At 34.6% G+C, this 234556-nt stretch overlaps 18 protein-coding genes, 4 long non-coding RNA genes and 3 pseudogenes across 33 annotated transcripts; 16 read left to right on the top strand and 9 right to left on the bottom strand.

Annotated features, from left to right (window-relative positions):
• Positions 1-33471: 33471 nt before the first annotated feature.
• LOC128208665 (RNA polymerase II-associated factor 1 homolog) lies at positions 33472-65981 on the top strand (annotated as a pseudogene).
• LOC128208834 (uncharacterized) lies at positions 51692-53205 on the top strand. The gene is made up of 4 exons (XR_008256900.1): positions 51692-51779; positions 52215-52311; positions 52556-52652; positions 52944-53205. It is a non-coding gene; the product is annotated as an uncharacterized LOC128208834 (long non-coding RNA).
• A 5552-nt stretch (positions 65982-71533) lies between the features above and the next one.
• On the top strand, positions 71534-75010 carry LOC128208833 (uncharacterized). The gene is made up of 3 exons (XM_052912461.1): positions 71534-71888; positions 73745-73830; positions 73951-75010. Exons 1-3 carry the CDS (start codon positions 71833-71835, stop codon positions 74127-74129), a joined length of 321 nt encoding a protein of 106 aa, XP_052768421.1. The 5' UTR covers positions 71534-71832; the 3' UTR covers positions 74130-75010.
• A 2807-nt stretch (positions 75011-77817) lies between these two features.
• Positions 77818-81246, top strand: LOC128208832 (uncharacterized). 2 transcript variants are annotated; one of them, XM_052912459.1, is made up of 7 exons: positions 77818-77959; positions 78087-78250; positions 78667-78909; positions 79007-79152; positions 79243-79472; positions 79585-79745; positions 80188-81246. In XM_052912459.1, the coding sequence occupies exons 2-7, from the start codon at positions 78100-78102 to the stop codon at positions 80283-80285; spliced, it is 1029 nt and encodes a 342-aa protein (XP_052768419.1). In that variant the 5' UTR covers positions 77818-77959; positions 78087-78099; the 3' UTR covers positions 80286-81246. The 2 variants fall into 2 exon arrangements, with proteins under 2 accessions (XP_052768419.1, XP_052768420.1); XM_052912460.1 differs by lacking the exon at positions 77818-77959 and having other exon boundaries at positions 77966-78250.
• A 1914-nt stretch (positions 81247-83160) lies between these two features.
• LOC128208831 (uncharacterized) lies at positions 83161-85194 on the top strand. The gene is made up of 6 exons (XM_052912458.1): positions 83161-83364; positions 83481-83722; positions 83805-83947; positions 84178-84407; positions 84519-84679; positions 84797-85194. Exons 1-6 carry the CDS (start codon positions 83357-83359, stop codon positions 84877-84879), a joined length of 867 nt encoding a protein of 288 aa, XP_052768418.1. The 5' UTR covers positions 83161-83356; the 3' UTR covers positions 84880-85194.
• A 2048-nt stretch (positions 85195-87242) lies between these two features.
• Positions 87243-89305, top strand: LOC128208826 (uncharacterized). Its single transcript, XM_052912453.1, has 4 exons — positions 87243-87442; positions 87966-88057; positions 88377-88554; positions 88839-89305. Coding segments are annotated over exons 1-4 (321 nt in total). The 5' UTR covers positions 87243-87392; the 3' UTR covers positions 88840-89305.
• Positions 89306-91148: 1843 nt separating this feature from the next.
• On the bottom strand, positions 91149-99417 carry LOC128208829 (uncharacterized). Its single transcript, XR_008256899.1, has 3 exons — positions 99280-99417; positions 95692-95745; positions 91149-91270 (listed from the first exon to the last, which is right to left on the bottom strand). It is a non-coding gene; the product is annotated as an uncharacterized LOC128208829 (long non-coding RNA).
• LOC128208825 (uncharacterized) lies at positions 91163-95201 on the top strand. Of its 2 annotated transcripts, XM_052912451.1 has the most exons (8): positions 91163-91182; positions 92256-92329; positions 92458-92582; positions 93021-93257; positions 93377-93522; positions 93621-93850; positions 93950-94110; positions 94488-95201. In XM_052912451.1, exons 3-8 carry the CDS (start codon positions 92474-92476, stop codon positions 94583-94585), a joined length of 981 nt encoding a protein of 326 aa, XP_052768411.1. In that variant the 5' UTR covers positions 91163-91182; positions 92256-92329; positions 92458-92473; the 3' UTR covers positions 94586-95201. The 2 variants fall into 2 exon arrangements, with proteins under 2 accessions (XP_052768411.1, XP_052768412.1); XM_052912452.1 differs by lacking the exon at positions 91163-91182 and having other exon boundaries at positions 92314-92329; positions 92458-92534.
• A 69-nt stretch (positions 99418-99486) lies between the features above and the next one.
• Positions 99487-101349, top strand: LOC128208828 (uncharacterized). Of its 3 annotated transcripts, none has more exons than XM_052912456.1 (4): positions 99487-99697; positions 100216-100413; positions 100709-100794; positions 101047-101349. In XM_052912456.1, exons 2-4 carry the CDS (start codon positions 100358-100360, stop codon positions 101223-101225), a joined length of 321 nt encoding a protein of 106 aa, XP_052768416.1. In that variant the 5' UTR covers positions 99487-99697; positions 100216-100357; the 3' UTR covers positions 101226-101349. The 3 variants fall into 3 exon arrangements, with proteins under 3 accessions (XP_052768416.1, XP_052768415.1, XP_052768414.1); XM_052912455.1 differs by having other exon boundaries at positions 99487-99710; XM_052912454.1 differs by lacking the exon at positions 99487-99697 and having other exon boundaries at positions 100017-100413.
• Positions 101350-107855: 6506 nt separating this feature from the next.
• On the bottom strand, positions 107856-110873 carry LOC128208824 (uncharacterized). The gene is made up of 6 exons (XM_052912450.1): positions 110721-110873; positions 110214-110350; positions 109950-110095; positions 109460-109689; positions 108493-108644; positions 107856-108112 (listed from the first exon to the last, which is right to left on the bottom strand). The coding sequence occupies exons 1-6, from the start codon at positions 110726-110728 to the stop codon at positions 108015-108017; spliced, it is 771 nt and encodes a 256-aa protein (XP_052768410.1). The 5' UTR covers positions 110729-110873; the 3' UTR covers positions 107856-108014.
• A 1672-nt stretch (positions 110874-112545) lies between these two features.
• On the bottom strand, positions 112546-113548 carry LOC128208823 (uncharacterized). The gene is made up of 3 exons (XM_052912449.1): positions 113327-113548; positions 113052-113143; positions 112546-112940 (listed from the first exon to the last, which is right to left on the bottom strand). Exons 1-3 carry the CDS (start codon positions 113386-113388, stop codon positions 112762-112764), a joined length of 333 nt encoding a protein of 110 aa, XP_052768409.1. The 5' UTR covers positions 113389-113548; the 3' UTR covers positions 112546-112761.
• An 18278-nt stretch (positions 113549-131826) lies between these two features.
• LOC128208822 (uncharacterized) lies at positions 131827-135830 on the top strand. Its single transcript, XM_052912448.1, has 4 exons — positions 131827-131877; positions 133140-133364; positions 133700-133864; positions 134224-135830. The coding sequence occupies exons 2-4, from the start codon at positions 133143-133145 to the stop codon at positions 134230-134232; spliced, it is 396 nt and encodes a 131-aa protein (XP_052768408.1). The 5' UTR covers positions 131827-131877; positions 133140-133142; the 3' UTR covers positions 134233-135830.
• A 355-nt stretch (positions 135831-136185) lies between these two features.
• On the top strand, positions 136186-155250 carry LOC128208821 (RNA polymerase II-associated factor 1 homolog; annotated as a pseudogene).
• A 4610-nt stretch (positions 155251-159860) lies between these two features.
• LOC128208820 (uncharacterized) lies at positions 159861-162955 on the top strand. Its single transcript, XM_052912447.1, has 3 exons — positions 159861-160022; positions 162353-162438; positions 162558-162955. Exons 1-3 carry the CDS (start codon positions 159967-159969, stop codon positions 162734-162736), a joined length of 321 nt encoding a protein of 106 aa, XP_052768407.1. The 5' UTR covers positions 159861-159966; the 3' UTR covers positions 162737-162955.
• A 4235-nt stretch (positions 162956-167190) lies between these two features.
• Positions 167191-170994, top strand: LOC128208819 (uncharacterized). 3 transcript variants are annotated; one of them, XM_052912446.1, is made up of 7 exons: positions 167191-167333; positions 167462-167625; positions 168057-168284; positions 168405-168550; positions 168641-168870; positions 168984-169144; positions 169575-170994. In XM_052912446.1, the coding sequence occupies exons 2-7, from the start codon at positions 167475-167477 to the stop codon at positions 169670-169672; spliced, it is 1014 nt and encodes a 337-aa protein (XP_052768406.1). In that variant the 5' UTR covers positions 167191-167333; positions 167462-167474; the 3' UTR covers positions 169673-170994. The 3 variants fall into 3 exon arrangements, with proteins under 3 accessions (XP_052768406.1, XP_052768404.1, XP_052768405.1); XM_052912444.1 differs by having other exon boundaries at positions 168042-168284; XM_052912445.1 differs by lacking the exon at positions 167191-167333 and having other exon boundaries at positions 167340-167625; positions 168042-168284.
• A 1847-nt stretch (positions 170995-172841) lies between these two features.
• LOC128208818 (uncharacterized) lies at positions 172842-174820 on the top strand. Its single transcript, XM_052912443.1, has 6 exons — positions 172842-172999; positions 173116-173327; positions 173414-173556; positions 173808-174037; positions 174148-174308; positions 174427-174820. Exons 1-6 carry the CDS (start codon positions 172992-172994, stop codon positions 174507-174509), a joined length of 837 nt encoding a protein of 278 aa, XP_052768403.1. The 5' UTR covers positions 172842-172991; the 3' UTR covers positions 174510-174820.
• A 6778-nt stretch (positions 174821-181598) lies between these two features.
• Positions 181599-183617, top strand: LOC128208817 (uncharacterized). The gene is made up of 4 exons (XM_052912442.1): positions 181599-181782; positions 182291-182382; positions 182705-182882; positions 183166-183617. Coding segments are annotated over exons 1-4 (321 nt in total). The 5' UTR covers positions 181599-181732; the 3' UTR covers positions 183167-183617.
• Positions 183618-184918: 1301 nt separating this feature from the next.
• Positions 184919-186868, bottom strand: LOC128208816 (uncharacterized). 2 transcript variants are annotated; one of them, XM_052912440.1, is made up of 6 exons: positions 186751-186868; positions 186262-186534; positions 185928-186064; positions 185603-185832; positions 185326-185486; positions 184919-185202 (listed from the first exon to the last, which is right to left on the bottom strand). In XM_052912440.1, exons 2-6 carry the CDS (start codon positions 186461-186463, stop codon positions 185105-185107), a joined length of 828 nt encoding a protein of 275 aa, XP_052768400.1. In that variant the 5' UTR covers positions 186464-186534; positions 186751-186868; the 3' UTR covers positions 184919-185104. The 2 variants fall into 2 exon arrangements, with proteins under 2 accessions (XP_052768400.1, XP_052768401.1); XM_052912441.1 differs by having other exon boundaries at positions 186683-186782.
• A 2081-nt stretch (positions 186869-188949) lies between these two features.
• LOC128208815 (uncharacterized) lies at positions 188950-191994 on the bottom strand. 2 transcript variants are annotated; one of them, XM_052912437.1, is made up of 6 exons: positions 191838-191994; positions 191380-191516; positions 191116-191261; positions 190736-190965; positions 189565-189716; positions 188950-189189 (listed from the first exon to the last, which is right to left on the bottom strand). In XM_052912437.1, exons 1-6 carry the CDS (start codon positions 191843-191845, stop codon positions 189101-189103), a joined length of 762 nt encoding a protein of 253 aa, XP_052768397.1. In that variant the 5' UTR covers positions 191846-191994; the 3' UTR covers positions 188950-189100. The 2 variants fall into 2 exon arrangements, with proteins under 2 accessions (XP_052768397.1, XP_052768398.1); XM_052912438.1 differs by having other exon boundaries at positions 191380-191498; positions 191838-191992.
• A 4621-nt stretch (positions 191995-196615) lies between these two features.
• Positions 196616-198026, bottom strand: LOC128208814 (uncharacterized). Its single transcript, XR_008256896.1, has 3 exons — positions 197899-198026; positions 197259-197353; positions 196616-197046 (listed from the first exon to the last, which is right to left on the bottom strand). It is a non-coding gene; the product is annotated as an uncharacterized LOC128208814 (long non-coding RNA).
• A 43-nt stretch (positions 198027-198069) lies between these two features.
• On the top strand, positions 198070-201379 carry LOC128208813 (uncharacterized). 3 transcript variants are annotated; one of them, XM_052912434.1, is made up of 7 exons: positions 198070-198166; positions 198281-198405; positions 198833-199069; positions 199188-199333; positions 199432-199661; positions 199770-199930; positions 200317-201379. In XM_052912434.1, exons 2-7 carry the CDS (start codon positions 198297-198299, stop codon positions 200412-200414), a joined length of 981 nt encoding a protein of 326 aa, XP_052768394.1. In that variant the 5' UTR covers positions 198070-198166; positions 198281-198296; the 3' UTR covers positions 200415-201379. The 3 variants fall into 3 exon arrangements, with proteins under 3 accessions (XP_052768394.1, XP_052768396.1, XP_052768395.1); XM_052912436.1 differs by having other exon boundaries at positions 198136-198154; XM_052912435.1 differs by lacking the exon at positions 198070-198166 and having other exon boundaries at positions 198173-198405.
• A 1606-nt stretch (positions 201380-202985) lies between these two features.
• Positions 202986-205325, bottom strand: LOC128208812 (uncharacterized). Of its 2 annotated transcripts, none has more exons than XR_008256895.1 (4): positions 205224-205325; positions 204600-204705; positions 204311-204372; positions 202986-203937 (listed from the first exon to the last, which is right to left on the bottom strand). It is a non-coding gene; the product is annotated as an uncharacterized LOC128208812 (long non-coding RNA). The 2 variants fall into 2 exon arrangements; XR_008256894.1 differs by having other exon boundaries at positions 204315-204372.
• Positions 205326-207261: 1936 nt separating this feature from the next.
• LOC128208664 (uncharacterized) lies at positions 207262-209412 on the top strand (annotated as a pseudogene).
• Positions 209413-216146: 6734 nt separating this feature from the next.
• Positions 216147-218924, bottom strand: LOC128208811 (uncharacterized). Its single transcript, XM_052912433.1, has 6 exons — positions 218774-218924; positions 218278-218414; positions 218013-218158; positions 217531-217760; positions 216776-216927; positions 216147-216403 (listed from the first exon to the last, which is right to left on the bottom strand). Exons 1-6 carry the CDS (start codon positions 218779-218781, stop codon positions 216306-216308), a joined length of 771 nt encoding a protein of 256 aa, XP_052768393.1. The 5' UTR covers positions 218782-218924; the 3' UTR covers positions 216147-216305.
• A 1944-nt stretch (positions 218925-220868) lies between these two features.
• Positions 220869-221876, bottom strand: LOC128209246 (uncharacterized). Its single transcript, XM_052913197.1, has 3 exons — positions 221660-221876; positions 221385-221476; positions 220869-221267 (listed from the first exon to the last, which is right to left on the bottom strand). Exons 1-3 carry the CDS (start codon positions 221719-221721, stop codon positions 221089-221091), a joined length of 333 nt encoding a protein of 110 aa, XP_052769157.1. The 5' UTR covers positions 221722-221876; the 3' UTR covers positions 220869-221088.
• Positions 221877-234556: the final 12680 nt, after the last annotated feature.

Here is a 234556-nt window from a genome sequence, read left to right as displayed (position 1 = left end):
TATATATATATTCTCAACCCAATTGTGCAAAGTTAATCCAAATTATGTTGCATTCAAGTTTATCTAGTGTCAGAAATACCACGGGAGTGCGCGTCCCCAAACGACGCAGTTTCAAATAACACAAATGCAGATACAATTAAGTCCATCATCTGTCAAGAGCACACCAAAGCAGCATTTCAATCACCAATAAATACAGTAGGCTTCTACGCAAACCTATTGCGACTACAGTCAAGTATATTCATATATGAACAAACCTCAGAAAGTCAATCTCAGAAAGTCTATACTAAAGTCAGTTTAGTTCTTTATCATTTTAATTATGAAAACAATATTGCACATTTAGGTCCAAAGAAACGTTCAAAAAGCTTTATTTTAATGATATAGTGATATTTTAGTTAATAGCAATCATTACCCAACGGAATTCTTAAATAAGCGGACATGTCCCTCTTGTTTTATAGAGCAACTCGTGATCGTAATGGCTTGTTTGGTATTAAAGACCCCTTTGAATTCTTGTTTAAAATACTATTTTGTATTTATTCACTGTACATATAGACCCTGGCTATTTTTATTTTTCTACAGGGTACCCCTGCTGCAAATACATTGAAAACTTCACTAAATATATTGTGAACATTCGTTTGTTAAAGATATTGTCACTGGCACATAAGGAAAATAAATATCGAGTTACTTTTACCTTTTATTGGTTAGTCATGCAAAATTATCTGCGGATATCAGTGCAGCCATTTAGAGATTGTATACATATATGTACGTTTTCGGGCTTCTTAACGTCAAAATTAACTCGAAAAAACAGGCTAATAAACCCAAAACACATCTGGATCAGTTTTGCGTCCTGGCGTAATTTTAACTATTTAGACTATTTAGCATACAGCCAGTAAGTACGTTTGGTATATTACACCTCTAACTACTTCTCTTATAACGATATTTGTTCATCTATGTTTATTGATTTACGTTTTGTGAAGGTCTTAAACGTCGTAATGCGTGCATTTGTAGCATTTCGTTATGCAGGTGGCTTGGATAACAAAACTATGATGTGTACCCAAACGCCGACATACTGCACCTTGGCTAAGGTTATCATAGGGTTGAGTTCGTGCTGATCGTTTGCGTTCAATACTCATATACGAGCCGAAAGAACTCTGTTAGATGGAAACAGATCGTTAACAATGCATACAATTCTTTTACTGTATCTTGTATAATGGCAAGTTACCGTAACTGAATTTGAATTAGTATCGCTAAAATTATCCTTTCAACTTATGATGCTATGATACTGTAGAAGTTAAACCCTTTTTCGCAAATGTTGAGATAGTTCTAATCTGAGTCAAGCACACATATGTGTTGTCATGGATATCAGAAATCTACATGTAGCGTTTGATAAAATACACAATATTTCTAGTATCAATTTGGATTAGATAGTTCTTTATCTGTTTACAAATTAACAAATTGTTCAACTATTTTTTTCTTTTTATGTTACAACTCTGCAAACTTTTCGAACGGCCCTTAAATCCGGATTCTTTCCAAACGGCTCTCGTCCACATATTTGACATCTGCATTATTTGAAAAAAACAACACAGACAATATTAATATATACAATACAGACGTTATAGGTGACATGATTTGGTCAGCTATTGTTTCACCTCCTTACTTCAAACAAATACGGTTGCTGCGGCTCGGGCATTAAACTGACATGCTTGAGAATCCCTTTTTTAAAATATACCAAGTCAAGGGCTTCCGCTACTGAGGATGGAAACTTGTTTCATGTTGTTATGAGGAAGAATCATCTGTATGAACGTCTAAACAGAGGAGTGTGCCTATATGGATGGTGTGACGATTTGCTGGTGACGAATTAAAACCAAACCGTTCAATTAGTACTAGAAGTATTGAAATATTGACGTGTGATTACGAGATTTACCGATAACGCTTATGTCATTTGGCTTGAGATTCGGAACTGTCTCAATATTTTGGACTCCCTCGGCAAAGAATTAACAAACACATGGTATACTCTATAAATGTTTTTATTGAAAGTCAAGTTGTTTTCATTCCGACAAATAATACGGGTTTTGAACTAAAATGAGAGAATGTTAATAAAGAAAACACATGTATATTACGCAAGTGCACTTGATAAAACAAACCAAATTTGTCCGTTAAAGTATGACTTTAAACTTGTCGTTTTTGCATACTTTTGCATTCATCTACCGAATTGTTTCCCCAATTCTTCAACCAAAGAGGCATTCAGCGCCCATCTTGCCGGTCAGTTGAATAGCTTGGGAATACGCAAAAGTAAAGCCTTCTAAATCAGCTTTGAAGTATTTGCCTTGATGATAGTCATTTCCACAGTTCCAACCCCACTCACAGACATTACATGTAAATGTTGTTGAACAATAATTGCTTTATGAAGCTGTAAATACATAACACTGTTAATATATTCTAGTTGATCTATTTTACCCTATACGACTTACACTGAAATGATTATATAGTTACCTTATTCAAAACATGATGTTTTTTTGGTAGTTAATTTACATGAATTGTGATATAATAATACCCGAATGAGTTCCTGGGGGGCATTTCATTTTCCCTTTTTCTTTGATGAACATGTTGGCTTTATCAACTTTGCTGACCCAAGTATAAGGGTCCCTGAAAAATAAAACAAGTTTTGCATATAACCTTTTACAACGGAACGATGTTACCTGTTGCTGTTTGACAGTAAATAATTTGAACATCCTTCAATTATGAATAAATATAAATTCATTGCATTAAGATGCAATATAAATGTCTTTAACAATATTGGCCAGACAAAATATAGTTATAAAAACTTACGTTGATGGGCATGCTCTCGATGGACATGAAAAACCTTTAACTGAACCCAAGTCATGGTCTTTGCTGTTTATTACACAAAGATGGCATGTACGAAGTACAATGTTCAAATGACAGGATAAATGTAGGCATGCACTATTTGTTTCCCAACTTAGTGCAAAAATTTATATTCAAAAAGATGTGCAAATACGTATCATCGGTACTTTTGATATAGTAATGCATGGGAAACCAACATAATTTTGCCTAGATAACTTTCTGATCCACGAATTGCGATACAGGTTTATAGCAAACAGGAAGGCGCTTTCAATTCCATGAAACAAATACGCAGTTATTTAAAGCCGTGTTGTTAGTATAATCGTGCAAAATGTCAACTCTATGTTTACTTGTACCAGAAATAAACTACAGGGGTCATATATCAAGTTAATACATTAAAGGGCTGTCATTGTTCTATTTTACCCGTACAACTTACACCTGGATGATCAACACACCTATTTTTTATATAGTATATATATGCACGGTGTTGCTTGTGGAGTTTTGTGCTATTGTTCCATGTTTCTGGTTTGTGATTGTTCGTTTTGTGTTCTATGTCTTTGCCGTTTACCCTGTGCCATTAAACGGGGTTTATGTTTAAACTTTGGGCTACTGAGCTTGTTTCTATAGTTTTTCATATAGATATTATTTGTAATAGTACCTGTAAATAACAAGTCACCGAACATTGCAATGTTAGGACACGTATGATGATGAGTAGTTATACACAAGTTTAGACCTCCTATCTTCCTGGCCATTCCAATGGCTATTAGATAGTCTCCTACTGGATTTTATGCCATAGTAACATCATGTTTTTAAATGATTTGCACAATTTCTTTTATGACCCCTTGTCACATGTACACAACGTTTCACATATCTAGCTTGACCACTTCTTGAATTATCACAGGATCTATGATATGCATAGTATCCTAATGATATTTAAATCACACACCAATGTTCATGAATGTAGCTTTTTTTAGTTATACCAAGACATGCTCGTAATTTATGTGCCAAATCAACCATTTGTTTTATCCGACAAAACAAACGTGCGTACTCCCCTAATGACCCTATTTAAACATACCAAGTTTCATTTATTGAACTTGCATACATCTTGGGATATCGAAGGATTAATATTTGTATGAAAAGCTACAGAAACAAGCTTTAACATAAACCTCGTTTAATGGCACAGTGTAAGTCAAAACGTAGACTAAGTTCCCTATATATTTTCGGTTCCATAAAAATCATAATTTCTGTCCGACAAAACATAAAATGACATAACTTACTTATGAGCCTCTACCCATTTTACTGGTTTTATAACCTTGCTTGTATACTTCTTGAGTTACTGCAGACGGACAGGCGGACGAATGGAGGGTAAACCTTATTATGATATTACCAGAAGGGGAATATAATTGTATTTCTTATCACTGGTTATTTAGCTGTCCAAAGTCTGTAAAGACTAATACGTCTTTCCCAACCAGTTCTTATAGAAATATGCAATTTTGTTAATTTATAAAGTATAAAAGAAGAGATTTATTTTGAATTTTCGTCTACTGAGCTTGTCCCTGTAGTTTTTATTGTATTATTGTCAACATTATATTTAATATTTAAACCATATATACAGATATCTCTAATTGCTTTAAACCACTTAGTTTAACTCTGATAAGCTATTTACTACAAGTTCATGTGCCATTTCAAACTGGAAAGACAAAATGAATATAGTATGTACTCTTATTAGGTCTAATATCGAATATATTTACTTTAGACAATAATCATGAATTTCATATCATGCTGAATTAAGCATTGGCCGAAGGGAGATAAGTCTTATTTCAGCATTCAAATGGCAATTTATATTTACCCTCTCTTTTGTTAAGATATTCGATACGACCATACAATGATATCATGCCTTTGTCAATATGTATATATATATATATACGCAACTGTTACATTAAATTTTATTGTTTTAGGAAGGCTGCCATTACTTAGTTCACAAAATGTATTATGTATTGGTTCAAATTGTTACCCATGTCAAGGCAAAGGTTTCCATGAACATTTTATACTATGTTTAGTTCACTAGATGGCGCTTGAAGGATATGTTAGGCAAATAAAGTTAAAACTCTTCCCTTCACATATGGGGTTGGATATGCATGGACATGACAGGAGGCTGGTGATTGTAATATCTTATTAAACTGTTTAGTAATAGGCTTATGAATTGTTATTCCCAAATTAGCATGATAATGTTAGATATGCTAGCAGATAATATAATAACAGTCATTTCAAGAGCTTATTGAACATCATTGAACACATTTTGAAATATATTTATTTACCAAATAAATGTTTGACTTGCCATGCTCCTTACTTTAATGAAAACAAAATCAAGCATATAATTTCGTGTACATATAATGAGATATTAGCCCTTGTAAAGTTTTTTTAATTACTATCGACGTGGCCATATATTCCTGAGGTAAAAACGCGCCAAAATATCATTAATGTAAGTATCTATACACAAAGAATTGGCTTTTTTGTTTTGATCATTAAAGTCAAACGACTTAAACATGAAATGCATAACAATTAGAAAAAAGATTACTTTGCATCGACTTATATTGTGCGGCTTCAACGGACAAGGAATTTATACACTAAGTGTGGCCGAGGGAAGAGCATTCCTTTATATGAACATTTTATTTGGTGATTGCTCTTTGTTCATCAATGAGTAGGTGATGATTGAACGCATGGAACCTTATTTACTTATTTGCTTCGTATGTTTAGGTTGCATTGTGACTTCCGTGTCTCTCGTTTAATGTTTTAAAGCTACTTTGATTTTTGTAAACACTCCATTAGATACGGGCGCCAATTTCCTCGGGACAGGTCTACCTCCGATGGCTTAAATCAGTCTTTATATCAAAACTTATCTGTGTATTACAGTAAGAACTTATTAATACAGAGGCCCACGGGTAGCGGAGGGAAGAAAGCGGTATTTGAATAAAAAAGGAAGAATATGGATGGAACATTGCTACGGGTCCTGGATGTGTTTAAGATGGCAAAGCTAAACTGGCTCGTGGCAACTTCGATAAAAATAAAGAGTTGAAAGGAAATCGGTCAATGGCAAATAACTGGTCGAACAGAGTTAGTATACAATGTATATGTTTGAAAGTAAGACAAAGTGTTTCTAAATAGATCCCTAACGTTTACATGTTTACTGTTGAGTGATTGTGAATTTCGACACTATAATGGTATCTAGGTACTTCAAAAAGAAACATAATAATGAGTTCAAGAAAATGGATTAACACAGAACTACAAACGAGAGACGCACTTACGTTAGCTTCGGATATGAACAATCAGTAAAGGAAGCACTAGATTCACATATACAGACTGTTTAAATTAATGTTTAGTCATACACAAAGTAAAAACAATAGTGTATTAAAGCGAACGCCAACACTCTTATTTCTAACCCAGTCGAAAAAGGGGCATACCTAAATATTGATTTATGCCAGGATTATTGGTCTTGCTTCGATGAAATGCATTGTCTCTTGCAAAATGTTCACCAAGTTTTATATGAACAGCTTCAATGGGTTTTGAGTTATTGACAAGTTTAAGAGTTTACCTCGAATCCCCAACGCCACTCATAAGCATCAGTCATCAAATTATAAGATCATGATAATTATTGGTAAACAAGTTAAAACTGCATGAGTCGTTTCTGTTTTGCTTTCCATATTTTTTCTAACACCACTGAATTGACTTTGATTCAAACTCTCAAACGTGACATTTTGCTTCCATATGAACGTTCAATCATCTCAGAGTCATTTTCCTTTACGGTTTTTATTTACGTTTTCACATACAACAGGGGTATACACATACATGAATTCATCAATTCAAATGGCTTGTTCGTTCTGGTTCCAGGTTTTAATCGAATCCACGACAATACAAAGGCTATGAAAATATATCGACATGTTTTCTTCGAAACAAGAACGCCCGACAAACTTGAGTATTGTAGTTAAGGGGAAGGTACACATTCGCAATCGTTTAACTCTAGTAGCAGCTCTTATTCATCTGGAGGCCTGTATAAAATATACTTTTGTCATGAAGCAATTGCTAACTTTAACAACCGCTCAGGAATATTCGAGAGACGATGGAAAACTTGATTTAATGTGACTTTTCTTTTTCGTTTTTTTTTTCTTATTTGTTATTAAAGCGCTACGTTGACATTGAAACTAACTTTCAAAAATAGTAAATATCTTTGTGTTGAAACATACGCACATCAACCGACTAACTAACGCAATTACGCTTGCAGTTGGTACAAGCATTCTTTAGATAACTGATGGTTATTTTATTTTGGGTCCCAAAAATTGTATCAATTAACATCGTAGATATAAACATAATCCTTATTATAATATACTTAAATGAAAGCTGCTGAAGAAACAACACATTAATTATCGGTAAAGTGCAAAAATTGAAAACTATATTCTTACTTAAATTCGCACGACGCTAAATGCCATTGGTTTTGGTCAAAATAGGTTTGTTAGCATTAAAATGTCACATTAGATCGACTGTTAAAACAGATCAAGCGTCAATTGCGTCATGTGTCAATCGACGACACAGCAATTTCAACGCATTAAAACGCATTCTGCCAAAATATATACAAATGTAAAATAAACAATCATTACTTAGGATCAAAGGTCTGACATCGATATTGGGGTTTTATCGCCTGTAAAAGAGAAGAAACTAATTTACGAATATTGGCGGTCATATCTACAGACTTTGAAACTTTGCACGCAAAAACCCAACATTGTATTAAATCTCCTAACAGAAAGTTTTCCTAATTGGCAATTGATTTGTCTCTAGAATGGATTTATAAATGCTGCGTCAACGTCAATTTGTTTTCTAATAGCAGTGTTCAATATCACAAGATGAATGTCGGCTGCACTCAATGATGTTCTGTGTGTCGTAAAATGTCATAAAGAACATTCAATATAGCGTACTTCAAAACGTTTTGTTGTATGGTTACTGTCTTTCAAGCCACATTCTTGACAAACGACATTGTATTGTTGTTACCCCACTGCCCCCTGTACACAGAAAAAGTTCTGTATTTATTCTAACTATTGTCTAAAACGGTCAGAATAGTCAGCTCTCTGAATATGTTTAGAGCACTTAAACATTTATCTAAACAGGCATTTTCTAGTCAATTTTATAACTGCTTCGAAAAAACACGTTTTCCGGGCTATGACATAAGAAAAAGTATCTGTGTAACCTAATCTCAAAGGAAATGAGATACATTTTAGCAAAGTGTCCTTTTTAATCTGGAAACAAAACCACCACCTTGTTGTTTTGGGCTTGTGATTGCCATATAAAAGGAAAATTCATTTTCTAATACTTCTTCTACAACCAAAAGTGTATTGCTGTTCATTGCATAGGTAATCGTTTATAAGTGTGCTTTCATATTTAGACATCCTAATGACCAAAGCTCAAATAATATCAATATAAATTTTATATAAGTGACCCAATATTAGTCGGTATTATTTCAAAAGGTTTTGTGTGCAGAAAAAGAAAATTGGGTTATGGCAATGACATGAAGTATAACTGTCAAGGACCATAAATCATGCGTATATTGAACCTGCAAATACCTCTTGCGTTTACCAAGTACAAAAATACGACCAGAGGCATGGCTCCTAAAACCTACGAAAACTGTCATGCAAGACAAAAAATGATTGTCAAATACAAACAAAGACTCACTGATTTAAAGTAAAGAAATCGTGTATGAACACATCTTGATTAATTTCCTTTACATTCGATAACGTGATCTTGAACGGTTTTCTTTGTTTGATCATTTTTTCAATTATGTTTAATGTCTCAACGCCTCTGAATTCAATTTTCTTCAGATATAAATAATTTGGGAATACTTTAATAAAGAAAATCAGTACAAATTAAAAACAACAACATGTATTTACAGAAAAAGAGAATCAACATGTTTATATGACTTATCATAATCGAATATAACTGAGCTTTAACCAGTTTGTACTTATTTTATTCCTGTATTCTGTTTCACCATGGAAGAAATAAGTAAGTATGCGAATTGTCTAATGCAATGCTAATTCTACGGTTTGTAAAATATTTCAATGCATATACGTACATAATCTAATTTGGATCTTAGTGAAATTTAATGGATAATTTGAAAGCCATCCCAATAGCATGTGTGTGTACGAACATGGCAATTGATCTGCGGACAAAAAGCAAACCTATCCTATCCCCAGGATTATCTTTGATTGAGTCTGAAGGGCCTTAACCGCAGTATTTATTGACACCTATATTATCATTCTATGTCTATGTATCTGTTGTCTTGTCTTTCAGCGTTCTGTTCCTCATTCAGTGTCGTTTGGCCTTACTATTTAAGTCTTTAAACAAGTGTATTGATGTTCCAGTCCCGCTAGTTTTTATTGTTGTATTGGTATTGCTTTTTCAACGGTGGATGAAGTGATAAAGTGACCTCCTCCGTCAATGTAAAAAAAATTCTACGGGTGTAAAAGTTTTAGCAAGCCTGAAAAGGCCAACCGTGTATATGTTGAAATATATGAAAATAACTAAATAACATATCATTTCTATCGCACATAGCTTGTAAGTACATTATATACGGTTTAGCTTTGTATAATCATCAGTATCCTTAGGACCAATCATTGTTCAAAGAAGGTTATTGGCAACTGATGACTACTGTTAATTCCATTTCACATTTTTTTCAAAAGCAAAAAGACTATTTACTTGCATTATTTAATGCATCGTGATAATTATACAGGTGGAAGGAAATGTTACAATGTGCTTCTAGGCAAATTTCTGTAGTCGACGATGAATTTGAAGCAGTAACTGTTAGATAGAGCTTGAAAACTTACGAAGCACCCAGAGCTTCATTGAACAACTTTCAGTTTGATACGTCTAATTAACTCAAGTTTATAGTGATTTAATACTGATTGACTTTCTTGATAGTGTTCTCTCTTATTTCTAAAGAAGAGAAGCAGTACTATTAATGTGGTTATATCAACAGATATCTTACGTAAACAACTAATATTAGATAACTTCTGCAAAAACAGCAATGTATAACTTATACTTGAATTTTGGTAACTGTGCAAGGAGATTTACTTTCGTTACAAATTGCTAATGATGAAATACTTAAAGTCAAAAGCACTTTCGTGTTCTTCGAAAGTGAGTCATGAAGCCGTTGAAGGCGTTTTATCCGTTATTCCACGACAAACTACACAAAACTATATTGAAAGACATATAAATCTTATTTTATCTGAATTGTTAGCACAAATTTATATTTTTTCCAGGGGCGAGTTCAGAAACTGAAGACGTTCCTTTGAACTTCGATCCCTTATATCGTCTCCGAATTTGGTGATAACGGTGTTCAGCAGATTGGTAGGGACGTTGGGACATGGCAAGCAGTCAATGGCACGAATGATAACCGAATGCAGTTTAAAGGTACTGATGAAGACATGAAATCGTACATAGAAAACAGTGCACACGGAAATATCTTCTTTTAGCTTACAATTCAAAATCTGACAATGTGAAGCTGTGATATATGTATAATGCGTTATGTTTAATGTATCATTTGTTCCTCTTTCAAATATCCATACTTAAGTTACAACTAAACAATTGTGGTAAGTGTTAAATCCAGTTCTGATTCTTTGGACTCTTGTTTATCAATAGTAATGATTAGTTTTCAATTTTAGTTTGTGAGAGCTAAAACTAATGGGAATTTTCATTCCTTCTCAAACAAGAGTATTCCAATGCTTGTTTGTTATGGTCGTTATTAAACCTGGAAATTCTTTTGATATTACAATATCATGTTTAAACTACATAATTACGTACTCAATGAACTCAATGAAGCAGTACATTGTTATATTGCGTGTATTCGTTAATGATCTGTTATATTCATTCCAACAAATGGTATCGTTTACACATGTGCATTTGGTTCATCTGATACTCTGACTATTTATTGTTATGACCATGTTATGTTTTTAGTGAAACTACATTTAAAGTACCTCTTTCAAAGCCTCTAAAATTTAGGTAATTATTAAAGCTGGAATTCAGCTACACATGTGTGTATTGTCGCGTTCTATTTTTCAAAAGCTTCAAGTAAATACTGTATGTTCAGTTATTTTTGAGTTACATGCGAGGTTAAAATGTATGTATTTCATGCTTGAGACCAAGATCATCACAATATTTTGTTCTAATATCGTATTCGAAGATATTACTCGTACGTGTACATGTACTTCAGTTTCTATTTCTTGTAATTCGAAAAGGAAGACTTGTTATCATAAAAGTATTGAAATCAACTATATTAGTTCATTGCACAGAGGAAAACAAATATTTACTTATCTATCTGTCATCAACCATATTTTATTGAAAGCTTTGTATAATGTGTGGTTTATTAGCCTTCTACCTCTGATTAATTTTGGAAACCTGTCAGTCTGTTGCAGTAAACTCAGACTAGCACTGGAACCCAGGTAGAGCCTACAAGACTTGATTGCCTTTAAATGACCTGAGTTGTTAATTGGACATTAAGCACAACACATAAACACTCACAAACAGTTAGCCAAATGTCACTAAGCTGTAATACCCTTAAATGCTTTTAGACGGAAGAACAACAGGGACCAGATAACATCATCAGTTTATTGCCCTTTTCCCCCTAAAACACCAGAAGTAGATGTTGGCGGTTATATATCATTTGCATATTTGTTTTAATATTATCAGAATTAAACAAAATATATTTTAAGGTAAGCAATACTCAAACAGTGATGTAAATATTAATTGCATTACTACACGTAATTATATTTTCGCCAAGAGTTTCCTACCAAAGTGCTCATAATCTATCTAGTTACCATGAGCTTGAACTTTGACTCTACAATATATAGTGTTCATCTACTAACCATGGTCAATGTGCATACCAAGCTTGAAAATACAAAAGTCGTTCAGAAGTGTTCAGTTGTAAACGAAATTAGGGCTTTCGACGACGATGACAGTGCTAACTGGTACCAAACCATAGCAAAAGTGTGACTTCAGGGTCTGTAAAATGTGAGAACCCACGCAAGTTAACAATATTCACAAGTAAGGCATTACATATGTTTGTTTCAAGCTTCAGGTGCCTAGCAAATAGGGTAGGTAATTTGGAATACCTTTTTTATTTTTTTAACAAACCTTTTCAAAAGATGTGTAGGCGATCTGAAGCTTAGGTCATCCTTCATATCAGTATCAGCATCATTGATATTGATAAAGGCCTAAAACGGTTCATTTATTTTTTTAAAGAAAATCACATGAGGCTATACAAGGTACAGGATTGTAGCAAGATGTAGGTCTGGAAACCTGGAACAAACATTTACTTCTTTTTATTGATAAAAAATTATACGTACAAAATGGATTGAAAGTACAGATACATATAACAAAATAATTCAAGAAAACACCAAACGTAGATTGTTCCGTTACAAGAATAACTCGAGAGCTTCAAATCATGTTCTTAGATATACCGAAAAATTCGACCAAACATTTACTTAGACTAAATCATATCCTTAGACCAACCAATGTATTTACTATTTAGACTAACCATGTAAAGACTGCTTCGACTACTTAGACCAAACATGTACGTACTACTTATACCAAACATATACGGACTGCTTAGATGACAGAGACCAAACGTGTACATACTATTTAGACAAACCTTGTACAGACTACTTAGAACAAACATATACAGACTACGTAGAATACTAAGAACACACATATACAGACTACGTAGAATACTTAGAACAAGCATTTACAGACTACGTAGAATACTAAGAACACACATATACAGACTACGTAGAATACTTAGAACAAGCATTTACAGACTACGTAGAATACTTAGAACAAGCATTTACAGAATACTAAGACTACATAGACCAAACTGTTGTATTAAAAGTGCTACAGAATGAGTACTTTTAATACAACAGTTTTATTTTTAACTGTTGATAATGTTTTACGATTAATATTGTCTTATCTTTATGCGAAGGTGAAAAAATGTATTTCTATTTTTTAATCATTAGGCTTTTATGATTAAAAACCAACAAAATGATTTGATTTGTTTGAACAGATATGAACAATTAGCTATAATACAATTTTTTTCTTCAATTAATGGCTTTTTAGCCACAAATTCCCCCGTTAAAAGACCTCACATCTAAAGTATCAATTCACTCTAAGAGAATCTTAAAACTATTGCAACGTTTTTACTGCAAGTCTTTAATGAGACCCTGAAGGAATTGATTTATACACAGTACATCATTATTTTTGTTTACTCCTGGCCTTTCAAGCTTAAATCGGATGGTTTTAGTGATATGCATTAGATGTTGTGTCATATTGTATACAATGTGTTTAGTCATACAAAATTCCCAGCTGATTCGAACGATTAATTTACATCCTGTGTATACACTTTTTTCTCAATGTTATTTAATTGTATTTATACTCAGTTATCATTATACTATTCTTATCACAACCTTTCAATTTGACTGTCATGATCCAAAATCTTTCTCTTGGTGAAAAATAGAGAATGTATATGCTAACATTTTCCACAACCAGAGTGTCTACAATGCATGTAGAGCCATTCGAATAAACATTTCTAATATATCTTTCTCCATCTTAACGTTATAAATCGCATGTGTCACGCTACAATAACGACATAAATTGCTTATGGCGCTTGCTTGACTTCTTCAGTACTAATATCATGAAGCTACCAGTAATGAACTTTTATCAGATGCCGTCTTAATAAACTCTCTGTATTATATGATTGGTCCTATAAGGGACACACATATCTGTCGTTATGTTTCATTGTATCAAACTGCTTTTCGTTATCGTTTAAAGCACGCACGTAAGCTGTTGAAAACTGTTACTGTCAATTCAAATTGATATACATTCTTCTAAATTTACAAGTATCTTCCATGGCCGAGAGTGTAAGATAAGTTTAACCACACCCGATCGTAGGGTGTTTTGTAAAGATTCGTGTTTGAAGACCCTAATCTAACACGAGCGGCCATGGAAGATGCTTTTATTCTATCACCTCAGTGAAACAAAATATAGATATTTTTTTGTGCGTGGTGAAAATAATTCGCGTGGAGATATGTAATAGTTTGTGGGTGGTTTCATATGCGCGAAGTCATTCAAATTATGTAAATACTCACATTGTTCTTTATATATTTCTGAGGAAAGCGCAGCAATACTTATTGAATACAGCGTAAAAACCCTTTTTTGAGCCAGTTTAAGCAAGAAATGTCAAAATTGGAATTTAAATCTTTCCACTTGACAAGGTATGTCTATCATGTTGTAACGTGCGACGTCAATGAAGTCCAACAGATCCCTTCAGAGAAAAGCATGCTCGACCCTGAAGGGGTTCACTGGTCTATATATAATTTCAAGTTTCAAGTTTTATTTATAATAAACCAGAAGGTCGTAGACCCATGAGGCATAAAGTGCACAATGGTGACAAATACAAATAATATGTACTTGTGGGGTAACATATTAACTAATAAATTTTATGACAATGGCTATAATACTAGACTGTTACAAAATGTCTATGTGATATAATGTGAAAAGCTTTGTAAACAAATACACTCAAATTCTTCAATGTTCCTTCATATACAGTAAACTCTCAATCCACACGAAGCCCGGGCTTTGCTAATTTGCATATTACCAACCAAGTAAACATACGTACTATGAACGTACTTCCGTCTACAACGGAATGTTAAACCATGAACGCACATTCGCCGCCTGAAGCGGGCCGTTACACTGTTTTCATCGAGATTGACGCATATGCAAATTCATTGCAAACAAAGTTATTGCAGCCATATGCTTCCGTTTATCGCTATGCGAAGTCACCTTGAAAACACTTTTTCATTTCAAAGATGATATTTCAATTTTTGCGATATTATTTATTCTTGTCATGCGCTTCATTTTAATTGTGTAATAATGTCTTAACAAATGTGATACGCTATGTATAATATTTTTTTAATGTTTTTTAGAAATCACTTGATATAAAATATTCATGTATCACTTGTCATTATAATGTATGTTTATAGTCGGTATCAAAAGCTCTGCAGAGCTTGTGTTATATTGTTAATGTTCCGACTTATAAATAAAATTTACTTGACTTGACTTGACAAAGCAGTCTCGATAGTACAACTCACCAAGTCCTTTCCGTCACAGTAAACACAAACTAATATTCCCTATCTTCTATTTAAGTTACTCCTCTTGATGTTGAAGATTGCCTTCGTATTCTCAAAAGGGTTAAAGCTGGTGGTCCTGACCTAATAAATGATAATTTCCTGCTGAGCGTTTTTAGTAAGATCCTAAACATGTTTTCAATTTCGTCACTCAAAATACGTTATAACGACTTTCCAATCTGGGTTTGTCCCAAAAGAGTACGACTGTCAACCACTAAGTGTCGTGTATCATTCTTCCTGTCAAGCCCTTGATGAAGGAAAATAAATCAGGGCAGTATTCTGTGATGTATCCAAAGTTTTTGGTAGAGTCTGGCATCGTGGACTATTATTTATGTAACAAAGAAGCGGTTTAACAGGGTGTTTTCTCTCGTGGTTTGAGAACTATATCAGAGCGAAAACAATGTGTGTCTCGGTGGGAGTTCCCACAGGTTTCATTTTAGGTCTGTTGCTATTCCTAATATATGTAAATTATATCTTCGAACAAATGTAATCAAATATAAGACGATACGACACTTTACTTTGTAGTTCATAATCCTATTGAGGCTGCTAACACATTGAACTGAGAAAAAATAACCTATGGGCCAACCAGTGACTAGTTACCTTTAATACTTCAAAGACAGAAATTCTATTTATCTCACGTAAGCACAACAAACCCAAGCATCCACTCATCCATAAATTCATATGAATAATGCTGTCATACAAGAAATAGAAAACCGCAAACATTAAGGTGTCACACCAAACGTTTTACAAACTAATTTCTATATCGAACAAACTCACTGTCTCGGACTCGGCTAAGTTACCTCTCCTGGCTTTCAATCTCACTTTCCGCTCTGATGGCGGGATGGGGGGAGGGGGGGAGTAAAAGTATTGGATGACCGTTCCCGTGACTTAAATCCAAACACTCAATGTGAGCGCAAATAAAATAAATCAAGCGTGGAATTACCGAAAAGGGACGGACGGCACTATTGTTACCTCCCTTAATATTAAGATTTTTGAAGCAAAAATTGCAAATTATGTCGGGAATATTTAAAACACATGATATTAAAATATATTTTATTTTGGCCGAAAAAAGGCTGCATAGTACACACATATGATACAGAACAATAGCAGACAAATCACCCAAAACAAAAACTCGGCAAGAAATTAAATTGACAGAGCTACATGTCGAGTATAATAACACAAGTGAAAATAGATATAATACTTGACAAACAATACGCATCATGAAAATTCAATACATATGAACAAGACACACAAATATTAGCACATCATCCACAGTACATTCAGCGACAGAATAGTGAGACAAAACCTATTAATAAATTAATAAAATGGGAGGGAGGGCTGGTTTAAATTTAATATCTTAACAATGACCGCTCGGCTGGAGGCGCGCTTTAAGCGCAAAAACACAGCGCCGCCTATCAGAGATTTATCAGAGATTTATGGGAAAAGAGTGAGGTCAGAGAGCGCTTAATTATTATCGTATTTATGTCTAAATACTTAAAATATCCTAGACGCTCAAAGCATTTAAACTGGAGCACAGGAAAAACAAAACAAAAAAAATGAAATAATAGTTTAATTAATATTGGCCGAAATAGGAGGCTGCAATGAGAATTAAACGAAGATATTGTATACATGCAGCCTCAAAACACGCCAAACGAAACGGGCAAAAATTAACCCAAATAGTTAATGCTTAAATACTTAAACTATACACTAGCGGAAAAAATAACTAAAGGTAAGAAATTTGTCGCGCAGTCTATGATCTTTACACCAGCAGTAATTACAAGTCGACTCTCTGATCTTTACACCATACGTGATAACATGCATATACATAGTTTGTCTCCGGTCTTAACATCATAAGTAAAATTACATGAAGTCAGTCTCTGATCTTTACATCAAGTAATAACATGTAGTCGGTATCTGATTTTTACATCAGCAGTAATAACACATGCCGTCTGTCTCTGATCTTGACACGAGCAGTGCTAAACAGTCGTTTGTCTCTGATCTTTATACCAGCGGTAATCTCATGAAGTCTGTCTCTGGTCTACACCAACAGTAAAACATGTAGTCAGTCTGTGGTCTTTACACCAGCAATAAAAATATGTAGTCTATCTCTGGTCTTAACACCAACTATAAAACATGTCGCCAGGCTGTGGTCTTAACACCAGCAATAACAATATGTAGTCTGTGTCTGGTATTTACACCAGCAATAAAACATGTAGTCTGTCCCTGATCTTTACAGCAGCAATAAAACATGTTGTCTGTCTCTGGTCTTTACAACAGCAATTATACATGTAGTCTGTCTTTGGACTTTACACCAGCAATAAAACATGTACTCTGTCTCTGGTCTTTACACCAGCAATAAAACATGCAGTCTGACTCTGGTATTTTCACCAGCAACAAAACATGCAGTTTGTCTCTGGTCTCTACACCAGCAATGAAACATGCAGTCTGTCTCTGGTCTTTACACCAGCAACAAAACATGCAGCATGTCTCTGGTCTTCACACCAGAAATTCAAAAGATGCAGTCTGTATCAGATCTTTACACCAGCTATAAAACATGCAGTCTGTCTCTGGTCTTTAAACCAGAAATTCAAAACCTGTAGTCTATCTATGATTTAAAACCAGCAGTGATATCATGTTTGTTGCAGACCTTTACACCAGCAAGTTATAACGAATCGTATGCCACTGCTTTTTACACCAAAAGTAATAACATGTCGTCAGCCACTGATTTTTCACGAAAGATAATAACATGTTGTTAGTCGAAGATCTGAACACCAAAAGTAATTACATGTCGTCAGTTTCCAATATTTACACAAAAGTAATAAAAATGTCTTCTGTATCTGATCATCATTAAAAAATAGCCAAGTTTCAACAAACACTTACAATGATCGATAAGCAAATTCTTGGAATTGTACGAATCTGTGTTAATTGAATGCAATTTAATGGAATATAGAACTAAATTATACGAAACACATTAGCAACAATATCTGATATATTATTATCATAAACGTTAAAAGAAATAGAAATAAACTTTGAAAATGATAGATTCACACAGCAATCAGTCATGAACAAGAATTCAGTGATCGGTGGAAGACATTAGTCCGTTATGCTGCCATCCACGTACGTCCTCGAGCAAAATGCGGGCTCTGAAGTGTCACAAAGTTTATTGTCACATATCCCATCACAATATCAAATTCCTGGTTGCAACCTTTCTTCTCTAGCAGTCCTTCTCATCAGAATGATATGGACACTCGTCAGACTTCTCCGGATGTTTTTAGGAAACGTTATCCTTGATGTAGCATGTCGCGCCAATGTGCTTCACGGAATGTTTCTCTCCTCGTATATACACAGTACGTGTGTGGACTAGAATCACTGCACTCACCACGCTGATACTTATATTGAATCATTGTTAAGCACGCCTCCAGCCGAGCGGTCATTGTTAAGATATTAAATTTGAAATTAAAATTTGAAAAGTGGCGTCTGGTGGTGCGAGATTGAAAAACGCGGTGGATGTTGAAGGTTCCATCCGCGACCTAGAGGAAAAAACATTAGTTATAGCATATAATTTATCATAGTTTTATACAAAACTCTACTTTCTTCAGTTTCTAGTCCGGCCTTTAATTAGCATGGAAAACAACTTAATTTAACGTCATGTTAAACGTTTTTATAGAATAACGGCATTTTCGTTGGTAATAAACTAATTATATATTTGGTTTAACTTGGGTCTGACGAACTGTGTATTTGTCGTTACGGTACCAGTTTGAAATAAAACCAGTTTTATCTTTGTTTTACGAAAACCAAAATTGCTTGTTTTTGAAATCAACGATAGCCTCATCGGGGCGGTTTCGTCGATTCATTCCATCCGAAACTATTGTATTTTATAAAAAAAATGCGGATAATAATCCAAACTGTGGGTTGAAACATATTTTGTTCTAACAGGCAAACGGCCATCTGCAGTGTGATTGTTTTGAAGTAATAATGGCTATATGCAGAAGCTTTTCCAAGTTGGTAAATTAGTACTCAAAACCATGCATTTGGTTTCAGGTTTCCGAACCGCAGGAACCAAGCGTAAAAATAGTTTAGCTTCAACATAAAGAAATAGGAAACAGGTTTATGAACGAATTGAAAATTCGCTAGAAACAAAGGCACTTTAAAAGGTATGTTTATTTTAATAGCATGAGATTTGTACTAACATTAATAATAAATATATTAAGAAACAGTTTTATTTAAAAAAAAAGATAGGCGCATTTTACAGTGAAAGACGACGCAGTTTTTCCAGCAAAAAATGTCTCTTAGACGCATTTAAAGTAATATACGTAAAACAAGAGAAAGAAAAAAATCATAATCGTAAACGTTTTCACAAGACGCACTAGAGGGGGAAATTTACGATCCACCTGTATAATATATGCTATTCAAAAGTACCATTTTCACAGTCAAAATAGTATATATGCTAGTGTTTAAATCTACATATTTTGATGAACATCAGGAATGTAGCTTCATTTACATAATTCAACTCTGTTTTGGATTTAATTGGCAATGTTATATTATTTCTAGATTTATTGAGTTAAATGCTAACTTTATTATTCAGTCAAATAGTGGCCAGTGTATGTGATGTGAACTACTTCAAAAATTAACATATTTTGCATTATTACATCTAGATTATATTTCAGAGTAGGATTGATTGTCAAAAAAACGAATTTTAGTATGAAATATATGGTAGTAAAGCACTTTTTTGAAGTACCTGCATAAGCAATTTATTTATTGTCGATCTTCTGATGGGCTTTATAATTATATCTAGAGCCATTTAGATTAAGCGGCAATAGGAACTCGGTCGAAAATGAAAAAAAAAACATGAATCATAAACAAATGTCAGCAATCAAATCATCAACTATTGTATAGATAGCTTTCACCATTTAATTATTAGCAACCCTTTAAAACCTTATATACAGTCGCATTCAAAAATACAATACTTGTGTGAAAAACTACAGAAAAGCACAGAACAACACAGCAACTCCTATATTTAACTGCCGTAAATTGAATTTTCTGAACGCTTCTGAAAAAAGGAACACAGGTGTGGTACACATTAAAATTCTAGGTAGATAAGCATCTGGTCAAGTTTCGTTTGCTTGTAGCAGTCTCACTGGATATGATTTGTTTTGCGAATCTTATGTACGTTTTCACCTTGTTTATAGAGAATTCTCATTTTAATGCAACTTTGATTGGAACTTCAATTTGATTTTTATCCGTGTTTTGAAATTTATCTACCTCTCTCGTCAGTATCAAACGTCAGCGCATACAGGGCAGAGACGTAATTCGTTCGAAGAAATTTCCGAAATGACATTACGATTGCATACAAGTTGGACCGTTTTGCTGTTAAACTACATCTAAATGTAATTTTATATCGTTTAAGGCGTATAATTTAACTACAAATGTTTTTTATGTAAGAGCACATTATATTTCATCTCTTGAACTCCAAAAATAGTTCGTTCTTGCCAGTCTTGAAATAATGCGTCTGCTCCTCACTCGGTCGAAAGAAACATATATATGCCTGATGTATGATTTGTATTAAAATTGATGTCAACTTATGACGGATGTAATGTCGGGATCATCTCAAAATAGCTTATGACTAGACACTTAACGTGCAGTTATTATTATGCTATTCCATTAAGGTCCAGGATAGCAGCGACAGGTTTTGTCTTATAAAAATTACCTAGATCCTTCAAACGTCTTCTCTGTTGAGTTGGCGCATCCACTTGGTTAGACAAACAGGCTGCAATAGCATCCCTCTGATCAGCGGGTCTAGGTTGTGCCGATTTGAGGAGTGACAGACAAGTGTTGGTATCCCGAACGTTAACCTGGGACTGTCCAGGGACGGTTATCAATTATGTAAGTTGTGGATGCCTGGTGACCCTTTATAAGTTTAGTACCATCTGAATGGGTTTTATGTGTAAAGTAGGAAAATTGTAAAATTATACTGAACAAATATACCAAACAAGCTTTCTTACATGTTTTGAAATATCTCAAACTATGACTGCTTATGTCTGATTTTAGTTGCAGTCACAAACAAAAATACTGACTGTCATTAGTTCACTTTGCATATTATTACTTATAACATTTTTACAATGACAACATCATGTGTACATCGGATTCCTTTAGTGGATAAGTTTAGGGACACACCCGAGCACCGACATGTCTGATCGAAAATTAATACCGTGATTTGATACAAGGAATGTAGTCAGAATCGTTCATTCTTTTGTTTACACGCATAAGAAACCAGGTATATATATTCTGTCCCTACCAGAAGTAAGGTTTACCTTTGAAATTTTGTCTTAGTTCTATGTGTTATTACGGGCATATGATGAAGAAGACTCTTAAATTTTTCAGTTAAGTGAATACTTTTAAAATTCTCAAAACGCCTCGAATAATAATGATATGGATGGAAGTTTGGTATAAAAAGAATTCAGTATACGCAACAGGGTTTAATTGTTTGAATTTTTTCGTACTTTCATCATTATTTTGCAGTCTTGAGAGGTTAATAATTTGTATATGCAAATAAGTTTTCATCCATAAATTAAAGAATTTATTATAAATTCAAAGAATGCAGATCAGTTTCAACTTCGAAAAATTTGACACCGGAAAATGCCACAAGCAAGATCAACGGTGGGCACTTTATAACCTCCTGCGTAAAGCATTTTGCATTTAAATCTTTTTCATTTATCATCATATTGCATATTGTAGAGAATATAATCTAGAATAATCATAACCAGTTTTCATTCGATGTAAAAACATAAGAATACCTGAGTATAAAGCAGATCAATTTCGACTACGAAAAATTCGACACCGGAAGATGACTGGTAAAAACTATCAGTATTAACTTTATTGCCTCCCCCTACCCAGCAAATGACATATTTATATTTTGTCGATTTTAAAATTATTTCTGCTTAAATTTAGCATGTGTGTGTTTTTTCTCCCTTTTTCTGATTTCTTCTCGTAAAACCTGACTTCGGAGGTTCTCGAGTTCCACCATAAAATTTTCTTGGGATTTCTTTAGACCATTTTTGAAAAATATTCACTCAGACAAGTTAAATCTAATCATCGTTGTATCCGAGCTTGCGCACAATCCTAATGATAGGCGAAGAGAACCCATGAACTGTGATCAAAAGAGATTAAATGTTGAAAAACGTTTAAAACCCAAATCTTAGGCTTCAATATATTGTTTTTAAGATCATAAAATGGTTCAAACAGCATTGGGGTGTTAGCCGCATGTCGATATATATTGATGTGACAACTTAATTTGTTATTGAATATATGGGGTTCGGGGTGGGGAGGGAATGGCAGAAGTACAGATATTACAATCGAAACAAACTATCAACCCTGTTCTAACTCCTTACAGTAGTATGTGAAATAAAAGTACACATAATTTCAGACTACAATTATATATACATAATTGTTGAATACGTGGACAACCTAAAAATGCTTCTCTATTTAGTATCCGATTAACTTTTAGAACAGAAGATTTCATTCTTTCTCCCTCAGACTACCTTTCGTTTCCGGTCCTGCAAGCACCATGTGACCTTGACCTTCTGGGTAACAAACACTTCTCTGCTTCGACTTCTATTACTCGACCGTGACCTTAACACACTTCTGATGCCATAACTTTACTTATTTCTGTTGTAACTCACAGACCTTCATCTAGATCTAGATCGGCCAGGTGTTTAACCAACACTCCTGCGGTTACTTTATGACCTACTTCGACTTCTGTACAGTGGCATTGACAAAGATCTTGATCTACTTCTGACACGACTTTAAGATTTGCTTCGACTTCGACGTCTTGATCTGCTATTGCTTCGACTTCGACTTCTAGTTTAGATTCACTTCCACTGTGTGATCCAGAACGTGACATTGAACTAGATCTGCGGCGTGATCTTGACCTCCGACCTTAATCTGCACTGCCTTTGGGACTTTGGAAATCATCATCTTAAAAACAAAAACAAATGGCAGACACTCATCTTTATCAACATCTTATTTTACCCCAAATGTGTTTTTGTATATTTCTACCTGCTGGATACTTCTTGATTACTAGTGGTCTTGTTTATTTGCATAGGAAAAATAATGACCATTAACATTACGACCTAATCGCCTAAAACAATTCGCCGAACATTTTTGAAAGATTGTGAGTATTTGCAAATTTCTGTCAATAAGCAATGCCACCATTGGTTCGACACCATGATTAACAAGCTACTAAAATGACCCAAAACTCCTTATATAATATAATACCATATTTGTGGTCTTTATGAATTCTCTTTTTCTTCCTCGTTTTCATCCTGTGGCAGCCAAAACATCATCAACCCTATAACACCCATGTAGTCAAAATTAACAGCAGCCATAAAAGTAATGGAGCCCATTCTTTAACAAGAGCTTTGCAAGTGGAGGCAAATACTTGTCATTTGTTCCTTGTTGTTGAAAGGACAGATGTTCAAATCTCAATTGCCAGCGAACCTTCTCAGTTTTGCTCTGCTGTTAGCCAGAGCGCTAAGAGATATTTAAGGGATCCAGCCAATACATGGCCCCTAAATAAGCTAGTTCCCTGATAGCTTCACTAAGGGACCCATCCTCCGAATCAGCTAGTTCCTTGAAAGCGTCATTGAGGGATTCGGCTCATAAATCAGCTACGTATCTGAAAGTCAAGGTATCAATTCAACAAATAAGCTAAAACTATGCAAGGTCGTTTAAAGAGTCCGGCCCACAAATACGCTAGCTCTCTGAAAGGTCCGTTAAGTGATTAGGTCTAAAAATAAGCTAGTTATCTGACAGCTCTGTTAAGGGATCCAGCGCACAAATACGCTGTTTTCTGAAAGCACCGTTAAATGTTCCGGCCCACAAATACGCTTGTTATCTGATCGCTTTATTACGGTATCCAGCGCACAAATAAGCTAGTTATCTAATAGCTTCCTTACGGGATCCAGCGCACAAATAAGCTAGTTATCTGATAGCCTACTTACGGGATCCAGCCCAAAAATCAGCTTGTTATCTGATTGCTTTCATAAGGGATCCAGCGCACAATTAAGCTATAATAATCTTATAGCTTCCTTACGGGATCCAGCGCACAAATAAGCTAGTTTTCCGATAGCTTCCTTTCGGGATCCAGCCCACAAATAAGCTAGTTATCTGAAAGTCTACTTACGGGATCCAGCGCACAAATAAGCTAGTTTTCTGATAGCTTCCTTACGGGATCCAGCGCACAGATAAGCTAGTTTTCTGATAGCTTCCTTACGGGATCCAGCGCACAAATAAGCTAGTTATCTGAAAGCCTACTTACGGGATCCAGCGCACAGATAAGCTAGTTATCTGAAAGCCTACTTACGGGATCCAGCGCACAGATAAGCTAGTTATCTGAAAGCCTACTTACGGGATCCAGCGCACAGATAAGCTAGTTTTCTGATAGCTTCCTTACGGGATCCAGCGCACAGATAAGCTAGTTTTCTGATAGCTTCCTTACGGGATCCAGCGCACAAATAAGCTAGTTATCTGAAAGCCTACTTACGGGATCCAGCGCACAGATAAGCTAGTTATCTGAAAGCCTACTTACGGGATCCAGCCCACAAATAAGCTAGTTATCTGAAAGCCTACTTACGGGATCCAGCGCACAGATAAGCTAGTTTTCTGATAGCTTCCTTACGGGATCCAGCGCACAGATAAGCTAGTTTTCTGATAGCTTCCTTACAGGATCCAGCGCACAAATAAGCTAGTTATCTGAAAGCTTATTTACCGGATCCAGAGAACAAATAAGCTAGTTATCTGATAGCTTTCTGACCGGATCCAGCGCACAAATAAGCTAGTTATCTGATAGTTTTTCTTATGGGATCCAGCGCACAAATAAGCTAGTTATCTGATAGCTTACTTACGAGATGCAGCCCGCAAATAATCTATTTTTCTGAAAGCTTATTTACGGGATCCAGCCCACAAATAAGCCAGGTTTATGATAGTTGCGTTATGTGGACCGGCCCTAAATGAAGCTCGTTATCTGATAGCTCCTTACGGGATCCAGCCCAATAATTAGCTCATGTTCTGCTAGCTCCTTTAAAAAATCTGGCCCACAAATAGGCTAGTTCATTAAGCTTCATTAAGGAATCGGGCCAACAAATAAGGTAGTTCTCTGATAGCTCCATTATAAAATTTGGCCCACAAACACGCTACTTATATGATAGCTTCATAAAGAAATTTGGTCAACAAAAAAAGCTAGCTCTCTGACAGCTCCATTAAGATATTCTGTCCACAAATAAGGCAGTTTCTGATTATCCTATTTAGGGATCGGGCCCACATAAAAGCCAATTATCTGATAATTCTATTTCGGGGTTAAGTAATAAACAAACAACAACTTCAATAAGGAATTAGGACCACAATTAAGCCAGTTCTCTGAAAGCTCCATTAAGGGTTCCGGTCCACAAATAAGCTAGTTCTCTGATAGCTGCATTAAGGTATCGGGCCTACAAGTAAGCTAGTTCTCTGATAGCTCAATTAACGGGTCCGGACCACAAAAATGCCACTCTTCTGATTAAGGGATCCAACATACAAATAAGCCAGTCTTCTTATAGCTCCATTAATGGATCAGGCCAACAAATAGGTTAGTTCTCTAAAAGCTCGATCCGGACCACAATTTAGCAAGTCCGCTGAGAGTTCCATTGAGAGATTTTGCCTGCAAATTAGTTTGTTCTCTGATAGTACCATTAAGGGATTCGGCTCACAAAAAAGTTAGTTCCTTGATAGGTCCATTAAACGATCATGTCCACAAATAAGCTATTTTCTGATAGCTCCATTAAGGGATCCGTCCTACAAATGATTTAATTCCTTCTTAGTTCCATTAAGGGATCTGACCCACAAATAAGCTAGTTCTCTGATAACTCCATTAAAGAATAAGGCACACAAATAATCTAGTTCTCTGATATCCCTTTTAAGGGATCAGGCCCAAAATTACGCCAGAGTCTTAATGTGTCAATAAATGGATCCGGTCTACACATAATACAGTTGTTTGATGTATACACTAAAGTGTTACGTTCACACTGTTCGTTTACCTGATATTTGTCTGTTGCTATCAGTTTTATATCATAGGGCCTGTTTTTTGGTACACAATCAAACAAGTTCCTTAAGGTCCTTCTTTGCCTGAAAAGGAGTACAAATGTACAAATATCCAAGAATGATCTGTTTACTGGTTGCCAATATTTAGGACACGTTCTAATGCACTGAAGAAAGACAGCTTGAGTTATATATCTGTTTACTGGTTACCATTACGTGGGACACTTTCTTATGCACTGAAGTCAGCTATGGCAGCTTGTCTTATATATCTGTTTGTTCGTTACGAATACCTGGGACACATTCTAATGCATTGAAGTAAGACAGCTTGTCTTATATATCTTTTTACTGGTTACCAATACCTGGGACGCGTTCTAATGCACTGAAGTAAGACAACTTGTCTTATATATATGTTTACTGGTTACCAATGCCTGGGACACATTTAATGCACTGAGGTAAGACAGCTTGTCTTATATATCTTGTTACTGGTTGCCAATACCTGAAACACATTCTTATGCACAGAAGAAAGACAGCTTGTCTTACTTATATATCTGTTTACTTGTTTCAAATACCTGGAACACGTTCTTATGCAATGAAGTAAGACAACTTGTCTTATATATCTGTTTACTGGTTACCTATACCTGGGACACGTTCTAATGCACTGAAATAAGACAGCTTGTCTTACATATATGTTTACTGGTGACGAAACCTGGGGAAACGTTCTTAAGCATTGTAGTAAGACAATGAACTATATATTTCTACGTTCAACTGGTGACCAAAGCTGGGGACACGTTGTCAATCATTGTGTTTAGACAATGGCAATATATCCCTTTACTGATGTTCTTAGTTCAGGGACCCGTCCTTTAGCACTGTATTTAGACAATGGCCATATATTCCTATACTTATAGTTTGGGGTCACGTTCTATAGCTAACTGGTCATAAGACATACGTATATACCGTTATTCTAGTTTAAAATATTCTTTTACAAAACAGTGCACACATTGAATACTACCTCTTATTTATATATGCACATTGCAATTAATACATGCTATCATCGAATGCAACAACATTAAAACCAAAGGTGTTTAAAGACATTATGTCCCCTAATCACTGCTTCTTCAGAAACATTGCGCTAAATTAAAGAAGGATTGAATAGACATTGACTGTGATATTGACTTTTGGTCATAAAGGAAGATCATATGATCAATTCAAAGTTACTTATCAAAGTTTAAATGTTCTGAAATCGTTTAACAATCAACATTAACCGTGACTTCATCTATAAAAATATTATGAGGACAACATTTCTATAACAGTTTTGAATGTGACCTTAACCAGCTACTTCTAACACTAAGAACACTTGAGGTCATATACCGTTCACTATATATTAAAGGTCCTATGTCCAATCCTTTTGGAGTCTTAGTGCAGTTTTTAACTTTTAACACTATTTTCCATGACCTTCACTATGGCTCAAAACACCTTTAAAACAGTACTGGTCCTATTTTGGTCAAGTGTAATATAACATTAATGTTTCATAGTCTGCAGTCAAACTGTTTATAGGTTGCTTTGTTTTTTAAAAGGCTAATGTCTTGTTGCAAACATGTATGCCCATTTTACAATGGTTGAATAATACCTAAGAAATACATGTAAAGTCAATAAATTTATAACACAGAACAGCCTCAAAGAAGTGTTTTTATATCGTATATTCTCATGCCAAACCACGCTTAGACAATCCCACCCTAAGAGCATGCAAACTTGTCGATCTTTGGTCCATTCATACTAAAAACAGCATGTTGAAGAGATTTTCACTTCTTCTGATTAGAGAACCTGTCAATTGGCACCCTGTATTTTGAATGTACATGATTGAAAACTTTGTTTAAATCAACAATGACGTGTTTATTTTCTTACATCAAGATATGTTACAAAACATATTGCCCATGTACTATCAAATATAATTATTTAGTAACAGTAATTTGACATCCTATTAAGCTATGGCAGTAACCCAAGAAATATATGAAACAAGCGATTCAATTGTCTTTGTCTGTGTATAATGCTAAAAAAATAAGTTCGCAAGCAAGCTATTATTTTAAATAAAATCTGAAGTGCGGTCAAAGTCACCAGTATGCGGGTTTATGTCCAATGTCTAACTAGAGTGCTCTAAAACGTGACAGTTAGTCAAAGTCACCAGTGTTAAGGCTTATGTTCAGTAATTTTACTACAGTGCTTTAGAACGTGTATCGCTATGATCACTAATATAGAGAAATATGGTCAGTTGTATAATGCTTGAAAACGTGTCCGGCAGGTATTATCTCTGGTATATAAATATATGGTCAGTTGTATATCGACAGTGCTTTATAACGTGTCTCCAAGCCATGATCATCAGTATTATAATGTATAGTCAGTTGTCAAACTGCCGTGCTTGAAAATATGTGTCTCAGCCATGATCGCCAGTATAATAGAGTTACATCCATAGTCAGCTGTATCAGTTCAATAATGTAGCACGTGTCCGCAAGCTATGATCACCAGTATATTAATATAATTATTTCGAACGTATAGCCCAGCTATGATACTAGTATAGATACATATAGTTGTTTAACTACAGTGTATAAGACCGTATCGCAACCTATAGTCACATGTAAAGAGTTATATTGTCCGTTGTATAACTAATGCGCGTTAGAACGTGTCCACCATTGATCACCAGTATAAAGATATATGGTTAGTTTTAAACCTACACTGCTTTAGAACGTATGCTCAAGCTATGATCTAGTATAAAGATGTATAATCAGTTGTATAAGTACATTGCATTAGAACGTTAACTCAAGCTATAATCACAAATATATAGATGTATGGTTTGTTGTATAACTTCAGTACTTGAGAATGTGTACTCATGCTATGATCACCAGTATAGAGATTATTGGTTAGTTTTAGAACTTCTTTAGAACATGTCCCCCATCAATGATCACTTATGTAGAGATGTATTGTCTGTTATGTAACTGCAGTGCTTTAGAACGTTTACTCAAGCTATGATCACCTGTTTATAGATATATGGTTAGTTGTATTACTACAGTATTTTAGAACGTGTACTCAAGCTATGATCACCAGTATAGAGATATATGGTTAGTTGTATTACTACAGTATTCTAGAACGTGTACTCAAGCTTTGATCACCTGTATAGAGATAAATGGTCAGTTGTATTACTCCAGTAGTCTAGAACGTGTACTCAAGCTATGATCACCAGTATAGAGATGTATGGTTAGTTGTATAACTACAGTATTTTAGAACATGTACTCAAGCTATAATCACCTGTATAGAGATGTATGGTTAGTTGTATAACTACAGTATTTTAGAACATGTACTCAATCTTTGATCACCTGTATAGAGATGTATGGTTAGTTGTATAACTACATTATTTTAGAACATGTTCTCAAGCTATAATCACCTGTATAGAGATGCATGGTTAGTTGTATTACTACAGTATTTTAGAACATGAACTCAAGCTTTGATCACCTGTATAGAGATGTATGGTTAGTTGTATAACTACATTATTTTAGAACGTGTACTCAAGCTTTGATCACCAGTATAGAGATGTATGGTTAGTTGTATTACTACAGTAGTCTAGAACGTGTACTCAAGCTATGATCACCAGTATAGAGATGTATGGTTAGTTGTATAACTACATTATTTTAGAACATGTACTCAAGCTATAATCACCTGTATAGAGATGTATGGTTAGTTGTATTACTACAGTATTTTAGAACATGTACTCAAGCTTTGATCACCTGTATAGAGATGTATGGTTAGTTGTATAACTACAGTATTTTAGAACAGGTACTCAAGCTTTGATCACCTGTATAGAGATGTATGGTTAGTTGTATAACTACAGTATTTTAGAACGTGTACTCAAGCTATGATCACCAGTATAGAGATGTATGGTTAGTTGTATAACTACAGTATTTTAGAACGTGTACTCAAGCTATGATCACCAGTATAGAGATGTATGGTTAGTTGTATAACTACAGTATTTTAGAACGTGTACTCAAGCTATGATCACCAGTATAGAGATGTATGGTTAGTTGTATAACTACAGTATTTTAGAACGTGTACTCAAGCTATGATCACCAGTATAGAGATGTATGGTTAGTTGTATTACTACAGTATTTTAGAACATGTACTCAAGCTTTGATCACCTGTATAGAGATGTATGGTTAGTTGTATAACTACATTATTTTAGAACGTGTACTCAAGCTTTGATCACCAGTATAGAGATGTATGGTTAGTTGTATAACTACAGTATTTTAGAACATGTACTCAAGCTTTGATCACCAGTATAGAGATGTATGGTTAGCTGTATAACTACAGTATTTTAGAACATGTACTCAAGCTTTGATCACCTGTATAGAGATGTATGGTTAGTTGTATAACTACAGTATTTTAGAACGTGTACTCAAGCTATGATCACCAGTATAGAGATGTATGGTTAGTTGTATAACTACAGTATTTTAGAACATGTACTCAAGCTATAATCACCTGTATAGAGATGTATGGTTAGTTGTATTACTACAGTATTTTAGAACGTGTACTCAAGCTTTGATCACCTGTATAGAGATGTATGGTTAGTTGTATAACTACAGTATTTTAGAACAGGTACTCAAGCTTTGATCACCTGTATAGAGATGTATGGTTAGTTGTATAACTACAGTATTTTAGAACGTGTACTCAAGCTATGATCACCAGTATAGAGATGTATGGTTAGTTGTATAACTACAGTATTTTAGAACGTGTACTCAAGCTATGATCACCAGTATAGAGATGTATGGTTAGTTGTATAACTACAGTATTTTAGAACGTGTACTCAAGCTATGATCACCAGTATAGAGATGTATGGTTAGTTGTATAACTACAGTATTCTAGAACGTGTACTCAAGCTATGATCACCAGTATAGAGATGTATGGTTAGTTGTATTACTACAGTATTTTAGAACATGTACTCAAGCTTTGATCACCTGTATAGAGATGTATGGTTAGTTGTATAACTACATTATTTTAGAACGTGTACTCAAGCTTTGATCACCAGTATAGAGATGTATGGTTAGTTGTATAACTACAGTATTTTAGAACATGTACTCAAGCTTTGATCACCAGTATAGAGATGTATGGTTAGTTGTATAACTACAGTATTTTAGAACATGTACTCAAGCTTTGATCACCTGTATAGAGATGTATGGTTAGTTGTATTACTACAGTATTTTAGAACGTGTACTCAAGCTTTGATCACCAGTATAGAGATGTATGGTTAGTTGTATAACTACAGTATTTTAGAACTTGTACTCAAGCTATGATCACCAGTATAGAGATGTATGGTTAGTTGTATAACTACAGTATTTTAGAACATGTACTCAAGCTATGATCACCAGTATTGAGATGTATGGTAAGTTGTACAACTACAGTATTTTAGAACATGTACTCAAGCTATGATCACCAGTATTGAGATGTATGGTAAGTTGTACAACTACGGTATTTTAGAACATGTACTCAAGCTATGATCACCAGTATATAGATATATGGTTAGTTGTATAACTACAGTATTCTAGAACGTGTACTCAAGCTATAATCACCTGTATAGAGATATATGGTTAGTTGTATTACTACAGTTTTAAAGAACGTGTACTCAAGCTATGATCACCTGTATAGAGATATATGGACAGTTGTATTTCTCCAGTAGTCTAGAACGTGTACTCAAGCTTTGATCACCTGTATAGAGATATATGGTTAGTTGTATTACTCCAGTAGTCTAGAACGTGTACTCAAGCTATGATCACCTGTATAGAGATATATGGACAGTTGTATTACTACAGTATTCTAGAACGTGTACTCAAGCTATGATCACCTGTATATAGATATATGGACAGTTGTATTACTCCAGTAGTCTAGAACGTGTACTCAAGCTATGATCACCTGTATATAGATATATGGACAGTTGTATTACTCCAGTAGTCTAGAACGTGTACTCAAGCTATGATCACCTGTATAGAGATATATGGTTAGTTGTATTACTACAGTATTCTAGAACGTGTACTCAAGCTATGATCACCTGTATATAGATATATGGACAGTTGTATTACTCCAGTAGTCTAGAACGTGTACTCAAGCTATGATCACCTGTATATAGATATATGGACAGTTGTATTACTCCAGTAGTCTAGAACGTGTACTCAAGCTATGATCACCTGTATAGAGATATATGGTTAGTTGTATTACTCCAGTAGTCTAGAACGTGTACTCAAGCTATGATCACCTGTATATAGATATATGGACAGTTGTATTACTCCAGTAGTCTAGAACGTGTACTCAAGCTTTGATCACCTGTATAGAGATATATGGTTAGTTGTATTACTACAGTATTCTAGAACGTGTACTCAAGCTATGATCACCTGTATAGAGATATATGGACAGTTGTATTACTACAGTATTCTAGAACGTGTACTCAAGCTATGATCACCTGTATATAGATATATGGACAGTTGTATTACTCCAGTAGTCTAGAACGTGTACTCAAGCTATGATCACCTGTATATAGATATATGGACAGTTGTATTACTCCAGTAGTCTAGAACGTGTACTCAAGCTATGATCACCTGTATAGAGATATATGGACAGTTGTATTACTCCAGTAGTCTAGAACGTGTACTCAAGCTATGATCACCTGTATATAGATATATGGTTAGTTGTATTACTACAGTATTCTAGAACGTGTACTCAAGCTTTGATCACCTGTATAGAGATGTATGGAAAGTTGTATTACTACAGTATTCTAGAACGTGTACTCAAGCTATGATCACCAGTATAGAGATATATGGTTAGTTGTATTACTACAGTATTTTAGAACGTGTACTCAAGCTTTGATCACCTGTATAGAGATGTATGGTTAGTTGTATAACTACAGTATTCTAGAACGTGTACTCAAGCTATGATCACCAGTATAGAGATATATGGTTAGTTGTATTACTACAGTATTCTAGAACGTGTACTCAAGCTTTGATCACCTGTATAGAGATATATGATTGGTTGTATTACTCCAGTAGTCTAGAACGTGTACTCATGCTTTGATAATTTTTATTAGGATGTATGGTTAGTTGTATTACTACTACAGTGCTTTAGAATAAGTCAATAAACCAATCTATGATCTCCAGTGCATAGATGTATGAATAGTTGTATAACTGCGTTTTTTGAAAAGGTTTACTCCAACTATGATCACCATTATAGAGATATATGGTCAGTTGTATAACAACAGTGCCTTAAACCTGCACTCAAGCTTATATGACCATTATAGAGATGTATGGATAGTTGCAAACCTACTGTGCTTAAGAACGTGTCCCCCAGCTATGATCATCAGAATAGAGGTATGATCGGTTGTATAACTTATTTGCTTTAGAACGAGGAGGTAGCACTAGTTTTAAGCAGTATTCGTTAACCTACATTCATTAAGATTACATAAAAATACATATCATTTAGTGGAAACATATGTAAAAAATAGATCAATAGATTTCTGTAAAAGTAATTATTATGAATGTTTTGTATTTTAGAAAACTTAATAATATAAGCTTTATCACATACATATTTTTTCTACGTTATAAAACAATTACAATGCGAGTTCTCAGCTTTTTGTATGCTGACCAATTTTACATAACGAAGGCTCAGTGTAAGCCTGACGTAACAATATATACTTTTGTGGAAGTGACGTTCGTATTGCGTTGAGCCCTCGAACCGAGAAAAAGGAAACTCTTTTCTTTGTTTTTGTATTAGACTTGACAGTCCACATGCAATAGACACTTCTTATTCTTTGTAATTAAGCTTACTGTTGTGAACAATATTCTTCGAAATCATGAAAATGGTAATAGATAACGCCTCAACGACCACTACTTTTCCATATATAATATAACTAGTTTGAAATTCAAAGTAAAATGATACGTGTGAAAAGATACATTTATGTTTTCACCATGTATTATATACATAATAAAACTCAGCACGAAAGTTTTGTATTTGCATTTGTATGTTTTACATCATAGTGAAATAGTCGTACATAATCTCATAAAAGCATATCAGCAGTAGCAAAACTTTTACAGGACTTTTAAAAGTGTTACATGTTAGAAGCACAAAAGAGTTTATGTACTTGTCTTAATCGTAGAGATAAACCGGCGATAAGTAAAAAGTGAAATACATATCTCTTACGAATACCAAAATGGTTTGGATAAAACTCACTGACTTTGAGTGCCCAGCAAGTGGTTGTAAATCGCGGTAAGTATTTTTAATGAATACATTTAAATTTATTAATCACTGTATAATTACAGTTGAAAATATAAAGAGCGAACTAGTTATGACGTCAATAAAGATTTAACTAATGACAACATTTGGAAAACAAGTTCAAGATAATTGGCTGCCGGCGGTTTCTATATATATATAATCCCTATATTCTCAGATGAATATTAATTACGTTTTTTTTTACAATTCATATATATTACATAAAACATTTTAGTGGCCATTGGCGTTGCCATAAAGACGGGAGGAGCATTCACATAAATGAGAATGGAATGATGAAATGTACCCCTGGAACACATAGAGGTATTCATATTACAATGACAAGCCCGGTAGTCTACAATGTCAACATACGCCCTGCTAGGAGGCAAACGTCAAGATCCCAAAAGTGTTTTTTTTTTATCTGGACGTTTTCGTTTTAAGGTTTTCACTTTAATCTTTAGATAACTGTTTGTAAGAAATCTTATGATTGAAACTCAAATTGCTTTTTTACATGTTGAGTTGTCTATTCTGTTTCAGGACAGATCGTGGAGTTTAAATGGAAATGCACAAAGGACTGTCACCAGGGAGAGTATTTCACCCCAGATTTGGAAGGCTTTTGCTTCTCGTTGTCCATGGCAGTACATTTTGCAGAAAAGCAGGAGGCTGTATGGGTCGCTTCATTGATAAGAGCAGTTGGAAAGCAACTTAAAATATGTATATATATATATATATGTATAGCGATCGAGTACCTGAAATTACTTGAAATTGTTTTATTAGTTTGTATATACCCTTTACTTTATTCTTCATTTTTTCTAATTGTTGCTGGCTCTGATAAATCTTATGTTTTATATTTTGAAATTATTGATAAATGTTGGGGCAAGTGTGATGTTTGGCTATATAAACTACATGCTGTAGTATTAACCCATAAAAAATCGTGTTTTGGAAAATTCGAGTGCCAATGGCCGTTCCTGGCGGTGAAACCATCATTTATCGGTAAAGTTATGATGTTGTGTGTGAAGTATGTTTGTAGCGTTCATAGGTCAGTGTCGTTTGAGTCATTTTGCCATATAACGGTCCGGACCGCGCTGCATTTGTGGTTCCGGAGATATTGTCGGCACTTACTTTACACGGTAAGGTATGGCAAAACCGCTGAAAAACTACGGTTTTGCACGAACTTTGCGGCCTTTGAAACCGGTGACCGAATAACGTCCCAGGCACACCGAAAATTGCGCCTCGAAGGTATGAGAGAAACCTACACAGCAAAATTGGACCCAACCTTCGCACGTACAGGGATGCTTGGCTATCTGCGACACGAGGTACCCGATTTTAAGGCATTTTCGCGCCATTTAGATCTTAAGCGAAAAAGTTGCACGCGTTAGGAAACGTTTAGGTCGGCACGTCAAAGATGCGCCGACGGTCGCGTCACGTAGAGAATGGAGATACATAAACGCCAATACCGGTCCGGAAAGCACCGTTTTAGTGGTTCCGGAGATATCGTCGGCACTTACTTTACATGGTAAGGTATGGCAAAACCGTTGAAAAACTACGGTTTTGCACGAACGTTGCGGCCTTTGAAACCGGTGACCGAATAACGTCCCAGGCACACCGAAGATTGCACCACGTAGGTATGAGCATACCATACACAGCAAAATTGGTCCCAACTTCCGGACGTGCAGGGATGCTTGGCTATCTTCGACACGAGGTACCCCATTTTACGGCATTTTCGCGCCATTGAGATCTTAAGTTATAAAGTTGAACGCGTTAGGAAACGTTGACGTCGGCACGTCAGAGATGCGCCGACGGTCGCGTCACGTAGAGAATGGCAATAACGGTCCGGACCGCGCCGCATTTTTGGTTCCGGAGATATCGTCGGCACTTACTTTACATGGTAAGGTATGGCAAAACCGCTGAAAAACTACGGTTTTGCACGAACTTTGCGGCCTAAGAAACCGTTGACCGAATAACGTCCCAGGCACACCGAAAATTTCGGCACGTAGGTATGAGCAAATCATACACAGCAAAATTGGGCCCAACCTCCGCACGTGCAGGGATGCCTGGCTATCTTCGACACGAGGTACCCCATTTTATTGCATTTTCGCGCCATTTAGATCTTTTAAAAGCGAAAAAGTTGCACTCGTTAGAAAACATTGATGTCGGCACGTCAACAATGCGCCGACGGTCGCGTCACGTAGAGAATGGAGATACCTAAACGCCAATACCGGCTAATTTGTTGATCCTGAGATATCGTCTCCGTGGCCTAGTTGTTAAGCGTCCGCCTATGGAGCGGTAGGTTGTGGGTTCGATCCCTGGCCGCGTCATACCAATAGACGTTAAAAGTTGGTACAAGTAGCTCCCTTGCCTGGCGCTCGGCATATAAAGGGTAATGCTTGGAAAAGTGGTGTACTCAGTACTGGTTAATAAGGAAAGTTGTACCCCGTCTATCGGTGCTTTACACCGATCACGTAAAAGGACAAAGGAGTCTCTTCGAAAAAGAGCTAGGGTATCGCACCCGGACTTCCTTGTATTTTATCCACCACTGTCTCTTCAGCGTGCTGTCCCTTCAGCAAAAAACAAAGGACCCCGTTGGAAATAAGTGCTTGCGCTTTCACGGGTTATCTTTGACCGCAAGGTCTAAAGAAATACATACTAAAGTATTCCATATTAGTAATACGTACAGACCAAACCTAGCTTACCATTTAGTCTTTGGAATGATCGAACACGTGAGATCTTTTATTTAAGCAGTTCACAAGAACGTCTTACTTTTTCAACAGCTGGTCTCGAACTCCCCGAGATCTTCGCACGCACCAGTGACGTCAGCACTTCGTGCGTAAACAGGTCAAATAGTGCACTCGCACTACAATACGTGCATACATACATACTTGTATACATAGTTTTATCTTGACAAACCATAGTAATTACAGATGGGTGTAGCATATTGATATATTCATAACTAAACATACTAGAATACTCGTCTTTAATTTAACACTATCTATATAGATACCATTATCGCTGAGACACTGTTCATATAGAGAAAGGGGAAGTAATGATGTGCGGGGTCACTCATAGTGTAAAGTTTGGTTGTATGTAACCGAGAGGTGGTGCGAACCATATCAAGATCGAATTGTTTTGAGTACAGATGTAACAACATGGCGTCTCGGATGATTTTCTTCATGTAAATTAATCAGAAACGTAAAAAGACACGTGTAACGATGCCACCGACAATACAAAGCTCATCAAAAGATCGGGCCGATAGAAAGCGAGGAGGGGATAAGAGGTTTGTGGATTTTAACCGTCAATTTCTTATCTTATCCGGAACAACCTATTTTCGACCACAACCTATTTTCGACCGCCTCCTGAAAATGGGTAAAACACTTCTATTTTGTGTCACTTCCGGTAAAAATAAGCTTCTATTGTTAACCATAACAGTAGAACTGTCAAAAAAACTTCATTTGAAAAAGAATGGGAATGGTAGTGTTAAAAAAACTTCAGTTATACATGAAACAACACCAATTTGTCATTTTCAATTATTGCCAAATTAGACCCTTCGTTTAAAATGATTTCACATGTAAAATACTTCTTTAAAATCGTGTTGTTTTTGTTTGCCAGATCTTACATATCTACCAAAGCCTAAAACCTATGCCCTATTGTTTTCTTAGTATAGTGCACAACACTAAAAGCGCATCAAAATATGGTGTGTTGCTTATTCTAAAATTAATGAAATTTATCTACAGGTAACTATATTGAATTGCATTTGGGCTCTCAGTTACCATAAAATTATACATATTGCAGCCTAGGCAGGTCATATGAGGCTCATTCAGAGTTGGACCAGTGATAACAGGGTTCATGGTGGGTGAATTCATCATTTTGTACCCATGTGAAAGCCATAAGAAGGGATGATGCATTCCTTTGCCTCTCTTGTAGTGATAAGTAACTAAAAAGTGACTGTATGGCAAACATGTAAATATTTAATTACTTTTAAAAAAAATAAAATACATTAAACAGTTTAAACAAGTTATACAAATTAAAATAAAAAAATATTGCGCACAAACTTTTGTTGCGAAGTATAGTTAAAGGTGGTCGAAAGCATGTTGTATCTAGGTCAAATACAACATGTAACAGCCGCCATCTTGCATTCAAAATGTAAACAACAGACGATTGAAACAGATTTTATTTTTTTGTTTAATGAAAGATGAATGATTGCTTTAAATGGTACACACAAACATTTATTTTTTTATTATCACTTATTTATGATTAAAATGTAAATAATCCTTAGGCGGTCGAAAACCCGTTGTTCCAGGATACATGTATCCGAAAAGGAAAACTATAAACAAGTTTCCCCGGTTTTGATCAGTGCATCACGATCTCACTTATTTTGATTGAGTAGTATTTGCTGTGTTCTAAATGTTTAAACTTTTGGAGGTCTTTTCGTCAGCTTGCAATAACTTTTAGTGAAATATTCTGTGTTCTTTATTGCTTACACTTTTTATTGCTGTTTTTTTCGAAAACGGAATGATACGCTTTTGTAGATATTTGTATGCATGACAGTTTTACCGAAATTGTATAAAATATATTGCCAGTTCATGAGATAGTCAAGTTGAGACATTTTTTCCTGTCTGACAAATATTGATGTTCAATTAGCTTTAAAACATCATCCAAATAAATACTGTAAATTAAAATTAATAAAAATAAAATTAACCAAAAGGTCTTGTTTAAATGGGTAAACACATACCAGTGCTTCAGCTAGCCCATTTTTCAATGGCGCAGCGCCGTGCTCCTTTTCTTACCACACTGCCCCCTTTTTGAGTAGTGCCCTTTTCACAAATGCTCTATAAATGCCAATTACAGTACACTCCATGCGGAACTACCACTTTCCTCGATGACTCCGAGGGTTTTTCAATTTATCGCGGACATCCGCCCAGTATGTAACCGCTTTCCTTGCTAAAATCCGTCGAGTTTTGCCGAGTTGCTTGTTTTCCGCCGAGGGATTTATTGCCAGTATCGCTGGTGATCATGTTGTTTTATTGGTCTTAAAGCGAAACTCCGAGTTGTATGCTTTGCTGCTAGGCCTAAAAAAAAAAACATTTGGTTCGGGTTACCCGACCCTACCTACGGAATATGCCGCCGACCCTACTGTTTTTATAGTCAGTTTGAAAAAAAAAAATGAAAAACTAAAAAAAATAATTTTTAATTGATTTTCAATACATATGTAGTTTATTCCTTAAATGCTTATACAGAAGATAACTTTAACACTATTCTCCAACGATGAAAATGATATTCTTAAATAAAGCCTAATAAAAAAAATAAATGAAAAAAAAAAAAGCCTACCTACCCTACCTATTTTTGAAAAGGATGTAACCCTAACCAAACAATTTTTTTTAGGCCCTATTGAAAATAAATAATTACATTAGCAGTTATTTCGTTTATTAAAATAATTTTTTCTCGTAAAGAAAGAAAGAATACATATTCAATAAAACAATACATCTTTATCTCGTTCGGTTATTAATTTACTTTTCAACTAATATTCGCTAATTGCCCGTTGCATGATATCCATACATTTTAGATATAACACCATATGTTGTTTGTTTACTATTATTACGTCATACAGCTTTTGTGATGTTGAGAACTAAATCGGATTGGAGTAATATGCAGGTGTTGAGTACCATGTAAGTGTGAATACTTTTCCTGTCACTATTTCTTTTGTGAAACATATCAGTTGTTTTTCCGCATTCCAGATAATATTTAAATTGCATTGTTAATTATGACGTTTAAAAAAGTATGAAGGTAACTAATGTTCTGTGGTTTTAAAAATCGCCGATTTAATCTACATCTGTATAAAGATATTGTTGTAATCTATTTCCTACTCTTATTTGAATATAATTCAGCTTTCAATTGAAATATTTTATGAAAGTTACGGTGTTTGTATGAATATTGAGCTTAAAAAATATTGAAACTATAACTTCTTATTTAATAATTAGAAATTATTAGTATGAAACGCAATCTAGTATAATTTTTGACAATGTGGCACGTGATATGCAAATTTCGTAGTGACGTATTGTGCGCTAAATTTAGACTACTTTTGGTTCTCTGGCATGTTTGTTATATTGCGAAAAATGCATTTTTTTATCAAACTGCAGGTTTAATTGTAAAACAGTTAAGAGAAATTAATTGAATATACGTACCTTACAGAATGTTTACATTACTTTAAGTAACTGGGACTGTTGGAACAGTCAAATGAGTAAGATATAATTAGAACTGGGTCAAAAATGGACATCAACATAAATTGCAATTTTGCGCCGTCAAAGGATTACCAGTCATATTATGTGCAAGTAAGTTTGAAAAATATTGAAACAACACAATAAAAGAACAGTTTTCAAATAAATTTCACACAATCAGATACATGTACAGTAGGAGATTCTTATCGGTTTCCTCGGAGTTTCGCGGTGTTTCCACTCCCGAGGAACGCGGCAATTGTAATTATACGGTCCACTGATCAGCCTCGGGGGTGAACGAGTGAAAACCCCGAGGAAAGCGGATTATGATAAATTGGATGTCGTGTCCGCGATGACGAAAATCCGCCGAGGAAAACGGAAAGTGGTAGTTCCGTGTGGAGTGTACGGTATCATGTAAGAGCCCTTTTTACTATTGAAATCATTATGAAAGATCGGCAGCCCTTAATCCGCTGTCATTTAGACAAATTACGTAATACTTATGATAAAAGTGTTCCCGCTAGGTGTCATCATGCCCCCATTGACTGCTTAAAATATGCCGTACTGCCCTTTCATCTTCCCATGTGCCTCGTCGAAGTCATATGACAGCTAATTCAAAATTGTGTGTTTGTGTAGTGAGCAGACTACCTGTGTATTCATAATCGGTCATCTTCTAATCCAATAATTAGGAAGAGCCAAATATGGAAACATCAGCAGGAGGCGGAGCTATTGAAAGTCAGCCAATCAGAATATACATTGAGAACTCGTTTATTCAATGATGAAAGTTCGTAAAATGCGATAGAAAATGCAAAGGGATGGTGAAAAATGGTATCAAGTACAATTCAATCTTTTAAAATAATTGTTAATTGTATTGTACAGATGAGACTTGCCATTTTAAACATTGTTGATTTGAAGCAGACAGTCAGTGCCGAATTGTAAACCTAAGAAAGGTGACGCTAAAACAATCAAATACATCACTATTTCAGTAAATGTTTTGAAAGTTTATTTGTAAAATATTCATGTTGAAATTTCTTTGTAACCCACAAAAATATGTTGATGCTTTATGTAGCATTTACCTATCATGTCTACGATAATGTCAAAATTTGCCGAAACCGCCATTTTGTCAGAACGAATTTCGGAGTTATTTTATCAATGTTCTATGTTTTATATAAGTGATTTTTTAAGCAAGGGCAGTGATTTTTATTGTCATTTTATTTTTATTTGTACCCAATTACGATCGTACCAAACTAAGATTCGTCCCCTACATATTTGTGTTTTGTGTATTTATTTATTTGATTGCTTCAAATATTTAACTGTCTTTGTTGTTATCTTCATTTATAACATGTTTTTTAGGGGAAGTATGTGACATTGCACTAAAGAAGACTCCAGACAAGTACAATCATATTACCACAGACAAAAAGACAAAATTTGATTTTGATATACAGTACACTCAACGAGTTAGACCCACTTTCCTCGCTCACTCCGAGGGATAAAGTCGATGATCGCGGACTTCCTCCGAGGGTAAAACTGTTGCCCTCGCTAATATCCCTCCGAGTTCCTCCGAGTGGCTGGTTTTCCGCCGAGTTTAACATGAACGATAGCGTTGAAAATCGTCCGATTTTATGACCCCTCGGTGGAACTCCATGTCTAATCAGATAAGCAAGAAATCATTCTTGTTTAGAAGTTATTTTTTTATGCTTATGTACATTATTAATCGTACAAGATTCTTACCAGCATTTCATTTGTTTTGTGTCCGAAAACGCCAATTGAATATTTTCTTGACTTGTTGATAGTAAACATTGAATCATTGATAAATTGCCACTAATTGTATTGCATCATAAAACAGCCGACATTTTACACGATTCTGAACCATGACCTCTGACGTCACAAAACGAGAAAACGAGGCAAGGCTTCAACCATGCGCTGTGACCTTTGAACGCGTGTTTGACCTCCTGATTTTCCGAAAATGTGTAATAAGTAACCTAGCCTTTTTTGGGTGAAATGTGTTTATCAATGTATTCAGTCATTAGTAAAAATACGTTTATAAGATGCATGTGAAAATAGTGAGATACGACTGCATTCTTATGGTAAGCTAACTTCATGTAAAACGGGCAGAGGAAAAAGAATAATAATAATAGCACAAAGTGCTCAAGGTGAGCTATTGTTATCGCCCTGTCTCCGTCATCCGTCGTCGTCGTCCTTCGTCATCATCCTTCATCAACAATTTGACTGTTAACACTCTAGAGGTCACAATTTTGGCACAATCTTAATGAAACTTAGTCAGAATGTTACCCTCAATTAAATCTTTGACAAGTTAGATATTGGGTCATCTGGGGTTAAAAACTAGGTCACCAGGTCAAATTAAAGGAAAAGCTTGTTAACACTCTAGAGGTCACATTTATGACTGTATCTTCAGGAAACTTGGTTAGAATGTTAATATTAATGATATCTAGGTCAAGTTCGAATCTGGGTCATGTGCAGTCAAAAACTAGGTCACCAGGTCAAATTGAAGGAAAAGCTTGTTAACACTCTAGAGGTCACATTTATGACTGTATCTTCATGAAGGTTGGTCAGAATGTTAATATTAATAATCTCTATGGCAAGTTCGAATCTGAGTCATGTGCGGTCAAAAACTAGGTCACCAGGTCAAATTGAAGGAAAAGCTTGTCAACACTCTAGAGGTCACATTTATGACTGTATGTTCATGAAACTTAGTCAGAATGTATATATTGATTAGCTCTAAGCCTAGTTCGAATCTTAGTCATGTGCGGTGAAAAACTAGGTCACCAGGTCAAATTGAAGGAAAAGCTTGTTTACACTCTAGAGGTCACATTTATGACCATATGTTCATGGAACTTGATCAAAATGTTATTCATGATGATTTTTAGAGAGAGTTTTAAACTGGATAATCAGAGGTCAAAAACCAGGCCACTAGGTTAAATCATAGAAAAACTTTGTAAACACCGTAGCGGTTGCATTCTCTCTTTAATCACCATGAAACTATGTCAGAATGTTTGTGTTTATGAAGTCTATGTCAAGTTTGAAACTGGATAACCTGAGTTCATAAACTAGGTCACGTAGTCAAATCATCGAAAACATTGTTACAACACTGTTGAGGCCATATTTTCTACTTTATCTGTATGAAACCTGATCAGAATGTATTTATTACAGCAAGGTAAGGTTTGCAACTGGGTCATCAGTCATATTAAAAAAATCATCCGTGATATTTAAAAAAAAACTTGGTCACTAGGGAAGGATATAAGTAATATATTTTTTAATTCCAGCAGGTATGAATGTTTTGATTCCATACCTCATGGTTATATTTGGATGTGAATGAGATGTGAAACCCAAATCTTTAGTCCTGTTGTGCACCATATAACCTGAATTGGTATGCGGTAAAGCCCATATAACCAATTCACCATCTTAATTTACCTTATATGATCTAAAGAAGCTGAATTGAAGATGACCCTTCAAATTGTGGTCTAAGGCTGATAGGGAAGAGTTTTGTTACAATTGCCCTCGCCCTGAAAACACTTAATATTTCACACTTGAATTGGATCAGGTGAGCGATACAGGGCCTTCAGGGCCCTCTTGTTGAAAAATATTGAGAAAATTGAATATGAAACACCTGGTTGAAAATATTATGTTTGTAATCGTCTCACTTTCTGAAAATATAATCCATTAGCTATGGCACTATTTATCAATTCAAACAAACATTTTGTTTTGCAAAAGTACCTGAAAAGGATGATACACCTCCAAACAATCACTTCCAGTATAATTGGACTTAACTCACTACCGCTATGGCATGTAAAAATTGCAGAAAACTGCACTGCTGATCAAATGATGTGGTAATTAGGTAATGCCAAACTATGTCAAGCTCGCAATCCCTGCACTGGTAAAATGCTAGTCTATATATAAACAGCCGCTTCAGAGTCTTTGACAATTTTTGTTTTGGCAACTCTACGCGTCCATATCCCACTTGTTGTTTTTCTAGCCAAGAATGACAGAGCGCAGCGCTAAGTATATTGAGCGGAAAGATAAAGGGCAACTGCTAGATAGTTAAAAAATTGGCGATGCTTTATTGACAGATCAATCTGAATTTGAGTTTCATGAAACAAGTTTATGAGAAAGGTAGTGGCTAAAATAATTTATGCGTAACTTTTGTGTTTCCATTTAACAATGCAGTGTTAAACATTGTGAATTTACAGTTGAAGAATATATTTTACATTGATATGAATCAGTAGACTGTTTGCACTTAGAATTAAGGCGGTTGATCTAGATTGTGGTACATATTGCATCCTCACTCTGGTGTACGAAAATTTAGTTTGGAGGCTCGGAGTCAAGTTAAAACAAGATTTTGTTTAAGTGATTAAAATATGCTTTTTACTGCCAATGAAACAGTTTGGTTTTATAACTATCATTTATATATATTTGTAAATACTGGAAGATGCAGCATGCTTCCTTGATTTTGATGAAAGAGAGTAGAAATTAAACTTAAATTTAAATTCAGTAATTAATAATTTAAAGGCTTGTGATTCTGGCTATTTTTGATGTATTTTTGACAAAAATTGACATTAGAAAATGCCCTTTTTTTCAAATGAAATTCAGCATACCTTGAACCTGAAGATGAGAGACTACTGAATGAGAAATCCACATCCTTTGCGGACCAGAAACGGTACATTGATTAAAAATGATGATTTAACAAATACTTAAGATAACCTTATTCAAAGAACCAGTATATTTAGATTCATTTTCAAGTGTTGATGGTGAAAATTGTTGGATGTGTTACAAGTAGTAGATTTAACTGCTATTTACACAAATTTTGCCTAAAACATCCTAATAAATCATTATGGGGTAGTTTTGACAGGTCAAAAGAAACATAATACTCAAAATTAGTTTGAAGAAGTAAGTAAATAATGCCCCCGAAGTTCAGGTGGAAATGTTTTGTTTTTTTCTTGCAGGTCCAGACATAATAAGATGAATGTCTCGTGGTTGAGGAAGACAGAATACATCTCTACAGAGTACAACAGATTCACACAGAAGGCTGATAAGTCAGAAACAAAGTAAGTGTTTGGGAATTGAATGTGTATACATGTCGACAATATGAAATTCTCGTTAAACATTGTCATTTGCATGAATACATGGCGTCTGTCAAAGGATTTTTTTAAGTATATCATTCCTTAAAATAGGCTAAAGCTTCCAAATTTGAGTACTTTAAGTTTTAGCCAATTTTTAGGGAATGATATACCTAAAAATTGCTTTAACTTAAAGGGGAAAGCTTGAAAGTTCAATATGAAAACCTGAGGTCATAATCTTGGTGAAATAATCAACTTAAAACAATTATCATAAAAATCTTAACCAGTAATGGATGTGTTTTTTTATATTTGATTAATAAAAAACAACCAGTAATGTTCATCGAGCAAAACTAAAAAGAAAAAAAGAAAATGGTAAGTGCATATGTATAAAGTTGATTAAAAGTAAGGTGAATTTGAAATAATCATTGTAAAAAATATGAACTTTTCAATAGGCTGAAAAATTTCCCTAAGTCATGAAGTCAAAGGAATTATTTAAATATAAGTTTGTGAAGTTGGCAAGTCATAGTAAAACAGTGCATGTATATATGTGAAGATTTATGCTTGGACATATTAATGTGTACTTTTTACCAGTCTTATTGGCTGATAGATAGAAATTCATCATAAGAGCAATAAAAATTGAAAATTTTCATCGTTGGTTGAAGTATAAACACTTGACTTGAATTTCTGTTAATATGTAAATATAATATACTTGATAGAAAGGTGTAATTTTTGTATTTTGTGAAGTCATAAAGATTAAATTCTCTATGAAGCCATAATGATATAATTCTCAGTAATGCTAGGTTTACATCTGGCCACGATCTCCCCGATTAGCCAGAGGCTAAAAAAATCGGGGAGCTCTACGATTAAATGGTCTACTCCACGTTCTGTTACGCTTCCTTACGAAATCAGCACGTTTTGTTGCGCTCTACTGCGCTTTGCTACGATCGAGCCCACGATTTGCATCACGTTCTGTTACGCTTTGTAGCGATCAACACGATTGGCTTCCACGCTCCACCACGTTCCGTTACGTCCTGTTATGATCTCCCACGACAAAGCCGCTTTGTTGCGATCTCCTGCGATTTGACCTACGATTTGAGACAAATGACCACGTTTTACGTCATGATTTGATATTTAAACAATAAACAATTTAAACAATCCTCTGCGTCAGTGGATTGCTGAGACGTCGAGGAGGCGTTTGATGTGGGAATCTTTGACTTGAAACTGACGACATTTCTGCGTTGAACGTCAACAATATGTGGAACCAAGAACTGGAAATGATCCCACACCCACTGGTCCGTCGCACTAAACACCTCGTCGCTCTGGCCAGACTTCTTTGATGCCTGTTTCAGCCTATAGCAAAACTAAAACACAATTAGGTTTACTGAAAATAAACATTAGCCAAAAACATTTAAATCATAAAACGTTTTATCATATACATAAGCGTTTTTAACATGTGCATTTAACTACTGTAAAACGTTACCTTCCCAGTTTTGTCCTCTGGCTGTTATACCAAGTTTTCAGTTCAAGCACACTTGTCCCCATTTGATTTATCAGCCTGTTGCTGCCACAAGCTTTCCTTGAGCTGCATGTTTTTATAGTCAGCCCTTCTTTTTTCATATATGGAAGGGTTAGCTTTGAGAAAATCTAAAAGTTCCTCTTTTTGCTGGTCAGTGTTTGTTGTAGTTGTTCTGGGAAATTTCGTCTTCTTTGGAGCATCATCCTGGGGCGATGGGGTTTCCACTGGAGCATCTTCAATTTCTTCCGGTTGTGGAGGTGGGGGAGGGGGTGGTGGCGGATGAACATCAACCACAACAGTTCTTGAAGTTTTGGAACCTTTTCGTTTCGCTGGCATGATTAAACTGATAGAGTACCAGTAGATAAAGCTGTTATGTATATGCAGCTTGCGTGGAAATCGTGGCTATCGTTAGGAAACGTGTTGGAGCGTGTCAGAGCGTATCAGAACGTGAACGACAATCGGGGATACCATAGGAGAGCGTGACGCAACGTGGAGCAATAAATGATAGAAAAGTGTATATCGTAACAGATTGTGGTAGATCGTAGCAGAGCGTGGAGCTATCGTGAGACGTCGCAGCGAAGCGGGATGAAAAAATGTGTCCACGCTGGTCCCAATCTGTTGCGATTGTACTCCACGTTCTGTTACGCTTCGTTACGTTCCGTTACGTTTTGTTACGAAGGCCACGCTCTGTCACGATTAGAAAATGAATCGGGGCAATCGTGGTGAAATTTAAGTTTGATTTAAAATCTGTCCCGATGCCCACGATGTCCCCGATTCAACCATGTTCCGTTACGCTCCCCCACGATCACCCCGATTCGACTCCACGCTCTGTTACGTTCGCCACGATGCTCTGGAATCGGGGGCATCGTGGTAATCGTGGCCTAATGTAAACCTAGCATAAAGTCATAATTATATAAATTGTCTGTAAAGTAGTAAATTATGATTAAATACTCTGTGAAGTCATATGATTAAATTCCATGTAAAGCCATAATGGTTAAACTCTCTGTCAAGTAATAAAGATTAAATTCTCTATGAAGTCATAATGATATAATTCTCAGTAAAGTCATAATGATATAATTCTCAATAAAGTTATAATGATATAATTCTCAGTAAAGTCATAATGATATAATTCTCGGTAAAGTCATAATGATTAAATTCTCTGTGAAGTCATAATGATTCATTTCCCTGTAAAGTCGTAATGATTAAATTATCTCAGAGGTAAAGTAATAATGATTAAATTCTATATGTAAAGTCATAATGATTTTATTCTTTGTGAAGTCATAGTAAATAAATTCTCTGCAAAGTCATAATGATATTTCACAGAGAAGGCTTGCGTTGGATTTTTTAGGGGACTTACCCTTATGAAAATCCGCTCTTTCAATAAGATCGTACGAGCTCGCGACAAGCTCGTTACGACCTTGCACAATCTTAATTTCCCCTGTTGCTTGCTCGTACAAGCTTGTATGAGATCGCGCAAGGTTTTGACAAGAGCAAGCTCGTGCAAGCTTGCTATCTTTACGAGCTTGCACGAGCTTGGACCACAATTTATATTATATGGAGCAAGCTATAATTAAGAACTTAGAAATTTTAACAAACTCTGAAAAAAGACTAAGTCCATAAAATATCAGAAAAATCACCAAATTCATGTTCTCAAGATTTTATTATTTCAATACTATAACAATGGGTACCAAAATATTCAGAATTGTAAGGTCTACATCATTATTTAAATGGGTATTCTCCATTTAGCTTTACCCTTTGGTGCACCTGTAACACAAATGTTTTGATGACACTATTGAAAATTGGGCATTACATGCTTATGATGAGCAACTCATCATCATTCACAAACATTATATTTTATGATGAAAAGGTTGATAAAATGTTAAGGGAAATTGAAATAAATCATTATTTAACTGGCTTTTCAAAGATTGTGGAAAATGGAGCATTCCCAGCCACAAAAGCAGTCTCCTGCTTCATAGGAGTCCCCTACTTTTAATATGCTTCTTCTGTACTTAAACAGAACTTCTTAAAATAAGACCTGTGCTCCAAATGAAGTACTAGGGACTTCATGTGTACTTATTTGAACTGCAGGTGAAGCCCCCACCAACTTCTAATGCGCTTAATTCTGAATATGTGTCAGTGTGCTTCATTTGAAGCACCAATGCTTCTAATGTGCTTCATTTTGATAGTATTTTGTGCTAGAGACTTCAATGCTACTTCTCTCACTTTATGTTTTTGTTTAAAAGATCAGCTGATACTTCATTTGTGCTACTGCAACTTAGCAATACAGCTAGGACATGTCTTTAAGGAGCTTCAAATGTGCTTTTGATACTCTGTCAAAGTTGTTAAAAATAAGTAATTTCATATCTGCTGACTTGGCAGTATTAGTAACAATGAAAATACATTTTAAAAAAGACAAACATATTTGAAACAATAAAGATTTACTTTGATAAAGATTTTGCATTGTTAAATGCAAAATCTGAAAAATATTTCCACATCACTAAATTTAAAATAAAGTACATATGTACAATTTATACATGTACAGTGGTCTATCGTTAACTGCAATAGATGGTCCTACATCTACAAACCTGAGCACTGTATTAAAGAACAAGAAGGTCAAAATAAAGATCTTTCAAGTAAATTTAAAATTAGATGGACCATGATCTCTGAGAATGGGGAAAAATGCAATTGATTTGCTTGTAATCGATTGTCTCTCGAATATTTACAAAATAGTCATATTCTAACGTATGCGCATTTAATACGAAACGCTCTTTACTTGCGGAGGTAATTTTGAGAATCAGCATATAATGAACACCATGAGCTCTTTTTTTTGCTGTGCTTTTTTATGACAAATTATCATTTCTGTAACAAAATAGAGCAAAAGAAACAAAAAATGGTTGTACAGAATTAATATTTATTTAAATATCTATAAAAAGAGTTGTTCATATGATAAAACATTATGATGCACATTGTAAATGTAAAACATAACTTAAGTACAAGGACATAATTTTTTTTATTTAAATATATATATTTATAATTATTTATGATTACTGAATAATAATATCTCTTATAATAATAATCATCATCATAAGTGTTGAATACTAAGCACGTAACATATTATACATGTATGAATATCATTAATAATAACACTCAAAAAACAACAGTTAATTTAACCAACAAAAAGATCCAACAAGTACTAGCAATGGGAATCCAACCAATATGACCTGACAACCTACAGTAGCAGTTCAATCATCACTTCATTTTGGTCAAATCAGGCACAAGTAGATATCCATCCATTAAATGCAGTCCAACCAACACTTGTGCTTCCATTAAATATTGTTCAACCAAAACTTGTAAATCAACTGATTATAGCTGTCCAAACAACAATAACTGTCTATCCAACAGTGATTCAAATAACACTAGTTGTCCATCACACATTCTGTCCAACAAGCAGTCCAAACAACACTGGTGGTCCAACCAACACTTCCGGTCCAACCATTTATAATTGTTCAATCAACACGTATGGTCCATCCAATATAGCCGCCCAGTAAGCAATAGATGCCCAACCAACATTAGTGTTTCAACAGGCACTAGCTGTCCATCACGTTGCTACCAATCTAGCAGTCCAACCAATTGTAGTGATGTTCTTCATTGAAAGTAATGATCTCAGAAGATAACATCAGCATATTTGAATAATATCTGTAAAGAAAGGAATGGAACATAAAAGTATATTTTTTATAAAAAAAGTAAATAACTCTCAGACTTATTTATGGATGGGGTTTAAGACAATCTGGACAATTTAAGTGCAGGCCTGGGTGTATGTGATTAGTCCTGTGGCCATCATAATATTTAAACATAACTAACTAGTAACAAATTATTCAGAAGACTACACAGGTGGCAGCATGACATAATTACTCTTTCTAAGTAAAATGTTTTTTACATAGTAATAAAATACACAAAGCATTATAAATATCATACCTTATATTGATGAGGATTTATATATGTTCATTCATAAGACTATTAGTTATACCTGGTCATGTACATACAGATTCCTTATAATAGATTTTGATGGTCAGATAGTAAAACAGACTAATGTATTATTTGTATTGATTTTCAAGTAAAACAGACTAATGTATTATTTTTATTGATTTTCAAACAAATATTTTAGAATAGATGAGAATTATTTGTTGTTAATAATACTCCAATAAGAATAGTACCGCAGTCTTTTCTGAACCATCTACCCCACCCACCAGAACTAAGTGTCCAGGTAAACAGTCAAGCGATTTATAGCTCAAATAACAAATGTCATTCAAATAATATCACAATAATGTAATATAAATTCATTAAAATGACAAATCTAATATAAATAAATATATTATAACAAACCTGGAATGATAATTAGTCCGTATTTATCGCTGTTATTGTACTTCGTTATAACCCGGAAATAAACCGGAAGTCACCCTGGACCGCAAAGGATTATGGTCTATTGGAAAGTCGAAAATGTTTGTCGAAATAATGCGCCAAATAAACTGAAGTGTTGTTTCGTTTATTAAAGGTAAGTTCAAGCAAAGTTAGGGGTATAATTCAATTACATTTATAAGGATCTTTTACGCTAACATTATTGTTTAAAATAACATAGCAACATTTTAAAGTAATGAGCAAATATGTTTTGTTGTAATACATTTTCGCGACAAACGTACGAAATACGTTTTTGTAGAAACACAGTTAAATGAATGTTTGTGACTAGCCTACAGCTAATACTTCATTGTTATATATTTTAACAGCTATTATATGTGTTACTTAATGTAAGTAGGCTATTTTTGTCTAAAAAAAGAATCAATTGCCATAAATGTCCGGCAGCGATCCAAAAGTGGGTGGGGAAGGTCAAAAACTAAAACGTTTAAAAAGTCCTTATATAGTTTTGTTGGCAACATGTTTTGGTGTATTAAGTTATAGTTAAGTGTCTGAAATGTTGTTTCGACTATTTTAGACGGCCTAAGTGAGCTAACAAAGAAATCATCAGTCCACAAAAGAATCAACCAGGGAAGGAGAAAAACATTCAAAGCTGCCAATTGCCAAGTCCATCAGTGAGTAGACTATTTTTAAAGCACATGGTAAGATTTCCATGTTGCAATGGATAAATGGGTATGAATCATGCATGCTTGTGTAATATTGAACCTCAAAACTAAGTAGAAATTGATTTTTTTTTAACATTTTAAAGTTTGGTCCTTCAATGGGCTTTTGCATCGCTGCTGACACTTGACCTTTTAAAAAACCACTATGCAAGCAAATTATGGTTTAGTGTCTGAAATGTTGTTTCGTCTATTTTAGCCGGCCTAAAGGAGCTAACAAAAAAATCATCAGTCCACTAAAGAATCAACCAGTGAAGGAGAAAAACATTCAAAGCTGTAAATTGCCAAATCCATCAGTGAGTAGACTATTTTTCAATTCCCATGGTAAGATTTTCATTCTGATTTTGAAAACAATATGGTGGATGTGTGGAGTGGATTTTATTTGTAACAGACAAACACTTATAAAAATATTTAAAAAAAATAAGACTCAATAAATTTGAGCACTTTAGTTTGAACAAATACAATAATCTATCATTAATTTATATACCTGCGACATTGAATTCTTAATTCGCACTGATTTGATAACCAACTGGCCGTTAGTTATTGGAAAATTTGGCAGTACAAATAAAAAAAGAAATATTTTTCAGGTTGGAAGATGGGTGTCAAAGTCTCAGACAAAAGCTTCCAGAGTTAAGGAAAGAACACTTCAACAAAAACAAGCACGAGAAGAATGACTGCAAAAAAGCTTTTCGCAGATTCGTTTCCTCATCAAGTGTATTTAAGGAAAATGGACCTGTCTATAGACTATACAGAGACTAGATGTAAATGTCAAGGACTGCAATGAGCAATTCAATGACTCCTTTCTAATTGTGTCAAGTGTCATAAAAAATTAAAACTGTTATAAATGGACGTGTAGTAATGGTGAAATTATTACCCTGTTGCGAATAACATTATATTCATGAACTTAGTTCATGAATGACATTTTGAAAAAAATCATGTTCATGAACTGTCGAGTTCATTAACTAAGTGGGAGTTCATGAACATGATTTGTCCAAATTGTCATTCATGAATAGTTTGTTTTTCTTAAAAAGCACACGCCAGGGGCTAGAATAAGGTTAGGTGAATAATTCAGGGTCCTCTTATTTAAACTTCAGATAGGCTTGCACAAGCTCGCGAAGTGAATTGTAACGAGCTTATCAAGGTCGTAATATTGCTCATACAAGCTCGTAAAGCTGCTCATGACGAGCTTGTACAAGCTCGCGACGTGAAATGTAACAAGCTTGTCAAGCTCGTAAAGCTGCTCGTGACGAGCTTGTACGATCTTGTTTTTAAGCTTGTACTATCTTAATTTTGAGCGTGTACGAGCTTAAACGAACACGTACGAGCTCGTATTTGTTTCAATTACGGCCCATAATAGCTTAAAGCTCGGGCGCGCTTGCTCGCGAACTAGATTGGGAAGTTGATCGTACGATCCCTTGACAAGCTCGTCTTCTAGCTCGCGATTTTCATAAGGGAATTCTCTATCTCATGAGTTTGTTTTCTTCTTGCTGGCCATGCATCCTTGTATTAAAGCCATTGATATTTGTTACAGAGTGGGCTACAACATTAAGAAGGCCATCACAGAGGATAACTAATCTACAAGGATAGAGAGAGTCAGATTGCTGCCATTGAGAAAACATTTCAAAAAGCTAAGGAGGAGGTGAGAATCCTTATGTTTAGTGCTTGAAGTGCTTAAAATGCACAGATCAAGGTGTAAATACTTGTAACTTTCAGAAGTTCTTAGGCTCAAGATTAATTGATTGATAGATTTTAACTACAGACTATTGTACCCGGTACATGTTAAGGTTGCATAGATATTTACATATAAAACAGACAGAAGTGCCTTGAAATGAATATAAATGACTTCGCAAACACTTTTAAAACGAGTGTAAGCCCCTTTACGGCTATTGCATTAAAACATATACCCCGCGTGGGGAGGGGGGGGGGGAGGCAATCATTTAAAATTGTGTATAGGTGGGTGTCTTTTTTTCGCTAATTTGGACATCACAAGGGTAATTTTTCTTCTGTAGGGTGGTTGCATAATTTAAAAGTGCCCCCGGAGGTTATATGTTTAAATGGAATAGCCCTTAGGGCATGAATCCCATAAACTCAAACAGATCACCATTGAGAACTATCAGCTGTTAGAATCTCTGTAGTCTATTGTATTACTGTACTTAACTTTGAGGCTATCTACATCTAACTACAGGCAAGTGGGTAACTGAAACAAATGATGCTGCAGTGGGAAAAATAAAAAGGGTGTTAGCTAAAGAGTGATGGAAGGTTGCTGCACCCTGTCCTTTTTAATAGCACCATACTTCGCTCATGGAGACCAACATGGCCTCCCTTCTGCCTTCTGCCTTCATAGAATTAAATGAGACTAAGTAAACAAAGACTGCATATTAGTCGCTAAAATTTGTGAAATCACAGTCATATTTAAATACACACACACTTATATATTTGGTAGTTTAAACCTAAAATTACTTCCATCAAATACAATTCCTAACATTTTTTATGAAATTCATGATGTTCAAAATGGTCACAGCCCGATATATTGTGCCCTTTTTTCCCTACAGCACCCTGGCCCTTTTAAAACCTAGCTAAAACCCTAATACATTTAATTACTGTCAGTTATAAGATTTTACTTAAAGGTACCATTAATACATAGATCCATCACAGCACCCCATGCAATAGACCATGTCTCCATTTCATCCGCTGTCACAGATACACAATGTAATCATTTGTTTCATGTGTACATGGTCTACCGAAAATGTCATTCATGACAGTTTGTTTTCTGTTCCATGGCTATTAATTCATGTTCATGCTTATATTTTCAGATTACACAACACTACAGCAAACCCAAAGTGGAGCCTGTTGAGGTGTTGCCTGTGTTCCCTGACTTTGAGGTGAGTAAAGTTAGCTGTCTGATATGAGAAGCAGGGTGCCATATTCAGAAGATTTTTATGAGGAGCATATAGTATTCATACTGTCTGTCTGTCCAAAAAGTTTCTGATCAATACCTTGTACACACGTATGCCCAGGGACCTCAAACTTCTTATCATCCAGTAGATGAACCTTATTGATTTGGAGGTCAATTGGTCAAAGGTTAAGGTCATGGTGACCTTGAGCTGAAAATCAGTTGCCAATCAATAACTGAATTATTAAATCAATAACTGAATTAATTTAGATCTCAAAAAATTGGTGAGCAATCTGACAAGGGAACCTCATACTTGGAAGGCAGGTTGAACACTTCCATGGGATAACCCCTATTAATAATGGATACTAGGAATTCAATACAGTTAACATGAAAAAACATTAACCTACATCATTCCATAAAAAATTATCAGTGCTAATTATTTTGATTCTTCATTCTGTTAAACATGAAAGATTAATTTTGTCGAGCCCACTTGCAGTGAGCAAGACCTAGTTGTCACAATGGCAGTTCTGTTTAGTGCCTGCATGTGTCTGTGGAGACTGAATTTTTCTGTGCTGTATAGATCTATATTATTCTGCATTGCAAGATCATGGAAAAGCATTATGCTTGTGTCAAAGGGATAACCATTTGCTGTCTAGTTCATAAATATATTTTCTCACCAAGTTTTTCTATTCAAGATTTTCATCAAAATTTAAATCCTGCTTAAAAAAATCTCTAACATTATGTAAATTTTTCACATTCATACATGTTCAATTATGCCCAACAACCTTAAAAGTACTACAGAATTGAGTTGACATCCAGCCCAACAATCTGTTAAAGATGAAGGCAACAACTTTGTGATCATACCTTCTTTCTTAAATATTAGGCAAAAAAAATAAAAAAATGTTTGTTTGGGGTGACCTTTCCAAAATTTCTAGGTAGGGTAGGTAGGGATTTTTTTTTCTTCAAAATCTGTCGTAACTTCAGAGTGTTTTCTTGCACATGGCAGTCTTTCCTTCATAACTGTCATTGCCTGACTTTGTTTTATCATATTAACAATAAGTCTGATTTAAATCTGCATTTATCTGCCCTTTCGTAACTCTCTATTCACTAACAAATATTTATTTTGCTCAGAAACGGAAAAAAATAGTTAGGGTCGGCACATTTTTATAGGTAGTGTCGGGTTACCCGAAACGGACATTTTTTTTTATGCCTTAGCAATCTAAATTCCTTACTGCATAGAAAGGGTGTCAACATTTGTTATATACTGAAGGCTATCCGTCTATATAGGCCAAATTACTAACGTTTTTTTGTCCTTCAAGGTCTTTCAGGGGCATTTGTTACATTCCTGTGACAGTTCTTGTTTTTATAATTTTATTTTAAATTGTCATTTTTTAATTATAATATATATTTCTTGATAAAAAATTGTCTTGTTATGTTTTTTACACAAGTTGCTATATTTTAACTGGAAAGTATGCATTTAAGCACACAGGTTAGTCTTCTCTAATGAATAAAACAGTTGAAGAAATTGTCAAATTTGAGGAAAAGGTTAAAATTAAATTATGCTTTTGAAATATGGAATTTCTTTTCAGGAAATGTTTGATTTGATTGATATATATATAAGGGTAACATGTCTACTGATTTTTAGTCAAGACTCAAGTCTTCCGTTTCAAATGTATCATGTACATTGTCAGAGTTACAGATAATCTGTGTGTTTGTGTACACAAGCAATTAAAATCATAGAAGATCAATTGTTTTAAAAATCAATGAGTAATAAAACGCATTAGAAATGGCAGAATATGGAATTCAGTTTTAAAAATTAGATGCGTAATATAATAAAATAAAACAATATTATTGTTTATGTCAACATACATGTAATTGTTCTTGACAGGGTTAGTTTATACTTAGTGTTGATGTGTTTGTTTTGAAATGTCATACTCTCTAATAAAAGACAATTGTTCATTATAATGTTGTAACTCAATTAAAATCAAACAATGGGGTAATAGAAACTTGAATTCTCATTTATAATGTGAGATACCCTATTTTTTTCAAAAGTGTGGAGTAATACTTAAATACATTGGAAAAGTTATCTGTAACTCTGCATTGCAATGTATTTACATTCTAACAATGTATTTACATTCTAATTTTGATGCTGATGCATTCATTTGCTTGCTTATTCACTAAAATCATTTAAATAAGGCTTAATACTTGTAAACTGGTAGAAAGACCAAAGCAATTTACTTTCATGATTGACAAAATATCTGTTACCTTCTATTACAGCTATGGAAGCATCCATTTGCCCAGGTAATCTTTGACTCGGACCGAGCGTTTTATATCTACTGTTCTACATTCTTGAAGTTCAAGCAAGTACTTTACAAAAAATACAGACAATGGACCATATTACATGCTTGAGTGCTTGAGTGTGTAACTGAAAAAAAAAGACTAATGATATTATTTTTTATTTAGATAATTAATTACCTTCATTGAATAAGTGTTTTTGTAATCTTGCAGAGGAGCAGTGGATGAGAGTGGTGAACAGTTTGTGGCATACTTCCTGCCAACAACGGACACGCTAGGGAAACGCAAGAGGGACGAGGATGAGAATGAAGATTACATGGCCGATGATGAGTGAGTTATATACATATGTAATTTTATCCTGCACAGATGGTTTTGTTTGTTTGTCTTTCTTACATATTTTATTCTTGGTTTATACTTATTTATTTAAGCTTGATTGTGACGAAATCTGAAAGCTTATAGAATCACTCTTGATTCCGTTTCCTGGGCAGAAACCAGTACTGTGTCCTTTTTGAGAGGCTATGAGAAAGTACCCCTGGTGGGGATCGAACCCACAACCTCTTGGTTGAGAGGCAGACACCTATACCACTAGATCACTCTCACCCTCCATTTTATTCTTGATTATATTACAAGAATTAAATGTTTTGTAATAAAACTTCAAAGAAACAAATTTCGAAAAATATACAGCTTTTGTAGCAAATTGTAGTTACCTCCCTTTATATATGAAAAAGTAAATTTGTGAGTTTTTTCAGTAACCATTATTTCTTTAATAGTGAACTTGTTTACCTGTTTATAGCATTACATAATAAGAATCAATGTTACATGTATTTCTTTCCTCAGCAAAATAACCAAGAAAATCTTGCATATAAGCGCAGGTAATTCTGCATTCTGTCCAGAAGTAAAAGTGAATGTGAAGACAATACAAGATGATTCTGGGCTTTGAATTATTTTTCAGTAGTAGCTAGTGATGTTCTGATGATCAATTATAATAAAAAATTTATTGTTTAGGCCTGAAATCGGTGATAATCGATTGTGTTTGGTTAGAATCACCCATCGATTCGGCCAGCGAGTTTTTCGTCTTTTTTCTCGTTTTTTTGTGTTAGTTTTTTCTTAGAGTTCATTTATAAAAAAAGGATAACGGGTACAAGTTATTGTACAAGAATAAAGCTTCAATTAAGGTATTTTCAAAAATCGCTTGTACTGTCAATAATCGGTTACTTGAGTGGAACCGATTATCTATAGTCAAACTGGAACAATTCCCAACATTAGTAGTAGCAATAGAAATAGAACGATAAAATACATTTTTTGTTAAAATCTCAAAGTCACACTCGTTTATCTGCAGGTATGACTACACACTGGCTCGTGAGTACAACTGGAACGTTAAGAACAAGCTGACGCGAGGCTACGAGGAGACCTACTTCATGGTGTTCAGGGAAGATGGGTGTTACTACAATGAGCTGGAAACCAGGTGGGTGTAACTTCCATGAGAAGGTGGGTTCTGGTCATCATCTTACTGAACATTATCTGGTACATTTGGGGTTATATCCCTTAAACAAATGATATGGCATTCCCATTTGATATACATGAAATTGTTGAAGTAATTCATATGTTATGTTTTAAAATTTAAATTTACTTCAAAACTTGTATGTCAAGTGTCACAAAGCTGAGCAAATATTTACAGAGCAAGGAAGTTTTATACTTGCCGTCCTTGAGTTTGATTAAGCCTTAAACCAATTTCGGTATAAGTTTTGGAGTTCAGCTGTCGTAAATTAAGGTTTATATTTGTTGAGGATCTGTATGTACACATTATTATTGATTATATACAATGTACAAAATCTCATGTTGATTTAATTTAAGAGTGCGGTTGAGCAAGCGTCGTAAGACAGCAGGGGCACAGGTTGCCCGATCTCGATTGGTAGTCAAACACAGGGATCTGAATGATAGAGAACTGCGAGCCCAGGTAACAATAAATCTGGGGTTAAATATTGTAACTATAGCTACAATGATGGTATCCTTTTTTTGATGCCTGTTTTGTTATCAAAAAGAGGCATTCCCAGGATTGATATCAGCTCTTAAGTTCTTCAATAGCATATTCCTTGACCATATCTTGTTAACTGCCCAAGGTTATCACATAAAACTGGTCACAATCTAATCATAGCAAAAAAATACTTATGTAACTGCTAATGAATCCTATGGTACAGGTTCTGTATGCAGAAAAAGACAATATAAATCATCTACCGAGAATAATATCACAGTTAGTTATTTGGCCCACAAAGATTGCAAAATCAAGGTCAATGGAGCTATCAGGGAACTAGTGGATTTATGGGCCCGCTCCCTTAATGGGGCTATCAGAGAACTACCAGAAGTAGCTTATTTAGCGGCCTGATCCCTTAATGGGGCTATCAGGGAACTAGCTTATTTGAGGACTAATCCTTTAATGGGGCTATCAGGGAACTAGCTTATTTGTGTGCTCGATCCCTTAATGGAGCTATCAGGGTACTAGCGTATTTGTGTGCTCGATCCCTTAATGGAGCTATCAGGGTACTAGCTTATTTGTGGGCTTGATCCCTTAATGGAGCTATCAGGGTACTAGCTTATTTGTGGGCTTGATCCCTTAATGGAGCTTTCAGGGAACAAGCTTATTTGTGGGCTTGATCCCTTAATGGAGCTTTCAGGGAACAAGCTTATTTGTGGGCTTGATCCCTTAATGGAGCTATCAGGGTACTAGCTTATTTGTGTGCTTGATCCCTTAATGGAGCTATCAGGGTACTAGCTTATTTGTGGGCCTGATCCCTTAATGGAGCTATCAGGGTACTAGCGTATTTGTGTGCTCGGTCCCTTAATGGAGCTTTCAGGGAACAAGCTTATTTGTGGGCTTGATCCCTTAATGGAGCTATCAGGGTACTAGCTTATTTGTGTGCTCGATCCCTTAATGGAGCTATCAGGATACTAGCTTATTTGTGGGCCTGATCCCTTAATGGAGCTATCAGGGTACTAGCTTATTTGTGGGCCTGATCCCTTAATGGAGCTATCAGGGTACTAGCTTATTTGTGGGCTTGATCCCTTAATGGAGCTATCAGGGTACTAGCTTATTTGTGGGCCTGATCCCTTAATGGAGCTATCAGGGTACTAGCTTATTTGTGGGCCTGATCCCTTAATGGAGCTATCAGGGTACTAGCTTATTTGTGGGCCTGATCCCTTAATGGAGCTATCAGGGAACTAGCTTATTTGAGGACTTATCCTTTAATGGGGCTATCAGGGAACTAGCTAATTTGTGGGCTTGATCCCTTAATGGAGCTATCAGGGTACTAGCTTATTTGTGTGCTCGATCCCTTAATGGAGCTATCAGGGTACTAGCTTATTTGTGGGCCTGATCCCTTAATGGAGCTATCAGGGTACTAGCTTATTTGTGGGCCTGATCCCTTAATGGAGCTATCAGGGTACTAGCTTATTTGTGGGCCTGATCCCTTAATGGAGCTATCAGGGTACTACTTTATTTGTGTGCTCGATCCCTTAATGGAGCTATCGGGGTACTAGCTTATTTGTGGGCCTGATCCCTTAATGGAGCTATCAGGGTACTAGCTTATTTGTGTGCTCGATCCCTTAATGGGGCTATCAGGGAACAAGCTTATTTGTGGGCTTGATCCCTTAATGGAGCTATCAGGGTACTAGCTTATTTGTGGGCCTGATCCCTTAATGAAGCTATCAGGGTACAAGCTTATTTGTGGGCTTGATCCCTTAATGGAGCTATCAGGGTACTAGCTTATTTGTGGGCTTGATCCCTTAATGGAGCTATCAGGGAACAAGCTTATTTGTGGGCCTGATCCCTTAATCGAGCTATCAGGGTACTAGCTTATTTGTGGGCCTGATCCCTTAATGGAGCTATCAGGGTACTAGCTTATTTGTGGGCCTGATCCCTTAATGGAGCTATCAGGGAACAAGCTTATTTGTGGGCTTGATCCCTTAATGGAGCTATCAGGGTACTAGCTTATTTGTGGGCCTGATCCCTTAATGGAGCTATCAGGGTACTAGCTTATTTGTGGGCCTGATCCCTTAATGGAGCTATCAGGGTACTAGCTTATTTGTGGGCCTGATCCCTTAATGGAGCTATCAGGGTACTACTTTATTTGTGGGCCTGATCCCTTAATGGAGCTATTACACACCTAGATTATTTGTGAGCCCGATCCCTCAATGGTGATATCAGGGAACTTGCTTATTTGTGTGCCCCATCCTTTCATTGAGTTATCAGGGAATTAGCTTATTTGTGTGCCCCACCCTTTCATTGAGTTATCAGGGAATTTGCTTATTTGTGTGCCCCATCCTTTCACTGAGTTATCAGGGAATTTGCTTATTTGTGTGCCCCACCCTTTCATTGAGTTATCAGGGAATTTGCTTATTTGTGTGCCCCATCCTTTCATTGAGTTATCAGGGAATTTGCTTATTTGTGTGCCCCATCCTTTCATTGAGTTATCAGGGAATTTGCTTATTTGTGTGCCCCATCCTTTCACTGAGTTATCAGGGAATTTGCTTATTTGTGTGCCCCACCCTTTCATTGAGTTATCAGGGAATTTGCTTATTTGTGTGCCCCATCCTTTCATTGAGTTATCAGGGAACTTGCATATTTGTGTGCCCCATCCTTTCATTGAGTTATCAGGGAATTTGCTTATTTGTGTGCCCCATCCTTTCATTGAGTTATCAGGGAATTTGCTTATTTGTGTGTCCCATCCTTTCATTGAGTTATCAGGGAATTTGCTTATTTGTGTGCCCCATCCTTTCATTGAGTTATCAGGGAACTTGCTTATTTGTGGGCCCCATCCTTTCATTGAGTTATCAGGGAATTTGCTTATTTGTGGGCCCCATCCTTGCATTGAGTTATCAGGGAATTTGCTTATTTGTGGGCCCCATCCTTTCATTGAGTTATCAGGGAACTTGCTTATTTGTGTGCCCCATCCTTTCATTGAGTTATCAGGGAATTTGCTTATTTGTGGGCCCCATCCTTTCATTGAGTTATCAGGGAATTCGCTTATTTGTGTGCCCCATCCTTTCATTGAGTTATCAGGGAACTTGCTTATTTGTGTACCCCATCCTTTCATTGAGTTATCAGGGAACTTGCTTATTTGTAGGCCCCATCCTTTCATTGAGTTATCAGGGAACTTGCTTATTTGTAGGCCCCATCCTTTCATTGAGTTATCAGGGAATTTGCTTATTTGTGTGCCCCATCCTTTCATTGAGTTATCAGGGAACTTGCTTATTTGTGTGCCCCATCCTTTCATTGAGTTATCAGGGAACTTGCTTATTTGTGTGCCCCATCCTTTCATTGAGTTATCAGGGAATTTGCTTATTTGTGGGCCCCATCCTTGCATTGAGTTATCAGGGAATTTGCTTATTTGTGGGCCCCATCCTTTCATTGAGTTATCAGGGAACTTGCTTATTTGTGTGCCCCATCCTTTCATTGAGTTATCAGGGAATTTGCTTATTTGTGGGCCCCATCCTTTCATTGAGTTATCAGGGAATTTGCTTATTTGTGTGCCCCATCCTTTCATTGAGTTATCAGGGAACTTGCTTATTTGTGTACCCCATCCTTTCATTGAGTTATCAGGGAACTTGCTTATTTGTGGGCCCCATCCTTTCATTGAGTTATCAGGGAATTTGCTTATTTGTGGGCCCCATCCTTTCATTGAGTTATCAGGGAATTTGCTTATTTGTGTGCCCCATCCTTTCATTGAGTTATCAGGGAACTTGCTTATTTGTGTACCCCATCCTTTCATTGAGTTATCAGGGAACTTGCTTATTTGTGTGCCCCATCCTTTCATTGAGTTATCAGGGAACTTGCTTATTTGTGGGCCCCACCCTTTCATTGAGTTATCAGGGAATTTGCTTATTTGTGGGCCCCACCCTTTCATTGAGTTATCAGGGAATTTGCTTATTTGTGGGTCCCACCCTTTCATTGAGTTATCAGGGAACTTGCTTATTTGTGGGCCCCACCCTTTCATTGAGTTATCAGGGAATTTGCTTATTTGTGGGCCCCATCCTTTCATTGAGTTATCAGGGAATTTGCTTATTTGTGGGCCCCATCCTTTCATTGAGTTATCAGGGAACTTGCTTATTTGTGGGCCCCACCCTTTCATTGAGTTATCAGGGAATTTGCTTATTTGTGGGCCCCATCCTTTCATTGAGTTATCAGGGAATTTGCTTATTTGTGGGCCCCATCCTTTCATTGAGTTATCAGGGAACTTGCTTATTTGTGGGCCCCATCCTTTCATTGAGTTATCAGGGAATTTGCTTATTTGTGGGCCCCACCCTTTCATTGAGTTATCAGGGAATTTGCTTATTTGTGGGCCCCATCCTTTCATTGAGTTATCAGGGAATTTGCTTATTTGTGGGCCCCATCCTTTCATTGAGTTATCAGGGAATTTGCTTATTTGTGTGCCCCATCCTTTCATTGAGTTATCAGGGAACTTGCTTATTTGTGGGCCCCATCCTTTCATTGAGTTATCAGGGAATTTGCTTATTTGTGGGCCCCATCCTTTCATTGAGTTATCAGGGAATTTGCTTATTTGTGGGCCCCATCCTTTCATTGAGTTATCAGGGAATTTGCTTATTTGTGTGCCCCATCCTTTCATTGAGTTATCAGGGAACTTGCTTATTTGTGGGCCTGATCCCTTAATGAGGCTATCAGGGATCTTGTTTTTTTTAATGTGACAGATCGCTTAATTTGGCTATCAGAGAACTAGCTTATTTGAGGGCCCAATTCCTTAATGGAGCTAGCATGATAGCGAGCTCATTTATGGGCCCGATCCATTGAGTAACTCTTAACACTTTGGCCAAAATCAGAGCAAAACTGAGATGGTGAGCATCAAAATTATGAAGTTCTTAAGAATACCTGAAAATAAAATTTTTGGTTGCTTTCAGTTGTTTAAGCTTATATACCAGTTGGCTTCAAATTTGTAGCCAGGAGAGCCCTCAAAAGAGCTTCTAAAAAGCCATTTTTTCTTCTACAGCAGTGCGCTTTTGACCCCCAAGAGCGCCCCATATATAACCCATGGCCAAAAATGTTTCAGCCCTCCAGCTGCCAGGTCAATCACATCCCTGGATAGCCCAAAGTTTTAATTTAACTTTGGTTGTCTGTCCCTTTTACAACAAAGAACTGTCGCTTGTGATGGTTTTTGTTGAAACATGGCCTCCACTATTATCATGATTGCTGTCAACCTTGACTACATGTGTGTTTCAGGATGTGAGGTTGATGATGTTGGAGCCACCGCAGGATGAAGAGGAGGAGGAAGAGGAAGAGGAGGAATTCATACAGACCACAAACAATGGTACAATATAATGAGTTGATTGGTCATTTTAGGAGCTTGTTTCTCATATTGTCGTACCAATGGTGGCATTGCAATCGGCAGAGTTGTGCAAAATCTTCACCTTGGGACAACTTTGAAAATATTCAGTATATTTGCATGAAAGATTTTGCCACTGGCTTTTGAACATATATATTTTTATTGTTAATGGTCATTATTGATTTCCTATGCAAAAAAACAAGAACACTAGATATAAAGCAGTGAGCTTGACAAAAGTATCTTCCAAACTTTTAATTAAGTATTTGTTTGGTACTTGCAGGTAGAAATAAAAAAAAATGTTGGAATAAAGTGAGATGTTTAGTACGATAAATGTCTCCCATATGTTGATTTTTAATATTTTTTTAGATGACGAGTTCCCAAGTCCTAAAGGCAGTGGTGATGAAGGTCGGAGGTCAAGGTCAAGGAGCAGATCCAGTTCAAGGTCTCGTTCTGGATCACGCAGTGGAAGTGGATCAAGATCTAGAAGTCGTAGTCGAAGCAATAGCAGATCAAGAAGTCGCAGTCGAAGCAAATCTGGAAGTCGAAGCAGAAGTAGATCGAGATCTGGGTCAAGGTCACTGTCCAGAAGTAGAAGTAGGTCACGTAGTGCCAGCAGAAGTGTTAGTCGTACACCGAGCCGATCTAGATCAAGGTCAGGCAGTCGCAGCAGAAGTAGGTCAAGAAGCGGCAGCAGAAGTGTGTCAAGGTCACGGTCAAGAAGTCGAAGTGGAAGCAAAGGAAGGTCACCCAGTAGGTCAAGGTCACGCAGTGCTAGCAGGAGCGGAAGTGAAAGTGAGGCTGAGAGAGGCAGGAAAGATGAAGAGGAAATCTTCGGTTCTGATAGTGACTCAGATAGTAATTAAAGAAGCATTTTTTTTGGTACACCAATATTTTTATCAATAAATGACTGCTGTTGTTTATCATTTGTATATAAACATTTGGTTATTTGGAAGTTCTGTGGGTTTTTTTCAAGTGACGATCATGTGAATATACATTGTATAATGGTACATAATAAAGCAGCTCATCAGTTTTTCTTTCTCTAGGTATCAAAAACGTTCTTTACATACTGTTGTTTTTGACATATTGATGTATGAATAAAGGTTTCAGTACAATATTTAGTTTACCATTTAAAAAGAATATTGTCTCAGATGAACTCAAAGCTATTTTAACTGTATTAGTTGAAAGAAAAGTTTATATCATGGGTAGTTTGGACAAAACGTCAAGCTTCCAAGATCTTCTCTAACTCTCAATGCCCACAGATTCACAAGGTACAAACACTTAAGAGTTAACGGTGCGCGAGAAGGGACTTTCAGTCAATTTTTAAAACTCTTTTATGCAATTGACATACTACAATTAGGTTAATCAACTATATTATCTGGCCCCTGTTTTTGACCAGCACATAAATCCTATTTATGGGCTATTATATATTACATAAATCTCTATGGCATTGTAATAATATTATCATGATCTGATAAGACAGCACAAGGCAATTAGATATACAGAGGCTGTGTACTATACACGGATTTGGGTGTAGCGGTTCACTAATAGAAGGCTTTAAAGGCCTATTGAAGCCTTCTGTAAGTTAATAAATACATTGGTTATGCATATTGTTTATATGTATGTGTGTGACAATGATTTTTTCTACTCGAAAAGTATCAACCCTAGATGTCCCTGAGCCAATAAACAAATACATAGGAAATGACACAGAAAATGGCCCCTACTGTGACACCAGTGCAATAAACAGGAGAATCACAGCAGGGGGTTATCATGCCAAACATTCCTTAAACTAGGCCTTTACGATGAACAACGTCATAGGTTTAGACATGTTTTCAAGATTGTGGAAACACTCAAAGTGTATTGATATCGACGAATACTTTTGGAAGGTGTAAAGATAGAATGGAGATAAAGTATTTTGAACTGATCCCATTTTCAACTGATATGGATAAGATATATTGGTCTTGCCAATGTATATTTTCGGGGAATGACATTATTATATCCTTGATATTTTTAATCATTTCTCAAAAACTACTTGAAACGCACTCGTGCCAAAACTTGACAGCTAAGGTAAAAACCCAAGAATAAATTCAAATAGCATGTCTCAAACTCAGCTTATTTCTTTTAAAGACATCCAACAAACAATCATGACACCAACTTTTTTATAGACCATTAACTTATATTCACGTATTTTAAGAGGAAGACGTATTCAAAAGAGTTGTCACTTATTTAAGCATAAGCTGTCATATGACAGCGCGCTTGACTGTATGCCGTTTTGTCTTAGAAATGAATACACCAATGATCCTCTATAAACTCTTCCTACATACCAAGTTTGGTCACAATATGTCAGCCCTTAAGTTATTCAGTACAAAACATCGTTTTTTAGCTCACCAGAGCAAGAAGTGCTCATGGTAAGCTATGATATCATGATCGGTCTTTGTCCGGCGTCCGTCCGTCAACAATTGCTTAAAAAATATATCCTCTGAAACTACCAGGCCAAATTCAATGAAACTTCACAGGAAGCTTCCTTGGTTGACCTTCTACAAAAATACAACAAGGGTCACGATTGATCAACAACAACAACAAAATGGCCGTTTTGCTTTAAAAAACATCTCTGAAACTACAAGTCCAAATTCAATGAAACTTTACAGGTAGCTTCCTTGGGTGACCCTCTACAAAAGTACAACAAGGGGTCATGATTGATCAACAACAGCAACAACAACAAAATGGTTGACTTCCTGTTTTGCTTTAAAAACATCTCTGAAACTACCACTCCAAATTCAATGAAACTATACAGGAAGCTTCCTTGGGTGACTCTCTACAAAAAAAACACAAGGGTTCACGATTGATCAACGACAAAATGGCCAAAATGTTAAAATATGATAGTTATGTAAAGTTAACTCTTGAAGCAAGGGCAGCAAATCTTGCTATATGGTCTCCCTTTTTGTTGGAGATTCCACTACTTTCTATTTTTAGTAACAAGGGAATAGATTTTAAAATTTATTAAGTCTTCAACATAGTCACGTCTAAGCTAATTATTGTTTTTCATTTAGGTTTATAGATTCAAATTATTATTATACCCTTTATTTTTTAGAAAAAAAATCATTTTTACTTTATGATAAATTTAATAATCAGACTTTTCCATTGAACTTCATGTAGATTATTGTAAACTTCATGTTAATTATTCTAAGCTACAATCTTATCTTCTGTGTGGATAGTGATTAAACCTTATATAAAGAAAAAAAATGATTCTTAACATTTGAAGGAAGGTGATGTTGACCTCGATGGAAGAAGCGATAATACTAGTGGAAGGTGCCGAATGACTCAGGTATTTGATTTTTAGAGCTTAAGGCAGTTTATTGGATGGTGCACTGTTTGTTGTATGTGTATCTAAAAGTTATTTCAGTGTGCAAGCAATTTAACATAGTTTTGTCAGTGTGCCGGCAATTGAACGAAGTCCTGTCAGTGTGCAGGCAATTGAACAAAGTCCTGTCAGTGTGCAGGCAACTGAAAAAAGTCCTGTCAGTGTGCAGGTATCTGTACCAAGTGCTGTCACTGTGCAGTCAATTATCAAGTCCTGTCAGTGTGTAGGCAACTGAAAAAAGTCATGTCAGTCTGCAGGTATGAAAATCAAATTCTGTCAGTGTGCAGTCAATCATCAAGTCCTATCAGTGTGCAGGCAACTGAACAAAATCCTGTCGGTGTGCAGTCAATCACCAAATCCTGTCAGTGTGCAGGAAACTGTGACAAGTCCTGTCAGTGTGCAGGCTACTGTGACAAGTCCTGTCAGTGAATATCCAGGCAACATGTTTGACCAGTATGTTTTTCAATATTCTTTGAGAACAAATATCAAGCTATATTCATTACAAAGGTTAAACTCTTTTACTCAGGTGAGCGATTTAGGGCCATCATGGCCCTCTTGTTAGTTACAGCGATCTTGACGCTAGGGGTCCCAAATTATATCTCATGAAATTCCTCCATAATCTCTCCCTACATACCAAGTTAAGTCATTATAATGGCAAGCCTAACTAGTGGTATTTAGAACCAAACGGTTATCTATATAAGTAACAGTTAGCTTGACCCTCAGTGCCGCTGACGATATCCCAAAAACTCTTATTTCCCTAGTTTGGTTGAATTATATCATCCCTAACTATTTTTCGATACCATATGTCAGTTTGAGGCCGCCGGCCCGTCCGAACAACGACGTACGTCATTCTAATAACCCGGTTTCACCTGGCTAAATAATATAAAATTGTGCCTGTCAAAAGCAATCAAAAGTAAACAAGAAAGTCAATCAAGGGCCATAATTTGTATTAAGTGTTGATATGGAGTTATGTAAGCTAATTTGTGCTATGTCTACTTTGATAAGTATAAAGGACATTGAAATGATATCTGAGTTAACACCTCAAGTTGCCCAATTAGGGGCCATAATTTGTTTGAATGATGAAATGTTGGTAAGTAACCTTATTGTAAGATGCTCGTCAATAAGTGTCTGAAGTATTAAGTATTAACTTTAACCTGACATGTATTGAATGAAAATAACATCAATGTAATTAGCGAAATGTAGAACAAGACCTTAACTCTGGCCATTTTTACCCAATGGTTATGAATTGTGTTTAAAGTGTTACATAGCACCTGTTTTAGAATGTATTTTATTTCTAACTTAAATGAATGGATACTTTTAAAACGATGCTGACGAAACTTTTAGTACGCAAGTACGCTACGTATGGCCGGTAGGTTAACAACAGTGTTTTGTAATTCCAATCAAATTTTGTACCAGACGTATCGGTGCTCCGGTCCGTTTCTTAAACATGAGCACTTACGGTATCTGATTTACAAATAGTGTTGTCATTGTATCGAACCATTGGTAATAATGTTCACTGTCGAATGTGTTGAATATTACTTTAATGGATGGTATATAAAACTTATGTTGGAAGCACAATGTGTCAGTACCTCAATCGTAAACCAAGGACAGGCCCATCAAATGGCATTTGCAAATGGGATTGTCAAGTGCACGTCATGATTTTAAGTTGTCGTGCAAGCCAGCTTTTACGTTGAGGTGTCACTCCTTTTAATCAGTTTCGAGATATTTATTTTAAACTTAGCTCACAATTTTAAAAAATATTGTAATGTATGAACATAATCACAAAGGACTATAACTTTCCAGCCTTTCCTTGATTTGCAATAGCTATTGTCTACGATATTCTTGGACGTCCCTCGTTTATGCGTTGAATAGTTAACAAATGCACATGGACAAATATGCAAAAATGAAAACCGTCCGAGCTTCCGTAGGTTTCGCCACCAGTATAAAATACACTGCACCGGAATAGAAACGTCCTTTTCTAGAAAATGTTTTTTTTTTTGTTTTCAATATCAAATGTATTTTTTTCCAAAATCTACATATTGTATCTTTTCATGGCGGTTATGGCTTATCGTAACATGTGAGTAGTCTATGTTATGCTTTTGTTATCAAAATTCAATATTGTGCACGTGCAAATCGAGAAATTCAATGTTTAAGACATGTGTTTACTTGTGTCATTGGTATACAAGTTATCGAAAAACACATGATTAAAGCTAATGCTTTACGATATTCCAAGACAAAGCAATGACGAGCGTTATCAAGCCCTTGGTATGCTCCAGGCCGGAGCCCCTAAACAAGACATCGCGATACATTTTAATTGCGATCTTTCGGCAATTAAATGTTTGTCGTTACGTGCACGAATGACCGGCGCTGTTTACGAGAGGCCACGAGCAGGCAGATCTCGAATAACCACTGCAAAAGAGGACCGAATTTTACACTTTACCCATCTTCGAGACAGATTCATGCCAGCAACAAAAGTGGCTTATCAAATCGTTGACAAGTTAGTGCTTGCAATTGTTTTCGATTAAATTTTAAAAAAAGAAAGAACAAAAGCTAATTTCATTTTTGTCAAATTATTAAAATATCGTGTATGTATCGATTATTTCAGGCGAAGTTTACATCTAGCCACGGTCATTAACCGTTTGAAACATGTAGGACTAAAGACCCAAAGGCCATGCAAGAATAACCACACTTACTAGGGCGCAAATACGAGACCGTTTACGTATGGTAAGACACCACATTCGATTTACGAGAAAAAAATAGCGCCAGGTGTTGTTTCCTGATGAGTCTTAGTTTAATATTGTGCAGGCTGATGGAACACATGGTATGCTAAATGTAGTAAATCGATGCGGAAGTGTTCATTTTTGGGGCGGCATAAGCAGATTTCATAAAACACCACTCGTTATACTCATTCGTAATGTGACTGCCGTTTCATATGTAAATGATGTTCTACAACAAGATAATGGTATTTTGCCTCAAGACCATGCTAGACCTCACAACGCGCGCCTAACGATGAATTTCCTACAGGCTAATTTAGTTCAAGTTCTTGATTGGCCAGCAATGCCCCCGGACCTATCTCCAATTGAATATCTTTGGAATGAGTAAGGTAGACGTGTTCATAGCTGTCTTCAATCCCCGCGTACAGTACCTGAACTCCGTGCAGCGCTTACAGGGGAGGGGAGGAACATCCCACAAGCCAGTATTGAGACACTAACTATTTGGATGCGCAATCGCTGTGTTTCATGTGTCAGTAGTAATGGAAGGCAAACTCGATATTAAATGTGCGAACTGGGATTTTCAATACGCTTGATTTCAATCTCTACTGAGACAAAGCAACTGTGATTTGTTTTTGAAATGCATTTATGTTGGCATATGTTTAAATGGAACATATAAAACAATAATCACAGGACTTATTTATCTTGTTTTGTTTTTTTAAAAATACAACCGGGGCGTTCATTTTTCGGTTCAGCGTTATATTCATAATTGGGTTTCCAACTTTCGTTTTATATTTTGACCGTTTCATAGAAGCGTTCGTATTGTTAACTCATAACACTCTTAGAGAGATAAACTGACTACCTCGTAATACAACGAGTAATAGCACTATGGTTTGGGTTGAACTTAAGGATTTTAAATGCCCGTCATCGGGTTGTGACTCAAGGTAAATCCTTAAATTAGATAAATTTTTAATAAAAGGGTCGTTGGAGTGTATGAATGATTGAGAATACAAATATTTTTCGTGATTTTATGTAATGTTTAGAAGTTAGCGTATAACGAAAGCTGCCCATCCACGATCAATGAATCCGACACTGAGATAATGGAAATAATATTAAACAATAGTTGGCAATATTGATGACTTGAGCAATTCATTGTCGAGGTCATACAGAGAGCGCAAACGTTTTTTGACAACTTGGTATATGTTAGAGTTTATTTTGGCGATCTACAGAAAATGGAGAGAGATAAGCGAGGCCGCAAATAAATTCTTACTGGTTTAGTGTCCACTAACTCCGCTCATTTTGTAGTCACTTGGTATTTTGCACGATAGTGGAAACGCGACATCAATTTAGAATAGGTTTCAATGTTGTACCAACATTTCAAAAACATACGAGGAGTCTTTGATGCTTTTGTGTCAAAATTAGAATTAGATCAGTACATGAGTGTCGTGCGATGTCATATTGTCGCGGCTTTGTGAATAGTTCATAAGAGCAAATAAAATAATTTGAAGGGGATAAGAATCGAAAGATGAATCCAAGGGCTTTCGTTAAAATCGACCAATTGTATATATTTAGATTATTATAATTACCTCGGTACGTTTGCATAATATGGTTACTGGGATGACATCGTTATTTTTGTCATTTATAATGGTGTTATTCTATTTGCTATAACGCTATGCTGATCTCTTTTCGATTGTGAATGACTATTTAGAAAAGTTTGCACATTCGGTACTAAATTGTGCTTGCTTGGTAAGAGAAAAATAAGAAAAGAAAGAAGATAAGAATTATTTCAATATGGTCACACAAATATTTTAAATGTAGACTGAAGTGTTGTAAGTACGATTCGATTGCATATTACACATTTAATTTAAATTCGGGACAAATACCTCTAGACAAAGGCACCCTTAGCTGTCAATAACAGTTCCTTCGCGCATGTGCAGAGGGAGCAGATATATATATATGTAAAATAGACAACTGTACCAACTGATGTAGATCGACAAAATACTTTCTACGAAACTAAGTGTTTGTATTCACCTTTAAATCTGCTCTATATGATATGAAGCAACAGTAAAGCGGGTAGATCCTCGATTGTCATTGGCCCACACATATGTGCAAACACCTATCACTATTAGTATCTAACTTTTATATAGTGCTTGTTGGTGTACAAATGAATATACTTATCTAGTAAAGTGATAACGCTTTTGGTGGAGAACAACTATCAAATTTATTGAGTCAATATTATTGTCAAATGTATTGATCATGGATGGATAAGGGTATATATAGTGCTTAACAGTCATTCAGCTCGGATCGTTTGACTGGAAGGAGTTCAATGCTATTCGAAATTACTATAGTCATACGGGTTAAATTGCTTGGATCGGGAATAAGATTTATTTTCAAGTTTTGAATTTGTGTATGAAAATTCATATGAACTATATTTTTCTTGATGAACTATTTATTGTATGTTTGATTACACTATAATTCATTGAAAAACTAAAAATTAATTTAATTAAAGGAAATATTTAATACGAAAATGAATATGGTTTTATCAAGAAAGTGTTTATGGTTATAAACATTTGAATGTATGCCGCATAATGTTGGTAGAGTCACTAACGTACGTGCTACTAGGTACTCAAATGAAATTCCTTGAATTGTCCTTTGTATTTATTTGAAAACAAGGACTTGTCTGACGTGTATAATCAGGTTTTTTACATACGCTTTGTTATTCAAACAAAATAACTACTTAGTTATCTTTGTTAAACATTATGATGAGTAGATACTGTTAAACTGACTGATCCTTTTTCAGAGGAACATGGCTTTGCAAAGAAGATGGCACAAGCATGTACATAAATGAGAAGGGAATAATGGAATGTCACCCTGGAACACATACAGGTGTTAAATTTAATTAGAATTTCGTTCTTCTCTTTTTATACTGATATCTGTTTGTAAAAACTACCATGAAAGATATTACAATTGTTTGTGTACATTTTGATATTTAACATGCCATTTCAGGAAAGATTGTAGAGTGGGGATGGAAATGCAAGAAGGACTGTCACCAGGGGGAGTATTTCAAAGCAGATTTTGAAGGGTTTTGCTTCTCGTTGTCCATGGCAGTACAATACGCAGGAAAAGGGGGGAGTGAATGGGCGATTTCATTGATACAGGAACTTGGAAAACAATACAACAAATAAATCGAAGTACTTAAAGATCCAAACAATCGTGTCACGGTTTTGTTTTGTGATTTCGTAATTGAAATGGAATTGTCTGTCATGTTATTTAAGTCTGAATGGTATATTATTGTTTCTGTGTTTGTGTGTACAAATTTAATTGAACCGAAATAGAAGGATTTAATAAACATGTTATTGGCATGCATGTGATCACAGAGCGAATTTTTAATGCAATTTGGTTAAAACAACTCAACAAATATATTTCTCATATACTATAAAACAAATGTATTTTAATATGCACTCTATGCAGTGATAGCAAAACATTTGTTACACAATTCAAAGTTTGGAAGGGACTTGTTCTGATGTTGCCGGTTGCTGACCAGGCAACTATTCAAAAATGGGTTTCAAAAAATTCATATATTGCTGCCGCATACGACTACCAAAAAAAGGCATCACGTTGTTTAATGTAACTTCTAAAATATTCTCGTTATTTTTGAGATATAGGATAAATAAGTAGTGTGAAACTAATAATAAATTAAATAATGCTTAATGGTCTTTCGCGATACTGCAGTTCGGTGGATTGTATATTCATTTGGTACACTGTTATTCAAAAGATGTTTTCACAGAAACGAAAATTATGTTGTGCATTTATTGACTATGAAAAGTCTTTTGACACTGTTATACATAATGTGTTTTGGATTAAAATCCTCCAATCTGATATAAGTAGTAAAAAGTTAAAAATGTTTAAGTCTTTATATGCAAATGTAAAGGCATCTGCCATAGATTTGTATAATATGTCATATTTAGTTATTTTTGATAATTCTCTTGGTTTGAAACAAGGGGAACCCTTGCTCCTCTTTTATTTATTTTGTTTATAAATGATATTAAAGGCAATGTAGAATTTGATATGACGAATAGTGATATTTACAACCTGTCGTTGTATATGTTACTATTTGCGGACGTCATCGCACTGTTCTCTTCTGATCGTATTAGCCTTCAAACCCAGATTGATGATGTGCCGAGATATTCATGCAAATGGGGTAAAACCAAAATAAAATTATGTATTTTCTAAAAACGTAAATCATTTAATAATTTTGTTTGAACTATTGACATTCACTCAACCTATTGAAATTGTCGATAGCTTTTGTTACCTAGGTATAACATTTAATTATACTCGAAATTATGTAAATGCTGTTAAGTCACTGAAAGATCAAGCTTTAAAAGCATACAATCACTTTATTATATCAAATATTAAGTAAATTAAAGCTTGATGTTAGGACAAAGTTTTCATTGTTTGTCTCCATGATTGTCCCAATCTTTATGTATGGATGTAAGGTTTGGGGGAAATTATGATATGAATGAGGTTGACAAACTTCATCACAAATTTTGTTAAAATATTCTGGGCATTCGTACTCAAACGTCCAATGAAACAGTTCTGGGTGAGCTGGGTCGGTTTTCTGTATACATACTATGTACAATCAGAGCACTTAAATTTCTATCTAAGGTAAAAATTTAGGCATGGAAAAGGCCAGGCAACTATGGAAGAGTTCATTAACAATCCAATTGTGGACAAAACTGCCCTTTTTCCTTGGTCAAGTTTCATGGTCCTTAGAAACTGCTAATAGAATGCCGTTTAAACACATGTGATGGATGTTGCACATTTATTTGACGGCAATGCAACACTTCAAAGCCTACCATGAGTACCTAATACATTTGGAAAGCTGGTTGATTACCCTGATTTATTTAAGCAAGTTGAATACAAAAAAGAACTGCGCAAAATTCTTGATATCTTGTCCCGAAACAAGCACTCCTACGGACTGGATGGCTTTTATGGACAACAATGACATACTAGTAACCTAAATGTCATGTTTACTTTCCGACCAGTAGAAAATTGACAAATTTGCAGTAAGTTTTGAGACCCTGTTGTTTTAAGAGAAATATGTTAAAACCATAACAAGTCTTGGAGGTGCCAATGCTAAAATATTTCACAAGAAGGCATTGTTTTCATCCTAACAAGAGTCAGGCATTAAAACGTTCAAAGTTACTTATTCTACATGCACATTCATCAGAAAATGTGATATCTTTTCGGAATAATATTTGTAATTTACTTTTGTGCCATAAACAAGGATCACTGTACAAATAGGATTGCAAAATGACGGTAAGAGCTCATTGTTGACATAATTTGATTAATATCTATAAACAGCCAACACACTTTTTCAATGATGTAACGTTATATACATGTAAAAGTTTAACTCGACATAATGTCTTATTTATCAATACGGTCTAAAGTTTAATGTAAAATTAAGGACTTTTCATCAAATTGATGCAGATTATTTTGATGCTTGTTTTTCGTCATGAAGTTTTGAAGTAACGTAAATTACAGTATAGTGAGCCATGAAACATCTTTGTATTAGCTAAAAAAAACTATTGTTGTGTTCAATTACGTCATATATTATTGGATTAAAACAATTTAATATTTTACAAGTCAACGCTATGTTCCTAAAATTATTTGGATACGAACTTTAAAATGCTGTAGTATCCAAACGCCCCAACGGCCAAGGTGTAAACATGTCTTAAAATATTTGTAAGATGATACACTTTCATATCATGAAATCATGGTCTACAAAATTCCCAACCCTCATAGTCTATTTACTATGCTGTCCCTTTTACTCCAACTCCTACGAGTTACAATATAATATTTTTGAAGATCATACTCTAAGTAATTATGTATAGATAATGTCAATAAATAATGATATTACATGAAGATGTTTTGCTAAATTAATATACACAGCTACGTGAAGGCGTTCTGTCTCCATTGATGCAGTTTCTTGTTAGTTCAATACCTTCAAGTATATATTTTTAGGACATATGAAATTGTGGTTTGAACTGTTTTAACCTTTGTATTTTGTTTGCATCTCCTTTAATATGGTTTTTGTTTCTGTTCATAGCCAAAAACTTTTGTATTGCCGATATTGCCAATAAAACTTGAAACTTAATACCTGAAAGTTACACAGAACAGGACAAAACACAAAGCAAAGCATAGTAAAACAATGGAATCGTGTGCAGTTTTATTCAATATAATATTTATTCACATTCACACAAGTTTAACAACGGCATTCGATATTTAGATTAGTGCGAATAAGATGACAATAGCGTCAGGAAACACAGTTGCAAACTACGTTTTGAGTACGAACCAAGTGATTTGTAGATAATGGGTCGAGTTTGTAAGATTTACTTACTAGAAATATATTTATAGGACGGGAACAAAGAAATAGCCTTCAGAAAATTGACAAATAACTTAATTACCTTTAAATAACATTTCGCAACGCCGCGTATAGCGTTGATTCGACGCTGTGGGACGCGGAGAAAATTATAGAAATTATCGCGGTTGGCGTTATATCGCGGGATAAGGTTAAAATTAAACTAAGCGATGTGCCAAATCTGCAGTATACAGCAATCCCTAACCCATTGTTAAATCTACCATTTTCATTGAAAAAGTTCAAAGGCAGCGTAGTTTTAAATAGACAAGGAAGTACAAGAAAACGAAATAAATGTAAAGCAAGTTCATTTCTTCGAGTTTCAGTTAACTTGTCTCATTGTCCTCTTATTTTTCGAAAATTGAAAATACCACAGTCATTTTATATCGGACTTATTCCTCAGAGTTTTAACCTTGACGTTCACATTAGTTTCGATTGTGCAACTTTGGGTTTTTACATATGATTATATATAGCACACTTGTTTCCGATGAAATCTATTGATAAACTTTTAAGGAATGACGCTTGCGTGCATTTCAAGCTTATTATACCATTAGGCGGAAGGCAATTGACGTTTACTAAATTTTGTGAGGATAAACTGTACGCACTATTCATTTAGTTGATTTAATTTAATCTCCACAGTAAAAAAGGGCTTATTTGACTTATATTGATTAAATGCAATTAATATTGTGATAATTTTTCAGAAAAAAGAAATATATTTTTACAGATAGAAAACAGAAATGTCAAATTCTACAAAAGCGGGAGGAAGGAAAGCATCAACTAAGAAAGGGCCTTATAGCAATCGAAACAACGTTCAACAAGATGCAAACAATCAATTTGAGACTCTTGGGAGAAATGAAAACCAGGATATGGATATAACCAAACAAAGAGGTATTTTCAAAGATGTCTTTATCAGTCTTGCCATTAAATTTTGAGAAAAAAAAAACTTTTAAAAATATATGTTCATCGAATATATTTTATGTTCAGACATGATATCGAAATACATGTGCAATATAAAAACGCTTTTTAAGCCATACTCAACGTTATCATTGTCTACTAATTATAAAACATATCTTGCTGTGATTTTTTATTAACCATAAGATCACGTGAAACGCCTAAATTATAAACGTAAAAACGCTGTAGAAAATAATTTCAAGTTATACTAAAATGAAGATGCTTCACAACTATGTAAAACTGTTCTGCTATTTATACTTGTTATTAATACTATTTATGGAACAGCGATAGTATACACAGTACAAAAACTGTCACTCTAGCTTGTTCTATCTAAAAGTATGCTTGATATAAAGACAAGACAACTCCAGTTGAAAGGAAAGGTCAACCCACCTCACCGCACGAGCGAGGCGATGAGATGATGGAAACTGACGAAACTGCACCTCCGTCGACAAAATTCCAAACAGGGCCCAAACAAGACTCAAACCGCCCTGCTTATCAGTATTCAGTTGACCACGATGCAGATATAAGTCACAACGTTGGACCTTCTTCTCCAAGGCATGCACAGGCGCAAGAGATGTTACTAAGACAAAAGGAAGGTACGTTTATAACTTAATATTGATTATATCTATATTGCCCACTTTATTCAATCTGCAAGTTTAGAAATACATTGCAATATTCTTTTACTTATAATAGCTAGCAAGCAGATGCTGTATGGGGTGTTTGGCAACGTCATCACAATCTTGGAGGAGCACGAAAAACGCACTTCGGCGATTGGCAAAGGGAAAATGAAACAATCAGACATCGCCATTCCAGACCAGTCATGGAAGACAAACGAAGATGTAAGTTGTTCATTAAAAGCAAAGGTTGTTCATTTATCAACGTTTCATTATGATACTATCTTACATTATATTAACTCTTTTCTCTGACAGGTGAAAGCGAACGTTGAGACGCAATTATTACTCTTTCAAACCCAGAGTAAATTTTGTCCGGAAGAAGTGAGACTGTCTGTAAATCGTGAACTGAGACTGCAAACTATTGCCTGGTTTGGAGTGAGACAGGCATCAAAACTGGACATAGGAGAAACAGACGAGTATGCTTGCAGGCTCTATGAAATTCTGGTCAAAGGGGCGACAAAACATGATATCTTAGACAGGCCTAGGTAAATAACTTTATAAATTTACTTACGGTATGATACTAGTATGAAATTTGTTAAAAAATATTTTCTTGTATTTAAACGTTATTATTAAATGTCCTTCCTCTTACAACTTTAGGTCTCCGGTAACAGAGAAAACAATGCGAGAGACTTTGCCTGGAATTCTCAGAGGCAAACACGATGCGCGTGAACTTGACGATTCTTTTAAAAAGGACAAAAACAAGAAAGCTGAAACACCTAAAACGCGACAGGCAGATGTCGATGATGCGTACTTGTTGGGTTGGCTTATTATACTTACATTTTCATAGACATTTGCGTAGAAAAAATGAGGAAACTGAACGTTCGTTGTGAATGTTCATTACGATATTATGATGCGTTAAGACATCCTTGTAGGATCCGTTACAGTGGCTACATTCTTTATTTATTAAAGACTATTTTAACAGTCTTTAAAAATAACAGAAGGGCTATCTGACTTGTATCGGTTATAAAAAAAAACATTGATTCATTGAGGAAATAATTAACATATCGATTTAAGGATACAATTTGTTTTACAATAAACATACAGGGGATAGTTGATTAAAATTATTCAATACTTTATTAAATATTATGCTATGAAATAGAAAAATTATAAAATGTAAACTGTGCTGCGCCTGAGTATATCATTATGAAACAAACATTAACAACATTAAATTTAACAATTTATCTTTATTTTTATTTTAAGGTTTATCACGTATCAAGAACACAGAACCAAAGTTGGAAAAATTCCTGGACGAGGATTTGTCACTTATTCAACACATGGGACCAGACAACCTTCGCTAATGAAGACAACTGACTATCAAAAAGCCTTGAACATTACACATATTTTTGTCATCTTGTTAATGTTGAAATAGTGTCTTTGTTTAACGATAATAAATCCCAGTTCATGTTAATTTAAGCTCCAAAGAAGTTTATTTTTTTGTATAAATTAAATACTGGTACTAACCTTCCTACAAAAGAAAAAAACGCATCACAAAAAATGGAGATTACTGTGCCAGGCTTGTCCTGTCTTCAGATTTAGGATTGGAATTGAAATTAATGCTACGGCTTTAAACTACTGGAACACTTGTACAATCAGGAACATGTTTTATTTCATTGTTTAACATTTACCTCTCATTGAAAGTTTACACAATGTTTGGTATAAGTTTCTTTTTATTATCCAAACGCTTGTTTATTGTTTTATAGATGCATAATACGAATATCTAAAGGACTCGTTATCGCAAACTAAGTCACACTTTTCTTAAAAATGTAATACATCCCGGAAGGTCGATCTTTTGGAAGCTCAAACTAATATAGAAAGTATGTATCGGTTTTCATATGTTTGAGCACTATCAATGACCGGGATTAACTTTATATTCAATGTTCAGGGACTTTATTGCAGGGAACGCCAGAAGGCAACAAAACCTTTTACTTTAATGTCGCTTTGTACCATCTGGCATTTACCTCGGGCGATAGCAACACCTAAAACAAACTGTGCTGAGGAGCACCATAAAACCACTGTTGCGAAATTTATTTAGGTTTTAGGATGCAGATGCAGGTCTGCCGCCTTAACATCGGTATGGAGAATTTAGTTATATCAAGCATAGTTACTTTCTCTTCATGCCGGGTTTGCATGCAAGCTCGTCGCTGATGTCTTTAAATACGTCTTTATACTTTGAGGTAGTTTGTGCTTCCAAATGATCTCTCTTAAAAATGCCTTTGATTTTATGTCGATAATCAGAACAATAAATATATTTTAAATTTCGACCATTTTCTGTTATTACTCGGTTTTCTATCATTTCTGGTACAAAATCCAATAATTGCGGCATATTGGGTTACGGTGCAGAAGTCTTAAAAAGAAAAAGAGACATTAACTAAATATCAGTTTAGATTTGAAAAGAACCAAGATCATATATGAATAATTATAATACAATTAAAGCTACACCGCTCAACGATTTTACAACGTTTTCATTCAAATGTCCAAGGTTCAAGGCCTTTAACGAGATACACACAGCTTTATTAGACAGATATCTGATATCATAGATATTTCAAAATTGTTATCAATACTTGCTGAGATTTCTGATTTAGAGCCGTAAATGAATAAAATGTTCAGTGTAGAGTTCAACGCGGGTTACGAGCACTCAACTTCATACTTACCCAAACATTTATCAATAGGAGCAAGCAAAAAAGATACATTACACTGACAACTAGAGGCATGTACAAGCCCATAGCCAAACATTCACATATAAACCCTGTTAAGAGACACAAGGTTAGGCCCAAATGACACTGAACGAGAGAACGTACACACGTACAAACATCATAAACAAACCACAAACGCATACTATGATTTAAATTAAAGATTACTGGACCCAGTCTCTGTAAGGCTTGCAAACAATATTGGTTGACCTTTGGTGGCCTTCAGTTATAAGCATATTCTGAACTAGCATCACTGCAATGGCAATTAAGTAAGAAGCAAAACATACTAATTGAAAAGATAGATACATTCTCGGTGAGTTATTGGACACAGACGAAGCAACAGTATAAGGGATTCAATCATACACAGGTAAAGATCTGACAAAGCTCGTAAATGTGACAAATATATTTGTTAACTGTGAAAGAGATCTCAGCATTATCTATAATATTTATTTCTGCAGATGAAATAATTAAAATGCGTAAGCTGAATAAATGTTAGAAGCAAAATGAGGTACGTGAACAAATTATTTAATTAGAAAGGAAATTTACGAAAATGAATTCATTGTTAAAATAAATAGTAAAATCAGATTTCCATTGACTGGTGCCATTCTTTGCCTTAGGGAGTACGAGTGATTGTCATTCAGTTTGAATGGTGTTAACATGAACGTGGTTGTACATAATGGTCAAATACGATATGGCAACAAATGAGGAAAAATAGAAAAGCAATATAGGAAGTTCAAGTCGAAAAAATACAGTTTTGCACATTCTGATGAAGCCAAGACAAAACACTTATTATCAAATGCCTTCGACATTTAGGACCTTCTAGAATACAATGTGGAAGAAAGGAAACGTTTTTAAATGTAAAAAAAGTTTTCAAACCAAGACCAAAGAAAAACATATTTATGAACATTTGTACTATCTTTTAACAAAACTCAAAAGTAAGAGATACATTTCGAAATAAGAATTAACACATTTTGGATAAAAAACTTACTTTTTACACAAAAAAACATACATACGGTCGATGACTAAAATGTTTTATTCGAAAGTTACACAAACATGTACAACACCCACTTTCATTAAAGACATTCAATAATCTTACAACGCTACATGAATACGTGATGTACTAAATTTCGCCTTTTTTCTTTTTTTAAGATCGAATTTTACCGACATTATTTATATATTTTTCAAGCACATATCTTGTGACCAAAAGATTTTTACATGTACAATATCTGTCTGACCTTTTACCTTTAAATGTTATATAATTTCATGGAATCTTGAAATAAATTAAATCAAAAGTTAACAATACCAATAAACCAATTTAGCAATTCAATGTAATATAGGCTTCTTATCATATATGGATAATATTGAAATTACCTCCCGGGGAGAAATAACGTGAGTTGTTAGGACCGACCTTCACCGACAATTAAAGGCTATTTATGTAAACAGCACATAATGATCTTGTGACAAAAGGTTTAACATATGCAATACCTGTCTGACTTGTTTCCTATAAATAATATTTCATTTCATGGAAACTTGAAGGTTAAAACGAAAGTAACAGATACCGGGAAACAAATAAGAAATTAACGTTATTTTGGATTCTTATCAATACATGGAAAACAGCTGCCATTGAACATAATTCTCGTGGAGAAAAAGGAAGGTTTTAATTCAGATAGATATTGAGGATGAGCAGGTATGTCATTTTAATGTTTTCTTTTTGATTTATATATGGTTAAATGTTTACGATCAGCAGCAGCAGTATGTCCATTTTTATCAGTGTATACTTATAAACACTCCGATCTGATTCAGGTCAAATCAGTCTCACGGAGTGTCTGGTGCGTTGAACCACAACAGGTCAGATGGTTACCAGTATCCAACACAAAGAGCGTCCGATGGTCCATACCAACCTTACGGACGGCCTCCTCCCAATTACAGCTCTCGTGGACAACGCAGTCGAGTAGAGCCTACAAGGAGCAGTTCGTACTCAATGGGTACCGGACGAGGATCAAGCCAGTTGCAAGAGCAACTTCAGCGTCAGAGATCGAAAGAAGGCAAGTAAACTGCTTAAATGTGTGTTCGGTGCGATGCTTCAATCGCATTATGATTTGAATGTCACTTTTTTCAATTTTTCAGCAAGCAAACAGATGTTAAGCACAGTTTATGGAAATACGATTTCAATGCTTGAAGAATTTGAAAGTAGGGAATCACAAGGCCGCTACCGGCTTCCAACGTCCCATATTCCTACTCCTGACCAGACGTGGAAAACCAAAGAGGATGTATGTATACAAGTCAAAGACGTTTAAATATAACTAAAATGTTGTAATAGTTTAAATGGAAACTGAATTCCATATCAGGTTTAATTTAAAACCACCAACGCCAACACTAACACCAAAACCCATCTCATCAACAACAACAACATTAACGTGTTCTTGAAATAAGTAATTGTTGCTATATATCTTCCTGACATTTTCCGCACGCACATGTGCTTTACTATAATATTATATAGATTCAGAGTGTGTTGGAAACGCAGCTCATGTGTTTAGAAACTCAAAGAAAATCCTGTCCAAATGATGCTCGCAACGAATTGCTGGATGATCTGAAGAGGAAAACGATCCACTGGGCATCTGTTCGTGAAGAAAATAATTGTCCTAGGCAACAAACGGATAAGTATGCCGCTCAGATCTACGAGATTCTGGACAAAGGGAAAACTGACCATGCCTTTCAACATCGCCCAAGGTTAGAGTACAAACATTTTATGAAAGGTTACAGTTATCGAGCATATAATATTATATTTGAATGCGATATTTTTTTTGTAAAATACTCATTTTGCTGTTTTTTTTCTCTCAGACCAGTCATTACCGAGAGGACGATTCGCGAAACAATGCCGCACATCATGAAAGGAAAACATGATCAAATGGAGCTTGACAGACAATTTCGAGACGATAGACACAGAATGTCTACAACTCCTGCTGTGAGACGTGCTACAGGACGCAATGTTGTTAAATTAGGTAAATACTGATAAACGATTTAAGAAACCTTAACAACAAGTGTCCATAATTTACACTATCTTTAAAGGAACCCAAATATAGGCCAAATTAAAAACTGAAACGATTGTCGAATTTCAGGGAGTTCCCGTATTGGAAGAGAAAATCCTCACCTGCAGTCCTCACTCGATGCTCAAGATGACGAATATTTTGACAACAAATAATTAGAAATACCTGTCATGGAAAAAAATAAATATTCTTTACGTTATACATTATAATTTCTTTTATGTAAAATTTAGTTTTAAGAGTGACAGTGTAAATAAGACAAACTATTTGTGTTTTGATGAACCATACTACACGTTGAAGTTCATAAGGAGTTATACTTTAAATAAAAAACTTGATGCATTGATGTTCGTCAAGGTCTGTGCTAAATCCGACCTTTATGGATGTATTTATAGTTAATTAGTGATTTTATTTATGCTTGACATTTGCCGTCTGTTTTTACCTTTGGGCACCATATCAATAAAATATACATTTTTCGTCATTTTGTTTTGACTTGACAAAATTCATATCTTAGGACCTTTCATAAAGCCTTATGTTTACAAAAACAATCTTTACTGGACATCCTTTGTATTTTACATTAATGTGTTCAAAAGGTCATCTTCCTTTAACCTAAGAACTTACTAAAAAGACAAATAAAATGACGCTCTGATAATATCACTAATTTTACATCGAATGACCCAGAAAAGTAGTGCGGGTGTTGGTGTTATTAAAAAGCGAACATTTAACATTCGGACAGAAACTACAAGAATATGATCGGAAGTCGATTTTAAAGATGATCTGGTTAAGAAGTACAAGGTTCCAAGCATAACAGCCATTGAGGGAGAGACACTCACAACGCCACATTACAACAAATAGATATAACATACCCTTTTTGCAACTGAATGTTTTGAATAAAAGTTGTTTTTAATGTATTTATAAGTCTTAAAATGTATGCCAAACTACACATTGGACACAATATCTTATACGCATACAATTAAACAAACATCACTTGTATAGGATGGCGTATAGAAACGAAGTCATCTTAAATCCCTAAATATTTGAAACAGTTTTCATTTCCATTTTAATTCGAAATTAGTCGTAAATTGAAATGACCTTAGTGTCATTGTTTCGTTATTTTGCTTTATATCTGTGTAAATTGAACTTTACCCAGTTTCAAAATGAACACAAGGTAGAGGAAACACAAAAGTTGTTGCTTTTGTTTTTGATACAAATATCATATGACCAAACAACAAAAATACACTTAAATATCGCCATTAAAACGGCGATTAAAAAACAACATAACTTTGTTCTAAACTCACTAAAGGTTAAATCTGAGTTCTAGCACTTCAAAAACGTTAAGACGTTTTCTGCATTAGAAATAAATTACTACGTGAGTTCTAACCTATTTGTATGCTGACCAAAAAGTTTAACTTTACATATCGAAGGTTTTATGCAACGCCAAATTTACATAAATTATATTTGATGAGCTATTAAAATAATTAGATACCTCTTCAAATCATTAGACACCTCTTCAAATGAATTTAAAACCTCTTTAATTGATTTAAAGAGGTCTCTATGTATTTGTTGCTATATCTTTAAGTTATGCTATCAACAATTCAATTGTTGCTGTCACTTATTAAAAAAGAGAGCTCTTTAAATCAACCACAGAGAGCTCTAATTCAAGGAATGAGGGCAATACATGAGTTGTAGAAAGGTACAATTATAACCAATCCGTACTTAGGAATACTTGATAAGAAGATAGCTATAATTATAATAATGAGCTGTTTAATTCAATTATTGAGAGCTTTCATTCGGCTAAAGCTTGAACAACACAATATATTTACTAATGATTTGGATTCATGATTGGCTTATATGGCATGAATAAAAAAATTGATGATTGCGCGATTATAAAAATCAAAGTTAAATTTGCATTTGAATTTGTTTTTTTACATCCAGTTAAAACATAGCACATTGTCTCATATTTTGAGCGCGACTGAATGACTTTAGATGCTCATCAAAGGATTGTGAATAATGGTTAATCTTTTGATTAATACGATTGAATTGATAGGTCAATGCATTCTTGTACATAATAAATAAAACAATGGAAAATACATGGGCAAACACAGTAGCTTGAAGTAATTATGAAAGAAAATAGTCAATAAAGGTTATAAAAAAGACAAACACTGCTTGCTTATACATTTAAACCACTCGCCGGTTTCTAAATAAATTCAGCCTACCCTCTTGTGTATTACGTACATTTAATTTAAAACTTGTTGCAACTGGGTCTGCAAAAAGGAGAGATTAGCATGTACATAAATGAGACGGCAATAATGAAATGTCACCCTGAAACAAATACGGAGAGGACAAGTCTTCCTTCCAAGAAATGTAAAATGTAAACAAGGAATCCCAGATATAAAAGTACATTTTGCTGACCTTTTTATCAGCAGGTGGATATCAAAATAAATACAAAATCATATTACAACGATTTGTTTGAAAATATCCAGAATAGGAAGTATTATTCAATCCTTGAAATCTTGTTTCGTTTTGCTTATTTCAAGTTAGATTGGCCAATCCTATCCGACCTCTGATACTGAAGAGTTTTTGTGCGTGATTGAATGTTTATTAACTGATTTTTCAGAATTTATTTTGCTTATAATTCTTCTTTAGTATATATACATAAGTCACTAAGGAAAAAATGGTTTGGACAAAGTTAGAAAATTTCCAATGTCCTACGTGTCCTTCGGGGTGAGTTATACTTATGTTTTCATATTTTATATAAGGAACAATTCATTAAAAATGTTTAATTGTTCTTGAGAAAGTATTACATTGTATTTTTACAAAGCGCTTTCTCACCCGAATGCTCCTTTAGCATACGGAATGGGCTTTTTAAAAGACAAATTGGTTCCATAATTACATACCTTCTTTGTTAATGTTCATGCAAAAAACAGAACAATTTGTCTGTTTGTTTGGCATCCGTCGAATGTAGTTCGCTTGTTTATAAACTGACATTAATGCTTAATAACATATAGTCTAGGTGTGATTATAAAGTCAAAGTTTTACTACTGGCAACAAAACAGATCTCTTTGTCAAAGCAAAGAAAATTGTTATATCAACTGTGTTCGTCAGTGTTTGATTAATCGCCATAACATATTTTTAACACTACAAGGTTATCAGGAAATCATGTAACGAAACATTGTTTGATAAAGAATTTGAAACAATTACATTGTTTTTCATCACTTTAACATTTTATTTTGAACATTTGTTTTAGTTCGGGACAAGATTGGGTTTGTGCCGAAGATGGGAGTGATATATTTATCAATGAGAAAGGTGTAATGGAATGTGAGGATGGATATCACTCAGGTTTAGTATTTAGTTAGCATTTATTTATTTGTAAGAATGTCGAGCTTGTGTTAAAGAAAAATATATGTTAAAAATAATTTCCTACGAGATAAGTGACTTCTTCGTATGTCTTGATTGACCGTTCCAAGAAAGTTTGCCCAAGATGGAATTAGCAATAATTATTATGTCAGGTGGCTGTTGCTTCCTTGATAATAGTGTCTTAATATAGGTAGTTTCTTGATTGTTACGCTAATGTGTCCCTGTAGTTTCCACTGTTTTATAAAGTCGTTTGTTGTAGTATTAGTATCATGTCCAGTCATTTAAACCTAAACAATTTCAGGCAATGTGTGCAACTGGGGATGGAACTGTGGTAGTGAATACCATAAAGGTCGTTACTACAAAGCTGACTACGAGGGGTTCGTGTTTGCCATCTCACAGGCCCTGCAGCTTACGGACAAAATGGGAGCGCAGTGGGTTGCAGACCTTGTTAGAGAACTTGGCAGACAGTATGGCAAGTGGTGAGACATATTTGCATAAACTTTAAAGTGAGGCTAAATTGTCCACAGTATTCTATATGACTGATGTCTGTGTATATTAGTCACCATGACACAATACAACATTATGACACGATTTATAGTGGCTATAAGTTTGATTATTATTTTAATGTGACCATAAAAATCTATGACATGTTGTTTCAATTATTATCCGGTTATAATTTCATATTCATACAAATTGTATAAAATTGTCTTCAGTGTATTGCACTTAAATATACTGTTCTTAATTGCATCTTTGTATATTTTAGAGCGTCTACGTGCACAGAGAGGACGAGGAAAATAAATCACACATACATAGATACTTATAGGTTTTTATGATATTCAATGATGATATCAATTTTATTGTGATGTAACATCCAGTCGTATGTTTATCTTTAAAAAGCCTTAAACAGTGGCTAATGACATTTTGTTCCCAAACTGCCTTACATGTCATGACATGTGATAGATAATTAAGTGTACATGATATCAAGATCACCTACTATTTCACATTTCAAAGCTGTATTTGGCAATAGCTCTGATTTAAATATCTTATAATGTAACTGGTTGTGAAACATCTGTATTATATGATCTTGAATTTGCCTTTTATTATTCTTATGATTTATAAACAAAAAATGCATTATCTCCTTGGTAATACTATAAATATACAAACCGAATCTCACACAAATAAGATAACGTTTCAATATAAAGATATAAGTAATAAAATTCTGCACCTTCAGTGATTTTTCTTTTGTTTGATCCTATGTTAACAATGTTGTATTTTGTTTTCTTTATTGACCCAGTTTTTGGTGGGATTTTCATTTGACGTTGTTTCACTAATCCTGCTGTTATGATTTTATCAAATGTGAACCCTCGATTTTGAAAACATATCAAGGTGATTAATAAGACATGGAATTGATTTTATAAATGTGATGATAAACAGAAAATAAGAAAAGAAGTTTTACAGGATAGACAAACACAACTATGTTAATGTTTGTGTACAAAATGAACTCTCAAGGCTTCTCTCCGTAATGCCATATTGGATATGGTGCCGAATCCCTAAATTATATCAACATACATCACAGAAAGAGGTGGAGGGAGTTGTCAACTTTTTAAAAAGTACGTGCCTGAAAAACATCAGCCATTAACAGACAGGCCATGATAAAGACTCGTAGCATATGTAATAAAAGTGTCAGATAGTTAAACTATGAAAAAAATACGTGGTGAATATTATCAAATGCCAGATGTAAAAAATACTAAACAAAAAAGAAAGTTGTTAATGGATTGTGCAAATGATAAACAACCTCGAAACATTTAATTATTTTTTTTCCTATTATTTTAAAGCAATACATATGCCAGGAGATTCCCATCCACAAACAAGGTTCTTTAGATGATGTTGACATTTTTAGAGGTATAAACTAACTAACTGGATTCATGTTTTACTATAAGTATCAATGAATGCCTTATAAATTGGGTTGTAAGTCACTATATTAATGTTGAAGCCCAAGCTGGGTTTCGTGACAACATGGGCTCAACAGACAACATTTTTAAGTTAGATAGCTTGATAAGGCTTGTGTTTAATATTAAGCAGAATTTATATTGCTTATTTGTTCACTTTTCTAAAGCGTTCGATTTTAAGCATGTTTACATAAAAAATATCGCAAATTCGGAAATAATACTTCAATAAATATTTTACTATGAGACCAAGTATGTTGAAGTGTATCGATATGTTAAAGACGAATAATGATAATTTGAAAAGAAACATTGCTGTCTCTATATATAAATCGTTTGGAAAAACAACAACAGTTGACAACAACAATATAGGAAGTTTGACCAAACATTACCTTTACTAGACAAAAAATATGGTAGTACTGAAATAATTTAATAACCCATAAAGTGTCTTGTTCAGATTAGATGCAACTGGAAGTACAATTGTCTTATTTTGTGAAATTGACAAGATATGTACACTCATTCATAAATAGTTAAATAACTCTTAACTGAAATATCAGTCTGGTTGCTATAATATAATAAATTGACACCTGGTAATATGTTTAACTTATCTGAGATTTTCATCATAGTTTGCAGTCAAATCATCTGATCATCACTCTCTAAATGCGCATTACTTTTAATATTTCAATGAATTATGCAATACTTATCAGTGCACGTTTACAGTAACTGAATTTTTTTAATTTATACTTTGCTTTGTGATAACTATCTATTTATTTATTTTGTTTATCCACGTGTGTATTTAATACCAGGAAGTAAACACTACCATTTGACAAAAATAAAATGTAGGCCAACGGATCATTAGGTTAACATCAACTAATATTTTTGATATGTTTACTTGTAATTGATTTATAACACTTTTGTTGTGCTCTAATCCATAATTTATCACTAGTAAATACAATTTTGAATGTTCTTTCACCGTGTCAGTGATAATTCATATATGTCGGCATAAATTTCTGCCAAACATTAAAGTGTGACTGCGCCATAACATTAAACATTTATAAATTGTTAATTTTTTGTATCTATTTCAATTGTCTTTCCATCTCTTTGCAGAGATCAGCAACCCAAAAAGCACCAATCGCTCCCATCATTTGAACAGCTATTGACAGGGTAAATGTAAAACCCTCGAAGTCCACTCTTATGTATTCTCCATTGTGATAAATGTCGCCACAGTTCCAGCCCCACGTTGCAAGGTTTTCTGAAAAAGTGGAAAATAGAAGGTTTTTGTAACAGGTTTACATTAACAGTAAATGTTTGAAGACGATATATATCTAAATAGTAAAGATGCCGTAACTGGTTTAGAGTCATATTATATAAATGAGAGTAATAGAAATAACAGGGACAAACCCTGTAGCCGAAGGATCTTGTTTAATAAGTCCAGCATGTTCGTCGTCTTAACAAATACTAACCGGTATGCACAGGCGTTCAGCCGCATTATACTATGCATTTTCATTTATGTACATTCCGGAGTCGTATATTTTACACACCCATTTCTTTTTGTCCCTAGAGAACATAATGAACTATAAGCTTTCCATGAGACACATAATATATTACGAAAAGAAGTTGTAGTGTGTTAAAACATGGATTTCACATCATGAAAACAAACAGTAAACGGCAGGAATTGTTTTAATAGATAGAGGATAATTATTTGCTTTAAGTGTGGATATCGTAATAGGCCACTCGTAAAATGTTTACCTTAGGTGTTCACCATGTTTTTGTAAGAGAAAGATATTGCTTTGATTCCACTAATAAATATCTATTTATCATCGGAAAGCATGTACTAAATTTTCTACCATCCTAAAGAAATAAGGTAAATAAAAGAAATATTCAACAGTATTGTTTTTATTATCTAGACCAAAGTAGAACTAGTTTTCGTTTAAAAGTGCACCAAATTAAACATCTACCATCTTAACTGAGAGAATTCCATTGTAACAAGGTTAAAAATAGTCAGAAGAACAAGAAAACGAAATCAAAAGTAAACCAAATACAGTTCGACGAATTTCAGTTAACTAGTCACCTTGGCCTCTAATTTTTAGAAAATTGATAATATCTCATTAATTTCATCCTATTCCGCAAAGATTTTACCTTGACATTTACATTAGTTTCGATTGTGCAAATTTGGGTTTCCATATATGATTATTTATAGTACACTGTTTGTTTCATGAATTCGATTGATTGTCAAGGAATGACGCAAGAGTGCAATTTGAACCTTATACCAGGAGGTGGAGGACAATTGACGTTTACTGAAGTTTGTGAGGTATGTAACACTGTATGTATTATTACTTTATTTCATTTTTAACTCTTTCGTACAGTGAAAAGTTACCTGAAGCGCTTATCCGAATAATATTGATTCGAAACTAATTCGAAATAACAAATCTTTTTTAGAAAATAGAAAACAGAAATGTCAAATTCCACAAGAAAGGACGGAAGGAAAGCAAAAGATACAGGAGATCAATTTAAAGGTCGTTGGCGAAATAAAAAACAGGATATGGATAAAACGAAAGAAAAAGTTTTTTTTTTCAAAAATGATTTTTATTATTTATATTTAATTCCTACAAATACATTTTGAGAATTGTTTCTATTTAAAAACTTTTTTGATAAAAAAAATGTTTCATGTTCAAACGCGTGCATTTTAAAACACTTCATAGGCGATGCCTTTTATATTATTGTTTATAATTATCATATATAAAACTGATCTTGATGTTATGCTTTTAATCATCATAAAAAAACTTGAAATTGTTAAAAAAATGTAAAATAAATTATACCAAGTACGTTGTAGAAAATAACTTGAAGTTATAACCAAACGGTGGATACGATTTTCTACTTTCGTTTCGCTAAAATCGAATAAAAATATATATTAACACTTTATATGCAACATGTCTTTATCTACTTAAAGAAAGATGTTATGTAATCATACCAATATTCCAATTCATAAATATTGGTTATAGAACTTGAAAGGAACGTTCAACACAGCTCACATCGCAAGGATGGCGAGACGAAGATGGATAATGACGTACATGAGTCTCCGTCGACAGCAAACACAACTGAGAAAAAACATGGCAAAAAGCGCCCTGCTAATCAATGTTCATATGCCCACTATACAGATTCTGAGTCTAGATCAAATGATGGGCATTCATCCCCAAGGCATGCACAGGCGCAAGAGCTGTTACTTAGACAGACAGAAGGTATGTGTATAATTTGATATTGATTACATGTATTTGGTCCACTGTATATAATTGTAAATTAATAAATACCTTGCAATTTTCTTAGTTGAAGAATGTAATATTACTTTTACTTATAATAGCAAGTAAGCAGATGCTGTATGGAGTGTTTGGAAACGTCATCACAATCTTAGAGGAGCACGAAAAACGCACTTCGGCAGTTGGCAAAAAGAAAATGAAGCAATCAGACATCACAATTCCAGACCAGTCATGGAAGACAAATGCAGATGTAAGATGTACATTGAAAGCAAATGTTGTATTTTTATTTGATTATATCAATACATCATTTAAATTCTATTTAATATTACAAACGCATTTCTCTGACAGGTTAAAGCCAACTTGGAGACGCAGTTATTACTCTTCCAAACTCAGAGTAAAGCTTGTCCTGAAAAAGTAAAACTGTCTGTCAATCGTGAACTGAGACGGAAAACTATTGCATGGTTTGGAGTCAGGGAGGAGTCAAATATCGACATCGACGAAACAGACATATATGCTTGCAGGCTGTATGAAATTCTTGTCCAAGGAGCGACCAAACATGAGATCTTAGACAAGCCTAGGTAAACGACTTCATACATTTACTAACACGTATGAAACATATATGAACTATGCTTAAAGTATTTTCTTGTATCTAAGTGTCATTCCCTTTACTTCTTTAGGACTCAGGTAACAGAGAAAACTATACGCGAGACTTTGCCTAAAATTTTCAAAGGCAAAAACGATGCGCGTGAGCTTGACGATTCTTTCAAAAAGGACACACACAAGAAGGCAGAAGCACCTAAAACGCGCCAAGCAGAAGTCGATGATGCGTATTTGTTGGGTAGGCTTCAGTCCTTATTATCAGATATTTAATATTTACATATTCATATTATTTTGGAGAAATGAGAAAATGAGACGTTCGTTGTGCATATTACTAACGACATCGTTTTGCGAAAAGACGTCTTTGTAGATACAAGTAAACAGAAGGGCTATCGGAATTATATTGCTTATTACATAAAATGGATTCATTTAGCAAATAAATGTTATAAATCAATATACAGGGAAGAGTGTTTTTTACATTTTAGCAAGATGTTATTACATAATACATTATGATTTAGAAAAATGATAAAATGTAAACTTTGCTGCGCTTGAGTTATTCATTGTGAAACAAACACTAGCACATTATATTTAACTAGTATCTATTTTTGTCCTTTTAAGGTTTATCACGCATCGAAAGGACAGAACCAAAGTTGAAACAGTTCGTGGACATTGATAGGTCATCTATCAAACACGAGGGACCAGAGAGCATTCTGTAATTAAGATAACTGGCCAATCAACCTTGAACATTGATAATACATAGTTGAGTTATCTTATTGATGTCTTTGGTTCAACAGTGAAAGTACTCAATTCATGTTAATTAAAGCCCCCGACCAAATTTAGTTTATACAGACAGATCCTAGTTCTTACCTCCAAACGAAGACAGACCCCAACAGCATAATATCGCATTATAAAAAAAGATAAACGTGTCAGGCTATGTACTGTTTTCAGATTAAGGATTTGAAATGAAACTAATGTTATGGACATTATGGCTGTAAACTACTAGAGCTCTTGTATAATCAGGCAAAACATATTATAGAAGCATTTTGTTTTAAATCCTGAACATTACAAAACCTTATGTTATCAGGTAAATTCCATTCTCTTAATGCTATTTTGCAAAATACTTCCGTATGATATATATATGCTTATTTGTGCATCTTAAGTAATCAATATGTCATGCTTTACTTTTCTATTTTGTATTTTATAATTTCTATATTTTAAAGACCCGTTTTGATGGCACAATTGGTTGGCGTGTTACATTGTAGCATTGTTTTTGGTAGTTTGTCAAAGAAGTGTTTTATCGAAATAAAGTACTCCTAACAGTGGGTGAAGCGACTCTGGATATGATTTATTACGCATTTTCTTCAAACATGTTCATGTTTATTATGGAATTGTGAAATGCTTATTTGTTTACATGCTGATATTGGAGTTTCTGGCTTGCTCTTCTAATGTTATAGTTCTTGAACACTGAAAAATCGAAATTTTCAAGATATTAACATTTTATTGATTTTTGACTTGTTTTTACTTTGAACACAGGTAAATGTAGCCCAGGTTAGTCGATCCCTTGTGCGTATCCTTAAACATATGATATTAGAACAAATATTTAAAATCCAAAACAAAAAAGGTCAAAGGGCGAACCAGAAACTACAACAAAAAAACAAACCTTTCAAACCAAAAGCGTATATTCGTTGTAGATTTTCTGTATTTATTAAAATTCAAACCTCTTTCTTCTGTGTCCTTTGGGACCAAAAAAGTATATAAAGATATTTTCGCCATGAATTTCTTAAGGATACAGCTTTTTTAACAAATTTAAGAACCCTCCTACCTCTTAATTAGCGGTACTATCATTCAACAAACTTTCAACAGTCCGGGATACACCCTGAAATAAGAATAAACAAATTGGGAACAAGTAAGCTTACTTTTTGCGCCTATTAAACACAAAAGGTCGATAAAAAACTTAATGCCAAAAAACATTCATCAGTATGTATGCTCAGTTATCATCATAGTTAGTCGGAGTCGTCATTAAACTTAATATAACTACACGCAATGCCGACTAAGAATACGGACTTAAGTACGCCTATGTTGTTTTTTTCTACACCGACCTTAACCTTTAATAAAATGTATTTACATGCGCAATACCTTGACTTGTTATCTGTAAAGATGGTTATATCATGGAATTTTGAAAATAAATCGAAAGTCAGAATACCAAGAAATAATTAAGGTCATGCACTTTAACCATGCTTCAAGTCAGTAAATGGAAAATAACTGACATTGAGTATACTTCCCGGTGCGAAATAACATGGTTTTATTCTATACCAACCTCAACCGACAATGAAAGGCTAATGTTGTAAACAGCTCATATCTTGTGACCAAAATATTTTGACATGCCTAGTACCTGTCTGACTTGTTACCTTTGAAATATATTTCATTTCAAGGAATCTTGAAGAACAAAACGAAACTAATAATACTTAGAAACAAAAAAGCGACGTTATTTTAGATGTTTTATCGATACATGGAAAACAGCTGCCATTGCACATACTTCCCGGGTATAGATGACAAAGTTAATATCTGATAGAAATTGAGGATGAGCAGGTATGGCTTTTAAATATTTTCTTTTTAATTTATAAATGGTTAAATGTTCACGATCAGCAGCAGCAGTAAATCTGTTCTTATCAGTGTGTACTTATAAGCACACCGATCTGATTCAGGTCAAATCAGTCTCACGTAGTGTCTGGCGCGTGGAACTACAACAGGTCAGATGGTTACTAGTATCCAACACAAAGAGCGTCCGATGGTTCATATCAGGACCAACCTTACAGACAGCACTCTTTGCCCCAAGGTGCGGCCTATTGTGAAGAAAATCCCCATTACAGCTTTCGTGGACAGGGCAGTCCAGCAGAACCTACAAGGAGCAGTTCGTACTCAATGGGTACCGGACGAGGATCAAGCCAGTTGCAAGAGCAACTGCAGCGTCAGAGATTGTAAGAAGGCAAGTAAACTGCTTAAATGTGTGTTCGGTGCGATGCTTCAATCGTTTCATGATTCGAATGTCATTTTTTATTTCATTTTTTCAGCAAGCTAACAGATGTTAAGCACAGTTTATGGGAATACGATTTCGATGCTTGAAGAAGTAGGGAACAACATGGTCACCACCGTCTTTCAAAGTCCAATATTGCTATCCCAGACCAGACACAGAAAATCAAGGAGGATGTATGTGTAGAAGTCAAAGACGTTTAGATATAACTAAAACGCTGTTATTGTTTGATTCAATGGAATCATGCCCACTTTATTCCTTCTCAAGTCTGATCTAAGACCACCACCACCACCACCACTACCACCACAACAACAACAATAACAACAACAACCAACAACAACAACATTAACAACAGCAACAGCAGAAACAGCAAGAACAACAACAACAACAACGTGTACTTAAAGATCAATATTGTTTTTAAAAGTAGCTATCATTGAGATTCTTTTCAGCACTCACATGTGTTTAACTATGATATATCACACAGATTCAGAGTGTGTCGAAAACCCAGCTCATGTGTTTAGAAACTCAAAGGAAATCGTGTCCAAACGAGGCTCGCGACGAATTGCTGGATGATCTGAAGAAGAAAACGTTACACTGGGCATCTGTGCGTGAGAAAAACAATTGTCCTAGGCAACAAACAGACAAGTTTGCCGCTCAGATCTACGAGATTCTGGACAAAGGGAAGACTGACCAGGCTTTTAACCATCGCCCAAGGTTAGAGTACACAAATGTTTTGAAAAAGCAACTGTTATCGAGCATATTATATTTGAGATGTTTTTTGTGTGTAAAATATTAATTTTGCTGTTTTTTTCTTAGACCAGTCATCACCGAGAAGACGATTCGCGAAACAATGCCGCACATCATGAAAGGTAAAATGATAAAATGGAGCTTGACAGACAATTTCAGGACGATAGACACAGAATGTCTACAACTCCTGCTGTGAGACGTGCTACAGGACACAATGCTGTAAAATTAGGTAAATACTGCTGAACGATTTAAAAACAACAACAACAACACTAGTTTATCGTCAATTATATACATTATCCATAATGTAACTCAAATATCAGCGTAATTTAGAAATAAAATGATTGCCGAATTTCAGGGAGATCACGAATTGGAAGAGAAAATCCTCAACTGAAGCCCTCACTCGAACGCGATGCTCAAGATGATGACTTCTTCGACCATAAATAATTGGAAAATGCTAGTCATGGAAAAAATATTCCTCTTTATTGCATTGAATTTAAGTGTCTCTCTTCACGTTTCGACAATTATACCTTGTTTTCTGTCCAATTTAATAAAGTGAGTGACAGTGTAAATAAGACAAACTATTAATGTGTTTATGCACCATATTTGTTGGTTAAGTGTATTAGAAACTATGCTTAAATAAAAACGTAATTTATTGATGCCCGTCCATGTCTGGGCTTAATTAAACCTTTATGTGTATAATTATGGTATTGATTGATTTTCTTTCTGCTTGACTCTTGCTCTTAACCATATGAATAAAAGATATCGTTTTCATGTTCTTGTTTTAACTTGACAAATTGCATGCTTTCATTTAGCCTGATATCAACAAAAACAACCGCCAGGGAATAATCGTGATTCAGTTTGTATATATTTATAAAGCATCTGGTTTATCTCAGTATTTATATAAACTATAAAACGGCATTCAGAGAAATATCACCTATAATATCGCTATAGATTGAACACACAATAGAAACTACAGGAAAATACTCTGAAACGAAACTTTTAAAGATAATTTGGTTAAGAGATGAAAGGTTCATGGAATTATAGACACCGAGAGATACACACACAAGGTCACAGTGCAACGAAGACAGAAAACTTGTACGAACATATCTTTATAACTGAAACAACTGAATAAATGTTGAAAATATACTACATTATTAATGTATTAGTTATTCGGGGAAGCACATAGGACACATTACAATTAAAAAACCTTTTAATTACTATTGGATGTTCAAGATCCCTAAAACATGGAAAGGGCAGCGCACACGAAGCAGTTTTATATGAAAAATCAAACAATAATACATTTATAAAGAATCGTAAAAAGGAGTAGCGGTAGGATAACAATATTGGTGCTTAATCTGTACGGGATAGCAGTAGTCAAATATCTGCTATGATCTTGATTAATATAACAATTTATCAAAATATCAAACAACCAAGAAACACTTTGCGTTGAGTTAACACGTGGAACATACGATAAAACATAATTTATTTTACAAATTCTCTGAAGGATTTATTATTTCTCGAGCGTTTAATATATACCACTTTCTTAAATATCAACTTAAAAGTATTTCACCGAAGGCAGTACATTCAAGAACATGAATTTTAAAAAGAAAATTGTATGGACTCATCAATTACCTTCAAATCCTAAACGCCCAAATACGAACATCGCCAGCACATTGGTTAACCCAGAAAAGACAAAAGACAAGGAGAAAAACTATTGCAATCTATATGAAAGTTCAGAAATTGTAATTTCGAAATTCATGATTGAACAGGTATTCTGCACCGACTTACAACGGGTATTTCAAGCAGGTAAATTTAGTTGTTTTAAAGCGCTCATCCTAACGTTTGCAAACAATTATTTAATCAATAAGTTAACTCTTTAAACTATTTTAGCAGAACTCGTTAACTTGGGTTTACACCACAAGACATCTAGAGAGTGGATTAAAATATTAAATACTGAATAAACGATTTGTTTTAGTAAATTTATAAAGAAAATAATATAATATAGGTGGAACACATATACACGTGATTTACTATTACAAAAATCTACTACGTGAGTTTAAAAGGTATTTGTATGAGGACCAAAATGTTACATATCGAGCGATCAGCACGTATTAACAACTAAAATAGAGGAAGTTAAGTCCGCATTGCCATAAGCCCTTGATAAGCAGGGGAAACGGAAAATTCATTTGTGTTTTTATATTTGAATTGAAAATTCACATGCAATAGAAACTTCTAATTCCTTGAAATTTACCTTCCTGGTAGGAAAATTTTCTGCGGCATTGGGAAAAACCAAATCCATATTTATTTTCATACAATTATTTTACCTTCAAAGTAGCCTGATATCGCCGGTATAAACATGTTAACACTCGTCATATGACTATCATTTTAATTGATGTAAATGATGTTTATTATAGTGTGTTTTCATGTGATATGCATACATTAATGTGTTTTAAACCAAAACTTTGATTCCATTATATTCCACTTAACATGAAGGCTTTGATCTTTTAAGCATCCGGGTAAAACAGTACCTTGTCTTACAATATTATACAAGCAACTTTTTTTCTATAGGAATACCGAAGTGCTCAGTGCTGAATATACACAAACGTTCATATACTTCTGAATTTGTTCAAACTGACAACGTAAAACATATACGTACATATTTACTGGAGAAAAGTGAATACTGAAATTCATCAACATTACCAAAGCGAATATGGTTTGGGTGGCACTCTCGGACTTTAAGTGCCCATCAAGGGATTGCAACTCAAGGTTATTATTTAAATTAATACGATAACATTAATTAATCAATGCATAAATACTAATTATTTTACAAAATGTGTAATTAAAACAGATCACGCAATGCTGTTTAAACTTAAAATTACTAAGAAATATAATATAATATGTACGTCAATAAAGATTTTTGTAATACCGAAATAAGCATTCACATTGAAAAAACAAAGCGTTTTCGGATTAAATTCAACATGCTCTCTCGTTTATAAGATGAAATGTAAAAACGCTTTGATATTTTTATAACTGATGAGTATACTTGATATAAACTTTTCAGAGGCAACTGGGTCTGCAATAAGGACGGGAAGGCCATGTACATAAATGAGGAGGGAACAATGGAATGTAACCCTGGAACACATACAGGTGTTTTATTGCAATATAACAATATTTCTGGCAGTTGCTTATCTTTTCGGTTTTCTCTTTTTCCATTGAGAACGTTTTGTACAAAGTCACATTCAAGCATCAAACAATGTTTATGTACATGCTTGTATATATATATATATATATATATATATATATATATATATATATATATATATATATATATATATATATATATATATATATATATATATATATATATATATATATATTTTTATTTTTTATTTTTTTTAGGAAAGATTGTAGAGTGGGGATGGAAATGCAAACAGGACTGTCACCAGGGGGAGTATTTCAAAGCTGATTTTGAAGGGTTTTGCTTCTCGTTGTCCATGGCAATACAGTTTGCTGGAAAACATGGAAGTGAGTGGGCTGCTTCATTGATACGGGCACTTGGAGAGCAATACGATAGATAGAAAACAGAAAGAACATAAAAAAACAATGATGCAAAAATAAATTTATTTGTTTAACCTGTAATTATGTATAATAGTATTTATTTTTAAATCGTGCATACGCTACGATGAATAAATATAAAAATGATCTGTTTTGCTTGTATTCCGAACACTTAAGCGTAACAAAAGCGCTTCCCACACTTATATCATGACATTTCACACTTTTGAAGTAGCGTTCGTTTGATAAACCAGAAGCAGCAGGTCCTTCTTCCAAGAAATGCAAAAAGTAAACATGGAATCCCTCAGATTAAAGAACGTACTGTTAAAACGGTAACAATCGGCCTGTAGATATTTAAATAGAAATCAAATTATGTAATAATGATTCAGTTAGTGAAAATACCCAGAATAGGAAGTTTATTAAATTCGTAAAATCTTGTTTCGTTTTGCTATAACAGGTATTTTGTTTTTTCAAGTAAGATCTGCCAATTACATTCGTCCTCTGAGTTTTAATGCGTAATTGAATGTTTGTTAACTGATATTACAGAATTTCCTTTATTCATTATTCTGCTTTAAAGCTGCAATCTCACAGATTTATCATTTTTACAACTTTGTTTTTATTTTTTGTCTTCAAAAGAGCACAAAAGTGATTTTGCGTAAATATCTGCAAACCAATGATAAAAGATTACTCACATAAGATCAGATTATTCATATTTCTGTTCGAAAATTAATGTTTTTCATTTTTTGATCTCAAATATATAAACCTGCCATCTATTCTTTGTCAGCAGTCTTATATAACTGGTTTCTATGCATTTTCACAAATTTGGCTCGTTCCATGACAAAAAATAAAAAAAATGATCAATCTGTAAGAGCGCAGCTTTAAAGAACGAAAATATGGTTTGGACAAAGTTAGAAAAATTCCAGTGTCCTACGTGCCCTTCTGGGTGAGCGATACATATGTTTTCTTATATTTTAATTAAAATCAATTTGTAAAGAGAATGATTTTACTTGAAATGCACTGGATTGTACTGCTACGAAGCATCCATGCATGGCTAGAACAATCCTGGGCGTCTTTGGCTTTATTTGCATGGTTGTTCGTTGTAGTGAAGTTTACAATCTGATATTGACTTTTTATGTTTAATGAAACATAGTAATGTAGTGATGATAAAGTCAAGATTTGAATAAGGTTAATAAATGTATCGTTGAAGTGAAAAAAATGCTCTAATAATGTTACCATCGGTCTTTGTCAGTGTTTAAATAATCGAAACAATATCGTCTTTGCGCAATTAGTCAAACCAAACATATAAAACATTTTTAATACTATATGGTTATATGTAATCAAACATTTGGTGAAAGGTTTTCATCACAATATCTCTTATCTTGTTCAATTATTATAGTTTGGGACGAAACTGAGTTTGTGCCGTTGATAAGAGTGATGTATTTATCAATGAGAACGGTGTAATGGAATGTGAAAATGGATATCACTCAGGTTTAGTATTAAGTCAACATTATCTATTATAAGGATGTCACGTTTGTGTAAATGTGAAAAATGTATGAACTTAAAGCTTTAGAGTACATACTTATAATAAAAATCATTACTTAGGACATCAGCTATTTCTTTAAGCTTTTTAATGCGGTTATCCCGTCATATACACAAACGATATTTTAGTATTTGTGTAACAAGTTTAACTATATCGTGTTGTTCAATGTTTATTGGTTCTTTCTTGAATTACCTTACGACATGCCATTCTTAAAGTGGATCATTTGTCTTGATCCTTATGTCGATATATAGGTCCTTCGTTGAATGTTGCACGATTGGGTTTGTCCCTGTAGTATTCATTGTTCAAACAAATCATTTGCTGCAATATTAATGTCAAATTTAGTCTTATTTGCAGCTTTTAAACCATAACAGTTTCAGGCAATGTGTGTAACTGGGGATGGAACTGTGACAGTGAATACCACAAAGGTCGCTTCTACAAAGCTTACTACGAGGGGTTCGTGTTTGACATTTCGCAGGCCCTATAGCTTATGGACAAAATTGCGACCCAGTGGGTTGCAGACCTTGTTAGAGAACTTGGCAGACAGTATGGCAAGTGGTGAGGCATATTCGCATCAGAGTTAAAGTCGGGCTCGATTGTCCGCAGAATGCTATATGACTGGTTTGATTATATATATATATATAGTCACCATGACTCAATAAAATATCATGATAATATATAGATTTGCTACAGTTATGTTTATGATTAAAAAACAACAAGTTATGACATGTTATTGCAATTGTTATCCGATAATAATTCGTTATTTGTAACGATATGTTGTCTATCATGAATTGATTTCAATCAATTGTAAGTAATTGCATTTCTTTTTGTATATTTCGGAACGTTTACGTGCTCAGGGAAGGAGAGGGAAAGAGGTCACCCATACAATGATATTCATTTGATTTCATTAAGTAACTATTTGCTGTTGGTTGAATAACTTGTCTGCTGTTGCGAGTTTTATTTTGTTCTTCTTTGATTGAAATAAACATAAACTAGAACAAAGATATGTTTTATGTCGACAATCTTTGATATCCGGTAGTAGGGTAATGAGAAGCATCCATTAGGTCTTTCTAAACCTGTCTGTATTACTTGTTTTAAAAGATAAACTCATTACATTGTCCATAACAGAGAGTGCTGCTTTAAAATATCCTCAATAACAAATCTGGGAAAAAAACTCACTGCAGAGAAACTTAAGTCAACATTCTCTCTTAAAAGAATGTACACAAACGTTCGAAGTAAAAATAATATGTTTTGTTTTTAATCGATAGTATTACGATCTGAATTTGCGTGGACTAATGTTGTTTATACTTAAGCGAATATAGGTAATTTAAGAGATAGGCTGTTTTTGAACTTAAAGGCTTAGTTTAAGGAATGTTTGGCATGGCAATCCCCTTTTGTGCATCGTCTGCTAATTGCACTGATGCCAGAGTAGGGGCCAATTTCCTGTGTATTTGTTTATTGGCTCATGGCCATTTAGGGTCCACTTCTCAAATAAAACCTCCAAAACTGCACAGCATGATACTCAGATCGGAAATCTGATTAGACAATGAGGCAATTAGATTAAGACCAATACACAGAGGTTGTATACTATAAACGTTTTCTTTTTGTGAGGGGGGGGGGGGTGGGTCACTTTAAGAAGGATTAAACTAGGCCTTAAACAGGGCAAGCTCAATAGCTGAACATTAACAGAACATTGGGAGGCACAAGGTTTAAACTCGAGTACTAACTGTAACAGCCAAACGGCATCCAAATACAATACATGTTGCATACACAATAACATGCTTTTATTAATTATACATGTTTATGATACAGACTCATAATACATATGCATATATACTTGTTGTTTTATCAGAACCTTAGTGTATGGAAATACATGGAAAAAGAATGTTATTCCCATGTCTTTTACTTAAAATTAATCACAATACATGAAAACACACCCAACATGACTTATTATATACATGCTATTGTCCATTGTGCTTTACATTGATCTGTTTTGAAAATGGTTTTGTCTACACGTGTTATTTTTGAGAAACATTGTCCGGACATCATTCGTTGGTGTTTGCAATTTACGTATGAGTAACAGTTTATAAGAACAGCTCATTAAAAAATAAGTTTTAATGTATTTTTGTTTACGTGCACTTTTTGTTTATTTTAGGTATAGATTTTCGCTGCATGCTTTGATTTTTTTGGAACTATCAGGTTTAAATTGGCAAATAACTTTATAATTCTGTCGTCAAATTATGTGTAATGGAAACCATATGTTTCTCAAAATCACTCAAAAGGAATCGTTTGTTCACCATTTGCTCTGCAACTGAATGTTATAATACTTATAATGTTTAAACAGTGTGAATATTACACAGTTGCAGAACTTATCCAACTATTTTAAACAGGTATTGTATAAACATAACTTTGAGTTCTAAACTAGCTTGTGGTTACAGATTTTAAAAGCATCTCCATCATCTGCTGATCTTGGTGACTCGGCTGTTTTTTATCGTTTTTGAATGCTTTATCTTTAATTGTTGCTTGGTATTTGCATTTCAATATTTTTGGCTGAGTGTTGTTCATTGTTTCAGCAAAACCCTCTGACATAAATTATATATAGGTATAACAACATTTTTGAATGACAAAATTTATCTTTTAAATACTATTTTCACCCAACACAGATTGCAACCAACACGAAGAGGCTGTTACGTTTTACGTTCCAATATAATATAATATAGATGTTTGTTGACCGTTGCAAGAATCTTGTACATATGACAAATAGACGGAATATCTTTCTAAGCTCGGACGGCGGTCCACTCAAGGTTATTTTTCTAAATTCAAAATTTACCCTTTATCGCACCTGTTTTCAGGCAAGCCTTAATTTGAGCTTGAAAAAGCAACTTTTTAATTTCTACGTTCGTCCTTATCTATATGATAAATAAGCTGACAGTATATGCAACGATGGTCGTTAAATCGATCACAGGTATTCAAAGGGCGATATAATCAAATGGCATAGCTATCGTTATAAGTTTCTCATGATCGGTCATGTATTGCAATGGCTCGATATGCATTAATAAATACGTTGAATACTTTATGACTAAATTGCTGACAAAAGATCATAGATAAAATATCTTATTAACTGGTTCTATTTTAATCTGACCTGGAGTATGTATATATAATGCGGATGCCTTGAGTCATATGCATTCTATTTCTCCATTATGAGATAAACAATGGTTGTCTGTATTTATTATAAATAAATGTTAATCAACCGTATGAACTGTTTCCATGAATAAACCAGCATGACATATTGTAATGCACCCAATATAGAATACTGCAAAAGCGTATTTTGATTTTCAACAACGGGTTTCAAAGAATACAGAATAAACAGGACATGTATGATTTCAATGAGAATTTTCGAAAATCGTTATCTTTATTTAAACTACATTATTTTGAATTATATCTTTGAACGAGGACGAGTACTGCTCACTTTTTGCTTGCGATTACTACAAAAATGAACTCTTTATTGAGTGGACAGGTGACGCATTGTACTACGGATTATCTCGTGATCGTACTGCATCTGCCTTTTCATGAAAATTTGCATGGCGGCTCGTTTTTAATTCCTGCCAGTTACCTTAATTCAGCATGTCATGGTGGCCAATATTTATATCCGTTTTAAAAAATTATATTGTATCTTGTTAATTTCACCCATTTTTGCATCACAACCGAAATGCTAGATAGTATTACCCAAAAAACAATGCTAAAAATGTACTCATGAGTTACTTTAATATCATTATTTATTAAAAAGGTATGTGATTTGTTATTAAGTCGACACTATTCTTGAAGGGTTATTGTATCCATCTATTAATAAAACAAGAAGAGGTCGCGTTTTCAGGTGTATAGTTACGGTTGATGAGATGTAGTTATATGAGACAGATTCCAAGGCATACTCCGTGACGTAAACAACTTTCAGTTTATCATAAAAAATTATCTTCGATTTTGCTCTATCAATCATTTTCATTTAAAAAAAATATTTGTCTATGATCACATAAAAAAGTGTTGGGTCTATTTTTATCTCTAATTTTCTTAAACTTTTTAAGCGTGTTCCTATTAAAATTGAACCCCTTTTTACAAGGAAATGAAGGTATTTCTTGAATATTTTGGAATGAAATTTCACAGTGAAAATGTTAAACTTCTACTATAAAGTTTAAGGTGATAAGACTTACAATGTATGTTTTTTTTCAGAACGAATTCACGTGCCAAGCATATCAATTAAAATCCACTAAAACAACAGTGTACTCTACCAATTATTAATTGATGATAAATTGCTTTTCTTCAGAGAAAAAAAAAGGATTCATATTTCGAAGCTTCATTTGAACATAAACTTTCATTTGATATAAACTATAATTATTATGGAATTGCTAAACACAGGATTAACATGGTGGGAGAATAACTGGTACGGGCAAAATGTGTTCCCTGACCAGTATAATTCTTCATCCCAACGGTTATTGGTATAGAGTTTTGTTTCGCTTAAATAATTTATGCCTAATTACCTTCACATGGTATGCATTGTTTGGAGCCGAGCCTTGCGTATTAAATACCTTTAATGAATTGTATTGTAGTTATCCATTCGATGCCTATATTGACATTTGATTAAGAAATCAACTTCTTTTCACTGGCGCAGAAGTGTATATGCAAATGAGCTAATTGTACCTATTATACATATGCCATCTACGAATTCATTATATAAATGTTCAAGTTGGCCGAATTTGCCATTTTTATCAATAACCTAATTAGAGGCACAACGTCAAAGTCTAAGCGATATCCACGAAAGGTCACACAAAAACGAAAAAACAAATTAAGTCGATCAGTAGCTTCATTTGTAAAATCTCGAATATCTTATTGTTTTTGTTTTTCTACTGTCAAGTGAAGTTGAGTGAATTTAGGTCATTGTATGCTGGGCTTTATCCTTGTGTACTTTAAACAATATCATCATTATTATGGCTGCTTCTTCTGTAGTTCAATTGTGCTCTTATCGCACTAGCATCAAATTCAATTTCCGGTTCGTGATTTTTCACACAACATAAAATTAACTTACCACACGTTACATATCTACTGGTAACAACACAGTGGACACAAATAAGCATTGCATCTTTATTCCAGACAATTTACACAGTTAACACAGGAACATTATGGTGAAGCATAAAACTCACTATCCTATGATGCACAATGAAGAAAGACAACAGCAATAATAGATGTCAGAAAAATTGTTCTAAAGTACAGTTCATGGTTTCATCGTTTATTTCATATCAACAGGACACTCGCGACTTAGGCGCTCTAAATCGCTCAGAACTTCATGCTTCAGATTTGGAATTGTATGCATAATCCGGTCGGCGCCTGTAACAATCATAAGTGTAAAATAATACGAATGCAACATAAATACTTTAGTTATCAATTGGACATGATCTATGTAAACACATAACAAGTAAAACGGATTCAATCTATTTCAAACGAAAAGCTTAACCAATTGAAATAGAAACACGAGGCTACAGTGTTATTTGTTTTGATTAACGCGTACTTTATTTAGTTTAGACATGCATGACATTTTATTTCAGGAACTCATATAAACGCAAAGATGCTAATAATTCTTAAATCTTTTCTTTTTTTGAGTCTTATTTATTTGACGGAACATTTCCGCAGTAGTATCGTCAGAGTAAGACTTATGTCACTATTTCGTGTATGCCTTTGTTGAACAATGCTATTCTACAGTAACTTACCACCAGAAATGTTTCTTGAGCGACGAGTGTATGGGCATGTCGCTGTCTTTGCTCGATTGTCTTTAAATTCTCTGTCCAGTTCCATTTGGTCATGTTTGCCACTCATAATGTACGGCATAGTTTCTTGAATAGTGCGTTCGGAAACCTCGGGACTGTGAATGCAAATGGATGATTATAAAGAAATGTGTCATTTGTATTTAAACATTGGTCATTGAATTGCTTGAAACAACTAAGCGTTTTTGTTTTTGAAAGTATGTCAAATGTGGGTAAAGCCAAGATAGAACTGACATAACTTATTACAATTTTTCAGTTACAATGTTTGACTCTTATTTTTTAATTGCAAGCTTGTATTAAAAAAACAGCACTTTTTATCTTTCTCATAACTATTATCCTACTTTTAAGTGAGCAGTCTGCACAAAGTCCAAGCATTGAATGACTAAAATCTCTCACTCCAGATTATTCAAAATGATAAGGTTAATCATTCAAAAGTGGAAAACGATGACGTATTTCTGGTTAAGGCTTAAAGTTAGGCTCGGATATTTTGAAAACAGTAGTTTCGGTATTATTACAGGTGACTTACACATGAGACTTAGCGTAAATTAACTTAATTTACCCAAAACATGTTATATTTGGTTTAATGTGTAACTGCCGGCTTAGATTTGTTTTGAAAACAGAATTGTTTAAGTGCCGATGTAACGATATTTAGCAGTAAAAATATTGCGAATGTTTGGTCGGAATGGACATTTAGGTTGTCCGGTTAATGAAAGGGGAGCGCAGTCGCCTCTCACCCAGGTTCGACCCCTGGTCTGGGCGCATGACAGTTTGGTTTCTGGTCACCAAGCCGCACACAAGTCTACACTATCGCGAAACATCGTGCCACAACAGTGATTACTAAAATGTTGTAAAATAAGTTTCACAATCGTTTTATATACATCAGTTTAAACGTTTTCAGCTTATTTAGGGTTACCTTGGGCGATGATAGCAGTTGTGGTCAGACTTTCCGCGAACTAGTATTTCATAGAGTTGTGCCACGTAGATATCAGTTGTTTGTCCATCACACTTCTCATCTGCCCGAAAACCAGCCCACTGCAGCACCCTTTTCTTCAACTCGTCGACAACTTCGTTTCTCACTTCCGCCGGGGAGGAGTTGGACTGTTTTTCAAATAGCAGGAGCTGGGTCTCAAGAATGTGCTTTATCTGCACAAACACATTCTAAGTTTGTATCGTTTCATTCTGACTTAATATATTCCAGTACTCAGTACATTTACGCCGTTTAAAAGTAATGATTTAATGTTTAAAAGTAAAACTAATTATTTTCATAATTATATAAAATATTGATTATAAATATTGTTTTAGTGTTATTTGTGGCAGATATATATATTAAGAAGTTCCCTATAATTCTATTATCGTCGATAGTTTAATGAAGACTTAAGATATAAAAAACAACAATTTATTACGTCTTCATTTGATTTTCTGCTTTGGTCAGATATTTTCAGCCGGGACGATTCTAGAGGTCTGCACCAGTCGGGTCGCTCTCGTTGCTCAAATTCTTCTAATATGGCAATAACGTTGCAAAATACACCGTACAGCATTTGCTTACTGGCTGAAATGTTTAACAACCATTTTGACGCGAATTTTCAATACTTAAAATGGTATTCTTTACGCAATTACCACATTCAGTACAATATGGAGAAAGAGAATATTAAGAAAGCATACCTGACCTTCTTTCGAACGTTGCAATGAAACTTGATCTTGTTTCTGTGCTTCCAATCGATGGCCACCCTGATCCCTCTCTGCTGGGTACTTGTAAGAGCCACTTCCCATGGCTGCCGCAACACCGCTGGAATCATTTGAATACCTGTCAAAAAGACATAAGATTCTTGAATATGTTAGAAGTTCCCATGACTTATATTTTCCGATATTTGTCTGTAAATGTGTATAAATGAAAAGATGATGAAGTTAAGAAGTAAGATCAGAATAGTTATAACTCTTGTCTGTACATATTCTGTTGAAAAGACACCAGCGGTATTGTTGTTCATTAGACGAAGAAAAAATAGTAATATCTATAGTTTGTAAAGAACGTATGGTATGTTTTAATGTATTAAAACAATTCTCGAGCCAAGTTGTTTTATGAAGTCTTATTTTCAACTTCAGAAGTGCAAACTATAAAAACTGAATTTAAAATGCATTTGAAGTCGCATTAAAAATATGTCATAAGGAATATTTACCTGCTCATTGCTGCTGTTATCCAGCCAAGTGTGCACTGCAGAAATCCAACAAAACAAACTACTTTTCGCAGCGTAAATTATCACGTGAGTCAGTTTAACCACCCAAGGCCAAAATTTTATTGACGCAAACCTTCCACTGATAAACTAAAATAACGAATACGTGGAAACTGTTTAACCTTCCTGTTCTTATTGTTATGACTTGTTTCTAAATTAATCGTAGCATATTTGCTTGGTATTTAACTTGGACAATTTCGTGATGTTATATATAACCTTGCGTAAAGAGAATCCATTTTTCGAAATTAAAGGTAATGCATACAATAACCCTTATTTGAACATTTGAGCAAATTTATTATGTCAATACAAATAAAACGAGTGAGCACCAAAATTAATATTGCACGAGTTGCGTAGCCAAGAGTTAAATATTGGCTATTGTAGTTCTCGAAGTGAAATATATATTGCTATCTGACACTTAAACATTTTTTTCTTTTTATTATTTGCCTAATCTTGGAATTAAAAGAAATTTAATTATACCTTTTTAAAAAAAAAAAAAAATGCGCCAATTTGTATGCGCACACAACGTCATTTTGGAAAATACGCCATTGAAATTGTGTCCACGCCCAGTGCGCACTGGCGTTGATTTGGACCCGAGAGCGGGCTTAATGTTTTTAAACAGTGAAAACTATCAAATTTATATATTTTAATTACGGATAAATCTCTGTAAGCCACCGGAAAGCATATAATAAAAGCTTATAAACTTAAACAGAATAATATTCATTTTTGCATCGGCCATACAACCACTGAGTACCTTTTTCGGTCACTTTTCTCACTAACCCTCTCACAAGGGGGTACGTTGCGGATGTATTTTTCTGAATTTTTCTGTTTTTTCCATTTAAAGGTCTTCACAAGAGAAGGCCGGAAATGTTAGAATACCTGCATTTTGCGTACATGTCTTGTTGAGCTTGGAAAACAAAGACATGGTTTGTAATCAAACGCTGACATACTGCACCCTGGCTAAGGCGTTCATTAGGAGTAAGTGCTTTTTGATTGTTTTTAACCGTTTATGTTCGGAACTCATATCAGAGCTCAAGCGACATGACATGGAAACACCAGATTGTTGACATTGTATACAATCTTTTTTCTGTATCTGGTAAGTCATGGCGAATGTACCTTACTGAACTCGACTTAGAGCTGTACTATATAAATTATAGATTTCCTCGCAAATGTTTAGATTGTTTTATTCTGAGTCAAGCTGATATGTGTGTACTATTTTAACAACGTTCGTTCTTTGTTATGTCACAAATCAATCTGCAAACGTTTAGATTAACTCTCGTCTATATAGTTACATTGTTCTTTATGTAACATAAAACGGCTAGATAGAAAGTAATACGTGTCAGCTATCGTTTTGCATGCTCGTCACAAACATCTGGTATTGTGACCAAGGCCGGCTCTGAGTGCTTACTTAAAACTGACTCAGTCATTAAGATAACATGATTGATAACCCCTTATTGGAAGATACCGAAGCAGGGTCTTTCAATAACGAGGATGGCTAGTGGTTCCATGTTGTTCTGAGAAGGAATGAGTTCATGTAGGACAACTTAGATGCCAACACCTGAATGAACGTCAACACTGAGGAGTGTGCGTTTGTGGATTGTGTAACTGCTGGCGAGAAATTATCACTAAACCGTATGCTAAAAAAAGTATTGATTAAATACCTGACGTGTGACAATGAGATTTATCGATTAAGCTCGTACCATTCGACTGTATTATCGAAACTATCTCAATCACTTTGGTTTGCCCGATCATGAATATACAACCACATGACACACTTAATAAATGGACGTTTTATTGAAATGCCAGTTAATGAGTTAAACAAATCAACAACAGTTATCAATACAGAGAGATAATGTAAATAAAGAAAGTATACACATGTATAATATGCAAGTGCACTAGATATAACAAAACAAGCTTGTCTGTCATGCATCCATTATCCCATGTTGCAAACAGTTCATATCACTTTATTTTTATCTTTTTTGCATTCCTTTTATTTTCCATATTGTTTTCCAAGTTCAGTAATCAATGAGGCAACCCATTCACTGCCCATCTTGCCGGTTAGTTGGACAGCTTGGGATAAGGCAAATGTAAAGCCTTCTATATCAGCTTTGAAATATTGGCCTTTATGAAAGTCACTTCCACAGTTCCAGCCCCACTCACAGACATTACCTGTAAAGGTTGTAATTAAAACGATTAATGCGACATAGAAAACAAAATGTGAACGTATTTTTGGTTATGACATTTATATACATGAACCTCGATATATATATATATAAATACCTGAATGAGTTCCCGGGAAGCATTCCATTATCCCTCTTTCATTGATATACATGTCTTCTTTATCAGCTTTGCAGACCCAGGTAAAAGGATCTCTGAAAACAAATCAATAATACAACTATGAAACACAACCTTTTACATAAGAAGCATGAAACATTATGCCTTTTGACAATAAATATTTCAAACAGCCTTCAATAATACAGCAATCAAACTTCATTGTATTTAGTGGCAGTATGCTGCAACAATAATGGAAATAAAGATAGTAAATAAAAACTTACTTTGATGGGCATTGTTTTGATGGACATTGAAAATCCTTCAACTGAACCCAAGTCATTGTCATGCAACACTATATTAGTTCGCATGTAAACATACAATGTCCAAATAAAAGTCAAAAAGGTAAACCGGTCATCTTTACATAAAGTTTAAAATTATAAGTTCAAAACGTTCTATGAAATAGTGTGGTGCAAGAATGAAATATTTGCAACTGCATGCGAACATTTCTAATATTAAAGACGTGCAATTACATATCATTGGTGTTTTCCATATGCCAATGTATGGGAAACCAACAAAACTTTGTCCTGATTTCTAACCATTCCATGAATTACGATACAGGTATATAGCAAACAGGAAGAGTATTTTAATTCCATGAAACAAAAATGCGGTTATTTTAAGCTGTGTTCTAAGTATCTACGTGCGAACCCTCAATGATATGTTTACTTGTATAAGCAATTCATTATAAGTTTATATATATCACCTGATAATCGAAGTACCAAATAATTTGATGTACCATTTTAAAATTGGCCGAAATGATGGTCATGTCGGAAAATATCATTTTACTGTGTTATTTTCTGAAAACATACTGACATGATAAGAATTCCCCACAAACTGCATGCATTTTCTACCATATTCTCCCTCTATTATTCAGTATTTTTTAAAAACCAAGCATCCCCATAACAGAAATTCGTAGATATATTTCACATGAATATATATTGTAAAGATCTAGAACAACAACGAAGTGGCATAAGGCTAATGAACTTAATATTGACTTATACTTTAACTAATTTTGAAAGATGTTAGTAAATCTAAGAATATAACATGAAACAAAAATACACAATATACAATCTCAGTCTGGCAAGCATAAACACATACCGTTAATGTTAACTTTAAGTCAAATATCGACAAAGATTCACTAAAAACAGTTATCATAATTTACATTTAGTCTTGATTAAAGCATTGGCCTCAGGGAGATAACTCTCATTTCAGCTTCAAGCAAAAGGCAATACATATTTGTCCAGTCTTTGTACAAAATAATACAATCATATAATGATACAATGCCGTTGTCTCGCTAATTGACATGCATCTACTTTTTATCTTGAATTATCTGTTGACATCTAGTAAAAAGTAAAGCAGCATAGAGAGTGTTGGAAACTAAAAGCTGACCTTGTGGGCTTAAATTTTAATATTACTCTCCCAAAAATAGGTGCAATTTGTAATAGAAATATCCGAATGAATATTGTTAAAGCAAATGTCATAAATTAAATGAATTGGTTAATCGTAGTATCCGAGATTGGTTTTTGAGTAAAATTTGAATGAAGAATGAAATTGTAAGTGTTTATAACAACTTTGTAAGAAGATGCCCAAGAGTTAATTGTTTGCGCTGTACACAACTTAACATTGTTATTATTTCGCATTCAAAGTTTATTCAAATACTTTACTATACAGTTGTATTTGTGTAACAGTCGAAACTCTTGTCCCGAGGTTGAGGGGGTGATTTTCTGAACTGTTATCCAGACGCCGATAGTCATTCAAGGCACCGACACTTGCATTTTTCAAGAGTTACAATTACAGCGAAATGCACAACTTCACGTTGCCGTCTATCAATGTTCAACGATTAAATTAATTAGTTTCAATAGTTTCTGATTCATGCTCCATGTTTTGTTTGTTTGAAGAAATTCAACGTTCAAAGGGTGATGCCGAGTAGAAATCCCTACGACAATTAAAATACAGTGACAAGTCCAGCAGTCGAAAATTTCAGAAGTAAACCCTTTTTGGAAGCACAAGGCAAGGCCAAAATGAAAATGAACTGAAGGCAAAAAAGAAATGAAAAGCACATACAAAAATACCAACAACTTAGACGACAAACCACATACTCGTGTACAAACACTTGTATACACGATGATAAATGATGTGAATTACCGCCTTGTGACACAAGTCTACCGGAGGGGGTGGGGGTGTAAACTTGTTTTTATGGCCATAAACTCACACTTGTTCCAACATTTATCAACAATGTATTTACAGTACGAGATGACGGCCACAAACATAGAACGGAAGCCATGGCAATTATCGTGAAGGACAAGAAAGTAATCACTTATATGATGTGCGTGAAGTTAGCACCGTAGCACCGTATCACCATGTCACCGCGGTGATGCGGTGCTAGCACCGTATCTCCATATATTGTCAGATCAGTTTACTAGTAGTATTAAGAGTCTCTTACTCTTGGATATGACACCTATTACACTGTGGGGGCAATACCTAGCCATAGGTAAAAGTTGCATGTGAATAACCTAGGATTTTAGGCCGGCAATGCCGTATTTGAATATAGGCACGTAATGGCTATTTGCCAAATAGTCAGTAACTCATATACAGGGGAAACCTTAAAATCAGCGATGGGACCATAGCGATCTATGTCACCGTGTAGCCTAAACATGGCCATAGGTGATAGAACAGAACCTCAAAATGAGCATGGAGACCATAACAACCTATGTCATCGTGTAGCCGAGGACTAGGCCTAGGTAATGGTATTTGTGAATAACCTAGGATTTTAGACAGGCTTTGCGGTAGAGGAACATGGAATAGACCCCCAATGTCTATTTGCCGCATATTCATTAACTGGTTATGGCACGGAAACATTAAAACAAGCAAGGGAACCATATCGATATATGTCACCATGTAGCCGAGACCTAGTCCTAGTTGAAAGGACATATGAATAACCTAAGATTTTAGGCAGGCTATGCGAGATACGTACATGGAAAGGCTCCCAATGCCTTTTTGCATCTTATTTATTATATGCTATAGTGCAAAAACCTTAAAACGAGCAAGGGGACCAAAGCAACCTATGTCACCATGTAGCAGAGACCTAGTCCTAGGTGATAGTACATATGAATAACTTAGGATTGTGTTCAGGCTTTGCGAGATAGGGACATAGAAAAGGCTTCCAATGTATATTTGCCTCATATTCATTATATGTTATGGTGCAGAAATCTTCAAACGAGCAAGGGGACCATAGCGCCCTCTGTCAGCGTGTAGCTAAGACCTAGTCCTAGGTGATAGTACATATGAATTACCTAGAATTTTAGGTAGGCTTTGAGTTATAGGGGCATGGAAAAGGCTCCCAATGCCTATTTCCCTCATAATCATTAAATGTTATTGTGCAAAAACCTTAAAACGAGCAAGGGGACCAAACCGACCTATGTCAGCTCGTTGCTTAGACCTATTCCTAGTAGATAGTACATATGAATTATCTAGGAGTTTAGGCAGGCTATGCAATATAGGGTCATGGAAAAGGCCCCATATGCCCATTTGCCTCATATTCATTACATGTTATGGTGAAGAAACCTTAAAACGAGCAAGGGGACCATAGCGACCTATGCCAGTTCGTTGCTTAGACCTATTCCTAGGTGAAAGTACATATGAATTACCTAGGATTTTAGGCAGATTGTGCAAGAAAGTGACATGGAAAAGGCTCCAAATGCATATTTTTACCTCATATTCATTAAATGTTATGGTGCAGAAACCTTAAAACGAGAAGGGGACTATATCGACCTATGTCAGCTCGTTGCTTGAACATAGTCCTACATGATAGTACATATGAATTACCTAGGATCTTAGGCAGGCTATGCGAGATAAGGACATGAAAAATGCTCCCAATACCAATTTGCCTCACATTTATTACATGGTATGGTGCAGAAACCTTAAAATAATTATGGGGACCATAGCGAACTATGTCAGCTCGTTGCTTAGACCTAGTCCTTGGTGATAGTACATGTGAATTACCTAGGATTTTAGGCAGGCTATGCGAGATAATGACAACGAAAAGGATCCCAATGCCTATTTGCCTCATATTATTACATGTTATGGTTCATTATCCATATAACGAGCAAGGGAACCATAGCCACCTATGTCAGCGTGTATCTTAGACCTAGTCCTTGGTGATAGTACATATGAATTACCTAGGATTTTAGGCAGGCTATGCGATATAGGGACATGGAAAAGGCTCCCAATGTCTATTTGCCTCATAGTATTACATGTTAAGGTGCATTAACCTTAAAACGAGCAAGGGGACCATAGCGAACTATGTCAGCGTGTGGCTTAGACCTAGTCCTAGGTGATAGTACTTATGAATAACCTAGGATTTTAGGCAGGCTATACGAGATAGGAACATGGAAAAGGCTCCCGATGTCTATTTGCCTCATATTCATTACATGTTATGGTGCATAAACCTTAAAACGAGCAAGGGGACCACAGCGACGAATCTTAGCGTGTAGCTTCGACCTAATTCTAGGTGATAGAACATAAGAATTACCTAGAATTTTAGGTAGGATATGAGTGATAGGGGCATGGAAAAGGCTCCTAATGCCTATTTCCCTCATATTCATTACATGTTATTAGGGATGCAAACGAATGGCAAAATCGATATTCGAATATTCGGTAATTCTTTCGATCGAATATTCGAATATTCGATAAAAATTGAATCTTTAAAAAGTTATAGTTATCTATTAATTTTAGTTATAAACCACGATACCCTTTTCTTTATCTGTCGAATGTTTCTAGTGTTATCGTAATACACTACAATACATAGCAGCGTGTCGAATATTATTACATCGACATATGAAATACATATCTAGCACATAACAAGCACATAACAAGCACATACAATTCAATGAAATCACTCATCAATAAAATCATCACATATGATGGCCTTGTTCTTATTCAGAAATATTATCTTATCAACAAGATCACATGACAGTCTGTTTCTAAGTTTGTTAACAATGAGTCCGGCGCAGGAGAAAATTCTTTCTGATGGCACAGACGTCGCAGGTATCCCAAGCAGTTGGCGAGCAACATGTGCAACGCGAGGAAAGCGTCCCTCGTTCTTTTTCCATCATGCAAGTGGATTGGCCTCCTCGTCGGAAGGTTCGTGCCGGTACCGACGCAGCTCGTCGTTAGCCGTCTTGGTCGTCTTTGGAACCATGAAGCTAAGACGGGGTCGTTTGGAGGGTGTTGACGCACTCTCGTCGGGGTTGGCAACCGAAATGGAACATCGTCCAATCTACTCTCGAGCGCTGTCTCCGTTGACATATACGAAGTCGTCTCAGTCAAATGACTGAGTACGTCACTCAGCTCGGAGACGACGGTCCACTCGCCGTCCTTCAACGACAGGTGCTGGTCGGCCTTCCGGGTAACCCGAGTGTCCAGCATGAGGTCGGACAGGACGCGGCGTTGCTCGTTCAGCCGGGCCAGTATAGCATGCGTGATGTTCCATCGGGTTGTAACATCCTGCACCAGCTCGTGTTTGGGCACCTTTAGAGTAGCTTGGCGCTTGCGCATTTCGGCCGTCAATGTAGTCGAGTGTTTGATGTGCCCGACCAGCTTACGACATCTGGAGACGACCCTGTTGACATCCGGGAGAGCAAATGCCGGCTTGATGGCCAGCTGCAGTGTTTGCCCAAAGCACCCAGAACACAAATCATGTTTAAGACCAGAAACTCTAAACTTTTTCATTGATTGCTGTTTACTGCTTTCACTTTGAGAACTCGGATGCTTAGCCTTCACGTGATTCCAGAGATTAGTCGTCGTGCCCATGTACGACAACCTCACACTGCATAGTTTGCACGTGACAGATTTCTTGTCAACAGAGCGCGTGAAATAAGTCCATACTTCAGATGTGGCTTTCATCTTTTACGTTGTTAAGAAATACAAATCTAATATATAATAATAATAATAAGTTTAACTTATAATGTTTTGCGAACATATATTCTGAAGGAATGAAGTGGTATCTACTTTCAGCGTATAATATCAATCACCGATTTGAGCAATATTGCTCAGCTTAATTGGCAGGCAAACTGACAAGAGGGTGTGAAGGCCGCTTCCTTAAATTCTTAATTGGCATGGTCATTTAAAAATACTGAAAATCAATTAAACTTGTTTGATGTTACTTCCTAATAGCCAGTTATTTTACAATTATGGACACTGTTTATAGTACCCTACGATCGATCCCTAATTGACACATGACGCACACTCGATTGTCATCTCGTTAACGCCTCAGGCACAAGATGCGTATTGTTGTAAAAACAAGACAATATAATTTTAAACACAACAACTGCCTTAAAGACTCAAGGTTTATATCATTATTTTTTGAAAAAAATAATCGAATATTCGAATACCGATTTTAACATTCGAATACTAAACGTTCGATCGAATATTCGAATATTCGAATATTCGTTTGCATCCCTACATGTTATTGTGCAAAATCCTTAAAACGAGCAAGGGGACCAAAACGACCTATGTCAGCTCGTTGCTTAGACCTATTTCTTGGTGATAGTACATATGAATTATCTAGGAGTTTAGGCAGGCTATGCAATATAGGGACATGGAAAAGGCTCCAAATGCATATTTTTAACTCACATTCATTAAATGTTATGGTACAGAAACCTTAAAACGAGCAATGGGACCATAGCGACCTATGTCAGCTCGATGCTTGAACCTAGTCCTAGATGATAGTACATATGAATTTCTTAGGATTTAAGGCAGGCTATGCGAGGTAGGGACATGAAAAATGTTCCCAATGCCGAATTTGCCTCGCATTTATTACATGTTATGGTACATAAACCTTAACATAATGAAGGCGACCATAGCGAACTATGTCAGCTCGTTGCTTAGACCTAGTCCTAGGTGATAGTACATGTGAATTACCTAGGATTTTAGGCAGGCTATGCGAGATAATGAAATGGAAAAGGATCCCAATGCCTATTTGCCTCATATTATTACATGCTATGGTTCATTAACCTTAAAACGAGCAAGGGAACCATAGCAACCTATGTCAGCGTGTATCTTAGACCTAGTCATAGTACTTATGAATTATCTAGGATTTTAGGCAGGCTATGCGAGATAGGGACATGAAAAAGGCTCCCAATGCCTATTGCCCTACATGCATTACATGTTATAGTGCAGAAAATTTAAAACGAGAAACGGGACCAAAGAAACCTATGTCATCGTTTAGCCGAAATTTATTCCTAGGTGATTGAACATATGAATTTCCAAGGATTTAAGGCAGATTATGTGGGATGGGGACATGGAAAAGGCTCCCAATGTCTATTTGACTTATATTCATATAAACCTTAAAACGAATAAGGGGACCATACCGACCTTAGTCAGCGTGTATCTTAGAACTAGTCCTTGGTGATAGTACATATGAATAACCTAGGATTTTAGTCAGGCTATGCGAGGTAGGGGCATGGAAAAGGCTCCTAACGCTTTTTTGCCATATATTCATTACATGGTATGGTGCAGAAACCTTAAAACGAGCAAGGGGACCATAGCGACCTATGTCACCATGTAGCAGAGACCTAGTCCAAGGTGATAGTACATATGAAAAACCTAGGATTTTAGGCAGGCTATGTGGGATGGTGTCGTGGAAAAGGCTCCCAATGTCTATTTGACTCATATTTATTACATGCTATGGTGCATAAACCTTAAAACGAGAAACGGGACCATAGCGACCGATTTCACTTTATAGACAAGACGTAGTCGTAGTTGATAGAACATATGAGTAACCTATGATTTTAGGCAGGCTATGCGTGATAGGGACATGGAAAAGGTTCGTATTCCTATTTGCGGCATAGCCATTAACTGGTTATGGCGCGGAAAAATTAAAACGATCAAGGGGACCATATTGACCTATGCCACAATGTAGTCGAGACCTAGTCCTAGGTCATAGTGCATATGAATAACCTAGGATATGAGGCATGCTATGCGAGTTAGGAACGTGGAAAATGCTCCCAATGCCTTTTGACCTTTATTTATTACATGTTATGGTGCGGAAAACTTAAAACGAGAAACGGGACCAAAGCGACCTATGTCATCGGTTAGCCGAAACCCAGTCCTAGGTGATAGAACATATGAATAATCTAGGATTTTTGGCAGGCTATGTGTGATGGGGACATAGAATAGGCTCCTAATGTCTATTAGACACATATTCGTTACATGTTATGGTTCAGAAACCTTAAAACGAGAAACGGGACCTTAGCGACCTATGTCACCTTATAGATGATACCTAGTCCTATGTGATACTACATATAAATAACCTCGTATTGTAGGAAGGCTATGCGAGATAGGGGCATGGATAATACTCCCAATGCCTATTTGCCACATATTCATTACATGTTATGGTGCGGAAACATTACAACGAGCAAGTGGACCATAACGACCTATGTCAGCGTGTAGCTAAGACCTAATCCTAGGCAGGCTATGCAGGAAAGGGACATGGAAAAGGCTACAAATGTCTATTTCTCTCATATTCTGGCATTGCTATTGTGCGGAAACCTTAAACGAGCAAGGGGACCATAGTGACTTACGTTACTGAGAAGACGAGACCTTTCCCCAGATGATGGTTTATGTGAAGATATAGGCAGGTTATGCGGGATAGGAAAATGAAAATGACTCCCAATTCCTATTTACCCAATATACAACTAAAATGGTGCGAAACCCTTAACACGAGCAAGCGCTAGAAAGGGACCTATGACACTTTGTAGCCCAGACTTCGCTTTAAGTGATAGCATCTCTGAATAACCAAGAATTTTAGGCAGTTTTTGAGGGAAAGTAGCATGAAATAAGCTCCAAATGCCTTCATTGCATTAATAACAAGTTAAGGACCGAAAACATGAACACGAACAAATATACCATAGCGACCCAAATCACAGTGTAGCTGAGACCTGGCCATATATCGTGATGGAATATATGAATATCATAGGAATCTATGCAGGCTATGCGGGATGGGGACATGAAAAATGCTCCTAATGGATATTTAGTTATTTATATTCTGGCATTGTTATGGTGCGGAAACCTTACAACACTCAAAGAGATCATAGCGACCTTAGTCACTGTGTAGCCGAGACTTTACCCCAGATGACTTCATATGTGAATTAGTTAAGATTTAAGGCAGATTTTTCGGGAAAGGGACATTTAAAAGAATCACAATTACTATTTAGCCAATATACAACTTTTATGGTACGATTGCATTAAAATGAGTAGGAACCTATGATACTTTGTAGCCCATAACTGGCTTGAAGTGATGGTATATGGATCAACCTAGATTTCAGGCAGGTTATGCTAGATAGGGACATAAAAAAGACTCCCAATGCCTACCTGGCATTACTAACATGTTATGGTGCGGAGACCTTTAAACGAGAAAGGAGACCATAGCGACCGTATAGCCGAGACCTGGCCATACACGGTGTTGAAACATGCTAATATCCTAGGCTTTTAGGCATGCTATGCGGGATAGGGACATGAAATATGCCCATTATGCATATTAGTAATTTACCCGATATTCTGGCAGTGTTATTGTGTGGAAACATTAAAACGTACATTGCGACATATGTCACTGTTAAGCCGAGACCTTGCACCAAATGATGGCATATGTGAAAAACCTAGGATTTTAGGCAAGTTATGCGGGATAGGACATGATAAGACTTCCAATACCTAATATCCAATATACAACTGTTATGGTGTGGATGCCTTAAAACAAGCAAGCGAATCATAGGGACCATTGCCCTGTATAGCCGAGACTGGTTTAAGTTGATGTAATATGTGAATCACTTAGGATTTTAGGGTGATAATGCGGGATAGGGACATGAAATAAGCTCCCAACACTTTCATGACTCACATACTTACCCTTTATAATGCGGAATCCTTTAAACGAACAAGGGTACCATATCGACCTATATCACAGTGTAACTGAGACCTGGCCCTTGGTGAGGCCTTTTGTGAATAACCTCGGATTTTCGAAAGGCTATTCGAGATAGGGACATACATTTGGTTCGCAATGTTTATATGTGTGTATATAAATGAGCCTGTCATAGGCAATTAAATAAATAAATAGGGTCAGCTATTATTTGTATTTAGGATTACTACGGTTTGATGGTTATTATTGCAAATATGAAAGCCATTGGATTAACAGTTTTTGAAATCTGAGTTAAAGATAAAAAATACCCCAAAATTTAAACCAAACTTTCTAAAGTCGATCAAGGGCCATACTTTGTATTTAAAATACTATGGAGTAATGTAACCTAGTTGTGTGATTGCAGTAAACAACAGTGCACTTTGGTATTTACTTAAGGAATGAATTGCAGGGTTATCGGGGTATGGACGCATTTGGGCTGGTCAAAGTGTGCGGAGTCCGATGGATCTTTGATCAGCCCAATTGCATTCATATCCCCGATAATAATATCAACCCCGCAATTCATTCCTTATACTTACACCAAGAGTTCATTATTTCATTCAAAGATTGTTAAAAAAATACTTCATCTCATTTAAGAAATCCTTTCAGTAATACTTCCTTACCCATTTTGTAAATAGAACGACCAGACTTTAAACCGGAAACATTTTTTCGAATGACGTCACAATAACGCAGGAAAAGATAAACCACATAAAATCACTTTTAAACGTAAAATTGAAACTATTTTGGCAACAATACGTTTAAAATATAATAAATTAACACTTTCTAAAATGTTGATTTATTTTTACGGGACCTGCTGACACAATACAAACAATAACAAGATCATTAGTGTTCATGTATATTGTTATGCGATGGGTTGCGATCCGAACATATCCGAAGATGTTGCGTTCATCGATAGGTAAACGCAATTGCCGAAAGGCAGTTCATTTAAGGAATGGAAGTTGGGGTGTTAATATATATCAATATTAACAAGAAACATGAACTTAAGAGCGTATCTTTGGGTATGCGACGTGTTCCCTGGAAGAAAATAATTTTGGATAATTTTAGCCCTTAAATGTGGACTTTGCTGTATAATTAGCATAAATAAACTATCATATCAACATAACATTGACATAACAAGTTTGGGTGTGCACCGTCTTCCATGGAATCACAAAGTATGTTGCTAAAACTATAAAGGGGGTTGAGGGTACCACAATAAGATTTGCTATTGCAGTCAGGGGCGGTCCACAATTTGATAATTCCTAGGGATCATAACTTAGTCTTGATCTGTCTTCCCATTGAAGCATAGAATATGCTGCATAAATGAATAAGGGGGTTTGAGGGTTCTTACGCTTTAATATTTTGTCTAAATACAGTCTTGAACTGAGCACTTCGGTGTAATATTTGCTTATTTATATGGACATGAAACGTTAATTTTATAGCGTCACATTGGCCATGTGACGTCTTCCATGTTAGCCTAAAATATGTTAACCCCTAAACAAATGCGCGGCTAAAAGAATTCTAAAACTGTGCATTTTGTAATACATATACATGACAGAGGCTTTGAACTATCCCGGAATACGGTGAAGATGTTTGCCGTTACATAATGTCGTATCCCGGATAGCAATGCTAATTTGTGATAAATACATATTTATATACCTGATGTATGCTTATTAATGACAGGCTTTGATAAACTAATAATAATTTGATACTAACACATTCATAAGTTTACAAAATGTGACCATAGTTTTAAATATAATTTATTCAAGAAATATATTGTATATATGTAACATATGTAACGATTATAGTCCTAAACATAAATATGATGCTACTTATCTTTATCTTAAAGTAAACATATTGGATACTCAACAACACTGCTTAACGAAAAACCCTCTTTTCCCCTGTAAGTAATCACTTTTTACTCTCCTGTACCTCTTATACCATCCAAAATGTTACCCCTGTGTACCCTCCGTTGATACGGATGTTCGGTAGCAGTCAATCATTTGGTCATCATTCGATTGTTCATCGTAAGATGCGAATCGGGGATCCCAAGTTTCTATCTATAAGGCATTGAAGGTAAATTTCGGCAATATCTGTCTCTAAAAATATAAAGTTATTGTTTTTGTTGAACAGGTACTATGTTCCGACTGTTTCTTATATAGGGCCAATTTTAATTCGAAACTGTGCTAGAAACACCCTCAATTTTAAATCTGAAGCTAAGCTTAAAACCTAATGTCTGCAAGCCAGTTTTAATCAATCTCCAACGCAGTGTTCTCCATTAACAAGTAGAATAAATCACTGCACATGCCTGGAATGCAATTATAAATACTTTCTAAGTGAGTTTTCTTCCTTCTCGTTTTGGTAGTTTTGACCAAACTTTTCAAAACTTTTGTTAAAATACAATAAAACAAATGATTTCCATTTTATTTACCAAAATAACGTGTTTTTTTTATTGACACGGGATTTGCATGTTGTGTGCTCAAAAACCTTAGCGATGTATAAAGGAATCTTCATGTGTTCGTTCAATATGCTCAGACCAGAGTTTTCCCAGATCAATGGCCTATGTGAGGTTGAAGTGATTCCAAATTACTACCACTCTGGCAATACTCATTGTAATTGAACATACACTCGTGAATGCCTCGAACATGAGCCATCACAGCATATTGAGGCATAAGGCAATGTTCACGTGCTAAATGTGCTCAAACCAGACTTTTCCGAATACAGTGGTCTATTTGAGGTTGAAGTGATTCCAAATGTCGACCACTCTAGCATAGTGGCAACAGCCATGATTGTTTCAAGCGAACGTGTCAATGCCTAGAACATGAGCCATGAGAGCGTATTTAGCGAGTCATGCTCAACATAACACTTTTCGTTATTGTCCCCTAGTCGAATTCTCATGTTTTATTTTCGACTACTCAAGAAAAAAGCTCCTCAGATCTCTATAGTTCATTATATAGGCTCTGTACCTAGTTTATCACTACACTTTTTGTTATGGTCCCCTTAGTCAAATAATCGGGTCAGTCCGTCCCCAAAATGGCTTTTGCAGCAGCAAAGTTCGATTTTCGAGCTCTATTTTCGGCTACTCAGTACAATAGCTCCAGTGATATAAATAGATCATACAGTAAGCCTCGTGGCCTAGTTCATCCCTACACTTATCGTTATGTCCCCTAGGTATTTTTTTCGGGTCAGTTCGTCCCTATCCGGCATAGCCTGTCGAAAATCCTCGGGTATTCACATGTGCCATTACCTAGGTCCTCTCGGCTACACAGTGACATAGGTTCCTATGGTCCCCTTGCTCGTGTCTGCGAGAACGAGTCTTACATGTATGGTAGGGGTCAATAGGTCTTATATTGCCCATATACGCATAATGTTGGGCTAAGGACGGTGCCAGACTAAAATCCTCATAGTATTAAAAGTTTCCCCGAATGTATCACACCGCCAGGAGGTAATCCTTGGGTACAGTGCCATTGGTCCCCTTGCTCGTTTTTAAGCCATCCGCACCATAACAGTGTCTGAATATGGACCAAATTAGCATTGGGAATCGAGTTCATGTCCCTATCCCGCATTGCCTGCCTAAAATCCTAGGGTATTCACATGTGCCATCACCTAGGGCCAGGTCTCGGCTACACAGTGACATAGGTCCCTATGGTCCCCTTGCTCGTTTCTGCGAGAACGAGTCTTACATTTCTGCATCTTACGTTTCCTTGAGATTAATGCTTTATTGTATTAATTTTGATGGTGATACGGTGCTAGCACCGCATCGCCGCGGTGATATGGTGCTACGGTGCTAACTTCACGCACATACTTATATGTGGACGAAGAAAGAGAATGAATTGTTATAGCAATTTTATTTAAAACGTTGCTGTTTGTTAATGAGTATGCGATGAAGAAATGCAGCAAGCTATATTTTTTGCATCGTATCTTTAGATTGCCTAGTGGTGTGTTTGTCTTTAAAATAGTAGCTGTACCGCCTTGGAATTTTCAATATGATCGAGAATGCAGTTTAAGCTACAGGCCTTCTGTGGTTTAAACTAGACACCGAGGGATATATGGCAAGTCACGAGAGTTTTGGCCCAAAACCACATTGTGGATGAAAATGAGATATAAGTCATTCCTGACAGACCTATTCTTAGAAAAAGAATACTTTAAAATTTCCTATTTTTTAAAAAAAAATATTGCCAAAAAGGGCATATGTTTATGAAAACCCTGGAACTCTGGTGAAGTTCAACGATGTATTCATATATTTGTATTCAAAAATACAATATATATGCATTTCTCAAATATTTATAATTCCCGCATAATAACAACAACAACAAATTCAAGTCATTCTTTATATTGTTGAGAAAATAATGATAAATATTTGTTAACCATAGCAACCAAAGTTAAAAAAAATGCTTGTTAGGGTTAATTTGTTACGTTTAAATAAACAATTAATGTCATCTGCAGCATTCAATAATAAATCATAAGTTAGTTGATATCCAGAAGCCTTTGTTGTGCCGTGAGTTTTTAACTATAAACCAGTAAATTGAAGCACCAATGGGGAATTAGCTATTAAAAAGTCCAAAACAAAATCCTTTTCACGACACCAAGTTCTTTTCACGAGTTTATTATGTTATTCTTTCCTTAACCAATACTTGATGTAATAACACAGTGGGTGTAGTCCAAAAATTAACACCAAATATATTGTACAACAGCGACAACGCTATAGTTTGCTGGACTGTGGTAAAACCACCTACGAGCTCAGACAAATTTCAAGTGTCCGTATTCTGTAAACAACTTCCTTCTTTAACATTTAAAATCTGTTACCTTATATAGTGCGGCCCGGTCATGCATTCCATAAATTAAACCAATAGAAAAACAGAAAATACTTCAAAAAGACTGACATTTAAGCTCAAACTAATTACTTCTGAGTTCAAGTACATCTCTATCTAAACATACGTCAAGGTGATAAATTAGATACAAAGAAACAATAAAACAGTTAGCTTAAGTCATTATGCTTCGATTGACACCTCCTTTGTTTGGCAATTAGCAACATCCTAAATCGTTGGCGTTAGCTAACCTGTCACAAACACAGATGCATATTTCAAATTACAGATGCAAAAACATCTAACAAATCAATAATTTGTAAATAGAGAAACGCTGAATTTATGAAACTGGTTATAATTAACAAAACAGATTTTAACCAAAGTATGGCATGACGTACATAACATAACATAACATAATTTTATTAAGAATTAAGCATATACAGCTTATCATCATTTATAAATGTTAATAGATCACAAAAGTACACATACACAAAGAATGGCATACAACACCATAACCAAAAAATGAATTTCATCTCATATAATTACACGAGAGAAGGAAATGATACAATATTCTATTGCACAGTATTAATAATAGTATCTCTTAATTTACAGGCTTTAATAATATATACAGCTATTTTATGCAGGAGCTGTTTACTCTTTACATTTAGTAGTTAAACAAATTTGAACATGCTAGGCCTGTTTGTATAATACGGAGGGATATAGTCTCTCCTTAAGTCACTATATACATCACATAGAATCATAAAATGATATTCATCTTCAATATCGTTCCTGTTACATAGTTCACATTTTCTATTTTGTCTAGGCATTCGTGTGTATCTGCCCCTTTCAATATTTAGCAATAATATACAGCATTACACCTTACTATACGTAGTGTTTGTATTTGACAGTCCTGATATTATAATAATGAAAAATGTTCACCAAGTAACACAGGTTATTGGCGATTTTCAAGGTAAAAAATCAATGATTGAACATTAGGTTAGAACTTGCACCTAACAACTATAAACTAGTGTACAACTAGAAGTTTAAGTATCTAACCACTATAATTAAATTTATCTGAATAGTCTTAAAGGGTTTGTTGTTTATCCTGGTTTCAATGGCAATAGATCACAAACATATATTTATACGAAATTTACCTATATACCTATCTAGTTAGAAATGTTTATTATAAATCATTGGTAATAAAACGGAAGTAAATATATAAATATGTAACGATTCTCCATCATTTACACTATTGTTTATTATATCAGTTAAAGGAGCTAGACACCAGATTGTCCAAAATTGGCAAATACAGCATTTCATCAAAACAAGCCTAAAATTATCAAAGCGAGCTAGTATGAGGCCGATGATACGTCACTTTACATGGTAAATATAATAAACCCAACAATGATGTCTGTGTTTTCCGATTTAATTAGCGGATAACGTGTTTCCAAACTTAAATCATATATGTGTATAAGTTCAGATAAATTTACCGACGGCGACGCCATTTTAAAACTTACTTGTATTTTCGTCGTAGAGAACGGTAGTAGATTTTGAATTTGAAAAATGCGCAAAACCTGCGAAAGATGCATGTGTCCTAAGCGATGTAATACATCAGAAAGTAAAATCGAATGTATACAAACCATGTTAATTTAATATAAGTGCTTGACATTTTACTTTTTACTCTAGCAATTGTATCATATGGTTCTAGCCCCTTCAATAAATGGGCACATTAAAAAAACGGAGACGACTTACTTCAAAGCATGTACAAATCACTATATATTTGCAAAATATACAATTGGCGACATATTACCTGACCAATTATTCCCTCAATTCTTATTCATAGATAAAAGTAAGAAATTATTATAAAGCTAGGTTGTTAAAAAAGGGAGATACTAAAGAAAAACAAGAAGGGTGCTGAGGTCAATTATATCAGGCGGTAAAGAACTTAAATAATATAGTTTTGACAGACAATGCTATAAATATGTTCAATTCAAGTTATTTAAGGCTTCAACTGACATACGGGGCTCGTATGTATTTAGTTTGTATGTATTAATATTCATATAGTGGTCTCCATCATGGCAAATGCGTGTAACCAACAAAGGCCAGGGTGTACCACCCTTCTATCACTCAGTTGCTAAAACCGCAGTTTATCACTTGAATTCACTTAATTTTACATGAGCATGGACCTATTTAATAAATAATTGTTTATAATAAAACAAACACTAGTGTTAAATCAATATGGGGGGATCTGATTGAACAAGTATCTGAGCCTTTTTGCATTAAGTCATATAAGTTTGATGTGTTAAGATTAATCTCTTAGAAGGGCAATCGTTATTGGATTACCAACTATAAATTTCACTGTCCTTTTCATGCGTTTTCACGAACACACTCAATTGGTTGTCGGGTGAAATCCTGCATATAAATGTTGATACGTACATCTGGTGATAAAATAAATTGCGCACAATGCACATTAACTTTTATATAAAAATTAACCTCTGAATTAAAATGGAAATAACGTTTGCTTTGGTTAACTTTTGGTTTTAGTATTAAATACACGAGATAATGTCGAATTTGTAATACCTGAAGTAATGAAAAAAATCAAGTTTGGAATGGGCGCCAGGAATCTCCTGGTACTCCAAGCAGTAAGAGAATATAAACCGGTTAGACGGGGTCACCAATTATCTGAAGAATGTAGCGAACAATGCGAGAGGAGCGCCGAAATTGTATTAGCTACCTTGTCCTTTGTCTTGGCATCGCGCTGCTTCCATTCGGTCTAAATAATAAACAGCTCGTATATACAGTCATAATACACCATGTTTTAACACAAGCTATTTTTTAATAATAATGTATAATATACAATTTAATGAAAATACTAAACATCCATATATTTATATATGGTTTCTTATGGATTAAGACCGATAGAGAATAACATAATCAGTTCATTATATGACGAAAACAGATATAACATTAAACGCTGATGATTTATGTGGTAGCTGATTTTAAATATATTGAATATTTTAAAAATATGGGTAACGCCAAACAATTTCAGTTGTTCAACAGAAAATTTTAAAAGTACCACAACATATAAGAAATTAATTCTTACATCTTACCTTCCACAGTCCAAAATGTCAGACCGAACGTACTGAACTTTTTTTTTCAATTTTTAAGTGAGTAACAACCAGTTGCCAAGCTAGATATATCTAAGATACTGTTGATTAAAAAATGTGTCTTTTTTTATTTCAGGGCCCCGTTTCATTAATGGTCGCATCGCAAAATTAGAAATTTGCCGATCGCGTCGCAAAATGCGTTTCATCAAAAAAAGAGCACCTGCTGGTCGCAAATATCGGTGCTTTTATTGCGACTGGGTACAACCAGTCGCAACTTGACTTTACGACGCAAAAATGGCCGACGCAGTTGAAGTTATTTTCCAACAACGACGTTGTCGACGAAGAAAAGTGCCCATGAGGCGAGTTTTTAAAAAAATGCTCGTATTTCATCGATACTGTACGGAATCTTGATTTTGTTTTCCGTTACCGTTTGGATCGGGAGTTTTTTTTCAAAATTTGCTTGAAACAGTCGGCCAGACTTTGGAAAAGACCTATCACGGTGGACATACCATTCCTTCAGACACTCAAGTAAGAGTTAAATGTACTTAACATCATTATTTATTTGTACTAGTCGGTACGAAATCGAACGGGAAATACGGTGTAGGTATATATGAAATCAACATTCGGTTGACCTTCACCGTCACTGAGCAAAATGCAAATACGTTACTCAGTAGCATGAACCACAAGGGAGACAACTCCGATATGGTAAATAACACACATGCCGAAAAGTTGTCTCGCTGGAACATGATTTTGTAGGGTGGTTTGCACAGCTTGTAAACTGCATTTTGATTGGACAACCTATCGGAAACCAACCAATAGCAAAACTAGATACATTAATCTTGCTAAACACGTGATTTATTATCTCCCGCGAAATTTCTGCAAGAAAATAAACACGAATCGAAAGTTGAAATTCCATTCATAAGGTATGTACACGGCGTGTTTAACTTTCTAATTGTGATAATAATGAAGAACAATGTATAACAAATAAAATAACAGTTATTATTTTACTATATTTTGTTGTAAAAGATAAGAATTTGGATATATTATGACCCCACTGTAAGATTTACGGAAATCCACGAACGCTTACGAGTGTTTCCGGAATTCTGTTTATCATTATGTACTGTGTCAGTATTTGATTTTAGCGAGAATTGACTGTTGTTTTCATACTGTATGTTAGGATTAACATTTAATTTAACGATTATTTGTAGTCCCTGGACAAGAATATTCATTTCAGAGTATTTAACATTGTTTGATAAACTGTTGTTTTCGGACAAGCACAATATTCGGATAGAAAATTTATCTGAATGTTGTCTATGTATGTTGGTCTCATAAATGGGCAATATTATGATAAATATATTTTATCCAATCTATTTTTGCTTAGAAATAAGCATTTTTGATTGGAATTGTTAGTTTCATCATTTTTGAGGTTTCACTGTTTCATACATGCCATATCCCCCGGCGGGGGAAAAATCCCCCGGAATTTCGATCCATCCCCCGGTCTCCCGGCGGGAGAAAAAAATCCCCCGGAATTAAAAAAAAAAAAATTTTTTTTTTTTTAGAAATTTTACATCAGGCAATAATGACAAAGTAAGTGAAACCACAGTATGTGAGTGAAACTGAATGTAAAGAAACAACTCCACAAGGGTGAAATACCAAAAGGAAACTTTTACAACAAGTGATCAATTAATTTGTAGTAATTATCAAAGGCAAAGAATATTACTATTTTGGAAGGAAGAAATTAATAATATTTATTCTATTCTCTTGTTGTCTGAAAGTCATCAAGCTGATAGAATTAAGCACAATTTTTTAAAAGACTGGAGGAAGGTAAATTAAATTTAATTGTCGCGAAAACATTTTTCCAATGACATATTTTGTTCTGCAAGTGATTACAGTATAACATGACAGTGTATCATAAGAATATGATAAATCATGACATAAAATAATTCTGTATAAAATTTCACCAACTTAGACCTGCTAAAAAAATCCCCCTGAATACAACCAAAATCCCCCTGAATTTTCAGCCTTTGAACAAATCCCCCTGAATGGTCTCCAGAAAATATGGCATGTATGCTGTTTTTAATTTTTGTTGAATGGTGTTTAATTACTGTCACTGATATGTTCCATTTCTGGCTTCTTTATCGGTAATAGATATTTGAATAAAACTTCATTTTGTTAATATTTTAAGGTCATGTCCTCATCGGAATCTGATTCAGCAAATGAATACCATTTGAGAAGCTCGCAAGACTTGTTCTTGGATAGTCCCATTTCTGTGAAACGCCTAAGGCAAAGACTTAACACACCTGAGCCCGAGGAAGCATGTGATGTTATTGTAATAAGTTCTGACTCGGACACTGAGACACAGCCCCCTGAAACCGACAATTTTGAACGTTCATCCTGTTCCAGCAAACATGTAAGTTATGTTATATACCTTATTCCCAGTATTTAAAATAAGTATTCCAAATAAGAACAATATAATTATATAGCTTCCTTTCAGTCACTAAACACGGAAATGAATTTTTGTTAATGGTTTTGTTTGGTATTTGTTCCCAATATTTGTTGTCGTTATTTTAATACGCATGTTATAACAAGTCAATTAATGTTTTAACTACAATATTTGAAAATAAAGGAACATTTTGAAGTATCATCTTAGGATATAAAAGTTATAAAAATATGGTAGTGTATTAATTAATAATATTAGGTTAATTACAAAAATATATATACATATATCTATGTATTTTGTTGTAGAAATCAGCATCTTCTGATTTGAGTCTGGACTTTGGAGAGTCTGAAACTGATCAACCAGTTCCGAAGCGCCCACATAGAGTACGGGAACCCAGGAAGCCTCTCAAACAGCCGCCAAGCAGGCCTGTGTTACTGAGACTCTCAATTTCTACTCCATCCTCCAGCAGGGTAAGTAATTGAATTACAATGTTTCATATATATTTGGTATGGTTTCAGGTATCAAACACCACAATTGTACAAATTTATAAAGACAACGCAACAATATGTATACTATTTCCAATGCTTTATGCATTACAATTTTAAAAAATGCTTAGTTTCTCTTGAAAACATTGAAAAAAGTTAAAAACTGTGTTTTATACAAGGCAGGCTTAAGCAATTTAACACATAGACGTTTCCATTGACCAGTGATGTGAAATCCAATAAGTTAAATGTTACATGCAAATGATATTCCTATGTAAATAAAAGTTTAGAATTTTAAATATATTTGTTTCATTGCAATAACAATGATACTATTGATATATTTTCAGACCTTCTGAGGCACACAGAATCACCATTGGACACCCCATCCACATCAAAGCAGTAAAGGAGAAAACTGACCATCGGGAGTGTCGCCACAGGGCTGAATTGTGATTATTTTTCACTATATTTAAGTGCATATAGACTAATTTTTAGAAGATTTGTGTTGTGTTTGGTTAATATCATGTTATATTCTTGTTATATATTGTGAAAAATGCAAGAAAGTATAGCTGTGTTTGTTTGCTAGATAAAAAAAGACCTGGAACCGTTTTTTGGAGTCATTTTTTACATATGCCATATGATATGGCTACCCCCCCATTACAAAAAATATCATAAAAAAATTATTTATCAATATTTTTTCAAGAAATAAAAAGTTTTGTACTTTAAAAACATTGTTCTAACAAATAAATCTTGTTTTTTGTTCAAAACTTAACATTTGAAAAATGAGTGGTTCATGCTGAAAGTTTGTGTTTGTCCCCAGTTTCATACCGTTTCCTTCTCAAATATGTTTACAGTACAGTATGTAATAAAGAAGTGTTTATATAAAATCAAGCCCGAGAAAAATGGCAGATTTAGGTTACATCAGTAGTTTTCTAACTGAAACGTTTTTTTTGTGTAATAAGAAAAGATAAGATAAATTTTATTCCAATCATGGGTCATGTTATATGAAATATAAATCACAGATTACATAATGTAGAAAATAAATTGATACAGTAAGGCAACGTATTTAGTGAATGCAAATAAGGCTTAATTTTGATTTTTTTAAACACAAAAAACATAAGCTTATTTGGAAAATTAATAAGCATGTTTCCCATTTCCTTTTTATGCCTTAAAGTAATGTAAATGTACTATTTAAATCCAGAGTTGATGTTTATATGTTTATATGTGATTATAACTTACAAATGGGAATCAGGTTTATAATCATCCACAAATTAGTATTTATAAGGCCTAAAAAAAAAAATTGTTTGGTTAGGGTTACATCCTTAAAAAAAATAGGTAGGGTAGGTAGGCTTTTTATTTTTTTTTATTTTTTTTTTTTATTAGGTTTTATATAAGAATATAATTTTCATCATTAAAGAATGGTGTTAAAGCTATCTTCTGTACAAGCATTTACGGTTTAAACTTAATATTAAAAAGCAATTAAAAAAAAACGAATTTTTATTTTTTTATTTTTTTAGTTTTTCATTTTTTTTTTCAAACTGACTATAAAGACGGTAGGGTCGGCGCCTATTCCGTAGGTAGGGTCGGGTAACCCGAACCAAATGTATTTTTATTTTAGGCCTAAAGCATTTAACAGGAGACAACAGCAAAAAGAAGGAATTCACTCATAAATTGACAATCATTATTATATATAATATAATATTAATATAATAATTGGTTTGATCAATATCACATTATTAAATAGCAGTGTAATAAATAAAAACTGTAATTGCAATTAATGTACAACTTGTTTCAGTTTGTAACAAAACTGTTTATTTATTTTAGTTTGTTTATTTGCTGTGTTTTATTCAGTTAATGTGTTTGCCTGTAGTAAAAAAGCCTTTTGGGCAGTTCTACATGCCTTACAATAAAAATAAAAACTTGGGTCAGGATTTCGTGACTTTTCAGTTAGTGCATTTTAATGGCGGTGAAGGGTGGGTGCATACAAATTGCTATATCTTCACTTTGAAATGAGGTATTTGAATAATTCTTGCATTTTTATACTCACAAAATATGTATATTAACAGAAATGTAAGGGTTTTGCATGTCAAATTATTTTTAAAAAGTCCTGTTGCAATGCACACACGGTTTGATGTGTTGGTTGATGTCAAATATCACATCAACCAACACATCAAACCGTGTGTGATATCGTTTGGTACTGGAACTAGCATTGCAACATGAGTTTTTTTAAATAATTTGACATGCAAAAACCTTATATTTAATATACATATTTTGTGAGTATAAAAATGCAAGAATTATTCAAATATCTCATTTTAAAGTGAAGATATAGCAATTTGTATGCACCCACCCTTCACCGCCATTAAAATGCACTAACTGAAAAGTCACGAAATCCTGTATCAATAAAATGAAATAATTAAAAAATAAATAATTTATTTTCATTGATTCCTGATGAATTATCTACAACGTACAATAAACAATCCATCAAACAGTTTTCGCGTTCAACTATGTGAGTTCGATGAGAAAATAAGGTCACATTTCTGGTTTCGATTTGACTGTTTACATTAGGTATTTGATCTTACTTGCCCAGGCAGACGAGTGTGATTTAATTTTTTCTCACCTGACCTCGATATTCACTTGCAAATTATGTGAGCAGGCAAGTAGATTTGTTGAGGCCTGGTAATTAAAATTTGCTTGTTTCTGGGAATGAAAGTGGTTTTGTAAATATCGTTTGTATATTTGTAAATTCTGGAAAATGCAGCGTGCACCTTGATTTTGATGAAAAAGAGTAGAAACTAAACTCAATTATAAATTCAGTAATTAATAATTCAACTCTTTTTTTCAAATGAAATTAGCATACCTTGAACCTGAAGACGAGAGACTACTGGATGAGGAATCCACATCCTTTGCAGACCAGAAACTGTACATGGCTTTAAAAATATAATTTTACAAATACTTGAAATAACTGTATTTAGACTATATATTTAGATTCATTTTCAAGTGTCATTGGTGAAAACTGTTGGATGTGTTACAAGTAGTAGATTTAAGTGCTGTTTACACAGTTTTTTCCGAAAACGTCCTAATAAATCAATATGGGGTAGTTTTGACATGTCAAAAAAAAATGCTCCAAAAAAGTAAATAATGGCCCAGAAGTTATAAGTGGAAATGTTTTGTTTTTTTGCAGGTCAAGATATAATAAAATGAATGTCTCGTGGTTGAGGAAGACAGAATACTTCTTGACAGAGTACAACAGATTCACACAGAAGGCTGATAAGTCAGAAACAAAGTAAGTGTTTGGGAATATAATGTATATACATGTCGACAAATATGAAATTCGTGTCAAACATTGTAATTTGCATGAATGCATGGCTTCTATCAAAGGAAATTTTTTAATTATATAATTCCCTCAAAATTGGCTTTAACTTCCAAATTTTAGTACTTTGAAGCACAGAAACTTCCATAATTTTGCATAAAACATTCAATGACTAAGGCCTGAAATTTCACTCTTAAAACCTGAAGTCGTATTCATAAAGCATCTTGGTAAAAATATCAACTTAAAACAATAATAATAAAAAACTTAATGGAAAATTGTTTTTTTACTTAAAACAATGTTCATCAACCAAAATTGAAATGAAAATGGTAAGTGCAGATAATAAATGTTGATTAAAAGAAAGGTGAATGTAAAATAATCATTGTAAAAATATGAACTTTTCAATAGGCTGAAAATTTTCCCTAAGTCATGAAGTCAAAGGAATTATTTTTTTAAGTTAAGTTTGTGAAGTTGGCAAGTAATAGTAAAACAGTGCATGTATGTATGTGAAGATTTTTGCTTGGACATATTAGTGTGTACTTTTAAGCAGTCTAAATGGCTGATCAATAGAAATTCATCATAAGAGCAATATAGATTGAAAAATTTCATCTTTGGGTTAAGTATAAACACTTGACTTGAATTTCTTTTAATTCTCTGTAAAGTCATAATGATTAAATTCTCTGAAAAGTCATAATGTTTAAATTCTCTGTAAAGTCATAATGATTTAATTCCCTGTCATTATGGTTTAATTCTCTGTGAAGTCATAATGATTATTTTCCCTGTAAAGTCCTAATGATTAAATTCTCTCAGAGATAAAGTTATAATGATTAGAAAATAAAGTCATAATGATTAAATTCCCTGTCATTATGGTTTAATTCTCTGTGAAGTCATAATGATAAAATTATCTGTAAAGTCATAATGATTAAATTCCCTGTCATAATGATTTTATTCTCTGTGAAGTCATAATGGTAAAATTCTCAGTAAAGTCAAAATGATTAATTTCCCTGTAAAGTCTATTGATTAAATTCTCTCAGAGATAAAGTTATAATGATTAAATTCTTTATGTAAAGTCATAATGATTAAATTCTCTGTGAAGCCATAATGACCTATTTAAATACAAACCATTGCAGTGCATCTTTGATCTTTACACAGCTCGTGCTGTGATGTCACAAATTGTACTGTTCGATCTGCAACCGACAAACAGAACAAATTCCATTACATGTGTTAATGAGTTATATTTTCGCAAGTGTTTGGTGATGGGACTTAAATTTTGAGTAATGAATAACCATTGATGATTGCGGATAAATTAATGTAACGATTAATGAAATATGTATTGAAATCTACTAGTTACATTCATGTGCATGATATATGCAAAGCCTTATAGTAAGGAAAAAGTAAGTTTTATTTACGACATAGAAAAAATAACAATGCATTTAAAAAAAAAATTGTCAAAATATTTTTATTTTAAAGGTAACAAAATATGTCTCCTGTGAAAAACAACTTGTTTGGACCGATAACATGTGTTATATTGAGTGTTCATCGTAGCAAAACAAAGCAGATCTATGGTCGTCTTAATCCGATGGGTGTGATCGTGTCACTTTTATTGGGGTGTCATCCACAGACAATAAATCAGTCAGTTGAATACCTTATGTTGAATATTCCTGATTATGACTCTATTCTTTCTGAAATTCTTATAGACTCGCCTATAAGACGGGCACCCTACTTTAAGGTTCAAAATCAGGACCAAATTTCCCCGTCTTATAGTCGAGAAAATACGGTATATGTTACAGAGTGGGCTACAACATTAAGAAGGCCATCACAGAGGACAACTTCTACAAGGATAGAGAGAGTCAGATTGCTGCCATTGAGAAAACATTTCAAAATGCTAAGGAGAAGGTAAGAATCTGTATATTTAGTGCTTAAAGTGCTTTAATTGCAGGTATACATGAAAGTTTGAGGAGTTCTAAGGCTCAGGATTAATCCTTAAAGTGACACTCTTATTTAAAATCAATACATAACACATGTCAATTTTGAGTGTAAACTTTGAACTACTTACTAAACAATGTATTTATGGAAAATATTAAGTACTGATAACAAGATTGTAACGGTGTATTTAATAGCTTAAAACGCAAAAATATTAAATGATTGGTGAGTGCTAAATGATTAACTGTGATCTACTTTCGTCTCATAAGGTGTAAACATGGTGATTTCTGCACCTTTCTTTCAAATTGAACTCGGTATTCTTCATAAGAACCATTGTTTTCGAAATTTATTTAAGGAATGAATTGCCGGGTTGATGTCATTATCAGGGCATAAACGCAATTGATTTATATTTTACGGGACCTGCTGACACAATAAAAACAATAACAATATCAATAGTTTTCATGTACTAGTATATTGTTATGCGATGAATTGCGATCCGAACATATCCGAAGATGTTGCGTTCATCGATTCATAAACGCAATGGCCGAAAGGCAGTTTATTTAAGGAATGGAAGTTAAGGTGTAAATATTCAGCCTTTATGGTACAGTCGAACCTAGCTATGTCGGCGTCGGATAAGTCGACTTTCCGGTTATGTCGACTTTTTTTCCGGTCCCGAATTTATTCCTTCTTTTTCCATATAAAATAAATTTGTTTGTGTCGATTTTTTTATCTCGACTTTTTCGCTCTGTCGACCTCGTTTTTCAGTCCCAGTGGTCGAATTTCACACATTGCCTATGTTCTTTATATCGAACTGTATATCGAGACGTAGGTGTGAAAATATTCATGACGGTTTGCGGCATGTCGCAAAATACCGTGCGTGTCAATATAACTAACTGTCATAATTGGGGGATACAAAAATGTAATTGGTAAGTGCGAATAATTAAAGTTGTTTGTTTATGTATTTAATTAAAGAGACATTTATTGCTCAAGCTCTTTGGTATTGTATAAAACATGAACATTTTATTGATTAGATATCAATACCGAATGGATAAAGAATAACTTCAAAATGTCAAATGTTAGTTCCACTGCTCTGGTCGACCAATTCAGTGAAGGACCCGGTATAAAATCTTACAATGTACAAATGTATGCAATTGTGGTTTTATATGTGTTTTTTGTGATCCATAAACGGTAAACAAATAAATATGACATAAATAATTCTTCTTTAGTTTCACTTTATTTTTCAATAATAAGTTTGCTGTTTTCACGAGGAAAATATTTAACAAGACCGTTCAATTGTGGATGTAAACGTCGTACAGATTACACACCACCATTGTTATTCCCTATGTAATTCAATGTAAAATTATAATTTTCAGACAATATTTAAAGGCATTTCGAGCGAATGCAGGCTATGATAAACACATATATTCTTTAAGTACAAGCTTTAAATTACCTTTTAAGCCAATAAAAAAGGGGGGTCAAGTTATTCCTAAGAAAAATCACTCCACTTGAAAAACAAACTCTAAAAATTGCACCGTCCGCCATGACAGATCTTCCAAAATGACCTTTCAACTATAGGGCAGCGGTTTATGCTTTAATCTCTACTCTAAATGATAAATCAAGCAAGAACAGATACTTAAGGTTTAAAGGTTTCAGGAATAATGATAGTTTTGATTTACAGTGTATTGAGCATGTGAAAACATGTCTATCAATCATAAGAACATTTTCTTTTTATTGAGAATTTTCCACACAACGGAAGTACATATGACGTAATGGTGACGTCATTCCTATAACTAAACCCGTCCCTGCATTTTTTAATGAAAAACACTTTCGATTAGTCCTTCATACATAAATACACCCAAAGCTAGCTCAATCTGATAGTCTGTGTCAGGTTTTCCAGTTTCACTGCCTGTCACCCAAGTGCCTGTGCGTCTATATTTTCTAAGGCGTTTTGGCCCAAAATGCCATTCTTTGAGGTTTTTCAACTGAACCTTGACTCAAATGGCATTCTAAGCATCAAATTGGTCAGTTCTACACATCTTTGCACACATTTCAAGTTCTCGCAGTCAAATTTTCACCAAATTTGAACATTTTCAGTGCTCGTAAGATTGCAGACGATTCATTTAAAAAAAAAAAAAAGGCGAAATTTGTGAAAACCAGGAAATAGCATATTTTGATCAACCGGACAAGATAAATGCATTTAATTGTGAAAATTTGCCAGAAATAGTGAAATGCAATACATTTCTTACCAAAAATAACACTTTTTAAACAAAGCAGTTTGGTCCCTTTTAGGTTACACACCACCATTGTTATTCCCTATGTAATTCAATGTAAAATTATAATTTTCAGACAATATTTAAAGGCATTTCGAGCGAATGCAGGCTATGATAACCACATATATTCTTAAAGTTCAAGCTTTAAATTACCTTTTAAGCCAATAAATAAAGTACAAGCTTTAAATTACCTTTTAAGCCAATAAAAAATGGGTGTCAAGTTATTCCTTAGAAAAATCACTCCACTTGAAAAACAAACTCTAAAAATTGCACCGTCCGGCATGACAGATCTTCCAAAATGACCTTTCAACTATAGGGCAGCGGTTTATGCTTTAATCTCTACTCTAAATGATAAATCAAGCAAGAACAGATACTTAAGGTATAAAGGTTTCAGGAATAATGATAGTTTTGATTTACAGTGTATTGAGCATGTGAAAACATGTCTATCAATCATAAGAACATTTTCTTTTTATTGAGAATTTTCCACACAACGGAAGTACATATGACGTAATGGTGACGTCATTCCTACAATCAAACTCAAACGTGTTTGGATTGGTGATATTTTTTGTAATTCGGATGAGTCGACTTTTCGTTATCACGATTTTTTTCACTAGGTTCCGTAAAAGTTGACATAACGAGGTTCGACTGTATTTTTAAAACATTTGTATTAATTTTGGTAAATCTAAATTGGGAGCACAAGTGCATCTTTAAATCAAGATTTGCTTTTATCTACAAACTATTGTACATGTGAAGATTAAATTTGTTCAGACATTTGCATTAAAAACAGAAGAAAGTGCCTTGAAATGAATATAAATGACTTTGGAAACACTTAACACAAGTCTAAGCCCCTTTACCCTGCTTTTGGCATGGATCCCTTAGACTCAAAGGGCTATTGATAATTATCAGATGTTGGAATGTTGGAGTCTATTGTGTTACTGTACATGTACATAGCTTTGAGTCTCATCTCATACTGTAGACAGGTGGGTAACTGAAACAAATGACGCTTTAGTGGGAAGAAACAAGTAAATTACTGTCAGGGCTATTCCAGTAAAACGTATGTCCCACCCCAGGAAGGCACTTTCAAAATGGACCATCCCCCTTCAGAAGTTTATTTGATGAGAAAAGAACCCCCATTAGAATATTTTCTGAGCAAAATCGGACCCCCTTGAGAAGTTTATTTTTTTATACGTCTATATGCAAAGATTATTTGCAATTACTCTTTTGTAACTCTTTGATCAGGTGAGCTATATAGGACCTTATAGCTCACCCAGTGTTCTGCCAAGGATTGAAAAAGATGGGGCCGAATGGCCCAGCAGTCATGAAAATTAGGGGCCATTTTCAAAAGTGAAGGGCCATGACCTTTTCCAGGGAAAAAATGAAAACTTTTAAATGAAAGTGTTTTATTTACCCATTATATACATGGTGTAACATCCACATGACATCAGTATTCTCAAATATTGGACAGATCCATTTGGCATTTAGAAAAAAAACTATAAACATGGCACAAATGAGACACAGTGATATATGTTAAGAACAGTTTCACATGTCAATGTGTTGTTATGCTTTATCAGAGATGTGATTGACCTGGCAGCTGTAGGGCTGAAATCTTTTCGGTCATTGGGGCACTTTTGGGGTCAAAAGCACACTGCCGTAGAAGAAAAATTGGCCCCAAAGCACACTAGTATCTTTTTTAATCAGCTAAAAAAAAAAAAATCTTTTATTTTTATTTATTTATTTTTTCTTTCTTTTTTTTTTGGGGGGGGGGGGGTCCTTGGGGCCATTAGATCCGCGGAATTCCGCGAATCCGCGGACAAATCACATCGCTAAATTGTAACCCTCCCCACCCAGGAATATTTTCCTGTTTTGCATTCCTCTAATGAACCAGGGCCTCATTGAAATTGAATTTGTTTATATCTCCCCCCCCCCCCCCCCCCCCCCCCCCCAATTTGAGTTATTTTCTTTTTCTCAGCCTTGATGATGACATTGAATTTAGTAAAAAAAATATACTACCCCTCGCAGTTGGATAGTTACATGTATTCGGACCAATGAAAATCGTTGTTTTATCGAATGAATGATCTGCTGTAAATCTTCTGAAAAAGAAATCGATTAAGTAAAAACGGCTCTTTAAAAATTCAATTAAGTCAGAACGGCTTTTCGAAAAACGGGCGCGCCGATCGGCCCGTCTACAGGTATTTCGTTGCGCCATCCCGATTTTTTCTGCGCCAATGGCGCAAGGGCGCGTCCTTGGCAGAACACTGCTCACCCTAGTTTCTAAGCCAATCATCACCCAGAGATTTTCAAATCTTTGCTCGAATAGGTTTCATATAAGATCACATCTGCACCCAATAAGTTAATTATTATAACTAGGTCAACAGACATGGCGCGCGCCAAATTAACTTCGAGCAGCCAATGGGCACGCTGTATACGGCCTTGTTCGATGATTGGCTTAGAAACTAGGGTGAACTATAAGTCGGTTACAGCTCATGTAATGGAAAATAACAAAACTTATTACTGGGCTTCGCTTGTAATAAATTTTGTCATTTTCCATTAATAAATTTGGTTATTTTCCATTATATGGACTATAACCTACACACCACGGTTCTCTTGTTTCTTCATATGTTGCTTTAAGTGCATATTAAGCCACATGAGGCTGCTTGTTTGTTCCCTTGAATCGGTGTATATTTCTTGAATAAAATTATTTGTTTTGGCCTTAACCTAACAATTGTTTCTTTTATATTCCTATCCAAGTATGGAAATAATTTTGTTATATTTAGCTCAAGGAACTGAAAATTTATATTGAATTAACACATGAACATGACCGACGGAAGATGTGATGTTCTTCCAGCATTTCCAGCTCATTTGTTGGACTAGAATGCTCGCAGGCCAAATGTGGATAACAGACACCTAATGATCCCAAAAGCTCACCATAAGCTAAAGTAATACCTATAAGTTTCATAGAACCATTCAAACATTAAACTATCAAGTGACAATCACTGCAATGTAGAGATGCCATTAAATGGGATCTATACTCCTGTATAACACTGATTTTCAACATCTTTGGTCATTTAAAGGCGGTCGGTTATCCTTACCCTCTGTTCCCGGGTGAACCAATTCTAAGCCAAATCGCAGAGGTGGAGGCCGGACTCGAACTCGGAACCTTCAGGTTACTAACCTAGCATATTACCAGCTGTGTCATCGAGGCCTTCATTATTTAGATATTTCAAATTAAATTTGAACAAGAAAATGTGTCCATGGAACACGGATGCCTCGTTCGGCAGTCAGATGGATGGATGAACAGATGGACAAATGTAGGGTCACAAATACAAATATCTTTTTATATATTTAACAATTAAACAAAAGAACTTTAAACAAGTATTAAATCCAATAAACATTTAACAAAAATTATTTTTGAAGAGCATTAACATTTAATATCATATTAATAAAAGAGAATATTATACAATTAATTGTGTTTTTTGGCACATCAACTTAAATGTAGGTCATAATGTGTTTATGTGTATTGTATTGTACAATGTTTTCAAAGGTCATGTACTATAGAGACATGGAAGGCTTGATCGTATAGTAAAGTAAAACCTCAGGCACTTTTGTTCAGCAAATCTTACAAATACAATATCTAAGGCTATCGTAATTACTCAGTCTTTGGCCAGCGTGGCATTCACAAACAGTGTAGACCCTGATCAGACTGCTCCACCAGAAGCAGTCTGATCAGGGTCTTCACTGTTTTCCTCTCCTACAGATCATTTTGTCCAATTTTTAGCATAACAGTTTCCACAATCAATATCCAGAGTGGTCAAAGACTTTGAGTATTTACGGTAATCAAAAGACCAGTTCTATGTACCGCTGTGAGTAGATCATGAACTATTATATAAGAACTGCACCAAAGATGCACACATATTACATTTACCAGCCAACATACCAATACAGATTGACGCATCAAACCTGGTGTACATGACCAATCATCTGAGCAGCTCTGCTGTGGCTGATCTATTTGTTATGATTTGCTTAAAACTTTAAAAATATCAGTTTAAATCAAATTAACACTCGCAAATAATACAGAAATAAAATTACAGAAAAATAAATATTAAAAAGATATAAAACATAATGTAAATAAATTTCAATTCACACAATATAAATCACTTTAAAGATAATGATATGCAACCATTGGACTTTTTAATAAATATTATGTTGCATTGGACTTTTTAATAAATATTATAAAGCAAAAAAAGAAAACCTTATGCTATGATTCTGGAATGAATAAATCAACAACCCAAATATAATTCCAACAATAAAATAATATCAATCATATGGATTTCATTGATGCTAGGCCTAAAAAAAAACAACATTTGGTTCGGGTTACCCGACCCTACCTACGGAATAGGCGCCGACCCTACCGTTTTTATAGTCAGTTTGAAAAAAAAATGAAAAACTAAAAAAAAAAAAAAAAATCGTTTTTTAATATTTATTGCTTTTTAATATTAAGTTTAAACCGTAAATGCTTGTACAGAAGATAGCTTTAACACCATTCTTTAATGATGAAAATTATATTCTTATATAAAACCTAATAAAAAAAAAAAAAAAAAAAAAATAAAAAGCCTACCTACCCTACCTATTTTTTTTAAGGATGTAACCCTAACCAAACAATTTTTTTTTTTAGGCCCTATAATAAATACAGATTACCAACGGACGGTGGGATACGAATCGTTGCATCGGACTCTTGGCGGAAACACCAGATCACACTTTCCGCGAGTGTGATCAGGTGTTTCCGCAAAGTACGCCGAGATTCTGATAGGATTCGTATCCCACCCTCCGTTGGTAATCTGTTTATTATATGCCTCTATTCTGTGTCTAAGGGTTAAATTCACACAATAACATAAATTCTAACATGATACCTGACGTTGCCACTGTAAACAAAGAACAAATCTATTGTTGTTAATTCCGCAATGAATAACGGTTGACATTTTGACGTCATTGTTTACTTAACGACATCAATGGTTGCTATTCGACATGAGCTACAGTGGAATACGGAATCGGATTCCACTTGATGGAATACATGGTTCAGTATTCCACTCTAGGAATACAAGGGAAAATACCCGATATCAGAGAGAGGCATATAATAAATGTTTATATTAGTATTGAGCCTTTGCAAGTTAATCTAGCATCTATGTACAAAGATACATTAATACGGATCTATTCTATAAAGATTCACCACACCAGTTTATTACCTTTGATTCTCCAATTGGGAACACTTATAATTGAACGATCCCCAAAGTGCAACATAATGAAGTCAAAATGCCATTATTTTGGGACTATACTATAGCCACCACTATTCTATGTTTACCATTGATTGGGGATCGCTCAAGTACAAGCTACTCCTGCAGCTGTAATGTATCATTTTCACAATTCAATAGCAGTATTTACGGAACATTTTTTTCAAAGTTCACAAAAAAAAGAGAGTGAATTCTCATCATTTAATACATGGGTGAAAGTGTTTGAAACTGAAAAGCCCGAAATAGCCATGGGAAACCGCATGGATGAAAAACAAAATCATGTATTAATGCAACAAGTCCACAAGTACAAAAAAAATCGGCAGCACTTCCCCATAGGACAGAGCCAAATTTGATTTATATAATACTGTTGCATGACTTTTAAATAGGAGTTGGACAAGACAGAAATAGAAAAGGCTTGGTCTAGTATTTCTGACTCATAATTGGCTAGTGCCCGTGTTCAGAAATACCACCTTTTCCCAGTTAGATAGACAATAAAACTCTGTTACCTGTTATCCCAGTCTTCTGATTAGTTCATGCAAATTCTGATGTTCGCTTTATTGTTTAAATCCTAAGCATATATGCCTCTACAAATTCACTAGACATATACATTATTGACAGTCCGCAAGACACCATTCTCCGTTTCTGGTTAAAAAATTCTCTGTTATTCAGTCATTCTATAGTTATTTATAGCAACTTCCGAAACTTTGAAAAATCATTAAAAAATGACGGAAAAACTAAACAGATTGTTTTGACAGAACTTTTCCTATATAGATCTATATGTTGGAAAAAAGATGTGGACAGAAGATCGGAACTGACCGAGAATGTACGATTTACGATAACGGCAAGAACGGTGGATAACGGCAAGAAACTTTCACCCATGTAATTATATACAACCTAAAAATAACTTGTGGTCGAAATGTTAAGGGGACGAAACATTCGGATTTATAACATTTACGCAATACGTACAAATTATGATTTCTAATAAAATTCTAGACAACTGTTGTCAATTTTGTATACTTACCACGAAACGTATCCACACATGCGGCGCAACTATTGGTTTCTAGCCAATTTTGTAGGTTGGTCTTCGACCACGACTTTACAAATTCTGGCGCCTCCGCCATCTTGTTGTCAAGGGACGCAACTTCTTCTGATTTCCGGTACCGCGGAACCGACTCGTAATATCGCGAAAATTTGTATCCAAACCAATTCTGTACACGACGTTCGGTAAAATATGTTATATGGATAAAAAAAAAACGGTATTTCACCATTGGGCAGTGAATATAAATGAGCAGATACGGTCAGAAGCAAAAAAGAAAATGACGCCCCCCTATAGAAGCGAAATTGGACTTATCACCACCCCCTACAGTAGCAAATTAAGAAAAAGACCTAACCCCTACAGAATTTCTTTATTTTGCCGTCCTGGGGTGGGACATATGTTTAACTGGAATAGCCCTCAGTAATAAGACTCCACTTAAAGGTACATGTACCGGTATATTTAAAGTCATAGATCCATTACAGCACCCCAGGCAATATACCATGTCTTCATTTCATCCTTTGTCACAGATAACTCAATGTACTTATTAGTTACATGTGCACATGGTCTACTGAAAATTAGATGTTCTGTTCTATGGCCATTAAATCATGTTTATGCTTAACTTTCAGATTACACAACACTACAGCAAACCCAAAGTGGAGCCTATTGAGGTGTTGCCTGTGTTCCCTGACTTTGAGGTGAGTGAAGTTCAGAATGATATAAGAACCAAGGGGCCATATTAAGAAGATTTTTATGAGGAGCATATAGTATTCATACCGTCTGTCTGTCCCCAAAAAATACCTTGTGAACACGTGTGCCCAGGGAGCTCAAACTTCTAGTAAGGTTGGACATCCAGCAGATGAACCTTATTGATTTGGAGGTCAGTTGGTCTAAGGTTAAGGTCATGGTGACATTGAGCTGAAAACCAGTTTCTGATCAATAAATGAAAACTCGGGGCCAAGGGAACTTGGTAGGTAGGTTGGTCATGACAAGCAATGGAACCCATACAATTTAGATTTCAGTGGGTCAAGGGTTAAGGTCAATAATTGGCGAACACTCTGACCTTGAAACCTCACACTTGGAAGGCAGGCTGAACACTACCAGAGGATGACCCATATTAATAATGGATACCCGGATTTCAATACAGTTAACATGAAAAAAAAGATTTACTTACGTCATTCCCTGAAAAAACCTCCAGTGCTAATGATTTTGGTTCTTCATTCTGTTTAATGTAAAAAATCGATAGTGTGCATGCATGCCTCCGTCTGGACTGAATTTGCATTATCATGACCATGTATTATAGGATTTCAAAAAATCTTGCCATAAAGGTTCACCATTATGTGCTGGCATGTTGTGCACAAGACCAAGTTCTTTACCTCAAATGTCAATGTCAAGGTTAAAGTCAAAGATTGAAATGATTCTTGTCCTGGCTTTATCTTTACCATACAATATAAGATTTTCTAAAATACTTTCCATGAATATTCAACAGCATGAGGTGGTGTGTCACACACAAGACCAAGGTCTTCAGGTAAAAGGTAAACCTACATGTAAAAGGTCAAAGGTTGAAATGATTCTTGTCTGGGCTGTATCTTGACCATGCATTCACTGCCATTGCAGGATTCTCAAAAATCTTGCAAACAGTTATCTGCTTATTTCTTCACTAAAATCATTTAAATAAGGCTAAATACTTGTAAACTTGTAGAATGATCAATTAGTTAGACAATTATTGTTTAAGCAATTTACTTTCACACTGATTGACAAAATATCTGTTACCTTCTTTTCCAGCTATGGAAGCATCCATTTGCCCAGGTAATCTTTGACTCGGACCCGGCCCCATAGACAGGTCAGGGCCGGCTCTCATGGAGGAAATGTCTCAAGCCATGATCAGGTAAGAATTGAAGGCTGTTAGTAAACCATAGTTAGTCTGTAAGTTATTAAGTGACTATGCTGTTTAAAGACTCGGATTATCTGATCTTGTAAAACTCCATGGTCTATATCAATTGGGTGTATCTTTAATCATTTTAAAGACAACCATTTTCGGGACAAAGGCGTTTACATGTCATGTACATGTATGCTTAAATTTATTTTCTAGATAATTGATCTTCTGTAGCATAGGTTTATTCTTGTGAAAGACCTTTTCCTCAAATTGCAAATTTCAATACAAATTCAAAACCAATATTATTTTTTTAACCATATAATACAATCAAAAGTGTGTATTGTTGTATTATAACACATCTAAGATCTTATGATTTGAAAATATTTAAGCAAGTAGAAATTAACATTTGAACAACCAGGGTTTAAGTACTAAACAAAAATTCTCTTTCTTTTTCACATAAATCAATTCTATTAGCCTCATCTAATTATTAAGCATATGGTAGCATAACATTAGGTATGTACTGTTCACAATTCTGGTATTTTTAAGCCAGAATTTTGCACATTTGTTCATGTAAATTACAGACAACTTGGATATCTACCACATGATATGCTTAAGTAATTTTACTTAAAATATATGTAAAATCTGACTAATATATAATAATATTTTTTTTTATTTACATAATAATTTACCTCATTGAATAAGTTTTTTTTTGTAAACTTGCAGAGGAGTACTTCCTGCCAACACCCACACGCTTGGGAAACGTAAGAGGGACGAGGATGAGAATGAAGATTATATGGCCGATGATGAGTGAGTTATATACATATGTAATTCTATCTTGCACAGATGGTTTGGTTTGTTTGGTTTTCTAACATATTTTATTCTTGATTAAATTACAAGATTTGAATGTTTTGTAATAAAACTTTAAAGAAAGAAATTTTGAAAAATTTATTGCTTTTGTAACAAATTTTGGTTACCTCCCTTTATATATGAAAAAGTAAGTTTGTGTATTTTTTCAGTAACCTTTATTTTTATAATAGTGAACTTGTTCATCTGTTCATAGAATTGCATTTAAAGTATCTATGTTACATGTTTTGCTTTCCTCAGCAAAATAACAGAGATAATCTTGCTAAAGCTCAGGTAATTCTGCCTTCTGCCAAGAAGTATAAGTGGAATGTGAAGGCAATACAAGATGATTCTGGGCTTTTTATTTTTTTCAAAAGTAGCTAGTGATGTTCTGATGATCAATTTTAATTGAAAAATTTATTGTTAAGGCCTTAATCAGCGATTATCGATTGTGTTTGGTTAGAATCAATCATCGATTCGACCAGCTAGTTTTTCGTCTTTTTTCTCTCTTTTTTGTGTTAGAGTTCAATTATAAATTTGGAAGTGTTCAGAACTTATTGATAACAATTTGGTAAGACTTAATTACCTCAAACTTACACAGACATACACATTGTTATTAAAAAGGATAAAGTTATTTTACAAGAATAAAGCTTCAATTACGGTATTTCCAAAAATCGATTGTACTGTCAAGAAATTATTACTTGAGTGGAACCAATTATCAATAGTCTAATTGGAACCTATACCCAACACATGAGCAGGTGGGTACCGGTCATCGTCTTACTGAACATTAGCCGGTACATTTGGGGTTATATCCCTTAACCAATTGAAGTAATTCATGTGTTATGTTTTAAAAATTTGAATTTACTTCACATCTTGTATGTTAAATGTCACAAAGCTGGGCAAATATTTAGAGAGGGAGGAAGTTGCATATTTATGGTCCTTAAGTCTGATATAGCCTTAAATCAAATACAGTATAAGTTTTGGAGTTCAGCTGTTATTATTTGTTAAAGATCTGGAAATACACTTATTAATTATATACTTTATATATAATGTACAAAATGCCATGTTGATTTATTTTAAGAGTGCGCTTGAGCAAGCGTCGTAAGACAGCAGGGGCGCAGGTTGCCCGATCTCGATTGGTAGTCAAACACAGGGATCTGAATGATAGAGAACTGCGAGCACAGGTAACAATGGATTTGATCTTATATATTGTTACTATAGCTATAATGTTGGTATCCTTTTTTTGATGCCTATTTTGTTATCATAAAGAGGCATTCCCAGGATTTATCAGCTTTTAAGTTCTTCAATAGCATATTCCTTGACCATATCTTGTTAACTGCCCAAGGTTATCACATAAAACTGGTCACAATCTAACGATAGCAATAAAAATACTTATCTAACTGCTATAGAACCTGTCCAACAAATATGTGAATTTTGGATGCATGTTGTTTACCTCATGTTGTTATGCCTATGTTACATGTTCTGAATGCAGAAAAAGAAAATGTGAAACATTACTCAGAATAATATCCCAAATTAGTTATTTGGCCTACAAAGATTGCAAAATTAGCCATTTATATCTGATTTCAGTTAAAAAAGAAGCAAATGTACTGTAATAAGTTTACTATTGTATTTAAAATTAATGTGAAGAGCAATTAATTACCTTTCTAATGATTCCAGAAGTTTATAGGTCGCCAATCAACACAATTTAACATAAAGGTTAATGAAGCTATCAGAGAAATAGCTTATTTGTGGGCTCTTTCGAGTTTTCTAGTACAATTCTAACTTTAGCTAAAAATGCATATAAGTTCCTACAACAAGGAAAAACATAACAAATGTTGGCCTCGACTTGCCAAGCTCGTGTTTAAGCATGGCCTCCATTACTTTTATGGTTGCTGTTAACCTTGACTACATGTGTGTTTCAGTATGTGTGGTTAATGATGTTGGAGCAACCACAGGATGAAGAGGAGGAGGAAGAGGAGGAATTCATACAGACCACAACCAATGGTACAATATAATGAGTTGATTATTCATTTTAGTAACTTGTTTCTCATATTGCGGTGACATTGCCATTGACAGGGTTGTGCACATTCTGCACTTTGATGGTACACATTTAAAAAATGTTCAGCATATATATTTACATGAAAGTTTTAGCCACTAGCTTTTGAACATGTATTTAAAAAGTAGATGGGTTTTTTATTAGCTCGACTATTCGAAGAATATGGAGAGCTATACTACGCGTTGGCGTCACACCTTGGTTTAGGTTTTGCATGCAAACACACATTGGTTAATATTTCAGCAACTACCTGAGGTATTGCATTGAGACTTTATATAATGGAACTCAACCATCCAGCCTACTTGATTAACCAAGTTAGAAAACTCTAGTTTGCATTTAATGCAAAAAATAGGCCTTTATAATTCGACTTAGAAATTCTGGTTAAGGTTTTGCCTGCAAGCACACATAGGTTAATATCTCAGCAACTTCTTGAGGTATTGCATTGAGACTTGATACAATGGTTTTCTCAACCATCAAACCTACTTAATTAACCATGTTAGATAACTCTAGTTTGCATTACATTCAAATAATTGCCCTTTATTATTCGACTTAGAAATTCTGGGTAAGGTTTTGCATGCAAGCACACATAGGGTAATATCTCAGAAACTACTTGAGGTATTGCATTGAGACTTTATACTATAGAACTCAACCATCCAACCTACTTAATTAACCAAGTAAGATAATTCTCGTTTGCATTTAATGCAAAAAATAGGCCTTTATTATTCGACTTAGAAATTCTGGGTAAGGTTTTGCATGCAAGCACACATAGGTTGATATCTTAGCAACTACTTGAGGTATTGCATTGAGACTTGATACAATGGTACTCAACCATCCAACCTACATCCATTCAAGTTAGATAACTCTAGTTTGCATTACATTCAAATAATGGCCCCTTTTTTGACATAGAAATTCTGATTAAAGTTTTGCATGTAACCACATTTAAGTCAATACCTCAGCGAATACATCATGTATTGCGTTGAAACTCTACACACAGGCTCCCAACCATTTAACATTCTTCTTTAATGAAGTAAGATAACTCTATATTTCATATTATATAATTTTGCCCCTTTATTATGAGACTTAGAAATTCTGGTGAAGGTCTTGCATGTTACTTGCTACTTGATGTATTGCGTTGAGACTTTATACAATGGTATTCAACCACCCAACGTAATTGAATAACCAAGTTAGATAACTGTATTTTGCAAATAATGGCCCTTTATTATTAGACTTAAAAATTCTGGTTAAAATTTACCATGTAACCACATTTATGTTAATATCTCAGCACATCATGTATAATATTGCATTGAAATCTAATCTAACAGTGATCCATGCATGTTTTGCCAAAACTTTTTCAATCCTTACACTGAAAAGCGGCGGAATAGTCGAGCGCGCTGTCTCTGTGACAGCTCTTGTTATTTTCCTATGCAAATGAAGAAGAAAACTAGATCTTAAGAAGTGAGTTTGAAAACAGTATCTTCCATAATTATATAATAAATTTTGATGAGGTTTTTTTGTTTGGTAGGAAGGTAGCAATAAAAAAAAGTTTGGGTAAAGTTAGATGTTAATTAAGTTGAATGTCTTCAATATGTTTATCTTTTTTTGTAGATGATGAGTTCCCAAGCCCCAAAGGCAGTGGTGATGAAGGTCCAGATCCAGTTCAAGGTCGCGTTCTGGATCACGCAGTGGAAGTGGATCAAGATCTAGAAGCCGTAGTCGAAGCAATAGAGATCAGCAAATCTGGAAGTCGCAGCAGAAGTAGATCTAGATCTGGGTCAAGGTCTCTGGACGAGGTAGAAGCAGGTCACATAGTGGCAGCAGGAGTGTTAGTCGTACACCAAGCCGATCTAGATCAAGGTCAGGCAGTCGCAGCAGAAGTAGGTCAAGAAGCGGCAGCAGAAGTGTGTCAAGGTCACGGTCAAGAAGTCGAAGTGGAAGCAAAGGAAGGTCACCCAGTAGGTAAAGGTCACCCAGTGCTAGCAGGAGCGGAAGTGAAAGTGAGGCTGAGAGAGGCAGGAAGGGTGAAGAGGAAATCTTTGGTTCTGATAGTGACTCAGATAGTAATTAAAGAAGCATATTTTTGGTACACCAATATTTTTATCAACACCTGACTGCTGTTGAGTATCATTTGTATATAAACATTTGGTTATTTGGAAGTTTTGTGTTCTTTTTTTATTCAAGTGACGATCATGTGAATATACATTGTGTAATGTTACATAATAAAGGAGCTCATCAGTTTTTCTTTCTCTAGGTATCAAAAACGTTTTTGACATATTAATCTATGAATAAAGGTTTCAGTTAGTGTTGAACCGATGACAGATTATAATTGACAATTGATCGGAAAGGCCTATGTTGGCGACTACGATAGTGAAATTTGAACAATTGATTATAGAAACAAGGGACGTAACCACCTTAATTTCTTTTTCTGGATAATGCCATTTAATTCTGAAATTTTAAGGTGTTACCAAGTTATGGTTATCTTGTCATATTTTATCAAGTCAGTAAGTCACTACAGTACCTTATTACAAGTTTTTTTTTGTACTTAAATGCTAAAAGATTGGTTCTCAACTTCTTTTGGTTGTGGTATAAAAGTGATTATTAAATCATGTTACCATTTACTCTTTACCATGTAAAAATTTAGTTTTCTCAGTTTTCTAAAAGAAAATGTTATTGTTAAACATACAGAATATTCAACTGCTTGTTGTACTTGTTACTGACTGATTTTTAAAAGAAATTGATATCTTTCTCTGTGTTTATTTTACACATGACTGTATACAATACTAAATGTAAGACAAAAAATAGAGCCTGTGATCTCGTGTTCTGTAATAGTAACTTGGTAACTCTAAAAGAAAGGTGCGTTCTGAATAAATAATGTAATTTATAAAGAAATGTACAAACAATATTGTAAGGGAACGCTGGTGCATGTACTGTATCTGTATGCCTTAAATATGATGACCAAAGATAAATAAATCGATTAATAATCGATCATTGAACCGAGGGACGTCCAAGAATCATAAACTGATTATCGATAGTAATTTTTCTGTCCAATTCCCAACACTAGTTTCAGTACAATATTTATGTTACCATTTAAAAAAGAATATTGTCTCAGATGAACTCAAAGCTATCTTAACTGTATTAGTTGAAAGAAACGTTTATATTATGGGTAGTTTGGACAAAACTTCAAGCTTCCAAGATCTTCTCTAACTCTCAATGCCCACAGATTCACAAGGTACAAACACTTAAGAGTTTACGGTGCACGAGAAGGGACTTTCAGTCAATTTTTAAAAATCTTTTATGCAATTGACATACATGTACTACAATTAGGTTAATCAACTCTATATTATCTGGCCCCTGTTTTTGACCAGCACATAAATCCTATTTATGGGCTATTATATCTTACATAAATCTCTATGGCATTGTAATAATATTATTATTTGAAAGAAACAGCACAAAAAACTAAAAGCAAGATGTAATGTCCATTTCTATAATTACACCTCCAAACTGCGCAGCAGGATACTTAGAGGATCTGGTAAGACAGCACAATTCAATAAAATACACAGAGGTTGTGTACTAAACACGGATTCGGGTGTAGCGGAGCACTCATAGAAGGCTTTAAATTTAAAGGCCTTGTTAAGCCTACTGTTAATAAATACATTGGTTATACATATTGTTTATATGTATTAGTGAGACAATGATATTTGCTGCTCGGAAAGTATCAACCCTAAATGGCCCTGAGCCAATAAACAAATACACAGGAAATGGCCCCTACTGTGACACCAGTGCAATAAACAGGAGAATCACAGCAGGGGGTTATCATGCCAAACGTTCCTTAAACTAGGCCTTTACGATGAACAATGTCATAGGTTTAGACATGTTTTCAAGATTGTGGAAGTACTCAAAGTGTATTGATATCGACGAATACTTTTGGAAGGTGTAAAGATAGAATGGAGATAAAGTATTTTGAACTGATCCCATTTTCAACTGATATGGATAAGATATATTGGTCTTGCCAATGTATATTTTCGGGGAATGACATTATTATATCCTTGATATTTTTAATCATTTCTCAAAAACTACTTGAAACGCACTCGTGCCAAAACTTGACAGCTAAGGTAAAAACCCAAGAATAAATTCAAATAGCATGTCTCCAACTCAGCTTATTTCTTTTAACAACAAACACTCATGACATAAACTTTTTTATAGACCAGGAACTTATATTCACGTATTTTAAGAGGAAAACGCGTTCAAAGAGTTGTCACTTATTTAAACAAAATCTGTCGTATGACAGCGCGCTTGAAGGTACGCCGCTTTGTCTTAGAAATTAATACACCAATGATGCTGCCAACAGCAATAAAATGTCAAATCAAAAAGTAAACAAGAAACGCAACAATGCGACGATATCAATTTTTAAGATTGACAGAAGAACTTCAGCCTTCGTCGTTGGATTCAGTTTCAACTATTTTTTCTATTTTGAGTAACATTGACCTTCACACAAGTGGCCCGAAATGAAATCTCATGAAATTCCTCCATAATCTTTTCCTACATACCAAGTTTGGTCACAAAAGGTCAACCCTTGCTAAAGTTATTCAGTACCAAACGGTTATCTATATAAGTAACAGTTACCTTGAGCCTCAGTGCCGCTGACGATATCACAAAAACTCTAATTTTCCTAGTTTGGTTGAATTATATCAACCTCAACTAATTTTCGATACCATGTCAGTTTGACGGCGCTGGCCTGCTTCAACAACGACGTACGTCATTCTTATAACCTGGTTTCACCTGGTTAAATAATATAAAATTGTGCCTGTCAAAAACAATCGAAAGTAAACTAGAAAGTCAATCAATGGCCATAATTTGTATTTAGTGTTGATATGGAGTTATGTAACCTAATTTGTGCTATGGCTGCTGTGTTACGAGGTACAAAAGCCATGGAAATGATATCTGAGTTAAAACCTCAAGTTGCCCAATGAGGGGCCATAATTTGTTTGAATGATGAATTGTTGGTAAGTAACCTTATTGAAAGATGCTCGTCAATAAGTGTCTGAAGTATTAAGTTAATTGAATGAAGGGTATAGAAGTTACTAGTAAACCTCCCAGCTTGTGCTGAAACTTTAACCTGACATGTATTGAATGAAAATAGCATCAATGTAATTAGCGAAATGTAGAACAAGACCTTAGCTCTGGCCATTTTTACCCAATGGCCATGAATTGTGTTTAAAGTGTTACATAGCACCTGTTTTAGAACGTATTTTATTTCTAACTTAAATGAATGGATACTTTTAAAACGATGCTGACGAAACTCCTTGTACGCAAGTACGCTACGTATGGCCGGTAGGTTAACAACAGTGTTTTGTAATTCCTATCAAATTTTGTACCAGACGTATCGGTGCTTCGGTCCGTTTCTTAAACATGAGCACTTACGGTATCTGATTTACATATAGTGTTGTCATTGTATTGAACCATTGGTAATATTGTTCACTGTCGAATGTTTTGAATATTACTTTAATGGATGGTATATAAAACTTATGTTGAAAGCACAATGTGTCAGTACCTCAATCGTAAACCAAGGACAGGCACACCAAATAGCATTTGCAAATGGGATTGTCAAGTGCACGTCATGATTTTAAGTTGGCATGCAAGCCAGCTTTTACGTTGAGGTGTCACTCATTTTAATCAGTTTCGAGATATTTATTTTAAACTTAGCTCGCAATTTAAAAAAAAAATTGTAATGTATGAACATAATCACAAAGGACTATAACTTTCCAGCCTTTCCTTGATTTGCAATTGCTATTGTCTACGATATTCTTGGACGTCCCTCGTTTATGCGTTGAATAGTTAACAAATGCACATGGACAACTATGCAAAAATGAAAACCGTCCGAGCTTCCGTAGGTTTCGCCACTAGTATAAAATACACTGCACCGGAATAGAAACGTCCTTTTCTAGAAAATGTTTTTTTTGTTTACAATATCAAATGTATTTTTTTCCAAAATCTACATATTGTACCTTTTCATGGCGGTTATGGCTTATCGTAACATGTGATGAGTCTATGTTATGCTTATTTTATCAAAATTCAATATTGTGCACGTGCAAATCGAGAAATTCAATGTTTAAGATAGGAAATGTGTTTACTTGTGTCATTGGTATACACGTTATCGAAAAAACACACTACTTGATTAAAGCTAATGCTTTACGATATGCCAAGACAAAGCAATGACGAGCGTTATCAAGCCCTTGGTATGCTCCAGGCCGGAGCCCCAAAACAAGACATCGCGATACATTTTAATTTGGATGTTTCGGCAATTAAATGTTTGTCGTTACGTGCACGAATGACCGGCGCTGTTTACGAGAGGCCACGAGCAGGCAGATCTCTAATAACCACTGCCAAAGAGGACCGAATTTGACACTTTACCCATCTTCGAGACAGATTCATAAAGTTTTTTAAAAAACAGAAGAACAAAAGCTAATTTCATTTTTGTCAAATTATTAAAATATCGTGTATGTATCAATTATTTCAGGCGAAGTTTACATCCAGCCACTGTCATCAACCGTTTGAAATATGTAGGACTAAAGGCCCAAAGGCCATGCAAGAATAACCACACTTACTAGGGCGCAAATACGAGACCGTTTACGTTTGGCAAGACACCACATTCGATTTACGAGACAACAATAGGGCCAGGTGTTGTTTCCTGATGAGTCTTAGTTTAATATTGTGCAGGCTGATGGAACACATGGTATGCTAAATGTAGTAAATCGATGTGGAAGTGTTCATTTTTGGGGCGGCATAAGCATATTTCATAAAACACCACTCGTTATACTCATTCGTAATGTGACTGCTGTTTCATATGTAAATGATGTCCTACAACAAGGTAATGGTATTTTGCCATAAGACCATGCTAGACCTCACAACGCGCGCCTAACGATGAATTTCCTACAGGCTAATGGAGTTCAAGTTGATTGGCCAGCAATGCCCCCGGACCTATCTCCAATTGTATATCTTTGGAATGAGTAAGGTAGACGTGTTCATAGCTGTCTTCAATCCCCGCGTACAGTACCTGAACTCCGTGCAGCGCTTACAGGGGAGGGGAGGAACATCCCACAAGCCAGTATTGAGACACTTATTATTTGGATGCGCTGTCGCTGTGTTTCATGTGTCAATAGTAATGAAGGCAAACTCGATATTAAATGTGCGAACTGGGATTTTTAATACGCTTGATTTCAATCTCTACTGAGACAAAGCAACTGTGATTTGTTTTTGCAATGCATTTATGTTGGCATATGTTTAAATGAAACATATAAAACAATAATCACAGGGCTTATTTATCTTGTTTTGTTTTTTAAAAATACAACCGGGGCGTTCATTTTTCGGTTCAGCGTTATATTCATAATTGGGTTTCCAACTTTCGTTTTATATTTTGACCGTTTCATAGAAGCGTTCGTATTATTAATTCATAACACTCTTAGAAAGATAAACTGACTACCGCGTTATACAACGAGTAATAGCACTATGGTTTGGATTGAACTTAAGGATTTTAAATGCCCGTCAGCGGATTGTGACTCGAGGTAAATCTGTAAATTAGATACATTTTTGATAAAAGGGTCGTTGGGGTGTATGAATAATTGAGAATACAATTATTTTTCGTGATTTTATGTAATGTTTAGAAGGTAGCGTGTAACGAAAGCTGCCAATCCACGATCAATGAACCTGACACTGAGATAATGGAAATAATATTGAACAATAGTTGGCAATATTAATGACTTGAGCAATTCATTGTCGAGGTCATACAGAGAGCAAATGTTTTTTGACAACTTGGTATATGTTAGAGTTTATTTTGGCGATCTTCAGAAAATGGAGCGAGATAAACGAGGGCGCAAATGCACTCTTAGTGTTTGAGTGTCCCACTAGCTCCGCCCTCTTTGTACATTCGGAACTCCTCGGCCATTTTTTCAAAAACAACCTCGGATGTATGCCGGTACATCTGTTGAAGTAGTCCGTATTTTTTTGAATAAAAGCATTAATTAAATGTAGTGTTTAAGAGTTGTATTCATTGCTCTCAGTTTAAATTGATTGCCAGTGAAGTGTATTATTGCAAACATAATTACGATTTCCAAGAGTTAAGTCATAAATTTTAACTACTAAATAAGATTACTACGCGATCTATTTGCAGTGGACTTAAACGTACCACTTTTTAAGTATGTAAACCGTCCATATACATCCGAGGTTGTTTTTGAAAAAATGGCCGAGGAGCTCCGAATGCCTCTTTGTAGTCACTTGGTATTTTGCACGAAAGTGAAAACGCGACATCAAATTAGAAGAGGTTTCAATGTTGTACCAACATTTCTAAAACATTCGCGGCGTCTTTGATGCTTTTGCGTAAAAATATAGTCTTAGTCGGGTTTATGTGTAAACGTTTTGCTACTAAGCTTGTTTCTGTAGCTTTTCGCATAAATATTGTAGCTTAACTATATCAGTACATTAGTGTCTTGCGATGTCATATTGTTGCGGCTTTGTGAATATTTCATAATAGCAAATAAAATAAATTGAAGTTTATACAAAAGGGGAAAAGAACCGAAAGATGAATCCAGGCTTTCGTTAAAATCAACCAATTGTATATATTTAGATTATTATAATTACCTCGGTACGTTTGCATAGTACGGATCCTGGGATGACATCGTTATTTTTGTCATTTATAATGATGTAATGCTATTTTCTATAACGCTATTCTGATCTATTTTCGCATGCGAATGACTATTTAGAAAAGTTTGCACATTCGGTACTAAATTGTGCTTGCTTGGTAAGAAAAAAAAGAAAACAAAGAAGATAAGAATATAAGAAAGATAAAAGATAAGATATACGATATAAGAAAGAAAATAATAAAATTAGTAAAAGACCATACGTAAATGCTTTATATTTTATTTCAATATGGTCACAAAAATATTTAAATGTAGACTGAAGTGTTGTCAATACGATTCGATAGCTTAATACACATTTAATTTAAATTCGGGACAAATGCCTCCAGACAAAAACACCCTTAGCTGTCAATAACAGTTACTTCGCACATGTGCAGAGGGAGCAGATATATATATGTAAAATAGACAACTGTACTAACTGATGTAGATCGACAAAATACTTTCTACAAAAATAAGTGTTTGTATTCACCTTTAAATCTGCTCTATATGATATGAAGCAACAGTAAAGCGGGTAGATCCTCGATTGTCATTGGCCCACAAATATGTGCAAACACCTAGCATTATTAGTATCTAACTTTTACATATTGCTTGTTGGTGTACAAATAAATCTAATCATCTAGTAAAGTGATATCGCTTTTATGGCTTTACTGGATAAGTGTATATATAGATGCTTAACAGTCATTCAGCTCGGATCGTTTGACTGGAAGGAGTTCAATGCTATTCGAAATTACTATAGTCGTACGGGTTAAATTGCTTGGATCGGGAATAAGATTTATTTTTAAATTTTGAATTTGTGTATGAAAATTTATATGAACTATAATGTTCTTGATGAATTACTTATTGTATGCTTGATAACACTATAATTAATTGATAAACTGAAAATGAATTTAATTCAAGGAAAGATTTAATACGAAAATGATTATGGTTTCATCAAGAAAGTGTTTATGGTTATAAACATTTGAACGTATGCCGCATAATATTGTCACTTGTATGTATCCGTCATTAACGTACGTGCTACTAGGTACTCAAATGAAATTCTTTGGATTGTCCTTTGTGTTAATAAGGAAAAACAGACTTGTCTGACGTGTATAATCAGGGTTTTTTTTATAAACGTTTTAATGTTCAAACAAAATACCTACTTAGTTATCTTTTTTAAACATTATGATGAGTAGATACTGTTAAACTAACTGATGCTTTTTCAGAGGAACATGGCTTTGCAAAGAAGATGGCACAAGCATGTACATAAATGAGAAGGGAATAATGGAATGTCGCCCTGGAACACATACAGGTGTTTAATTTAATTAAATTTCGTTTGTCTCTTTTTATACTGATATCTGTTTGTAAAAACTACCATGATATATATTTACATTGTTTGTGTACATTCTAATAATTGATATGCCATTTCAGGAAAGATTATAGAGTGGGGATGGAAATGCAAGAAGGACTGTCACCAGGGAGAGTATTTCACGGCTGATTTTGAAGGGTTTTGCTTCTCGTTGTCAATGGCAATACAATACGCAGGAAAAGGGGGGAGTGAGTGGGCGATTTCATTGTTACAGGAACTTGGAAAACAATACAACAAATAAATAAAAGTACTCAGACATCCAAACACTCGTGTCATGGTATTGTTTCGTGATTTCGTAATTGAAGTGGAATTGTATGTCACGTTATTAAAGTCTATTTGGTATATTATTGTTACTGTGTTTGTGTGTACAATTTGAATTGAACCGACATAGAAACAGGAATCTTGTTCACACATTTGGTATGCAGCAAACATGCGTTTCTGAATAAAAATATCGTTTTTAGTGTGCGTTTTCAATATTTTTTGGCAAACATGCATTTGTCTATTGTTCTGCGAGACAAGAAACACATGAACAAGGATTTCATTTACATTTTATTGGCATGCATGTGAATCACAGAGCGTTTTTTTAATGCAATTTGGTTAAAACATCACAACAAATATACTTCTCATTTTACTATAAAACGAATGTATTTTAATATGTACTCTATGCAGTTATAGCAAAACATTGGTATGATGCTGACCAAGCAGCTATTTTAAAAATGGGTACCAATTGCCTTTTTGCTAGGCGCCCAACATACAGGATAGAAATCGGGAATAAGGATGTTTAACGACGAACGTTTCTCAAATGTACACTTGACTGACTCTTGAATGCACGGGGTGACCCTGTAATAAACAAACACCATACTTACTTTTAAACATGATAACGTTATTAATACTTTTAAATCAAACAAATATGAAAAAACATTCATTATATATTATACTCTATACATTCCATGCCATTTGTAATTCACAATGAACCAGCCCTTGTCATAGCTATCAACGTCCTCATTATTACTAACATTATACATATACCAATTTCTATATAAAAAATGGTCATTTTATCTATTTCAATAGTCTTTAAATCTCTTTGCAAAGATCAGCACCCTTCTTTCCCATCATTTGAACAAGTCAAACGTAAAACCTTCGAAGTCCCCTTTTATGTATTCTCCATTGTGTCAATAGTCGCCGCAGTTCCAGCCCAAAATTTGTAACGTATCCTGTAAAACATGCAAAATGTGAGGCGTTTTATTCAGTATCAATGAAACAGTACATATCTAAACTGATTTTTTAACACGATATCTTTAGACCATAAACTCCTATAACTACTTACGAATCCTCTAACGTTAACATACATGCGAATTATACAATGGAAATTACAGAGACAATCCCTGTAGCCGATCTTATCTAGTCCAGCACGTTCGTCGACTAAACAAATATTTACCGGTATGCACAGGCGTTCCGTTCCATTCCACTACGCCTCTTACGTTGATGTACATAGCTGAGTTGTCCTTTTTTACACAACTTTTTCGTTTGGTTCCTAACATAATGAACTGTTATCTTTCCATGAGATGCATAAATAATCATTTACAAATGTAAGAAATAGATTGTTAAAAATGTATGGCACATAACAAAAGGCCATATTACGACAGGATGCTTTAAATATATTCTCTATCAAGTTACTTACATAAATCTGGCAAATGAGAAGAATACATAGCAGTGTTCTATTGATAATATAGACCAAAGCCGAACAAGTATTCATCTTAAACGTGCACCTAATCAAAGGTTCATAGAGGTATGTTTCTTTAAACAAGAAATATCGATATCCTTGTATTTAAGGTCATCCTTTCGCTGAACGCACAAAACACATTAACTCTTCCAATCACGCGTTGTTGTTTTTTTTTTTGCAAAAAAGCCTTGTCACCGCGTAAGAGAATGCGTCATCGCGGTAAATCACGGGGACATATTACGCAATAGACAACGGGGTTATAATATTCTAAATTGTACCGTACTCGTAGAATGGCGAGGGAAAACAATCTCATTCTCAAACTTGATAATATTAAGTCTTTGTTAAAGCATTTTAATTGATACTCAAATATACATGCAAAAGGGCTTCCAAGTTTTTAAGAAGCGTTTGTACAACCAGGTCATATTTAGTGAATATTTTCAACCATATATTTGATAATTGATTATATCGAGAAGCCTGGACTAGGGATGTTAGTGTGCCTATCCATAAAGATAGCGATAAAACAAATCATTCTAATTATAGAGGCATCACGCTGTTTAATGTAACTTCCAAAATATTCTAGTTATTTTTTAGATATAGGATACATAAGTAGTGTGAAACTAATAATAAATTAAATAATGCTTAATGGTCTTTCGCGATACTGCAGTTCGGTGGATTGTATATTCATTTTGTAAACTGTTATTCAAAAGATGTTTTCCCAGAAACGAAAATTATGCTGTGCATTTATTGACTATAAGGGGAACCCTTGCTCCTCTTTTATTTATTTTGTTTATAAATGATATTAAAGGCAATGTAGAATTTGATATGACGAATAGTGATATTTACAACCTGTCGTTGTATATGTTACTATTTGCGGACGTCATCGCACTGTTCTCTTCTGATCGTATTAGCCTTCAAACCCAGATGGATGATGTGCCGAGATATTCATGCAAATGGTGTAAAACCAAAATAAAATTATGTATCTTCTAAAAACGTAAATCATTTAATCATTTTGTTTAGACTATTACTAGCTTTGTTTGGTAAAGTAATTATATTGATAAATCTTGCCTTGTTTCTGTAAGGCAACGTCTATATGTTCAGTTTGTACAACATTGGTCTGATACTGTTAATTCGCAACCCAAGTTAAAACATTTTAAACAATTTTTGAAAGATTTTAAATTCGAGAAATTTCTTGAAATTAATACAAATGATGAATACCTAACTGCATTACTCAGACTATCATTATATTCACCCTATCTGGGAATCGAGATTGGAAGATATAATACTATAACACGTATAAATCGTAAATGGAAACTATGTAATGCTAGTGTGGTAGAATCTGAATATATTTTTTTAGACCTAAAGCTGTCAATTGACCCTGCCCCCCCCCCCCACCCCTCCTGGATAACCTAAGCAAAACGCCACAAAATGAGATATGTTAACGCCCTGAGGATGAGGCATAAATGAGTAACGGACTTTTAAACTATTTTACCCTAAGTAGTTTCTTTTAAGTTTTATCTATAATTTTTCTTCCATGTATAATGATGAATAAAAAAACTGCGCCAACATTCTTGATATCTGGTTCCGAAACAAAAACTCCGGACTGGATGGCTTTTATGGGCAACAATGACATTCAAATAACCTAGATGTCATGTTTACTTTCCGACCAGTAGAAAATTGACAACTTTGAAGAAAGGTTTGAGACCCTGTTGTTCTATAAATAAAGAAATATTTAAAACCTTAACAAGTCTTGAAGGTGCCAATGTTAAAATATTTCACAAGAAGGCATTGTTTTCATCCTAACAAGAGTCAGGCAATAAAACGTTCAAAGTTACGTATTATACATGCACATTCATCAGACAATGTGATACGTTTTCGGAAAAATATTTGTAATTTACTTTTGTGTCATAAACAAGGATCACTGTATAGATAGGATTGCAAAATGACGATAAGAGCTCATTGTTGGCATTATTTGATTAATATTTATAAACAGCCAACACACTTTTCTGATGATGTAACGTTATATAAATGTGAAAGTTTAACTCGAAATTATGTCTTGTTAATCAATACTGTCTGAAGTTTAATGTCTAATTAAAGACTTTTCATCAAATTGATGCAGATTATTTTGATGCTTGTTTTTCGTCATGACATATTGCAAGTTTTGAAGTAACGTTAATTACAGTATAGTGAGCCATGAAACATCTTTGTTTTAGCTAAAAAACTATTGTTGTGTTCAATTACGTCATATATTATTGGATTAAAACAGTCTCTACACTTTTTTCATTTATAAAACGATAGTATTTTACAAGTAAACGCGATGTTCGTAAAATCATTTGGTTACACACTTTAAAATGCTGTAGTATCCCAACGCCCCAACGGCCAAGGTGTAAACATGTCTTAAAATATTTTTAAGATGATACACTTCATATCATATAATCATGGTCTAAAAATTCCCCCCGGGGGAGGGAAACCCCTTTCCCCTCATAGTCTATTTACTATGCTGTCCTTTTTACTCCAACTCCTTCGAGTTACAATATAATATTTCAAGATCATACTCTGAATAAATATGTAAAGATAATGTCAATAAATAATAATATATTGTTTTGCTAAATTAATATACACAGCTAAAGGCGTTCTGTCTCCATTGATGCAGTTGCTTCTTAGTGCAATACCTTCAAGTAAGTTTAATTCATTTACTTTATATGACAGTATATAGCAATCCCTAATCCATTGTTAAATCTGCCATTTTCATTGAAAGAATTCAAAAGCAGCGTAGTTTTAAATAGACAAGGAAGTACAAGAAAACGAAATAAATGTAAAGCAAATTAATTTCTTCGAGTTTCAGTTAACTGGTCTCATCGACCTCTTATTCTTCGAACATTAAAAATAACCCAGTCATTTCATATAGGACTTATTTCGCAGAGTTTTAACCTTGACCTTCTCATTAGTTTCGATTGTGCTACTTTGGGTTTTTACAAATGATTATATATAGAATACTTGTTTCTGATGAAATCTGTTGATAAACCTTTCAAGGAATGACGCTTGCGTGCATTTCAAGCCTATTATACCATTAGGCGGAAGACAATTGACGTTTACTGAATTTTTGTGAGGATAAACTGTACGCAATATTCATTTAGTTGATTTAATTTAATCTCCACAGTAAAAGAAGGGCTTATTTGACTTATATTGATTGAATGCATTTAACATTGTGATAATTATTCAGAAAAAAGAAATATATTTTTACAGATAGAAAACAGAAATGTCAAATTATACAAGAGCGGGCGGCAGGAAAGCATCAACTAAGAAAGGGCCTTATAGCAATCGAAACAACGTTCAACAAGATGCAAACAATCAATCTGAGACTCTTGGGAGAAATGAAAACCAGGATATGGATACGACCAAACAAAGAGGTATTTTCAAAGATGTCTTTTTCAGTCTTGCCACTGAATTTTGAGGAAAAAAACTTTTAAAAATATTTGTTCATCGAATATATTTTATGTTCAGACATGATATCAAAATACATGTGCAATTTAAAAACGCTTTATAAGCCATACTCAACGTTATCATTGTTTATTTATTATAAAACATATCTTGCTGTTATTCTTTTATTAACCATTATATCAAGTGAAACGCCTAAATTATAAACGTAAACACGCTGTAGAAAATAATTTCAAGTTATACTTAAATGAAGATGATTCACTACTATGTAAAACTGTTCTGCTATCTAATACTTGTTATTAATACTAGTTATAGAACAGCGATTGTACACACAGTTCAAAAACTGTCACTCTAGCTTGTTCTATCTAAAAGTATGCTTGATATAAAGACAAGACAACTCCAGTTGAAAGGAAAGGTCAACCCACCTCACCGCACGAGCGAGGCGAGGAGATGATGGAAACTGACGAAACTGCACCTCCGTCGACAACATTCCAAACAGGGCCAAAACAAGGCTCAAACCGCCCTACTTGTCAGTATCCAGTTGACCACGATGCAGATATAAGTCACAACGTTGGACCTTCTTCTCCAAGGCATGCTCAGGCGCAAGAGATGTTACTTAGACAAAAAGAAGGTACGTATATAACTTAATATTGATTATATCTATATTGCCCACTTTATTCAATCTGCAAGTTTAGAAATACGTTGCAATATTCTTTGTTTAAGTAAAAGATAATACTTTTGCTTATAATAGCTAGCAAGCAGATGTTGTATGGAGTGTTTGGAAACGTCATCACAATCTTGGAGGAGCACGAAAAACGCACTTCGGCTATTGGCAAAGGGAAAATGAAACAATCAGACATCCACATACCAGACCAGTCATGGAAGACAAACGAAGATGTAAGTTGTAAATTAAAAGCAAACGTTGTTCATTTATCAACGTTTCATCATAATTCTATCTTACATTATATTAACTCTTTTCTCTGACAGGTGAAAGCGAACGTTGAGACGCAATTATTACTCTTTCAAACCCAGAGTAAATTTTGTCCCGAAGAAGTGAGACTGTCTGTAAATGATGAACTGAGACTTAAAACTATTGCCTGGTTTGGAGTCAGAGAGGACTCAAAACTGGACATCGGAGAAACAGACGAGTTTGCTTGCAGGCTGTATGAAATTCTGGTCAAAGGGGCGACACAGCATGATATCTTAGACAGGCCTAGGTAAATAACTTCATAAATTTACTTACGCGTATGATACAAGTATGAACTTTGCTAAAACGTATTTTCTTTTATCTTAACGCTATTGTTAAATGTTCTTCCTCTTATTATTGTAGGTCACCAGTAACAGAGAAAACAATGCGAGAGACTTTGCCTGGAATTCTCAGAGGCAAACACGATGCGCGTGAGCTTGACGATTCTTTCAAAAAGGACAAAAACAAGAAAGCTGAAACACCTAAAACACGTCAGGCAGAAGTCGATGATGCTTACATGATGGGTAGGCTTATACTATTTACATGTTCATAGACATTTGCGTAGAAACATGAGGAAATGGGACGTTTGTTGTGAATGTTCTTTACGATATTATGATGCTTTATGACGTCCTTGTAGATTTCGATACAGTGGCTGCATTCTTTATTTATTAGAGACTATTTTATTATCTTTTAAAAACAACAGAAGGGCTATCTGATTTGTATCGGTTATAAAAACATGGATTCATTCAGGAAATAATTGTCATAACGATTTAAGGATCCTTTTTACAATAAACATAAGGAGATAGATGAGTAAAATTATGCAAGACTTTATTACATATTATGCTATGAATTAGAAAAATGATAAAATGTAAACCTGTTGCGTCTGAGTTATTCATTGTAAAACAAATTTTAACAATATCATACGTAACTATTTATGTTTATTTTTATTTTAAGGATTATCACGTATCGAGAGGACCGAACCAAAGTTGAAAAAATTCCTGGACGAGGATTTTTCACTTATTCAATACATGGGACCAAAAAGCATTTGCTAATTAAAACAACTGACTATCAAACAACCTTGAACATTTATTACACATACTTTTGTTATCATTTTGATGTTGAAATAGTGTCTTTGGTAAACGATGATCTAACTCAGTTAATGTAAATTTAATCCCCCAATAAAGTTTAGTTTTTTTGTACGAAATAAATACTTGTACTAACCTTCCTTAAGAATAAGAACCCATAATTAAATAATGGAGATTAATGTGCCAGGCTTTGTCCTGTCTTTAGATTTAGGATTTGAATTGAAATTAATGTTACGGCTTCGAACTACTGGATATATTGTATAATCAGACATATTTTTAATATAACATATAGTAAATTGTTCAAAATCTGGAAAATTACAGTCTGGTATAATTACCTAGTTTTATCATGTAACTATCTACTTCCTACCGATTTTGTGAAACGTATTACTCAATTGTATGCTTAAATGTGCAACTAAAGTAGGTATTAGGTAATGCTTTCAATTTCATCATCATTTTTTTTAATTATTACTTATTCTTACTACCTGTTTGTGTTGTTATGCACTTTGGTTCATAAAATAAATTTTTAATGACGTAATAACAACAAAAGCAAGAAATTGTTTATGTGACGTCGTCAGTAAAAAAATGACATACAGAGGAAAACGTGACATGTTCATTTTTGCAAAATTTTGTGCCACATAAGCAAGCAATCATTGCTATTTCATTTTTTTCGAAATTAACCTCTCATTGAAAGTTTACACAATGTTTGGTATACGTTTCATTTTATTATCCAAACGCTTGTTTATTGTTTTATAGATGCATAATACGAATACCTAAAGGACTCGTTATCGCAAACTAAGTCACACTTTTCTTAAAAATGTAATACATCCCGGAAGGCCGATCTTTTGTAAGCTCAAACTAATACAGAAAGTATGTATCGGTTTTCATATGTTTAAGCACTATCAATGACTGGGATTATATTCAATGTTCAGGGTTATCGCAGGGAACGCCAGAAGGCAACAAAACCTTCTACATTAATGTCGCTTTGTACCATCTGGCATTTACCTCGGGCGATAGCAACACCTAAACAAACTGTGCTGTGGAGCACCATTAAACCACTGTTGCGAAATTTATTTAGGTTTTAGGATGCAGACGCAGGTCTGCCGCCTTACCATCGGTATGGAGAATTCAGTGATATCAAGCATAGTTATTTTCTCTTCTTGCCGGGTTTGCATGCAAGCCCGTCGCTGATGTCTTTATACTTTGAGGTAGTTTGTGCTTCCAAATGATCTCTCTACAAAAAGCCTTTGATTTTTTGTCGATAATCAGAACAATAAATATATTATACATTTCGACCATTTTTTGGTTATTACTCGGTTTCCTATCATTACTGGTATAAGATCCAATAATTGTGGCATATTGGGTTACGGTGCAGAAGTCTTAAAAAGAAAAAGAGACATTAACTTAATATCAGTTTGGATTTGAAAAGAACCAGGATCATATGTGAATAATTGTGATACAATAAAAGCTACACCGCTCAACAATTTTACAACGTTTTAATTCAAACGCCCAAGGTTCAAGATCTTTAACGAGATACACACAGCTTTATTAGACAAAACATCAGATTACATTTCAAAATTGTTATCAATACGTGCTCAGATCTCTGATTGAGAGCTGTAATTAAATACAATATTCAGTGTAGAGTTCAACGCGGGTTACGAGCACTCCTTCATATTTACCCAAAAATTGATCAATAGGAGCAAAAAAGATATGTAATAAACAGTGACAATTAGAGGCATGTACATGCCGATAGTCAAACATTGATGGCCTTTGATGGCCTTCAGTTATAAGCATATTCTGAACTAGCATCAATGCATTGACAATTAAGTAAGAAACAAAACATACTAATTGAAAAGATAGATACATTCTCGGTGAGTACACAGACGAAGCAACAGTATTAACGATTCGATCATACACAGGTAAACATCTGACAAAGCTCGTAAATGTGACAAATATATTTGATTACTGTGAAAAAGAGCTCAACATTATCTATAATATTTATTTCTGCAAAAATGAAATGAAATTAAAATGCGTAAGCTGAATAAATCTTAAAAGCGAAATGAGGTATGTGAGCAAATATTTATATAGAAAGGAAAGTTAATAAAATGAATTCATTGTAAAAAATAAATTATAAAATCAGATTTCCATTAAACTATGTTTGGTGCCATTCTTTGCCTAGGGGCGTACGAGTGTTTGTCATTAAAAGTGCTAAGGTATTATTCAAATTTAGACTTTAACTACTGTTTAAATAGTGTTAACATGAACGTGGCTGTACATAATGGTCAAATACGATATGGCAACAAATAAAGAAAAAGAGAAAAGCAATATAGGAAGTTCAAGTCGAAAAAGTACAGTATTGCACATTCTGATGAAGCCAAGACAATAAACTTATTATCAAATGATTTCGACATTTAGGACCTTCTATAATACAATGTGGATGCAGAAGGCCAAACAAGGAAATGTTTTTAAATGTAGCAAAAGTTTTAAAACAAGACCGAAGAAAAATATATTTAAGAACACTTCTACTATCTTTTGACAAAAGAAAGAGATACATTTAGAAATAAGAATAAACACATTTTGGATAAAAAAACTTACTTTTTACACAAAAAGCATACCAACGGTCAATGACTAAACTGGTTTATTCGTAAGTTACACAAACATGTACAACACTCATTTTCATTAAAGACATTCAATAATCTTACAACGCTTCATGAATACGTGATGTACTAAATTACGCCATTATTTTCTTTTTAAGATCGAATTTTACCGACATTATTTATATATTTTAAAGCAAATATCTTGTGAACAAAAGGTTTTTGCATGTGTAATATCTGTCTGACCTGCTACCTATAAATATTTTATCATTTCATGGAATCATATATATTAAATCAAAAGTAAACAATACCAAGAAACCAATTTAGCAATTCAATGTAATTTTGGCTACTTATCAATACATAGATAAAAGCTAATATTGAATTTACCTCCCGGAGAGAAATAACGTGAGCTGTTAGGACCGACCTTCACCGACAATAAAATGCTATTTTTGTAAACAGCACATACTAATCTTTCGACAAAAGGTTTAACCTCCGCAATACATGTCTGACTTGTTTCCTAAAAATAATACTTCATTTCATGGAAACTTGAAGGTTAAAACGGAAGTTACTGATACCGGGAAACAAATAAGAAATGCGACGTAATTTTTGATTCTTATCAATACATGGAAAACGTCTGCCCGTGAATATACTTCTCGGGGAGAAAAGCAAGGTTTAAATTCTGATAGATATTGAGGATGAGCAGGTATGGCTTTTTAATGTTTTCTTTTTGATCTATGAATGGTTAAATTTTTACGATCAGCAGCAGCAGTATATCCGTTTTTATCAGTGTATACTTATAAACACTCCGATCTAATTCAGGTCAAATCAGTCTCACGGAGTGTCTGATGCGTTGAACCAAACTTACGGACGATATTCTTTGTCCCAAGATGAGGCCTTTTATGAAGCGAATCCCAGCTCTCGTGGACGGGATGGTAGAGTAGAACCTGCAAGGACCAGTTCGTACTCAATGCGAAGCGGACAAGGATCAAGCCAGTTGCAAGAGCAACTGCAGCGTCAGAGATCGAAAGAAGGCGAGTAAACTGCTTAAATGTGTATTCGGTGCGATGCTTCCATCACATTTGGATTTCAACGCCAATTTGTATTTCATTTTTTTCAGCAAGCAAACAGATGTTAAGCACAGTTTATGGAAATACGATTTCAATGCTTGAAGAATTTGAAAGTAGGGAACAACAAGGTCGCCACCGGCTTCCAAAGTCCCATATTCCTACTCCTGACCAGTCGTGGAAAACCAACGAGGATGTATGTATACAAGTCAAGGACTTTTAAATATAACTGAAATCTTGTAATAGTTTGTGTAAATGGAAACTGAATTCCATGTCAAGTCTAATTTAAAACCACCACCGCCACCTCTAACAACAAAAACAGCCTCATCAACAACCACAACAGCAACAACAACAACATCAACATGTTCTTGAAAAAAGTTATTGTTGCTATCATTATGACATTTTCCGTACACACACACACATGTGCTTAACTATGATATTATATAGATTCAGAGTGTGTTGGAAACGCAGCTCATGTGTTTAGAAACTCAAAGAAAATCCTGTCCAAATGATGCTCGCAACGAATTGCTGGATGATCTAAAGAGGAAAACGATACACTGGGCATCTGTTCGTGAAGAAAACAATTGTCCTAGGCAACAAACGGACAAGTATGCCGCTAAGATCTACGAGATTCTGGACAAAGGGAAGACTGACCATGCCTTTAATCATCGCCCAAGGTTAGCGTACATACATTTTATTAAAAAGTTACTGTTATGGAGCATATAATATTATATTTAAATGCGATATTTTATTTTTGATAAAAACTATTTTTGCTGTTTTTTCTTAGACCAGTCATCACCGAGAGGACAATTCGCGAAACAATGCCGCACATCATGAGGGGAAAACATGATCAAATGGAACTTGACAGACAATTTCGAGACGATAGAAACAGAATGTCTAGAACTCCAGCAGTGAGACGTGCTACAGGACGCAATGTTGTTAAATTAGGTAAATACTGATAAACGATTTAAGAAACCTAAGTTTACAAGTGTCAATAATTTACACTATCTTTAAAGCAACCCAAATATAGGCCAAACTAAAAACGAAAACGATTGTCGAATTTCAGGGAGTTCCCGAATCGGAAAAGAAAATCCTCACCTGCAGTTCTCACTCGATGCTCAAGACGACGGTTATTTTGACAACAAATAATAAACAATACCTGTCATGGAAAAAAAAAACGTCTTTACGTTCTACATTTTAATTCTTTTTATGTCTAATTTGGTTTTAAGAGTGCGAGTGTAAATAAGACAAACTATTTGTATTTTGATGAACCATACTACACGTTGAAGTTCACAAGGAGTTATACTTTAAATAAAAACATAATGCATTGACGTCGTCCAGGTCTGTGCTAAATACGACCTTTATGGATGTATTTATAGTTAATTAGTGATTGTATTTATGCTTGAAATTTGCCGTCTGTTTTTACCTTTGGGCACCATAATAATAAAATATACATTTTTCGTATTTTTGTTTTGGTTTGACAAAATTCAAATCTTAGGACCTTTCATAAAGCCTTATATTTACAAAAACAATCTTTACTGGACATACATTGTATTTTACATAAATGTGTTCAAAAGGTGATCTTTCTTAAACCTAAGAACTTACTAAAAATACAATAAAAATGACGCTATGATAATATCACTAATTTTACATCGAATTACCCAGAAAAGTAGTGGGGGTGTTGGTGTTATTAAAAGACAAGCGAACATTTATCCTTCGGACAGAAACTGCAAGAATATGACCGGAAGCCGATTTAAAAGATGATCTGGTTAAGAGGTACAAGGTTCCAAGCATAACAGCCATTGAGTGAGAGACACTCACAACGTCACATTACAACAGACAAATATAACATACCATTTTTGCAACTGAACTGTTTGAATAAAAGTTGATTTAAATGTATTTACAAGTCTTACAATTTATGCCAAACTACACATTGGACACAATATCGAATACGCATACAATTAAACAAACATCACTTGCGTATAGGATGGTGTATAGAAACGAAGTCATCTTAAATCCCTAAATATTTGAAACATTTTTCATTTCCATTTTAATTCGAAATTAGTCTTAAATTGAAATGACCTTAGTGTCATTTTTTCGGTCTTTTGCTTTATATCTGTGTGAATTGAACTTTAGCCAATTTCAAAATGAACATAAGGTAGAGGAAACACAAAAGTTGTTGCTTTGTTTTTGATACACATATTTGATGGTCAAACAACAAAATACACTAAACTTCAAATATCGCCATTAAAACAAACAACATAACTTTGTTCTAAACACACTAAAGGTTAATCTGAGTTCTAGCACTTCAAAAACGTTAAGACGTTTTCTGCGTTAGAAATAAATTACTACGTGAGTTCTAATCTATTTATATGCTGGCCAAAATATGTTACATATCGAAGGTTTTATGGAACGCCAATTTACATAAATTTGAATATTTGATGAGCTATTAAAATAATTAGAGACCTCTTCAAATCATTAAATACCTCTTTAAATAAATTCAAGACCTCTTTAATTGATTTGAAGAGGTCTCTATGTATTTGTTGCTATATCTTTATATAAGTTATGCTATCAACAATACAATTGTTGCTGTCACTTATTAAATAAGAGAGCTCTTTAAATCAACCGCAGAGAGCTCTTATTTAAGGAATGAGGGCAACAAATGAGTTGTAGAAAGGTACAATTATAACCAATCCGTACTTATGAATACTTGATAAGAAGATAGCTATAATTATATTTATGAGCTGTTTAATTAAATTGTTGAGAGCTTTAATTCGGCAAAATCTTGAACAACACAATATTTTTATTAATGATTTGGAGATAGAAATAAGAAAGGACTGAAATTGATTTTGAGATAGCTTTCATTCAGTTGAAGAGCTCTTTGATTCAGTTGATTTAGATAAATCTTCGAATGAATAGTAGGGCTATCAAAGTAATCTGGAGAAGTCAATCATTCAATTTATGCTATCAAATATTAAATCAAAATTTCATTTGTTGAAATTAAAAGCTATTCAATTGTTTGAGTTTATGTAAATATGGCGTTCCACAGAGCGTATTGCATTAGCTCTCGATCTGCAGAAGCAACAGAAACCTATATTTTGTTTCTATTTTAGACTTGACAGTCCAAATGCAATAGACACTTCTATTTGTTAAATCTAGCATCCAGATTTGACAATTACCAGGGGCAACATCGAACATTTAGGGTAACTCCAATACGACCTCTACCTTTCCACAGTAGTTATCATACAATTATTTGATATTAATGTTTGACTTATATGCCATGAATAAAAAGTTAAAGATTGCACCATTATAATAATCAAAGTCAGATTTGCATTTGAATTTGTATTTTTACATCCTGTTAAAACATTGCAAATTGTCTCGTATTTTGGGCGCGACTGTATGACATTTAATGCTCTTCAAATAGTAGGCACGCGACATACAATTACGTCATAATACAGTCATTTATGACGTAATAATGTTCTCATCTTGTTCACTCTCGAGAGAGGACGTGTATTTGTTCAGTCAGGAAAATAAGTTTATTTCATAGACAATTATTCAGATGAAGGAACAGTTTCAGGAGTTTAAAGACTCTGTGAACGAAAGGATTATCGGCGTAGAGCGAAATCTACAGACAGTGATTCAGAAACTTGATATTTCCTCCGGATTTGTAAATTCACCACGTGAAGGGAGCTTCTCGGTAAACGACCACCCAGAAAGAAGCCACGTGTTGGCTCCCGGTACCGCAGCTCTAACTGCCACCGGGTCTAATTCTGATATCCAGGGGGATTTTTCCGCACTGAAGGACAGTTTGGCACGGATTAAACTGCCGACAGAGCTACGACTCAACGAATCCCGTCAAGGAATCAAGCGTTCGGATGTTCCTGTATTGAACATTCTTACAGTGAAACCACGGCAAAACTCCTATCGACAATTGAACCAGGATCTAGTGTAACCCAAGAAACATTGGACCAGTTGTTTCTTATTTGTCATGCCCAGTGTAAATATGTTCAGGACGAGTATGCGGCTATTCTTGTAAATGGACAGTTTGACCCATCAACATCAAGGATATTTCGTGCGTTACAAAAGAACACATCCGGGTTAAACGCAGACTCGCTCGATACTTTAAGGTCTGCAGCCACCTTATCGGCGGCCAGCCGTACGACAGCCCCAGCACGTGGTGCGTCAACATCATCGTACGAGTCGGGACGTGGCGGTTATCGTGGAGGTCAACGCGGAGGTCGTCGGGGAGACGTTTTCAATAGCTTCGCGTCGCGCCAGTTCCCGTCGTCGAGATACCGCAACAGTCACCAGAAGGACGAGGGTGCACCAAACTCATACGATAAGGACGATTAGTTACGCATTGTGTGGTTACATTAAGCGTTGTTTTCATTCAGATTTCACTTAATTAAAATTTTGTTTCAATGTGTATTTCTAATCTCCAACGAAATATATCTACATGGAAACAGATTGATGCTCCCAATCACATAATTGATTGGATTACTAATGGTATTACTATTCCCTTTGCGACACAAGTACAGCCTTTCGAGTTAAAGAATCACGATCTTAGTGCAAAACAGTGTCAGTTTGTTAATCAGGAATTACATAGGTTGTTATTACTCGGATACATAGAACCTAGGGAAGAAAAACCAGTTTGTGTGAGCCCTTTAGGGGTTGTGCCTAAAAAGAACAATAAGTTACGTCTTATCACGGATTTAAGGAAGCTTAATGATAATTGTAATGTTCCAAAGTACAGAAATGAAGACATTCGAGATGCTGTGCAGTTAATAGAACCCGAAGACAGGTTTATTACGACTGATATCAAAGACGGATTTTTACATATACCTGTTCATGTATCACACAGAAAATTCTTAGGATTTAAATGGGATGGAGTTTATTATGTGTGGAATGTGTTAGTATTTGGTTTATGCTGTTCACCATATTTTTTCAATAAGATTTTGAGGCATGTTATAACGTATTTACGATCTGTAGGGTTGAGAATTACAGTTTTTGTTGACGATTTTCTACTTTGTGCATCTGTGTCAAATATAACAGATCACAAAGATCAGTTACTGCATACATTAGACGAGTTAGGGTTTGAAGTGAATTTTGAGAAATCAAACCTAGTGCCAACACAGCGTATTGCATATATTGGATATACAATATGTACTGCCGACAGCAAAATAATCGTAAAAGTGCAGTTGATTCGCGTGGCCAGGCTTAAGAGGTCTATTCGGAGAGTTCTTAGTCAAGGGCTGGCAGCTGCCCGTCAGTTAGCGAAAGTATTGGGGCAGTGTGTGTCAGTTGCCTGGGCCGTCACACCTGGCAAACTTTTTCTGAGAAATTCGTATAAATTACTTAGTGCGCGTAAATCGTGGTCGGATAGCTTAATTATAACACCGGAAGTTGCAGAAGAACTACAGTGGTGGTTAAATTCAGTAGATTACTGGAACTCACGCGAGATATGTTCCGAGACAATACAGGCTCAGGTGGTCACCGATGCCAGTGGTCTAGGCTGGGGAGCAACGTACGGCAGCCATGTTGCATCGGACGACTGGAACCGCCGCGTCTCGTATCTCACCTCGAACGAAAGAGAAATGTTGGCCATATTGATGGCCATCAAAGCCTTCGCGAAGCTGTTACGCGGGTTAGTAGTGCAAGTACTAACCGACAATATTTCTGCAATGACTAATATAAACCATATGGGGGGCCCGAGCCAAAAACTGTCAAGGCTGGTATTAGCAATTTGGGCGGAAGCGTTCGATCATGGAATCACGTTACGTTGTGCTCATATCGCAGGAGTACAGAATGGTCAAGCCGATTATTGGTCGAGAACGCCAGACAAGCACAATTGGATGTTGCATCCAGCCGTGTTCGGTTACATAGACAAATTGTACGGTCGTCACACAATAGATCGGTTTGCAAAATGTCAGAACGCTCAGTTACCGAGGTTCAACAGTCGGTACTGGGATCCGTTGTCAGAAGCAGTGGACGCCCTATCGCAGGGCAACTGGGGGTGCGAAAACAACTTTGTAAACGCCCCGTTTTGTCTTATACCACAAATTTTAGACATAGTACAAACGCAAAAAGCGTATGCGACCATAATAGCTCCGCAGTGGAAGACACAAACATGGTATCAACGGTTGGCTCGTATGTCAATTTCCCCACCTCTAAAGTTACCGAACAACCCAAGAGTTTTTCGATCAATGGGGGCACTTCCGGAACCGTGCCGGAACCGGAAGTGGCAAATAGTCGCCTGGAGAGTGTATGGCGGGAAGAACTTGTAGCAAAAAACTGGTCACAGTATAGTATTAGCAAGTTGAGATATAGCCTTGCTAAGGGCACTTTGCGATCATATGATAACGCGCTCGAGAAATTGTTTAAGTTTTGTACTGAAACAAAGTGTGATTACCCGCCAAATGACACATGTTATCTGGCCGATTTTTTCTGCAACATGGCTAACGCGTCGTCTCGACCTAATTCGGTCATTAGAACAAACATTGCCGCTATAGGTCACTTATATCGAGCCAAGGGGCGTGTCAATCTTGTCGAAGATTCAGACGTAAGACTTCTCGTTAGCGGACTAGTCAAATCGGGGACCAGTGAACCAATAAAGAGATCAAAGGTCATGCCTATAGAGCGTTTTCACAACTTATTTTTAAGTTGGTCTGACAACAAACATTTGGATTTTAAGTATCTGAGGCTTAAAGCCATTACGTTATTAGCATTGACGTTAATGCTAAGACCATCAGACGTTGCACCTAATGGCATATTGTATTCACAAGCCGACGACGAGATAAAGTTATGTTTCAATATTAGTCAGGTTGAATTCCGTGAAACGTCTGCCAAAATAACATTTTTCGGAATCAAAAATGATACATCGCGGTCAGGGTTTGAGGTCGAGTTGCCAAGGGCGAGCAACGTTAAGCTTGATCCTGTTCAGACATTACAGGACTACATTGAACGGACAGACAGGTTCCGGCCGCCAGGTGGTCCGGTATTCTTATCGCTTCGCGCGCCGTATAATGCAATTCAAGCATCGTCTGTTGCCAAGATTTTGGATGAAGCTATAAAACTGGCAGGTCTAGAGGGACAGGGTTACACGGCAAAGTCGTTTCGTCCAACGGGAGCTACTACCGCGATAGCTCAGAATATAAATCCCGAGATCGTACGTAAAGTCGGGCGATGGAAGAGTTCAGAGGTTTTCTTCGCGCATTACGTGCATTCTCAGACTCCTTCTGGCTTCACAGATGACATACTTAATCATGAGTAAATAAGTATTGGAGATTTTAGTTCATACATGGAGTTGGCACTCTGGTTTAGTACTCTTTAATTTGAGTACTTCATTCTATTTTGTGCATTTATCTCATCAGTATGGCATATGTGTTGAATTTTAATGTTTAAAGTTTATTAAAATTAAGAAACAACAATGTATGTATTGTTTGTCGTAGTGACGTATATTTACCAAAATAGTAGTCACGCGACATACAATTACGTCATAATACAGTCATTTATGACGTAATAATGTTCTCATCTTGTTCAGTGGCATTTATTATGATTGTATTATGTATATTATATGAGCTAATATAGAAGAGTGAACCTGTATGGGAGTATGGCATATGTGTTGAATTTTAATGTTTAAAGTTTATTAAAATTAAGAAACAACAATGTATGTATTGTTTGTCGTAGTGACGTATATTTACCAAAAGGATTGTTACTCAAGGTTAATCTTTTGATAAATACGATTGAATTGATAGGTCAATGCATTCTTGTAGATAATTAATAAAACAAAGGAAAATACATTGGCAAGCACACAAGCTTGAAGTAATTGTGAAAAAAAAAAGTAAATGAAGATTTTAAAAAAGACAAACATTGCTTGCTTATACATTTAAACAACTCGCCAGTTTCTAAATAAATCCAGCCTATTCTCTTGTGTATGACGTATATTTAATTAAAAACTTGTTGTAACTTGGTCTGCAAAAAGGAGGGATTAGCATGTACATAAATTAGACGGCGATAATGTAATGTCACCCTGAAACAAATACAGAGAGGACACGTTTCCTTCCAAGAAATGTAAAATGTAAACAAGGAATCTCAGATATAAAAGTACATATTGCTGACCTTTTTATCAGCAGGTGTATATTTAAATAAAAACAAAATCATATTACAACGATTTGATTGAAAATATCCAGAATAGGAAGTTTTATTCAATCCTTGAAATCTTGTTTCGTTTTGCTTATTCAAGTTTAATTGGCCAATCCTATCCGACCTCTGATATTGAAGAGTTTTCGTCCGTTATCGAATGTTATTAACTGATTCTTCAGAATTTATTTTGCTTATAATTCTTCTTTAGTGTATAAGTCACAAAGGAAAAAATGGTTTGGACAAAGTTAGAAAATTTCCAATGTCCGACGTGTCCTTCGGGGTGAGTTATACTTATGTTTTCATATTTTATATAAGGAACAATTCGTTAAAATGGTTATTTCTACTTGATAAAGTATGACATTTAATTTTTACAAAGCGCTTTCTTCTTTAGCATACGGAATGGGTTTTTTAAAAGACAAATTGGTTACATAATTACAAACCTTTTTCGTAAATGCCCATGAAAAAACAGAACAATTTGTCTGTTTGTTCGGCATCCGTCAAATGTAGTTTGCTTGTTTACAAACTGACATTAATGCTTAGACATATAGTCTAGGTGTGATTATAAAGTCAAGGTTTTACTATTGGCAACATAGATCTCTTTGTCAAAGAAAAGAATATTTATTATTATATCAACTGTGTTCGTCAGTGTTTGATTAATCGCCATAACATATTTTTAACACTACAAGGTTATCAGGCAATCATTTAACGAAACATTGTTTGATAAAGAATTTGAAACAATTACATTGTTTTTCATCACTTTAACATTTTATTTTGTACATTTGATTTAGTTCGGGACAAGATTGGGTTTGTGCCGAAGATGGGAGTGATATATTTATCAATGAAAAAGGTGTAATGGAATGTGAGGATGGACTTCACTCAGGTTTAGTATTTAGTTAGCATTTATTTATTTTTAAGAATTTCGACCTTGTGTTAAAGAAAAAATATGAATGTTAAAAATAATTTCCTACGAGATCAGTGACTTCTTCGTATGTCTTGATTGACCGTTCCAAGAAAGTGTGCCCAAGATGGAATTGGCAATAATTATTATGTCAGGTGGCTGTTGCTTCCTTGATAATAGTGTCTTAATATAGGTAGTTTCTTGATTGTTACGCTAATGTGTCCCTGTAGTTTCCACTGTTTTATAAAGTCGTTTGTTGTAGTATTAGTATCATGTCCAGTCATTTAAACCTAAACAATTTCAGGCAATGTGTGCAACTGGGGATGGAACTGTGGTAGTGAATACCATAAAGGTCGTTACTACAAAGCTGACTACGAGGGATTCGTGTTTGCCATCTCACAGGCCCTGCAGCTTACGGACAAAATGGGAGCGCAGTGGGTTGCAGACCTTGTTAGAGAACTTGGCAGACAGTATGGCAAGTGGTGAGGCATATTTGCATATACTTTAAAGTGAGGCTAAATTGTCCACGGTATGCTATATGACTGATGTATGTGTATATTAGTCACCAAGACACAATTAAACATTATGACACGATTTATAGTGGCTATACTTTTGATTTTTATTTTTATTTAAGAAAAAACTATGAGATGTTTTTTTTCAATTATTATCCGATTATAATTTCATATTTATACATATCGTATAAAATTGTCTTCAATGTAATGCACTTACATATACTCTTCGTAATTCCATCTTTGTATATTTTAGAATGTCTACCTGTACAGAGAGGAAGAGGAAAAAATCACACATACAAAGACACTCATATGTATTTTATGATTTTCAGTGATGATATTAATTTTATTGTGATGTAAAATCCAGTCGTATGTACATCCTCAAAAAGCATTAAACGGTGGCTTATGACATCTTATTCTCAAACTGCCTTACATGTCATGACATGTGATAACTAAGTGTACATGATATCAAGATCACCTACTATTTCACATTTCAAAGCTTTATTTGGAAATAGCTCTGATGTAAAAATATTATAATGAAACTGGTTGTGAAACATCTGTATTATTTGATCTTGCATATGCCCTTTATTATTCTTATGATTTATAAATAAAAAATGCATTTTCTCCTTGACAGTACTATAAATATAGTTATACAAATAAGATAACGTTTCAATATAAATATATAAGTAATAAAATTCTGCACCTTCAGTGACTTTTCTTTTCTTTGATCCTTCGTTAACTAACAATGTTGAATTTTGTTTTCTTTATTGACCAATTTTTTGGTGGGATTTCCATTTGGCGTTGTTTCACTTATTCTGCTGTTATGATTTCATCAAATGTGAACCTTCCCAAGATTTTAAAAACAAATCAAGGTGATTAATCAGACATGGAATTGAGTTACTAAATGTGATGATAAACAGAAAAAAAGAAAGAAGTCGGCACCATATCCAATTTGGCATTACAGAAAGAAGCCTTGAGCGTTCATTTTGTACACAAACATTAACATAGTTGTGTTTGTCTATCCTGTAAAATCACACATTTTCGTACAGTAGAAATCTTTGAAATAACCTATTCGAACAATATTATCCATAAAACGATGACATCTATCCGTGATCCTAGTGCATCTCTTGCATCTGTGTTTACTCCAACACCAAACGGGTTCAAATACCAAAATGTACGACTCGTTTTGAAATTAGAAAGTAGTTATAGACTAATACAAGGAATATTTGTAATGCATGTTTTATTTCATTTAGACATTATATGTTATTGCTATAATAAATCCCTTATTTTAAAATTAAGTCTTTTACTTTCAATTGCTATATCTTTTCTTATGTTATCTTTTTGCCTATTATCATTAATAATGCTATTGGGATAAATCAAAATCAAAACCTTTTCTCAATAAACAACAAAGGCTGTTGTTTTAATAGTTCTTGCTTACATATTGTTTATTTATGAATTAAACATTTTACTTTTCCCTAACTGCTGCCCAAACAAACCTAAGTCAATCTTCATTTGTCATTGAGCTGTTTTGTAACAATTTAAAATTTTCAGAATTTTATAAAAACAATACAACGAAAACATTTTTATAGATATTTATATCTTAAAACAGGGTTTTATAGTTATTTGTATTTGAATAGTGCATATTTTTACACAATTTGGATAGCATTTACATAAAAAAAGGGTTGTAAACACACGTCGTTATTTTTCTGTATAAGCATTTAAGGTTCTTACTACATATTTAAAAGCAATGATTTTTTATTAGTTTTTTCATTTTGTTTTCAAATCGATCATAAAAACGGTAGGGTCGGCGCCTATTCCATAGGTAGGGTCGGGTTACCCGAACCAAATGTATTTTTTGTAGGCCTTACTCTTAAAGAACAATGACAATGGATGACGTCAAAAACATGTTTTAATCAATGATATTCGGTAACACAATTTTATCAATACGAAGTGTATGTTTAACTCCTAATACAGTCGTGTATTGTCAATGTAAGATAGAAAACAAAACGCAACATATGTATTTATTTATTCTTTTTATAAGTTTTGTCTAAGATATAAATGTCTTTATTATAAGCATTAGTCTTTTCACACAAAATAAGAAAATCAAACGCAGAACTGTTTTCCTTCATTGTTTTGTACCAATTCGATGATTGTATCGACAGCAAATAACATTAAACCTGATAACTCAAATACCACTAGCGCAAATTAGAGGGGCCTTCTTTGACAAATTCCTCCAAGTCACCCAAAAGAAATCGCTTTAGAGAGTGTCGTTGTTTCACCATTCTTTCTGCACCTGAAGGATATAATAATAATGCTAAAACTGTGCGAATATTAAACTGTTGCAGAACTTATCAAAATAGATCAAAATAATATTACATGTACATTATTCTGAGTTTGAATTAGCTTTTGGTTTTACCGATTTTAAATGCTTCTCCATCATCTATTGTTCTTATTTTTGGTGACTCAGCTTTTCTCTTTTGATCGTGTTTGAATGCTTCATCTAAAATGGTCGCTTGGTATTTGCCTTTGAATAATTTTGGCAAAGTATCCTTAATTGTTTCAGCAGAAACCTCTGACCTGAAATTATACAGGTTTTTAAGCAATTTCTATTGACGAAATGTATCTTTTTAATGATGTTTTCACTAAAACCATATATGCAACAAACAAGATACAGCTGTAATTAACAATATTACGTTTTATGTTCCAAAATAGAATGTTCGGCTTTGCCCGTTGCGAGAATCTCGTACAATTGACAAATAAACTCGTCCGCCTCCTCCAAAGGAACGCCTTCCTCAGCCCTGACGGCGGCCCACTCTAGTGTTTTCTTTCTTAATTCAAGATTCACCTCTTCTCGCACCTCTTTCGGGCAAGCCTTACTTTGTGTTTGAAAAAGCAATAGTTGAGTTTCTACGTTCGTCTTTACCTATGAATTAAATAAGCTGTTAGTATATGCATCGGTAGTCGTTAAATCATACATAGGTAATTGAAAGTACTAAAGAAACAAACGGTATTGCTTACGTCTTCATCAGTCTTCCATGATTGGTCAGGGAGTTCAATATCCGACTTTGGCAGTCTCCGAACGCTTGTTCTCTTTTCATGCTCTTCAAGGATTGATAAAACGTTACCAAAGACGGCAAATAGCATCTGTTTGCTAGCTGCAAAATAAGTAGAAAATATATTCAGAAAGAAAATCTGTAGCAGATATATTTAAACAAAGATGAATTATGCTAAAATGACATTCGTGTTTGATCTCATGAGGGTGGTAATGATAATGTTGTAGTTATGTAGGTGTTTGTTATAAAACTTAAAGTTGATAATTGTGTAATTGATTACTAATATTTAAACCAAATACCTTCGGCTGATCGCTGCAGTTGATCCTGTTTCTGAATCTGTTGTGAACGTTTTTCATCTCCTTCTTCAAATTCAACACTGACGTTTGCTTCTCGACTGTATCGAAGTCGTTCACCCTTTCTTGAAAACATTTCTTTCTCCGCATCAATTCGGGTTTTGTTTTTCATTTGTTTTGTTGTTTCACAACTTTTGTTTGACTCCATTGTCGACCTCGGTAAAATGTCTTCCTATCGAGTTGGTCGAAGAAAAATAGTCACTCGAGATGAGCAGAGATCTAAAACACAACACAAAGGTGAAACTCCAATAATTGCAAATATGTATTTATAGGATGTCATGAGAACAACTGATAAAATTACATTAAATCGTGCCAAAATTTCAGTTTCGACATGAATTTATTTATACGTTAAATAATTTATAAATACCTTGAATATAATAATGACAAAGGCATTATAAAAACACATCTTATAAACAGTTTATATTTTAATCTGACCTTGAGTAAAATGTTCGATTACTTTGAAGGAGGTATGTCCTCTCTTTAAGAATAAAAGGCTTGTATATATTTATTCAGATAAAATATGAACTGTTTCCATTTATAAACCAGCGTGTCGTATACAGATCTACTGAATATAGGAAGGTATACGAAGTTATTTTGATATTTTACAAAGGTTTTCAAAGAAGTACTGTATGGAATGCGTTTATGTAAATACTTGAGAGATTAATGGAATTTCAATTCATAGTAAAGTGTGCTTAAATATAGAACAAACATTAGGTTTACAATTTAAATGAGAATGTCAGAAATCGTTATCTTTCTTTTAACTACATTATTATAAAATATATATATTTATATTGAAGCGTTTTCAAATACAAACCCAACATGTCAATATATATATATATATATTGTGAATATGGACTAGTACTGCTTACATTGAAATTACGACTTTTACAAAATAATTCCCGTATTTTATTCCTGCTTTTTGACGAAAACTAAAATGGCGGTCTGTGTTTTCATTCAAACGTCTGCCTTTCCACGAAAATAAGCACGGCAGGACGGCCCGTTTTTAATTCATGTTTTATTTGAAAATATTCTGTATCTTGTCAAGGTCATTCCATTTTTATTGCACAAACAAAGTATTAGTTTGTATTACCCAAAATGAGGCGACAAACATATACTCATGAGCTATTTCAGTTAAAATAATAAAGAATAAGTGCGATGTAATGAGGTCGGCATTATACTTGAAGGGTTACTGTATCTATCCTTGAAGTTTTTAAATTGGTTTCAAACATATTTTAATTTGGAATTATCATAAAAAGGCCTGCAAGTAGTATACAAACTATCAAAACAAAAGATCGTGTTTGGGTAATATAAACAATTAAAAATATTTTCCTATTTTGCAATTTAACTCGTATCTGATGAAGTATAATTGGACATTTGCCAGTATAAAACATATAAGAAAGCCTCGCCTTGTTTGCCAACAAAACCAGAAGTAACACTAAGTAAAACGTGTCTTTTAACAACATAAAACTTTAATAGTTTCAATTATTTTATCAAGACACGTCGTCAATCGTTAATGAGCCTTGTTTTGCTACACCGTCATGTAAGAGTCAATATGATAAATTCTATTGAAAGTCATTGGAGCCAGTTTATAACAAATTAGAACGCAACGCTTTGTTTGCAAACAAACCGAGAAGTAATAATAAGTACAGATAAGGAAACTTTATCGATCGTGAGTGAGCCTTGTCTTTCTAAACTGAAATGTCAAAATTGATTTAAATTGTGTTAAAAGTCATATTAACTCTAAATCTGATCAAACTTATCGGTGTTCAATAACAAATTAGAATTGATGTACAAATACGACTGTTAAAGGTCATACTTTATCTAATTATCTTCGTATCTGCTTACATAATGTGAGATTTAAGCGAGGCGCTTCGAATAGATGAGTGATTTTATTACAATACAAATTGCATTCTTCTGTCGTTTACAACGATTCGGACTATAATTGCTTAGTTTTAAACCTGATTTTAGACCAAATTTGGAAGTTGGTGGTCTAAGATTCGATTTATTTATTGGCATGTGATGTCTGTATCTAATCTTTGATACTTGAATTCAAATCATTAGATAATTTATTGTGTTTTTTAAATGTCTTCAGGTTGTTGCTGACCCCGATGTGACTTATGTGTTTTATATTACACGTATAGATAAATGTTGGGGAAAGTGTGAGGTTGAGGGCTCGAAATACACAGTGACTTTAAGCTAATTTCCATTGACCATGCCAAGATAGTTTCGTATTCAGTAACGATTTTGTTTGTGTTTAATGTCGTCCGACGTTGTGCGTCTCTCGATGAAAGTTTGCTTAGAGGATAACTTTTTTCAATGTAAGATAGCAATATATATCATCGAGTGAGCGCCAAAGGCCTTTATTAAGTAGTAAAATATTCACATATGGTGTACCCAATGTATCATTTATTGCGATCTGAAACAGGAACGACCATTTGTTCTGTTTAGTTTTGTTCGATTATACATTGTTTGTTTATACCAGTTCAATGATCATCATTGGCACCTATCCTTGACCTGTTTGTACTTTAAATGCAATTTATGAACATAGTAAAATAAAAGACAAAAACAATGCATTTGGTGGAATCGTGTAGAGGCGTCAGTTCTCGTTAATTCTCACACAATTTTGAACACAAATAAGCATTATATCTTTATTCTAAACATTTTTTATTGTAAAACAGAACACTGTCTTTTTATAACACACAGTTAAGAAAAACAACCCTAATTTTGAACCGACAACTACTGTGTTAGAAAAGTAGTTCTGAAGTGCACTTTATGAGTTCATTGTTTATTTCATATCAACGGCATTAAGGCGCTGCAGATCTCTCCCAACCTCATAATTAAGGTCTGGTTGTCCACGCACAATCCGAGCGGCGCCTGTAACAATCATAAAAGTAGATTAATACTAATTGAACACAAAAAGTCTAGTAAATAACTTAAAATGAAATAAGTAAACACATAAATATAAAACAGATTCAACACATTTTCAAAGAAAAGCTATAACTATCAGAACACGAAGCAGTATGTTATTTGTTTGGATTGTCCATTGCTTTATTTATTTTAAAAAAATTAGCACGCCGTTCTATTTTAGATATTAATCTTAACCTAAGGATGCAAATAAATCTTAAATTTTTTGATTTCTTAAGGCCTTTTTTTGGACTGTACATTTTCGCAGTTGTATCGACAAAGACTAATGTAATTTATTCGTGTTTGCATTCCTTTGTTGAAAAATTCTATTCTACAGTAACTTACCACCAGAAATGTTCCTTGAGCGACGAGTGTATGGGCATGTCGCTGTCTTTGCTCGATTGTCTTTAAATTCTCTGTCAAGTTCCATTTGGTCATGTTTGCCACTCATAATGTACGGCATAGTTTCTTGAATAGTGCGTTCGGAAACCTCGGGACTGTGAAATCAATAGTAAGTTCATTACAGCAAATGCGACATTTGCGTTTTAACTTATGTATTGAAAATTGGATGTTGCACTGCTTGAAACAATTAATTAAACGTAAAATAATGTTATGTCAAACGAAGATCTAGCAAAGAAAGAATATACATAACTAATGTCCGGCGTTTATTTTCAGGTGCAAGCAAACATTTGAGTCTTTTTTTACGTTTCTCGTAAAACTAATCATATTTCAGTAAACCAAAGTCCACGGATTTGAGTGGCTGAAGTATCACACTTAGGATTATTAAAAATGATAAGGTAAATTATCTAAAAATAGGAAAAGATGTTTATGTATGGTCTATAGGAGCTTTAAAAAATAGGTGTTTTGTTATTTGTAAATGTGCAACCACTTTTTTGGCGTTGTAACCTAGCGTAAAGTTGTTTCACTTATCAGAAATATGTAATATTTGGTTAAATGTGTTTATATTTGCTTAAAAACCTTAAGAGATAAGAAAGTGCTGACGTAAAGACATTCAGAAGTGTACTGTATTCGAAGGGTTAGTATCATATGGACATTTAGACTGTTCGGTTAAAGTTCGGTGAAGTGTTTAGTGCAGTTGCATCTCACCAAGGTGTCCCGGGTTCGATTCCCGACATTGGCGCATGAGCCGAGGTTGTTATCACCAACGACACAAGTTAACACTTTCACGTAACATCGTTCCAACGAGAGTGATTGCTATAATGTTGTAATAACTGGTTTCATTATTTCTGCAAAAAGCTACAGAAACAAGCTCAGTAGCAAAAAGTTAAAACATAGACCCGGTTTAATGGCACTGGGCAAACGCCAAAGACATAGAACACAATATCACAGACAACAAACATATAAGAACAGCACAAAACTCCACAAACAGCACAGTGCATACATACTATATATATAAAAAATAGGTATGTTTATCAATAATTGTAAGGTACCGCCTTGGAACGAGGTAAAATAATAAATTTAATCGAATGACGATAATTTTGAAAAAAAAAACAACCTTGGGCGATGGTAACAGTTGTGGTCAGACTTTCCGCGAACTAGTATTTCATAGAGTTGTGCCACGTAGATGTCAGTTCTTTGGTCTTCACAATTCTCATCTGCCCGAAAACCAGCCCACTGCAGCACCTTCTTCTTCAATTCCTCGACAACTTCGTTTCGCACTTCCGCCGGGCACGAGTTGGATTGTTTTTCAAACAGCAGTAGCTGGGTCTCAAGAATGTGCTTAATCTAAATAAAACACGTCAGATTAAATAATTGCGTTTTGACTAGTTTTCGATTATGAATTATTTATTTCATGGATTGTGCATATGTATACAAATCAATAATGTTTTCAATCTACTAGCATCGATGTGTTACATAAAAAATACAACTGATTACATCTTCATTTGACTTTCTTCTTTGGTCTGATATTTTCAGCCGGGACGATTCTAGAGGTCTGCACCGGTCGGGTCGCTCTCGTTGCTCAAATTCCTCTAATATGGCAATAACGTTGCAAAATACACCGTACAGCATTTGCTTGCTGGCTGAAATGATTAATTACCCTTTTGACGCAAACTTTCAATTCTTAAATGGTATTCTTCAAGTCAATGACCACATTCAGAACAATATGGAGAAAGCGAATATTAAGAAAGCATAACTGACCTTCTTTCGAACGTTGCAATGAAACTTGATCCTGTTTCTGTGCTTCAAATCGATTGCCACCCTGATCCCTCTCTGCTGGATTGATGTAAGAGCCACTTCCCATGACTGCCGCAACACCGCTGGAATCATTTGAATATCTGTCAAAAGACGTATGATGCTTGAATATGTAAGACGTTGACTTAAACTTTATCTACACATATATGAATAAAGAATGTATGCAGTTAAGAAGAACGTTCACAGTAGATATGGCTATTGTATATCCATCTTCTGCGAGAATGACACCGAACGGTACTTTTGGCTATTAGACAAAGACATGTATATTTCATTAAGATCGTATAATATATCTTTAATCAATTAATTTTCTTTCTCTAGATCAAGGTTTTAGAAGTGTAAACTATATTGGCTGAAGTTTTTAAATGGATTTGACGCATTAAAAATATGACATATCGAATATTTACCTGTTCATTGTTGTTTTTATTCTTACAATTTACCACCGCAGATATCCATCAAAACAAAACTGTTACCTGTTTCGTAAAGCAAATTATCACGTGACTTAATGAAACGACCGTAAGTTAACAATGTTTTGACGTAAACTTTACCGATGATAAACCAAAAAAACGAATACGTGGAACTTGATTAACCTTCCTGTTCTTATTGTTATGACTTGTTTAGAAAAATAATCGGAGCATTTTTTCTTGGTATCGAATTTTGGAACTACTTCCTTGACACATTCGTGATGTTATTTCAACCTTGAATATGAACTGGAAAACGCACCTTAAAACCACTAATAAATTATAAAATTGGAATATATTAGCACACTTATAATGTCGATACAGATAAATCTTAAATCGTTAATTGTATATACTTTGCAGTCTTCTAAATGAGGCTTGCAAATGCATGAATATTTAATTACGATGGCCTTGTTGGGGGCTTCTTAACGCCAAATTGAACTCCCACAGACTAGCTTATAATTCCAAACCAACTGCTATTCAGTTTTGCTTTGTGGCGTTATGAAAACTTTAGAGACCATTTGACAAACAACTAATACGTGCGTTTTGTCGGTAACTTCTCTGACTACTCATCGTATAAGTTTTTCTAAATATGTTTTTAGTATAAGCGTCTTCATCAAATCAATAGGTGAAGGCCGAAAACGTTAAAATTCCTGAACTTTTTTAAGCAACTGAAAGCGTATAGGACTAAATATAGTAACAATAACAAAAAGATCAACCGCTTGAAATCACTTTTAAGCGTTAAATTGTAACACTTAAGGCAACAATACATTAACATATCATAAGCGAACACACTATAAAATATTGATTTAGTTTTACGGGACCTGTAGACACAAAAGAAACAATAACAAGATCAACAATGTACATGCGTATTGTTATGCGATGAATTGCGATCCTTACATACCCGGAGATGTTGCGTTTATCGCATGATTAAAGCAATTGCCGAAAGGCAATTCATTGAAAGAATGGAAGTTGACATGTAAAGATAAATGCATTTTATTTAAATACAAAATAATTCGCATAAAACAAATCGTTACAAAGAGTTATCGAAAAAATAAGAGAAAGTACAATGTAAAATTAGCATGTGCACTTGATAGAACAAAACAAGTTTGTCTGTCATTCCTTCATTAAGCCTAGTTGCAAACTGGTATGATTTTAAACTTATCACAATTGCATACTTTTTTCCATATTGTTTTCCAACTTTAGTAACCAATAGGGCAACCCATTTTCTGCCCATCATGCCGACCAGTTGAACAGCTTGTGAAAAGGCAAATGTAAAGCCTTCTAAATCAGTTTCGAAGTATTGGCCTTGATGAAATTACATTACCTGTACATGTTTTGAGTTATTAAGCTTTGATAAGCTATAAAACATGACACTGTTAATAAAATTATTTGATCTATTTAACCATAAGTCTTATACTTAAATAAATTTACAGAAACCTTATAAACAGAGTGCTGCTTGGAATGCAAAACAAAAACAAAACATGATCGATTGTGTTGTCATAACATTTATAAAGATGAATTCGGATAAAATGATACCCGAATGTGTTCCTGGGTTGCATTTCATTTTCTCTTCTTCATTATTGTTCATATTTTCTCTATCAGCTTTACAAACCCAGGTGAAACGGTCGCTGAAAACAATGCATTGAGACAAATTTAGCACACACACTTTTACTAAATGAAACATGGAAGAAATTCGAGCAGCCTTATATTATGAATCACAACTTTGCAAAATTTAAAAAGTGCCAATACATTTTATCGGTTTTTCCACATACAAGTGCATAGGAAACCAACATAGTTTTATTTAGACTACTGTTCCATGAATTACAAAAAAGGAAGCACTATTTCAATTCCATGAAATCAAACTGCAGATATTTTAAGCTAGTTTCTAAGTATCTTCATACAAAGTGTCAATGCAATATTTACTTGTACCAGATATACAAAAACAGTTTTTTATATATCCACTCAATACTTAAAATGTTTAAAACGGCTCTTTCCAAAAGTACCTGTAATGTCTTTGTTTAAAAAAAGACGAACTACTGCTAGTTATACAATACTCCTCATTGGTTGTGTTGCCATAGATACAAAATTTTAAATGATATGCATACTTCCCTTACTTGCCCCTTGCAGCTTGTACGTTTTATGTTTGCATATTTAATGAGGTATTACATGATCTAGCCAGTAGGGTCTTACAAATGTCTTCATTTTCACAGGTGATTTAGCTTTAATTTTTTATCTTTCTCATTTATAGATATATAAAATGTTATTTACCAAAACCGTATGAAAAAGAGTTATGGACATTTAAAGTTTTAACCTGCCGCGCATTCGGCAGTAAGGCTTTCCCGTGTCTGGTGAATGACAGCAACACTAACAGCAACTAACAGACAGCTTTCCCGGCGGGTGACACCTGACGCAAGGGGGGGGGGGCGGGAGACGGAGTGGCACCGATTATGCATCCTCGTACATACGCCCACCACCTGACTTCTACCGGCTCCGGTCTGCGGATCAACTACGGGTACCTCTTTTAAAAGTGAGAGAAGACGGGCGGATGTGGATAAAGCGTTTCCTAACTATCTCGAATCGCATGGGTTTAAGTGACGAGCTCAAACCTAACGACCAGCATCAGCGTTTGGAAGGACCGGCTGTCGACTTTACATTTTACTTCCACCAGCCGTGTTCAGCAGTTACTGCGAAGGCCGAACGGAGCTCACCAGCAGATTCCGTTTGGCGATGTCGACAGGGTCGGAGGCAGCTACATTAAGCCGTAATGACCACCAGTGAGCTTGATGCAGCAGAGGTGAAAATGCTGTATGACAAGGGGCACCCAAACGTGATCGGCGTACCAGGGAAGAAGAACTGGTGAGACGCTTTCTAGTTGGCCTCTTTGATGAGGATACGCGCTTTGATGTTGATTTCCACAAAGAACCCGGCAACATCGACAAAGCGGTGTACCATGTGCTGTAGACAAGCCAAAGTCTGACTAAAGGATTTAGACGACCAGCGAGGCGATCGACCTAGTCTGATGAGAGAACAATCAAAGTAAGTGGACATCGGACCACGCCACTGGTGGCCACAGGGCGAAGCATATTGCATAGAGCGTTGGAGTTGACATGCTAAAGCAGATCCTCCAACGGCTAGATACTCTTGCGGGAAAGAGTGGGACAGAGCAGGGAGGCAACAGGGAAAGACAAAGGGAATTCAAGTGCTACCACTGCCATGAAAAAAGGCCACTATTCCCGTGAGTGCCCCCGCAAGGACGCGAACAACTGGCGGAGGTGGGGCAAGGCAGCAAATGACGTAACCGAGAGAGAAAACGCCGCAGAAAACTGGCCGGGACCAAGCCTCGCGGTCATAGGGTGGTTCAATTAAACGTTCATGACTGCCAACATACGAGTTCCAGGGGCGTAAAGAACAGACCGGCGGAACCGGAAAATGTAAGTATGCAAAGGAATAGAAAGTTGGCAGCTGTGGCAGGGGTGCCGGTGAGGTAAACTGCCGACACGACGGAGGCCTCGCGGACCATCATCTCAACCAAATTATTTTAACAGCTGCATTTAGACGCCCGCCCAGCTCTCGACAAGTCTGCACGTCTGGCAGGGGCAAGGAGAGCTCCCATCAAGGAAGCAGGACATACATAACTTGACCTTACGTTGATTCCTCTGAGATTCCTATGTTCAAGTGGGGAAGGTCAGTAGAGCCAGACGACATAACGCTTTCCGGTCTGACAGTTGCCGTGGTAAAAGTTTTCGTGGAAAAGTTTGAAGAGGACAAGGGGATGAGGCAGAGTTCATGGTGGAACCATCTGAAATTTTAAGGAAAGTTATCATCTGCATATGGCCATCACCCTTATTATATTGAACCATGACCCAGCGGGCGCTTTAATCCTTTCCAGGCGGAGGTAACCATATGGTAAGACCCTACCAATGTGTCGATTGACCCTGTCCCAACATCGCCAATCAGGTGAAGCAGTTTGTAGCGACGGGTTTTGCAAATCGCGCATAGCCTCTCGTAGAGCTGACCAAGCAGGAAGCCGAGTTTCGATGTGGTGATGCTCAATCGCGGGCGTTCGAATACCTTAAAGCTGCGCTCAAAAGCCCGGAGGTCATAGGCTTTTCCTTGATGCTGATGCATCTGAGGTAGGTGTCCTTTCGCAAGAACAAATTGACTTCGAACGAGTGCTATGCTAGGTCAACCAAACAATGAACGAGGCCGGACGCAATTACTTTATAACTGAACCACTAGCCGTTGCTTTCTTTCTGAAATACTTCAGCTAGTATGTACTTGGACGCCGGTTCACGCACGCAGTGATCTCCAAGCTTTGGTATAGCTCTTTAGCACTTAGGAATCTAGCGGTAAAATAGCGCGGTGGATAGAAATTCTGGCCAATTTTCAACCTCCGTATCGGGTATCGGGTACCAGGGGGACAACAGCCCCACTGGGACGCCCTGTCGAGTAGTGAGAACCCAAGTGATTGTACCTGCAGCACCTATGTTTACTAGTTATTGTTTTAAACACTTTTGTTGTGCTCTAACCCATAATGTATCACTATTAAATAAACATACCGATTTGAAATCGGAATGTACAAGTATATGATTGTTCGTCTTTGTGTTGTAGGCATTGAAATTTGTTGAAATGTATAAGGGTCATTTAGACCTATTTCATACGCATAGTGTGTATACATATTTTATTTGAAAACGTTTTCAATATTTAAATTTAAATAGAATGTTGGCCAACGGATAATTAGGTTAACATCAACTACTATTTTTGATATGTTCACTATTAAATGATTTATAAAACCTTTATTGTGCTCTAATCCATAATGTATCACTAGTAAATCAAATTTTAAATGGGTCTTCACCGTGTTGGCAAACATTCATATACGTCGGCATAAGTAACTGCAAAGCGTTAGTGTTACAGCGCCATAACATTAAACATATAACAATTTCTATCAAACACAATAATTGTTAATTGTTTTTTTGTATCTCTTTAGAGTGCTCTTCAATCTCTATGTAAAGCGCAGCAACCCAAAGAGTACCCATCTTTCCTATCATTTGAACAGCCATTGAAAGGGCTCAAACAAAACCCTCGGAGTCGCCTTTTATGTATTATCCTTTGTGAAAATTGTCGCCACAGTTCCAGCTCACCGTTGCAAGCTTTCCTGAAAAATTGCAAAATTGAAGGTTTATGTACCAGATTTTCAATAGCAGTAAATGTTTTAAGACGATATATATCTCAATAGTAAAATTTCTGTTACTGTTTTAGAATCATATTATATAAATGAGAGTAATGCAACAGAAATAACAGGGACAAACCCTGTAGCCGAAATATCTTATTAAGTGCAGCACGTACGTCATCTAAACAAATACTAACCGGTATGCACAGGCGTTCCGCTTCATTCAACTATGCCTTGTTCATTTATGTACATTCCGGTGTCGTCGTTTTTACACATCCATTTCTTTTTGTCCCTTGAGAACATAATGAACTATAATTTTTCATGAGACGCATAATATATTACGAAAAGAAGTTGTAGTGTGTTAAAACATGGATTGCACATTATAAAAACAAACAGTAAACGGCAGGAATTGTTTTAATACATAGAGGATAATCATTTGTTTTAGTGTGAATATCGTAATAGACCACTCTTGAAATGTTTTACTTTTGGTGTTCACGATGTGTTTGTAAGAGTAAGATATTGCTTTGATTCCACTAATAAATATCTATTTATCATTAGAAAGCATATAGTACAGTCCATATACGTATTTATGTGCATTTTTGATATACTAAATTCTCTACCACATTTAAAGAAATAAGGCAAATGAAAGAAATAGTCAACAGTTTTGTTTTCATTATCTAGACCAAAGAAGTTTTCGTTTAAATGTGCAAAATTTCACATCTACCATTTTAACTGAGAGAATTCCATTGTAACAAGGTTAAAAATAGTCAGAAGAATAAGGAAACGAAATAAGAAGTAAATCAAATACATTTCGACGAATTTCAGTTAACTACTCACCTTGGCCTCTTATTTTTAGAAAATTAATAATTTCTCATTCATTTCATATCGGACCTATTCCGCAGAAATTTTACCTTGACATTCACATTAGTTTCACACTAGTTTCGATTGTGCAAACTTGGGTTTCCACATATGATTATTCATAGTACACCGTTTGTCTCATGAATATGCATTCGACTGTTTATCAAGGAATGACGCATGAGTGCAATTTAAATCGTATACAAGGAGGTGGAGGACGCTTACTGTAGTTTGTGAGGTCTTTAACATTGTATGTATTATTACATTTCATTTTTTAACTCATCCGTACAGTGAAATGTTAACTGAAAGGCTTATCTGAATAATATTGATAAGGAACTAACTCGAAATAACAAATCTTTTTTAGGAAATAGAAAACAGAAATGTCAAATTCCACAAGAAAGGACGGAAGGAAAGCGAAAGATGCAGGAGATCAATTTAAAGGCCGTTGGCGAAATAAAAAACAGGATATGGATGATACGAAACAAAAAGGTTGTTTTTCAAAAATGATTTTTATTATTCATATATAAGTCCCTCCAATACATTTTGAGAATTGTTCTATTTAAAATCTTTAGTGATAGAAAAAAATGTTTCATGTTCAAACATGTGCAATTGAAAACACTTCATAGACGATGCTCTATTATATTATTGTTTATAATTATCATGTTTAAAACTGTTATTGCTGTTATTCTTTAATTATCATAAGAAAACTTGAAATTGTTAAAAAATATAAAATTAATTATACAAAATACGCTGTAGAAAATAAGCCTATAATCAAACGGTGGATATGATTTTCTTCTTTCGTTTCGCTAAAAATTAAAATATAGATTAACTCTTTTTATGCAACATGTCTTTTTCTACTTAAAGAAAGATGTTGTGTAATTATATCAATATTCCAATTTATAAATATTGGTTTTAGAACTTGAAAGGAACGTTCCACGCAGCTCACATCGCAAGGATGGCGAGACGAAGATGGATAATGACGTTCATGGGTCTCCGTCGACAGCAAACAAAATTGAGAAAAAACAAGGCAAAAAGCGCCCTGCTAATCAGTGTTCATATGCCCACTATACAAATTCTGAGTCTAGATCCAATGATTGGCATTCAACCCCAAGGCATGCACAGGCGCAAGAGCTGTTACTTAGACAGACAGAAGGTATGTGCATAACTTGATTTTGATTACATGTATTTGGTCCACTGTATATAATTGTAAATTAAGAAATACCTTGCAAATTTCTTAGTTGAAATTATTGTATTACTTTTACTTATAATAGCTAGTAAGCAGATGCTGTATGGAGTGTTTGGGAACGTCATCACTATTTTAGAGGAGCACGAAAAACGCACTTCGGCTATTGGCAAAAGAAAAATGAAACAATCAGACATCGCCATTCCGGACCAGTCATGGAAGACAAATGCAGATGTAAGATGTACATTGAAAGTAAATGTTATAATTTTATCTGATTATATCAATACATCATTTAGATTCTATCTAAAATTACAAATGCATTTCTCTGACAGGTTAAAGCCAACTTGGAGACGCAATTATTACTCTTCCAAACTCAGAGTAAAGCTTGTCCTGAAAAAGTAAAACTTTCTGTCAATCGTGAACTGAGACGAAAAACTATTGCATGGTTTGGAGTCAGGGAGGAGTCAAATATCGACCTCGACGAAACAGACATATATGCTTGCAGGCTGTATGAAATTCTTGTCCAAGGAGCAACCAAACATGAGATCTTAGACAGGCCTAGGTAAATGACTTCGTACATTAGCTAACACGTATAAAACATATATGAAATATGAAGTTTTTTCTTGTATCTAAACGCTATCACTAAGTGTCATTCCCTTTACTTCTTTAGGACTCAGGTAACAGAGAAAACTATACGCGAGACTTTGCCTAAAATTTTCAAAGGCAAAAACGATGCGCGTGAGCTTGACGATTCTTTCAAAAAGGACACACACAAGAAGGCAGAAGCACCTAAAACGCGCCAAGCAGAAGTCGATGATGCGTATTTGTTTGGTAGGCTTCCGTCCTTATTTTCAGATATTTTATATATTTAATATTTACATATTCATATTATTTTGGAGAAATGAGAAAATGCGACGTTCACTGTGCATATTCCTGACGACAACATGTTCCGAAAAGACGTCTTTGTAGATACAAGTTAACAGAAAAGCTATCGGACTTATATTGCTTATTACATAAAATGGACTCATTTAACAAATAAATATCATAAATCAACATACCGAGAAGAGTTTTTTTTATATTTTAGCAAGATGCTACTACACAATACATTATGATTTAGATAAATGATAAAATATAAACGTTGCTGCGCCTGAGTTATTCATTGTGATACAAACAGTTGTAACATTTTATTTAACTATTATCTATTGTTTCATTTTAAGGTTTATCCCGCATCGAAAGGACAGAACCAAAGTTGAAACAATTCGTGGACATTGATAGGTCATCTCTTCAACACGAGGGACCAGACAGCATTCTGTAATTAAAATAACAATCAACCTTGAACATTGATAATACATAGTTTAGCTATCTTATTGATGTTGAAATTATGTCTTTGGTTCAACGGTGATAGTATTCAATTCATGGTAATTAAAGCTCCCGACCAAATTAAGTCCTAGTATATCCTAGTTCTTACCTCCTAACGAAGACAGACTCCAACAGCATAATATCGCATTATAAAAAAGACGATAAACGTGCCAGGGATTGTCCTGTTTAAGGACTTAGAAGTTTAAATCAAATCAATGTTATGGACATTATGGCTGTAAACTACAAGAGTTCATGTATAATGAGGCAAAACATTTATAAAAGCATTTTTTTTTAAATCCTGAACATTACAAAACCTTATGTTATCATGTTGATTCCATTCTCTTAATGCTATTGTGCAAACTACTACTGAATATATATGCTTATTTGTGCACCTTAAGTAATTGATATGTCATGCTTTACTTTTCTGTTTTGTATTTTATAATTGCTATTTTTGAAGACCCGTTTTGGGGGTTGCATACTTTGAATTATGAAATGATTTCTATTAAATATATATAACATATAAAGCACATATGTGACTTTTTCAACAATAATGAGGTATACAGAGGTAAAAGTGACATAGTCATTTTTGCAAATTGCACTTTTTTGTATGCCGAAACCAAATATTGCAAACCTTTGGGAATGTTAAAACTAAGTTACCGAAAGCTGAAAATCATCAACAATGATGAAATAAGTCTTTCAGATGCAATCCTGTGAAAATGGCCCAAAAATGAGCGAGTAACTTTAAGTCATGTCAAATATAGTTTATTTTCTTCAAGTTTTTAACATGCAAGCTCGACGCTGATATTGTTTATATAATAGACACTTTTTTTCATGCTTCAAAGTAGTTTATGCTTTCTAAGGGTCTCTTCAAAAAGCCATTGCTTTACAGTCAATTATCAGAACAATAAATTATATACATTACGACTATTTTCTATTAGTACTCGAATATGTGTGGCATATTGGGTAATTGTGCAATTATCTTAAAAGAAATAGAGGCATTTACAAAATATCAGTTTAGATTTGAAAACAACCAGAATCAGACCTGAATCATTGTATTAATATAATTAAAGCTACACCGGCCAACGATTTTACAACTTTGTCTTTTTTCCAAACGCCCAAGGTTCAAGGCCTTCAACGAGATACACACAGCTTTATAAGACAAAACATCTGGGGTGCGTTTCAGATAGATTTTACGATATGCCATTATCGTAAATTTACGATCATAATAACGACCAACTTAACGATAATCATAAAGGCGTTTCAGAAACGTCTCGTAAACTCTCCGGTCGTACGTAAAAAAATAACGATAAAGCACAGCGTTAAAGCGAGTGACCCAGTCTGAAGTGAAATGACGTTACGTCATATTAACCTGATGAGCGCACCCGTCTTTTTTAATAATAATAATAATAATAATAATAATAATAATAATAATAATAATAATAATAATGATAATCTCTTGAAGGGAATCAATTAATGTAACTCTCCTTTTTATAATGATTGACACAAATAATACAAACTCGTGATCTCTATTCTGCTATTTATGTTACATTTGTATCTTAAGTACATCATCATCCGGGATTTTTTGTGATGGAGGCAGTGGCGGGTTTCGACGCTCATTTTAAAATTTGTGTAATTATAATGAAAATTGGACAACAACAAAATACGTTTTTTTCAGGCTGGTAATTTTAATTTAAATTCGTCTTTGATAAGTGAAATATTATAGTATGCGTATTATGAATGTTCTGTAAAGTAAATGCAAACGTGCAGAATGGTGCTGATGATGATAGTCACGATGATGCGACGACAACGGCAATGATAATTTAATAATAATAATGCGACAACGACACTATCATGATGATGCAATGACGACGATAGTGATAATGCGGCGACGACGAAGACTAATATTATGAGTATTATAATAATAATACGGCGACGACACTATCATGATGATGCAATGACGACGATAGTGATAATGCGGCGACGACACTATCATGATGATGCAATGACGACGATAGTGATAATGCGACGACGACACTATTATGATGATGCAATGACGACGATAGTGATAATGCGGCGACGACACTATCATGATGATGCAATGACGACGATAGTGATAATGCGGCGACGACACTATCATAATGATGCAATGACGACGATAGTGATAATGCGGCGACGACTACGACGAATATTATGAGTATTATAATGATAATGCGACGACGACGACTAAGATGATAATGATAATAATATTGATGATGAACCACGGCAATGATACTAATTATGATGTGACGATGACGACAATGATCATGACGAGATGATGATATGTAGATGTTGCTGATAGTTGATGACGAAAGTGGTGAAGTTGGTGGTGGTGGTTGTTGTGGTGAGTGCGGTGGATGATGATGATGATGATGATGATGATGATGACTGATTCCAATCATCAACAACCGGCCTTAGTTCGGATAACGAGTAAAGTTCATCCGTTTATGCACCAAAACTGTGACTGAGAGTTATTGTATTGGGAAATAGTTTGAAAATACAACTTTGACCGGTTGGATTTTTTGTATGAAGACAAATCATAAATCCATCTTTATTGTGTCAGTTTTAACAGTTTAATAAACAGCATTTCAGATCCATTCAAAATACATGATAAAATCTACATTTGCAGACATGCTTCAAATACACAAAATTACTAAAAGAAATACAGCTATTTTACAAGCTCGTCTCATCAAAACACATTATTCAACAAAAAGTATCTTAACTGGTGCAGATTGCCATAGTGGTTAAGTGTTCAGAGTTTCATGCAAATATTATCTATTATCTATTTCAATCATGTTATTATATACACTGGAGTATACACTTTATGTAGCATTCTGTGTTTATACACGAGCCAGTCAAAGTAAAAATAAATGTATTCAGAAATATCAAAAGATGCACTTAATTTCTATAAAAAGATAGTATGAATGTTTACATGATCAACCATGGTAGTGTGTGTTTTATATATTATCATAAGTTTGAATAAATGAATCATTTAGATTTTCCTATATTATTCAGAAGTGTTTTAATCCTTAGAGGAAACATGAACAACTGGATATACATCACAGTTGAAACTGCATAAATATATATATATATATATATTTGGAAAATCTAATGCCAATGGCTTTTAAATGCCAAGTCAAACTTAATGATAAAATAAAATAAATAAGAAATTTCATTTCAAATAATGAAGGTTACACACAAATGTCTCACTGCCTATTTAACAGTTTAAAGTTTTATGTTGTGTTTGGATATGCAATTAATTTCAGGTTCTGTGTCAATATATCTGTTGTTATCTGCTGTGTCTGGTATCTCCAGTGAATATAGGTATAAAGTACTGTTCTGACAAAGTCTCCTAAAACACACTGGAACCTTTAAGGTGAGTATCTTGAAGACTGATTGTGAGCATATTCTAAGTGTTTGAAACCTTGTGATTTTTCAGTGTCCTGAAAGAGACAAAAAGTTATAAAATATTGTTTAATACAACACAATATAATACATTTATGAAAACGCCTTTTAATGGTTAAACTACAAGAAACACATAACTTACATTCCCATTTTTCAACTGAAATAGTTGGATATTTTATGAAAATTATTGTCTTTTTAAAAAAAATAAGTAGGGTATTTAAGAAAACATGAAAAACACCATTCTGGTGACATTTTATTTCTTGTTTAATGTTCATATAAGTTAAATAACAATTAAGTTATACCAGTTAACTGCTCAAAGTAAGATGCCCAACATTGTATCAATATAAAATTCATCTTATTGTATTATTCATACAATTGGTTTATATCCTATTGCATTTTATCATTTCCTACCTACTTTTACATTTCCCTCCATTGCCAGCTTGAAGCATTCCTGATAGTTTTCTATCACCAGCCTGAAATAATTAACTAAAACAATATTTAACAAGCAAAAAAACTAAAACATAGAATATCATTAAGCATCTGTACATAGCCTGTGCATTAACTGCAGGTACATAATATGGTTTTGCAGTTTAGTTTCTACATTTACAGTTTAGTCCTTATGACAATGTGCTCATATGTTGAATATACCTCCATTATTATTCATAAAACCAACATTAGAATTTAATTCCCTTTTCCATACCATTATTAAACAGAGGTCAATGAAGAGCACAGCATTTTCCACCAAGACCATGTCTTGTCATTTTTCATTTCAGTTTATATTGTACACTTGGCATCAAATGGTATGACTGAAAAAGACAAGAATTTGAAAACTCACATGTGTTCATATACTAAAAAGTTCTACATAAACCATATGATACCTTACTAAAACAAGTTTCAATTACAAGTAAAGGTGAATTAAAATGATTACATTGTCACCTGATAGTGTCCATGGTATTAAAGTAGCCAATAATCAACTTATTTGTTGTGACAGTGTTGTTTACATTACTGTACAGTATCTACATTTACATATTTAGCATCAGTTTTAGATGTGTAAAAATAATTATGTTATATCATGACATGATAAAATGGTAACACTGTTTAATAATTCACTGACTACATGCCACAAAGACCGGTTATATTACAACAAAATATGTACAGGCATTTATTTATCCGAATTAAAAACCATCCGAAATAGAAGAATTTCAAGAAAATGTTTTAGAGGACATATTAAACAGCAATGAAACCAAATCAAATTCAACATCATATTCCATGTTTTAGATGTACACAATATCAGCAAATTAACTAAATATAACAAAAAGCTTACATCTTCTACAGTTAAAATCCTTTTTTGACAGAACGGCGGAAATAGAACATTTTCGTACTGTTTTCAGCTATTTTTAGACATAGTTTGAAAATTCCACACCAGCGAACATGCTACACGCAAAATTAAACTCTCAAATGTTAATAAAAAGTAAAAATATACTTTGATATGGAGAAAATCTTCATCCGCCATCTTGATCGTTAAGTTAACGAGTGCCTCTTACCGGTCGTAGGTTTACGAGCAAAAATAACGATAAAGCAGGTGCACGTTGCGTCTCTGAAACGGTGCGGATCGGTAATTTTGGTCGTACTATTAAAATCAGCTAACGATCGCCTTAACGATCGTCTCTGAAACGCACCCCAGATAACATAAACATTTTAAAATTGTTATCAATTTGTATTCAGACTACTGATTTGGAACTATAAATGAATAAAATGTTCAGTGTAGAGTTCAACCCGGGTTACGAGAAATCAACTTCATGCTTACGCAAACATTTATCAATAGGAGAAAAAAAGATATGATACAGTGACAACTAGAGGCAGGGACAAGCCCATAGTCAAACATTGACATACAAACCCTGTTAAAAGACACTAGGTTTAAAGTACTTTAGATTTGCAAATACGATTCCACAACAATTTGTGATAGGACATAAATTGTATTTGTGGAGATGTTAGTTTAAATTTCAATTTTGAACACGTTCATTTTTATTAATTTGCGATAATTCCATGGTAATTATGTGATAATGTGCTGTTAAACTGATAGGTTTACCCGCATAACAGTGACAGTTTTTAAATGTGAAAATATACCTCTTTTTAATCACATTGTAGCATTTTAAAGTCTTGTGCATAAATCTAAACGAAACGCTCAATTGACATTGAAATTGAATATGTGTAAAGAACATACTTTTCTTTCAACAAGTATAGACCCTATCTTCCAAGATGACACCAAAACATTCTGTTTAATTGGCACAATTGGTTGGCGTGTTACATTGTAGCATTGTTTTAGGTAGTTTTTCAAAGAAGTGTTTTGTCGAAATAAAATATTCATAACAGTGGGTGAAGCGACTTTGAATATGATTTATTCCGCATTTACTTCAAATATGTTCCTGTTTTTTACGGAATTGTGAAATGTCTATTTGTATACATTCTGATTCTGGTTTCCTCTCTTAATGTTATAGTTCTTTAACATTGACAAATCGAAATTTTCAAGATATTATCATTTTAATGAATTTTGTCTTGTTTTACTTTGAATACAAGTAAATGTAGCCCTTGTTGTTCGACCCCTTGTGCGTATTCTTAAATATATGAAATTAGAACAAAAATTTGAAATCCATAACAAAAAAGGACAAAGGGAAACCTAGTAACTACAACAAAATTTAAACAAACCTTTCAAATCAAAAGCGTATATTCGTAGTAGATTTTCTGTATTTAATAAAATTCAAACCCCTTTTTTCTGTATCCTTTGATACCAAAAAAGTATATAACGAGATTTCCGCCATACATTTCTTAAGGATATAGCTTTTGTTAACAAATTTAAGAACCCTCCTTGTTATTAATTAGCGGTACTGACTTTCAACAAACTTTCAACAGTCCGGGATACACCCTGAAATAAGAATAAACAAATTGGGAACAAGTAAGCTTTTTGCGTCTATTAAACATAAACGGTCGATTATAGTTAGTCGGATTCGTCATTAAACCTAATATAACTACATGCAATGTCGACTACGATAACGGACTACGTGTTTGACTATCATACGCCTTTGTTTTTTTTCTAGACTGACCTTAAACTTCATTTAAATGTATTTACATGCGCAATACCTGTATGACTTGTTACCTGCAAAAAATGTTTACATCATGGAATTTTGAAAATAAATCGGAAGTCAGAATACCAAGAAAAAAATTAGTTTATACACTTTAATCTGGGCTTCTAGTCAGTATACTTCCCGGTGCGAAATAACATGGTTTTATTCTAGACCAACCTTAACCGACTATGAAAGGCTAATGTTGTAAACAGCTCATATCTTGTGACCAAAATAGTTTGACATGCGTAGTACCTGTCTGATTTGTTACCAATAAATAATATATCATTTCAAGGACTCTTGAAGAACAAAACGAAAGTAATAATACCTAGAAATTTAAAAAAGTGACGTTATTTTAGATGTTTTATCGATACATGGAAAACAGCTGCCATTGCACATACTTCCCGGGAATAAATAACTGTTACTATCTGATAGAAATTGAGGATGAGCAGGTATGGCCTTTTAATATTTTCTGTTTGATTTATGAATGGTTAAATGTTCACGACCAGAAAAAGCAGTATATCTATTTTTATCAATGTATAGTTATAAACACTCCGATCTGATTCAGGTCAAATCAGTCTTACGGAGTGTATGATGTGTTGAACTACGAGAGGTCAGATGATTACCAGAATCCAACACAAAGAGCGTCCGTTGGTCCATATCGGGACCAACCGTACAACCAGCACTCTTTTCCCCAAGGTGCGGCCTATTGTGAAGAAAATCCCCATTACAGCTTTCATGGACAGGGCAGTCCAGCAGAGCCTACAAGGTCCAGTTCGTACTCAATGCGTACCGGACGAGAATCAAGCCAGTTGCAAGAGCAACTTCAGCGTCAGAGATCGAAGGAAGGCGAGTAAACTGCTTAAATATCTGTCGGTGCGATGTTTCAAACGTTTTATGATTCGAATGTCACTTTTAATTTCATTTTTTCAGCAAGCAAACAGATGTTAAGCACAGTTTATGGAAATGCGATTTCAATGCTTGAAGAATTTGAAAGTAGGGAACAACATGGTCGCCACTGACTTCCAAAGTCCAATATTCCTATCCCAGACCAGACGCAGAAAAGCAAGGAGGATGTAAGTATAGAAGTCAAAGACGTTTAGATATAACTTAAACGCTGTTATTGTATGATTCAATGGAATCATGCCCACTTTATTCCTTCTCAAGTCTGATCTAAGACCACCACCACCACCATCAAAATCAACACCACAACCACCACCACCAAGATTACCAACCGCAACAACAGAAACAGCAAGAACAACAACGCGTAAAGATCAATATTGTTTTCAAAAGTATCAATCATTGAGTTTCTTTTCCGCACGCACATGTGTTTAACTATGATATATCACATAGATTCAGAGTGTGTTGGAAACCCAGCTCATGTGTTTATAAACTTAAAGGAAATCGTGTCCAGCCGAGGCTCGCGACGAATTGCTGGATGTTCTAAAGAGGAAAACGATCCACTGGGCATCTGTGCGTGAGGAAAACAATTGTCCTAGGCAAAAAATTGACAAGTATGCCGCTCAGATCTACGAGATTCTAGACAAAGGGAAGACTGACCATGCTTTTAATCATCGCCGAAGGTTAGGATACGCAAATGTTTTGTAAAAGCAATTGTTAATGAGCATATCATATTTGATTGAGATGTCATTTATTGTAAAATACTAATTTTTCTGTTTTTTTCTTAGCCCAGTCATCACCGAGAGAACGATTCGTGAATCAATGCCACACATCATGAAAGGAAAACATGATCAAAAGAAGCTTGACAGACAATTTCGGGACGATAGAAACAGAATGTCTCCTGCTGTGAGACGTGCTACAGGACGCAATGCTGTAAAATTAGGTAAATACTGCTGAACGATTTAAAAACAACAACAACAACAACAACAACACTAGTTTATCGTCAATTATATACATTATCCATTATGTAACTCAACTATCATCGTAATTAAAAAAAATAAAACGATAGTCGAGTTTCAGGGAGATCACGAATTGAAAAGGAAAATCCGCAACTGAAGCCGTCACTCGACCGCGATGCTCAAGCTGATGACTACTTCGACAATAAATAATTGGAAAATGCCAGTCATGGAAAAAATATTCCTTTTTATTGCATTGAATTTAAGTGTCTTTCTTCACTTTTTGACAATTTCACCTTGTTTTCTTTCCAATTTAATAGTGAGTGACAGTGTAAATAAAACAAACTAATAATGTGTTTATGCACCATATTTGTTGATTAAGTTTATTAGAAGCTATGCTTTGATAAATACATAATTTATTGATGCCCGTCCATATCGGGGCTAAATTAAACCTTTGTATATGTATATAAATATTGTGTTGATTGGTGTTTCTTTCTCTTTGAGTCTTGCTTTTATAAATAAAATATATCGTTTTCAATTTCTTGTTTTAACTTGACAAATTGCATGCCTAAGGAATTTTATTTAGCCTGATATCAACGAACACAGCCATCAAGGGAATAATCGTGATTCAGTTTGTATATATTTATAAAGCACCTTGTTTAACTCAGTATTTATATAAACTATAAAACGACATTCAGAGAAACACCACCTATAATATCGCTATAGATTGAACACACAATAGAAACTACAGAAAAATACTCTACTTTAAAGATAATTCGGTTAAGAGATGCAAGGTTCAAGGAATTACAGACACTGAGAGAGACAAACACAAGGTTTCACTGCAACAAAGACAGAAAACTTATATGTACATTCATATCTGTATAACTGAAACAACTGAATAAATGTTGAAAACGGACTAAATTATTAATGTATTGATTATTGGGGGAAGCACATAGGACACATTACAACACCTTTTGATTACTATTGGATGTTCAAGATCCCTAAATCATGGAAAGGGCAGCGCACACGAAGCAATTTTATATGAAAAATCAAACAATAATACATTAATAAAGAATCGTAAAAAGGAGTAGCAGTAGGATAACAATATTGTTTTCTAATCTATACGGGATAGCAATAGTCAAATATCTGCTATGATATTGATAAATATAGCAATAATATCAAAATATAAAACAGTCAAGATACACTTTACGTTGAGTAAACGCGTGGAACATACAATAAAACATAATTTAATTTACAAATTCTCTGCAGGATTTATCATTTCTCGAGCGTTTAATATATACAACTTTCTTAAATCTCAACTTAAAAGTTTCTCACCGAAGGCAGTACATTCAAGAACATGAATTTAAAGAAAAAGAAAGTTGTATGAACTCATCAATTAACTTCAAATCCGAAACGCCCAGATACAAACATCGCCAGCACATTGGTTAACCTAGAAAAGACAAGAGACAAGCAGAAAAACTATTGCAATCTAGATGAAAGTTCAGAAATTGTAATTTCGAAATTCATGATTGAACAGGTATTCATTTTGCACTGACTTACAACGGGTATTTCAAGCAGGTAAATTCAGTTGTTTTAAAGCGCTCATCCTAACGTTTGCAAACAATTATTTAATCAATAAAATAACTAATATAACTATTTTAGCAGAACTCGTTAACTTTGGTGTACACCAAAAGACATCTAGAGAGTGGATTAAAATATTAGATACTGAATAAACGATTTGTTTTTATAAATTTGTAAAGAAACTAATATAATATAGGTGGAACACATATACACGTGATTTACTATTTAAAAATCTACTAGTTCTAAGAGTTTTAACGTAGTTGTCTGACGACCAAAATGTTAGATATCGAGCGATAAGCATTTACAACTTAAATAGAGAAAGCTACGTCCGCATTGCCTTCAGCCCTTGATAAGCAGGGAAAACGGAAAATTTATTTGAGTCACTATATTTGAATTGAAAATTTACATGCAATAGAAACTTCTAGTTCCTTGAAATTTACCTTCCTGGTAGGGAAATTGTCTGCGGCATTGTGAAAAACCGAATCCATATTTATTTTCATACAATAGTTTAACCTTCAAAGTAGCCTGATATCGCCGATATAAACATGTTAACCCTCGTCATATGACTATCATTTTAATTGATGTGTTTATTATAGCGAGTTTTCATGTGATACATTAATGTGTTTTAAACTGAAAATTTGATTCCAGTATTTTCTATTTAACACGAAGGCTTTGATTTTAAGCATCCGGGTAAAACAGTACCTGGTCTTACAATATTATACTAGCAACTTTTTTCTATAGAAATACTGAAGTGCTCAGTGCTGAATATACACACACATTAATATACTTCTGAATTTGTTTAAACTGACAACTTAAAACATATACGTACATATTTACTGGAGAAAAGTGAATACTGAAATTCATCAACATTACCAAAGCGAATGGGTGGCACTCTCGGACTTTAAGTGCCCATCAAGGGATTGTAACTCAAGGTTATTATTTTAATAAATACGATAACATTAATTAATCAATGCATAAATACAAATTATTTTACAAAATGTGTAATTGAAACAGATCACGCAATGCTGTTTAAACTTAAAATTACTAAGAAATATAATATAATATGTACGTCAATAAAGATTTTTGTAATACCGAAATCAGCATTCACATTGAAATTACAGAGCGTTTTCGAATTAAATTCAATATGTTTTCTCGTTTATAAGATGAAAAGTAAAAACATTTTGATATTTTTATAACTAATGAGTATATTTGATATAAACTTTTCAGAGACAACTGGGTCTGCAATAAGGACGGGAAGGCCATCTACATAAATGAGGAGGGAACAATGGAATGTTTCCCTGGAACACATACAGGTGTTTTATTGCAATATAACAATATTTCTGGCAGTTGCTTATCTTTTCGGTTTTCATTTTTTCCATTGAGAACGTTTAGTACAAAGTCACATTAAAGCATCACACAATGTTTATGTACATGCTTTTATATATATATTAGGAAAGATTGTAGAGTGGGGATGGAAATGCAGCAAGGACTGTCACCAGGGGGAGTATTTCAAAGCTGACTTTGAAGGGTTTTGCTTTTCGTTGTCCATGGCAATACAGTTTGCTGGAAAACGTGGAAGTGAGTGGGCTGCTTCATTGATACGGGCACTTGGAGAGCAATATGATAGATAGAAAACAGCAACAACATAAAAAACAATGATGCAAAAATATATTTATTTGTTTAACCTCTAATTAACTATAAAACTTTTTTTTTAAATCGTGCATACGCTACGATGAATAAATATCAACATTATCTGTTTTGCTTGTTTTCCGAACAAAGCGTAACAAAAAGCGCTTCCCACACTTATATCATGACATTTCACACTTTTGAAGTAGCGTTCGTTTGATAAACCAGAAACAGCAGGTACTTGTTCCAAGAAATGCAAAAAGTAAACATTGAATCCCTCAGATTAAAGAACGTACGGTGAAAACGGTAACAATCGGCCTGTAGATATTTAAATAGAAATCAAATCATGCAATAATGATTTAGTTAGTGAAAATACCCAGAATAGGAAGTTTATTAAATTCGTAAAATCTTGTTTCGTTTTGATATAACAGGTATTTTGATTTTTCAAGTATGATCTGCCAATCTCTTTCGTCCTCTGTGTTTTAGTGCGTAATTTAATGTTTGTCAACTGATGTTACAGAACTTCCTTTATTCACAATTCTGCTTAAAAGCTGCAATCTCACAGATTTTTCAAGTATGATCTGCCAATCGCATTCGTCCCCTGTTTTTTAGTGCGTAAGTTAATGTTTGTCAACTGATGTTACAAAATTTCCTTTATTCACAATTCTGCTTAAAAGCTGCAATCTCACAGATTTATCATTTTTACAGCTTTTTTTTTAATTTTTTGTCTTCGAACAACAAAAGTGATTTTGCTAAACAATGATAAAAAATTGCTCACATAAGATCAGATCGCAGAATTTCATATTTCTTTTCGAAAATTAATGTTTTTCATTGATCTCAAACATAAAAAACCTGCGATCTATTCTTTGTATGCAATCTTAAATAACTGGTTTCCATGCATTTTCGAAAATATGGCTTGTTTCATGACAAAAATAGACGAAAAATCGTTTCAAGCTCGAACGGCGGACCACTCAAGGTTTTTTAAATTCAAAATCTACCCTTTATCGCACCTGTTTTCAGGCAAGCCTTAATTTCAGCTTGAAAAGCAATTGTTTAATTTCTATGTTCGTCCTTATCTATATCATAAATTCAAGTTTCGAGTTTCAACTTGAAACTATATAACAAATAGACTGACAGTTTATGCGATGATGGTCGTTAAATCGATCACAGGTATTCAAAGGGCGATATAATTAAATAGCATAGCTATCGTTATTCGGTCATGCATTTCAATGGCTTGATATGCATTAATTAGTAAGTTGAATGACTGAATTGCTGACAAATGATCATAGATAATATATCTCAATAAACTGGTTCTATTTTAATCTGACCTGTAGTATGTATATAGAATTCGGATGCCTTGAGTCATGTACATACAGTACTCCATTATAGGATGGTTGTCTGTATTTAATAATAGTTAATCATGCCGTATAAACTGTTTCAAAGCTGATTTTGAATAAACCAGCGTGACATATTGTAATACACCCATTATAGAAAAACTGTAAGAGCATATTTTGAATTTCAACAACGGGGTTCAAAGACTTACTGTATGAAATTCGTCATGTTAATACCTTTGTGGAAAATTAAATGCTATTAAACAGTACCTTTTTACAGAATAAACAGGACATGTACAATTTCAATGAGAAATTTCGAAAATCGTTATCTTTATTTAAACTACATAATCATGAATTATACATTAGGCGTTTATAAATAAAAACAGAGTGATAAAACAATCATCTTTGAACGAGGTCGAATACTGCTAACAATTTGCTTGCGATTTTTACAAAAATGAATTCTTCATTGAGTGGATAGGTGCCACATCGTACTACGGATTATATCTTATTACTGCATCTGCCTGTTAACGACAATTAGTATGGCGGCCCAATTTTAATTCCTGCCAGTTACCGAAATTCAGCATGTCATGGTGGCCAATTTTTATACCCGTTTTAAAATATAAAATTATATCTTGTTAGTTTTAAAATCTTTTTTGCATCACAAACGAAATGTTCAATAGTATATTACCCAAAATACAAAGCTAAAATATACTCATGAGTATCTTTATTATTATTTATTAAAAAGGTATGTGATTTGTTATTAAGTCTACACTTTACTAGAAGGGTAATTGTATCCATCTATTAATTAAACAGGAAGAGGTTGCGTTTTCAGGTGTATAGTTACGGTTGATTAGACGTAGTTATATGAAACAGAATCCAAGGCATACTCAGTGAGGTAAACAACTTTCGGTTTATCATAAAAAATTATCTTCGATTTTCCACGAACATTTTGATTTCATCTCTTATATTTGTCTATGATCACATAAAAAGTGTTGGGTCTATTTTCATCTCTTATAAAGTTTAAGGTGATACAACTTATAATGTATGCCTTTTTCATAACGTGCCAAGAATATCAGTTGAAATCCACTAAAACAACAGTGTACTCTACACATTTTAATTGATGATAAATTGCTTTTCTTCAGAGAAAAAAGTATTCATATTTCGAAGCTTCATTTAAACATAAACCTTCATTTGTCTATAAACGATAATTATTATGGATATGCTAAACACATGATTAACAGGGTGAGCGAATAACTGGTACGGGCAAAAGATGATCCTTGACCAGTTAAGTTTTGTTTAAGTAATGTATGCCTATTTATTTTCACATAGTATGCATTGTTTGGAGTCTTGCGTATTAAATATACTTTGTAACCTTCAATGAATGGTATTGTTGTTATATTTTGGTGCCTTTATTGACATTTGATTAAGAAATCAACTTCTTTTCACTGACGCAGAAGTGTAAATGCAAATGAGCTAATTGTACCTATTATACATATGTCATATACGAATTCACTATATAAATATTCAAGTTGGCCGAATATGCCCAATATTTGAAAAATATGATTTCCCCATTGTATGTTTTAGATGGTGGGGAATGAGCATACTCTATGTTATTAATGAATTATACAACTAACATATCGGCCATGTACCATGATAGAAAATCACGTTCCTGTGGATAAAGACGAACATACAATGTCGGTTTTTAGTACAATGATGCTTTTTATTATGAAACTCTATGATCATACAGTTTTAAACCTTTTATTTTATAAGGCAGACCGTGTGGGATATTTATAGTTTCTAACAATGACTGAATCGTACCTTTGAATTTTTTTTGCATTAGGTGCTCTGAATTGTTTCCTTCCGTCTGCAGATAGAGTTGGGATCTCTAATCATAGAAGTACTTGGGGTTTACCTATATCTTTATTATTATTTATTTTATTGATACGTTTCCTCAAGTTAATGCATACTTTGATAAGATTTACCTTTTGCGTTTTATCTTTATTAAGGATTGTTGGGATAAGAGTGAGGTTTGTGCACATAAATAGGTTTAACCCCCCAGTAAATTTACATTTTACTGACCGTTCCAAGGCGGTACCTAACAATTCTTGCTAAACATACCTATTTTTTGTATATATAGAATGTAGGCACTGCGCTGTTTGTGGAGTTTTGTGCTGTTCTTTTATGTTCCTTGTCTGTGATTTTGTGTTCTATATCTTTGGCGTTTGCCCAGTGCCACTAAACCGGGTTTATGTTTAAACTTTTTGCTACTGAGCTTGTTTCTGTAGCTTTTTGCATAAATATTAAAGCAGAAACAAAATGTCTATATTGTACATGATCATACAATGGGAACTACAGGAACAGTCAAGTGTTCAACATGTTTATGAATAACCTGATTAGAGGCACAATGTCAAAGTCTAAGCGATATCCACGAAGGGTCACACGAAAAACATATCATTTGGTCGATCAGTAGCTTCATTTGAAAATTCTCGAATATCTAACTGTTTATGTTTTGTTTGATTATAAATGGAGTTGAGTAAATTTAGTTCATTGTATGCTAGGCTAAATCTGTTTGCCTTTAATCAATATTATCGTTATTATGGATGTTGTTCCTGTATTTCAATTGTGTTTTTATCTCACCAGCATCAAATTCAATTTCCGCTTCGTAAGTTTTGACACAACATGAAATAAAATTACCACACGCTCCATATCTACCGGTAACAAAACAGTGGACAAATAAGCTTTGCATCTTTATTCCAAACAATTTACACAATTAACACAGGAAAATTATGTTAAAGCATAAAACTCACTATCCTATGATGTACAATGAAGAAAGGCAACAACAATAATAGATGTCAGAAAAATTGTTCCAAAGAACAGTTCATGGTTTCATCGTTTATTTCATATCAACTTGACACTCGCGACTTAGGCGCTCTAAATCGCTCAGAACTTCATGCTTCATGTTTGGAATTGTATGCACAATCCGGTCGGCGCCTGTAAAAGAATGAGAATTCAACACAAATACTTTAGTTATCAATTGGACATGATCTATGTAAACACATAACAAGTAAAACGGATTCAAAACGGATTCAATCTATTTCAAAGGAAAAGCTAAATCGATTGAAATAGAAACACGAGGCTACAGTGTTATTTGTTTTGATTAACGCGTTCTTTATTTAGTTTAGACATGCATGACATTCTATTTCTGGAACTAATCTAAACTCAAAGATGCAAATAATTCTTAAATCTTTTCATTATTTGAGTCTTATTTATTTGAAGGAACATTTCCGCAGTAGTATCTTCAGAGTAAGACTTATGACACTTACTCCTGCCTTTGTTGAAAAATGCTATTCTACAGTATCTTACCACCAGAAATGTTCCTTGAGCGACGAGTGTATGGGCATGTCGCTGTCTTTGCTCGATTGTCTTTAAATTCTCTGTCCAGTTCCATTTGGTCATGTTTGCCACTCATAATGTACGGCAAAGTTTCTTGAATAGTGCGTTCGGAAACCTCGGGACTGTGAATGCAAAAGGATGATTATAAAAAATTGTGTCATTTGTATATAAGCATTTAAGTGACTAAAATCTCTCAATCCGGATTATTCAAAATGATAAGGTTAATCATTCAAAAATGGAAAACGATAACGTATTTCTTGTTAAGGCTAACATTTGGGCTCGGATGTTTCGAAAACAGTAGTTTAGGTAGTATAACAGGTGCCTTACGCATGTACGGAGGAGCGACTTAACGTAAATTAACTTAATTTACCCGAAACATGTTATATTTGATTTAATTTGTAACTGACTGCTTAGATTTGTTTTAAAAACTGGATTGTTTAAGCGCCGAAATAGTTATATTTAGCACTAAAAAAGATGTGAATGTTTGGTCGGAATGGACATTTAGGTTTTCCGGTTAATGAAATGCGGAGCGCAGTCGCGTCTCACCCAGGTTTGACCCCTGGTCTGGGCGCATGACAGTTTGGTTTCTGGTCACCAAGCCGCACACAAGTCTACACTATCGCGTAACATCGTGCCACAACAGTTATTACTAAAATGTTGTAAAACAAGTTTCACAATCCTTATATATACATCAGTTTAAACGTTTTCAGCTTATTTAGGGTTACCTTGGGCGATGATAGCAGTTGTGGTCAGACTTTCCGCGAACTAGTATTTCATAGAGTTGTGCCACGTAGATATCAGTTGATTGTCCATCACACTTCTCATCTGCGCGGAAACCAGCCCACTGCAGCACTCTTTTCTTCAACTCGTCGACAACTTCGTTTCTCACTTCCGCCGGGCAGGAGTTTGACTGTTTTTCAAACAGCAGGAGCTGGGTCTCAAGAATGTGCTTAATCTGCACGAACACATTCTAAGATTGTATCGTTTCATTCTGACTTAACATATTCCAGTACACAGTACATTTACGCCGTTTTAAAAGTAAAGATTAAATGTTTAGAAGTAAAATTAATTATTTTCATAATAATATAAAATATTCATTATACATATTGTTTAAGTGTTGTTTGTGGCATATATATGTTTGCTGAAATATATCTATTAGCGCCGATAGGTTAATGAAACCTAAGATATAAAAAATACAATTAATTACATCTTCATTTGACTTTCTGCTTTGGTCAGATATTTTCAGCCGGGACGATTCTAGAGGTGTGCACCAGTCAGGTCGCTCTCGTTGCTCAAATTCCTCTAATATGGCAATAACGTTGCAAAATACACCGTACAGCATTTGCTTACTGGCTGAAATGTTTAACAACCATTTTGACGCGAATTTTCAATTCTTAAAATGATATTCTTTAAGTGAATGACCACATTTAGAATAATATGGAGCAAGAGAATATTAAGAAAGCATAACTGACCTTCTTTCGAACGTTGCAATGAAACTTGATCCTGTTTCTGTGCTTCAATTCGATGGTCACCATGATCCCTTTCTGCTGGATACATGTAAGAGCCACTTCCCATGGCTGCCCCAACACCGCTGGAATCATTTGAATACCTGTCAATAAGATTATTGAATATGTTAGAAGATCCCATTGACTTACATTTTCCGATATTTGTCTGTAAATGTATAAATGAAAATACGATGAAGTTAATAAGTAAGATCAGAATAGTTGTAACTCTTGTCTGTATATATTCTGTTGAAAAGACACCAGCGGATGTCAATTAGACGAAGAAAAAATACTAATATATTTAGTTTGTAAAGATCGTATGCTATGCTTTAATGTATTAAAAACAATTCTCGAGCAAAGTTGTTTTCTGAAGTGTTTTCTTTCAACTTCAAAAGTGCAAACTATAAAAACAGAAGTTCAAAATGCATTTGAAGTCGCATTAAAATATGTTTTACGGAAAATATACCTGCTCATTGCTGTTGTTATCCAGCCAAGTTTACACTGCAGAAATTTAACAGAACAAACCACTTTTCGCAGCGTAAATTATCACGTGAGTCAGTTTAACCACCCAAGGCCAACAATTTATTGACGCAAACCTTCCACTGATACACTAAAATAACGAATACGTGGAAACTGTTTAACCTTCCTGTTCTTATTGTTATGACTTGTTTAAAATAAAATAATCGTAGCATAGTTTCTTGGTATTTAACTTGGACAATTTCGTGATGTCATATATAACCTTGAGAAAAGAGAATCCATTTTTCGAAATTACAGGTAGTGCATGCAATAACCCTTATTTGAACATCTGAGCAAATCTATTATGTCAATACAAATAAAACGAAAAATGCAAAGGGTATATAAGGCTCATTTTATTCTACGAACATTAAGATACTGTCTGCTTTTAAAAGTTTTTAAAGATAACGGCCATGTTGTTAGTTTTTCAACGCCAGATTCAACTCTAAACTATATCGAAGATAAATGTTTGTTTCAATTTAAGATCGTAATATATCTCACCGAGTGATCACCAAAAATATTATTGCACAAGTTGCGTAGCCAAGAGTTAAATATTGACTGTTGGTGTTCTGGAAGTGAAATATATATTGCTATCTGACACTTACACATTTTTTTTTCTTTTTATAATACTCCTAATCTTGGAATAAAATTCATTTAAAGAAAAAATGCACCAATTCGTATGCGCACGTAACGTCATTTTGGAAAATACGCCATTGAAATTGTTTCCAAGCCCAGTACGCACTGGCGTTGATTTGGACCCGAAAGCGGGCTTAAAATTTTTAAACAGTGAAACATATCAAATCGATTTAATTTATTCACTGATAAATCGCTTTAAGCCACCGGAACGCATTTAATAAAAGCTTATAAACTTTAACAGAATTATATTCTTTTTTGCATCGTGGTGGTATTAAAACCTTTTTGACTATTTGACATACAACCACTAATCGCTTTTTGTCTGTCACTTTTCTCACTACCTCTCCCACAAAGGGCGTACGTTGCTGGCGTATTTTCCTGAATATGTTTTTTTTTTCATTGAAAGGTCTTCACAAGAGAAGGCCGGAAATGTTAGAATACCGGCACTTTACGCACATCTTTTGTTGAGCTTGGAAAACAAAGACGTGGTTTGTAATCAAACGCTGACATACCGCACCCTGGCTAAGGCGTTCATTAGGAGTAAATTATTTCTGATTGTTTCTAACTGTTTATGTTCGGAACTTATATCAGAGCTCAAGCGACATGACATGGAAACACCAGATTGTTGGCATTGTATACCATCCTTTTTCTGTATCTGGTAAGTCATGGCGAATGTACCTAACTTAACTCGACTTAGAACTGTACTATATCAATTATAGATTTCTTCGCAAATGTTTAGATTGTTTTATTCTGAGTCAAGTTGATATGTGTGTTGTCAACGATTACGTAAATATAAATGAATTATTTGATAAATACATTATATTTCTATGATCAATATGGATTGCATTGTAATTCATTTGTTCCAATCTACTATTTTAACAACGTTCGCTCTTTGTTATGTCACAAATCAATCTGCAAACGTTTAGGTTAACTCTCGTCTAAATAGGTACACTGTTATTTATGTAACATAAAACAGCTAGATGGAAAATAAAACATGTCAGCTATCGCTTTGTTTGCTCGTCACAAACATCTAGTATTGTGGCCAAGGCCGGAGTGCTAACTTAATACACAGTCATTAAGATAACATGATTGATAACCAATTATTGGAAGATACCGAAGCAGGGTCTTTGAAGAACGAGGATGGCTAGTGGTTCCATGTGTGGTTCCATGTTGTTCTGAGAAGGAAAACTTTGATGCCGACTCCTGAATGAATGTCAACACTGAGGAGTGTGCGTTTGTGGATTGTGTAACCGCTGGCGAGGAATAATCACTAAACCGTATGCTAAAAATAGTATTGATTAAATACCTGACGTGAACCAATGAGATTTATCGATAAAGCTCGTACCATTCAATTGGATTATCGAAACTATCTCAATCACTTTGGCTTGCCCGATCATGAATGTACAAACATATAGCACACTTAAAAATGGACGTTTTATTGAAATGCCAGTTAATCAATTAAAACAAATCAATAACAGTTATCAATACAGTTAGATAATGTAAATAAAGAAAGTATACACATGTATAATATGCAAGTGCACTAGATATAACAAAACAAGCTTGTCTGTCATGCATCCATTATATCATGTTGCAAACAGTTCATATCACTTTATTCTTATCTTTGTTGCATTCCGTTTATTTTCCATATTGTTTTCCCAGTTCAGTTATCAATGAGGCAACCCATTCACTGCCCATCTGGCCGGTTAGTTGGACAGCTTGGGATAAGGCAAATGTAAAGCCTTCTATATCAGCTTTGAAGTATTGGCCTTTATGAAAGTCACTTCCACACTTCCAGCCCCACTCACAGACATTACCTGTAAATGTTGTAATTAAAGCGATAAATGCGACATAGAAAACAAAATATGAACGTATTTTTTGTTATGAAATTTTAACATGAACCTCGATACACCTATATATATATATATAAATACCTGAATGAGTTCCATTTGAGCATGACATTTTTCCTCTTTCATTGATAAACATGTTTTGTTTGTCAGCTTTGCAGACCCAGGTAAGAGGATCTCTGAAAACAATACAATAATACAACTGTGAAACACAACCTTTGACATAAGAAGCATGAACAATTTTGCCTTTTGACAATAAATATTTCAAACAACCTGCAATAATACAGCAATCAAACTTCATTGTATTTAGTGGCAGTATGCTGCAACAATAACGGAAATAAAGATATTTTATAAAAACTTACTTTGATGGGCATTGTTTTGATGGACATTGAAAATCCTTCAACTGAACCCAAGTCATTGTCATGCAACACTATATTAGTTCGCATGTAAACATACAATGTCCAAATAAAAGTCAAAAAGGTAAACCGGTCATCTTTACATAAAGTTTAAAATTATAAGTTCAAAACGTTCTATTAAACAGTGTGGTGCAAGAATGAAATATTTGCAACTGCGTGCGAACATTTCTAATATTAAAGACGTGCAATTACATATCATTGGTGTTTTCCATATGCCAATGTATGGGAAACCAACAAAACTTTGTCCTGATTTCTAACCATTCCATGAATTACAATACAGGTATATAGCAAACAGGAAGAGTATTTTAATTCCATGAAACAAAAATGCGGTTATTTAAAGCTGTGTTCTAAGTATCTACGTGCGAACCCTCAATGACATGTTTACTTGTATAAGCAATTCAATATAAGTTTTTATATATCACCTGATAATCGAAGTACCAACTAATTTGATGTGCCATTTTAAAATTGGCCGAAATGACGGTCATGTTAAAAAATATCATTTTACTGTGTTATTTTCTGAAAACATACTGACATGATAAGAATTCCCCACAAACTGCATGCCCTTTCTACTATATTCTCCCTCTATTATTCAGTATTTTTTTAAAAACCAAGCATCCCCATAACAGAAAGTAGTAGATATATTTCACATGAATATATATTATAAAGATCTAGAACAACAACGAAGTGGCATAAGGCTAATGAACTTAATATTGATTTATACTTAAACTAATTTTGAAAGATGTTAGTAAATCTAAGAATATAACGTGAAACAAAAGTACACAATATACACTCTCAGTCTGGCAAGCATAAATACATACCGTTAATGTTAACTTAAAGTCAAATATCGACAAAGATTCACTAAAACAGTTATCATGATTTTCATTTAGTCTTGATTAAAGCATTGGCCTCAGGGAGATAACTCTCATTTCAGCTTCAAGCAAAAGGCAATACATATTTATCCAGTCTTGTACAAAGTAATACAATCATATAATGATACAATGTCGTTGTCTCGCTAATTAAATCTAGTAAAAAGTAAAGCAGCATAGAGAGTGTTGGAAACTAAAAGCTGACCTTGTGGGCTTAAATTTAAATATTATTCTCCGAAAAAAATGTGCAATTTGTAATAGAAATATCCGAATGAATATTGTTTAAGCAAATGTCATAAATTAAATGAATTGGTTATTCTTAGTCTCCGAGTTTGGTTTTTGAGTAAAATTTGAATGAAGAATCAAATTGTAAATGTTTATAACAACTTTGTTAGAAGATGCCCAAGAGTTAAATGTTTGCGCTGTACACAACTTAACATTGTTATTATTTTGCATTAAAAGTTTATTCAAATACTTTACTATACAGTTGTATTTGTGTAACAGTCGAAACTCTTGTCCCGAGGTGGAGGGGGTGATTTTCTGAACTGTTGTCATTCAAGGCACTGACACTTGCATTTTTCAAGAGTTACAATTACTGCGAAATGCACAACTTCACGTTGCCGTCTATCAATGTTCAACGATTAAATTAATTAGTTTCAATAGTTTCTAATTCATGCTCCATGTTTTGTTTGTTTGAAGAAATTCAACGTTCAGGGTGATGCCGAATAGAAATCCCTACTACAATTAAAATAGTGACAAGTCCAGCAGTCGAAAATTTCAGAAATAAACCCTGTTTGGAAGCACAAGGCAAGGCCAAACTGAAAATGAACTGAAGACAAAAAAGAAATGAAAAGCACATACAAAAATACCAACAACTTAGACGACATACCACATACTCATGTACAAACACTTGTAAACACGATGATAAATGATGTGAATTACCGCCTTGTGACACAAATCTACCGGAGGGGGTGGGGGTGTAAACTTGTTTTTATGGCCATAAACTCACACTTGTTCCAACATTTATCAACAATGTATTTACAGTACGAGATGACGGCCACAAACATAGAATGGAAGCCATGGCAATTATCGTGAAGGACAAGAAAGTAATCACTTATATGATGTGCGTGAAGTTAGCACCGTAGCACCGTGTCACCATGTCACCGCGGAGATGCGATGCTAGCACCGTATCTCCATATATTGTCAGATCAGTATACTAGTAGTATTAAGAGTCTCTTGTTCTTGGATATGACACCTATTACACTATGAGGGCAAGACCTAACCATAGGTAAAAGTTGCATGCGAATAACCTAGGATTTAAGGCCGGCAATGCCGTATTTGAATATAGGCTCATAATGGCTATTTGCCACATAGTCAGTAACTCATATACAGGGGAAACCTTAAAATCAGCGATGGGACCATAGCGATCTATGTCATCGTGTAGCCAAAACATGGCCATAGGTGGTAGAACATGTTAATTGCCTAGTATTTCAGGCTGAATAGGCGGAATAAGGAGATGAAATAGGTTCCAAATGACTATTTATCGCATAAAATGGTATTAACTATGGTGCGGAAACCTCAAAATGAGCATGGAGACCATTACAACCTATGTCATCGTGTAGCCGAGGACTAAGCCTAGGTAATAGTATTTGTGAATAACCTAGGAATTCAGACAGGCTTTGCGGTAGAGGAACATGGAATAGACCCCCAATGTCTATTTGCCGCATATTCATTAACTGGTTATGGCACGGAAACATTAAAACAAGCAAGGGGACCATATCGATATATGTCACCATGTAGCCGAGACCTAGTCCTAGTTGATAGAACATATAAATAACCTAGGATTTTAGGCAGGCTTTGCGAGATACGTACATGGAAAAGGCTCCCAATGCCTTTTTGCATCTTATTAATAAAATACTATGGTGCAAAAACCTTAAAACGAGAAACGGGACCAAAGCGACCTATGTCACCATGTAGCAGAGACCTAGTCCTAGGTGATAGTACATATGAATAACCTAGGATTTTATGCAGGCTATGCGAGATAGGGACATAGTATAGGCTCCAAATGTATATTTGCCTCATATTCATTACATGTTATGGTGCAGAAACCTGGAGCAAGGGGACCATAGCGCCCTATGTCAGTGTGTAGCTTAGACCTAGTCCTAGGTGATAGTACATATGAATAACCTAGCATTTTAGGTAGGCTTTGGGTGCTAGGGGCATGGAAAATGCTCCCAATGCCAATTTCCCTCATAATCATTAAATGTTATTGTGCAAAAACCTTAAAAAGAGCAAGGGGACCAAAGCGACCTATGTCAGCTCGTTGCTGAGACCTATTCCTAGGTGATAGTACATATGAATTATCTAGGAGTTTAGGCAGGCTTTGCGAGGTAGGGACATGAAAAGTGCTCCCAATGCCAATTTGCCTAACATTTATTACATGGTATGGTGCAGAAACCTTAAAATAATTAAGGGGACCATAGAGACCTATGTCAGCTCGTTGCTTAGACCTAGTTCTAGGTGATAGTACATATGAATTACCTAGGATTTTAGGCAGGCTATGCGATATAGGGACATGGAAAAGGCTCCCAATGCCTATTTGCCTCATATTTATTTCTTGTTATTGTGCCGAAACCTTAAAACGAGCAAGGGGACCACAGTGACATATGTTAGCGTGTAGCTTAGACCTAGTCCTAGGTGATAGTACATATGAATTACCTAGGATTTTAGGCAGGCTATGCGAGATAATGACATGGAAAAGGATCACAATGCCTATTTGCCTCATATTATTACATGTTATGATTCATTAACCTTAAAACGAGCAAGGGAACCATAGCCACCTATGTCAGCGTGTGTCTTAGACCTAGTCCTAGGTGATAGTACTGATGAATTAGCTAGGATTTTAGGCAGGCTATGCGAGATAGGGACGTGAAAAAGGCTCCCAATGCCTATTGCCCTATATGCATTACATGTTATGGTGCAGAAAATAAATTTAAAACGAGAAACGGGACCATAGAAACCTATGTCATCGTTTAGCCGAAAGCTATTCCTAGGTGATTGAACAGATGAATTTCCAAGGATTTAAGACAGATTATGAGGGATGGGGACATGGAAAAGGCCCCCAATGTCTATTTGACTCATATTCATATAAACCTTAAAACGAATAAGGGGACTATACCGACGTCAGCGTGTATCTTAGACCTAGTCCTTGGTGTTAGTACATATAAATAACCTAGGATTTTAGGCAGGCTATGCGAGATAGGGACATGGAAAAGGCTTCTAATGCTTTTTTTGCCTCATATTCATTACATGGTATGGTGCAGAAACTTTAAAACGAGCAAGGGGACCGTAGCGACCTATGTTACCATGTAGCAGAGACCTAGTCCTAGGTGATAGTGCACATGAAAAAACTAAGATTTTAGGCAGGCTATGTGGGATGGTATCGTGGAAAAGGCTCCCAATGTCTATTTGACTCATATTCATTACATGCTATGGTGCATAAACCTTAAAACGAGAAACGGGACCATAGCGACCTATTTCACTTTATAGACGAGACCTAGTCGTAGGTGATAGAACATATGATTAACCTATGATTTGAGGCAGGCTATGCGTGATAGGAACATGGAAAAGGTTCCGTATTACTATTCGCGGCATAGTCATTAACTGGTTATGGCGCGGAAAAAATAAAACGATCAAGGGGACCATATTGACCTATGCCACAATGTAGTCGAGACCTAGTCCTAGGTCATAGTGCATATGAATAACCTAGGATATCAGGCATGCTATGCGAGTTAAGGACGTGGAAAATGCTCCCAATGCCTTTTGACCTATATATTTATTACATGTTATGGTGCGGAAAACTTAAAACGAGAAACGTGACCAAAGCGACCTATATCATTGTTTAACCGAAACCCAGTCCTAGGTGATAGAACATATGATTAATCTAGGATTTTAGGCAGGCTATGTGTGATTGGGGACATAGAAAAGGCTCCCAATGTCTATTAGACACATATTCGTTACATGTTATGGTTCAGAAACCTTAAAACGAGAAACGGGACTTTAGGGACCTATGTCACCTTATAGATGATACCTAGTCATATGTGATACTACATATGAATCACCTCGTATTGTAGGAAGGCTATGCGAGATAGGGACATGGATAATACTCCCAATGTCTATTTGCCACATATTCATTACATGTTATGGTGCGGAAACATTACAACGAGCAAGTGGACCATAACGACCTATGTCAGCATGTAGCTAAGACCTAGTCCTAGGCAGGCTATGCAGGAAAGGGACATGGAAAAGGCTACAAATGTTTCTTTCCCTCATATTCTGGCATTGCTATTGTGCGGAAACCTTAAACGAGCAAGGGGACCATAGTGACTTACGTTACTGAGTAGACGAGACCTTTCCCCAGATGATGGTTTATGTGAAGATATAGGCAAGTTATGCGGGATATGGAAATGAAAATGACTCCCAATTCCTATTTACCCAATATACAACTAAAATGGTGCGAAACCCTTAACACGAACAAGCGTTCGAAAGGGACCTATGACACTTTGTAGCCCAGACCTCGCTTTAAGTGATAGAATCTCTGAATTACCAAGAATTTTACGCAGTTTTTGAGGGAAAGTGGCATGAAATAAGCTACAAATGCCTCCATTACATTAATAACAAGTTAAGGTGCGAAAACATGAACACGAACAAATATAGCATAGCGACCCAAATCACAGTGTAGATGAGACATGGCCATACACGGTGATGGAATATATGAATATCATAGGAACCTATGCAGGCTATGCGGGATAGGGACATGAAAAATGCTCCTAATGGATATTTAGTTTTTTTATATTCTGGCATTGTTATAGTGAGGAAACCTTACAACACGCAAAGGGACCATAGCGACCTTAGTCACTGTGTAGCCGAGACTTTACCCCAGATGATTTTATATGTGAATTAGCATGGATTTAACGCAAATTTTGCGGGAAAGGGACATTTAAAAGAATCCCAATTACTATTTAGCCAATATACAACTTTTATGGTACGATTACATTAAAATGAGTAGGAACCTATGACACTTTGTAGCCCATAACTGGCTTGAAGTGATGGTATATGGAACAACCTAGGATTTCAGGCAGGTTATGCTAGATAGGGACATAAAAAGACTCCCAATGCCTACCTGGCATTACTAACATGTTATGGTGCTGAGACCTTTAAACGAGAAAGGAGACCATAGCGACCGTATAGCCGAGACCTGGCCATACTCTGTGTTGAAACATGATAATATCCTAGGATTTTAGGCATGCTATGCGGGATAGGGACATAAAATATGCCCATCATGCATATTAGTAATTTACCCGATATTCTGGCAGTGTTATTGTGTGGAAACATTAAAACGTACATTGCGACATATGTCACTGTTAAGCCGAGAACTTGCACCAAATGATGGCATATGTGAAAAACCAGGGATTTTAGGCAAGTTATGCGGTATAGGACATGATAAGACTCCCAATACCTAATATTCAATATACAACTGTTATGGTGCGGATGCCTTAAAACAAGCAAGCGAACCATAGAGACCATTGCCCTGTATAGCTGAGACTGGTTTAAGTTGATGGAATAGGTGAATCACTTAGGATTTTAGGGTGATAATGCGGGATAGGGACTTGAAATAAGCTCCCAACACTTTCCTGACCCACGTACTTACCCTTTATAATGCGGAATCCTTTAAACGAACAAGGGAACCATATCGACCTATATCACAGTGTAACTGAGACCTGGCCCTTGGTGGGGCTTTTTGTGAATAACTTCGGATTTTCGAAAGGCTATTCGAGATAGGGACATACATTTGGTTCGCAATGCGTGTTTATATGTGTGTATATGAATGTGCCTGTCATAGGCAATTAAATAAATAAATAGAGCCAGCTATTATTTGTATTTAGGGTTACTACGGTGTGGTGGCTATAATTGCAAATATGAAAGCCATTGGATTAACAGTTTTTGAAATCTGAGTTAAAGATAAAAAATACCCCAAAATTTAAACCAAACTTTTTAAAGTCGATCAAGGGCCATACTTTGTATTTAAAATACTATGGAGTAATGTAACCTAATTCTGTGATGGCCGTAAACAAAAGTGCACTGTAGTATTTACTGAAAAAATGAATTGCAGGGTTATCATGGTATGAACGCATTTGGGCTGGTAAAAGTGTGCGGAGTCCGAATGACTCCACGCGTACTTTGATCAGCCCAATTGCGTTCATATCCCCGATAATAATATCAACCCCGCAATTCATTCCTTATATTTACACCAATAGTTCATTATTTCATTCAAGAATTGTTAAAAAAACACTTCATCTCATTTAAGAAATCCTTTCAGTAATGCTTCCTTACCCATTTTTTAATAGTACGACCGGACTGTAACCGGAAACATTTTTTCGAATGACGTCACAATAACGCAGGAAAAGATAAACCGCTTAAAATCACTTTTAAACGTAAAATTGAAACACTTTTGGCAACAATACGTTTAAAATATAATAAATTAACACTTTCTAAAATGTTGATTTTTTTAACGGGACCTGCTGACACAATGCAAACAATAACAAGATCATTAGTGTTTATGTATATTGTTATGCGATGAGTTGCGATCCGAACGTATCCGATGATATTGCGTTCATCGATTGGTAAACACAATTGCCGAAAGGCAGTTCATTTAAGGAATGGAAGTTGGGGTGTAAATATATATTAAAATAAACAAGAAACATGAACTTTAGAGCGTATCTTTGGGTATGCGACGTGTACCCTGAAAAAAAATAATTTTGGATAATTTTAGCCCTTAAATGTGGACTTTGCTGTATAATTAGCATAAATAAACTATCATATCAACATAACATTGACATAACAAGTTTGGGTGTGCACCGTCTTCCATGGAATCACAAAGTATGTTGCTTAAACTATAAAGGGGGTTGGAGGGTACCCCAATAAGATTTGTTATTGCAGTCAGGGGCGGTCCACAATTTGATATTTCCTAGGGATCACAACTTAGTCTTGATCTGTCTTTTCATTGAAGCATAAAATATGCTGCATAAATGAATAAGGGGGTTTGAGGGTTCTTACGCTTTAATAATTTGTCTAAATTCGGTCTTGAGCTGTGCACTTCGGTGTAATATTTGCTTATTTATATGGACATGAAACGTTAATTTTATGGCGTCACATTGGACATGTGACTTCTTCCATGTTAGCCTAAAATATGTTAACCCCTAAACAAATGCGCGGCTAAAAGAATTCTAAAACTGTGCTTTTGTAATACATTCACATGACAGAGGCTTTGAACTATCCCGGAATACGGTGAACATGTTTGCCGTTACATAATGTCATATCCCGGATAGCAATGCTGATTTGTGATAAATACATATTTATATACCTGATGTATGCTTATTAATGACAGGCTTTGATAAACTAATAATAATTTGATACTAACACATTCATAAGTTTACAAAATGTTACCATAGTTTAAATATAATTTATTCAAGAAATATATTGTATATATGTAACATATGTAACTTTAATAGACCTAAACATAAAGATAATACTACTTATCTTTATCTTAAAGTAAACATATTGGATACTCAACAACACTACTTAACGAAAAACCCTGTAAGTAATCACTGTTTACTCTCCTGTACCTCTTATACCATCCAAAATGTTACCCCTGTGTACCCTCCGTTAATACGGATGTTCGGTAGCAGTCAATCATTTGGTCATCATTCGATTGTTCATCGTAAGATGCGAATCGGGGATCCCAAATTTCTATCTATAAGGCATTGAAGGTAAATTTCGGCAATATCTGTCTCTAAAAATATAAAGCTATTGTTTTTGTTGAACAGGTACTATGTTCCGACTGTTTCTTATATAGGGCCAATTTTAGTTCGAAACTGTGCTAGAAACACCCTCAATTTCAAATCTGAAGCTAAGCTTTAAACCTGATTTCTGCAAGCCAGTCTTAACAAGAAAGATTATTGATGCAAAGCATCAAAGGGCGCCGTTTAATAGTTTATGTATTTGTTATATGTTGAAAAACAAGGAATGTCAAGGCCAACAAGCATATTACAATGCATCGAACCGCATCCATGAAATTCTCAAAATATTTGTAGTATTCTGCTTAACAACATAGGCTAAAGCATTGAAATTGAAGAGTTTCAAGTTGAACATTTCATTAGGGGGGTGGTACATTAATGAACACGACAGAATTAGGGTGCACTGTACTTTTTGTAATTGCCACCTATCCATATACCAAGTTTTATTTCAATACCATGAGTATTTTTAATGTAATGCTCTCGTCAAGAAAAGGAGGCAAAGGGCAACAATTCTGTAATTAGCTGAACTACAACTATAGCCATTGTGCACTGCACTTCCTCTTGTTGTGCTTTACCATTGAATGATGTTTAATGAAATTCCAAAAAGTAGTTTTCTAGTTATGCTCCGGACAGGAAAAGGAACAAAGGGAATAACTCTTGCAATTCGCTGAAATAGAGTTATTGTTCTTATATACTGAAGTTCTAATCATTTAGGGGGAGGGGGCAACGTCACCATGCTGGAATGACAACTTGAAGGGAAGAATAAGTTTCCTGATTATATGGGGAATTCATCATGAAGAAGTGACATGAAATAACAATTTTTGTAGTACTTTAATAAACATTATCATTTCGTCTGAAAATTACAAACATAAATAGAACATAATTATTGAACTGTTATATAAAAAGAGAACATTGTTTACTAGATAAAATACATTTATAACATAACATGCCTTGTTTTTAGCTGTTTAATAATACTAAAATGTATGAAATTGGACAAATTGCATAAAAAACTGGTCAATGAAGTTATAATGTTAACTTCTCCATTTACATGGTAAAGAAGAGTTGAAAATAGATGTTTTTAGTTGATAGTGATATTAACACAAAATAGCATGTGTCTTATAGGACACTGGCAAAATTTTCAAATATGATAAAAATAATGCATACAAACTGAATATGTATCAGACTGTGTATGAAAGAAATAATACTGTTTCTATGTTTTGAAATACAACAATGCACATAAAAGCATAAATAGGCCAAATATGCACAAAATAATAATAAACAATGTGTGAAAGTGATACTGAACACTTAAAATAATTTCTTTGTGCATTAAATGAATATATACCAGAAAAGAAATACTAAATCAAGTCCAAAATGTATAATAACATGAAGAACACCCCTTTATGAATATCTTCATAACAAATCAGAGTACATGTAAACAATAATCATTTATATAATTAGTATCAAATGTGTCTACTTTAAAGTGTGTTTTCATTTGCATTAAATTAATAATACCAGAAAAGCAATTATAAAAATCCTTAAATATATAAGAAACTGAGGACAACAAAGAATAACACCCATTTATGAATATCTCCAAAACAAATCAGAGGTCACCTAAACAATAATCATTCATGTAATTAGTATCAAATGTGTCTAGTTTTTGTGTGTCTGTTCATTATCTTTAAATGAGCATCTTTAAAGTGAAACTCTTATTTGAAATCAATACATATACTTGTATTTATAACACACATCAAATTGACTGATAAAACAAAAACTACTTACTAAATAATGCATTTATTGAAATATTGTTTACTGATAACAAGCTTGTGACCCTGTTTATAATAGCAGAAAGCATGACAAATGATTGGTGATTGCTAAAAGATTTACTGTGGTCTACTATAGTATCACAAGGCAGAAATACCATGTTTTATGTTCATTCTTATTAGCAAATTGAACTCAAAATCCTTCATTAGAAACATGTTGTTGATGTCTATCAACCCATTTTGGAAAAATCAAAACAATAATATTAATTGTAATAAGTCTTATTTGGGAATAAGAGTGCATCTTTAAAAATAGTGTGTGTTTTTTTCACTTTATATGAAATATGTACTAATTCAAATTGACAAATGAGACAAAAATTTTAAGTTAGGAAATAGAAGTGGTAATTGTACATAATACAAAACAACAACAAAATTGACAAAGCTCAATATAACAGGAAATCTGTATGAAAACAAAAATCCTTAAAGGCCATAATGTTTAAATTGAATTAAGGTATTAGTAATACACACTTTAATAAAAGCTTTCACAGACAACATAGTTATTATCATGGTACACTATGGGACTTTTATCCAAATTTTGAAGATTTTTACCGTGAATTAAAAAAAGTTATTTAAGTTTCATTACACCCAACCCCAAACTCTAAAGGCTGAAAAGAGCGACAAGTAAATATTTTGTCTATATTTGATTTTTTTTCACATTATCAGAGATTATGAAATAAACACAAGAGTTTTTGGTGAAATAAACTTCAGGTAACAGAAAACATAAAAACATCGAAAGTTCAACCGAACAGCATTATTGATACACATGCAAAAAAATCATTTTGATTGATCTTGTGAGTCTTCGGAACAGAGCAGTATTTCGATGTTTGAAAATATAAAGCAGTTTTATAAATTCATAAAAAATTATTAATAATAAGACAACCTGCTGAAATCATTTTAAATATTTTCTATGATGTCTAATGAACAATTTAAAAGACAATTTATGATAGTTTACCGTTCAATTTTGAAGAAAATATACATAGTGTTATGTAACCATACATTTTTAGAGCTAATAAAATGCTTAAAAATCAACCTTTTTCTTGTAAAAATTGATAAAGCTTTGTTGGACTTATTCATAAAATGTAATCATTCAAATAAATGAATTTTACGTATGATACTAACTCAGAATTCAGATTTAAAAACAATGAATGTACTTTCAAATTAAAATATGTAAAGAAACAAGAACACTATGTACATGTAGGCGGTAATGTCCCCTCCAAAAATGTCAGAGTGAAAGTTCTCAACTAATTTGTCTTTTTAATATTACAACATGTAAACAGTCTCTGTAGGTAATCGATGTCTATTTGTTTTATTTTGTCAATGGTATTCTTACATTTACAAAAATTTCACAATAAGTCTTCACTTTTCAACATTTGAAGTTTGGTCTGTTCCCATGCGTTTGTACTTGTAGTATGTGCACAAATGATAATTACTCAATGCTGAGTCAATGCTGATTTGGTTTTCATGCCCCTTCAGGTTCTTTACCCATCTAGAATGTTTAGTGCTGTAAAGGAAAGAAAATGTACTTTAAAGCCTTTCTAACTTATTAGTATAGATAATAATACTGCCATACATATATATACAAAATAAAATATAAACAGTTTTATATTTCTCAACATTATTTAAAAACAACAACAACAAGCTGACACATACATGTAGATAATATATAAAGAAAATTACTAAATTTATCAATAAAATTCATCATCATCATCATCATCATCATCATCATCATCATCATCATCATCATCATCATCATCATCATCATCATCATCATCATCACCACCACCACCACCACCACCACCACCACCACCACCACCACTTGATTATTGAATACAGTGAGTTTATAAAACAACAAACACCAACTCAAACATGTTTTATATGAAATACATCATCTCTATCAGATGTGACTGCCTTGTGGATAGACATGGATGTCAATTCTGTCTCAATGATCCAACATAGTATTTAATGCAGGCTGGAATTCTTCATAACCCCAATTTGTTGACTTAGTAATATTCAGTCATTTTCCTGCCTGAAAGAAATTTGACTTCTGATTATCAACCGGCAGAAACTACATCCGTAAAAGACAAATGCACATGTATCAATTATACATTCTGCACTAATATCCATTTTAGCCAAGTGTAAGGGTTGGTAAGAACAAATGTGTAGTTGTTGTTCATATGGTTGATAATGATTCACAACAGTATGGGGTTCTAACGAGACCTACACTAAGCAAATGAATGTCGCTAATGTCAAAGCTGTCGTGGCTTCCAGCCCGAAACCATGTAAGCCTTTTCTTACAGGTTTATT

Source organism: Mya arenaria, chromosome 11, assembly GCF_026914265.1.
Source record: "Mya arenaria isolate MELC-2E11 chromosome 11, ASM2691426v1".
Classification (NCBI taxonomy): domain Eukaryota; kingdom Metazoa; phylum Mollusca; class Bivalvia; order Myida; family Myidae; genus Mya; species Mya arenaria.
This window is presented reverse-complemented; position numbering and strand designations above follow the sequence as displayed.

What these genes read in the sequence shown, in the direction of transcription:
- LOC128208828 (XM_052912456.1), top strand. Translation starts at nt 100,358, where the DNA reads ATGGTTTGGGTGGCACTCTCGGACTTTAAGTGCCCATCAAGGGATTGC. An exon ending in TCAAGGGATTGCAACTCAAG is followed by an intron (nt 100,414 to 100,708) that starts GTTATTATTTAA and finishes TAAACTTTTCAG; the next exon opens with AGGCAACTGGGTCTGCAATA. An exon ending in TAACCCTGGAACACATACAG is followed by an intron (nt 100,795 to 101,046) that starts GTGTTTTATTGC and finishes TATTTTTTTTAG; the next exon opens with GAAAGATTGTAGAGTGGGGA.
- LOC128208824 (XM_052912450.1), bottom strand. An exon ending in ATTGCAACGTTCGAAAGAAG is followed by an intron (nt 110,096 to 110,213) that starts GTCAGGTATGCT and finishes TAAACATTTCAG; the next exon opens with CCAGTAAGCAAATGCTGTAC. An exon ending in AACTGCTATCATCGCCCAAG is followed by an intron (nt 108,645 to 109,459) that starts GTAACCCTAAAT and finishes TTGCATTCACAG; the next exon opens with TCCCGAGGTTTCCGAACGCA.
- LOC128208826 (XM_052912453.1), top strand. Translation starts at nt 87,393, where the DNA reads ATGGTTTGGACAAAGTTAGAAAATTTCCAATGTCCTACGTGTCCTTCG. An exon ending in TGTCCTACGTGTCCTTCGGG is followed by an intron (nt 87,443 to 87,965) that starts GTGAGTTATACT and finishes CATTTGTTTTAG; the next exon opens with TTCGGGACAAGATTGGGTTT. An exon ending in TGAGGATGGATATCACTCAG is followed by an intron (nt 88,058 to 88,376) that starts GTTTAGTATTTA and finishes AAACAATTTCAG; the next exon opens with GCAATGTGTGCAACTGGGGA.
- LOC128208817 (XM_052912442.1), top strand. Translation starts at nt 181,733, where the DNA reads ATGGTTTGGACAAAGTTAGAAAATTTCCAATGTCCGACGTGTCCTTCG. An exon ending in TGTCCGACGTGTCCTTCGGG is followed by an intron (nt 181,783 to 182,290) that starts GTGAGTTATACT and finishes CATTTGATTTAG; the next exon opens with TTCGGGACAAGATTGGGTTT. An exon ending in TGAGGATGGACTTCACTCAG is followed by an intron (nt 182,383 to 182,704) that starts GTTTAGTATTTA and finishes AAACAATTTCAG; the next exon opens with GCAATGTGTGCAACTGGGGA.
- LOC128208815 (XM_052912437.1), bottom strand. An exon ending in ATTGCAACGTTCGAAAGAAG is followed by an intron (nt 191,262 to 191,379) that starts GTCAGTTATGCT and finishes TAATCATTTCAG; the next exon opens with CCAGCAAGCAAATGCTGTAC. An exon ending in AACTGTTACCATCGCCCAAG is followed by an intron (nt 189,717 to 190,735) that starts GTTGTTTTTTTT and finishes TTGATTTCACAG; the next exon opens with TCCCGAGGTTTCCGAACGCA.
- LOC128208831 (XM_052912458.1), top strand. An exon ending in CGTGGAAAACCAAAGAGGAT is followed by an intron (nt 83,948 to 84,177) that starts GTATGTATACAA and finishes AATATTATATAG; the next exon opens with ATTCAGAGTGTGTTGGAAAC. An exon ending in GCCTTTCAACATCGCCCAAG is followed by an intron (nt 84,408 to 84,518) that starts GTTAGAGTACAA and finishes TTTTTCTCTCAG; the next exon opens with ACCAGTCATTACCGAGAGGA.
- LOC128208820 (XM_052912447.1), top strand. Translation starts at nt 159,967, where the DNA reads ATGGTTTGGATTGAACTTAAGGATTTTAAATGCCCGTCAGCGGATTGT. An exon ending in TCAGCGGATTGTGACTCGAG is followed by an intron (nt 160,023 to 162,352) that starts GTAAATCTGTAA and finishes ATGCTTTTTCAG; the next exon opens with AGGAACATGGCTTTGCAAAG. An exon ending in TCGCCCTGGAACACATACAG is followed by an intron (nt 162,439 to 162,557) that starts GTGTTTAATTTA and finishes ATGCCATTTCAG; the next exon opens with GAAAGATTATAGAGTGGGGA.
- LOC128208823 (XM_052912449.1), bottom strand. Translation starts at nt 113,388, where the DNA reads ATGACAATGACTTGGGTTCAGTTGAAGGATTTTCAATGTCCATCAAAA. An exon ending in TCAAAACAATGCCCATCAAA is followed by an intron (nt 113,144 to 113,326) that starts GTAAGTTTTTAT and finishes ATTTGTTTTCAG; the next exon opens with AGATCCTTTTACCTGGGTCT. An exon ending in CTTCCCGGGAACTCATTCAG is followed by an intron (nt 112,941 to 113,051) that starts GTATTTATATAT and finishes CAACCTTTACAG; the next exon opens with GTAATGTCTGTGAGTGGGGC.
- LOC128208818 (XM_052912443.1), top strand. An exon ending in GCGTCAGAGATCGAAAGAAG is followed by an intron (nt 173,328 to 173,413) that starts GCGAGTAAACTG and finishes CATTTTTTTCAG; the next exon opens with CAAGCAAACAGATGTTAAGC. An exon ending in GCCTTTAATCATCGCCCAAG is followed by an intron (nt 174,038 to 174,147) that starts GTTAGCGTACAT and finishes GTTTTTTCTTAG; the next exon opens with ACCAGTCATCACCGAGAGGA.
- LOC128208816 (XM_052912440.1), bottom strand. Translation starts at nt 186,463, where the DNA reads ATGGAGTCAAACAAAAGTTGTGAAACAACAAAACAAATGAAAAACAAA. An exon ending in TCTATTTTGGAACATAAAAC is followed by an intron (nt 185,487 to 185,602) that starts GTAATATTGTTA and finishes GTATAATTTCAG; the next exon opens with GTCAGAGGTTTCTGCTGAAA. An exon ending in TGGAGAAGCATTTAAAATCG is followed by an intron (nt 185,203 to 185,325) that starts GTAAAACCAAAA and finishes TATATCCTTCAG; the next exon opens with GTGCAGAAAGAATGGTGAAA.
- LOC128208819 (XM_052912444.1), top strand. Translation starts at nt 167,475, where the DNA reads ATGTCAAATTATACAAGAGCGGGCGGCAGGAAAGCATCAACTAAGAAA. An exon ending in GATATCTTAGACAGGCCTAG is followed by an intron (nt 168,871 to 168,983) that starts GTAAATAACTTC and finishes TTATTATTGTAG; the next exon opens with GTCACCAGTAACAGAGAAAA. An exon ending in CGATGATGCTTACATGATGG is followed by an intron (nt 169,145 to 169,574) that starts GTAGGCTTATAC and finishes TTTTATTTTAAG; the next exon opens with GATTATCACGTATCGAGAGG.
- LOC128209246 (XM_052913197.1), bottom strand. Translation starts at nt 221,721, where the DNA reads ATGACAATGACTTGGGTTCAGTTGAAGGATTTTCAATGTCCATCAAAA. An exon ending in TCAAAACAATGCCCATCAAA is followed by an intron (nt 221,477 to 221,659) that starts GTAAGTTTTTAT and finishes TATTGTTTTCAG; the next exon opens with AGATCCTCTTACCTGGGTCT. An exon ending in CTCAAATGGAACTCATTCAG is followed by an intron (nt 221,268 to 221,384) that starts GTATTTATATAT and finishes CAACATTTACAG; the next exon opens with GTAATGTCTGTGAGTGGGGC.
- LOC128208822 (XM_052912448.1), top strand. Translation starts at nt 133,143, where the DNA reads ATGTCCTCATCGGAATCTGATTCAGCAAATGAATACCATTTGAGAAGC. An exon ending in CATCCTGTTCCAGCAAACAT is followed by an intron (nt 133,365 to 133,699) that starts GTAAGTTATGTT and finishes ATTTTGTTGTAG; the next exon opens with AAATCAGCATCTTCTGATTT.
- LOC128208833 (XM_052912461.1), top strand. Translation starts at nt 71,833, where the DNA reads ATGGTTTGGGTTGAACTTAAGGATTTTAAATGCCCGTCATCGGGTTGT. An exon ending in TCATCGGGTTGTGACTCAAG is followed by an intron (nt 71,889 to 73,744) that starts GTAAATCCTTAA and finishes ATCCTTTTTCAG; the next exon opens with AGGAACATGGCTTTGCAAAG. An exon ending in TCACCCTGGAACACATACAG is followed by an intron (nt 73,831 to 73,950) that starts GTGTTAAATTTA and finishes ATGCCATTTCAG; the next exon opens with GAAAGATTGTAGAGTGGGGA.
- LOC128208813 (XM_052912434.1), top strand. Translation starts at nt 198,297, where the DNA reads ATGTCAAATTCCACAAGAAAGGACGGAAGGAAAGCGAAAGATGCAGGA. An exon ending in GTTACTTAGACAGACAGAAG is followed by an intron (nt 199,070 to 199,187) that starts GTATGTGCATAA and finishes TACTTATAATAG; the next exon opens with CTAGTAAGCAGATGCTGTAT. An exon ending in CATGGAAGACAAATGCAGAT is followed by an intron (nt 199,334 to 199,431) that starts GTAAGATGTACA and finishes TTTCTCTGACAG; the next exon opens with GTTAAAGCCAACTTGGAGAC.
- LOC128208811 (XM_052912433.1), bottom strand. An exon ending in GCAGAAAGTCAAATGAAGAT is followed by an intron (nt 217,761 to 218,012) that starts GTAATTAATTGT and finishes GTGTTCGTGCAG; the next exon opens with ATTAAGCACATTCTTGAGAC. An exon ending in CTCAAGGAACATTTCTGGTG is followed by an intron (nt 216,404 to 216,775) that starts GTAAGATACTGT and finishes ATTCTTTTACAG; the next exon opens with GCGCCGACCGGATTGTGCAT.
- LOC128208825 (XM_052912451.1), top strand. Translation starts at nt 92,474, where the DNA reads ATGTCAAATTCCACAAGAAAGGACGGAAGGAAAGCAAAAGATACAGGA. An exon ending in GTTACTTAGACAGACAGAAG is followed by an intron (nt 93,258 to 93,376) that starts GTATGTGTATAA and finishes TACTTATAATAG; the next exon opens with CAAGTAAGCAGATGCTGTAT. An exon ending in CGATGATGCGTATTTGTTGG is followed by an intron (nt 94,111 to 94,487) that starts GTAGGCTTCAGT and finishes TGTCCTTTTAAG; the next exon opens with GTTTATCACGCATCGAAAGG.
- LOC128208832 (XM_052912459.1), top strand. Translation starts at nt 78,100, where the DNA reads ATGTCAAATTCTACAAAAGCGGGAGGAAGGAAAGCATCAACTAAGAAA. An exon ending in GGATATAACCAAACAAAGAG is followed by an intron (nt 78,251 to 78,666) that starts GTATTTTCAAAG and finishes CTTGATATAAAG; the next exon opens with ACAAGACAACTCCAGTTGAA. An exon ending in GTTACTAAGACAAAAGGAAG is followed by an intron (nt 78,910 to 79,006) that starts GTACGTTTATAA and finishes TACTTATAATAG; the next exon opens with CTAGCAAGCAGATGCTGTAT.